We start from the raw sequence: 288,358 nt of genomic DNA, 5'->3' as shown, positions 1-288,358 counted from the left end.
TCTCTGTCACAGACAATGGCTGGACAGGCCTCTGTGCCAAAGAGTTTACAGTCTACATGGGCATCATGCAGACAAAGGATGTAAGCCAAATAAGCAAACCGAATAATGTCCCCTTCACTCTCTCTCAAATTCCTGTCCATCCTCAAGCTTCGCCTAGACCAATTTACACTTCCTACTCAAAGAACCCTCTGCCTTCATCCCCCTCTCAACACAAACACCCAGCATCTTCTCCACATGGTCCAGGCCTTCCTGTTAAAATCACTCACTCTGGATGTCTTTCAGTGGGAACTGGAGCAGGCAAGCGAGTTGACCATGATCACTGCTTTTTAAAATCTTTCCTATCTGTATCCTTTCCATGTGGACTTTCATCTTTGTCCTCTGGCAGCAGGGGGCTCAGTGCTGAAGAACTAAAATTAGCAGGGTGATCCTGGCAGCCATTGCTGGGTAGGCTGATCACCACATTGCTATATCTTGGGGAATCAAGTGGGAACTGGGAGCCACCTGACAATGCTCACATGGTTTTCAGGTGCTTGCTAGTTCTCTAGGGCTGGTGATTTCAAGGGCCTTTTCAGCATTGTATAGATAGAACTCCCTTCTCTCTTTCTATTGTCTCGAGCAGGCCTCCCAGGGAACCTGGTGTCTTGAACAAACCCAAGGAGAGACTGTTTTTTTTTTTTTTTCCTGATCACTACTGCTGGGGGTAATGGGCACTAATGAACAACTGGATCAAAAGGTGGAACACCACTCTTGAGAAAAATGCTGGGTTTTAAACTGTTGCCCTACGGGGCCAAGCAGGCTCCTGGCAGCAGCCCGTGTGTTGTGTTTTAAAGGCAGGCTAGTCTCGAGCATCCTGTCAATTAAGGGCAACAATTCAGTGATTCCCAGCAGATGATGCCAGCCTGTCTCTTGATGGAACACACTCTTGCCCTATGGCTGCAGGTGCCGCACAGACTGCCAAGCCTGGGGCTAGCTCACAGTTATGCTGTCAGCCTCGTTTAGATCTAATCCTTTGTGACAACTGTCTACCTGCCATGTGACGATGGGCTGAAAACCTCTGCAAAATTGATAGGGTCTTTTGCCCAGACGAAAACTTCTAATGCAGGGAGCTGGAACTCTGATCCTGATTTTTCCTGTCCCTTCGCACCCACACCTTTGAGGTTGGTAGGCCTGATTCTCCTCTCACGTGCCCAGACTCTTTCATCAGTGCAAGCAGAATCAAGCCTTGTGTGTTTAACCTTCTGGATCCACTTGGGGAAAATCTGATTGGCGAACCTTCACTCTCTGAAACTTAATACGCTGTTGCCTCTGTCTCCTTGCTGCTTCCAAGATTCACTAGGGCTCTCTGCCTTTCCTTGGCATACCCCTGACACAATTATTTTTCTCCAGAGAAGAGTTTTTGTGAAGAGTTTATCTTCTATCTTTCCAGTCTTTACAATGTTTTTAGCATAATCTACCTAACAGCTCTATCTGAATAGATATATTGTAGAATAGAATGTTGTTTTTTAAATATACCTTAACTCTTGTACTCAACGGTCCTGACTCTGATCAGCCCTATGCCAATATAAATCTGTAATAACACCATCCACTTGTGCTAGATCAGCTTAGGTGAGATCAGAGTTGGGCTTAAAGCATCCAAAAGTGCTTTTAAAACCAATGAGTTTGATACAAGCAAAAGCAGATTGGAATAGACTGTATTTGAACTAGACTGTCAGCTCCCTGGGGTGTAAGGACCCTCTCTCCTGTCTGGTCTTGGTGCTCAGTAAATAACCAAACTGTAAACCCCCAACCAGTTTTGCAGGCAGTGCAGATTCTGTCACTGTCTGAGTAAGGTCCCGTACCAGGACTTGACATCTCTTGGCTTAAAGGTGAGTGTTGCCAATTTAGCCATGCAGACTAGTGATAAGCACGTTTCCTCCCTCCCACCTCCATATCCATTTTCAAAACTACGGGGATATGAAGAGAGCAGATTTTTCAGGAATATTCACAAATTTGTCAGTTGGCTAAGTGGGGACATTTTGGTCAGTGTACTGAAATGAACTGGGCCGGACCCACAGATAGTGAAAATGAGCAGTATTCCATTCTCTTCAGTAGACACATCCCTTTACACCAGCTGAAGGGCTGGCCTGCTATGACCTCATAAGATGGAACATGCCACACACACGGTGAGCAGTATTCCACCAGAATGAACACACATCTTAGTTGCACTAAACAACACAGACTAATAGTGTCAGGACTGAAGTTGTGGCATAAACGACCTCAGTCCCCCAGAATTCAATCCCCTGCAGTAGCTCTGACCTACATGCTGTTCACTGTCACATCTGTGGCTTTATCGGGCTCCTTAAAGAGCCCATAAACCCATTAGCTCTGGGTAAATGATCCCTAGGCTGCCTTTATAATTAAAACCAAAAGGCATACAGTTATCCTGTGCTATCAGCAGCATATCAACCAAACTTGTCTCAAAATGTGTGTTCAATTTTTTTTATTAAAAAGCATAGGGCCGTATGTAAACCATTATCCCGCAGCTTTATGAAATTAGCAGAACCATTTGAACAACCATTTTGTCCCTATCAAAACAGGGCTTTATTTTTTTTTCATACCGTATTGGAGGTGAGAGAGCACAAGGAATGCTTGAGGGCTGAGATGGGGTGTTTGTCAGCCTGGGAGATAGCGTTCTGCCCCAAGACTATTGGTTGTTACTAGGAAGCAGATATCCTCTAAGCAGGCTAAGAAATGCTGGCAATTAATATGGCGAGGAATACTTCTGAGAGAGCGGTTTGCTTTTAGTTCTGAAACACGAGGCTTTTCTGTTTTGGTCTGATTACTTAACTATGCTCCTCTGATTGGGATTTTCAGAGGTGGTAAAACTTCCGTTGACTTTAGTGGGAACTGAATTTGATAAACGCTGAACTCTTGAAAATCCCAAATTCAGTTCCCACTAAAGTCAACGGAAGTTTTACCACTTCTGAAAATCCCACCACTTGGGCATAGGAACGTGTATGTGTGTGATTGTTTGCTTATAAACTTTGAAGCTAGCATTTTTCTGGTGGACCTCTTTAAAACCACACAAGTAACATTTAGCATGTGTGATTGCTTCCTTTGAGTAATGATTAAGGACCACAAAAAAGATGCATTCAAATAACAGCAAGGGTTGAGGGAAAACATCGTTTTAGATGTAAAGTGTTTTTTTGTTTTTGGTTTTGGTTTTTTGTCACTTAATGGGCAATTTTAAGAAGATTATCTGTTTAGCATTAATCAGAAGGATGCATTGCCAGAATTACAAACCCCTCAGATGGACGCCAATGCTGGCTTTTCATGATGTAGAGATTTTTGGGGGTGGGGGGGGGAAACAGAATAGGTTTTTGTTTGCTTGTTGCTATGCAAATGTCTGGCTTTGGGGCCGTTCAAGGGCAATGGGAACATCTTCAAAGAAGTTGGCATTTGCTTTAAATGCCAAGGTTTCTTACCAAGCCCAGTTACCAGCCAAAATTGAGCATTTAATGGAGTTGAGCTCCGATAAGGCAAACAAAACTGAGAATAAACATGAAATCATTTGATTTAGTCTGCTTAGTCAAGTTGAACAACAACAAAAATCCCTTGATTGTCAGAGCTGAATCAGCAAATATAAAAAACCAAAGACAGTCAACCCTGCACTTACAACCCACTTGAGGTTTTCACACTGACAAGCTAGTCACTAAGTATAAATGATCCTCCCACTGTTGGTTTGTACCACTTCATATTTGTCTGGGTCGTGGAATATATTCTGGGATATGGCTACATTGCTAGCCTTTCATGCTTAAATTGATGTTTCACTGAACAAAGAAACCAGTACGTCTATTGTGATAAATATTTATGCTAGAAAATATTCTGGGAGACTCATCTAATAGTAATATAGTCATGTGAAGAATTTCTCATGTAAACTTGGTCCCTTTCATGATCATTTTCTAGCACCAGAATCAGAATAACTCTATTGGTTGGATCCCAATATCACATACTTTGTTTACAAATGAATTCAGTGTCTTCACATACGTTTGTGCAGTTCCTAGTGCAATAGGATCCCACTTGGGCTTGCAGTGCTTCCATATATTATTAATAATAATTGAGTTTTTGGGGTGCATAAGGAACATAAGTCAGAGCTTTTGTTAGCAAAGCAGAGCTTCCTTCATTGTCAGTAGAGATGTGTTGGTTTCAGATACCCAGTCATGCACTTGTACTGATAGACAGGTATATGCAAGTTCCACTGTCAAAGTAATGTATAGTAGACATGTAACTTTCTCACATGGCTGGGATGATTTCGTCGGGGATCGGTCCTGCTCTGGCAGGGGGTTGGACTAGATGACCTCTTGAGGTCCCTTCCAACCCTGATATTCTATGTCAGGATGAAATCTGTTTCACAACCTGTAATGCCAAATCCGAAGAACTTTGGCTGAATAGAACTCCTGAAAAAAGACAATTTGTGAAATCCCAAATTCAAAACCTAGAGCTCCAAAGAATCAGGGTTCAAAATGGCACAGACCGATCCAGATAAGCTGGTAATTGATCAGCTGACACAAGTGGAGTGCACAGTGTGTTTGGGTGCAGAGCCGATGCACAACTTGTGAATTTATTCACTGCTCTGTTGCCTTGTTTCTGCTCTAGAGAATCAGCAGCTGCTAGAAACAACTTCATGCACCCTGGTTTAGGTGTTAAATCACAATAACATGGCAAAAGACTGCAAGAAGGACCAAGGCATTTCTCCTCCACAGTCCCATCAAAAATACCATTTGTACCTGTTTCTGGCCATTTTAACATATCCATGTTCATACCAAGAGAAAGTACTAAGGTGTAGGTGGGTGGGTTGGTTGGTTTAAAGATGGGGCTGCTGCCCACACACGCATGGCAGGGGGGGAAGTAGGAAAATGGTAACTGCTTCACATTGGGTGTCTGACTAATCCAAAGTCCAGGGAAAATAGTCTGAAGATATGTAAGAATGCTCATAAAATACAAAGCAAGTTTGTGCTTATAGAACATGGGACCTACCATATTGGATCAAAGCGGTGGCGCGGCTAGTCCAGTAGCCTGTCTCTAACAGATACCAATACTAGATGTTTCAGAAGGAGCCATAGTGGACAACTGCCACAAAATGGAGAACTATAGCCCCAGACAGCCCCTGGCTGTCCTTAAATAGCAGCTGTGCTGGTGGATGGGAAGCTTTAAGTGGCAGCTTTGATGATAAAGGTGGTTGAACATCAGCGATTTATGTAAAGGGACATAGCCCAACCAGAGGTTGATCTTTGGCATCCCAGAGAAATCAAGGGTAGGGGAGAAATGTAGCAAAACTGACAGCAAGTGCAGGGAAAATCTATGATTAAATCTAAGGAGTAAATCCAGACCGCCTCCCATCCTGTATGGACCCACAGGGTACCAAGGGAGTGGAAATGCTATGGGATGGGCAGTAGAGTTTTTGGGGGGTGCAGTGGATGTCCAGCCCATGCCCACTTTTGGAGCTATAGTTGTTCAGGGTCTTCCCCATGGCAGTGTGTGGGCCAGAAGAGGGGGTGGGTTGGGAGGAATCATTCATATCTGGATCTTTCCCTTACTCACCCCTACAGGGCTATGGATGGGATGTGGTGGCTGCTCCAACCACTGGGGTCTGCAGCCACTCCAGGATCCCGTTTCTTCTCCTTCTCCCCTGATGCATCTGCCATGCACGGGCAACCTCCAGCTGCACTAGCTTTTTAGTGCCTTTGTGGCTGAGAGGCAGAGGAAGCTGAAGTGCCTCCCTAAGGCTATGCCACCAAAGACGACCACTCCCAGTTGCAACCTTCCCATGTGATGACCTGTGTCTAGCTCTCCAGGGGTCTGAGAATGGGTGGGTTACACTCACTTTCTCTTGCATAGAAAGAACAAGATTTGTACACTTCCATCCAGGAGGAATGGATCACTTCATGGAGGCTTCTTAACTTTGGCTTATCAAGTAACTTATCGTTTAAAATATCATAGCCCCCAAACCCTAAACTTCTTGCTGTTTGGGTGTGGGTGGGCAAGGTGTGGAGGCAGTGAAGAGGGTAATAGACCGTATTCGGATATGATGTGTGTTGGCTCTGCTTGGGGTAGAGATAACAGTTTGGAAAAATGGCCACTGTGCTGTTGCATAAGACCTGCAATTAACATCTTACAGCCACTTGTCCGCATATCAGTGGGTAATAAGCTTACAGATGATGCAGGCCCTTTGTCCTTCCAGTTTTATGGCACTGTGGGTAGACTAAAGTTCTCAATTAGTCATTTGAGATTCATCTAAGATGGCTAGTATAATATGGAATACCAATGGATTATGAAATGGTTTTATGGTTTAACAGCCAGGTGATAGTGTCAAATATTAAGACAGACATTGTCAAATTATATACAATTAGTGCTCTTATTAAATATGAAGTGCTGTTATTTAAAATGTTACTGATGTGCATAATGGCTTTGTAAAGTCTAAGACTTGAGCCCCCCCAAAGCCCCATTCCTGGAGGGAGTGTGGGTGGCTTTGTACTGCCATCTTCTGAAAGAACAGAAGGGATCTTTAAACTCCAAATGGGGGACGTCAGAGCAGAGGATTCTTTTGATGTGCACTGAACTTGAAGAACTGAATGGCACTTGGCCCTTAGCCACTTCAGGAGGGATCACAGGCTGAGTCCGTCATAGGTAGCTTAAATGTGCTCTGGAAAACACTTGCCATACTAGAGAGAGAGCAATGTGCTCATGGAACCAGATTCTGCCTCTCACCTGTATGAATCACATGTCATTCCAGCTGAGTTGATGTAATGTAATTACTATCGCTGATTGACATTTTCCCCAACAAAATGTTTTTACTGAAAAATGGCATGTCAAAACTTTTTTTCACCAAACAATTTTTTTTTAAATTTTACGTTTCATAAAATTCTTAATATTCAATTCAAGATAGAGGGGAAATTCCCATTTTGCTTTATTATTATTATTTATTATTAAATTCCCTTCTCTACCAACTGCTGGAAAAACTTAGTGGGGTTTTTTTTGGGGGGGAGGGGGCGGGAATCCAAAAATGGGGTGGAGGGGAGGTTTTTCTTCTGAAAATTTTCCTGGTGGGGAAGGGAATCAAAACAACCAAATTTTGAGCAGCTCTAATTACAACTGTGCAAAACTAAGTGTGAGAGGGACCAACCGGCACAAGGTTCTAATCTACTCTTTTTTTAGGCCCAATTGTGCCTTGGTTTACACCAGTGTAAATTTAAATTACTCTGACTTCAAAATAAACCCACTGGTCTCGCTGAGAGAGCAGAAGTTGGCCCTGGGTGGAGGATAAGTCCATACACTTTCAGGGCATGTCTGTTCCTGCTCTAATAGCAGGACGTGATCACCACTACCAAAAAGATTATTGCTGCTCTTTTTCAATTCTCCAAGTGTTGACTCTGTTTCCTGGAAGGGTTTCTGAGGATGGCAGCTGCTGCACAAGCTGGCACGTAACCTTGTAACAGGGACTCCTAGGGCAAGGAGTCTACCCAGTGGTGACCAGCAGCAGCACAAGGTACTTGCGGCAGCATTGCCACCTGCCCTCCATAGGGGGCAGTTGGCCAGGCTGGCAGAAATATGCAATTTGTGCCCCCTTGCACCAGCAGGAGTGAATCTGGCTTATTGTTCTTTCACCCTGCCATGATCACATTTAGAAACACCAGAAGATCAGGCGTTTTGGCAAAGATTCAATGAGTCTTGAATTTCCTTTTTCTTCAGATCATTTAAATTGCTTGATCCAGCTCCCAGTGAAATTAAGGGGAGTCTTTCCCCCCCCCCCCCATTGACTTTGATGGCACGTGATTTGTTGTAAGAAAATTGAAGAAAATACACAAGTTGTGTCCTCTTCTTCCCTCCAAGAGAAAAGCATGATCCTTTAGGCATTTCTTTCAGTGATATTTAGTTGATCTACTTCTTTTAGGATTTCACCAAAGAGAACCAACACCGGGTACAACACATAATCACACAACAACATAAAAGCTTAGATGCAACTCAGAATCAGGCCCTTACGCAGACTGGGTTTACAGGTAATATCCTAACCATTTTACCATCACTTTGCATGGGTATAAATGAGTATACAAGGCAATGGAGAATCAGGCCTATTATGGCTCCATGTCTAGTTGGCAGCCGGTATCAAGTGGAGCATCCCAAGGGTTGGTTCTCAGGCCGGTTTTGTTCAATATCTTCATTAATGATCTGGAGGATGGTGTGGATTGCACCCTCAGCAAGTTTACAGATAACACTAAACTGGGAGCAGAGGTAGATACCCTGGAGAGTAGGGATAGGATACAGAGGGACCTAGACAAATTAGAGGATTGGGCCAAAAGAAATCTGAGGTTCAACAAGGACAAGTGCAGAGTCCTGCACTTAGGACGGAAGAATCCCATGCACGGCTACAGACTAGGGACCGAATGGCTCGGCAGGAGTTCTGCAGAAAAGGACCTAGCGGTTACAGTGGATGAGAAGCTGGATATGAGTCAACAGTGTGCCCTTGTTGCCAAGAAGGCCAATGGCATTTTAGGATGTATATGTAGGGGCATTGCCGGCAGATTGAGGGACATGATTGTTCCCTTCTATTCAACATTGGTGAGGCCTCATCTGGAGTACTGTGTCCAGTTTTGGGCCCCACACTACAAGAAGGATGTGGAAAAATTGGAAAGTGTCCAGCAGAGGGCCTCAAATTTTATGAGGGGACTGGAACACATGACTTATGAGGAGAGTCTGAGGGAGCTGGGATTGTTTAGTCTGCGGAAGAGAAGAATGAGGGGGGATTTGATAGCTGCTTTCAACTACATGAAAGAGGGTTCCAAAGAGGATGGATCTAGACTGTTCTCTGTGGTGGTAGATAACAGAACGAGGAGTAATGGTCTCAAGTTGCAGTGGGGGAGGTTTAGGTTGGATATTAGGAAAAACTTTTTCACTAGGAGGGTGGTGAAAACACTGGAATGCGTTACCTAGGGAGGTGGTAGAATCTCCTTCCTTAGAAGTTTTTAAGGTCAGGCTTGACAAAGCCCTGGCTAGGATGATTTAGGTGGGGATTGGTCCTGCTTTGAGCAGGGGGTTGGACTAGATGACCTCCTGAGGTCCCTTCCAACCCTGATATTCTATAATCTGCTCTGCTATTGTAATTTTGTAGCTTGTGTTGAAACACCTTTAAATGCGCTTGCTATTTTATAATAATTCTATAAACCTAGAAATAAAAAGCACAGTAGTCTTTAACATGCTGTTACAACTTAAGCAGGAGTTTGTCCAGCACTGTTGGACCTCATGAAGAGAAATCTCCTAGCAATATTTAAACTGCAATAATACATTTAATTTAAAATGTATTAAGAATATGCTACTGATCTAGAAAGAAAAAAGGCATCAGGAAATTATCTTTCATTTGAGTTTATTAGGAATTGTGTATAAATGCATGCTCAATTGCAGCTGAATTGCTGTAATTTGTTACATTCTACTTTGAACAACTGGTAAAATGTGCATATATTTTGAGACAAGCCTGAACTAAAATCCCTTGTTGAATACGCCTAAATATTGTGGAAATTTGGATCTGGACCTGAACTTTATTACAGAGAGAAGAGCTAAAGGTAATCACCACCCCCCAATCCTCCCTGTTCTGAACATCCCTAATCTTTGAAGGAGTTTGGATCCAAGCTATGTTGTGTGGGCCCAACTCTGTGACACTATGAAAGTGACTATAAGCTTTGAGGCTAGCACATCACTTGAAATTACTATGATGTCACCAGAATTCCTTGAAGTTCAAATAGTTTCTACTCTGATTGGAACCCGGACATATTTGTAATGTCTTAATTCTTCACAGTTCTCCTGTACTTTTATTCAGTGATAACACAAGCTATTACCAAGAAAAACCCATTTCACTAACCTCTTCCTATCTCTCTTGCTTGCTGTTTTTTGGCTACAATTATAATTGTTTGTGAAACCGATTTTTAAACCTATGATTAGGTTTGTTTCATGCTTTTAAAAAAAATAGCAATACTGTACACACTTTAGGATATTTTTACATCTGGACTGATAAGAAAAATAGTTGAATACAATTAATGCTCTCTAAGACATTTATATAATTTCCTCTGTAAAGATATGTGGCATGTATACAATTGTAATGGGGTATACAAATCTCTCACTGGGCTGGAAGGGACTAAAAGGCAATACTGGGACCAGGGATCCTTGCCCCTTCAGGCCCATTGAGCATGTTCCACCTGAAGGAGCAGGTTAAAAGGAGCTCAAATTCAGGCAAGGGGTAGTGGGCAGGCTGCAGTAGAGAAGACAGAAGGTGAAGCCTGAAAGGGGACCACATAGCAGGTAAGGCCCCCAGCACCACCTTCCCCAACCACCTGGCACTTCAAGAAGAAGCAGGTCTTGCAGGGCCCTGCCCATCTGAGACTTTATGAAGCTATTGACTATCTGGACTACAGGAACCATGCCCTAAACTGAAGGGGCACGTAGGTAGGAAGTAGCCCAGGGTGGCAGACTTAGGCTCTCTGGGGAGGAACCTGCCAGTGTTACTTTCCACAGGGCCCTGGGCTGCGACCCCACCCACCACCACACACCCCTTAAGGGCAAAGGCCCCAGACACAGTGGGGAGGAGGCCCAAACACTCCTGGCCTGGAGGCAGGGACATGATAGAGCTACCCCTTCCCTGACCAAGAGACACAGAGTTGGACATCTGGTGCGCTAACTACCAGGCCACCTGAGCCTCCTATCACAAAATATATGGGGATGTGATAAAGGTTTTGTGAGGGTTTTGTGCCTTTAAAAAAAAAAATCAAGCTTAAGTGTCTAAATCCCATTATTGTCACCTAATGGCCCTTTTTGCCTGTGCAAATCCCACCCATTGCATCCAAGGGAGTTATACAGGTTCCTAGATGAGGAAGAGTTTCAGAGGTGCTCGGTAATGACCTGACTCTGCTCCCCTTAAGGCCAAGGAGTATGGTCCCAGTTAAGTCAATGGTATAACAGTCTTTGACTTCAGTGGGAGCAGATACTGGTCAATGCTAAGCCACCTATTGTGGCTACATATTCCCGTTAAAAGCGATATGATCTGGGATCAATGCTACTATATAGTGTGTGTCGCTCACAATAACTATGTTCTTTGGAAGTGCAGATTTGAGAAACAAACTTATTTTGGGAACTTAACAAGCACTCCCAGCCTTTCACTGTATTGGAAACATTGTACTCTGTGCTGAATCTATTGGCATCCCTATAAAAAAGGGATAAAGCCTGAATGTAACATGGACCATGGTTTCTCCCAATGGTATATTAAAATAGTCCTATGAGGTGTAGGAATATGTCTTATGATTTCCTGCAGATTCACAACTCTGCATCGCAATAAAGGATGCGAAGGTACTTAGTGAAACTAGACAAGCTTTCAGTCCATTTATCAAAGTGCTGCCAGTTCCCATTTCAAGGCAGGCGAAACAATAATAAATATTGAGCACAAGAAAGTTGATCTATATCCAGGGCATTTTTAATTTTTAAAAAAACCCCACAACAACACACGTTCAAGTCCGTGTGAGACCCTTTGGCGCTTGCCAACTCTTGTTTTATACATGGGTAGAAGCACTTAGAGTCATAAAGTCATTTGCACATCTTGTAGAATTTTTTATACTTTATTCAAAATAGGACAAATATATTGCTGCTTTTTGTATCTAGATATTGGAGCATTTCACTGGATCCCTCTCCTTTGTGTTCATGGACTTGTCTTGCGTTATGGCTGATTGGTTTAAAAATACAAGTTTTCAATACAGTAAAGTGTGAATACAACTTATGAGCGTGTAACAAAAACAGCTAGGAAGTGACAAAGAAGCAAAATCAAAAGGCAGCATGGAGCCAGAAGACTCTCATATATTGAGAAGAGACACAATGGACTAAATTCAGATTTGGCATATGGGACACAACTCCCAAGTTCAGCTGTGATTAAATAATGGTTTAAATCACATACAGCGGGTTGGAAAATGTGTTTACCTGGTAAAATAGCGTAGCATGTAGCAATTTGACTGAAAAACAGCTCTCAGTGGACTTCCATTGTGGTTCCTGGGTTCTTAGCAGCTCTGAAAATCTGGCCCTAGGTGTATAAAGCTGGGTACCCAAAGTTAGAGGACTTAGAAATTTGGCCCAATATCTCTGCTGACCTATGGCAATAGCTCAACTCAAGTAGAACAAGGTTGTCATTCTACCTGGCTACAACATCCTTAAGGATAGGCAGGGTGGTCCAGTGGCTGCCTGGAACATGGCAGACCTTAGTGCTCTGATGCAGGTTTTCTATTCAACCTTAAACAAGTTGGCTGGTTTCCTTTGCCCTCAGTCCTCATTTGGAAAATGGTAATAACCAGGTACTCTCGCCTCATAGGTGGGTTGTGAGGATCAATATACTAGTGACTGTGAGGTGCTCAAATAGTCTGGTAATGGGGGTCATATAAGGAACTTAGATGGTTCAAAGGTGTAATGGAGAATATAACCTGATTACATGGAAGTGGTTAGGTTAAAACCATAGACAGCTGAAGCCTTTAGTCTGATTAGGTCCCATCTGTACCCCAGCTTCATCATTTTATAAGACTAGCCATGGGACCTGGTTATGGCTGTTGTATAACAATGCCTTATGTAAACGAGCTCATATATCCACATTCTTTAAACAATGAAGCTTTGAAAAAAGAAGCTCCTAAAATCAACTGTCCATCTTCAGTATGTATTAAACTCTTTCACCAGGGTGAAACCAACAACTTTCTAATGCCTTCCCTAGGCTAGTTCAGAAGTTTATTGACTGGGGGAGCATTATGGCCAGACTGTGTACCACTGGGCTTCCAACCCTGTTGGCCCCTTCGGCAAGGGAAAACTCTGATCTCCCATTTGGTAGAGGGGGTTGGCCCTACTGTGTGTAGTTTTAATTAAGTTCCAATAAACGAACAAAAGTATACACCAACGATGTGTTCCCATTAACTCACAATTAAGACGTTCATGTTTAAAACATGATTTTATTTATTTGGCCTTTTTAGAGCCTCTTAGGGAAGGGCAAAGTTAAAAACTTGCTCAAGAAAGCAAGAGTCTAATGCACCAACTCGTTCTATATTAATCTGCTCTTATTAAGTGTTAACTTGACCAATCATATAGCCCTCTAAAAGAGGCTGGAAAAATCTGAAAACAATCCCACTAGTTGTTTATATGTTTGATTGGAATCCTTAACTGGATTGCAGTTAAATTCTATGTTGTCTTAGCTGTCTTAAATTAAGCTAGGAAAGTTGTCATCTGTCTTTCTTTTGTTGCTCTTAGGACATAAATTAAAATAATTCTATTCAATTTTTCACTATGTCTATCTAAAAGAAGACACTGAAGGGTATAGAACACACTTTAGGTACTATCCTGCCAATGGGATGCTAGCTTTCCAGCTTCGACAAGTCCTGCTTGTCCTCCATGCAACTTCCACCTTGGCATCAAGGAGCGATTCCATGATGCCCCTTTGCAAGATTTACATGATCAACTTGTGCTTAAAGTTTCAGAAAAGTTTTTCTCCTCCCCACCCCCAAGCAAAAATGAAGCTGCTTACTTCAGCTTCTAAAGTCACTTCAGGGATTCTGTGGCCTGACTGGTGATTCTCAGATGAAGCATGTGTTTGGGTGGCTCCCAGAAAGGCTATAAATTCCTGTCCTTTTTCCATGCAGGCCCACTGTACTTCTCAGTGACAGCAATGAATGGGCTGAGGGAAAACACTTCCTCCTTTTGATACACTCAGTCCCCCATTCATTTCAAATGAAACTCTATAGAGCTTACTTATTGGGCTTGGGTACTGGACTGCAAACCACTGTCTACTTTCAGATTAAACATGTACGATTTGCTTCTCTTAAAAAGCTTGCAAGCATGTACTGAGAAGCAGTAGTGGGTGTGAGGGAACATTTCCCATTTCATAGGAAGAGAGAAGCCCAGCTGTCCCACAGACCCACAGTTTTAACAGAGCCTTTTGGTGCTTTTAAAAAAAAATCGGAGCTTTTTCCTTTAATGGTTCCAAACTATCATAAAACGAAATGAAAATTAAGCACTGTTAAAATGATACAAATTATTTGCACAAGGGTCCCAGCTGAGATCAGGCCTCATTGTACCAGGTGCTGTATAAATGCCTAGTAAGAGACTGTCCCTGACCCAAAGAGCTTACAAATGCTGTGGTAGTGGAGGGGAAATATAAACAACACCTCCATCCTTTAATCATTCTTAAGGGAATATCTGAAAAGAAACGAAATGGGTGATTAGTAAATGCTCCCCTGATTTAACCAGTGAAGTCAGATTAAATTAATAAATTGTATAATAGCTGGGGGAACTAGGAATATTGCAGCATTATCTAAAGAGTCTTAGAGGGAAACTTGGCAAAATCAATAACATAAATAAAGGGTGTGGTTTTATCAGAGCACTAAAATGGGACTTTTCCCAATAGAAACCAGTCTGTATGATATTTCAGCCAGGGAGGAGTTGATTTGAAATGGTTTCTACTTCTGAGACAGACACGCTCCTATGGAATTTACCTGATACTGATCCAGAGCAGTGTTTAAAAGTTTGTTCTAAAGAAAAATCTGAGGGGTCACTGAGCAGATGGGAACATCTGGCTTTCCAAATAAATTTTAATGACCTTGGTCCAGATCCTCAATGGTAGTTTTGTGCTTAACTCCTGTTGATTTCAATCTGTCTTGAAGGCTAAAAGGTCTCCTCTAAAACAAGGTGACTTCATTGGGAATAACTGTTCAGGTATTCAATACATTCTACATTATGCTGAAAATGACAGAGCATCTTATCTTCTGTATTCCTTGGGGCAAGAACTGTCTCACAGTGGTGGCCTGATCTTGACTGTGGCTTCTAAGTGCTCTTGTAATATAAATGTTAATAATAATGAATGCACTTAAACAAAAACCCACCTGTCTTTTCCATTGTAATCCATGGAAGTTGTGGGTGTCCAGCACATCTAAGGATCAGACCCAGAGGCCATTGTGGAGCATACACCGTCCATACGTGCTGTCAGAAAAGGGCTTTCCATTCAGCTCAGAATCTATTATTCACTTCAGAGTCTAGACCTTCCACAGAGGTTTGCTCACCTCAGCCAAAAACTGTGGTAAGCGGAAGGAAAGTGCTTAATGCTGCATGGGGACTCGCAAAAGCTGGATAAGTCAAAAGTTGAAATATTTGTGGTTGGGTTTTCTGTGCATTTGGGGAATATTTTGTTGCTTGATGCACCATTGCCCTCTTAATTCTCCTTTCAGTTCCTTCCTTTAGTGCTAGAATTGAGGGAAGGAAAAACCCTGAAGGTACCAGTGAGCCCCCAAAAACTGATCTGCCTTTCCCCCCTTTTATAAACAAGTTGTGGTGAGAAGCAGGGCTATAATCTAGCAATTCCTCTCCCTTCTTCCCCAGGTCAAGCACTGACATACTCTTCTAGGCAATAACTCAAACATTTATAAATGCTTCCTCCCTGATAGAGCTATGTGAAAACCTTTGCACTGAGGAAAAATTGGTTTTTTGCTTCTTATTTTTCACAAGTGGGGACAATTATTTTCCCTCGGGGGGATATAAATAGGAGCCTGAACCAAAACCTCTGATCTAAACAATCCCAAACATTGTGGATGTTCAGAATCAATGCAAATTTGGACACACGATGCTCTCTGGCTTGTTGTCATAGAGGTTGTCCTAGTTCTCTGACTCTTCATTTGGGGCAAATGTGTTCAGATCTAATTCCACCCAGGACAAAATACCATACTTTTTGCTTTGGTGTTGTGGGGGAAGGAATTCTTCTGTGGTCTAAACAATGAGATCCGAGTAAATACTTGAATTCTCCATAAAATCATCAGTCTCCATAGGGGAGAACTTAAAAAACAAAAATCAATGTGCCAAATATTCAGCTGATGTAAATCAACATAGCTGGATCTGGCCCAGTATGTTCACCATCACTGACCATGGGTCTCTCTAGTATCCCTGGTTGCTTCCTTAGTCCTTTTTGATGCTTGTCTGCAATCCCCAGGCATCAGGTTTAAAGTTACAGGCCTGATTCTCCTCTTGTCGTTGACTTCCATGGAATGAATCCTGATTTACAGTGATGGAAGAATCTGGTCTGTTCATATGCTTATGCTTTATTTACAATTGTGATCATGCAAAGAGATTTAATCAACACATTTGCCATCAGTGCTGGAGTTTATTTTACTCCTAATGAATGGTGTCAGATTTAATACTAATGGAGGATACATTAAAGCGTGGTTTGGCTCTGAAAAGGGACTCTGCAAAAATGGCATTGTGGGGTTTCATGTTTGTTTGTCTCTAAATAATAACTTCCAGATTAAATACAAGAAGTTTACAAGTTTTAAAATTTTTTTTCTTTCTAACGATCAGATTGGGGGTGTCATGTCAACCTGGTTCTTTTCTTGCGACATCACTGGTTCTGCTTACCGAACTCTGCTGTCAGTTACACCTGGGCAGCCACCCCATATTCAGATGAAGCTCTTATTGGCATCTGCTCAAACCCATTGCCTTGAATGGATTTGCCAATGGTAACAATTACCCCTGTAATTGGAGTTTTGTCAACAAACTAGCTGCTAATCTACAAGACAGAACTGAATCCAGCTCATGCTCTTAGCTGTGTTGCCTCCACAGGGCTAAAAGGAGTACAGAGACTTTTTTTTCTCTCTAAACTGGAAAGGGTAACATTCATCCCTGTCCAGAAAGCCGACCAAACTAAATCGGGCTCAAGAGGGATGTAAGTGTGGCCTATACCTTTTTGCTGCATCTCTGCAGTAGGGCGAATTTCATTATCGGGGAATGGGTCTGTTGAGTAAGATTCATAGATTCCCAGGCCAGAAGGGACCATTGTGCTCATGTAGTGTGACTGCCTGCCTAACACAGGCCATAGAACTTCCCCACAATAATTCTTAGAGTGGAGCTTTTAGGAAAACAGCCAATCTTGATTTGAAACATTGTCAGTGATGGAGAATCCACCATGACCCTTGGTAAATTGTTCTCCTCACTGGAAAAAATTTACACCTTTATTTCACTCTGAATTTGTCCACTTCAGCTTCCAGCCATTGGATTGAGTTATACCTTTTCTCTGCTTGATTGAAAAGTACATTATTAAACATTTGTTAAAATTAAATTGTTCCTCATGTAAATAGGTTCCGTAACCTTTTTTCCAAAGTGGACTGACACTTTGAATTCACCCCAATGCTAGTTCTAGTTTTAGTAGTAATATGGCATAAATTGAAAACAATTGCCCCACTATTGACTGCTCATTTTTTACTTCCTATGGCAGAATGTGATGTATGCAGATACAATGACATTCACCCAAGTCTGAGCCTCCACTCGTCCCAAATAGCTGAGTCAGCTGTAATAACTCTCCAGGTAGGATTTTATCTTGGGAACCATTCCAGCAGGCTTAGATAAAATGGTATAACCCTCACTAGGGGGGGATGCAGCTATATTGGCCTAAAGGTGCTTACTACTGTAGCTTATCCTCCTATGGAAAGGGGAACCAGCTCTGCCAGTAGAAGTCCCCTTTACACCAGTACAACTGCATCAATACTGGGGCTTGTACTGGTATAACTATTTTGGTTTAAAAGCCTTGCCAAACAACATAGTTGAAGCAGTACAAAAACGGGGTAGAACAAGCCATAGACACTTTTCATGAGGAGAAAGTTTTTACTATTGAACGAGCCAGTGAGTTTCCCATATTAAAACTCCCCGTATAGTCACCAAATAGTTTAACATTTTGTGTGTGTGCGCACAGACACACACCCACCCCCACCCCGTCTAAGAATATATACTATGTAATGCGCTTTGTACCCAGTACAGTACAAACAGGATAAAAATTCAATCATAGGGTGCAGTGTGATGAAATACTTTTAAAAGGACACTATTAGTCTTTTTCAGAGCAGTAGCCCAGTTAGTATCCGCAAAAAAACCGAGGAGTACTTGTGGCACCTTAGACTAACAAATTCATTTGGGCATAAGGTTTTAGCCCATGAAAGCTTATGCCCAAATGAATTTGTTAGTCTAAGGTGCCACAAGTACTCCTCGGTTTTTTTTCTTAGTCTTTTGTATGTCCATATGTATTTGTTTTAGTCACTATTGTCTGGGAAAACTTCTCCACAGCTACTGCGCTAAAACCTCTGCAGTACTTGGTTCGTTATTTGGCCAATTACTTGTATATCCTTGAGATACTTCATGTAAGATGCTTATTTAAGCCAATAGTGCCTTTTTAGATAAAATAATAAATGCATGGACAATATTCTCTCTATATATTGGCCAAATTTCTCATTCATTTTATTACTGGGCTATATGTGCAATTTAATATTCTGTGAGCTGAATTCCTAATGCAGAAGTGTTTACTTAAAAAAAATTGCAGAATATAACCAACATATAAAGGAAATCAGAACCTTCATGCTACAGCTGTGGGTTTGTCGGTCCCTTATACAGTAGTTATCTAACATTAAGATGCTAATGCTGTGTGCCATCCATAGAGAGCAATTTGATTTACTGCATACTACCATTTAATAGACTTAAGCAACCTGAAGGAAAATTAACATGAAAGTTAATTTTCAATCTTAGGAATACTCCAAAAATGTTAAAGTCCATCCAGACTCTTTGTGATGCCAACTAATTGCCCTTTGATCCAAAGGAATCCTGCATTACATTCTGGCTAACTCGCCTTCTATCTCATAATGTGATTCTATTTTCCCCCCCGCCCAAAAAAAAAGAGAAATTATCCATGGGTTCCAATCCTAATGTCTGTTGGCTTTCAAAAATCCATTCAGTGAATGTTGAAGTGTTTAGGGGGATGCCACTGAGTTTTATCAGAACAGTAGGTTGATATGAGTGGTATTAATTCCTGGATGCAGGGTCAGTTTGATGGAACTCTAAACATGGAGGGAAGATGCAAATGTATGTTGGGATAAAAATAGTGTCAAGAAACCATTCCAATGTAGCCCAGCATCTCTCGCTTTGTCTGCAACGCACATTTGATGTAGACACCACCCTTAACTACTCTTGACTCTCAGCTTGCTGTATGAAGGTAAATGGCTACAGTTCCAAGAAGCTTCGGTGATTCTTTTTGAGGTATTAAGTGACTGATTAACTAGAACGTTTTGTACTTGATGTGGAATAACCAAGCAGGTCAAGCTGCCTCTTAACACAGTGTCTTGGGTTAAAAATCTAACACATGAGTATTCACATAATTGTAAAATAATTCTGTCCTGTCCCCCCACTCCCTCCAACAGATAATTTAATGGCCCAAGACTCAATTTTACTTTGCTATAAAATCTGTCCGGACAAGAACTCCCATTTGGCATCGCCAGGGCAGCTAAATACAAGTTACAAAATGTGAGTGGTGTGCTACTATAAATAAGAATGGTGGCCTCAATGGTTAGCTTTCAACAAAAGTTAATTCTGGCTAGGGTACTTACATGACCCCCATGACCTCACAATCTTATCTTCAGCACCTCTTGAGATAGGGAAGATCCACAATCGTATGGGAATAATCTTTACCCCTGGGGAACTGATGCACAGATAGGTGAAGTGACTTACCAAAGGTCATACAGGAAGTCAGTGGAGGAGTAGGGAATGACACCCAGCTCTCCAGCTGGTATCTGAATTGCTGGTCCACCCAACCCAGATGAGAGAGCAGCCACAGAAATTTAGTGACATAAAGGTCGCATCTCAAAGAAGGAGCCAAGTTGCAAACTTCACAGGGGAACTGCATGTCTTCAGACTTTGGGTGATCTGGGGCTTTCACTCCTCCAACTTTCTCCCATTGCTGTTGATGGCAGCACTGGGGAAACTTTCCTTCACTGAACCTGAAATCCTTAAAGAAAAGGTTCTCCTTGACTGAATGGGAGTTGGAGTGAGCCCACTACTAGCACTAGATTTTTGGATCCAATGGGAGTTAGAAATATCAGGGAGCAGATGGACAATCCAACCACCTCAAGTGTGGGTGTGAAACTTCGCACATCAAGGGAAAGCAGCAAAATGTGACCGGACATGTTTCTGAAAGGGTGGGAAAAAATCAGTGACCGGAAACAAAAGTTGTGGGGGTGGCTGAAATTCACTAATGTGGTTTGAGGTCAATTACATGATGGCTAGATTCTCATTCCTTTACTCTACTGAATAGCACCTTACTCCACACATGATCCGATTGTTTTCATTCCAGGAGCAAGGCACTGTTCAGTGTGAGTAACAGGGTCAGAATCTGGCTGACAATTGGCATGATTCCTCTCCAAACAAGAGAACCATGTCAAAGGAGGGAAGTGATCTGATTCTCCATTTGCTTCCCTCTGCTCTCCTACACATGGGGGTTACTAGTTGTAACAACCCCCACCCTTAAAAATGTGGAAGTTCTAGCTTGTGGAGCGAGCAAGAGTGGGCAGGGAATGCTGAGGAAAGGAGGGAGCTGAGACCATGATCTTGCAAAATGAAAACTGGGAAAGGAGATTCATTGGGATCTGCTCTTTTCTCTACGCTCTCTAGGCTAGCCAATCCTAATGCCGCAGGAATAAAACCGTGGTCAAAACCAACCAAGGGAATCAAAGCGCAAGGTGCAAATGCGGGTCAGAGCTGCAGTGAGCTGCCGTAGCATGATGGAAAAGGCTTAACAGGTACAGGCTGACCCCAGAGAAGGGGCAAAGAGCAGTCACTTGCATGAAAGGCTTTTTGCATAGTGCCTCTGCCTACGCGAACGGCTGTCAGCAGTGGAGGAACTAGATGACTAAGCATCTTGTGTGGGCAATGGCTGCAGTCACAGCAGGCAGATGCTCCAGAGGCTCAACAAACTAAAGTTCAAAAGCACGTGCCAGGAATTAAATGGCAGAGGGAAGTGCAAGGGCCCAGAGGGAGCCTTGTATGCAGCAGTGTTTTTGAGGGGAGGAGGGACAATGGCAAAGGGGCCCTGGGCACTGTTGCCAAGAAAACCGAAAAGCAAAACCTCCATGGTGTGGGAATTATTTCCCTTTAGATCCAAAGGAGAGCCACAATGCAGCCTGACACTCATGTGGTAGGGGGAGGAGGATGCATGCAGGAACAGCTGCTTTAAGTCCCTTGAAAAGTAACCATGCAGTAGCGTGGGAGAAACATCTGTGCAGTGTGAAGTAGATGTCAGCTTTTGCAATTCAGGCAGGTTGAATGGAGGAACACACAGGACAGTGGAGAAACTAGGAGCAAGTCTGGAATGGGTGTCCCATTGATTGGCTGCAGGGACTGCCCAGGGGACAACAGTGTTCCAAGGAAGAAGAGTTATGTCTATGTACCCACCATACAGTGCAGTGACTTCTCTAAGCACTGTTTGAAAGGGGTGACATTTTCAATCAAAAACCACACCCCAGACAAAATTCTTGCAGTGCCCTTGTCTCTTGTAGAGGCAGCAGGCTTTTGGTAATCTGCAACTTCAGTGCATTACAGATCTAGTAGAATCTATTTTGCCATCTCTATGGAACTCTTAAAGCAGCAGCATCTCCGGCTTTGAGAATACTTTGAAATGAATATGAACTCTGGAATATGGACTGCTGATCAGTGTGTTCTCTTAAATCCATTTGGGCAAGAAGCAGAGATTTCCTGCCCCAGAAGTGAATCTCGGCAGACAACGCACTGCTTAAGCAATCAGAAACTCGATGTTGCAGTGAAAATGTTCAGATGAAGTCAGTCCTTGCAGCCTAACTCATTTGTTAATGGAGAGAATAGGACCTGCATATGCTCCATCAAGGACGGGGAGTTGATTCATGTGTACAGTTTTTGCACCCTGTCTTAATTTGATTACCCATAACTTTGTAAGCAAATAGAAAAATCAGGAAAACCATGCCATGATGTATTAAGCCAAAGTCTCCAGGCCTTTCAGACACCTCTTGATAGTTTGTCTCAATTTACAAGACTTGCAGTTGCAAAAGAACTGGCGGCTGTCATTTCAAGGCCAGCCTAGATCATCCTCAGACCGTCTCATGATATTACATTCTACCTACATAAATTCCCCTCCATTCTTACTGGACGTGATTGTCATCTTGTGTCTGTGCAGTGTTGCTGTGTATTTTTACTAGGAATGGGCGAACAGATAGAACAAGGATGTACACATCTCCTGAATAAGACACTTTTTAAAAAGAATTGAGACTTGGAAAAGCTTGGCTGCAGAATACCCTCTCCCCCCCCCCCCCCCCCAGGCTGAAATTAATGTGTCCAAGAGCAGAATTTTGTTGCTCAGAAAAGCCTTGTACATATTCAGTGAGGTCTGGAATCTTTTCATTGCGTGGTATTGACAGTAAGATGTCTGGGTAGTCTTTTTGAGAAGCCAGAGGAGAATTCAAGCTCCTTAAATTGCTTCCAAAATACCAGTTAATTAGTTGCTCTTTTCTCCACCGAGCTTGATTCCCAGTTTTCAGAGCCAGTTGTGAATCTTAGTTCATTTATATATAAAAGCCTATTGATCGGTGGTTTTACAGTTTATTTTACACAAATTGGTTAGTCTCTAAGGTGCCACAAGTACTCCTTTTCTTTTTGCAAATACAGACTAACACGGCTGCTACTCTGAAACCTGGTTTTACATTAAAACATTCTTAAGATAATACCACTAGTGACAATGTCAAGCATCCAAAAATAATGAATCTGGTCCTCCAAACTCCTGCGATTAGCTTAAACATCAGGAAAAACAATACAGGTTGGTTTCAGAGTAGCAGCCGTGTTAGTCTGTATTTGCAAAAAGAAAAGGAGTACTTGTGGCACCTTAGAGACTAACCAATTTATTTGAGCATGAGCTCAGGTGCCACAAGTACTCCTTTTCTTTTTGCGAATACAGGTTGGGTTACTTATTTTCCATCCTGATTTTTGAAGCTGTAGGGTGCACTCATCACACTTTCAGACTTTTTTTTTCTTTGCAATCAGGAAGGCTAGAAACTTCCCCTGGGGATCTCTGCTTTTATTTAAACACAAGTGTTTACAAGACTTCAGGAGCTGGGGGATTTAAGAAAGCCACCAAATATTGTAAGATTTGTGCTAAAATCTCAAGTGCTGGCAACAATGTAATATTCAATTAGGGTGCAGCTGACAACTAGGGACCAGATCCTGGTGGCATGTACTTCCACCAGCAGCCCCGCTGATTATTTGGGGAACTATTTGCATGGGTAGGCACTTAAATAGCAGAATAGTGGGAACAGTATTAGTACCTGAAAGAATAAGGGGAGCAGAGTTTAGCCTATAAGATGTATTGCTGTTCTTTATTTTTGATCTCTTAATCTTTTTCCTCATGGCTGTTTCTGTTCCAATTGGATGGGGGGGGGGGGTGGATATTAAGCTGTAAAATGACCTTAAATGCTATGTACAGAGAAGCTGATTGTCTCTCACTACCTGCTTCCTTCCCAAGTATCCCAATTCCTTTGCACCCTTGACACCGTTACTCTGGGACTGGCTCCCAGACTGTGGCCTGGTGGAAGGTATCGGGAGAGGATGCAGGGTCGAAAGACTTGTCTTCTCCTCTTGAACTGTGGATGTGCCCAACTGCAATGTGTAGCAGTGTGTGCCTTGGGTCTACTGGAAAATAAAGGGGAGGGAGGTGTGGCAGGCACTTAGGATAAATGTTATGGAATATCTCCTGCTGCCCACCTTTCACATGTTTCTTCTACAGGCTTTTAGTGCTTCTGAGCTATTGTCACTGATCAAAAGACCTTTGATGGTACATCTGCCATGAAGGCTGAAAAAAGATATAAAAAATGAATAAACATCATACCCTGAAGTGGTTCCCTGAGCTAAGTGAGGAAAGTGAAGAATATTTATATTTAAGTGAATGTAGTGCTCATGAAAGGTAGCAGACAGCAGTGGTGTCTGTCACCCTTTCTTTTTGGGCCAACTTCTGCTGCGACATGAGTGTAAATCTGGTACACAGAAGGAGTTTTCCCATCTCACTAGTGCGGGATTGGGCCCACTAGCTACAGAACAGGAGTAGCAATACAAGATTCCTGTGTCCTGTCCTATTCCTGACCTGCAAGATCTGCTGAGATGACAGTTTGTGATGGGGACACCTATTTACTAGGGTAAGGACAGGATATCCATACCACTAACTAGATGTTTTACAAATGCCTAGGACAGATTTTGGGAGACCACTGCCAACGTTCATGGAGGCCATTTATCAGTTAGATGGAAACCAATTTTAGTTGTAACTTACCTGGAGCAGATGTGAATCGATAGCCCAAAAAGGGAAAGCTTTTGCAGTCCAATATCAGTCCCTTCAGCCATCTGTAGTCCTGATGAGGTAATTCAGACTTCTTACTAATAAGACTCCAGTTTAGAAGAAAATCTGCAGGTATACAAGGCCTGAACTGTATTGGCAGCACAAGGAGGACCAGGTTTTGAGACTGGCAGTGGAACCTTGCAGCTTCTGTACGCTGTGGTGCACTGAGAGGGATTTGCAGGGAGGGACTAGCCAGCTGCAAGACTGGCCTGTGGAGGCAGTCCCCAACTACGCAGATCAGTTGGTCATTGCCCAACAGCCAGCATTACACTCCTTCTGGTGTAGTGGCAATTTCCTGGTTCTCTGTGGAGCAGTGAGAAAGGGTTTAATTCCTCAGGGACCCCATGCACAACTGGAAGTTTGCGGAGGACCAGGCTTTGGCCATTGTGTCTGCTTGCATTGTCTTTAGCTCATGACTTCACTTGCGATGCCCTAATCCCATTTGTATGCGACCAGTTATCGGATAATTTATCAACCAATTTTTTGCTTTGTGGGACTGCCTTTGATGGATTAGGTCACAATCAACTGCACCTGTACTCCCTCTCTGTGCTGCATCAAGGGCGCACCCACTTTTAGGGTTCTGACTCCCCAGCTGTCACCTTAGGGCGGAGAGGATAGCTCAGTGGTTTGAGCATTGGCCTGCTAAACCCAGGGTTGTGAGCTCAATCCTTGAGGGGGCCATTTAGGGATCTGGGGCTAAATTGGGGATTGGTCCTGCTTTGAGCAGGGAGTTGGACTAGATGACCTCCTGAGGTCCCATCCCACCCTGATATTCTATGATTCTCTCTTAGCTGGAGACCCACGTCTCTCCCTTTTCTGACTGCAGATTTCCCTGCCTACACTGATATCCCCAGCAAGCCAGACTGCCTGTTCAGGCAGATGTCTGCACTTCACTCTCTTTTTGAAGGCTGTGACCACACAGGTCTTTCGAAGCAAGCATGCTTATTCTTAAGGTGAAAGCATTACAGAGAACATGTGAAAAGAACCTACCCTCATGTTAACAGCTTACTAGAGGTCACCCATAGTCTTGTGGGGCCTCCGTAAGCCAAAGTTCTTCCAACCCTTTCCAGGAATGATTAGGGCTCCTCCTAGACAGACAGTCCATTGAGTCAGTTTAAACTCAGGCTATTTATCCAAGTTCTTTCTTTGTCTATGGATCTCCGGGGAATCCATTATGAACCAGTCTAGGCCAGCCTATCCAGATGGCAGTACCTCTCGGGAGGTGTTACAACCTGCGTGAATTTGCCTAATCAGCCTCGCTGTTCTTAATTCCTGGAGGGCTTACCCTTCCCCATGGAATGGCCTATAATCCCTGGCCCGCAATGATATGTAAACTTAATACAGTAAGATCTCTCAAAGATAATGCAGGAAATTGCCATATCTTTCACAGGTCACATTCTGATCATTCTTGCATCAGTATACAGCTGGAGTAACATCATTGATTCAGTGAGAACCTGTACCAGTGTATACCATAAAGCTGGTCAACAACCAGAACTTCTGGGGAGGGGAGAGGAAAGCTTATCCTTCTGAATAGGAACAAAAGCTTGAATTTTGAAATTTTCCTGCAAAATGAAAATTACAAAATGTTTTCATTTCATTTAGACTTGTATTACATTTTAATATGTATATTTTCTATTAGGCTATATGCATAATATAGAAATACTTTAATTTCATTTAAATATTGTAAAATATTTTCATACAAAAGTCTAAAAACACTTTTTCCTATCTACATTTAATCAAAACTGACATGTTCTCACAGAAAGTTTAGATTTCAAGGAAACTGCATTTTTTCAGTGGAAAACTGTTGCATCAAAAATATTTTGGCCCACTCCAGTGACAGCGATCTGAACCTGGCTCAGTACCTTCAACATCAGCTGTAGGAGTGTTCTGTTTGTTTGACTTACTCTTGGATGATATGAACGCACCATCTCCACTCCCCCCCTCCCCCCCGTATTGTATATTTTAGATCTTTGTTGTAGTTTCTGGAAGCTGCCAACAATGGGTCTACTGGGTTTTTCTGAGCCAGCCAGATTGTTTGGCTGCTCTCTCACAAGTGGTATCTTCAGGAGAAGCTCTTTGCCTCTGAGGGACGGAATTTCTGCCTTAGACCATTTGTGCGCTGCATGTATGTTTACGTATCACCCAGTTCTGTCCCTTCACAAAAATTGCTTCCTGTTTTTAGGTGCTGGTACCTGGCATTGAATCTGCTACTTGCAGTGATGTGGGGATACTCCATGTGCCTCCTCTAATCACAGTCTTTCCTTCAACCAGAAATGGCTAATGACTGTTGGCGCTCAAAACCAGATGCCCCTCAAAGCCAGAGACTACTTTTGGGCCTAGTAAAATATTTGCTGAGTTTTCTGACCCTGTGGGGAGTTCTTGCTTACAGGTGAATCTGTAAATTTCTTCCTCCCACCCCATTTTCCTCCCCCCACTTACTACTTTACAGCTAGAATCTGTCACACTCTGGATCACACTGAGAGCCTGACTTCTCAAGCAGTTCCACTGAAATCAATGAGGAGTAAGGAGTACTTGGCCCGAGAGAGGGTATTGGACTCTGGATGGTACGATAGCAGGAGGTGCAACTTCACCATATGTAGACGTACCCAAGCTAGCCGGATCAAAGCTAGCTCAAGTAACAATAGCCATGAACACAGGCAGGTGCATAGGCTGGCCCCACCTGCCTGGGACCCTGAATTGTATACTTATGTGAGCAGTCGCCACCTGTACTGCTGCCCATGCTGCTGTTGCTTCACTACTACTGTTAGTTGAGCTAGCTTTGATGTAGCCAACCCAGGTATGCGTCTATGTGCTGCAATCCCACCACACGAGTGCAGCGTAGATATGTCCCCATCTCTTTTCCAAGTTGGCTGCTCCTGGGCAATGTAACCACATGCTTCCCCTTGCAGACCCAGCCCTCTGTTCTGAAGCAGGCATGACTGCCTAGGAAGGAGTACTGTAGAGAGGGATCCGGGGGGTCATAGTGGACCACAAGCTAAATGAGTCAACAGTGTAACACTGTTACATCCCAGAATAATGTTTGCTTTTTTTGCATTAGCAGGAGTGTTGTGAGCAAGACATGAGAAGTAATTCTTCCGCTCTACTCCATGCTGATTAGACCTCAACTAGAGTATTGTATCCTATTCTGGGTGCCACATTTCAGGAAAGAAGTAGAGAAATTGGAGAGAGTCTGGAGAAGAGCAGCAAAAATGATTTAAAGGTCTAGAAAACATGACCTAGGTGGCTAAGCACGGGGACAAATTGCCTAGGGAAGTTGTGGAATCTCCATTTGGAGATTTTTAAGAGCAGGTTAGACAAACACGGTCAGGGATGGCCTAGATAATACTTAATCCTGCCACAAGTGCAGGGGACTGGACTAGATGACCTCTCAAGGTCCTTTCCAGTCCTATGATTGCTCGTTGGAGTAAAAGGTATGCGGTGACACCTACTTACACCAGCTGCAAGTCAGGCTTCTGGGCTGGAAAAATCCTTTCCTATTACTCTTGCTGTGTGAGGTGGAATAATCATGTGGTGGGCTGACTCTAGTCTGAGAGTGAGGGCAGTTATCCATGACACAGGTTCTCTGAAAGATTTTATTTTTCTAATATGGACATGTCTGCAAATAATTTTGAGGCACTCCTCTTCTAGACATAGACCCTATGGAGGTTAATTACTAAGCTTTGTTTCCCCCACTCCTTACTGTACCTTTTGTTTTATAGAGAGAAAAGCACCCTCTTCTCCTTCCCCTCCCCAAACAGAAACCTCTTTGTGGCAATACTAGTCACAATAAGATTTTTGTTAAAGTAAATGAGCACCAAATGAGAAAATAATGCATATCCATGAGCCAGAAAGCCAGCTATTAAATTCCAGTAGTTTGGCTCCCCTCTTTGTGGTATAGTATAATTAGGCAGGCCAAAAAAGAATTGGAAGAACTAGCAACAGACACACAAACTAACAGCAAAACCATTGTTAAGTACATGAGAAACAGGAAGCCTGCCAAACAACCAGTGGGTGGGGTCACTGGATGATTGAGGTGCTAAGGGAGCACTCAAGGAAGACAGTCTTTTGTGGAGAGGCTAAAACAGTGATTCTCAAACTTTTGTACTAGTGACCCCTTTCACATAACAAGCCTCTGAGTGCCCCCGCCCCTTTTTTGAATTAAAAACACTTTTCTTATATATTGAACACCATTATAAATGCTTGAGGCAAAGTGGAGTTTGGGGTGAAAGCTGATGGCTCATGACCCCCACATAATAACCTCTCAACCCCCAGTTTCAGAACCCATGGGCTAAATGAATGCATCTGACTTCACTTCAGAGGATGCGAGGGGGTGGTGGGGGCTCCCACACTCGAGCATGGTAGCTCAATCTGGGAGAATTCCTCAGATTTGTTGTCAATAGAGGAGGTTTTGGAACAAACTTGTAAAACTGAACAGTGATAAGTCACCAAGATCAGATGGTATTCACCCAAGAGTTCTGCAGGAACTCAGATATGAAATTGGAGAACTACTAACTGTGGTATGTAACCTATTGCTCAAATCAGCCCTTGTACCAGATGCATGGAGGGTAGCTAAGGTAATGTTGATTTAAAAAAAAAATCTCCAGAGGTGATCCTAGCAAGCTAAACTTCAGTACTGGGCAAATTGGTTGAAACTACAATAAAGAACAGAATTATCAGATAAATACATGTTGGCGTAAAGAAGCAACTTTTGTAAAGGGAAATCTGTCTCACCAATCTATTAGAATTCTTTGAGGGGGTCAACAAGAATGTAGACAAGGGTGATCCAGTGGTTAGTGTATTTGAACGTTCAGAAAACCATTGGCTAGGTCCCCCAACAAAGAATCTTAAGCGAAGTAGATAGTTGTGGGATAAGAAGGAATGTCCTCTCGTGGATCAGAACCTGATTCAAAGGTAGGAAACAAAGGGTAGGAATAAATGGTCAGTTTTCACAGTGGAGAGAGAGAAATAGCAGGGTCCCCAGTAATCTGTACTGGGACCAGTACTGATCAACATATTCATAAGTGATAGGGAAAAGGGGTAAACAGCGAGGTAGCAAAGTTGTCAGATGATATGGCTCTGGTTCAGGATTCTCCTGATGTAGAACCCTAAGATGTATTGTGTCCATACTGTACTTGGAAAGAAACCTAAATCCTGGCAAGTTGGGTCTCAAAGTATCATGAGGCAGGCCAGAAGAGAATTTTGAAGAACTGGCAGATCTCTCAGGGACCTGTTGTAGTAAAACATTGCTTGCTTTTTTTGTTGTTTTTGTTTACTGGCTTCTCAATAGTTTAGTTTGCCAAGGGAAGCTCCTAAATACCCAAGCTCTAAAAACCATCCACTTGTTGGCAAGAGTGTCTTTTCTCCTGCACATCAATGTTTGGGCCAGGTCTAAAATTTAGACCTACATTATTCCTGTGATATAGTAGTGCTAAGTCTGAGTAGGCATCTACAAAGGGATCTCACAAAACGGTGTGATTGGGCAAGAAAATGGCAGACGAAATTCATTGTTGATGAATGCAAAGTAATGCACATGGGAAAACATAATCCCAACTATACATACAAAATGACGGGGTCTAAATGAGCTGTTACCACTCAGGAAAGAGATCTTGGAATCATCATGCAGTCAAAAAAGCTAACGGAATATTAGGAAAGATAAGATAATAAATATCATAATGCCACTATATAAATCTATGGTACGCCTACACCTTGAATACTGCATGCAATTCTGGTCACCCCATCTCAAAAAAAATATTAGAATTGAGAAAAAGTACAGAGAAGGGCAACAAAAATGATTTGGGGTATGGACCAGCTTCTGTCTGAAGAGAGAGATTAAAAAGACTGGGACTGTTCATCTTAGAAAAGAGATGCATGAGGAGGGATATGACAGAGGTCTATCAGATCATGGATGGTGTGGAGAAAGTGAATAAGTAAGTATTGTTTACCACTTAACATAACCCAAGAAACATGCATCAGCCAATGAAATTAATAGACAGTAGGTTTAAAACGTAAGGAAGTACTTCTTCACACAACCCAGTCAACCTATGGAACTTTTTGCCAGAGGATGGTGTGAAGACCAAAAGTATAACTGGATTCACAAAAGAATTAGATATGCTCATGGAGGACAGGCCCATAAGTGGCTATTAGTGGGGGCCCTACCAAAGTCGTGGTCAATTTCAGTCATAGGATTTTAAAAATGGTCAATTTCACTTTTTCAGATATTTACATCTGAAAGGGTATGGGGAGGTAACCCTGAGGGTCCTGACCCAGGAGGGGAGGGGCGGGATTTACCCAGGTGTTGTAGGGGAGGGTCGTGTGATTGCCCCCCTCATTTCCGTGCTCCCTCAAGAGCGGGGCTCTGAAAGCAGCAGCTGTGGTGCTTCCGGCAGCCAGGGGGCGCTCCCAGAGGTGGTTCTGATCTCCCCCCCGCCCCAAGAGCGGCTGTGCAGGGGAAGAGGAAGTCCCCTGGACTAGCAGGGGACTAGCCCCACTGGGACTAGCAGCCAGACCCCAGTGAATGGTAGGATCCCCTGGCTGGGATGCCCCCAGCCCTGCCCCTCCCAGTCCCCTACAATGGCTAGATTTCACAGGAGAGATCTGATTTCATGGTCTGTGACACATGTTTCCTGGCCGTGAATTTGGTAGGGCCCTAGCTGTTGGCCAAGATGGTTGGGGGTGCAAACCTCATTCTCTGGGTGTCCTTAAACCTCTGACTGCCAGAAGCTGGGAATGGGCAACAGGGGATAGATCACTCAATAATTGCTCTGTTCTGTTCATTCCCTCTGGGGCACCTGGCACTGGCCACTGTTGGAAAACAGCGTACTAGACTAGATGGACCATTGGTCTGACCCAGTATGGCTGTTTTTATGTTCTTATATTCTGATGGATAGAGCGTGATAAAGTGGTATAGACCATATCTTGCAAACAAAACAATGGTGGGCTTTTGTTTTGCTTTTTTAAACCTTTTTTACTTGTGAAGTATAGCATGGAACCTCAGGAACCTACAGGTCACATCTTCACCTCCACTCACCTGCATTGTCCTGGAGTGTTCAGATCCAGGGCTGTGGAAGCGCAGATGCCCATCACACCCATTTCTACAGATGAAAATGACTAGGCATTTTGTCAGGCATTAATGACCTGATCCAAAGCCCACTGAGGGCTTCAGAGGGCTTTGTATCAGGCCCTAACAGACTGTGAATTCTATTAGAAATAGGGGGCATAGGTTTTAAAATCCATTTTGTGGCATTATTGGGACTTCTAAGAATCTAAAATGGTCAGGCAAAATCTGCTGGGGTTTTTCTTTCCCTCAATTTATGCCAGTAGTTCTTAATTACAGCCTTAAGTAGCTCCCACTTTTAAACAAGCGGAGACTAACAAAGACAGTCATGGACTCCAGAATTTGAAAGGGAATTGAGATCTTTGAGATTCAGGCCTGATGCTGATCTTCTGATCTGTGGTTTTCTGTGCCCTGAAGTACACCCCTCCCTATTCACCCCTGTTACATGGTCCAATGGCAGACTGTTCTAATGAACAGGACGTGGTGGAGAGTGGTCTGAGCCCTAGAGTTTGGCCCAGATTCTCCACTGTTTTGGGGTTGTTTTATAGCACATTGTGGGTAGGCAGCAGTCCTAAAACCTGAGTAGCTGGCTATGGGAAATTCACCCTAACACAGGGGATCTTTGGTAGGTGTAACGTGGCCTTGATGGTTCCTATACCACCCTCTTTCCCTGTGGCACAGGACATGGGTGGCTGGGGCGGGGGGACGGCACACCTTAGAGCAGCCTTTAGGCTTCAGTATCTTGTGCTAGGGTATTGGCATGGCACAGAGAAGCACCAGGATTTGCGGGAGGGGGGAGCACAAAGTATCTTTAAAGCCACTTTCATATACAGCCCTACCTGCTGAGACTCAAAACTCCAATGAATGGTGAATCGCAAATGAACCACGCATACTCATGGGGTAAATATTTGGGCAAAATAAACTTCATGCTAAAACGATTGCCCTAATCCTCCCTTGTCTGCTGCAACTAAATGGAAGACAGGAGGCAGCCTCATTCAGACAGCAGTAACAATACACAACGTGAGCCCCAAAGCAGAGGTGAAGCTGCAGTGAAACCCCAAAGCCCAAGGAGAACACCATGGCTTCTGGGGGCTGCGACAGAAATCCCTGGCAGAAAGTCAGTGTCCAGGCAGGGAGTCAGAGTTTAGACTACAGGGAAGTACAGCAGAAAAGAGGGGCTAGAACTACAGGCCCATCCTACGTACGGGGGATGCAAACCACCAGAAGAAGCACAGTGCTGATGAACAAGCCGGGAGCCAGGGAAAGATCGATACAGGGACAAAAACCCATTCTGGACCTTGTGAGGTCTGTTTATTGTCTCTCATCATATTTACAAGGACATTTTTTTTCTAATTGCCAACTTTGCAAACTGAGCCAATCCGTACTTCAGCTAGAACCGACACCCCCAGCAACGAAGGTTTTGGAATTGAAACTTAGCTACCGATTAAGCATCGAATCCAGTTCACTGTCCTAGAGCTGTATTGGCCAGCAGGATTAAAATGTAGCAGACGTTTTTCATTACTGAAGTCCAAGACACTGGGACCAGATCCCTAGGGTAGAACAGACCATAGGACACTTTTCCTGGCAAATTCAGGACATAGTTCAGCACCACACACCGAGAATAGTTTAGAATGAACTTCACTAGGGTTTGGATCAGGTTCTCAGTGCAGCTGAGCAGTGCTATAGACGTGCTGCACCATGAGCATTGGGACCAGTTTAAAACGGGGGTGGGGGGGGAAGGTTGAAGAGGGAGGAAAAAAGTCACTGGTGTGGCAAGAGGACCGAGTGTCCCGCATGTTCCCTGCACAGTGCAGCTGGGGAGTATTGCACAAATCAGCTCAAGGTAAAAGGAATGAGGAGGATAAGGAGCACAGAGAAAGCCCGGTCTGGTATTAATGGGAGCGTTGCTGAAAGGCTGCGGCATATCTTTGGCCTGATAGCAGATGTAAGCCCAAAGAGGGGAGTGCACAGATGTATGTTGAGAACCGCACTTGAGCCATGTCACCTCAGACACGTCCATTCCTCCACACAAACACACGTACCCCCCTCTCCTTCTTGGGAGCATGGGGGTCGGTGTGCAAAGAACTTGATGCTCTAGCCTGATCTACGCTTAAAAATTAGATTGACCTACCTGTGTGTCTCAGTGCTGTGAAAAGTTTTGCTCCCTGAGCGTCATAGTTAGGTCGACCTAACCTCCTCTGTAGATGTGGCTAGGCTGACCTTGCTGCCACCTCTCGGAGAGGTGGATTAACTCCATCAAATGGCCAAACCGCTTCTGTCAACATATCAAGCAGGGCTGGTGCCCGTGTGACTTACCCCGGTTTTGCTGCTGTGCAACTCAATCTGTTTAGCTAAACTGGTGCAACACCCCCACCCCCCACTCCGCCCCTGCTACAGCCATGCCTGTAGTCTATTTGGGCACATGATTGTACCTGGTGCTAGCCTGTGTGCTCATGTGAAAACTCCAGCCACCTTTGCATTGGGGTGCTTCCTGCTGTGTGCTGCATAAGGACTTGCAGGTTTGAGGTCCCTAAGAAGAATAGGCAGAAAGGCACCGATGTCCTTTAAACAGGTAGATGTCCTCATTGTATTAATTTTGTGTATCTTGACATAGGAGAGCTAGAAAGTCCATTAGAAAAATATCCTTGTTTCTTGAATTAGGTTTCCTAAATAAAATCTTTTCCAAAAGATATTTGTGCCCAGAGAGGTCTGTGAAAAAGCCCAGGTTTGGATATGAGTTTACAGATTGAATCTTTCCCTATAATAAGCAAAATATGAACACCGAAGTTCAGATGCCAATTGGGATTTGCCCCACATTTGAGTGTACTCTGATGCACTTGGCTACATAACTGTAAGGCTGTTTTCTGGGTACCCATCTAATCCTATGGGATTGCTCCTTAAAGGTTCAAGCAAACCTGTGTATGAGGCAGATAGCGCCTGTTACAGAATGAGAAAGTGCTTTCTCAGAGACCTTCTCTGTTGTCTGCTTTCCCCTTAAAGTGAAGCTCTACTCTGAAAAGAGAGGAAGGATTATCCAGTGGTTAGAGCTCTAGATCAGGATTTGGGAGACTAGAATTCAACTGCCTTCTCTGCATTAGACTTCCTGTGTGACCTTGGGCCAGTCGTTTTGTCTGTGCCTCAGGTCCTCATCTGGAAAATGTCAATGTCGGCTCTTCCCTACCTCCCTGAGGTGTTGTGAGGATAAATACATTAAAGCCTGTGAGGTGCTTGGACACTGTGGTAATGTGGTGCCATATAAATACCTAAAATAGAAAAATTACTATGTAGAAATGGCACCTTCTTGCCCAGCTGATCTATTCTTTGTGTCAGAGTAACAGCCGTGTTAGTCTGTATTCGCAAAAAGAAAAGGAGGACTTGTGGCACCTTAGAGACTAACCAATTTATTTGAGCATAAGCTTGCATCCGATGAAGTGAGCTGTAGCTCACGAAAGCTTATGGTCAAATAAATTGGTTAGTCTCTAAGGTGCCACAAGTCCTCCTTTTCTTTATTCTTTGTGTGTGTTTGCAGGGACAGCTGCTTGGTTTAGTGAAAACAATCAATTTTTACTTCTTTTTACTCCGAATAGCCTTGCAGAGCCAACACAGCTAACACTCGAGTGTGTGCTGGATTCTGTTCTTCTATATGCTTCAACAGAATTGTTTGCTCAGCCCCGATCTGTTAGTCTCATGCAAGCCCCTGGACAGTAGTGGACCATTGTTATGGCTGGTGATGCACAAGGTGGAAGGAACCCATATTCACCATCAGACTTGAGTTGCCTTGGCTGGACTGGCAGTGAGAAGCACATAGTTTTACTTTTAAACTGAGCATGTCTGAATCACAGAGACACGATGAACATGGAGCCCCATAAGGCCATTTTACAGATTCACAAGTTAAATCAGGGCTGAAAGAACCTTTTCACTTTTTCTGCATGGGGGGAAAAGCAAAACCTCTCTAGATCTGAGTTGAAATCCTGACCCATTTAAGTTTTACCATTGACTTCAACAGAGGCGGGATTTCACTCCCAGGGTTTTGGTTTACACATTCTAGAGCTAAAGGGCCAGCTTTTCCCTTATGTTAAGGGCCTTTGCACCTCTCTGCAGTGCTAAGCAGCCCTATAGCAGGAAGTACACCCTTGCTTGGAGAGGCAGCTGGCACAGAAGGTGTGATTTGGGAAAATGGTGTAAGGACAGGGCTTTCCTGTATTGTGGAAATTCCTGGTGGCCCTAATGACCATTGGCCGCTAGCATAAATTAGAGCAGCCACGAGGCTGCTCTAATTAGCTCCACAGGACCATGTCTGTGCAGTCATCCCATGATCTAGGAATTGTAGGAATAAATGTAATCCATTTGGGAGCACAAGGTCTGAGTAAAGCATTAACATCTGAGTTAACCCAAACAAATTCAAGAATACTAATGCTGTCGACTTTGCCACTTTCTTTGGATGTTTTTGTTTTTACATTATAGTTAGAGAGCAAACACAAATATTAGTTGTCTTTCTCCTATTAATTATTGTTAAAGATTTAAGGGATCAGAGACTTTGAAATTAATGCCCCACTTTATGTGGGAAAGGTAGGACTGTACACCTACACAATGTTGTTCGTTCTGGCTGGCTGGCTGATCCCAAACAGTCACTATCCTGTCACCTTGTACCAGCTCTCTACTGATTTACATAAGGAGAAGTTATCTTGGCCATAGGAAGATTTAGAATTAAGGGTGTGTATGTGAATGAAAGCAGTTGGAGATCTAACTAATCATTTGTGAGCCCTGCTGTTGCAGGCCTGTTCTTTGTCAATGCATAAGAACTATGTCTTCGCTTTTTCTTCACATTGTTCTCTTTTATGTCGTACATTTTAAAAAACCCAACCCTTTAAAAATCATAGATTAACCATCAAATAAAAGCTTTGATTCCTCCAAACACAGGCTTCTTTAAAGGGCTGCTCTGCTCTGCCAGTGACTCTGAAAATGGCATTGTGAGGTTCCAAGATTCAGTCTCTCCCATTCCATATTCGATTGGCTCATTTTACAAATTTTATGATGCACTTTCTGTCTGACAACCCTGCAAACTTACGCTGGGATCAAAAAGTCAAGATGAATGCTTCCCTTCTTGCACGTCATCACCTGCACTGAAGAGCAGAGAGGGCAAGTCTACCCTCATTTATACCATTGTCCAGGTGTACCGAAAACACAGTATAGCTGGACACCTCTCTATGATGGGTAACAATGCACAAGAACGAAAGAACCCAGCTTGAGCCTCACAGCCCAGGATGAGTTGGCTGGCCTTGCAGTTACAAGAAAAGAATTCTTTATACAATGAGCACCTTTGATGTGGAGCCACTGAGAGACATTAAACCTGAAACCCTGCAGTGCCATTTGTCCAGCATCACTTTTCAGAACAGAGCAGCGCTTTTAGCTCCTCGCTGAACTAATCTATTTCCTCTGTGACCCTAGCCGGTTTCAAATGACTGTTGATTAATACAGGCAAAACTCATGATTTCTGATGGACTGTAAGCAAACTCACATCCTAACCTGCTCTTCACCCTAGAAAGCAGGAGGGACATGGCATGTTGCCAACATGTCCTATAGGCAAGGGTGAAGAAGAAGCAGGACTTGCACTACATTTCAACATTGAATAGAGGGCATTTCCAGAATCTGCTCTTTGAACTAGTAGAGAACAGTCTGAAGGCAGCCCCAGCTACCCGGCAGGAGAGCATCACCTGGCAGTCAGCAGGTTGGCAGAGAGCTGGACAGCACCACTTGGCAATGAGCAGGTGGACAAAGCAGCAGGAAAGCATCACCATTTGCTCTGTGACTTGACATTAATTAGACAACTATTGGAATCCTGCATGCTCTTCAAAGGCCTTCTGTCCTGAAAAGTGTTACATTTACCGTCAGCCTGCAAACACCTTCGTAAATGACAAACCAAACCGGAGTTTTCCAAGCAGTGTTATTTTCATACTTACCAGGAGGATTTCCAAACCACAAGAGCTACAGTGCTTCTAGGGCGAAGTTGTCTATAGGCAGAAAAATATTGCAAAAGATACTGGGGAAAGTCCTGTTCACAGAGGGAGCGGTGTTCATTGTGCAGTGGTGTTCTGTGACTTTACAGTCAGGACCAGGTTTGCAAAGTGGCCTCTATTTGTCCATGAATGTGTTTTCAGGCACTGTGTGCACAAGTGACATATTGTGTCACGCACATGCAGGTATTAGTTCTGCACAGGCACATTTTGAAAATTTGGTGCACAATGGATCAAGGGCTAGATTTGCAGAAGAACTCGCTACTACAGCAGGGTGAAGAACTGAGTTTTCAGATCACTGGCAGTTCTAACGTGTTAAAAACAAAACAACAAAAAAAACCCAAACAAACCCTCGTTTTGAGTAAAACCAAATGTTTCATTTTGATTTTGAGCTTTGTACAACTTTTTTTTTTTTAAATTTTTAAAAATCAAAATATGGGAAATTTTGAAAGGAAAATTTGTTCCAAATTGAGAAATCAAAACCTTTTTTGGTTTTGAAAATGTCAAAATGAAAAGTTTCCTCTTCATAATTTTTTTTTCTTTCTTTTTTTTTACACAACCAATTTGGTGAAACCATCACAAATGGACACAACATTTTGGTATCCCCAAAACTTTTTTTTTTTTCCCAAAAAGGTTCATCTGTAAATTTTTGTGTAGCTGAGCTCAGAACCAAACATGATGAGCTCTGTTGCAAATCTAGCCCCAAAAGTAGTAGTAAAGAGAGACGACTGCAGCTGTCCAGACTGTATTTAAATGTGGGAGTAAAGAGAATATCGGAAATCTTCAAGCCTAGACCCAGGAGGTTAGGTTGCATCCTGCCCCTGCCTGGATGCCCAACATTGGGCAAATGTCAAGAGCAATCCTTGTGCTCACTGGAATGCTAGGTAAGCACCCCTAAGATATTACCTAGTGGGGAAAGAAGGGTGTGTTCATACAAAAGCCATCGCCTCTCACTTTCGTGGTGATGACGGTTGTTTCTGGGGCCTGATTCTCGATGGCACCTCAATTTAGCCTGCACTTGTGAGTGCATGTCTTTGCACCCCTCTGCATTCACTTTTTGTACAGGTTCACGTTCTCTACTTTTGAAAAATCTTGCCCATTCAGTACTGGCTGATGTTGAACCGGACATTCAGGCTGGAGAAATTCAACCTGAGCTACTGTAGAATCTCTTTGGAGACTCTCTGAAAAGGTAGGTCCAGTCCTTGGCTGGTTGGAATTGGAAGAGCTTTGCTCACTTCAGTGGAGCTCTGTCAATTGACATCTGGGGATCTGGCTCTACCGCTCGGTTCTCTCCGACTCTCTCTTTGACCTGTGTATAGAGAAGGGTGAGGAAAAAATTAGAGAGGAAATCAATAGAGAAGAATCCGTGTGATAGAGTGCAGTGCTTTGCTGTGGTGTTGGGGATGTCTTATCACCTTCCATTACTAGAAATAGTAGTGGTATTCTATGTTAGTACCAAATCAAAGAAACAGAAAAAGAAACGTCTGTCTTGTACATGGTGAGGAGATGAGGGGACAATTTCTTTTAAAGTGTAATAACACCTAGGTTTTATAATGCTCGCAACTCAGGCTTGACAATTCTTCTGATAGCCCAAATACTATAAATTTAGTTGAAGATAACAGAACAGATGGGAAAAACATATGGTTTGTAGGTAGTGTGTGGTGGTTGATATTTGTGGTACATTAGGGGAATTTATTTTATTTTCTCTGTTTCCTAGTATAACTTGAGATACTTTCTCAAGTGAATTCTCTGTGCCTTTAGGCAAGTTCAGGGTTTTGCAGAGTTCTGTATTTATTGTAGTGACAGCTTTGTTCAAACCGAATCAGCCATTGCTTTGCTGGTGTCCTCTACCCTTGCAGCCTTCAGTGCTTGTATACACTCTCATGCAGTTTCCACTGGGGTCAATGGAAGGCTTTCTATTGACTTTGGTGGGAGCTGGATCAGGCCCTTGAAAGGCCCAATCCCTTATTTCTTTGTGCACTTAAAATGCCCATGGATTAAAAGGGTCAGTGGGAGCTTGGACGCACAAGCAACAGGACTAAGTTCCCTCCAAAACTCTTCATGGGTGGGGCTGCATTACTTACAGCCATCATCCGCCTGTAATTTTAATTATGCAACAAGAGTTAGATACCAGGAGAGACCATTTAGAGAGGGACTACAGGTGCATTGTACAACCATATAGTGGTAATGAAGGGAACTTCAGGCAAGTGAAAATCTACAGGGCCAAATCTTGCTTTCAGATGCATGAGGGGGTCTCCCATTCCTTTCAACGAGAGTCTTGCACGTGCATTGAGGGTGGAATTTGGCCACTGGTTTGAGGCGTGGGTTATGCTTTAGCGCACGCACGGTATCAAGCCTCATTTCTTAGTGGTTGACAAATAAGAGGAGATTAAAACTCAAACCAAACTGAATTTAAACTTTCGGAATTTTCGTGCCTGCTTATGAATTTCCTCTCACAACATAGGCCAAGGTACTGAAAAGTAACATCCCCCACCCCCTCCATCTTCACTGACCTTGCTGGAGTCCTACCGCCTAAGCCTCTCATGCATTCTCATCTGTATCTCTGCAGTAACTGCCCCGTGCTCTCTATAGGTCAAAGACTGGAGCTCCTGAGTATGCATGAGGGTTTGCTTCATTGTTTGTTTATATCCATAAATTAAGTCCACTTCACCATTAAACTGGCATGTCTTCCTTTCTGCTCTGAAGCCACAATTGTGATCCTGGACTCCTTTACACTTTCAGTACCATGAGTTCACTGTTATAATCTTCTAAGGGTATTGTTCAGTTCTTGCTGTGAACCCTGCTTTGGTGAGTTTGTCTGACATTTGCTTGTAGACTCCCTGGTTTTAGACAATGCAATTAAACTGAGCCTGGATCAAAACTTTCCCTCATGTCAATATCAATGTCTTCACTTTGGCTTTGCGCTGAATAGAGGAGTGATCACTTACTGACATGGACAGCAAGCGAGTCATCACTCTCATACCTGCTCTGAAGTAAATGCTGTAGATCAATTACCCTGTGGAATATGTAGCGTACAGTATATGAGACACAACTTTGCCTGTAACAGGAAGTCCAGTGTTGTGTGGGATGGCCTGCTGCAGAGAGAAGTGGATGTTAGGATTGATTGAACTGATTCAGCTGAGACGGTTCAGGCTTTGCATCCATGCTGTCTGTGGGGGTGGGAGAGAGAGAGTATACTAGAGACACCTAAAAAGAAAAGGAGTACTTGTGGCACCTTAGAGACTAACAAATTGGTTAGTCTCTTTTTCTTTTTGCGAATACAGACTAACACGGCTGCTACTCTGAAACCTAGAGACACCTGTTATCACTCACAACTGATGCTGAGTTTAGCCACTGAGGAAGGGTGAAGATCTATGAAAAATTTACTTACAAAGCTGCGTGTGAAAATATGTAATGTGATGCAAAGCAAGGACTTGATCTTGCACACAATTACACATTTGATTAGCCTGGTTGGGGATGATCAAAAACCCATTCAGCTGAACCAAAAGACTCCCGTTGACTTGAATTAGTTTTGGATCAGACATGATGAGTTCAATGGGGCTACTCATGGTTATAAAGCTACTCGTGTGTCATGGTTTGCAGGATTGAAGATCAGATTTCAATTGGGCACGAGCTCACTATCAACTACCAGTGAGGATGGGCCTCAGGAAAAACCAGTATGTATAGACAGGGTTTTTTTAGTAATATAATCTGGGATTAGCAGAATTTTAAGACTATGAAAATGTGTACATGCTGATCAACGAATATCCTTAACACTGGCATCTCCCCCTTGAGGCCAGATGCGAAAATTACAAAATTGTGAGGACAGAGAGACTGATCAAAACAGTTTCACACACTGGGCTGGGGGTAGATCTCCCCGCTACCAGTTTTACACTGATCGGAGTTTTACAGTGGTATAAGGCAGTTGTTCTCAATCAGGGGTCTGGGGTCCACTGTGGGGGCTGCAAGCAGGTTTCAGGGGGTCTGCCAAAATAAACCAGAGAGCAGGGCTGGCATTAGACTTGCTGGGGCCCACGGCAAAAAGCTGAAGCTGAAAAGGGCTGAAAAGGGCTGAAAGTCAAATCCAGAGCAATTAAGCTTCATGGGGTCCCCTGTGGTGTGGGGTCCTGGGCAATTGCCCTGCTTCCTACCCCTTAAGGCTGGCCCTGATTTTTAATCTGGATATGCAGAAAAATATCCAGTTGTGGCACAGGGGGACCCTGGTATAAGGGAGCGCAGAATCTGAGCCACCGAGATCAAGAGGTTAGAGTGAAACAAAAAGAAATAAGGCTCTGAAATGCAGGAGCATATTTTGGTCTCCGAGGAACCAGCCCAATCTCTCGACACTGCGGTATATGTATGTACTGTATGGAGCGGCTGTTGTATGGTGCCCAGGTAGAATAATTGCTACAGTCCAAAATTAGGGCTCATAGTGAAGGGGCTAATGGAAGCCCTTTCATCTGATTGGAAGGAGCCGAGCATTGTGAATCTCTGCCTAGGGAACCCCAAGAGGTAATTGGTTCAGGTCATATGATGAAGGTGAGTCTTCACTAGCATACGTTGATACCAATGAAACCAAAGCAGTTCTGAAATGTCGGTGGCTAAATAGTTGTCTTGATTTTTTTTGGAGGTGTTTAGCCTGAAAATCAGACCAGTTATTTTTAGGTCCCTCAATGTGGATTTACGTGTTTTAATTTGAGGCACCAATTTCTCAAAAATTTGGCCCAAGTTCCCCCAAAACAAGTGGAAGAAAATAAGGACCGGATACAAAGCCCATTGAAATAAATGGAAAGCTTCTTACTGACTTCAGTGGGCTTTGGAGCAGGGCCTGAATGAACAGTGTGTGTAGAAATCGGCCAAGGTGAAAAGTCCAGATGTGGATTTCAACTGTCTCATAAGAACAAAGAATGGCCATACTGGATCAGACTAAAGGTCCATCTAGCCCAGTATCCTGTCTTCCGACAGTGGCCCATGCCAGGTGTCCCAGAGGGAATGAACAGAACTGGTATTCATCAAGTTATCCATCCCCTGTTGCCCATTCCCAGCTTCTGGCAAACAGGTTAGGGACACCATCCCTGCCCATCCTGGCTAATAGCCATTGATGGACCTATCCTCCCTGAATTTATCTAGTTCTTTTTTGAACGCTGTTATAGTCTTGACCTTCACAACATCATCTGGCAAGGAGTTCCACAGGTTGACACTGCATTGTCTCAAAGCTTGAAGTTGTGCAGATCTGAGGTTTTAGTTGGGTCCTTAATAGGACTTGGAAAGTTCTCCTCACTGAGGAGAGGTTCACTCCAAAGTCTTTGGCTGAGTGAAATCTGCAGGCATGGGGAGTCTTGCTGATTTTTGCTTGAATGGAGAGCCTTTCAACGGCAGCTTTTTGCGAGTGAATTGTGATTTTTATAAATGACATTTCACACCACACCTATGTTCACAGGAAGAGAGTACTCCACAGGTCAAAAATTTAAAAAATGATTATTGAGTTTAATAGTATGTCACAAAAACATTCCACTTTATAAATGTTTTTCTCAGAGAGAATGTGGAGATCAGGAAATATTCACTAACTAGTGATAGTCTTTAAGTGAGATGTTTTCACAGCTGCAAGCCTGACTTGTATTCCTAAACATAACCTTTATAATTAAAAGGATCTGACAAGCGTGTGCATTCCTAAACTCTGACCCCATTAACATGATTGGTTGTTCTTGACTCCTGGTCTCCATTTCCCTGAATCTTACCTGAGTAAGGTGGATCTACTTGTTTGTTTGCTCCTGACAACATTTCTACACACTTAGTTAGCAGTTCAGTGAAGAATTCAGACTCTGATTCTGCTCTCACTTATGCTGGTGTGTGTAACTCCAGGTGGAGGAGAATCAGTCTTATAATCCCTAAACCCCTCACTCCTCTAAAATAGTTGGCAAGGATGGGCTATATAACCTCATTACAGAAATTTAATTTGTGGGACTGTGTGCAGAATGCCTTACATCTCATGTAGCCCTTAATGGAGACTTGGTTCCCTCCAAATTTCAAGAACCACACCTTGCTAAGAATGTAATAGCCTCATGGGCAGGGGGAGAGCTGCAGACTTTAAAGAGATTAGCTTGAATTTCCATTGCCCTGCACCTTGTGTAATCACTGTACACTGGTGCCAAGTGGGGGCACTGAACTGTCTCTCTGATCTGGTAAAGTTTTTGATGCCCACTTGGCACTGGTGTAAATGACTGCACAAGGTACAGGGCGTGGAGAATCGGACTCATTAGGCTTGGATCTCCTCACCAGTATAAATCGGGAGCAAATGGAGTTATACTGGTGTAAAACCAGTGGAAGAGCGAGGAGAATCCAGCTCATTGGTTTTGTTTTAGACAAGTGGTAAAAACTGATCTCCGGCCATCTGAATGGGAAAATGGTGACAGACAGTGCAATAAATAGCTCTAAATATAATGGCTTGAAACTGAGCTGGCGCATTTTTGAAATATGAAATACATTAGGCCAAGGATTCTTCATTCTGCAGAGTGCTTCATAAAGGAGACATCAGGGACCCACATCCACTCCAACAACCCAATCCCTTAGATTGGTTCCCAAAACATTTCATTCTGCCAGCCACCTGGAGTGGCTCCATAGACTGCTGATGGTCTGTGGACCACAGTCTGAGAACTGTTGCCCCAACCTAGTCTGTAAGTACTGCCCATTGGATCTGACCGGTATTAAATAAGATCTACGAGGGGAATCCAATTATTCCTGAATTGCAACAGACACCCACTGAAAATTAAAAATAAACTATTGACCACAAGAGCAATGGAATTAAAGCCTGTCCATAACTGAAGTCCATCATTACTAAGGATTGGTCTTTTTGTAAATCATGCCGATTAATAAGTGTGTTTTTGTTTGGGTCTATTTATATTGATTGTGCGTGGGATATTCAGTAGGATACGCAGGTGTGCATACACCCATGGGGACAGAGAGAGAAAGAGTGCCTGATAGCAAGGGGGCAGGGCTTTCACCATTTCCCTTGGGAGATTGCTTCACAGCCAGTCAGACCTCTGGGACAGATTGTCCCTGTGAAAGTCTCCAAAATGAGCAGCACCTCGGCCTACAGCACTACCACTGCAGTGAATGGGACTACCTGTGCTACCCAAGGTGATGAAGGGTGTTACTCTGGCTCTTTATTAAGAAACTTGTCCTGATTTTTTGTTTTTCCAGTCCAAGTTTTTTCCCCTAACGTCTCACTATTCTTAACTGCATCTCATGGCTTAAAATGAGACGAGGTTAGTTGGAGTGGTCGCCCAATAAGGCGGAGGGGAAGAGGAGGAGCTCTCCAGGGGATGGAGCCTTCTGGAGAAAAGGGTGGTGGTGGAGTGGAAGTGGAATGCTTACTTCAGGCTTTCTTGCACCTTCCCCTGAAACAGCCCAGTATTCTGGGGGAGAGACAATACTGGATTAGATGGACCACTGGTCTGGCCCTGCTTTGGCAATTCCGGTGTCCCTGTGATTCCAAATACCTTCACTGTCGATGAATTTGTGTATAAAATGAATCTGACTAAAATGTTCATCCCACTCTAAGGTGAAAACAAGATAAATAAGAACATAACCACATAAGAATGGCCATACTGGGTCAGACCAAAGGTCCATCCAGCCCAGTACCCTGTCTACTGACAGTGGCCAGTGCCAGGTGCCCCAGAGGGAGTGAAACTAATGGGTAATGATAAAGTGATCTCTCTCCTGCCATCCATCTCCACCCTCTGACAAACGGAGGCTAGGGACACCATTCCTTACCCATCCTGGCTTTGAGCCATTAATGGACTTAAGCTTCATGAATTTATCTAGTTCTCTTTTAAACCCTGTTATAGTCCTAGCCTTCACAACCTCCTCAGCCACATGGGTAACTGAAATACATTTTAAGGATGAAATAAAAGGGCAGTTTCCCAGATGTATTTGTAGATGCCTAATCCCCTTCTATAAAATCAATAAAGCACTTCCCCAAATTCCTCGCAATGTAAAAATATCTATAAATTTCGGTGTGTTACAACCTTTAAAATCTGGGTTAGAAATTTTCCGGTGTTTAGTACATAAGAATAGATTCAAAATAAAATGAAAGGCAATGCAACAGAAGAAAGGGAAAGACAGCTATTACACTATGGGAACTTGGCATTAGATCTGAGAAAACAGGAAGATAATGAATAAATGCTGTAGGGGAACCTTTTCTATACTCTACTTTTAAAAGGCCCAATCCTGCGGTTCTTGCCCAGGTCTGCAGGAGAGGGCTCCATGTTTGTCATCAGAAGTGTGTACACAGGTTTAACCATGGATTTTGTACTTTTATGGCTGCTCTTTGATAACATAAGAGAAAAATTAATCCTTTATAGCCCACTATTATCTGCTTATAGCTTATTAAAGATATAAATGCCAGCAATTTAAATGACTCTGTATTAATTTGGCCTTGGAAAAAATATAATTTATAACTAAAAGGACAACACCAGGAACTCTTTATGAAACGCTAGTGCAACATTACCTGGGGAAAGTATTGCACAGTTAGAAACGTTCAGCTATATTTGGGCAAGGTTTACATGCAATGATTATCTTCTCTGTCTAGTAATGTGGATGAAAAATATTTTATTGCTAGCTATTATGAACTCTGCAATCTCTAGGTAGAGATTATAATAGACTCAATACTGTGCACTATCTATAATCTTAGTTAACATTTCAGCAGTATTAACTCAGTATGCTGATAGCATCTATTGCAGATTGAATGGCAATCAAAAGTATACCACAATTAATATTAGGAATAAATGGTCAGTTTTCACAATGGGGAGAGGTAGATAGCGGGGTCCCCCAGGGATCTGTACTGGGACTAGTGCTGTTCAGCATATTCATAAATGATCTGGAAAAAGGGGTAAACAGTGAGTTGGCAAAGTTTGCAGATGATACAAAACTACTCAAGATAGTTAAGTCCAAAGCAGACTGTGAAGGCTTACAAAGGGAATTCACAAAACTGGGTGATTGGGCAAGAAAATGATTAGGGTTATGGAGCAGCTGAGGAGAGATGAGTGAGGAGGGATATGACCGAGAACTATAAACTCATGAATGGTGTGGAGAAAGTGAATAAGGAAATGTTGTGTACCCCTTCATATAACAAACAAACCAGAGGGTAACCCAATGAAATTAAGAGGCCGCAGTTTCAAAACAAACACAACACACCGTCGACCTGTGGAACTTGTTGCCAGGGGATGTTGTGAAGGCTAAAATGTGTACTCCTGGATTTAAAAATAAGAATTAGATAAGTTTTTAGGGGGATAGAGTCATCAATGGCGATTAGCCAAGATGGTCAGGGATGCAACCCCATGCTCTGGGTGTCCCTAGCCTCTGATTGCCAGAAGCTAGGACTGTATGACGGGGTGGACCGCTTGATAATTGCCCTGTTCTGTTAATTCTCTCTGGGGCACCTGGCATTGGCCACAGTTGAAAGACAGGACACCGGGCTAGATGCACCATTGATCTTACCCCGTATGGCCATTCTTATATTCTTTTAATTGCATACAGTTTATATTTATGAAAAATAATTGTACAATCAGGTGCACTGAGTGGAGAGCTAATGCATCTGAGAATTTGTTTGGCTTCTTTCCCCTAGACAGCAGTTAGAGCAATCTTTCTTTATGGGGTTGACTGAAACTTCCATTTAATGCCCCTTCTTCAGTGGGACATAACCACATGCTTAATGCTCTCCTGAATAGGGATGGTGCCTGAACCAAGCCTAGGTTTCTCTGCACTAACATGGCTGACAAATTTTTCAATATTTGTCACTTGGGTTCCTTCAGTGTGCTTCCACTGCCCTCAAAGTATGTTGGTGTTGATCAGATTTGGTATGTAAGGATTCCAGAAAATCTCTGTGAGCTCTCATGACTAACGGTACAAGAAGCAGATGGGAGTAAGTGGGCTGACCTTTAATGTGGTCTCTGTCCCAACTTGGAAAATCAGTCACTTAATTTAAAATAGTCCTTGCTGAGCTTGCCTCTTTGGCTGTGTATAAAGCTGGTTGGGAATTTTCTGTTAACACGTTGTTTTTTCCCTCTGGAGAAAATGTGATTTCTATAAAATTTGAAAGTGTCCATGGCAAAATGTTAGTGTTTGCGAAAGGTTTTGAATTTTCCATTGTAAACATGTTTCCGGTAAGGCTGACCTGATTCAAAATGGTGGGTTTGTTAAACTGAACCGAGCTGCTGCAGTAGTTGTAGTTCAGGGCTTCGTGCCCGCAGTTTCATCAATGGGCTGGGCTTCTGGCCAACGTTCATCTCCCATCGAGCACGGCAGTCTTCCCTCTGGCTGTGCTGACCTTGTACCTCATGGAAGTTTCATGACCGCAATGCATCTTGGGATATACAGCCCAGATTTGGGCGAGGGGGAAGAATGGGGGCCTGAGGCCCCTGAGCTATAACTACTGCAGCAGCTCAGGCAGCCACAGATTTATGTCAAACAGATTTAAAACGAAACGTTTCTATTTGGGAATGTCGAAACACTGCATTGGAATTGGAAATGTTGAGTCAAAATGTTTTGACATTTCAGAATTGAAATTTTTCAGTACCGTTTGTTCTATGGAAAAAAATCTCGATATTTCATCTTTATGACCCAATTCAAGAGAGAGAGACATTTTGAGAGATGGGAATTTCCGTGTGTGTGTAAATTCCAAATTTCAATCCACTCTAGTTGTACATTTTTTGATGATATGTCAAGTTTACTTTCTTGAAGTTTAGCTGTGCTTACCCACCCAACTCAGATTCTCAGAATTAATGGGCAGGTTTCTTTTCTGGTGTGGAGAAGTTGAGAAATATTTGACCAAAAATATTTTTGAACTTGTCTGTTCTCTTTCCCTGTCCTCAATCAGCACTGGTTTTGAGGATTGCTTTTATATATTTTCCATTAAGAATTCCTTTACATTATTCTTAGTGTTCTTTTAACAGTCTATGGGCTGATTCTGCAATGGGAGTTTTGCAAGCATAAAAAAGCCCACCCCTACCTAGGCAACTTGGAAATATATATAGATTGACCCAAGCTGCAAAGTAAAGATCCAGATCTGAATTTTTCCAAGTTTGAGTTCATATTCAGGGGTTTCATTCAGGCCTATTTCTACTAAATAGCATAAAATACTACACACAATTTGTCAGCTGAGAGATCTCATTTGGGCGTGGAGGTCACAGTGAAAGTTTGTGTACCGTTAGGTCTCTTAGAACCTGACCTCCTCTGTGACCTTCCTGTGTGCTTTCCTCTGGCTCTGGGAGTACAGGCGGTTCTAGCTGGGCAGTTGTGAACTTGGCAGTGAGTTATTTACCTTAATAACCTTGTTCCTATTGTTACCTATGCCTGGGTGTCTGTTTCTCTAGTCAAAAAACTGAGTTCTTTCCAAAACCAGGTCCTCCGTAGGAGTAAATTGCCATAGCTCCAAAGATTTGCATCGGTTGGTTTAGCCCCTGAGCTGTGTCATGCTGTTCAGCATCCTGGGTCAACTTACTGTATTCGGTCTCTCTGTTCTGCAACAGCATTAATTTTGTTTTCATGGTTTCAAAGATTCCAAGGCCAGAAGGGCCCATTGCAATCATCTTGCCTGCCCTCCTGTACAGCACAGGCCCCAGAACTTCCCCACAGTAATTCCCAGAGTGTCTCTTTTAGAAAAACATCCAATCTTGATTTACAAATTGGCAGTGCTGGAGAATCCTTGGTAAATTTTTTTCAATGGTTAATTACTCTCACCATTACAAATTTGTGCCCTTATTTCCCATCTGAATTTGTCTAGCTCCCAGACATTGAATTGTGCTATACCTTTCTCTGCTAGACTGAAAAACCCATTATCAAACATTTGTTCGCCATGTAGGTAACTTATAGACTGTAAACAAGACACCCTGCAACCTTTGCTTTGTTAAGCTAAATAGATTGAGCTCCTTTTAAGGCATGTTTTCTAATCCTTTAATAATCAAGTGGAGTGCCCAAGGGTTGGTCCTCGGGCCGGTTTTGTTCAATATCTTCATAAATGATCTGGAGGATGGTGTGGATTGCACCCTCAGCAAGTTTGCAGATGACACTAAACTGGGAGGAGAGGTAGATACGCTGGAGGGTAGGGATAGGATACAGAAGGCCCTAGACAAATTAGAGGATTGGGCCAAAAAAATCTGATGAAGTTCAACAAGGACAAGTGCAGAGTCCTGCACTTAGGATGGAAGAATCCCATGCACCGCTACAGACTAGGGACCGAATGGCTTGGCAGCAGTTCTGCAGAAAAGGACCTAGGGGTTACAGTGGACGAGAAGCTGGATATGAGTCAACAGTGTGCCCTTGTTGCCAAGAAGGCCAATGACATTTTGGGATGTATAGGTAGGGGTATTGCCAGCAGATCGAGGGACGTGATTGTTCCCCTCTATTCGACATTGGTGAGGCCTCATCTGGAGTACCGTGTCCAGTTTTGGGCCCCACACTACAAGAAGGATGTGGAAAAATTGGAAGACGTCCAGCGGAGGGCAACAAAAATGATTAGAGGACTGGAACATATGACCTATGAGGAGAGGCTGAGGGAACTGGGATTGTTTAGTCTGCGGAAGAGAAGAATGAGGGGGGATTTGATAGCTGCTTTCAACTACCTGAAAGGGGGTTCCAAAGAGGATGGATCTAGACTGTTCTCAGTGGTAGCAGATGACAGAACAAGGAGTAATGGTCTCAAGTTGCAGTGGGGGAGGTTTAGGTTGGATATTAGGAAAAACTTTTTCACTAGGAGGGTGGTGAAACACTGGAATGCATTACCTAGGGAGGTGGTGGAATCTCCTTCCTTAGAAGTTTTTAAGGTCAGGCTTGACAAAGCCCTGGCTGGGATGATTTAGTTGGGGATTGGTCCTGTTTTGAGCAGGGGGTTGGACTAGATGACCTCCTGAGGTCCCTTCCAACCCTGATATTCTATGATTCTCATGGCTCTTCTCTGAACCCTCTCCTATTTGTCAACATCTCTCTTGAATTTGGGCACCAGAATTGGACACAGTATTCCAGAAGCAGTTGCACCAGAGCCAAATACAGAGATAAACTAACCTCTCTGCTCCTTCTTGAGATTCCTCTGTTTATACATCCAAAGATCACATTAGCCCTTTTGGCCACAGCATAAAATCATAGAAGATTAGGGTTGGAAGAGACCTCGGGTGGTCATCTAGTCCAACCCCCTACTCAAAGCAAGACCAACTCCAACTAAATCATCCCAGCCAAGGCTTTGTCATAAAATACTACACACAATTGTCAGCTGAGATATCTCATTTGGGCTTGAAGGTTACAGTGAAAGTCTGTTTGTATACCTTTTAGTTCTCTCTTTTTAGAACCTGACCTCCAAGAATGGAGATTCCACCACCTCCCTAGGTAACCCATTCCAGTGCTTCACTACCCTCCTAGTGAAATAGTGTTTCCTAATATCCAACCTAGACCTCCCCCACTGCAACTTGAGACCATTGCTCCTTGTTCTGTCATCTGCCACCACTGCGAACAGCCAAGCTCCATCCTCTTTGGCATGCCCCTTCAGGTAGTTGAAGGCTGCTATCAAATCCCCACTCTCTCTTCTGCAGACTAAATAAGCACAGTTCCCTCAGCCTCTCCTTGTAAGTCATGTGCCCCAGCCCCCTAATCATTTTCATCGCATCATACTGGGAGATCATGTTTAGCTGACTAACCATCATAACCCCCAAATCTTTTTCAGAGCCCTGTAAGTCCCCCATTCTGTAAGTATTGCCTGCATTCTTTGTTCCCAGAGCTATACTTTTACATTTAGCCATATTAAAATGTATATTGTTTGTTTACCCCCAGTTTACCAAATGGTTCAGATCGCTCTGTATCAGTGACCTGTCCTCTTCGCTATTTATCACTCCCCAAATTTTGTGTCATGTGTCAACTTTTTATCAGTGATGTGTTTTTGTTTTTTTGTTCCAAGTAATTGATAAAAATGTTAAATGGTATAGAATCAACCCCTGTTGGATCCCATTCAAACACACATGCTCAATGATGAATCTGTGTTTACAATTAAATTTTTGAAACTTATCAGCCAGCTTTTAATCCATTTAAAGTTTGCCATGTCAATTTGATATCCTTCTCATTTTGATTCAAAATGTCATGTGGTCCCACATCAAGCGCCATACAGAAGTCCAAGTGTATCACATCAACACCTTTACCTTTATCACCCACACTTGTCACCTCATCAAAAAAAGATACCAAGTTATTTTGAGAGGCTCTATTTTCTATAAACTCCCATTGATTGGTATTAATTATATGACTCTCCTTTGATTTTATTTATTTATTTTATTTTTAAAGTCCTGTAACCTACTCAGTTATGTTGCCTGGGATCAGTGTCAGATGAACAAGCCAATAATTACCTGGGTCATCCCATTTACCCTTTTAAAATATTCCTGCGTGTTAAGGAAATGGGTCCATGGGACAGTACTGGATGTGCCTTTTGCTTTACACACGAATATCTTTTGTAACCACAATGCATTGTACTGGACTGTTACCATTTCCTTTACACACGTTGTGATCAAAATCTCTCTTCCTAAAGATGTGAGGGGTGAATTTTCGAAGGAGCCCATAGGGGGAAGGACTGCTGCTTCTAGTGCATTAAATGTTTTTAACCCCATTTCCGGTTCATGCCGATGGATCAATATACCGTTACCTGCAATGGTGATCTCACTGTGATTGTGCAAGTGGAAGTTTAAGGTCCCAAGCCCCCTTCCCCCCTATTTTTTTATACTAATGGACAAGGCTGGGTGGTAGATATTACTGAGCAAATGATGGGTATTTTGATTGCCTGTGCAATCACTGTATCACAAGCCTGTAACGTGTTGCTTTGTAAAGCACTTTGAGTATCTTGCGTCTGATCAATACTGTCTAAAGCTGTATTGTGTTGTATCTGCTTTTGTCCAAAAGAGAACTAGCTTTTGACACAGACAGCACTGGAGCTGTCCAACCCCCTTCAAAGCTGAATGCACCCTGAATTGCTACAGAGATGACTGGCAGCAAGAACAGTCATTAACTGCTGCAGTGAAGGGGGGTACTTAACCTACCTACCAGCACATACAATTATTTCTGCCATGGCTACCTTGGAAAATGCACTTGTCAGTTAAATACATTCAAAAAGTCTTTGTAGACCAGGCAAAAGGCAGACCAAATCCAGGTACCAAACAGTCATAGCTAAGCTGCTCCACATAGAATTACACAGCAAGAGGAGCGAAGGGTGAAGATTTGAATGTTGTGAAACAGTTTATTTGGTGGCAGTACCTTAAATCCTGCAATAGAAGGGGATTCCCAGATGAAAGAACTGACGTGAAGAAAGCCAGTATCTGTTCTCATTTGCCAGTAGCTTTCTCCCAGGCAAAACAGGGAGGGGAAGTTGCTATGAAGAAAAAGGTACATGGGTGGAGGGAGGGTGAGAAATAGGTAACACCTTCTGCTCCATGGAGTAGGAATAAGCCCTAAGAGAACCTCAAAAAATAAAATGAGCTTGTTTTGTCTAGTATCCACCCATCTCAGTTCTTGATAGTTTGAGACTTGGATTTTATTCTGTTCATACAGATGGCCCCAGGCCTCTTGCCTCTTCATGGATCCCTGAGGATCCAAGTTTCAAATTGGGTTCCATGACCTATCCCATAGAGTGGCAAATCTGGCCTTTCTGACAAGGATCTCAGTGCAAATATTTATCCTTTCCTTTCCCCTTTCCCCTCCCTGGCTCCCAATATTAGGAATGATGATCTGGGCCCATAATAATACTTTAGCACTTTGTAGTCACAGATCTCAAGGTGCTTTACCAAGGTATGTATCATTACAAGGCACTATAAATGCCCTGGGACTGCCAGTTGAAATGAAACCCAATATTAAGAATATGGATTTTAATTTTAATTTTACAGATGTGTATTTTCTTTTTAGAATAAGAGCACCAGCTGGGGGACAGGCCACTTCCTGGAAGTCCATGACCAGCTGGAGTTAGAAGCTGTCAGCAGTACCTGAGGCCATCAACTCTCTTAGCAGGTATTAAGTTCCCAGGAAATTTCCTGGCTCCAAGTTTGTGTTGCTTAACTGATATTGCTGCCTTCAGTGTGAGTTGGTATTACTCAGGCATCCTCTTTTTGTATATTCAACTTCTACATAGAGCGGGTTGGAAATTTTCCATCAAAATTTATTTATTTTTTTTACACAAAATGCAGTTTCCACAAAATGTTTTTCTGTGAAGAAATGCAGATTTTTATTTTTATTTTTTTTTTGCCTACATTTTTCAATTTTACAGTGGGAAAATCAAAACAAGGTATTTTGTTTCAGGTGCAGTCAGTTCAAACAGGAATGTTTTGATCTGTCAAACTCCAGTTGAAACATTTTGTTTAACGTCCACCTAACCTGAATCTGTCTACCTGAGCTGTAGCAGAGCCTCATGAGAGTCAGAGTTCAGGTGCCTGATGCCTCTGTGAACTGGGCTCTTTACCTGGACTACATCTCCTGTTTTTCACCATGACTTCCCCCGTAGTGGAACCACCAGGGTGCATCATGGGAGTCCCATGACTGCTGTGCTATCATGAGGCACTACAGTGGCTGAGGCATTCTCCGCCCAGTATCAAATTGAGCCGAAATGGAATGTTCCGTGATAGCTGAATCAAAAATTGTCAGTACAATTTGTTCTGTAAACAGTCTTTTTCTATTTTTCAACTTTTCATCCCAAATTGGGACAAAAGTGTTGAAATATTGGAATTTTTTTCAAGAGACAGAAATTCTGATTATTTACACTATTAAATGAAGTATGCAAGTTCTGATCCATGGTTTGGATCATAGAACTGCTCCCTGTTACACTGCTATAAATCCAGTGTCTTGTAACTATATTAATTTACTCTAATGGAATTACTCCACTCTGAATGAGATCAGTATTTGGCCCTTATGTCTATATTTAGATAATAAAAGTCATATGAGGGTCTCACTAAATATTTGGCAAATCCAGCAAAACAAGCCCAATAAACTATGCAGGACATAGTTTAATTTCCTCCGCCAGCATCTGGGTTCAGCATTATAATTAGCAGCAGATTTCCTTGGGATATAGCAAACAACAATGTTTATGCTGAATAGCTGTTTGTTAGAGGAGAAAAAAGAGAGGGACTTATATTAATGGAATTAGTCCATATTTTTAGCTCAGGTCCTTAGCAGCTAGGGTCAGATTTTTAAAGGTATTAAGGCACCTAAAGTTGCAGATGGGCTCCTATTGGGATATTCAAAACCATCTAGGCACCTTTGAATATCCCACTCTGAGCCAATCTGCAACTTAAGATGTCTTTAAACATTTAAAAATCTGACCTTAAGCCTTCCTGCCCCTCCTATTTGTTGCTTTTCCTGCAAGAACCCTCCTCTTCCGATTCCGCAACATGTGGGTTAAACCAACTTGCTTAGATGTATCTCCTAATTTGGCCCTTAGACTTTACCTTTCTTTTTTCTGCATCTTGAATGCACCTCAGATTAGTAACTGGCAAGCCTTCAAAGAGTTTGGAATGTGGACTCCCTCAGACAATCATCAAAACATTTGGATACGTATCCAAAGCTGACCTGGCAAACTTGGGTAAGTTATATCATGAGAACTGGCTTCCTGGTATTTTGAGACCGGCATTTCCAATCATGGCTGGAAATGAGACTGGGAAAAATTATTCAGACATCTCAGAATCCAAGAGGGTTTAGTTTGATTTCTGCTGTAAAAATGGACAAAGGTCTGGGTGTGAGAATGACAGAGGAAGCTTGCATCTTTCTTGAATCCAGTTTGCTCACCCATGATCAAAATATAGCCCTATGTCCATGTGGAATGCACATTCCGTAGTTTGATCTTTTCTCAGAATATATTCAAGTCCTAGTGGATGCATCAGAGGGGTTAGATCTTGGCTAATGGCAAAGGAAGGTTTCCTTCACTTCTAATTTAGAGATTAGCAATATCAGCCAGGATAAAAGTTCAGTATACTAGTGTAGTGAAAATGTGCCTGCCCTCTGTACTGAAAACTTTCAAGCATGCTTTCCGGTGTCATTAGTTAAGCAGTAATTAGAATGATCGTTTAACATATTCTCAAAAGTGTGCCAGAAAGAGGATTGCTTTCCATTTTGCACAGCGTTAGTGGTGCTGCCTACTGAAAATAGTTTCCAGCATCTCTTGTTCTGAGTGTGCCCCCAACCTGCCCTAGTAACATAGACAATCTCTCATGTTTTCCTTGTTGAGGGTGTATAGAAGGTACTTAATGAGCTGTCAATTCTGATTACACATATGGAGAAGAGTACAGGTTACATGTAGTAGGACTTTATAATGGGGCCCCCAAACTGTATCCACTTCCTAGAAATTTGTAATTACTGCCTGATAAAACAAAATCTGCCCTTAACTACATTCTGCGTGACCCCCCCCCTGAAATTAGCAATGGAGTCAAGCTCCAACATTCAGATCCAAATCTGGATATTGGTCATCCCAAAGGTCAGGGTATTTGCTTCTAGGATTTTTGTTCACCCCATTATAAAAATAAGAACTTTCATTTTGTACCATGATAATTTTGGTCTGAGTTCTGAGTGCCACTCCTGGAGGGGGGGGTCCAAGTTTACCTTTAATTGAAATCAGTGGGCTTATATGGATGTAAATTGAGTCCGAATATAGCCAAATCTCTGCAGTTAAAGCCTGATTCAAAGCCCAAAGACAGCCTTTGCTTAAAACAAACTGCCATGGTCTTTTATTAAAAGGTATTAATATTTCATTCACTTATTTCTTAAATTTCCTGAAAGTCCATCACAGTGAAATTAGGAGAGCGTAGTGCCTGATCCCATCAATCAGTTTGTTATAGTATGTTATGATATAGTACAGCTCTGAACCAAGTTATAATAAAGTTCTACTCTATCTGAAATATCTCTAGCTCAGGCTTTTGAATGATATGTAGTTAATGCATGGATCTACAGAAAGTCCTCAGTAAACTCATGCAATATGAACAAGGATCTAACTGGTTTCTTTCCTATAGCGTATCTGTAAGAAAAGCTTGTGATAGAAGCAGAACAGTGTTGTTTTGTTAAAACATTTCAATTTAATCCCTGGATCACACTGGTATTTTCCAGAATACAAACCAACTAAAAGTTCAGGAAAACATGTCTCTCTCTGCGTATATAGCTGCAGTTTCCATAGGACGATTATTTAACAAATAATCCTTGAGACTTTCTTAGTGATTTATCACATGCTTTTCAGACCTTAAACCCAAGGGCCAGATCCTCAACTGGTGTAAATTGATGTAGCTCCAAAATAGAGTGGTGCTGATTTTCATGAGCTGAGGATCTGGCTGATGGTGTTAAAATGGCTGGCTAATCCAATAAAGTGTAATAGAAACAAATGTAGGTTGGGGATGTTTTCAATTCTTAGCCTGTTGTTGCGGTTCTATTTATAGATAGCTGTCTGTTTCTAATGGCTGTTTAAGAAGTTGAGTACCCTTTGATTATTTTCTAATTACTGAGTCACTGAGAAGTTTGGTGGCGCATTTCAGTTTGTGCAGCATCTGGAGTTCTGAGATTCCTTTGGTTCTTGCCAGTCTGTCTTGAACGTACAGTACAAATCAAAGGCTCTGCAAAAGGATTGGCATGTGGCCCACATCTTAACAGCGAGGTCATCTCATGGGGCCCTCTCCCCACCCATTCGCGGTGGTGTGATATCCCAGTGGCAATTACAATTGTTTGTACGTTGCTAGACTGGTTCCTCCAGGTTTTCAGTTGCTACCGCAGGTGTCTAAGCTGTGCATGGCAATGAAAAGCCTAAAGCTTGTAGAAACAACTGGCGACTGGGAAAAGGCATGCTTTGTGGACCGCCAGCAAGTGTTCTGTGTCCATAAACCACAGAATGAGAATTGCTGAGACTCATAATACACTTGCCTAGCTTGTTGATGAATGAAGGTCAGTTCTGCATGTGAGCTGCCCTACTGGGTATATGACAAAATTCATCTCTTTACTGGGGTGTTTCCTGAATGGAGTATATTTGTATCCTGGCTTTTAGGAAGGGAGTCTTTTGTTTAATACCTCCAGTATTAAATACTGCATGATCTGGAGTAGTACATGGGCCAGGGACACTGTCGGGGAGATATTTTTAAAACCTCAAAAATGAAACAAAACTTTCATTGTACAGCATTTTTGGAAGAAATAACATTGATTTAATTAACTACTCTTCCCGAGTTTTCTTTTTTTTTTTTTAATGTATGCTTCACCGTGCTGCACTCAAGCCTTTGCTAAGTAACTGTTTTATTGCTCCAGGTTATGCCTCTCCCTCCTGTTTTGTTACTCACCTCAGTGAATTATGTCTGAAATCGGATCAGAAGCTTTTACGTCAGGAACTTTGGGTGAAATCTTCGTCCCATTGAAGTTGATGGAAACTTTGCCATTGACTTCGGTGGACCCAGGATTTCCACTTTTATCTTCTCATAGTATTTGTACTGTGGCCTCTTGCACACTTAGGGGCACTGTAAAATAATATTAGAAGTCAACACTAACCTCTGTGGGTGAATGGGTTGGGCTGGAGATGTGAGGTCACACCCCAACCCACCAGTCATGTTCCTTTGGGGCCATAGCAGCACTAACAGCTGCTCTGGTCTTCCCCCTCCTTGTGCTCCTTCGGGCTGCCTGCTTTGGGTATGCCTACACTGCAGCTGGAAGCGTGCTTCCCATTGTGAGTAGACAGACGTGCTAGCTCTGCTTGAACTAATGACCTAAAAATAGTGGAGCAGCTGGGGTGGCACAGGCGGCAGCTTGTGCTAGCCACCCGAGTACAAACCCACCCAGACCCCCTGGGTACCTACTCTTGGGTACCAGGAAGGAGCCCCCTGTCTTCTCTTTCCCCATGGTGCAAGGTGAGCCACAATTTGGCCATTTGAATGTAACTTAATCTTTTCTGCATTCTCTTTCTCTCTATGGTGCAAAAATAGTCTCCACAACACATTTGTATCCTCCAGGAAAGATAACATGTGGACAATGTTGCAAAACTCCAGGTGGGAGTTGTGGCTGTCATACAGAAATGACATATGTAAAAGTTATCAAATATATACAGACGTGTTTGAAGAAGACCAGGGTGATTTCAGAGAAAATTATTCTGCATACCGTGAGACAAATAAGAAGCCAGCCTGCCTGTGCCTATCGGGGCCCACACAGCAGTGCGTTAGCTAGGGTCAATCCTGCAGGTCTTTGCACAGGGCAAAGGAGACCAAGTAAGGATATGGCTCTCCTGAACAGGTAGGAGTATCGCTATGTGCAAGCACAACTGAGGATAAATGCTAGCTGTAACCTGCTGCACATGGTGATAGTAACCTTCAAGCCTCTGTGAGCCTGCTCCCATAATACCCGGTCCACAGCATCCAAGTTGTAGTTCAGATGGTCCCATTCTCCTCCATGGACTAGGCTATCTGGCTGGACTACCTCTCCCATGGCACACCTGGGTAGGGATTCCTATGATGCACCCATTTACCTCCCGTGTGTGTGTGGGGGGGGGGGGGGGGGGATGGAGCATCATGGGAGATGAAGTTCAGATGTCTTATGCTCCCATTCTCCTTTATGAGCTGGACTTTTTTCCTGGACTACAGCTCCCATAAAGCTTTTTACAGCACTGGTTTGAATAAAACATGTTGGTGTTTGGGCCAATTTAAAAAAAAAAATTTTTTTTTGACCAAACTATTTAACTGAAAAGTCAAAATTTTCCATGGGGGAAAAATATCTATTTTATGACCAGCTGGGGGACTGATTTGTTGACTTGCTCTAATCCCCACTGTGTCAAGGATTGTCTGATTGCAGCATCCTTTGTCCGTCTTTGATATCAAAGTCCTCCACTTTCCCCTTCCTGTGGCCTATAATCCGATCCAGATCCAGTAATTGGCAAAACTTCCATTTACTTCAATGGGAACTAGATCAGGTCCTTAATTTGCCTTGTTCTGTCCTCAGTGAAGATTTCACTCTTTTCAGCACAAATTTTGGCTCCTTTCAGCTACTTACATGTCTGAACACTGGGGGAATGAGCTGGTCCCCTTAAATAAAAATCTGAGAGAAGGTGTCTGGAAAACAGGAGACCCATAAGGAAAAATATGACACACAGGTACTCGACTGAACAGATGAAGTGAGTTGTTATAGCAACTTGAGCTCTAAAAACAGTAGAGGATACCGACATGGTGCCACTCAAACTGAAGAATTCACATGAGTGCTCTCGAAATTCTAACACTGAGGAAATACCTTTCTCCTATTATTTTTAAATTCAGTGCACATAGGCTTCCTCAGCAAAATCTGTGTAAATCATCCTGTCTAGTAAAGAGACAAGCTCTTTCAAATATTTTGAAAGAGCTCATATTATGACTTGTCAAAAAAGAATTGTGGGGAAAAAAATATGGATTTCAATTCACATACAGTACTTGAAAGCCTTCCAGATTTCAAGTAAGTACTCTGACTCAGAGTATGTGTAGGGCATAACTAGCATGGAGAGACACCAAGGTGACAGCATGTAGTTGTAACATCAAACTGGTAACATTTATCAGCTTCATGTACTTATAATGGGAAATAATGACTCCCCAGATACTGGATCTGTGTATTGGTATCTGGAGAAGCGCTATTTATTATTAAACGTAGGAGTAGGTTTCACATACGTGTAGTTGAAATGTTTAATGGCAAAAAAGGCTGCTATATACTGAAATGCTTAGTAGACACTACCAGTCTGAAGAAGGCTTGCTTATTAGGTACCTGATCTAAAGCCTATTGATGCCCCTGGGCATTTTTCCATTGACCCTGATGGGCTTTGGCTCAGGCCCCAAAATACTTGTGCATGAAAAATTGTTTGAAGATCTTCATCTGTTCCCATTTTATTTAAATGATTGTGTGTTAGTACAGCATGGAGTATAATAAGGCCTGAGGTCCTCTCTCTGAAAAATGGGAATCTAAGCTCCAGACCGGGTTGTTGTTTTTTTTAAACAGTTTAATAGTATGGCTTTTCTTGCTGGGTTATTTGCATCAAAGATAATCTATCCAATGACATCCTCGATAAGCAACCCCTCAGGATGTTTCATGTGGTGAGATAGGAGTGAGTCACAAATATTTGCAAGATGAAGATCATTCATTAAAAGCGGCAACGAGTCCTGTGACACCTTATAGACTAACAGACGTATTGGAGCATAAGCTTTTGTGGGTGAAAACATCCGACGAAGTGGGTATTCACCCACGAAAGCTTATGCTCCAATATGTCTGCTAGTCTATAAGGTGCTACAGGACTCAGTCTGGATCTGTAAAAGCAGCAAACACAGCTACCCTTGTGATACTTGTCGTCATTCCTTAAGTAAGGGCCAATCCTGGGAATGGAGCAAGCCTGTGTACAAGGACTCCTGGCAAAAACCTCTATAGCAGTGTGAAGGAATCCTCAACTTTCCTCAGCCAGGCTGCTGGAGAAGCTAAGATGCAACCACTGCAAAAGGCCACTAATTAGTACTGCAAGCATTCCTAGAGGCACAAAAAAGTCACCAGCAGTCACTCAAAGTGAGAGCTTCACAATCCATAAAGAGGTTTGAAAATGCAACAGTTAAGGTTCTGAGAGCAGTATTATCTCAGTACCACATCCTGTGTGTCTACAGCCCACGTTTTCTAATGTACAGGATTCAGCTCCAAGGTTCAACAGGAATGGAAAGTCCCCCACACACAGCATGTTTCAAAGCCCCAAAGGTAGAATGCTGCTGTCTGAACAGTAACCAGACTTTTTGAGGTTTTGTCTACACTGTTTTTTATTGTCTTACTGTGGCACATTTTACCCTGTGTGTGGTTTTGTTTTTGTTTTTTTTTAAAAGAATGGATAAGGGGATGCATGAGCTTAATAACTGGTATTTAAGTGGTCCCGCTTAGCCTGTCGGGTGACCTCTTAGGCCCTGCTCCTGAACCTTCATGAAGGCACAGAAGGAAACGAGGTTCTAGGAGTCAGATAATAGCCTGGGATGAAGGAAACCCAGGTTCAAGTCTCTGCTTCACCAAAGACTTTCTGTGTGACCTTGGGCAAGTTACTGAGGCTACGTCCACATTATGAGCGAACGCTGTGATTCCCAGCTCATGTAGACATCTCTCCTCTGAGCTAGTGTGGTAAAATTTGTAGCGTAGCTGTGGTCGTATGCGGTCATAGCTGTGCCCTACCTCACCAGTGAGTTGTGAGGATTAAACACCTTCAGGATTGTGAGGTGCTCGGATACAGTGGTAATAGGGACTATTGAAGTACTTCGGATCAGAGTATTGGTGCCCTCAGTAGGGCTCTGTGTGGGCACAGAGATCACTCTCTATGTGACGCTCATTGCAGGCATGAGACCATATTGAGCAGAGCTGGTCAGGAATTTTTTGACAAAACCAATTTTTACATTGGAAAATGCTGATTCATCAAGCTAAACTTTTTGTGGGAAAGGGTCAGTTTAACTGAATTTTTCAACTTGAATTTTTTTTTTGACAGTTTCAGAATTCTCAATGTTTTGTTTCAGCATTTTCTGGAAGGGAAATCTAGATTTTCATTCAGATGTTTTGTATTGAAATTTAAGACCATTACAGTTTAAAAAAAAAAAGATGATCATATTTGAAAAGAAATGTTTCAAAATTATGGAAACAAACCATATCAATTGATCCTAACTGATTTTTTTCTTATTTTCAATTCACAAACATTTTCAAGATTGACTTCTCTCTTCCCTCCCCTCCCCCCACAATTTAAGACGGAATTTTTTTTGAAATCTCAATTTTTTGTGTGTGGGATAAGAATACTTTGCTCTTATACAGCACTTTTCATCAGTAGCTCTCAAAGGAAGGTCAGTGTCATTGTACAGATTGGGAAGTTTAAGCACAGAATTGCCTAAGTTTCCTAGCAGCCAATTAGCAGAGCCAGGAATAGAACCCATGTTTCCAGTCTAATGCTCTGTTGTCTAAGCCGGGCTGCTTCTCACCTAATACTGTACTAAGTTGAACAGGTTAAGAGATTCACAGGCTTGGAAGGGACCTCAAGAGATCATCTAGTCCAACCGGACCAATCCCCATTTTTTGCCCCAGATCAACTTAACAGCCCCCTGAAGGATTGAACTCACAACCCTGGGTTTAGCAGGCCAATGCTCAAACCACTGAGCTAGATGGTTGAGTTCCTTCTCTTGTGTGAGGTTGGGTCCATAAAGCAGCAGCACACCTGCTAACAGTGTGACAGCTGATTTTTGCAACTGAGAAACAGACATTTTTCTATAAAATGAAAAGCATAGCATTTGCGAAATGCAGCTGTAAGTGTGGAGAGAAAATCACAGGGCTCATGATTTTGTGTTTGCCTATGATTTTTCCTGTTCCAAATGTGAAGGAAAGATTGGTTTGTTTGTTTGGACGTTGGTACATGTAACAGTTACAATCCCCCTTTTGCACTCTGTCCAAGCAACTACCTGAGACCAGCAGACTTTGGCCTTATCAGGATGGGCAGAGAAAACTGGCAGAAATGTCTGAGGGGGTGTGAGATTAGTTAGGCTGCTAAAAGAGGTTAGCAGATGCCTACACAACATGCCCAGAAGTGTCTTTTCAGTGGCTTAGAACTCCCTCCCCACCACATTTCCCAGTCTCGCCCACGAAAGATTAGTTCTCTGCAAGGACTCAGTCTATGTCCGGTTTCAGCCATTTTTGCATAGTCTTGTTTTAAGAAAAAAAAAAAAGACATGGTTAGATTTTTCCCACCCTACTCTTCTGTAACCCAGACATGACTGAAGGGATTTTGCTCAAACATTCCCCAATAATAACAATGATTCTTCTTCAGACCGAAACTAACTATGGAAACCAGTAACCCCCAAAGGCAAATATTTCTGAAAGTTACGAGCAGGAGAAAAGTTATACTACAGGTATAGTGCAAATGGTTTTTGTAACCTTAATGGCAGATGTTACTAACAACCTGCTTAAACTATGTATTTATTTCTATTTAAAAAAAACAACTTAGAAATATATTCCTAGCTGTGAACAGGTTGAATAGGAACATTTGGGAGGTGAAGAGACTTGTCTCTTTGTTTTTTTTAAATCAATAGAAAAAGCAAACCACGTGCTGTAGGTTTAGATTTATTGGTGTAAGTCTAGCCCCTAGTGGACAGTAGTCCATGGTTCAAACCCAAACACCGGGCTAGCATAGGTACACCTTTGAACAGCTGTTAGGTTACATTTCAAGTGGCTGGAGACAAAACTGGTTTTAGGACAGATTCATCAGCAAATGGGACCACTGCAGTGTTAGAGTTGGTGCAGTTATGGTAAAAGTTAGCTAGCAGCTTCTGTAAAGTCTCTAAATGAAATTCTACCCCACAGCCTTTGCTCTTGTATTCCATCATGAATGTCAGAGAAGCTTTTCTTACTGGTCTTATCTATCACACAGAATGATATTTGTGTTGGGCTTGCCACTCCTCCCCCTAGAATCCTGTGTCAAGGATTCCAGGGGAAAGAAGAGAACCAAAGTTTCAGACTTATGCAAAAACAGCGATGGAGTCCTTTGTAATGAAACAAACGGGTGGACAAGGTTCAGCATCTAAAGACTTATCTAGAAAGTCAGATCAGATTGAGGGAGTTAGAGCTCTCCATTTAGTGGAGAATCCTGCCATTTCCTCCCAGGTCAGCCTGTCAAAGTTCAGCAGAACCCTTGTGTTTCTGCTATCTGGGGGATGTAGGATTTTTGGACTCCACATGGGGGGTCCCACACCAGGCAGCCGGACTCCATGGCAGCTCCTACTCCCACCGTGTTCAGTGATCAGGAAAGGTAGGCTGAGGGCCCTGCTGCTCTGCAGATCCACCGTCTCCAGCAACAGGGGAAGCGATTGCAGCCTCAGGCTTGATGGAGCAGCTGTGCTGCCTCAGGAGGAGCTGGCTTCCATCCGCATTCATGCAGGATCTGATAATCCCTGAAAGCCAAACCAGAGAGCTCTTGTGGCTGGAGTTCTCAGTCCATTCCCTAAGGAAGAGGAGTCATTTTTTTTTCTCATCCTTCTGTTAAGTAGGCAAGTGGGAACACCTAGTTGACCACATCACCTCCTAGTCGAAAGGACAGAACAGCATGTACAGATACAGATATGTTAAGACAACAGCAGTGGTTAAATTTTATTCATTGGTCCTACAAGGCTCTGAGCATTCCCAGCTCCCGTGGCTTTCAGTGGGAGTTAGGAGGGCTCAGCACCTTTCTAGATGATGAAGTCCAATATTTTTAGGCGGAAGCCCTTTTAGTTTCCTGCCAGAGGCTTCCTTTAAATGAAGCCCTTCCTTCAGCCAGCCATCAGTGTAGATGTAGAGAGCCCTGCCATCTCTTTTCCACTGTCCAGGAGGACAGCAGGCATTTCAGAGCCTGTGATCAGAGGACACTAGCTCTGCGGAGGCTTCCACAATGGCTGCATGAAACCGTGCATTCAGGGTAGGAGAGGAGCAAGGCTTGTGGAGTTGCCTCTCCGTTGATCCACCAGTAATTATCGCCAGCGTGGGTGGAGGAGTGGCACAAGGGCTGGGCAGGCTATAATTAAGCCAGGAGTAGCAATCAAGCAGCAGCCTGGAAAGAAGGAGTCCTCTCCCCTGCGCCTGCAGAGGTCTGTGTACCCAGCACACCATGTCACTGGAGATGATGACGAAATCTTCTAATCTCAATGATATGTGATTCTGATTAAAATGTTTGCAAAAAATAACATGCCCCATTGCTAAATCGCCCCCAGCTGGGACCAGGCTTTGTCCCTGTGCTCGCCGAAAACTCTTCTGAGCCTTCTTTGAAAATAATTAGTGGCACAGGCAGCTTTGAAAATCAAGTTTCACTTTTCTTTTTTTTAAAAACATTTCCCCCCAGTACCAAACGCGATTAGAACATAGCATGGATTAATTGCTCTGCCAAATGTCATTCCTAGAAATCAAATCTGTTTTGCGACATATGAGTGAGTGTCTGAATACTCCAAAGACATTAAAAATATCTGCATAATTTTAAAAGCTGCTAAATGTTGTTTTCTCTCTCTCTTTTTTGTGTGTGTGTACAGTATGGTATCTTACTCCTGTGATGAGAAGTTGAATGGCAAGTTTAAGCCAAATGCAATTTTTTTACACTGTAGTCATAAAATCTTGACAATGCAGTTCACAGTGGAAATGCCCCTAGGCTTTAAATTTGCAATTAGACATCCATGATCCATCTTTGCCAGGTGAAATTTCTGATTTTTTGGGGATTTTTGCCTGAGTAAAGCTGCAACATTTAGGCTGAAGTATTCATTTGTTCAGGTCTTTAGTAACCTAAACCAAAGTATAGAGTACAAAGAATAAAATCCACAAAATGTATACAGAATTGCCTACACAATATCTCAGTAGCACTTGCCCAGCGTCATAACCCCCTCCCAGTGACCTGTATCTCACAACTAGAGCATGTCCAAAATTGTCTGGTGGTGAGACACGCGTCTATCGGACAGTGCTGATTCAACTGAGCTGAAATGTTTCACAGCCACATGAACGTTTCAATGGAATCGACGACAGAAACCAGGCAGGCAGGCTTGACAGTTCCTGCCAGCTTGTCTGCCCCCCCCGACTCCTCGGCAGGCCACCTGGCTGAGACCACAGGAGCTGGCGCTCGGGGAGGTTGCTCCTCAGCCACGTGCACTTGTCTGCAGCTCCCTACTAGTCAGCCAGGGGGGCTGCTGTGAAGTCAGGGCTCCCCCACTCCGGAGGTAGCCAGCTCCCTGACTTCATGGGTAGCTGGCACCACTGCCCAACTCCACAGATAGCAGCCTCTCCAACACCTTGGGTTGCCTAGGGAGCCCACGGTCGGCTTATCCCCAATTGTATATGGGGAAACTGCAGCAGACTGCTTGGACTGTTCAGCCAGGGCCTGTAGTGCAGAGAGCGTGATGGGCTACACTGAAGCAGAAATACCCAGGAGGAATTCCGGGTATGGTAGGAGGCTCTGCTCTGCCTTCCATGACTGCACAGCTGCGAAGGGGTATTGACAGACCCACTGTTCTGCCCTTTAAGCAGCCAGCACAGATACGGGTGCTAGAGGAGACTTTGGGCTCTGTAATGTGGCAGACTTTGGGGGTTTGTTGGGTAAGTATTAAGTAGATTTGGGTAACTTACTTCGAAAGGACTCTGAGAAACTTACTTTCTAAAACAGAATTTGCTAAATGAATGCATCTCGCTGATCTGGAGAGTCATCGGCCACTAGTTAGCCAGCTGTCTTCAGTGCCTCTTCTGTGGGGGTTAAAGGCCCAAACCAGCCTTTTAATCACCTGTGTAACCCTAGCATTTGTAACCCAGCAGGGTATTGCACTCATTATCAGGGTCTGATAGTTTCTCTCCCTTTGTGCAAGACAGAGCATTTTCTTCCCCTTTTTCTGCTTAAATTCTGAGCGTTCCAGCCAGCAGCTTCAAAACCTACAGCTGGTGGAAATTTTTGGACCAAAGACGGGCTCTGTGTGTATACAAATATAGTTTGTCAAAAATTAATAAAATTTGGATTTTTTTAATGAAAAAAATCCACTTTTGTTGACAATTTTCATTTCACAAGTTTTAATTTACCTTTATTACAAATTGAATTTTTCATTTTGTTTTGGAAACGCCTTCTGGAGCCACAACAAAAGGTTGATTTCAATTTGAAACGAAATGAATGAAGCTTTTCATTTTGATATTTTTAATCAAAAACCAGATTTTTTTCATAGAACAAAAATTAAAAATTGTATTTCCATCAAAAGTGAACCTTATGCTGGGCCATGGTCAGAATGTAATTGTTACTAGCTGAGTCACTGGTGTAGTGTGGGCCTCAGGTGGTGTAGTATATGATTTAGCGCAATTGGAGGTCAAATACATAAATGATAAAACATATTAATCCGATAAATAGGGAATAACAACATATCCAACATGGTTTCAAGTTTCTAAAAGTTCACACACCTATGACATTAGCTCTTAAACTTGCACCTCTGTATGAGGGGGCTAGGAGGTGAAGTTTTTGTTAAGCCTTAGCTAGATCATTTCCCCTTCTGCAGCAGGATTTTCCTATAGCAGAATACTGCCTTCCTTTCTGCTGAGGGATTATTACTGCACCTGTGAATCTTTGAATTAGCCATAACTGGGGTGGTTGGGGCCTAACAGCAGGCAGCTACCAGGAAGAAGACTGCTGGAGAGAAGGAACACTTGTTACCTTCCCATCAGGTAAGAGCTTCTGCTTTCACTGGGAGGTGTTTTTTCTCCCCACCCAAGTTTAGATGAGTGGGAGTTGTGTTGCACAAACGAATCTTTCATTTAGAGAGAGGGGGGAAAAAACACAACACCTGCTTTCCTTCTGTTCTGGGAGAGACTTGAAAAGCAAGAAACTGATAATGAACCACCTTTCACATCCCATTTGTACTCTGTTCTCTCTCACACACCACATGTGCGAAGGAATCCTTGGTGCAGACAAGGAACGGCAATTAAAAGTGGAACATCTCCAGGGTTTTGGAGAGCAGAGGAATGAGCTCCTGTCTGCCCATACCAGAAGCTCTGCTTTCAGGGATCTCTAGTTTCCTCCCAACATGGTAGCTGCAGGCTGTCTTTCTTGCAGTCCTTGGGAATCTCTCTTCCCTCGACCCCCAGATGAGAAGAAACAGTTTCTCTAAATAGAGAAACCACCCTGATGCAGTAGCCTTATTCTCCTGATTTAGAGTGTCCCTTTTATATTAGGTGATCTGGCCACTGGAAATAGAATAATTACCTGTTAGCTCTGGTGTATCCAGGCAGTCCAGATTTAGGGTGTCCATTGTATGCCTTAATTTTTTTTCATGGTGCTTCCTCACTGGCTTACAGAAGACTGCAAGCAGATGCCTGAAGGCCTGCCTCACCTCTCCACCTTTCTTCTGGGAGGGTATCCTCTCAATTCCTGTTCACGGAGGCTCTCGGTAATAAGGAGATGGCATTGTCTGGGTTCTCCATGGAGAGTTTCTGTCTTGTAGACTGTAAGAAGTGGAACTCTCAAGGTTTATTGGTTTATACAGACTATAGTTACTCCTGTACCCAACCAAGGGTGAATGGGAGTGAGAGAGAGACAGACAAGGTAGGTGAGGTAATATCTTTTATTTAGACCAACTTCTGTGGAAGGCACAAGTTTTGACTTGATATAAATGGCATTGGCACCCTTGGTTTTAATACTCAGAATACTGGAATTATAGTTGCAGAATCTAGTGCAATGGTGCACTTTCTAGTGGAGGATGAGTCCCACATCATTCAAATTCTACCCTGCATGTCAGACGCTGAAATAAAAAACCTGTTGATGCATTTACTCTTTTCCTCCTCTCCAAACCACAAGCAAAAAAGCACTTAGTGATTTAGTCTTTTTAAGATTTCTTTATTCCTTGGGTTAGCCAGGACCTGGCTCCTGTTCTGTCTCCTCTGTGCTACTCAAAGCAGTGTAATCAGCTGGCCGAGGCTTTTCCCAGAGTTGGGGAATCCCCAGATGGCGTAAAGCTGGCACAGCAGACTCAGGGCTAGCCTTCTAGTTTCTGTGTAGGGAGTGTGATGCAAAACTCCTGTGCTCCAGCAGACTGTGGCTGGTGGTCCCTGAAGGATTGTTACACCCATGTGCAATCTAGAATCAGTTTGGAGGAATATAAAGGTGTTGTAAAGGCACTTTTGTTCATTCGCTCCCAGGTCTTGTGGCAAGCAAAGCTCAGTCAAACTGAAGGATTGAGTCCTTTTGTCTTAACTTGTCTTAGCACGCAGGTAGCATCCTTCCTGTCTTCTCCAAGCATAAGTGCTTCTGAACACTACGAAACAATTCAGGTCAAGCAAACTGGGGGCATCCAGCTGAATTCATTTAACATCTTGCTCCATGGGGTGGGAGGAGGGAATAAGCAACATGCTAGTGAAATCTTCATCCGATGCTACATTCATGTGTTGCAAATGGCAGTGCAGATAGAAAAATAATGCAAAGGGACCTAGTGAGAGTACCAGAAACATGGAAGGAAGATAATGAAGTGAGGGCTGTAAATCCAATTGAAGGAAGACACTGGGGCTATATTAATGCTGAAAGACATGAAAGAGAGCAAGTGAAAAGCAAATTACAGATGGGCTTGCAATGCAATATGGCATTAAAAATGGCCCAGTGCAGTTTTGGGTTCTAGAGGTGGTATATTACGGGGAAGATAATCCTACCTCTCTATCCACCTCTGGTGCAACTGCAGTGGCAGTGACCCTCACAAAAGCTTATGCTCAAATGAAGTGTTAGTCTCTAAGGTGCCACAAGTCCTCCTTTTCTTTTTACATTTAAATCTGGGGAGCTCTATCGGAAAGGTACTAATAAATCGGAAGGAGCTCAGAGAAGAGCACAAAGATGTTTGGAGGGTCTGGGGGGAGAGAACCTTCCCTGAAGAGTCGGAGGGCTAAGTAGGTGTAAGTTGGCTGAGCGAGGACGAAAGGAGAACACACAGCTGCATAGATATGAAGGGTGAGACGAGCAATTAGGGAAAGAAATAGTTTTGATAGGATCATGGGAAAAATTAGGTGCTTCCAAGTGTCCAAGAGTCTCCAGCGCCAAGGAGGTGACCAAAACAGGGACTTCAAGCTGCTGTGCACTAAAACCAGGAAACCCTGCAGCTCCGCATAGAAGACCTGAAAACTCTCTCAAATGAGTTTAAGGGCAATCAGCTCAATCTTTGAGAGAGGTCTCGCATAAAGACTCGGTGGCATAGCTTCAAAAATAGCACATGTTGGTAGTGTACAAATATAGGGGTGACGTGAACTCCAGTATAGTCCAGGGAGATTGGCTACGCTGCAGTAAAACACCTGTCGTTGGTCTGTGTCAGTGACTTGGGCTATTGGGGCTCAGCCTGCAGGGCTGTAAAATTTGAGCGTAGGCTTGGAGCCAAGGTCAGCTGGCACGGGCCTGCCCGTGGGTGTTTTATTGCCGTGTAGACATACCCTCGGTGTCTATAGACCCGCACTGGTTCTCAAGACCCCATCAGATTAGGAGTTAGTGCTCTCAGCAATAACAAAAGTTGTTGCATCACCTGGGGGAAGATGATGGGATTCTTTGCATGAGTTGGGGAGGTTGTGTGTGTGAAGTTAGCGCTCTGAATTTTCACAGTCTTTACAAGTTCGTACCTTGTACAGAATTCGCAGTGACTTAGAGAAGGGTGCTGCAATGTGGGAAGGATGCAAAGAAAACAACTAGAGATAGGCCTTTCCAAGCCTCTGGATCAAAGACTTTTCCCCCAAATTCAGGGGGGTGCTTGGATATGGAGCCAAACTTGGTGATTCAAGCCTCTCTCTTTTTTTAATATCTGGGGAATGGAGCTGAGTGGGTGTTGTTTTTTTTTGTTTTTTTTATTAAAACTGGTATTTCCCGGGAGGATGTTAAAAACATACTATACCTCTCAGTTACTCCTTGGAGTTAGTGGGAAAATTCATAGTATAGTGCCCCTTATATAGTGTAATGTTTGTTCTAGTGACTACACAGTGACAGTGTAATGCAAGAAGTGAGGTAAAAGCTAGTTACTATGAGCTTGTGAAGTGGTTGCAAATAGCATTTTTTCTTTAACTGCTTAGTCCGATTTATACCAGGGTTTTAAATTTGCTAGTGTTTACACTGGGATGGTGCCTGTTGTGCAGGTTGTGAGGTTAGCAGAGCTGGGCGCTTGGTAACTTTGCTGTGCTTTTTATTACGTTGCAGCAGAACATAGCTCAAGGATTATCGCTGGCAGTAAAGGACAGCCAACGCTGATGTGTATAAACATTCCCCTGAGTGCCTTGATACAAGGTTTGGAAGGGAAGTAATTGTGTTAGATTTCGGTTACAGTGGAGGCCTGATAAGATTACATTGGAGATATTTTACTTTGAAAAGTCTGATGTGATCCTTAAAAAGCAATAAATATAACACCTCTGCTATGAAGTGGGATTGTCATTTTAGAGGCACGCAGAATTCTATTTTCTTTCTTGGTTGCTCTGATGGTGGAATCTTATTACTCCCAAACAACACCAAGCGTCCTTTGATTTAATGGTGAAATGACTGGGGACGAACAAAAAACAAAAGGAAAATGCTGTTCTTTTTAGTCTTTGGCTATGCTTGCCTGATGCCTTTGCAACCAGCATTGACTTCAGTGCTTCCTTTGATGGGAGCAGAGAAGGAACCTATATTGAAGAGAACTACTGTTCTAGTGACTAACTGATACGCTTGTATTTACGTGCTCTGGACTGGTGCACTGTTCAAGCCTACAGAATGAAGAGAAGAACTCCTTTCTCCCCGAGGTCTGAAGGATGGAATGGCTTTCAGTACAGCAGTCCATACTGGTCTATTTTTTGATCTGACTGCAAATCCCCAATAGAGATGCATCTAGAAGTTTCTGGCTTTAATAAGTAAAATTATTACTTGGTCTGAATGGAACCTTACACAGTAATATAATGCATGACTGTTTATGGGATTGAAATGAGGTCCACGATGGCATGTGTAGCACAGAGGCAATGCTAATTTGTCGTCTTTTCCTTTCAGATCTTTTCTTTATGAATTTCTAGGTCAAGTTTGTTTGTTTGTTTGTTTTTTAAAAAAAGATCAGTGATTTTGGGTGCCTATATTTTTGGCTGCCCGATTTTGAGACCGCATAGAAAGGACTGATTTTCTGGAAATGTTAAGCCTCCATCCTCTGAAAATTGGGCTCCTTCACAGGATTTCATATTCCCTAGTCACTTTTGAAAATGTTGCCCTAATATCCTATTAAAAAAGAGATGTTCGATGAAATAGTGCAGTTCCTTAATTTAAAGATCAGCCCAAAGAGGATACTAATCACCACCAAAGGGTTAAAGTTGTACTAAATAGCCACCTGACCTACCTTTTATCATCCTACCTGTAGAGACAGATTACTGCCATTAAAGAAGATCATTTGTCTGTGTCCTGCAACAGGGTGTAGCCTTTGATAATAAAGATAAGATGATGCTGAGATAAGCAAAGAGCTCTCCTGGTTACTACTTATTCCTTGCCTTCTTTTATGGCCATCACGAAGGTAAGGTGCTGTTACAAAGCAGCTAATAATTAGTTAATTATGAACTTGGAAGAAGAGGCACAAGAAGCTTTGAAGTGTTAAATAATAAAAAAGAGAATGCAACTCATTTAGACTTTGGACAACATATGCTTGCTACTTCCAGAACTCTGTTGCAATAATTACTAATAAAATAAATAGATGGCTAACCAGCAAACTGATAATTAACTGATAGTTTCTGCTGAGCACTAGGCAATCGGTGAGCCTGTCTGAGGACTGGGTGTCCCTGAGCCAATCCACAGGACATGAAATGTTTATAGGAGACAATTGTGCCCTGAGGGCTCCATCTTCTGTGAGAGCTGCCAGAGATGTTATTCAGTGCTTATGTCTTCCAGTGAAATTCAAATCTATAATTTAAATAATCTGAATGTTTGAACCCTATCTGCTGAATAAACACACAAAGGAAGTCTTTAGACCTGTAATCACTGACTTCTTAACAGGGGCAGCCTTCTCCAAGCCAGACAACTGCAAACAATTAGGGAAATTAGTGGCTCCAGCCCCACCATCAGGCTTCATGCTTGTTTATAATTTAATCGAAGAAAATGTCAAAACAGTCAAGGGTTGAAAGAAACAAGATGCATTTTTCAGATGAAATTAAAACTGCCAGGCTGCAATATTGGGGATGTTTGTTTAATAGCGTGTGATCCAGAGCATGGATCTGATTTTCGGGAATTTATAATAATCTGTATTTTGTCGTGTGCAGAGAAACATAGGGTATCATGGTTTTTCTCAAAGGTAATGCAACAGCATCGCAATAACACTAATAAGAACTTGTCAAATTCTTGGGTAAAATCTCAGTGTGGAGGGGACTAGTCTTTGCACACTTAATAATTTACCAGGTAGGCCAACGCTATAGCCCCTAATCAGGCAGCTGCTGCTGCATCGAGCCAATCTGATTTTTGTCTGATTCCCCTCCCCCACACTTAATAAATATTTCTGGAATTATTTTCGAAAGACAATAATACTTCTTGGTTTGAATACACAGTTAGCTTTTTATCTGACTTTATAATTCATTATTTTAGAGGGGAACTAAAGGTTGAATGGCCACTGCATGGGGGCCAAAACAAAAAAATCGCTTGCTTCCTGGTCCGCCATGCAGAAAGCAGCCTGCCTCTTGCCACATTGGAGCAAGATGGATGTTTCCATCTTTCCCACTGCAAAAATACGGCCTTGTTGTTTTTGTGCTCTGGAACAAATAGGACATAAAGGACCTTTCTGAGCTATATCAGTTGTTCTGTACAGTCTGCGAAGTGAGACCCCAACTCTGCTGGAAAAGTCCAAAGGAGAACCCTGACTGAATCACTCCTGTCTGCCTCCAACAAAACTGGTTTCAGAGGAACAGCCGTGTTAGTCTGTATTCGCAAAAAGAAAAGGAGTACTTGTGGCACCTTAGAGACTAACCAACAAAACTGGGTATATCTTTTGTAAACCCCTATATACGTAATAACAGACAAGCAACCATGTAACACAAGGCTGTAATTCCATTGCAGGGCTCTGTTAGAGACATAAACCAGGAGGCCACTGCTCAAAAGTTTTGTCACTAGAACTCCCATGATGGAATTAATAGCCTCATTTGTTTATTTTCCCTGTAATATTTGGCTATCACTCGCTGTCCACCTCTTTCTCCATTACACTTATCCATCACCTCATTCATATATGCACTCCATATCTAGGTGCTCTGATCCCACTCCAGCCCCAGACCACCTCTTCTGCTTTCAGCCATACCCATCGCTTCCTCGGATGTACTCTCCTGCTGTTTTGGTCCATTCACTGGCCCATGCCACCTTTTCTACTGCTATGTTTTTGCTACTCCACACCGATCTTCCACACAGTTGTAAAGATAAAAGGAGAGAGGAGAGGCCAGAGGCCTTGTTACAACTTATATATACCTGCAGGCGCTTTTAATCACATATTTGGGTTGCTTATTGGTCCCAAAAAACCATGACCATACTTGTGCAATGGAAAAATCAGCCTTGTCATTATCATAAAGCAATAGTTGCTACAGTATAGCAATGATGATGCCCAGCTGTAGTCTGTCCAACTAGAAATGCAGTAAGTCTGCCATAAACATGGGGCTAAAGTACACTCTGTTACACCGATATAACTGAGAATAACTCCATTGTTTCACTATAGAGTAAATATGCATTTATGAAGAGTAACTGAAAGCAAACATTGGCCCAGTAATAGAAGTGTCAGACTTCATGAATTACAGGACTATTGTAGTAATAAGTATTAAACCACAGTTCTCTTTTCCTTAACAACTACCCAGTTAGTTACTATGGCATAGACGGCAAAGGTTCTGAGTAAAATGTCCTTTACAATTACACAGGACAGAAAAAAGGTGAATGGGTAATTCATCATTTTACTTGTTTCACTACCTCATTGTCCCTGTTACCTTTCCCCTTCAAAAGTCCAATAGGTAAAGACCAACCAACCTAATCACTTACCCCATTTGTAAAATAAAGAGACTTCCTGGATTCACTATTTTAGTTGTAAACTCTCTGGGGCAGGGACTTTCTTATTATGTGTATGTAAGGCACCTTGCACAATAGGGCCCTAATGTTGATTGGGATTTTTAGGTGCTCTTAGAGGAAAAATAATCTAGTTTAGTCTATAAAAGCTGGCAAGAATTTGACTTCCATTCCCGGCTTGGGAAAGCCACCACAGCCACATCCAACACACCAAATGTGAAAGCAATCATCAAAGCCATGCAGAATAGCTATGTATTTGAAAGCTTTATGAATTAAGTCTCTTTCCAAAGTCATGTACCGACCTCTGATAACTCCACTGGGGAGTGCGAAAGTATTCAGGAGGGGTAAGTAGACCTGGGCCGTTAAGAATGGGTACTCTAAGTAATCGGTGAAAATTACCCAATTTTTAGGTTCCTCCCCACCACTTACCTGATATCTTTAAAAAAAATATTGTCATGCTTGTGGAAGATGCTGACTCCGTGCTGTTAGTGACCAAAGTCTTCTCTTTGTCCACAGAAGAGGTTCAGGCCAGGCACGGTGCAAGCGTCCTAATCCTCTCACAGGCCTATTAATGTACCTCCTCTCTGGTCTGGAGGGACCACCTTGAGGGATGATAAGATGGTTCTGTTTTACCTTACCTGCGGAGGCCTTCTGCTGTGGGGAAAGCCCCTACAAAGGGTGCTTCTGGGAGCAGCCATGGCAAGTTGAAGCCCTGACAGAGTCGCTTCAACCGTGTCACAGAGTCCTGGGGAGCACCCAGTCCTGCAAGTCAGTGTGCTGACATAGTTCCCTTTGTCTGCCCACGGAGGTCAATGGGACTCTGTGCAGGGCAAGAGTCTAAACTTGGATTAGAAGCTTTATGTGGAGGCTTTGGACCTTTGCATGAATGGTCTTGTGCCCCAGGCAAATCTATTAAAATATGGTTTAGGGGGTGGGAGGAGGAACTAGAGCCCACTCTGTGATGCGACAAACCCCTCTCTTCAACATGAGGACATGTTCAAGGCTACAAGATTGGGGACCCCCGTTGCAAGTGGCTGAGGTTTCTCTGTCACCACTAGTTGGGAGCAGAGAAGATTTTGCTTTTGTTAATATTTCTCATTCCAATCTGAAAGAGAGTGAGTGCGGCCAGCAAAATCTTAGGATGTGACCTGTTTCAAGTATCTTGCAAATTATTTGCTTTCATGAAGACAGTGAGAATGGAAAGGCACCTTATCACACAGCATAAATATTGAGACACGCCAGTGATACTTCACAGTAATGGGCTAATTATTAATTGTTTTGGTACTTAATGTTGGATTCTGATCGAAATCATTTGATACCAAATTATATTAAAATCTGTACTGTAATTACTGCACTTGTAGAGGATTCACATTGTCAGGCAGCATTAATTTTAAAGACTTGCATGAATTTTTAATCTTAACAGATACAAACCTTTGAATAGCCAGTATTCCTAAATATACTATATGCTCTAGGAAGTCTTTAACTATATCTTTCGGATCTAAGGTTGGAAGTAATTACGGTTGAGAAGAAACTTTCAAGAATACTTACTTTGCTTGTTTACAGCTGCAATTTACTTGACGAACGTTCCTGAATATTCCTACGTGCACGTGGCGAGAGAGAACAGGTGAAAAAAATGTACAAACTCCTGGAAACTTGTGCCCTCTGATACTTGTTGTTAACCTATAATAATTACCAAACCTGGGAGGTGCAGCAGGTGGGATTTTGTAAAGCTCCGGAGTGACTTTGGGAGCACAAGTTCCCCATTGAAAGTCAGTAGGATCTGGGTTTTCCCCTCCATGGTATTGTGTGGATCTATTTCCCTCCTTCCCTCCCAAGTGGCCTGGTGTAACTGAGCTTTCTATAGCAACTTGGCGTGAGCTTGTGAAAGAATTTTTCTGGGGCCATCCAAAATGAACTGCCCCATTCAGCCCCATGCATAGTAGTCTGGCCTTATGATTTGGGGTTGATCAGTAATATGCCTCCATTTGGACTCCCTGAAAATAACTAATCTTGTCCCACTCGCTTGGAGTGTCTCGGCTGGCTGTCTCTGTTCCCATGGCTATAATGCAAAGCAAGGCCAAACTATTCAAACTTGGATACTTAGGTAACTAAATAAGTGCCCTGGTTTTCAGAGGTGCTGAGTAACCGTGGCTGCCCATCGAAGCCAGGGGTACCCTAGGTGCTCAGCAATTTGGAAAATCACTTTCAAAATCTTGGCCCCAAATACCCAGGTCTAAATATTTCCTTATGTTTGTTATTGCTATTATAGAATGGGAATTGAGACAGAGAGGTAGTGCTCTTAAGGGCAATTATTTACAGTTCTTCCAGGTCATGTAGCTGGACTTTGTCTTAAATAACAACTATGCATGTTTTTGTTATCACCCAGAATGTCTGGCTTGTCTTATTGATTAGGTTGTATCTGCCACTGGGTGACTGGTCCCTTTAAGTGGTAGACTTCCCCTGGGTCTACCTGTGACTAAGCTGCCTCCCAGCTCAGGCTGTGGTGCTGGGGATAGAGGCGTGGGTCTGAAGAGCAGCTGGTCCTTCAAAAGCCGGAAAGAGCTCTGCTGAGCTGGAGAACTTCTGGGAGTAGATAGCTTCCTGTAGGGAGCCCTGCAACAGGGAAAAGCACCCGGTTCTGAGGTGTCTCTCAGGCAGATGGCTGGGGGAGTGAACGCTGCAGAGAGCAGTAAAGCTGTTGCAGGAGTCCTGGATCAGGTACTCCTGGGGGAATTCTGCTCCCAAAAAATAAAAATTCGGCACCAAAAAATTAAAAATTCTGCTCACACTATTTTAAAATTCTGCATATTTTATTTGTCAAAATAACACAGTATAATCATGCTGGTTTCAATTATTTAGGTAATTTATTTAAACTACAATGGATGGAGAATGAGAGTGGGGAGCACTGGAGGAAATTCCTAACCCCTCTTGCCTAATAGTAATGTACCGAGGTTGACCCTTTATTTCTAGTTATTAGTTATTTCTAGTCAACAAATATATGCAACTATATGCTCGGTGTTACATTATAGGCAACTGAAGAGCAAATGTGGGCTGAGGATTCAAACTCACAATTTATATTGGCTACTGACCATCTCCAGAAAGATCAGTAACGAACAGTTCATGGAGCACATTTTGATTAAGAATTTTTTTCATTCCAGAAATATAAACCAATTTTAATCACTAAAGCACCATAAGCATTTATAAGACCATACTGTCCTTTACACCACTCTGCCCATGTAAAGGAGCCTTAAAACTATTACACCTGTTTTATACTCCTGGGGAATTCACAAAGCCAATGGGAACAATTCACTAAGCGGGCAGGCTGCTCCATTCTGCTCTGCCTGAGGGGACAGCCTACGCCACACCTACCTCCTTAGACACACCTTGCAGCCCTGCCCCTCCAGGCCAAGTGTGCCGCAATAGTGAGCGAGAGAGACAGAGTCTCTCTCTCTCTCTCTCTCTCACACGCAGGACTGCCCACCCCTTCACACACCCCTGGTAGTGATTTATGTCTCTATTGGCTGCTCTGGGTGCCTGAACTGACCTGCCTGTGCTGTCATGGAGGGGCACATGACTACTCTTGTGGCTTCCCTTTGCTCCCCCGTCACAAGTCATTTTTCTGCAGGGAAGCAAAAAAATCTGCAGGAGACCTGAATTCTGTGCACACTCAGTGACGCAGAATTTCCCCAGCAGTGGTCAGGGAACAGACCTTGAAGGTGGATGATAGAAAAGGGGGGAAAAGCCTTTAGGAACTGAAGCTCATGTTGGGCAGAGGAACCTTATTTTGGTATTTTGCCTTAGTTTTCTGTTTAGCTAATAAATTTTCCCCTGAGGCAAGGGACTGAAATAGACTTGGCTGCAGTATTGATCCTTCCTTAGGTACCGAGAGCCCACAAGATTGCACTGTTGATGACAACAAACAAACACCTACGATGAGAGAATGATACTTTTTCAGTGTGAAGCTCTCAAGTCAGAAAATGCTAAAGTGAAGTTTGCACGTGCATGCTTAACTTTGCCCCCCAGTATATGCTTTGGAATGATCTTCAATTATACTTCATAATGCCATTTTCTCCAAAATGCAATAGAATTCCTACATTAAAAAATTAAAGTTTCCAGACACTGGGGTGGTGAGTGTATATTTTCCTTCCAAAACATTAGCATTAAAAAAAGAAACCCTCTCTCAGACTTTCAGTGAATGCAAAGTTAAGTTTTGCATTTCCACAGCAAGCTTCAGAGTAGCATTCAAGTAACAGTGTTAGCTCCTACCCATCAGAGTTGAGTTGTGACTATAGCCGTCATCCACTGATTTTAAAAATATTGCAAAATATTATTTTGCTGTTCAGCTGAAGAAAATCTTTCAGCCACATCCTCAGCTGGTGGAGCTGCACCTAACTTACACCATCCGAGGAGCTCATATTTTGTGTCCAGTTGGTCATCTTTAAGCAAAAAACCAACAAAGTGATGGTGAAACTGTAGACTTTGTTTATGGGCTCCTTGTCCAAATCTTGATTATGAATCTTTGGCCTAGAAGTTTATTTGAAATGATCTGTTGGTAAATAACAGCATGGAAAAGTCCACAGAGTATAACTGTAGGCATCTGCATTTTTGCGAGTTGGTTGGAAAAGCTTAGCTGAAAGGCAGAAATGAAATGAAAATGTTTGTGAATTGTTTTCTGGCTACCTTCTAGTAACATTTCACACATAATGAGCAAAGGAATGGCACTGTGGGCTCTTTCTGTTTTGATGGATTACTTAGTCATGCACTTATGTTCGCAGGATGTCTTAAATAATGTAAGACACCTTAAGAAAATATATAATTGTATGTAATTTGTTGTTTAAGAATACACAGTGCTTTTTCCGTTTGAACTTCTAACTCCTGAAAAAGGGATCAGAGCTTGGGCTTGCTTTGAATTTGAAAGTGGTTTGCCCTGTGCGCACAGTGACAGAATGTGTAAAGCTAGTATTTTGGATGTGTGTATGGAAAGTGACCCTGTGATGGAGAGTGTTTTGAACTAAGCTTGTGACAGCTAATCTTCAGGGAGCCCAGTTTCTCCTGTAGAATTACAGTCACTTTACTTGACTTTCCTGGTGACCGTTCAGTGTAATGAGATGCTGGTTTTTGTTCTCATTTGGTTCCCTAAATCAGAGTTTTGGCTTTCGCTGTGACTTGGTTATTGGTTTGTCCAGGTTTAACTGTATTTCCTGGGTTTCTAACTTCTGTTGTTTTATCTTGTCCTTCCTGAAAGGTATATTGTTGCTCCTTTTCAACCCCCGAGAGGCTAGTCAAATTTCAATACCCTGGGAATATTCCAGCTGGAAGTAGAAATTGATGGAGTCTGGTATTTTCTTTGATGCAAACTGGTTTATTCACAAGGATTGCGCAAAGTCCTGTTCCTCTGAATGCTGGAGGAACCAAAACCGAAAAAGGACCAGTTGTACACTATAGTCCTATATCGATATAACTTTGTTGCTCAGGGGTGTGAAAAATCCATACCCCTGAGCCACAAAGTTATACTGACCTAACCACCCATGAAGACAGCACTATGTCAATGGGAGAGCTCCTCCCATCCACATAGCTACTGCTTCTTGGGGAGGTGGATTAACTATACCAAAGGGAGAAGCTCTTGCATCATAGTGTCTTCACTAGAGTGTGACAGCAGTGCAGCTATGCCGCTGTAGCACTGTACATGAAGACATGCCCTTAGCTTCCCAGCCCCGAAGCCTGTTTAGCCAACAGACCCAAAAGCGCTCTCTTGAGTTCTTCCCAGGTTCACACTGTGCTCACCTGCTTGGCTCCTGCTTGGCTTGCTTGCTTGTTGCCTCGGCCTCTCTTTCTGTTCTTGTCTGTTCCCAGTTTGTGAGTTCTCTCCCACACCCACACGCCTGGCGGAAGACCCAGTGGCACCCCCGTCCTGGTGTTTGTGGGAAGATTTGGTTAGGCCTTGTTTGGCCCCTTAAGTGTTCCTTACAACTATCTGAAGTGCAAGGCATATTCACACATTGGTTTGAATAGGGTTTTAACTAAACCCGTACCAAGGTTTCGCCTAGCTCATAACAATGTACTGAAAATACAGATACGTACGTTGGAGTGAAGCTCCTCTCATGTCAACTTCCTCATCTGGGAAGTATCAACATTTTTTCTTTTTTTTTTTTTGAGCAGGGAGTTTTTCTTTTAAGAGATCTCAAAGTCTGCAGAAAATGAGCAGTGTTCCTGCAGATTGTAGGAAGCTGCCTCAATCTAGTAGACCTTAGGGAGTGCTGGTGTGTCAGTGGGAAGGATATGCCCCCTTGGTCATCTGACTCTAAAGTCTTCTGTTAATTTCAGTCCCTGTCCACCTCCTAAGGTCACCTGGTTGAACTCTGTGGACCCTCAGGGTCAGAACTTCTCTCCTTCAGAATGCACCAGACATTTTGGAGTGTGGGTCCTCTCCTGTCAACTTCCTAATGATAGCAGGATTGGGCTATTTTCCAATGATCTGCGAGAGGAAAGGTTGTCAAAGGGGAGCAAAATACACCACTTTAACTACCAGATGCTGTTAGATGCTCATGTAGCTGCCATGACCCTCTGTATCTGGTTGGGAGATAATGACCCTTTCTCCTGGAATGGATTGCACATCTATCGTCAATACCTTTCTCGTTTCGTGGTTAGATGACTGCAATGTGTTCACCAGTGGCTACACCAATTCACCCAGGAACTGACTCTTGTGCAGCAAGAAGCCACAGTCTGTTTGTTAAGCAGCATACTTTACCATGAACATATAATAGCTGTACTCTTGATATGCACAGGCTGCCTGTGGGTTTCTGAGTAGATTTCAGTGCCTTAGTTTTGACCGATAAAACTTTAAATAGCATGGGTCATGCCTCCCTGCTGCACTGCCTCTCTTTTCCTCTGCCATACTATTGAGCTAGAGCATCCCTCATGCCATCCAAAAATGTTGTCCCATCATTAAAAAATTCAGAACATTCCTAGCCTGGGGTCTCCAAACTGAGGCTGCCCTTTTAGCTAGGGACAACTTTCAACCAACACTACCTGGAATCCAGGGCATCTCTAAGTTGCATTGTCAAACTTAGCTGAATTTAGCTAACAAGCTACCAAAATTACCCACTTGAGCGGAAACACAGGAGAGGAAATTTCATCCCAAAAGAAGTTTACGAGAGACTGAAAGAGGGGGTTGCACTTACTGCTTATCTGCCTCAGTTTCCCATTTGTATACTAAGGGCAGTACTATTTTCCTAATTGACAGGGGTATTGCAAGCTTACATCTGTGCATTCCTGGCAGGGACTCAGATGCTATGGTGTTGGGTTTTTTGAGTACCTAGATAAACAGTTTAGGAGACCACTGAGTTATAAACGGCTGGGTTCAGTGTAGTGTTTAAGGAGGACTGGCTTTGCTGGGCTTCAGTGTGAACAGCTCCAGATTAAAAAAGAATTACAATCTCCACAAATCAAATATCTTAGGTTCAAGGAAACTACAAGCTGAGTATCTGTTTTCTTTTCTTTTTTCCACCTCCCGCCCTCAAACTCTCCTCTAAATGTCGGCACTAGGCAGTATTGGGCACTCCGTCCCAGCTGGCTGCAGCTATTGTTTGACTTTGCAGTGATGGGAAAACCCATTGCTTTAGTCACTGTATTCATTTTGTTCACTATTTCCTTCTCTCCTCCCATAAAGCACTGGGGAGCCTGTCATTTTCTCAGGATTAACTTACCCAGTCAAGGTGCAAAACATCTGTTGCGCAATTCTTCAGTTTTTAAAGCCAGTAAAAACACATCAGTCAACAAATCTTAATTTTCCAGTAAAAACTCAAAAACCTCCTGAGGTGTTAACCCTTAGGGGTAAAAGCCACAAACCAGTTTGCCCTAGCTAATCACAGTCATCTCCTTAGCCAGTCTGGGGAAAGGATTCCTATGGTTAAAACCCCACACTGTTTTATTTACTAACACAATAAGGGAACAATCCAGAAAAATGCGTTCTGGGGTTTTTTTGAGCCTGATCTCTTGGGTTTTTGTGTTTTTTAGTTTTTCTTTTAAAGGACATGGCCCTTTCACATAAATCCTTTTCTTACTTTCCTATTTTTTCCCACTAAATAATAGTCCCACTGTGGATTGCATGAGACAGCAAACAAATAATACTTTTGAACCACCACCCACAATAATTGCCTTTTCAGTAAACATGTGATTCTCTTATTAGTGTTATAATGAAAGGACTATCCACCCACTCCCAGGAGAAAAGGCAAACCAGCATTGTATCAGATGCTTACAAGAGACAACAGTGAACAAATAGTCTGCAATTAATAAGCGTTCAGTTTCTGCTGAGCTAGTCAACCTTGTCCTGGATTGATACAGAGGGCCTGAACTGGAACTCCAGGCTGGTCTGCTTTTCACTAACAAGGGGTTGTAAATTCTTGCACAGGAGCAAATTCTCCACATCAAATGTGACTGTGCACACTAGCCCACAAAAACAGAATAGAAAGGCATTGTGAACTGGTTCCAGGGCTGTATAACTAACTGCTCTTAAGCAGGTTTCAGAGTAACAGCCGTGTTAGTCTGTATTCGCAAAAAGAAAAGGAGTACTTGTGGCACCTTAGAGACTAACCAATTTATTTGAGCATAGGCTTTCGTGAGCTCACGAAAGCCTATGCTCAAATAAATTGGTTAGTCTCTAAGGTGCCACAAGTACTCCTTTTCTTTTTGCTCTTAAGCAGTCGTGTAGTAGCTTTAAAAGACACTGAGGGAGGGGAGAAAAACTTCCTCCTGTTTCTTTGGGCAAACTATTTCACAGCCTAAAAGATCTCACTGACTGGAAGACCAGTAATTTGGGACATTTTAAAATTGGACTGGACAAAGTACTAGAATAGAGCCTAAATATAGAAACAGAATTATCCTAAATTAGCAGAAAGATGTCATGGATGACATAACTGGTCTTTTCCAACTCTATATCTATGATTCCCTGATGATCTCCGCCTAATGATGTGACAAGGCAAGGACAAAACTCTCTGGGGCTCCATGCTTTGGAGTGAAATCTTACAAACTTTTTGATAGTAAAATTCTCCACTCTCCTAGTAGTCTTTAGGACAGAGGTGGGCAAACTACAGCCCGCGGGCCACATCTGGCCCACAGGACAGTCCTGCCTGGCCCTTGAGCTCCCGGCCGGGGAGGCTAGCTCCCTGCCCCTCCCCCGCTGTCTCCCTTCCCCTGCAGCCTCAGCTCCCTGCACCACCGGCACTCTGGCCTGCCGCTCCTCGGGAGGCGGTCAGGGGACGGGGAGCAGGGGGGTTGGATAGGGAGTGGGGTCCCGGGAGGCCTGTCAGGGGGCAGGGGTGTGCATAGGGGTCAGGGCGGTCAGGGGACAGGGAGCAGGGGGTATTGGATAAGGGGTGGGGTCCCGGCGGTGGGTCAGGAGACAAGGAGAAGGGGGGCTTGGATGGGTCAGGAGTTCTGAGGGGGGCGGGGAAGTGGGAGGGGGTGGATAGGGAGTGGAGTCCAGGCTGTTTGGGGAGGCACAGCCTTCCCTACCCGGCCCTCCATACAGTTTTGCAACCCTGATGTGGTCCTCAGGCCAAAAAGTTTGCCCACCCCTGCTTTAGGACATGAAAGAACAGATTCTCCATGGAGTTCTGGCAGTATACAGCAGCTGAAGGACTCAGCCAAACTCTGTAAGGCTGGCGCTTCTGGGCAGGAGAATCCCAGTCCCATGAAATGGATCAGAGAGAGAGCCATTATACCTGGGGAGTCCCACAGTCTATTGCACTGCAATTGCTGTGCACATGTGCACTTCCCAATAATAAACCTGAAATTATAAACAAGACCAATTTTCATGAATAGATGAGCAAATGTGAAAATGCTTATTTCCTGTATCATCATTGAGATGACCTAGGAAATACTAGCTCATAAAAACAGTTAAGAGTATGTATACCTAACACAAAATGCATGTACAGTAACCTCAAAGCAGCAAGAATTCAATTCTAATAGAATCATTTACCAGTGTGAAGTGAAATTATTTTTTCTTGTTTTTATATTAGGTGCCAAGGAATCCAAGGTCTCAACCAGAGAACAGTTTGTTTAGTTTATATTTGTTCTCTTACAGACTTTGAAATGAAAACGTCTAGCTGCTGGAGTCAGAACAATCACAGGAAAAATAAAGAACAATAAGTGATTTAAGATGCTCTTGAGGCTGATTCTCAGTATTATTTCTTAGTTACATAGATAAGATTTTTTGTTGTTGCTCTTTTTATTTTTGGATAATTTCTTTTTTAAATCCTGTTGGAGTTTTACTTTTTGATAGCTTGCTATGGTTTGTAATAAGGGTAGAGTTTCTGTGTATGGACAGTTCTATGGTGCTTCTTGCATAGTATCTAAGCATCTTGTTCTCTGTCTGTGGATTTTATCCTCTTAACATTGCTGAGGGGCAGGGGAAAGTATATATTACCATTTTACATATGGAAAATCGAGGCACAGAGGCTGACTCTGGGATTTTCTAAGGGATTTAGGTGCCCAATCCCACGGAAAGTAGGCATCCAATTCCTACTTAACTCCCAGCCTAAGTGACACAAGAACCCCACAGCAAAGCCAGGAATGGAACATACATGTCCAGAGCTCTACTCAGAGATTTTAACCAGAAAGATGATCATGTAATAGAATATCATTTTTACCAGGACTTAGTTGATTTCTAGAGGAGCAGAAGTAGAGTGCACGAGAAGATCTGAACGAAAACTAAATCCATATTCTCAGAAATAAGCCATTCAAAAAAATTACACTGGACCAAAGGAAATAACACAGAAAGGCAAATGGGACTGGAAAAAAAGGAGTTCAAAATGATCAGATACCCGGCAAGCCATCCTGAACAGAAAAGTCTGGAAGTGAGAAACAGAAACTCTTAGGCAGCCATCACCGCGCAGGGTGGGGTTAATCTAGCATTTAACTTGTTTCCCCACTAGGTGGCCATATTGCTCATTACTCACTTTGATCCTATGTTTGTTTTGTTTGTCTTTAGGCATGAGCCCACTCACACTGAAGTCAATGGCAAGCCTCCATTTCAGTAGAGTTACCTGTGTAGCTAACCCATCATATTTGGTAAAATGATTTGCTTAAAACCCCAGCTCCTGGAATCCTGTGATTATCCAAGAATCTCATCATTTGTTTAAAAACAGTGTTTAGCCATCATAGTAGCGGAGAAAAGCAGGAAAATTGTATTATTTATTGTATTATTGTAGCACCTAGGAGTCCCAGTTGTAGACCAGGACCCCATTGTGCTAGGGGCTGTACAAAAATAGAACAAAGAAGACTGTCCCTGACCTGTGTGCACCCTGAAGGCTCAAAAAGCAAATAACTCCAATCTTTAATTTTTTTTAAAAAATTCATGATTTTTCAGGAACTGACTCATGATTTTTGAACACTTGTGGTTGGCAGCACTGAGTTATGCTGGTGTGAAACTGGAGTAAAGCAGTGAACTGGGCCCAGAGTTTACATGCACTCAGTGTGGCATTCTGTCCCCCAATGGTGCTTGGATCACATAGAGAAAGTGAGGAGGCTGCTCTAGCCTTGGGTAAAAAAAGCTGGATCTTTTAGCAGAGGCAGTAGAGGCTCATGCTTTAAGATTCAGAGGTCTAAGATTCGATCTCTGTGGCCATTGACCCACCATAAGGCACAATCTTACATTAAGAAATGCTTCAAAAGCTGAGTGCCTGAGGAAGGATTTGAGCTGTGATCACTCAGTAGAATGAATCTTCTCTATATGAAAAATGTAGAGTTTTTGTGAGCTTCTGGCTACACTTTTGCTAGAGCCAGCATCGTTACACACAGCTGAAAGTAAGCAATACTAATAAACAACCTCATGACTTTTTTCAAATGAAACTTGCTATGCTCTTCTTCTTTCTTGCCATTTCCCTATCCGGGGTTAACAAGTTGTATAGACTTCTTCCAAAACTCATGATCACCATGCCAGTCTATTGTGCAGACTGATCTTTCTGAGGTCCTTTCTTGTGGCTGGCTGAGTCTCTGTTCCATACAATAAGATGGTCGAATTGGAGTTTTTACTTTATTTGCATCTTTTTGTCACAGAGAACGGGGGTCAGCTCCTGCCATTTGCACCACACAACTATAGTACAAAGTCTGACGTCTCTCAGAAGGGCAGCTTCATCAAATCCCATGGATCCTAGGCAGTTAAATTCTTCTAAGCTTTCTGCCTGCGATGTCCTTTATGGTGAGTCCTCCTCCCTCCATTATCATAGCCTTAGTCTTACCAGTGTTCATTCTAAGCCCAGCCTGCTCAAAACTATGTTGTCACTGTTCAAAGTTGACTTGCAGGGTATTGCACACATCACTAAGTGGTCAGCAAACAGCATGTTCCAAGGCAGCTCCCTTCATACAGTCTCACATGTCACATCCATGACAACCACAAACAAATAGGGCCTCGATGCTGACTCCTGATATAGGCCAACATTTACTGGAAATTCTTTACTGTAGCCACATTTAGTTTTGCCTGCTGTAGTCATTCCATCATACCCAGTAATGAGCTGCCAAAATCTTAACAACCGGTTTCCTTCTCACCCCACGAGGGGGTCGTGGCCCTTTCCCCTCCCCTGTCCCCTGACTACCCCCAGAACTGGACAGGAGGGTCTTGTGGACCACCATAGTGGGTGCCCACCCTGCCCCTAAGAGCCAGAGGGACCTGCTGGGGGGCGAGGTGGGGAGTCCTGGCGTTGCTTACCTGGGTTGCTTACCTAGAGGCAGGGTAGCATAGCTGGGGGGGAGCAAGGGGAGCGGCCGGTCTCCCCACTGATCACATCAAAAGTGGCGCCTTAGGCACCGACTCTGTGGGTGCTCCGGGGCTGGAGCACCCATGGGGAAAATTTGGTGGGTGCAGACACCCGCCGGTACCTCCCCGCCCGGCCCCAGTTCACCTCCGCTGCACCTCTTCCCCTGAACATGCGACCCCGCTCTGCTTCTCCGCCCCCACCCCCCCGGCTTCCCGTGAATCAGCTGTTCACGTGGGAAGCCTGGGAGGGCTGAGAAGGAGGTGAGGTGGGGCCGCCAAATTTTCCCTGTAGGTGCTCCAGCCCCGGAGCACCCATGGAGTCGGTGCCCAAGGCGCCACTTTTGGCTGGTTGTTAAATTTAGAAGCCCTTTTAGAACCGGTTGGCCTTTGTGGGACAACCGGTTCTAAAAGGGCTTCTAAATTTAACAACTGGTTCTAGCAAACCGGTGCGAAGCGGCTCCAGCTCACCACTGATCATACCTATCTTGGATAAGACAGACACATCCTTCTGACACACCTCTCTGTTGCAAACTCCATCAAACTAGTTCTCTTGGTACATGATTGTACGCCTTCTCCAGGTCCACAAAAGTCATACTCCGTTGCTGTCTCTTTTCTCTGAACTTCTTCCTGAGGATTCGTTTGTGCTCCTTCCCAGCATGAATCCACATTGACCCTTCCAAATTTCAAACGTTCCACACAGATGCTTTTTAGTAATCTTCTGTGAAACTTGTCATACTGTTTGTGAAAATTCAAGATGGTTTCTCGGACCATTCCAACAAAATTTCAGTGATTTACCTCTTCTACTCTAGTTTGAAAGGACACCACTTCTGCTTCTTATCAAGGTTCTTCAAAGAAGATGGTGTGTATTAGCGAACCACAGATGCATGATGGTAGGTGTTTGAAATATTGTCAACATAACAAATGTGGACTCTTCTGTGCTAGCAAAACCAGATGACATACAAGATGAGTGATCTGTAGAGGAAAGTCCCGGCATACTCTCATGCAAAACACACACGCATTCACTAACATAGATACACATGATTTAAGATGTTAGAAAGGAGGTTTGAACATCTGGTCACTTCATTCTAGTATTTCTTAATTTATAAGGATATGAAAATTTGAACATGATATTTTAGAAAGTTACCAATCTGATAAGACTCTCATTCCTCTTGAGTGAACATTGTTCTTGTGAATATGGTATGAAACAATTATTGTATCAGCTGTGCCTGTGGCTCATTAGCAATGTACATTTCTAAGTTGAAAATCTAGTTCATTTATGACATCAGACTCAGTGCATGGGTCACAAACTCTTTGCTACTGCCTAATTCAGAAGGCTGCGTGAGATAAGTGCTGTATCTCCAGGAAAGAAACTTCTCCCAAATGTTATATACGTACATTTTGAAGAGAGGAAGTGACTTTATTTTAAAAGTTGAAACCTTTGAATATGTATAACCATTTTGCATACTATATATTGTCTAGTTTGAAGCTTACTTTCACTTCTGCCTTTTCTGTTTAAGACTAGGCTGACTAGAGGGGCAGCAATCTGTCTTCTGCCAGGAGCAGAGTTGACCATGTTTGTCTTCGCTAAAAACCAAGTGAGGCTTTGCTGTATAGGCTATTTGATTAGACAAGCAGGAGAGCTGGTTCTGGTCTGGATGAAATGAAGTGTCCAGAAAGTGTTAAAGTCTAGATGGGTCAGAGGGTCAGGATGACCTGATTAATGAGGGTGCGGAGCACTAACTTGTGTTGGTTATGACCGCAGTAAAGGATGTCCACAAATGAGTCTCTCTCGTCAGTGAAGCTGTGGGTTCTGGCTCCTTTGGCTAGTGGTACTCTGAGTGCACGCGCACGCATGCAACTGCAGTGCTAGTATCCTCATAACAGTGCACTGAGGAGTGTGGTGATGACAGGGCTGACGGAGGCAGAACGTATCAGCAGTAAGCAGTGTTTCCTTTATGGTCACTGCGAAAGGATACCATGCGTTCAAGTCCTAGAAGGTGCTCAGTGTGGGTGGGGCCATTGCCATGACCGTACTCTAGCTAGCCACGCTGGCTTGGGACCATGAAGCAGTGCTGAGCATGTTAGCAACCTCCCCCCACCCCGCCGTCTTTGCATTCAGGGAATGCTAGCAGCAGCATTCTCTCCAATTTCTGTGTGGGGATGCTGGAGCTGAGAAAGAGGCTCCCTATTCCCCTTCCCTTTCCTCCCCACCCACCCCCAGTTGGTACTTTTGCACGAGACAAAACCTTAAAGTAACTTGATAGCTGTGCAGCTTATGGAGTAAAGAGAACGATCATGTCCAATTTGAGACCTGTAAGCAGACATTAGTTCCAATCTTTGAAGGCAGAAGCCAAAGCCTTGGCTATGTAGCATGCAGGTTTAGAGCCAAGCGTGGCGTGATGATTCTGTGCAAATTTGTTGCCACAGCTCTGACAAGTGTCCTCGGAGCTGACCTGCAATTCCTCCCCTGTAGCAGTTCCTGAGCAGAGACTCACATTGTGCCATGGAGGTGGTAGTCTATAGACAACCTCTACGGGAGAGCAGGGTGAGACACTAAACTCTAACCCAGTTTTTGTGAGATGGATGGATAAAGAATTGACCCTGCCACCTCCACACTCAGAATACATGTAGTCATTAAATTTTAGATTAAAAGGTAAAATAAAAGTATTGCTACATGGAAGACTGAAAAGAGCAAGTCAAAACAGACAGAGGGTTTCCCTACCCCAGTGCCTGTGGATTTCTTCTTTATAAAATAAAGAGAAATAGAGCCAATGGTTACCCTGGAAGCCCAGATTTCTGGGTGTCCATTTCTGCTCTGTCACTGATCTGGGACAAGTAACTGAACCTTTGTGCCTCAGTTTCCCCATTCTGTAAAATGGGGATAATAAAAACAAGAATGTTTGTGTTTGGCTCCACATGGATGTTGTGACGCTTAATCCACTAATGGTCATTAAAGGCTTGGAGATCCTTGGACACAAGTGTCTATAAAAATGCTAGTCCATACATTTATGAAACAGAATTTTAAAAGCTGACATTTAATGCCATGATCACCTGTGTATCTTGTAGCTAAATAGGAATCTCAGACTTCTCAGGGCCAAACCTTCTGGATCCATACATCTTGTCTCAGCCAGAATTTTATGATTTCTATGGCAGGAATTTGTGCTGCTCCCCCATCCTTGCCCCATTGCAAAATTAAACCAAACTAGAAAAGAGAATTCTGTGACTCAGAGTAGTCAATTGGGGAATCATTAGCTCCAATTTAAGGTCTATCGCTTTAGGGTTGGTAGCCTAATTCTTTCCTTTGAGTTAATTAAAATATGTTTGAATGTGACAGACATTTCAAAATCTCCCTGATATCCAGCAGGAAGGATAATTTTTTTGTTTGTCATCCTCCATCAAGTACAGAGGCTCAGAGCTCTGAAGAATTTTACTACAATGCTGCAAGGTTGTTTACCTTAGCTCCTTCACAAAAGATAATCCAACAAATTACATTAATTATAAACCAATATGTTCTGTTCAATTCCCTCATGAGCCAAACCTGGGTATGAGCATCTGCTCTTATTTTCTGAGCTGGGTTTTGAGGACAAGATTCACAACAATGCTCAATCCATAATTAACAGAAAAATTAAAGATGCAACATCCCTTGCATCCTGCTTTTTGAAACAGAATGTTTAAAAAAGATACATGCACTGTCCTGGCAGTTTTTATTCAACATCAGAAAAATAGAATAATACTCTATTGTTACCCCTGGTGAGTTTTTGTTTGTTTAAAATATTTACATTTGTGTTAGGCATAAAATAAACATGAAAATATTTTCCATAAGAAAAAAAATCATAATTTCTCAGTGTGCTACATATTTTTTCTTTTCCATTGTGATTCCCTCCCCACCCTCCCTTCTGCAATGACCTCTTTTCATAAAATGTGGCTTATTCTGTATTAAGCATATTGTTCTCTTTATGGAAAAAAAAAAGGACTGTTTGAGATTCTTTATTTTTTTTAGAGGGGCATATTTTTCATTTTCATTTCATAACAGGAAACAAAAGAGAATGTGACGATTTGATCACAGTTACCGAAGAAATATTCATTAATAAAAATCCCATTAGTGTGATGCCAAGTTCTCTTAGCTGTTTTCCACAAACATATTTATACAATCATACTCCAGACCCATGTCTAAGAATGAAGGAATAGTGGCCGTGTGATTAAGGCACTTGAGATCTGAGTTCAATTTGCACCTGAGCTTTCAGACTTTGGACAAGTCATTTAATTTCCGTGGCTCATTTATTTCTCCCATCCTCTGTCTTGCTTATTAGAATGTAAAGTCTTCAGGGCAGGGGGCTATCTGTATGCACGCTCCCTAGCACAACGGGGCCCCAGTCTCTGCTGAGTTTCTAGATGCTACCATAATAAGAATAATACATGCGTGTATACACCACATTGTATCTAATCAACCTTGCAACTCTCCAGATACAGGACCAAATTCTGTGCTGATGTAAGAGGAATCACAGGGTGCGAATCAGTGCCAAATTAGACCCAGATAATATACTTGATGCAAGTTGCCATTGTTTGATGGGCTGCTATCAGGCTCTCTATCATGGAGGAACAGAACTTCCTGTTAAGTCCAGGTCTCTTCTGTGAGTCTCCACAGTTTCACTTAAGGTGATCAGACAGCAAGTGTGAAAAATCGGGACAGGTGGTAGGGGGTAATAGGAGCCTATATAAGAAATAGGCCCAAATATCGGGACTGGCCTATAAAATCAGGACATCTGGTCACCCTAGTTTCACTTGTAACGAAAAACAGTGTTAGCAGCGTATCACAGCAGTTGACTGTCTGAGAGATCACTGCAGAGTCTATTTGCATTAGTTACCTGAGATCTCAACCCTCCCCTTTGCCAAGCAGTCAAGTCTACTTTACGGCTAATAGATCTGACAATCCAGGCGCAGTCCTATTCCAGCCACATTACTTGTGCCACCAAATTATGTACCAGCCTCTGCGGGCTTGTTTGTTCTGCATTACACCCAAGCCTTGTTTTAATGAATAAATAATTGACAATGAAACAATAGGAATTCATTAACCAAAAATACCATGGAAAAACTTAATGTGTGAGGAAATGTTTCTTCAGGAGAAAAAGCTGCCATTTTTTGAAAGCAACATTATGAACTATTTAGCCTCTTGAAGTTAAAAGAGCTCCTGATTCTCACCTGTAGCAGTTGTCTCATTGGGGCTGCAGAGCTGATCAGGTTCTGCTGTGAAGGGTGTGTGGAGGGTATTCTCTTACATACCTTCCAACTTCTCCAACAAATGATGCAAAGATTCAGCCAACAGCTTCCTTCACTACACAGCCCTGATTCATTTCCTCTGCACTGAATGAGAGAGAGTCTCCTGGAAAAAAAATACTATATGATCATGTAACTACAGACTGTATCATGATGCATATGCACAGGGGGGGCTAAATGAAGGTTGCATGGGCAACCATAATTCTTGCATTTCGAGTACTTGATTTTGCAACCGTAACATTCTCTTAAAAATGTAATTTCCTAAGATTTTTTTTAACTGAACCCCCACACCCTCCAAAATTTCTATCATGTGGAACCATATTGACCCCCAACGTAAGCCATCAGCAGGATTTGGACCATTGCATCTATAGTAATCTTCTTCTACTTGAGCTAATTGAACAACTGGTAGCAGTAGTAGGCTATGATCCTCTCTGTGGACTACAAAGGAATGAGCCAAACATTTTGCTAGTGGATTTCATAGCTATTTGCTAGCAACAGATGATTGTAGAGACTCAGGATTTCTGGATTCAATTCCAGGTTCTGGATGGGAGTGTGGTCTAATTGTTATAGAACCTTCTGCACCCCTCCTTCTCCTCGTTTAGCTTGGTTCCTATCCTCCCTGCTCCTCCCTTCCTCCACCTCCTGTGCATATTGTGACAAAGTTACTCCTCTACCTTGGTGGCTCTTGTGTTTATTGGCGGATTTGCTCACCTTGGAGCTTCACAGTAGCCCTCAGTTTGGCCGTTTTCATGAACCCGCAGTCCAGGTCAAGTCCTCCTGTGTCTGACCAAGAGTTGGGAGGTTTCGGGGGAACCCGGGACCACCCTCTACTCCAGGTTCCAGCCCAGGGCCCTGTGGAATGCAGCTGTCTAGAGTGCCTCCTGGAACAGCAGTGCGACAGCTCCAGCTCCCTGGGCTACTTCCCCATGGCCTCCTCCCAACACCTTCTTTATCTTCACCATAGGACCTTCCTCCTGGTGTCTGATAATGCTTGTACTCCTCAGTCCTCCAACAATCCGCGTTCTCACTCTAAGCTCCTAGTGCCTCTTGCTCCCAGCTCCTCACATGCGCACCACAAGCTGAAGTGAGCTCCTTTTTAAACCCATGGGCCCTGATTAGCCTGCCTTAATTGATTCTAGCAGCTTCTTGATTGCCTGCAGATGTTCTAATCAGCCTGTCTGTCTTAATTGTCTCTAGAAGGTTTCTGATTGTTCTGGAATCTTCCCTGTTACCTTACCCAGGGAAAAGGGACCTATTTAACCTGGGGCTAATGTATCTGCCTTCTTTTACTCTCCTGTAGTCATTTGGCCCGACCCTGTCACAATATATATCCCCACACAGATCCCTGCATTTTCACCTCCCCCCTTACCAGCCTCTGATTCCCATGGACCTCTTTCCTCATACTCCTTTTCCCCCATTCCTCACTCCTCTGTGTTCCAGGCAGGCTGGTTCCGCCTTTTCCTCCTTGCTGACTGGGAGCCAGTAGAAGTGCGCATTGTGAGCACAGGTGACAGTATCCTGGATGGCAGTCACTGTGCCAGAGGCATGGAGCAATTCCAGGGAATGTCTTGTTTCAGCTCCTGTAACTCAGGGCTAGAGCATGCTCAGTGCAGATGGAATCTTCAGAAATTTTAGCTTCCCCAAAATCTGACAAGTCTCTGCTGAGCATGTGTGCACTGAGACTTTTCAGAAGGGTGTAACTTGGTCATGTTTTCATGGGGATGGCAAAAGTCCTTGCTCCAAAGGGTGGATGTGCTAGAGTGTCTCAGTGAAACGGTTGTAAGAATTTTTTTTATTATGAGCAAAATAATATGTTTTCTCCTAATCCTATGTTTCTAAACAAAACTTTCAAGTAAAAACAAAATTACATTATAGCATTTTGGAGTTATTTTCAATGATTGGGATATTGGGTTCTATGCCATACAGCTGGCTTTAAGAGTTCTTATTTGCTCAAGTTTTCTTTTTGTCTTAGGATAAAGTAGGAAATGGAATCCTGTTTTTTTTTTTTAAAATTCTTCATAGTGAAGGCAAAGTATTAACTACATATGGTGTCCTTGTTCTGGAGTTCCTTCACTTCCTGAAGAATTAAATGGCATATCTATACGCTAAAGAGTTTAATAAAACGGAGTGGCATTTATTGAATGATTTTTGTTTTTATTTATTTACAAAGTACACCAGGATATTACTCACTGAGGCTAAGTCTGACTTTTATCTGAGGTCCTGGCCCAGGAGGGTCCATGGAATATTGAACAGGAACAACCATTAGAACACCTTTAAAATAAATTTGTAAAGCAAATTACAAGTAAAAGTGGAAACAAAAAACAAAAATAAGCTGTGGTCATGTATTCGTACGAATGTAAGGCTGTGTCTGAGGGTAGAATTGGCCCTATATGATAGCGTAGACAAACAGTAGTGGTGTGCCACTTGTTATCCGGCCCCTGAGGAAGGCACTGGGTGAGACGCTGACCTGACTTTCACCCTATGCAGCACCATGATTTCAGTGGAGAGGGGTGCACTGGTATAAATTGGAGCAGAATTTGAACACTGTTAGTGTGGGTGGTGGTGAGGGGTGTTTGTATTTTTTTTTTGTGAAGTCCTGGTTTCAGTGCATATTCACTGTGGACCTTTTATTTTCCTCATGTGTGTCTGACCTTTCTAAAGTGCTTGTGAACAGTACCGGGTTGACAGCTCTAGGAAATAGGTTCCTCTCACCATAGAACAGATGCAGCCTAGTGTTATCAGCACTGCCAGGTCTCCACACTGCTCCACAGACGTACCCCATCCCTCACCTAGAGCCAGTTTAAATACACTTCCATGGACGAGAAAGTAGTTCACTCTCCAGCCCCATTGGTGTGTCTGCGGCTGCTATGAACTGAGACCACCCAATGTTTCATTTTGAATAATAATTAATAAGTTTTTAGCGATTATATTGCACCTTTCCCCTCTGGCAGCACAAAGGAGATGAAAAGTTGAATCCAAGCTAGCTATTGTAGACCCGTTTCATAGGGGAATTCCCAAAATGCAGATAGCCAGCTCTGTGTCCCCTGCCTCTGGCTCCCTTGGCAGATGGGTATGGCTGGAGTGCTCTGAAGGTCAGAGAAATCCTGCTGGGGCTTTACTTTCATGTAAGTTAGAGCAGCCCTGGGGCTGCTCTGGATTATGCCCTTGAGACCGGAAGCATTCAAAGATGATGTAAACCATCTTTCGTCATCTCCTCAGGTCCTGCACTGAGCACAGCCTAACCAGACCTAACTATCTGATTCCGTGTATCAAGCTGGGCACCCAAAAATGGAGGCCACTTCTGAAAATTGTTCTAGCTGTCCATTTCCCACAGAACTGTTTTGCTGCCATCCACAAATTATTTCTTGAAGTCGGGGCCTATGAAGTCAGATTTGAGTTTGTTGCTGTTAAATACACTGCAACCCTTTGATCATTGTTAGAAAAATCAGCATGTTATAAAACTTCACTGGCTGCTTTAATGAGTGGTTTTGTGCATACGCGTGTGCATGTGTGAGCTCTGCTTTTATTTTTTAATGAACTTCCCCCACCCCCGCCAGCTGAGTCTTCCTTCCACAGTCTATTTTTATTGTTATGACGACACTGGTCAGTGACAGCTCAGTGGAAATTAGTCATCAAGCTATGCAACATTGCAGCAGCATTTCTACTGTGATGGGAATTACATTAATACCACTGGGGGTTACTTACTGCTGTCATTTTTTCCCCCCTGGCAAGACAAAGATACACAAATTGAATTGAGAGACAAAGTTTAGAATCAAGCAAATGAGATTTCTTAAGAAAAGTTCTGTGGGACACTCATTTCCTTTTCTTTATTCCAGATCCTATCAAAATGGCTTCAAATATCCTTTGTAAATATTCCTAATTACATTTCTGCTAGACCTCCCTTTTACCAATTATTTATGCCTTTCTCATTTTTTTTGGTACTAAAGTTGGTCAAAAGTTCTCAAAATTTGCAATCTTGATTTAAAAAAAATTCATCAAAATTTTGAATGGCAAACAAAGTCAACATTTCAGTAAAAACTAACTCCTATTTTTGAACAGCCATGTCTGATACTGTGCAAGTTAGATCAAGGCTTCCTTCCACATTTTCTCTCTCCAGACCGCTTCCTAAGAAAGATATCTTGTCGGCCTATCCTTTCTTCTAGCAACTCAGTCCTGCGCTATTTTGTTCTCAGCGTATCACTGTGCTTCATGAACCACTGGTGGTCCCTGGACCATATTATGTGAACTACAGCTTTACATTCAATTTTCCGATGGTATCAACCAAACCAGCATTCTTAAACCCTATGGAAACACTCAGAGGCTTTGAGGCCAGAAGGGACCATCATGATCATCTAGTCTGACTTCCTGCACATCGCAGGCCATAGCACCTCAACCTCCCATGCTTCCTTCCCCTTTCTGAGGGTTTTGTGATATCCTTCTCTCTATAGCCACCTTCACCTGCTCACCTTCCTCTCTCACCTCTGTCCCTGTTCACACATCTGTTTGGTGTCTCCCTATCTTCTTGTTAGAAGAAAACTGATGTCATCATTTATAGCTAGGAAGGAAACTTAACACCTTGGGAGAAAAAGCTCCAGACTGTATAAAACACAGTAGCCTGGCTGCTCTGAAGCACAGTGAAAACCTCACAGTGGTCCTCCATTTGCTGGACCAGTACCTTTTTGATTAGAAAATCCCATTCAAGATCTCTGTCTTAGTACACTCAGCCATGGTGATTAGTCCTAATTACTGAAGAGAGTTCTTCATGACTTCCCTACAGTGCACTGGACCTGTGAAAATCTTGGGTGACATGGGAAGATTTGATTGTGGAAGACAGAACTTCCATGGGAATAGGACCTTGAGATCCTATGCTATAGACCTCATTCTTGCAAGAGACCAAACCAAAAATCTCAGTGTTCAGAACTAAATGCCAAATCATGTCTCTCACACTCTCGCTCTCCTCTACCTATTCATGTTTACTTCTACAGCTGAGGAAGGAAAGAGTTTGACTTGTTTTTAATTGTTTGGGAAGCACTCAGACGCTAGAGCGATGAAGGCTGTTATGTGTATCTAGGTAGATACCATAAACAATGGACATTAGGAAAGACATTGGTCCTTGATTACCTAATTACCCCCAGAAATACTTGCCTCAGAGAGTTGGCTCTTTCATTTCCTCCCTTTAAGAAACAGCGGAAAAGAAAATTGTAGTATTTGAGCCTATTGGTGTAAAGTTGCTTTGTTTTGAGAAAGCTGACCATAATTTATCTGAATCCAAACCTGACCGTTTTGGCTCTCCACTCCTTGTTAACATAAAGTGAAGACGACAACAACTTGTAAATTGTAAAATTTATGAAAATAAAAATGGATGAATATTTAATGAAGCCTCATGAAAAGTGACTTAATTGCTCATATATTATTTATAAATGTGGGAAGCAATTTATCATGTTTTCACCTTAAAAACAGTCCCCGTGAGCCACAGCAGCAGAGACCCTCTCATTGCATTGCTTCTGTGGAGATCCAAAGCTTGTCAGCAAGGAGGCAGGAAGACGACAAACTCTCTAAAACTGTTATTTCACCAATAATTAAGGGGTTGTTCTTGTGCTTATTGAAGCTAGTGACAAAACTGCCGTTGATGTCAGTGATGCAGGACTAGGGCTTTAAGGGTCAGGTTCTGAAAACAGCTGAGAACTTACTCAACTGAAATTGGAGTTTGGGGCTTTGAGCATCTCACAAGAGGTTTACAGGACCTTGTAGAACTGGTTCCTTAAAAAGACGTATGGACCTTTGTGTGTGCAAGTGCTGCTATATGGTACTTAACTAAAATTGCCCAGGGTCTTTTAGACCTCCATGAAACTTACTAGAAAGTTTGCTTTGTGTTCCAGATGTGAAATTCTAAGAAATTTAAGGCAACCTGTGAGATACCTCATTAACCACTGACTTAAAGTGAAATTGCACTTTGGATCAAGCACTGAAATCAAATTTATCCTCTCTTCTGGCTGTACCCAAAAATAATTATTTCTCCAGTCCCTGTCCCCTCCACAAAATTGTACACCTATCTTAAGACTTTGTGGATGTACATTATCATCCTGTTTGATATGGAAAGTCAAACAACAATCAGGAGACATACGATATAGTGATTTATGAATATGGACTGTTAATGAAACAAACTGCCCTTTTAGTTTCTACTGAGACATTTTACATATTGTGCTAAAAGTTCACTACAATTGTGGTGTATGAAATATTATTCAACCTGTTATGTATGTAACACAGAAAAGAGAACCGAACATTACAAAAAGCCTTTAATACATATAATTCTGTGTAAACTAAATCTCTTAATTGACCTTTATCATATATCACGCAGCGATGATACATGATTTATGCCTGCAAGACTGTGAGCTCTTCAGGGCGGGTACTGTAATTTTCAAACATAGCAGTGCCAAGCATTGTCAGTGCTAAACAAATAATAATCAGTTTGCTTATTACCCAGAACTGTATCAAGATGTGAATTATGTGGTTTAAAGTTCTCTACCAGCATAAGCAGAATTCACCATTGGTATCAGTAGGAATTACTTTGGCTTAGAGAGGGGGAAATAGCTAGCATTGTGCATGTCGCTGTGGGTGAATCCTCCAGAAGTGGATCACAATTTTATTTTTCAGTTTTAAAATGAAGGAACAACATAAGGACCTTATGTGACCTACTAGAAAGGGGAAAGTTAGGGATATAATGGGGCTTTTGAATTTACAGCCATGCTATGGTGAATGCACAAGGACAGAGGCCTATGAAGAGCACCGTCAGAATGCTTTTGGGGGCAATGTTGAGCAGTTCTTGCATTTTCCTTTTTGGAGGTGCAACATGTATTCTCGTCCATCTCAGACTCAGATTGCAGCCAGTAGAGGTGGGAGTAAACCAAGCATACGTGCCACCCTGCCCATCTCCACTGGATTTGGTAGCATTGCAGATGGCATAAAACTCCCCTACAACTTTTTCTCAGGCACTGGGATTTTGGCTGCCCCTGGCTACCATTAGGGGATAGGTCCTGGACTCCTCTGCCCCTCTTTATGCCCTCACCCAGGGCCAGCAGATGGAATCTGGTGTTAAAATTTTGACTTTCTCAGACAAAATAAGAGATGGCTCAAAAGTTGTCAGAAAACTTCCAAGTAAATTAACAGCTGGATAATTTTCAGTAGACAGATCACTCCGTGAATATGTTCTTTTCTCTAGTCTTTCACATAGATGAATGTAGCTTTATTTCTGGAACTGTCCTGGTCATCAGGAGAAGTAAATTCTTTTCCTATAATTTATTTGTGCAGACAGAGATTTGGGTGGAAGAAATAATGTATGATCCCTGCCGGAAAACAGAATTCAGTAATGATTGTCAGCATAATGTAAAATGCTTCCCCCTCTGCACTACTAGGTGAGCACTGGAGGAGTCATCTCAATAAGAAATGTAGTTCCGGGAAATAATGTAAGATTCAAAGGTCATCCTACCAAGGATTAACTTTTGATAATATATTAAAATGTCTTTATATACCTTTAAAATATAACAATCATCACTGAATAGGAGGAAATTGAAAACACATTAAGTAACCTTGAACTCTTTCACATTTGTATTGCACATCATCTCCAAGAGTGACATTTTACGTGACTACGGAAACAAATTTGAAATTAGAACAACACATTTATTGCTGGGTCACTGAGAAAAGGAATCTGAAATTAAAACAAAGATCAAAATATTTGACCCGCTCATTAATACTATACAAAACATCACGTTCCTTCAAAGATATGAAAAACAAAGTGTCATTGTTCAAAAGCAAGCTCTGGCTTGGTTTAGTTGTTGGAAATTATTTTTAACAGGTTGTGGCAATGGTGTATAGTTCATTGAAGCATGACTGAACATCTGTAGATTTTTTTAAAGTGGTCATAATTGTTTCTTGTCCAACTTTGCTTGATCAGGTCATGTTCCTAAGATTTTTTCAGTCACAGGGACTTCATAGCCATAATGACAATTCTGGGTACAATCTACTCATCTTTTTTCTGCAGAAGGTTTAAAGATAGAAGTCAAAATTTTACTTTACATTCAGGTAAAATTCCCATTGTTGTTAATTGGAATTTTGTCTAGGATTTGGCCCAGACTGTATATTTAGCGTAAAACATGAAGACAAAGAATCAGTTTTGAGGTTTAGTACCAGCATGTGAAAAATAAATAAATGACACCACACTGGCCCTCTAATTTTAATATATTGTTCTCAAGTCTGATCTCAGTCATTCTGGTGTAAATCTGTAGTAGTTTCACTGATGGAAAACTGATCATTTTGAAATCCATGGCGTTATTCTGGGTTTACACTGGCCAGAAGTTGGAATCTGGCCCTGAGGTGAGAACTTGTCTTCATGACTTAGAACAGGACTAAAAAAAAACATTTTGCATTCACTGGCTGTCCATAAAAACAGAAAAACACTAGTTTTACTTTTATCCTTTTTGAAATCTCCAGTCACTTTCCAAGTTGCATTGCGGGTGAGTATAAAGGAGCAGCGTAAATGTATTCCATTAGCCAATTACTGGGGAGAAGTTGCTGTGTTCTCTTTAAATAGGTACTATTGATACTCTGCCTTATTAGCATGTTGTTGTCCCAAGATCGTGAAAAGGAGAAGCTCTCAGCTTGTCCAATCTCCGGAGCATGTTTCATTACTGTACGGGGATGAACAGCCGTTGCCATGTGTGGGGACTGGGAGAAGTGCCTTCCATCATTATCGCTGGACTAGTCATAGAATCATAGAATATCAGGGTTGGAAGGGACCTCAGTAGGTCATCTAGTCCAACCCCCTGCTCAAAAGCAGAACCCATCCCCAATTAAATCATCCCAGCCTGGGCTTTGTCAAGCCTGACCTTAAAAACTTCTAAGAAAGGAGATTCCACCACCTCCCTAGGCAACGCATTCCAGTGTTTCACCACCCTCCTAGTGAAAAAGTTTTTCCTAATATCCAATCTAAACCTCCCCCACTGCAACTTGAGACCATTACTCCTTGTCCTGTCCTCTTCCACCACTGAGAATAGCCTAGAACCATCCTCTCTGGAACCACCTCTCAGGTAGTTGAAAGCAGCTATCAAATCCCCCCTCATTCTTCTCTTCCGCAGACTAAACAATCCCAGTTCCCTCAGCCTCTCCTCATAAGTCATGTGTTCCAGACCCCTAATCATTTTTGTTGCCCTTCGCTGGACTCTTTCCAATTTATCCACATCCTTCTTCTAGTGTGGGGCCCAAAACTGGACACAGTTCTCCAGATGAGGCCTCACCAATGTCGAATAGAGGGGGACGATCACGTCCCTCAATCTGCTCGCTATGCCCCTACTTATACATCCCAAAATGCCATTGGCCTTCTTGGCAACAAGGGCACACTGCTGACTCATATCCAGCTTCTCGTCCACTGTCACCCCTAGGTCCTTTTCCGCAGAAATGCTGCCTAGCCATTCGGTCCCTAGTCTGTAGCTGTGCATTGGGTTCTTCCGTCCTAAGTGCAGGACCCTGCACTTATCCTTATTGAACCTCATCAGATTTCTTTTGGCCCAATCCTCCAATTTGTCTAGGTCCCTCTGTATCCTATCCCTGCCCTCCAGCATATCTACCACTCCTCCCAGTTTAGTATCATCCGCAAATTTGCTGAGAGTGCAATCCACACCATCCTCCAGATCATTTAAGAAGATATTGAACAAAACCGGCCCCAGGACCGACCCCTGGGGCACTCCACTTGACACCGGCTGCCAACTAGACATGGAGCCATTGATCACTATCCGTTGAGCCCGACAATCTAGCCAACTTTCTACCCACCTTATAGTGCAATCATCCAGCCCATACTTCTTTAACTTGCTGCCAAGAATACTGTGGGAGACCGTGTCAAAAGCTTTGCTAAAGTCAAGAAACAATACATCCACTGCTTTCCCTTCATCCACAGAACCAGTAATCTCATCATAGAAGGCAATTAGATTAGTCAGGCATGACCTTCCCTTGGTGAATCCATGCTGACTGTTCCTGATCACTTTCCTCTCATGTAAGTGCTTCAGGATTGATGCTTTGAGGACCTGCTCCATGATTTTTCCGGGGACTGAAGTGAGGCTGACTGGCCTGTAGTTCCCAGGATCCTCCTTCTTCCCTTTTTTAAAGATTGGCACTACATTAGCCTTTTTCCAGTCATCCGGGACTTCCCCCGTTCGCCACGAGTTTTCAAAGATAATGGCCAATGGCTCTGCAATCACAGCCGCCAATTCCTTCAGCACTCTCGGATGCAGCTTGTCCGGCCCCATGGACTTGTGCACGTCCAGCTTTTCTAAATAGTCCCTAACCACCTCTTTCTCCACAGAGAGCTGGCCACCTATGCCCCATGTTGTGATGCCCAGCGCAGCAGTCTGGGAGCTGACCTTGTTCGTGAAGACAGAGGCAAAAAAAGCATTGAGTACATTAGCTTTTTCCACATCCTCTGTCACTAGGTTGCCTCCCTCATTCATTAAGGGGCCCACACTTTCCTTGGCTTTCTTCTTGTTGCCAACATACCTGAAGAAACCCTTCTTGTTACTCTTAACATCTCTCGCTAGTTGCAGCTCCAGGTGCGATTTGGCCCTCCTAATTTCATTCCTACATGCCCGAGCAATATTTTTATACTCATGTGATTGAATCCTCAAAGATCGCAATGAAAACTGACCTATTTCGATTAATGCTGCTGTTGCTAGTCTTATACCTGCCTTCAAACACTGAGCTACATTTTCCCTTGTTTTATAGTAAAATGAGATTTGTTTTTAGTGTTGAAATAAACCTTGAAAGCATGTTTAGGTGGGGTAAATATTGTGGATAATACTGTTTTCGAAGGCCTTCTCTCGCTCCCTGTTTTTTCTTAGTGAACTCAACTTAGGGCCAAATTCTGCTGTCTCTTCCATCTGTGCAATTCTCTTGACTTAGCTGGGATTTCAGAAGTATAGATGAGACTAGAAGTTAGCTCCAGGGGTGTCCAGCGCACCAGAAAAATATAAAGCACCATGAAATCTACAGCAAGGAAGGGAGGAAAATCACAGCCAATACATTCAGTTTAATAGACATAGTCAATGTGGAATAAATGTTGAGCCAAGCATCTTGGGTGGGATCCACAAAGGGTCTTAGGCATTGCAACACTAGTGTCACGGGAGTTATGAAATCCCGGCAACGCACAAAGCTGAGCTTTGTGTCTAGGTCACCTATGCAGTGAATGCAGAGATGGACACCTTCCAGTGTGATCCATAAAGGCAGCAAGCTAGGTGGGGAGTCACTTAAGATAGCCAATGAGAGATGCTGTTGAGAGGGGTGTGAACTAATCCCTGCTCCTCTCGGGGAGAGAAGTGCTTCTGTCGAGGCTGCAGTCAGGTGTCTATCTCTGCTTCGTGATTTATGAAAGGTAGCCCACCACCTGGAGTCAGATGGCTTAAGTGCCTAAGGCTTTTCTTGGGGGGAGTGAGTTAGGTGCCTGCCTTGGTCCACACAAAACAGCCAGAGGAAGAGGTGCTACCCACCTTATGATTTTTAGCCCATTGGTTGGAGCATTTACCTGGGGTGTGGGAGACCCAGGTTCAATCCCTACCTCAGTGGGAGAAAGGATTTGAACAGGGGTCTCCCACCTCCCTGGAGGGTGCTGGTACTACTGAGCTAGGCAATATTCTGATGTGGGGGCTCCCTCAGTCTCTCCTGTTGAAGCTGTTCCACTGTGGATAAATAATGAAAAAGTGATTGGGGCAGGAGGACTACAGTATGGGTCTCCTGCCTCTCACTGGACATTGGAGACATTCTCTCTCTCTCTCTATGGCCCAATGACTGTTCCACTGTGGATAGTCATGTGGCCTGACGGAGAGAAAATAACTTTGTAATCCAATGGTGAGAGCACCCACGCACGAGGTAGGTAGAGCCAGGGTCCACTCCCCTGCTCCAGTCGTGCTTTTGTTACAACAACTTCAACAGGAGAGACTGAGGGAAGTCCCCATCAGACTATCCCCTAGCTCAGTGGTTAGAGCACTCTCCTGAGAAGTGGGAGACCCCCATTCAACTCCTTTTTATTGTCTGGTGTGGGGAGGGGATTTGAACTTGAATCTTCTATGTTCCAGGTGAGTGCTCTAACCACTGGGCTAAAAGTTGTAAGGTAGATGGTGGCACCATCTCCTCCTCCACGGGGCAGATTCTGAGTGGGACCCAGTCCAGTATGTGGCCTCTCAGCACACCTACCAGCTCAATCCCTGCATTCAGCTTTGGTGGACACACACAGCTGTCTTCCTCTGGTTCGTGAATCACTCTGGGGCTCAGGCAGGAGATGGGCATCTAGAGTGCTGCAATAGCAGACGTGCCCCAAGGCAGAAACGTAAATGCTAAGTGCAGAAACCTGCAGGTTTCAGTCAGAGCTTTATGGATCTCAGTGGCACCTAAAATTGGGGCTTCAGGACCTAAATCTGGGGTTAAGGCACCCAAGTACCTACGTGGATCTCACCTCTTGCACGTAAATGTACAGTGCAACAGAATAGATCTGTGTGTTTGGATGTGTCTTCCATCTTTGTAGCACCTTCTATAAGTTTAGAAAGCAATGAGGTAAATGCTGCCAAAGCTGCAGCCGGGCAGCAACCATGGAGCTCACTATATATATTCAGCTGTATCTGGTACCTGAAACATTAGAGCCTGTTTTATGGAGATGGAATGTTGGCCAGGACACTAGGGTTATCTGCTACCATCTCTCAGTATTTTCCTTGGGATTGCTAACTTGCAATTTGGACAGACAGAAGGACTTTGTTGCAACATCTCCTCCAACCAGTGTGTATGGTAAGGAGGCAGAGAGACTCCTGAAATTGTGTCTGGCTTTATGAACTGAACAAAGCCAAACAAATCTTTGAATTTAAAGACACTAGTTAATATTTTAAATGAAGCACATGCTAATGTAAGCGGGGGAATAGTCCTGCTATCGTGGGGAACTTTCCTGGCTTCTGTACTGCCCCGGTGAAGTGGGCTAGCAAAAGGATCTCAGTCCTCGCTCCCACTTCCTTTACCCAGTGGCTTCCCTGCCCTTGAGGACTCCCCTTCCACTCTCCTGTCTGGCAGAGTCCTCGTAATCCCAACAAGGCTGGGCCCAGGATTCCTGGGGGGCTCGACCCCCAACCCTGCTGTGGTCACCTAGGACAGGGGCAAAGGTGTCCCCACTCCGGGGTACTCTCTCTGCACTGGGCACTTCTCTGACCCACTGACCATTACATACAATTTAAAGCAAATGCAAGTTATTTAATCAACAATTAGTTTTAAAAAGAATAAGGAAAAATGGGCAAGGTTAAAGGAAACACGTCACCCCGCTCTGTGGCAGGGAACATCACAAACAGTGTCTCTGGAATGTCAGGGCAGTTCACAGTCTGCTCCTTGTAAGTCCCAGGCCTTCTTCTCAGGCCCTGGCTGTGCTGTAGGGATGCTGTGGGTTGGACACTTGCTCTGGTTGTGGCCACACGCTCTCAGGCTGTAAGTGGTAGGACCCTTCTTCCCAGTGTCGCCCCCGCCCTGTCGGGGTTATGATCCAAGCCTGGCCTGCAGAGGCTCTTGGCTGAGGCATCTCCCCGTGCTGGGCCTGCTGCCCAGGGTCCCCCCTCGCTCTCCCCAGCTGCTCACCACACTCCGGACTGCTCCAGCCCAAGCTCCACCACTCTGTCTCTGCATGGCTGCTGCTGCTCTGCCTCCAGCTCCCTGGGCTGCTTCTCTGGCCCCTCTGGCTCTGGTTGCTGCAGCTCTGCTCCCAGGACAGGTCTGCTCTCTCTAGGCTGTGCCTCTGGCTTTGGGGCTGCAGCTCTGATCCCAGGACAGGGTCTGCTTTCTCTGGGCTGCTTTTCTGGTCCTTCTAGATCTGGCACAGCTCTGCTCCCCAGCTTAGCTTGGGCCCCTGCTTTCTCCTTAGCTCGGCCCCACTCTGTCTGACCCAGGCAAATCCAGCTCACACGGAGGACAGGACCTCCCTGGCCTCCTGACTCTCTGATTAGCCTGCCCACCCTGTCATTCAGGCTGACCTGGAGCATTGGCCACTCCCCATTGTTCCTGGGGACTATCAGTCTCAGGGTCCTGGTTTCCCATAGACCCTTCCCCTTTTAGTACTGGGAGCTAGCCAACCAAAACACCCCCTGTCAAGGTTCCTTCCCCACTCTGAACTCTAGGGTATGGATGTGGGGATCTGCATGAAAACCCCCTAAGCTTATTTTTACTAGCTTAGGTCCCCAAGGTACAAACTATTTTACCTTTTGTCCTTGGACTTTATTGCTGCCACCACCAAGCGTCTAACAAATATATAACTGGGAAAGAGCCTGCTTGGAAACATCTTTTCCCCCCAAAATCCTCCCAAACCCTACACCTCCTTTCCTGGGGAAGGCTTGATTAAAAATCCTCACCAATTTGCATAGGTGAACACAGACCCAAACCCTTGGATCTTAAGAACAATGAAAAAGCAATCAGGTTCTTAAAAGAAGAATTTTAATTGAAGAAAAAAAGTAAAAGAATCACCTCTGTAAAATCAGGATGGTAAATACCTTACAGGGCAATCAGATTCAAAACATAGAGAATCCCTCTAGGCAAAACCTTAAGTTACAAAAAGACACAAAAACAGGAATATACATTCCATTCAACACAGCTTATTTTATCAGCCATTTAAACAAAACAGAATCTAATGCCTATCTAGCTAGATTACTTACTAAGTTCTAAGACTCCATTCCTTTTCTGTTCCCGGCAAAAGCATCACCCAGACAGAGAGAACCTTTGTTTTCCCCTCCCTCCAGCTTTGAAAGTATCTTGTCTCCTCATTGGTCATTTTGGTCAGGTGCCAGCGAGATTATCCTAGCTTCTTAACCCTTTACAGGTGAAAGCGTTTTTCCTCTGGCCAGGAGGGATTTTAAAGGTGTTTACCCTTCCCTTTATATTTATGACACCCCCACTGAATGTTAGTAAGGGGACAACAGTCCCCTTACACTAAGTGTAAAGATAAAAGAAATGCCTTCCTTTTGGGTTTGCAGGGTTCCCCCCACCCCACCCACGCACCTTTACACTAAGCTGAGATACTCTCCCCACGTTGTCCTTGGTGTAACACCTTTGACTTCACTAGAGTTACATGGGGGATGAATTTGGGCCATTGTTCTTGTCTACACAGGGATAAAGACTAGAAATTATTAACATACTCATGGGCTAGTGTACAATAATATGATGATGCATATTATTTTAATTTTGATTTTAAAAGTATAATCCAAGTTGGAATCCCCAATTGTGTAGAATTCTTACTAATGAATACCAGTGTGGTGATTATTCATAATCCAGAAATTATTTGTTTGGCAGTAGCATTTAAAAACCTCAGTTAGGGATAGGGGTGCACTTGTGCAAGGTACTGAACATACAGATTGCTCCTCTCATGTTAATTTTGTTCAAAATATGTCTTAACACATTCTGGAATTCTTTCGCCCCAATCGTGCAAACATCTAATCACATGCATGATTTTAAACACATGAGTAGCTCCATTTTAGTCAATGGGATTACTTGAGTGTTTTAAAGTTATGCATAAATCTCTGCAGGATCATGAGCATTGTAATAGTTAGGAATTTTTAATACATACTGCATAGTCTGACCCCAAATTTTTCATTGCTCAGTCATCAACTCAAAACAAATAAGTCACATTCAGTTACTGTCTGATCTTTATTTTAAAAATGGATTTCTTACACATATTATTTTTATAATGGTTGGTTTCTTTTAGTCGACCAGATTGTTGCTTAATAATGTTAGGATGTGATACACAATGTTCCGTTAATCTTTCATAAAAGATTGTGGCATTTGGATTCTTCTGTACTGAGCTAAAAGCACAGCCAGCTTATTATGACAGATCAGAAATATTAAGTCCTAGTGGCCACTAATGGATCAGTTTTAATCTGTTGATTTACGATACTTTGTGTATAATTAGGGTAAGTGTACCTGGAACTATTTTATTGTGGGTTATAGGGGTTGGTAACATTCAGACTTGACTAACCAAAAGTATATTCAAAGGAGGTTCCAGATCATCAGAGAATTTTTTAATGCAGCTGAAAGGGTCTATTGAATAAAACAGCCCCAAAGTGAATTACTTGTGTTCATTGCAAAACCTTAAAAGAATCCACTGGCTGGTTAATCAGAACTTGTTCCATTTTTTGTTACACCTCTACACACCTCTACATTTCTTTTTAAAATAATGACTTAGAACAAACTTTAATAAAAAAAGTTTGAAGAGCTTGATCTTGTAGCTGAGTAAGGCGAGGTGTGTTGAGCCCTGAGTGAGCGAATTTATTTAGACATCAAAACACAGAAAATGTGTCTGCTGATACACACATATCTAGGGGCTAGATGATGGCTGGTTTGTACACAGCCATGCAGGAGTGGTGGGAAGCACCAGGGTTGCTGCCAAATTGCTCCACAGAAGTGAGTAGGTAGGGGCAGAGAGTAGGCAAAATGACTCCACTCTGTGATCTGGCCGGACGATCTCCCTGGGTGTGTAGGGGAAGGAATATGCTGCATCCTTTAAAGTCTGTTGCAAATTACGCACTCTCCTTGCCCCAACTCCAGAGCCAGTGAGGAGCTCTCAGTGCTCTTGTGGACCAGTTCCTTACAATGGGCTATGTCTACCAGGCAACAGGTAGCCCTGTTTAGGGGCAGATCCTCAGCTGGCACATTGAAGTTGCTTCACTGAATATCCATTTTTATTTGTGTATTTATTTGAACCCCAGAATGGGAGTCATGTTGAAGAAAGGAGGCAAAGTGTAATGTTTAGCAGTGCAGTTTCCCTCTTTTCTAACCCTAAACCTAAATGCTAAATAGTATATTAGAACCGAATAGAAGTAGGAGAGCATCTGGCATGAACTATAAAACAGAATCTGAATGACCTCCTTTTACAATGAACATATTTGATTGTTCGCATTAGCTATGGACCCACTATAGGAGTAAATTCTTGCCTGTGCAAAGCCTGACTACCTAGGCTTGCCACAGAATAGCTTAGCAGCTCAACAGCTATGCCCACAGTTATATTTCATGGCCTGTAGCAGCCTCTGTGGGTGCTGGCAACACACTGTATGGAGAATTGAGAGGGAAGTATATGCCAGTGAACCAGTCATGTCTCACTAACCCCTCTGTGGGCATGCTGCAAAGGTTGCCACAGAGCTGTGTTCTCCAGTCCACTAAGGATGGAAAGGGTTGGTTCTCTGCTCCTATGCATCAAAATCACACCAGTTCCACTGCATTTTGGGCCTTTGAGGCCTGTCTTGGGTCTGAGGATTTGGCTCATGGAGAGTATCAAAACCAGTCTAATAGCAAGGGGTAAAAACCTTGGTGTAATCTTTCTCCTGCCTCAGCAATGGCATACTGTATGCGATGGACACCGGCACCTGCTTTGTGGGTGGTTTCTTCTGGGGGAGTGATGGGAAAGCGAGAGAGGAGGGAGAAGGAAAGAAGTGGAAAAATTAGAAGGAAAAGGAAACTTGTGTGCCCATTTGGTGTTCTACAAATAGTGGCAATCTTCATACAGTTCTAGTCATCAAGAGGCTGCAGTTTCACTCTTCCAGGAAAATACCAGTCTGTTTCCATTTTCAGATGCATTAAGAGCAAAACTCATATATACAGTAACAAAGGGCCTGATCCATAGCTCAGGGGAGCTGAGGGAAAGACTCTCCTTTCACCCCCCCCCCCGCCCGAAAGGACTTTCAACCCAGTCCAAAAAGGCCCAATCAAAAGAATGTAGGCTGAAATGGTCCTTTTAAGTATCAAATTAAAGGAAGACAGACACTTCACAGGTAGGCCCTCCGTGGTTCTGACGAAAGTGTTTTCCATTGTGAGGAAGAAGTTTGAATCAGAAAGGTTGTTCACTGTTTTATTCTTATTTTATGGCTCTTACAAATATGCTAGGGGTTTCCAGAACACAAGCAGAAGATGGGTCCTAACCCCAAAGAGCTTAAAATGGAAGGCCCAGATCCTGCAGTTGCCTTTGCCCCGGAGGAACCCTGCACCGATGCAGAGCCTCATTGAAGTCAGTGGGGTTCCATGTGCATTTTCTGGGGGTTGATCAGGATGAGGCAGTTCTAGGATCATGGGTCTAAAAGGTGAGCTTGGGAGACATGTGAGCCTAGAACATCCCCAGAAAGGGGTGTGTGTGTGTGTGTGTGTGAGGAGTATCTGGTTACACAACCATGGTCATGTGGATGCTCACATAACATATGCCACAAGCACCCAAACTTTTTTATTTATTTATTTTTAACAAAAACCATAAAATATTCCATTTTTTTGCAGGCAATGCCACAGAAATAAGAAGTTTTTAGGAGGGATTTCATTATGGCAAGGGTAGATGATGTAAATTGCAGGTGACAGGCTCCCTCAAGTGTTTCCAAACACTGCCTGTGGCTGCAAGGAAATCAAATTGTTTTCAGGAGGGAGCTAGTTATAACTGGACCAGCCACAAAGTTTGGTCCAGTAATAAAATGTAACAGTCGTTGCTGTGCCCTTCTCAGAAGGCAGCATCTCTGATTGTCATGAAACATTCTCCCACATTCACAGAAAGGCACACTATTTGGAGGACAATGTATTTAATAAACCACATGGCACATTTAAATAAACATGGTTTTGATTTTTTGTTTAATTTGCAAAAACACATAAAAGCTGAAGTGTTGGAAGGGTTCTACAGACATCAGGAGTCCGTCTTTTTGATTTGAAAATGGCTTGTCACCCTGCGTTGGATCTAGAAGGTAAATAAACGCTGTGTGGGTACAGGCCTAATAAGAAATGGGTGTGCCTGCACGTACTCAGAGGCTTAGAATGTGGTGGCCATTTTGCACTCGTCCTAACCGGCTTTGGCACAAGTGCCGTGTATACGTGGCGTTCTGTGCTAAAGTTGTGCCTCATTGTTTGAAACAGGCCCAAATGTTCCCGACGTTATTACAAGAGAAACAGAAAACAGGAGATTGTTGGATGTTTTGTTGCTATTTTGCTGTGCGACAGGATGCTGGCACTGCCAGCAACGTCACTCAAATTCCTTTGTTAACAGTGGAAGCTGAGTCAGTCGTCTTAGTGACACAGGTCTCGCTGTTTTCTGATGACAGTATTTGCAGTTTAAAGCTACGCGGGGTCATATGGTATCACTTAACAATAACCCTGTCTGGTTTTCAAGAATATGTTCTTTCTTACTTTTAAAGATTTCGCAAGCCTAATTATCTCTCCGCACCCCTGAGCCTTTGAAAGTGCATTTGTTGAGTCATTTTTGTCCACATGGGAGCATGTGACTGTCTTGACCTTCTGTTTATCTATTTTTGATATTTTATGGACTCCACAGTGGCTTAACGTTCTAGTTCATAAACCCAGATTAAAAGTACAATATGGGCTTGGCAACTGAAATATGCTCTCTAGCTGGATTTTTGGAAATATTCTCGAAACCAGTTTTTTCACCTTTTCCTAATCCTCCCTGCTTCCCTCCCTAGAGATAACCAGAGTTCATGGTCTAGAGTTTGTTAATATTAATTTTCCAAGTACCTACACCTAAATGATGGTAAAAGGCAGCCATGTAGCAGAGGGAAATGTGTGCATAGGGGAGAAAAATGAGTCAAAATGCCCCCAAATCTGGGAAGGGAGGGATTGGGCTCTCTCTCTGCCTTCCCCACAGCCTCCTGGTATCATGAAAGTCGCTCTGCAAGAGATCCACAGGATTGGAGAGCAAATTCCAAGGGGCAAGGAAAAGGAGACGGGTGATTTGCTCAAAGGAAAGGGCATGGCTCATTAAAATTAGGAGAGCCCGAAGATTTGGTGGGAAATCTGCGCAGATCTTGGTCTATCTTTGTAGAAGGCCACAGCTTCCTCTGGTCTGCACTTAAAACACCATTTTTGAGAGGAGTTACAGCTATTTATGCTGGCCATGCTCCTTGTTCCCCAGCAATGTGACTGTCATTCAACTTGCTCTAACTCATGAAGTTCGGCTTGGATATCTTTTCAACAGCGGTGTAGCAAGATGGCTTAATCTCTTCTTTGCTCCAGAATCTCAGCTGGTATAAACTGGGGCAGCTCTTTCGGTCAATGGAGCTGCAGAGATTTGGCCCAGTGCCTTTTGTTAATTTTTGACTATAGAAATGACTGACTCCTTGTCTTTACTCCCCTCGGATTTTTTTTTCATGTACTGTTGGTTTCATGGTATTTAGTAACCTTGTTTTAAGAAACAGTGGACTCTATATCCTTTTCACTAGGACACTTATCAATTTTATCTTTGTTTCAATTTTTCCACCTCCCTTCTAAGAAAAAAATTAAAATAAAAGCCTTTTCATTCCACTAGTTCTTTATATCTAGTAAAACACACTGTAAACCGTAGTTCCTCCTGATCATTTCTGGAAAAACGTATGGTTATGTTGACTATTTCCTTTTTGAAAAAAAAAATTGGAAAATGTCCCCCTTTTATTTAAATCACCAATATTGGGCATAACTGGAAGCTGCATCTTATTTCCTTTGATGAAATGGTGAACTAGGATTGTAGCCAGCACCTATAACAGTGACATTAGTAGAGTTGTAAGAGTGTAATGGTTGGGAGTTTAAACTCCATGTGTAACATCGTAAATTTTACAATCCAGATTTTCAACGTAAAAATGGAAATGAGATACAATGAGCAGCTCCCGAAGGGTAGCATAACATCTACAGTAAATTCTTGCTACATAAAAAAAGACATAGCTAGTTACCAGCTACTGCAATAAGGAAGAGTTTCCTAGCTACCTTATTCTGGGTTGTTTGTATATATGAGACACAATAGTTTTGGCACCCAGGATTGGTAGTTAAATATTGCTTCACTGTTTCTCTGTACAAATGTAGAGTCCACATATTTTGCTGCTAAATAAGAGCCAGAGTCGCCTCTTCCACACCAAAAGGGGGGGGGGGGGGATGGTCCAATAATAGTACATTCCATATTGGACCCTATCTACCAATCAAAACCATGTGAATCTGCAATTTAAGCAGCAACAAATAGGCATGACTTCAGAGAACCAGGATGTCCCATATAAGGAAGAGACAGTGTTGACCCAAGTGCTGGTAAAGCTCCACCTTTTATGGCCCTAGGAGACTCCATAAACAGCAGATTGTCTCCCATTGGAGAGATCCATGTTGTGCCAAGCACATAAGTAAAGTGAGGCTCTACGATTTTATCAGATTATAATGGGAAACAGGCCTTGCTTGGAAACTGGTCCACTGGCTTTACTGCTTATACTGGCAAGCTGTATACTAGTTGCAACCTGGTTGTATTGGCTATACTTGGAATCTGCTATATTAGTTGTACTGAGGAAAATTGAGCGAAGCTGGTACATTGGGTTTACTGATTATATTAGAAAACTGGTTCTGCTTTGTTTCTCCTTCGATGAAAGAGCTGGTTCTGCCTAGTGTATCATTTTCCCCTTGGAACCAGTATGCCAGCAATGTAAGGCTATAGGGGAATTCTGTCTATCTAGGCACTTAGTTCAACCTCATGGCTGTAGTACATGAACAAATTTGTGTTAGAGTTGGTACAGAGACCGAGGAGGAACACTACTTAGACCTCTCCTGCTTTAGGACTGCCTTAACTTGTGGTGAGAGGCTGCCTTAACTTGCATCCCTGCTGCTATGACCCCAAATCATTGACCTTCCATGTAGCCTTGACATAATTCAGGGCCTGCGTGTGTGCTACATTAGCCTTGACAAGGTGCATGGCAAGTGCAGGAATGAGTTGTGTGCATGCACAAATTGGCACGTGCATACGGTTGACTAAGTAGAGCCAAATGTCTTTGATTTTTTCCCATTCCTACTTGAATGATTATAAAAAGTGCTATTTTTGAAGACTTAGCAGTCTATTATACATTAGACAGAAGGTTTTAGGAAATAGTCAATGTGGGATGTACTGGAAGGAAAAGAAATCAATCTGTGTATTTGCCTTTTAACTAGTTGGAGACAAATTGGCACACATTTTTGGCACATTAAGGAATTCTGCCTTTTTAATCTCTGCTATGCTCTTATAATATGAATTCATATCCTATTTGGGCACTAAAAATCAGTAAGTCACTGAGTTAAGTTTCTGGATTTAAGTTGTAATCACTTCGAGATCACAGTCAATAATTAGGAGGCTGGTTGCTTTGAAGGAGAGCAACAAAAGAACCCATGACGTGATTTGTAACACATAACTGTAACCACACATTTGTGAAGGGAACTCTCAATGTAATAGAATATCTATACTCAGCAGTCTCTAGAAACACATTTCTTCAGCCAGGAACTTCAGGATGATCTTGCAACTGTACTGAAACGCATGTACCATTTAGTACTGAAAAGACATCGCACGCTGACGTATGTGTTCTCAGCATATTCTTGGATGGAGCTTTTTATCCTCTCAGAATGAAGTTAACTCTTTTGTAGCCATTTCATTTCCATTCCTCTCCTCATACTTGATACCTTGTTTAAGCTACAAATTCACGATGATGGTTTTGTTTTATTATTGGCTTATTTTCAGATAACTAGGCTAAATCCGCCCCTTCTGCATATGTTTTCTTTCCAATAACCAGTGCCCTTCTTTCCCAGGCAGACATCAGGGACACTATTTTATATATGAGTACAGAAAATGTGTTCAGTACTGTGCAGAACATAAAATAAATACCACCCTTGCACCAAAGACCTTCCATTTAGGGTAATTCCTGGCTTAAATCACAAGGGACTTTTGTTCTATTGTAAAAGAAGTGGTTGAGTTTTGTCCTGGCCTGAACGTGTGGGCAGACGGAAAGGAAGAGTTACAGATAACCCCAATGCTGCGGGCATGGATAGCTGGGAAGATAGTGTTGGCATGAAGAACAATGAAGAAAAGTGGAAATGGAGAATTCAGACAAGGGGAAATTGAATAGCTTAGATTTGACTGTTAAACTTGATTTGTTGGCGTGCCACCTGGTCTGGTGGAGGACATAGTTTGACATGTAGGACTGGACAGTAGGAGACAAGTTAGTGGTTCATTTGCGAGTCACAGAGCTAGTCAAAATTTTTCAGCAGAAAATGCAATTTTGTTGAAATTGAAATGTTTCATGGGAATGTGTAGATTTTTCTTGGTTGGGAGGGTGAAGGCAGAAAAATAGTTTAAATTCTCATTTTCTTTTGATAATGTCAATGTTTAGTTCTTACCTTTATTTAAAACTAATTTAAATAATTAATTTTATTATATATATTACTGTTCTGCTATTATAGAAATGAAGCATTTTAACCTTATAAAATAATTAGACATTATAGAAATTGTTTCAATGATCCCAAATAAATTTTTTTTTGGAATTTTCGTTCCATGGGAATTGCTCAGAATTTCCTGTGGAATGAAAATCCCAGTTTCTTAACAACTCTAATCAGAAGTATAGAAATGATACCAGAACCTGGGGGAGTGGCTATAGTTATTCGTGGCTAAGCTGTACGTGAAAAGAGATGAGACCTAAAGATAGAGCCCCAGGGAGGAGAGAGAATTTACAACCCTCTAGGGCCAGATGGTTAAATGTACTTGCATGGGTAGCCCTATTGAAGTCAATGGAACTACTCCCATGGGTAAAGCTAAGCACATGCATGCTTGCAGGACTGGAGCCAAAATGACCTGATAGGTCTCATTCATCTCTAGTTGCTGTGAAATGACCTTGTCTGAAGCAGGGTGGATCAGTCTCTGGTCTTTTCTTCCTGCAGCATCGGTGCCCCACTTCAAGTCTCATGAATAAGCACTTAGTTTGCTTCATTTTATGTGAAGTCCAGCTGTCCCCATTCTTTGAAGTACCTTCTCTAGCATTAACAGATGTTCAGTATCACTTTGCCATTGTAATGAGGATGTCCTTGATCTTTACTATGACACACTGGGTGTGCTGGTTACATTACGCTCTCCATTGCTCTCTGGAAAATGCCAGGTATCGAAGGTGTTCCATAAGGTATTCTATTTTACAGGGAGAAATCCAAATGAATATTCATCATGGTTAACCACATATAGTCCTCCTCCTCCTCCAGTACAGAAGGAGTAGTGTTGGTCTCCCACCAAGCACTAACTAGTGTGCAGGGTGAGTGGAACCCAGGCCATGCCTTGGGACATGGCCGTTTGGGCCAGGGATGCCAATCTCATTCCACAGGGAGGGCAGAATTCCCCTTGTTCATGATGGTCCCTGTGCTGAGACTGAAATTCCGGAGTCCATTCTCACACTTGATCTACAGTGACACACTGCTGATATCAGTGAGAGGTTTACACAAAAATCAAAGGAAGAAAATTTGCGACTTTTATTTAGAACTTTGAGTTATTGTCATTATTTGCTGAGTCGCATTCAGAAAAATCTCCTTAACTCTAGGGCCACTGCTATTTCTTCTCTGAGTTCCTGTCCCCCTTCTCCTCTTTTCACAGTTTCTCTCCCTTTTCCTTGTTTTTGTGTGTGTCCTTTCTTTATGCTGTAGGTCCTTCCCTACAGCAACTTCCAATTTTCTCAGCCCCCCCCACGATTTCGCTCCTGCTCCTTCCCCAATTCTATTTAACAAAATGATCAACAGTGAAATAGTTAATACTGATATGTAAAGTGTCACCAACAGGCTTTGCAGTTGATAGGCCAATTAGGTCAAATCCAGAGTCATTGCTTCAAACTGCCTGCAGGCTCAGGAAAACTACAGGGCCTTGATTAAACTTACTTTGCATTTGGACGGTGAACATTCCATTCTTGAGGGCTAGAAACTATTTATATTTTACAGAACCTGAATATGCCATGCAGGCTACTTAAGTGCCAGCAGGCAGGCTTCATCTTGCTCCTAGGCAAAATTTTAACAGTTCCGCTCTGTATAGCACTATGATTAGGTTGCATATGAGCTGAAGCACTAATGCATCTTGGCTTTTATAATGTTCTGGAGATCACAGATGCACTTAAATGCAAACCTGAAGAACTGGGGCTAGAACATTGGTCCTTCTGCATTAAATCACATGCCTTTCCCACTTGAACTGAAGGGGAACTCCCACACCCAAGTCTAGCAGTAGGTTTCTTATTCTTTCCATAGGCCGGCCATTAGATGGCAACATACCTCACAGCAGACAAAGTCTATACATCATAGTGGCACCATTATGCAAATTATGACATAACTCTAGTTGCATAATTATTAGAGACAGTGAATTGCACCTTACGGAAAGTCTGGAGTTAAAGATCAGGAGGGGATTACACTGGCAGAGCTACCTGGAAAAGCCTGTGAAACTGTTCTCTGCATGATATCCAACTCACTCCTTTGCTTTAACTTCTTTGCTGTTCTAGTATTTAAACATTTTGGAGAGGATTGATAAGCTTCAGGATATTGATAAAGGTGAGAGAGCTTTTCCTCATTAGGACACCAGTTAGAATCCAGCTGAGGTCATGGGAGAAAAAATAGCACTATCTGGTTGAGCAATGTATCTAAAATGGGGTAATGTCCTCAGTCTTTTTTTCAGTGGACAAATATCCACATTGCAGAGCTCTCTTCAAAACTTCTTCCTAGAGCTCTTTGGGGGAAAAGTTAGTTGTACTAATCCAGAGCCATAAGACTAACATCTATTCAAGATAAAGAATACTCCCATAACATGCATCTTTTTGGCATGCTGAGCACAGGACCAAGGATTGGGTGGGCCTGGTAGCTTAAATGCTCTCATCTAACCCTGGAAGTGGTCCCATTGTTAGAGTTAGAGATGTGTGCATTCTACTAACCCTCAAGCTGTGGGTATGTTTTGTGGAGAGAAACTTCATATTCCAGCATTGTCAAGTCAGTATTTGTCAGAAGCACTGTATTCACTGAACTAGGAGGAACCACATACGGGGTTTTGTTTGGTTGTTTTACCCTTTCGCTGCTGTAGAAGGTGTTGAAACTGAAGCTGCAAGCAATGATATAACTCCAACCTTTGAAAATGACATGATATTGTTTTACTGTAAACCTGGTAATAAGAAAAAACGTGTTTGATTCACTGTAGATTCTTACATGTTAGATTAATGTCCCATGCCTGGGGAACACAGCAAGAGTTTGTCTGACTTGTTTGGCAGGCGGGTTTTCCTGAGTTCTCCTGTTATATTGCACTATTCTAATGACAAATGGCCGCTCAATTTTTAAAGCTAGCTGGGGCTGTGTTTAAATCCTTTCTGCATTCCCTCCTCCCACCTGCTCTATTCCTGCTCCCTTCCCACTGTCTATTCTGCATTTGGATTGTAAATTCTTCAAGGCAAGGTCCTGTCTTGTTCTGCGTTTTGCGTGCCATGAAGATTATGGAGACTCTGGTTGCATCTCCATACTTAAAGCTGAGCTCTGTTTTGCACTTAACACTGGGTTTCAACATGAGGGTGATGTAGGAAAGACAGAATATCGTCCCAAACTTGCAGCACTTACTCTTGGAGTACAGAATGAATTTTCTGAGATTTTACCAGTAAATGCTCTAATTGTTTTGTTAAAATTTATTAAAAACTGGGTTGTTTGGGGGGAAAAAAGCTAACATCTGTCAGTTCCTCTTTATGTCCCAAATGATCTTAATAATGGAATAGCAAACACTTCAAACTTTCTATCGAGTTAAAATCCCATGCATGGGCTGTATTTGAAAAAACTGGGTTGTAATTAAACTAAGGCATTAATGATTATAGTATATAATAGTTATGATGATGATGATATAGGCTACAATTGGGTCGGGTCACCAGTCCTGGTAGCTCTTAAATAGGGCGAGTGCAATATCTGAGAATTCAACCAATTACCACTTGTCTTCTACAGCTAATGTGCATGCAACAATTCTATTGGTTGTCATAGGTCTGGTATGAAGGAGACTGTATACATGTGTCGAGTTCACTGGTAGATTGCTTTAATGGAGAGAGACAGCTAGGCAATGGGATGCTACTTTGGACATCTGCACTTTAAAGGCTCCCCATCCCAAGGCTCTACCCCACACAGAGAGAGCACTGCCAGGGGAACTGAGGCAGGAGCATATGGGAAGCAGAGGACATTGGGACTCAAGGACCGAGCTCCCCTTATCCCTCCCCCTGCCCCCACACACTTTACATAGAACCAGTCTCACTAACACCACCCTGTAAACCAGTAAATCAACAACAGCAAATGAAGGGGCAGATTCACCAGTGCACTTCAACTGCTCTAGGAATGCAGAACGGCTGTGAACCCAGACAGACAGGCTAATACTCCATGACTGAAGTTTGTAGTGACACTGTGAATGTGGTTTCAGTTGTTTAAACCTTGGTTTCAATTGTCTAATTTTTTTAAAAACAAATAACAGCTGCTACCATTCCAAACACTCAGCATACAAAATGTTATGGATTATATAAAAGTTTGCATTTTTTTTTCTTCTAAAGTAGAGTAAAGGGTCAGATTGGGGAAAGTAGCCAAACTCTACCCACAATCCCAGATTAGATAGTTTTTATTGATGATATGGGCAACAGTGAAATGTTAACGCTGTTGCTATTTGGACAGTCATCTTTAGGCTGTAGTGTCAACCCCCCATTTTGATGAATGGGGGCAGCTCAGATATCTCTGAACTACTATTTCAGATTAAGGCAACAGTTTGGCATCACGTCCGCACTTGGAAGGTTTCCTTCATACCCAGAAACTTCACACCAGCTGAAAATAGTTGTTTGCCTTCCTTTTATTGGGACAACTTGCATCTATAAAATTTGTACTTGTAATTAGTTTCCTTCTCCTAAATGAACAGCCACCTGACTGTGTATTTTGCACTTCTAGCTACCTGATTTACTCCCACAATAAAGTAGCTAGAAGTGCCATTACTCGGCTTTATGCCTTCAATTCAACTGTGGGTGTAAAATTAAGGCAGAGATTTTATGGGTGGCAATTGCTCCTGCAAAAGGGGAGGAGGCCCTTTTATAAACTTTGCCATCAACATCTGAAATGGTGAGCTGAAAATCTACAGGGGGACTGCTGATGCCACCAAAGTATGGCTGGCATCTTCTACCAGACATTCCCACCTCACTGGGACCCCAAGTAGAATAACAAAAGAAAATGATTTAAAACCAAAAGATGACTATTTCCCAACTTCACCCCGTTCTCCTCATCTCATGAAAATAGGACAATGAATTTTCATAAAGTAATGGGAGAAAACACTTGTGACAGACTTCACTCCCCCACCCCCAAATAGATTCATAAACCTGCAGTGGAACACCCATCCAAATTGGGGTTATTAATGGAAACACTGACAGAACATACACTTTAGTGGTGCTACCATACATCATTATAATAATAGCAGAACACATGAAAAGTTGGAACAAAGCCATGGGTGGGGAGCAGTAGTGGTAGGTTTTATAGGATGCCAGATGCCACGTGTATTGGAAACTTGGTAATAAAAGTCCATAAAAATTATCATCTTCAATTTATTTGAAAAAAAAATGAGTCAGAGTAAACAGGGAAATGATGTGAAAATATGTTTCATGCTCATTTTATTGAATAGGGGCTCACATTTGGAGCTAGGGTCATTCTTTTAATGGGAGCTTTTTTTCAGGGGGAGAGAGGGAGAAGTTTAAAAACAAGAAAAAGGAAAAAAAGAGAACCCACAACCCACAATCCATTTATATACTTCCTACAATGCCTAGCGCTATGTCTGTGTTGGCAAATACTGTATCCTTTTTCATTCAGCAACATTTTGCAAAGTTTTCTTTCCAACCTTCAAAAGGTTCTAAGCCTTTATACTTCATATAAATAGCATTTAAAAACCACATTTCCATCTCTTTTAAAAAATGTGCTAAATGTGAATGCAGAAACAAAGGAAAAAGTAAATGTGCTTTGATAAACTAAAAACTCTTTATAACTCACTGCCACCGTTTGAACAGTCAGGGCCCTACAGCACCTTGCCTGTTCAGTGGGGAATGCTGCAGAAGTACTGTATGCAGATGTCTCTGAGTGGCTGGATACTGCTGTTCCCCAAACACAGTTGTTTAGGATAGGTAATTCCACAGGTTGAACTTTGGTATGCTGGGAAAACTCAAAAGGCCAAGCTCTGTGCTTAGTTATTTCCATGCACCCCACAATGGTCTGTGGGATTCTGGGCTGCTCTAACTTGTTCCATCTGGAATGGGCTCTTAAGGGGGCTAATCCACGAGCTCAAGAGGACCAGAACACAGCATGCTCTGACCATGCGTCCCTCCCATTCCTGGCATGCACCTGGAATACCCACTGTGTTACACTAGGGGCAGGAGCAGATGGGGTGGTACAGAACCATCCATTTTGCCTTATGTCTCCTGGTGATTCAGGTACTCGAGGGAAATCCCCAGCTGCCCTGTTGTGACAGATTCCATTCCTCTTGTGGAAGGGCTGAGGATCTGGCTCTCTGGCTTTATATTGTTCTTCTGTATTTTTCTTTTTTCATTTTAACTGGGTTCTTCCCCCTGCTTCCTTAGGGAAAAAAGGGTTACAACCTTGCTTAAAGGGAATACTTGGAAGACATTATTTTTTTTCTGTGGAGTAAAAGTAATTTGGTCCCCTGCAGGGCTTTATGGATGTCTGATGTTCCATATGCCATTCCTGGACTCTGTGGCACGACAGTTGTAAAAAGTCCATTCAGATTTACCACAACGGCATCATGATAACTTGCCCCTAATTACACACAGTATGCCATCCGTTAGGTTACAGTGTGCAGATGATTCTGTGCCCATACAACAATCATCTTAGTGTGTACTGGGTTGTCTGTTTTACATACAACGGGCCATATTCTGGTCTTAAGATAGTGCAAATCAAGAGTAACTCAGCTGACATACACACACCTATTAAGACCAGATTTTTGTCTCAATTATGCCTGTGTAAGTTGTGAACTGTGTGTGTGTACAAATGCACAGCTATATAAAATATGGCTTCTTTCCCTAGGATCTTTCAAGAAATGGGGAGGTACCAGGTGCATTGGACGGAAATGTTGAACAAAGGGCTAGGAGTGGCACACCAAGGATGGGGAAAGTATTTTGGAGTGCTTGTAGAGAGAGGGGAAAAAAAGAGAGGTTTCAATATTTGTGCATCCTTACTTCTTACATCTACAGTATTATGTCCTAAATACAATGCCATGGAAGAAATAAGAGCTGTGCTAAGTTATTTTTTTTAATAAAAGTGATGAAAACTTAAACCAATGAAGTGTAAAGCATGTTGGTGGCAATGACCGCAACCTACTTTACCTTGACCAAATGAAATATAACATTCCTTCAAGGCAATTAGCACTATGACCTCTGTTATTGAATCTGCAGATCCCTTCCTACCAAACACCTCCAACTCTGGCAAATTGCCAGTCTTCTGATGCATAAATATAAATAATATTCAGGTGGTACATACATACTGCTGTAGTTATGACTACCAGCAGCAATGAGTGCAGAGCACCAAAATACGGAAGCCTCTACAGTTTCTATAAATGCTGTCAACAAAGTTCCCTCGTATAAGATGAAATTCAGCAAAGCACTTAAGTACATGCACAAATTGCATTGACTTCAATAGAGTTTAAGCACATACTGAAGGATTTGAACTCCCACTCTGGAACAGACTTGGAATGGACTTTTTCAATTCACCAAACGGTCTGAAAAAATTCAGATTTGGTCCGACCTGAAGTTTTTTCCCTCCCTGAACTGCCACAGAAGAATCAGTTATTCACCCAGCTTAAGGATCCTATCAGAGTACTCTCTTTTGCAAACTACTTCTGTCATAGGGGAGGTTTGCAGAGTTTCATTCAAATGAATGAAATGTCTAGACCTGAGCTATTATCACGCCACATTAGGAATGAAGGTACTTCCCTGACCTGTTGGTGAGCTCTTTGTAGTCCAAAACCTTGTCTCTCTTTCCAACAGAAGTTGGTCCAATAAAATATATTACTTCACACACCTTTTGTCTCTACTATCCTGGGACCGACACAGCTACAACAACTCTGCATACCTTGGTGTCATTCAACATTTAAGAGTTAAATACATCTGTGGGAAAGGAATGAAGTAATTCTAGAACGCTATGTTTTCCAGTTGTCTGTTTGGGCTACACGGATAGTAGTTCTGTCCCCTGCTATGCTGGCCATCTAAATATAATAAAAACAAGCAAAACAAACAAACAAACAAAAAAACGTTAAAGTGGGGACTGGCAGTTACAGAACTCTTACTGTATCTATAAACTGACAAAGCACTAAAAAGGGATCTGAGATAAAGATTTGATATATTCTAGGCAGTTAATTGTAACAAAGGTCTTCAAAATGATATTTTTCAAAGTCTTTCACTTGTAAGTAAATAAGGTGATAAGTCAAATGCTCACTTTCCTAAATGTTCAAATTCACAACTTGTATTCAGCTCAAAATAATATTCCAAAGGCATAATGTACTATGTACAATGCACACAGCCTCTTAACCCTCCAAGCAGTGGTCTGATGGAATTTATATTTTCAAAAGTTTCTTTTGAAGCCTATCTGTATTTTTAAAAATATAAGCTGAAAGCATATAATGAAAGGTGTAGGTTGGCAGCCCTAGAGTGTAAGCCAAGGCTTTCAAAAATAGAGGTATTTAGGCCAATATTTTCTACAAATGACAGACAAAAGTCCTTATTTAGTGCCTAAGTGGCTTGAATTTTCAAAGGTGCTGAACTCCCACGGTTAGAGTTTGGGTCAATTGATTTGGGTTTGTTGGGCTTTGGCTGAAGGGCTAAAAATAGCGGTGTAGACATTCGGGCTCAGCCTGAAGCCTCGGTTCTGCGAACCAGCCCTCTCATGTGGTTTCAATGCCAGCCTGGGCTCCAGCCCAAGCCCAATGAACACACTGCAATTTTTAGTCCAGCAGCCTGAGCCCTGTGTCACATGACTTGGGCCAGGTCTTTTATTGCAGTGTAGATGTACCTTAAAGTGCTTTGAAGCCTTTTAGTGGAGGAGAAAAGGCTCTTTCTCTAAATGTGCCATTTAATAGCGCTGTCTTGTTAGATGGAGAAGAAAAGCTATTTGAAATTTTAAAACCATTTCACTTTTCCAGTGTGTGTTGTTAAATACCTCTTGTTCTCCCTCCTACTGCCTGGGTTTCCTTCTAGGGCCTCGCAGCACGGAATAGTCTGTAGCACTGGCGAGACGAACTGGCATCATTCATGTTATAAATGAGAATTATAGACAGAGAAGACCCATGGGTGGTGGGACAGAGTGAGGGCAGCGGGCTTCAGCAGTGTTACTGAGCATGCTCAGTACAAGCCAAACAGCAAATCTGAGGGGGCATGTCCATTCCCCTCCCCTCCTGCATCACCTCTGATTCATAGATCTTAATTCTATGCTCCTGGAAGAGAAACCGTAGTACTAATTAATAATAAGCATTTATAAGTAAACTATTAATTAAAAATAATCCACATTTATTAATAATGCTTTGCCAGCAGAGTTGACACATGCTTATTATCCAACAATATTATTTCACTATTTACCAAAAGGGCTGGCTGGCTGGAAATTTGAATGTGGAAAGTGGCTTCAGATCCCGTGCTTCAGCCTGAGCTGTAACTTCAAAGTGCTGTCTACACAGCTATTTTTAGAGCACTTATGTGAGTCTTTTGACCCAGACTAGGAGGCTTGCTTCCATGGGCTGCGGAGACATACTCACGATGGACCCAGTTCTACAAACGGTTTTGTGAAGTCAGTGGGGCCCTGACGGTATGAGGGTCTATGTGTGTGTGGAACAGCTTGCAAAATCAGGATCTGTGTGTTTCTATGAACAGTATCGCCCTAGCATTTTGTGTGTTCTCTCTGTTCTTGAATTTCATTTCTCTGTATAATCTAGCACTGCATTGTCTTCCTGGCAATCTATTGCCATTTGTTACTGTTGACTCAGAGTTCTCGCCTCCGTAGCCCCTGCCATGCGCTATTAAACTGTAACAAAGCTTCATTTCAGGTATAATGATGAAAAAGGAACAATCAGAAAAGACCAAAAAGTTGGACATGTGCAGCCCATTCTCACAGACTCAGGTGTGCATGCTCTGTCTATAGACTGCTGCCTGGGAGAATGATGCCTCCTGACAAATAGCGTGGAAAAACAGTTTTTGGAAATTAATGATTGTTGTATTGGATAACAGAGTTCCCACTGTCCATTGTACTTTCCATTTCTTCCTCCTTTTCATTCCCCAGGCAAACAGTTAAAAAGGACAAGACGCTGTCAAAATAAGACTAACTTGCAGCAAATGTAACTTAGTGACACATAGTCTTGCAATTTCTACGTCTAATTCTATGACAATCTCCTGCCTTTAAAGGAGTGTGTCAAGTCAAATAGAGCTGTGGAATTAGACTAAAGAGGGAGGTGAGGAGAAAACCCAGGCAGCACGCTTATAGGTAATGGTTAGGTGACCGTGCCTGCTCAAGAAACAAGAACCTAGTTCACCATTACTTTGGTGAAATATGCTAAAAACTTCTCCTCACATAGTCAACGATGGGCCAGATCCATCCCTGGTGCAACTGCCGACCAGAACAGGGCAAATGTGGCCCATTGTCTTGACCAATCACAGATCTACCATGTGCCAAACTGAAGTGAAAATCCATTTTTATTTTTTATTAAGAGCTGGCTAGAGAATTTCCTTCAAAATGGAATTTTGGTGAACAGTGGGAGCAGAGAGGTTAACCATTTTTTTTTCTCCTTTTGCCACCAGCTCTGTTTGTTAACCATTCCAGTGCTAACTTGAATCTTTATTCCTCACTTAGAGTAAAAGATTATAAAACAGTAAAGTTAGAGCTTGTAGATATTGGCAGGTTTAGAGCTGTAGACTCTGAAGCCCTTTATCAGCAGAACAGGTGAATAAAGGGAAGCAGCTATGCAAGCTTCTTCACACAGTTTCTCAAGCGTGCCACTACTGTCCTGGAAGGACTGTTCCTAGGGGCGATTGGGTAGTCAGGCATCACACCCATTCGGTCTTTGGTTCCTCTGAGACTGCCAACAAAGTTACAAATTAAGACCGCTTGTCTTGGTTGTTTTTGGTGATGTGGACCCTTATACCCTGGGTTGGAACTGCATTGAGACATCAAGTCATTTCACATAAGACACAAAATAGCCATCAGATATTTACCATTTGGGGGAATACACACCTCGACTGAATTTGATCCAGTGAGATTTTAAAAGGCCTTATATCCCAATACCCATCTTTTTGGACCATTCAGTCTTCAAAACAAAATCATGCTAATTATTGTATCTTGTTAGGTAATGACTTGAGCTACTTCATCAGTTTCAAACAAATTACCCGTCTGCAATCTGTTCATGCTATGGAGAATCTTTCTGCTGTATATTTTTCTGTAGACTAACAAAAGGATTAGTCAAATGCAGGAAAAACTCTAATCAAATCATAACTTCAGAGTACTATTGTCAATTAATCTTTCCTCAAACAATAGTATCCTACACAATGTGAAGCAGTCATTTGTTGCATCACAAAAATAGCAATATCTGAATATTCTGTGCATTACCATTCCATTATAAAATATGTGTTCTGGAATGCAGTCTGAGGCAATGTATATTCTGATCCATTAGCCTTGTAGGCATAATTAAAAAAATATATCAACACCAATCTTCTCAGCCTAACCACATGAAAGTGACATCTCACGTTTCACAACTGCATTAAATATAGTAAAGCAATTGTCCTTGACTGTAGGTACAGGTTCCTATGTGACAGTGCATTCTTCACAATTATTTCATCATAAAGGTGTTTACTAACTCTGTTTTGCTTGCATTGATTTTTAATAGCATTCTCTGGGGAGCAATTTCAAGTGAGAGTCTAAGAAATTTCTTTTCTTCTGGTGTGTATCTCGACACTTGTGTTTGTGAGCATTTTACTATGTCTTTGTATGTGATATTACTGTGGTCTAGTAGATTATAGGAAGATCAAGAGAATAAGTGCTTGTCTCTAACAGCTGATAGAAAACTGAAAATCTGTTTTCATGAAAAACTTCAAAAATATGAAGCTGTTTTGATTTCAAAATTTTAGAACTTAAACCATTTCCCCGTTTTCTGTGGTTTTTAAAATTATATATATTTTTCAAAACTATTGTAAAAATGGCCACCAGACTTTTTTGTTTGCTGAAAACATGTTTTGGGGTTTTTTTGGTAAACCAAAAATTGTAATTACCATTTCAATCACATTATCAATAAAATTTTGTTATTTTAACAAACGGAAAAGGAATGACATTTTTCACAAAAGGCAAAAAATGTGGACAACCTGGTCAATGTTTTGTGGGAGAACATTGCTTTTGAAAAAAGAACATTTTTCAATGAGAACTTTTCATTCAAAAAAATGTTAAGCATTTGTTGTCTCCTTGAGGACACTTACTAGAGTATCAGCTGCTTAGGCCTTTAAAAGCAAGCCTTTTGGTTTTTAATCTTGGAAGGGCAGCATGGTCAAGTGGGGGTAAGGCATTGACTTGGAAGTCAGGAGACATAGCTCTGTGATTAACTTGCTGTGTGAACTTAGGGAAGTCACTTAGCTTCTCTGTGCCTTAGTTTCCTTGTCTAAGGTTCATTTAAAATTAGAGATGTACTTGAGTTGCAAAGTTTGGCTACATATCCCCCAAATTCCTGGATATTCCCAAAGTTCAAACCTTGGGGGTTTATTCAGCACGTTCTAGACACAGAGACAAGATGCAAAACTGGGAACCTGATCCAAACTTTCCCAACATCAGAGAGGTGTTTGGATTCATCGCTAATTAAAATATTCACTGTTACTTAAGGAATACAACTTTCGCCATTTCCAGGGATGTGGAATATTTGGACTTCATAGAATCATAGAATATCAGGGTTGGAAGGGACCCCAGAAGGTCATCTAGTCCAACCCCCTGCTCGAAGCAGGACCAATTCCCAGTTAAATCATCCCAGCTAGGGCTTTGTCAAGCCTGACCTTAAAAACCTCTAAGGAAGGAGATTCTACCACCTCCCTAGGTAACGCATTCCAGTGTTTCACCACCCTCTTACTGAAAAAGTTTTTCCTAATATCCAATCTAAACCTCCCCCACTGCAACTTGAGACCATTACTCCTTGTTCTGTCGTCTGCTACCATTGAGAACAGTCTAGAGCCATCCTCTTTGGAACCCCCTTTCAGGTAGTTGAAAGCAGCTATCAAATCCCCCCTCATTCTTCTCTTCTGCAGGCTAAACAATCCCAGCTCCCTCAGCCTCTCCTCATAAGTCATGTGTTCTAGACCCCTAATCATTTTTGTTGCCCTTCGCTGGACTCTCTCCAATTTATCCACATCCTTCTTGTAGTGTGGGGCCCAAAACTGGACACAGTACTCCAGATGAGGCCTCACCAATGTCGAATAGAGGGGAACGATCACGTCCCTCGATCTGCTCGCTATGCCCCTACTTATACATCCCAAAATGCCATTGGCCTTCTTGGCAACAAGGGCACACTGCTGACTCATATCCAGCTTCTCGTCCACTGTCACCCCTAGGTCCTTTTCCGCAGAACTGCTGCCTAGCCATTCGGTCCCTAGTCTGTAGCGGTGCATTGGATTCTTCCATCCTAAGTGCAGGACCCTGCACTTATCCTTATTGAACCTTACATTGTTTTGATTCAAGGGATGCTGTCTGGCTCATAAATAAAAAACAAATTAACATAATTGCACAATTAAGAGATTGAAATGACCTATTAGATTATTTTTGCCGGGCTTTTCCCTACAGTACATTTTCTTGTATCGTTCCTTCTGTTGCTCAGATTAATAATTTAAGGCCTGAATCAGAAAAGTAAAACCATTTTATTTTTCTGTTTTAACATATATTGGTTACTTGTTGCTTTTGTTTTTAGGAGAAAAATGCAGGAATTTTCATAATTGTTTTTTGGGAAGAATTCCACATGGAAAATTCCACGGGTTTTGAAAAACAGTTAAAATATTTAATAGAAAAACAAATGTTTGCACTAAAGCCTTGTGTCCCTTTAAATACTGACTCCCAGCGGCTAAATCCATTGCAGCTGGGGCTGTACTAGAAACTTCAAAGCAACCCTGGTGCCATTCTGTAGCCTGCAGGGGGGGATTCCATAGCCAGCCTAGCTGAACTTCCCCCTGAAGCCCATTTTCTGAGGTTTGGCACAAAGACTAAGATTTGTCTTTGAGTCCATGACCTCCATAATTCACCCCACTCTGTGTGCAATTTAATTTTTTGCACTGACTAGGGTTGCCAACTCATGTCTGCACCCAGCTCTTCCAGGTGAAATATCGTCCAAGAGCTCTCAGTTTTTGGAGGACGAGCTAAAAGCTATCATTGGCGTTAGAAAAAGATGTTAGCTTCTCGAGGGGCTACGGAGAAATGTATCATGGGCCATTAGTGTTTACCAAAATCCTCTTTCACAAACTGCCACTTCCATGGTTCATATCTTCACCATACAAGAACTAATCATAAACTATCGCTTAATTATCAAGCAAAAGGACAAACACTAGAGCATTTGGGCACAATTTAGCTTGCTTGTAGCTGTCAATTACTATTAAAAATGGAAAGTTCATCTCCCCTCCCCCCTTTAAACCATCTTCCGAAATTCAGATTAAGTTAAATGTTATGGAAAAATTGTCACCAGAAAACAATTACTCCAGGCACAAAGCCAGTGGTCTCAAGGATAAAAAGGTATTTAAAAATACAACAAAAATACTGCAAGTGGGTACATATATTTTTGTAGTAAGGCACAAAAAGCCACACTAAAGATCAATTATTAATTACTAAAGTTTCAGCTTATTATTTTTTTAGTTGGTTTACATAAGGGTTGAAAAGAGAACAAAAATTAAAGATTTTTCTTTCTGATTCTCATTGCTTTCCTTGCTGTAAAACCAAGCCTTTTGGGCCGTTAACTCAGGAACCAGGGAGAGGGAACTAAATTCTGTCCTCGTTTACACTTGCCAAACCCCACTGAAGTTAATGGATTTGCACATGCATAACAAGGGCAGAATTTTGACTTTTTTTTTATTTATGTTGCTGAGAATATGTTTGAGAATAATACTGATGGAGATTGTTTCAAGTGATCATTGAGATCTGGATCCAGATTTAGGCCAAAATTCTCAGAAGTTGGAGACTATTGTTAGGCCTGTAAACCCATATGTAGCTGCCTAAATCAGTGGCCTGATTTTCAAAAGTCCTGAGCATATAGCAACTCCAAGTTCAGCAGAAGCTGCTGGGCACTCAGTGACTTGAATAATTAGGCCCTGGCTTAGGTGCTTGGCCATAAGTCTTCAAAGGCTGGGGACAGAATTTTGGTTTGGTCCATTATAAAAATGAGGACTGTTGCAAAATTTGGATCTGGATCCCAGGTCCGATTCCAAATGCCCTCCAAAATGTAGGTATGCTTTATATCAGGCTTATTGTTCTGAAGACAACTTTATTTATTGCTATAAAATTATTTAACTCTGAGATAAATCCTGCCTTGGGATGCACATTGACATTAATGGGAATAGTCTATGCACATCCAAAGACCGAATTTGGCCCTGCACTTGGAATTAAAGGTCCTTGATGGATCATCTCAATCATGGGAGTAGCGCCAGATGCTTCTGAGGCTGGAATTCAAAAAGCCTGAGCAGCACAGCAGCTATGAAGTTTAATGAAAAACATTTCTTCTCCCTTTCCAAAAACGTTAATTCCTTCTCTTGTAATGTACGAACTAACGTGATGGTTCAGTGCATCTGTGGACTAGTTAACAAAAGGATCCCACATTCCACCACTCATTTCTCTGTCTGGAGCTGTAATGCAGGCTGGGGAGCCAGAGAGAGGTGCAATCCCAATAGCTTTGCTAAATGTTCAATTACACTGTCCATTATATCAGATAATGGATGAAACCCTAGAATGCAGAAAAATTCCAGAGCTCTCCCACTCCCAGACTTTCCCCAGTATTACTTGTATTGGCATTAGGAAGGTTTCAGGATGGATCTTGGTAGTACAGCACATCCCATAAACTCAATACTTACCCCAGATACAAATCTCACTCGTAAATTGCTGCTGGCCTGACTCTTCCCCCAGTGAAGTCCATAGGGCCATTGACTTAGCAAAAGCAAAATTAAGACAACACTGAGCACTTTAGGTAATCCCACTTTACAAGATCAAAGGATGATACAAACATTCATCCTCTCAACACCGCTGCAAGTAACCAGGCATTTTTAACCCCAAGTGAGCAGACTGAGATGGGAAGTGAAGAGACTCACCCAAGGCCACACACTGAGTCTGTGGAGGAGCCAAATTAGAATTTGGGACTGTCTGACTCCCAGTCCCATGCTCAGACCTCCATACCATGCAGTCACTCAGGAAAAGAGATGTTTCCTCCTCGCGGAAAGAGGTCTGTAGGATAAGCAGCAACATGTGCTATGCTAGAAGGCATGACGGTAAAAGAGCTGTCTGACAGAGTTAATGGACTCAGTTGAACTGCCTGACATGTATTATTTACTGCATTCTGGCACCATAAAATGTCAGCAGCTTGCACACAATGAACAGGAAAAAAGGTTCTGTATCTGATTTATTCCATGAACACTAAGAAGGTTTTGTCTCTGATATATTAATGGAGAGTGAAATTAATTCTACTGAACTTTGATAGGCATTGGTTAAACAGGTCACATCTAGAGTACCCTGCCTATGCCTTTCTGAACATACTGTAGCATATACAATATACTATAGATTTTTCTATTAAAAACATTAGTCATTTGGAATCAACAAAAGTAATTAATAAAGTTTAAATGGCTACACATTATAATTCTATGAAGGCTCATGGCTAGGATGAAATAATACCCTATATTGGTCTTGAGCCACAATGAATAATACAATTATTTTTATTTTGCAAGAGGTCACAACAGAAATGTTTGAGATTTAAGCTGCCGTAACTATAAATGTAGCAGAAAGTAGGCATTTAATGATAGATTTCATTGCCGTGGTTTAGGTTTTATTTTGAATGTTTGTTTTGTCTTAAAAACACTAATGCTGAAATGTTGTCTCAAATCTTTATTTTCAAATTACTTATTATATTGCCATAAATTATAGGGTGCAGTAAAAGCCAGATTTAAAAGGAGGCATATTTTACTTTCTCATCTTTCTATAAATAGCGCAACACTTTTATGAAACAAGAATAATAAAAGAAAGTTCTTTATATATGACTAAAGTTGCAAGTGCAGAATTAATGGCTTTCCTCCAAGTCGCACAATGGACTGGTCCAAATTTAGGAGCATAATGGTAGAGGTTAACTTTAGGAAGTCCATGTAAAACTGTAATCTAAAATTCCACCACAATTACAATGTTTCTACTCAAATAATAGTTAAGTCCATGGGGCGAGTGCTAGCAAATACCTTGTAAAGATGTTCTTATGGCTTTCATTGTTTTGATGCTTTTGCATTTTCAGCATATGTTATTAGAAATGGCAAAAGACCTGAGCCGTGACCTATGACTGTGGGTTACAATCAAACATGAGCACTTGGACAAAAGTAAAGAGCTGAGCACTTTGTTGATAGTGGAGAATAAGATGTGCCACGTTTACAAGATGACAAGTAAACAAAGTTCATGGGCGACTTGTTGAGCATTAATGTAGCCAAAACTGAAGCTACCAGGGTATTTTTTTGCGGGCTGTGGCTGAGCATACTCACCTGGGTGACCTGAGAAGAAATCCAGGGCATTGGTAGGTGTTTTGTAATCATAAATATGCGTGCACATAGTCTTTTCTTTCTGATCCACTCATCCGTTCTTTTCTGATGATCAGGCAGGGTTTGGGAATATACAAGAGTGCTTTCCCCATGTGTAGGATTCCTGTAAGCTTCAATATCCTGCTAGCTCATCACAACAATAGAGCAGAAGGGAGTGAGGTAAGGTGGTGTGACCTACACACATCCACCCCTTAACCAACCCAAATCTGCATGAGTAGGTTTTTTAGGTTTACCAGCCTTGGCAATATTCCTGTGAATGGTCAGGAATGAGTGTACATATTATAGCCAAAAAGGCTGCTGAGTGTTTCTTTCCCTCATCTTCTAGAGGGACTGTTGGTGAGCCCCATTTTAGGATGTGTAACATTTTCTATTGTAAAAGACCTTGTCTGAGCAGCATCCCTAACCGCTGCATTGTAGAGCAAGCTGGAAATGTTGTCCCTGTGGAAAATTTTGACTTTTCATTGAAAAATTGAAAACTCTTAGAGTCAGCTTCAGAGCTTTTTCCCTATTTCCTATATAATGAAGGCCCAGTTAATGCTGCCAAGGTAACGCTCTTATGAGCCCATATGCCACTGTACACAACCATCCTACACATATCATTACTGGAGGGGCAGGAATAATCTGCTCTGATAAGATGTAGCTGGGTCCGGGAATATACACATCAGGCCCTGCCCTGGAGTGCCCATTCTGTGGCTCTAGCAACAGAGAATCTGCAGGGCGTTAACTGTATGAGTTCTGAGAGAGACAGAAGGGGGGACCACCCCACCTTTTCACTGTTGGTTGCTGCTTTTTTCCTCACTTATGCACATGAGGAAGAACTGGCCTGAATTTGAACCACAGACCATTTAGCTCCACAAGGACAAAGAGAGGCCGAGATGCCATCTTTCCCTTCATGACCTTTGCACTCTCATTTGAGATGAACCAGAGCTATGCTTTCCTCTGGTAACTACATTGTTGTGTGTTCATTTAGCTAGCACAGAGTTGATCTTCTCTTCAGACACAACGTCAGTCAGTGCTTTTCCACCACTCTCTGACTTCTCATGTTACAGGCCTGGGGTCCCAGGAGGACCATACCCTGTAATGTTAAGGAGTGTAACTTCTGTGGTTCCATGTACTGTGGCTCTGCCAGCCATGCCCCCCTCCCCTTCCTTGGTGTGCACAGTGCCCCCCAAATATTTGTCTGTGCTGCCGTAGTTGGAGTGCTGTGAATTACAGTTCCATAGCATACCGGGGCCACAGCTATCCCTGTAGCATCTCCCTCTACCCTGCATAGTAGAAACACAGCAGTTCTGCTGACTCAGTGGGGGTATATGGATGGGTTATGGCCTAAGGGGGGTGCAGGATTTGCCCATTGGTTTCAGATGAGAATTCACCCTCTCATTTCTGGCAAGGAAAATGTTTCTCTGCATCCTTCTTTTATCACCTCCTGCAGCCCGGTCAACAGAGCAGTATTTCTGTGTCCACAAGTGTGACCTACTTTGGGAGGATTGGGTGGGGGAGGGGAACCTGTTTAGATAAAAACTCTGATCGGAACCAAACGTTCTCAAAGTTCAAGTTAGTTTTTCACTCCCTCCCCCCTCTTTTTTTTGCACCTTATTCTTCAGTTTTACCCCCTCTGCCAATAAAGTACCGAGGTAGTGTGAGAGAAGCTGTATTGGTTGCACATCCATCTTGACCCTAAGTAGGAAGCACTGAAAATCATCTTTAAAAATCTGCTCTTGTGATCTTTCTGGCCCAGTGCAGCAGCCAAGAGGCTCAGCTCTTTCAGATAAGTGAGTGAATGCAGGATTCTTGAACCACTCAAAGTGATGCTGCAGACTTCTAGTTATGCCTTGGTGGCTAGCCCGTTAAGTGACTGGGATTCGAACGAGGTCATTCCCCAGCTATCTCTGCTAGAAGAGGTGAATGAGCTGCATGTGCACTCAATAAATAGGAATTAATGGAAGCAATTGTCACTGACTTCACTGATGTTTTTGGCCAAAAGCACTGTCGGCGTTTGCTCACGAAAGGAGGTGGCCTGTGCCTCAGCCCATATACTGTCACGAAGACAAAGAATCACTCAGCTCGGCATCAATCTGTTTCTCTTTGCAGGGCTGTCTCTTTCCCCGCCTTTGTCAGTCAAAGGTGCCAATGTCTCTTCCTCTCCCTCCCCCCTGGGAGATTGGTGTCAGTCATTCCTGTTTTCTCTTTTTATTAATGATTTTGCATAGAGATGTCATTACTGTTCTATACGTTTGTATGCAGATGGCACGACTGTGCATTTTAATGGCAAATCTGTTTCTCACATAACGACTGAACTGCAAAAAGACTTTGACAGACTGGTTCCAGGAAAACAAACTGGTTTTAAATGTAGCAAAAACTAAAACAATGCCTTTTGGCTCTCCTAATCATCTGAACTCAAATGATGATTTTCCTTTGAAGTCAGAAATCTTCAGGAGAACCGTGGACAAACTTTTACATCTTGGGAGAGGGCAAGACCCAAGTTTAAGATTCCAAAGATGCTGTCAAGCATGATGGGCCAAATTAATCCCTGGTCCTAACTCAATGGAGTTACACCACGTTTGAATGTGGCCTGTTAATCAGACACGGGGCCTAATAGGTGGATTGGGTGCGGCTGGGATGAAGCCAATGGTGTCCTAAAGTTGCCCAAGGTATCAGTTTCCTTATTCTCAATGTTCTGTATATATTAAACTCAAAGGACTTGATCCTCCATTCCCTAGGTACCAAAATCATACTAAATAAGGAGCAGGATTCATAGTTTTAAAAAAAAAATCTATCGGGGGAAAGAATTGCAGTGATGTAAAACATCGCAAAACTGAAATATTCCATGCAAGGTCTGAGAGTCACAACAAACAGTGTTTTCCTTGTTGTTGAACATGCCATTTTCTACGCTGGGTGCAAAAATGTGTAGGAATGGTGGTGATAGGAAATCCAACTGTAAATAATAAACACGAGGAAGGAAAATGTGTGTTACTTGAGAAGCTCAAAGTCAAGTCTGAGAACTGCCATATAATCCCAAACTCCTAAAATTAGCTCAGGTCCCTCTAGAGTTGAGGTGAAACTATTGCAATCACCAGACACTAAAGATGCGTTTAGACTCAGTTGCTGAAAGGGCCGCAGAATATAGGTTTTCCCATTGTTTTGAATTTCCAGTAGAAGGTAGCAGCTCTGTTACTGCTCCCAATCTAGTTAAGTCCAGTAGACTTCAGATTCCAATCATACATGGGGTTTTGTCCCAGCTGCAGCTATGCAGACTGTAAACCTCTATTTAGTAGGGCAGCACTTCAGTGAAATTACAAAAGATGGGGGTGGAGTGGAGGAAATAAACACTTGTTGAAAGCATCAGCTCCCACCCTGTCTTTCCAGTGTAACTATGAGCAAGCGCCAGACTTTAATCACGTGGTCATTGACCACAGCTGCGTTTTATATCAACCTCTGCAGACCGTGTGTAGGATGATAAACATAAATCAGTGAAGAGCTGTTTCAAGAACAACAGCGTATATCATTAAAAAAGTGTCATGAAAGAATGCTGTTAAATGATGAAGTGTTATGTCATTTTTGTTTCATCATAAATAAAGGGGACATTGGATAAATTCTTGGCACAATAGGGCAGCTGCCTAACGTGAATGTGGTTTGAATTTATTAGAAGTGATTGATTATTATTTTTATTCACCATGTTAAATGGAAAGCATCCTTTTGTGGGGTGACAGCAACCTCCCTTCTCCCTCTCTATCCAGTGTCCCTGTTCTAAATCAATGCACAGGTGAAAACCATTGTGCTAATATTTCACACTTCAATTTCTTTTACATTATTGTGGTTATATTTTTTCTGTAAGGAAAACTGCTCTTTATTTTTTATGCTGTATTTATTTTTTTAAAATTTGAAACACAAAAGTTTTAGCAAACCCACGAGGGCACAGATGGAACATAGATATTGAAAATATGTGAAATAAGGTCAAAATGGGTCAGAAAGAGCATATATAAATACCAAAGGAGGTGGTTATCTGTATATATTAAGAGCTGCACTAGTAATATGAGCTTAAATATTGCAGGAACCTCGGATGGGTTTACTCAGAGTGTAACTCAGAAAAACCCGACATAGAAAATTTTGTAAGTCTTATTGCATCCTGTAAGTAACAACAATAATGTTGTGTAGCTCTTGAGGAACTGTCTCAGATTGAGGTGTAAATAGAGGAGGTTTTGGACAAATAAATAAATTAAACAGTGATAAGTCACCAGGACCAGATGATATTCACCCGAGAATTCTGAAGGAATTAAAATATGAAATTGCAGAACTACTAACCGTGGTATGTAACCTATCACTTAAATCAGTCTCTGTATCAGATGATTGGAGGATAGCTAATGTTATGCCAATTTTTAAAACAGGTTCCAGAGGTTATGCTGGCAGTTGGAGGTTGGTAAGCCTAACTTCAATATGAGGCAAATTGTTGAAACTATAGTAAAGAACAGAATTATCAGACACATAGATGAACATTATTTGTTGGGAAAGAGTCAACGTGGTTTATGTAAAGGGAAATCATGCCTCACCAATCTATTAGAATTCTTTGAGGGGAGTCAATGAACATGTGGACAAGGGGGATCCAGTGGATGCAGTGTATTTGGACTTTCAGAAAGCCTTTAACAAGGTCCCTCAGCAAAGGCTCTCAAGCAAAGTAAGCTGTCATGGGATATGAGGGAAGGTCCTCTCCTGGGTCAGTAACTGGTTAAAAGATGGTAAACAAAGGGAAGGACTAAATGGTCAGTTTTCAGAGTGGAGAGAGGTAAATAGTAGGGTCTCCCTGGGATCCGTACTGGGACCACTGCTGTTCAGCATATTCATAAATGAGCAGGAAAAAGGGGTAAACAGATGGAAAAGTTTGCAGGTGATACAAAACTACTCAAGATAATTGAGTCCAAAGCAGACTGTGAAGAGTTACAAAGGAATCTCACAAAACTGGGTGACTGGGCAATAAATGGGCAGATGAAATTCAGTGTTGATAAATGCAAAGTAATGCACATTGGAAAACATAATCCCACTTATACATACAAGATGATGGGGATCTAAACTAGCTGTTACCATTCAAGAAAGGGATGTTAGAGTCATTGGGGATAATTCTCTGAAAACATCCACTCACTGTACAGCGGCAGTCAAAAAAAAAAAAAAAAGGCGAACCGAATGTTAGGAACCTTTAGGAAAGGGATCGATAATAAAACAGAAAATATAATATTGCCTCTCTATAAATCCATGGCATGCCCACACCTTGAATACTGCATGAATACTGCATTCAGTTCTGGTCACTCCATCTCAAAAACATATATTAGAAATGGAAAAGGTAAAGAGAAGGGCAACAAAAATGATTAGGAGTATTAAACAGCTTTCGTCTGAGGTGAGTTAAGAAGACGGGAACTACGCAGCTTGGAAAAGAGACAACTAAAAGGGGATATGATAGAGGCCCATAAACCATGAATGATGTGGAAAATGTGAGTAAGGAAGAGTTATTTACACCATCACTTAACAGACGTATCACACTGTCTGGGGTGGCTCATGAGCAAGAATACCAACCTCAGGGCAGATTGTTAAGAAAACGGCACAAATCCCAAATTAGTTGTGAGTGCTACAGTTGGCTTTTACCAACCTAGTAACAAGTGTAAACTCAGGCACTATACAGCCTTAACATGGGATACAGATGATATAAACAGGATTAATACATGCAGCGTTCTGCAAGCATTCCAGAAAGTTGAATAACACTAAAATCTATTTTAATTATACTAACCCACAGGTGAGTTAGACCGGTTTCTAGCTATGCATTTGTCAGTGTTCAGTGAGGCCCAGGGCCTTGGCATGAGCTGGCACCAGGTCTGCCAGCGTCACACCTCCAACACAAAACTGATGTAGGACGGGTTGTCACTGATGCTCCTGAATACACCTCAGAGACCCCCCCTCAGTTTTGCTAAGGTGTCTGGCACTACATTTTCTGTCCCCTTGAAATGGATTATGTCTTTCTCATGTTCCTGCAGTGCCAGACTCCAGCGTAGTAATCTAGAATTGGTCCCTTTAGCTTGGTGCAACCATATTAGAGGGGTTTGATCTGTTAAAACCTTACTTTTGTTATTACACGTATAAGGTTTAAGTTGCTTAACAGCCCAAATGAGGGCATAGCATTCCTGCTTGATGCCAGCATAGCTCTGTTCAGTGGTGGTGGTGGTGGGGTTTCAGGTGTTTACTCCAGAGGCAGCAGCATGCCTCTTGTCCTCGACCCCATCCTACGTTAGTACTGCACCTAACCCCGTGTTAGAAGCAGCAGTACACAGCACAGAGGGTTTGCTGAAGTCAGGACTTGCTAAAACTGGCTCTGTAGACAAAGCCTCTTTTATGTCCTTGAAGTCTTTCCCGCAGGCCTGCATCCATACCATCTTTTGTAACGTCTGTTATGTGGGCCACAATGTCATTAAATCCCTTTACAAACCTCCGGTAGGAGCTGGCCAGACCAATAAAGGATTGGAACTGATTCTTGGTTTGTGGGGCAACTCTGAATCGCTTCTACTTTTAAAGGGTCAGGTGAACAAATCCACTGCCCACACTCTGTCCTAAATAACACCTCTCTTCAGCCCCCCACACTTCCTTTGCACTTGGAGACCTTGACAGTGAGGTTGGCTTTCTTACACCTCTGTAATACAATTCCCACGTGGTTTCAGTGGTCTTGCAAGGAGTCATCTACACAGGCCTTGGCAAAGGTCTGCAATCCCTGCAACACTTCATTGACAAGCCTTTGGAAGGTGGTACCGGTATTAATTAGTCCAAAAGGCATCACTTTAAACTCATATAAGCCAGATTCTACTATAAAAGCTGATTTCGCCAGGGCACCAGCATTTAAGTGAATACCCTTAAGCCAAATCCAGTGTGCTTATGAATTTTGTACCCTCCAGTAGATCTAATATGCCTTCTATGTAGGGTGTAGGTGAGGTTGGGTGGTACCATTTAACCTCCTGAAGTCCACACAAGTTTTATCCCTTTTAGGGACCATCACAATAGGAGATGCCGAGCAGCTTTTTGATTTAGTAATCACCCCCTTATGCAGCATGCTTTCCACTCCCTCCTGACTTTGGTTCTGCATTTCTCCCTTAGCGCAATATGCTTTGCTAGGAGGAGGGGGGACCCTGTCATGCCAGTGGTATGTACAATCTTTTCTGTTAAACTTGGCCAGTTGGAAAATACCTGCTAAAATGTCTCACATCTCCTGCTTTTGGGTGGGGTTCAAGCCCTCCCACATCTCACTGCTCTCCAGAGGCATTTCTTCCTCAGACTCCCTGAATAAACCAAGTAAGGGGCCAGTAAAAGTTTCCTCATTAGCACAACAAATCATATTCACTGCCATTTCCCTTTCATGGCAAGCCTTCAATCTATCCCCTGCCTTATATCATAAGTGACCTCATTCACTCTTTCTATCACCTCAAAAGTACTTTCCCTTGCATTTTGTTCTTCCTCACTGGACTCAGTACTAACACCAAATCACCTATGTCAAAAGAGCTGTCTTTGGGATGTCTGTCATGCCAAGCCTTTTGAAGTACCCGACTCCTTTCAAGATTTTGCTGGACTAAATCCATCAAAGCCTTTATATTCTCTCTAAAATGAGTGACATATTCCCCTACAGGCTATTCTGTCTTCTCTGTACTACCTTCCCAAGAGCTTCAAACCAAATCTAGGGGTCCCCTCACATGTCTCCCAAAAAGTAGATCAAAGGGAGAAAAGCCAGTAGATTCTTGGGGAACACTTCTGTATGCAAATAAGAAATAAGGGCGTAACACATCTTAGGGCCGGTCTACACTAGAGGTGCTACAGATGCTCTATGTCGACAGGAGAGCGCTCTCCCATTGGCAAAATAACTCCCCCTCTGTGAGAGGCAGAAGTTGTAGTGGTGGGAGAGCGTCTCCCACTGACATAGCACCAGTGCAGACAGCACTTAGGTCGCTGTAGCTTGTTTCGCTCAGGGGAGTCTCTTTTTCACGCCCCTGAGCGATGCAAGTTGGATCGAGTTAAGCAGCAATGTAGACATGCCTCCCGTCATTCTCTTGCCTGGTAACATGTATCTTCAACATAGCTTTCACTGTCCCTTTAAATCTCCCTACCAGACCATTAGTTTCTGGGTGATAGGGAGAGATCTGTATGTGCGTCACTCCACATTATTCCCTCCCATAGCTTCTTGAAAACTACAGACATGAAATTTGCACCATGGTCTGACAAGATTTCCCTGGGAAAACCTACTCTGCTCAAAATGATGAATAGGGCTGTAGCCATAGTCTCAGCTTCTATATTAGATAGAGCTATGGCTTCAGGGTACCCTAGTGGCAGAGTTCACTCTTAGCAGGGAGTTTATCTTCTTCCCTTACCAAACTTTCATTGAGCAAAGTGACGTGGGATGCGGTGTCCCTTTAGGTCTTACAGTCAATGCCATTTACCTTAGCACCCTTAATAAATTCTTCACGTGCCTTCTCATGACTCAGACCTAACATAGCTCATGGGGTCTTGCACCTTCTGTACTGCTGCCTTTGGGACCATGATAGCAGCATGCAAATTGGAGGTTGTGAGTATGGATTGTGGGGTTATCTTAAGTTTGGGGCAATTTTATTTGATATGGCTGGGAACCCCATGGTGATGGCAGACTCTGCCTTCCCTTAGAATAGGGGTTTTGAAGCCTGAGATCCCTTGGTTTTTGTTTTTTTAAAATCAAAGTTGAGGTTAGGTTTATTTCCAGACCCCTCCTCCCTCTTACCTGAGGGGGGAGGGGAAAGGGGGATTTCCCTTCCCCTGTGATTTGTGCCCACCACGATCCCTTAATTCAACATATTCATCAGCAATTTCTGCAGCCTCCAAGCTGTGGAAAGCGGTTTTTCTCACAGATGGCTGCCTTTACCTCATCTGTAATTATCCATAATAATTGTTCCTGGGCTATCAAAGCAAATAGTTTTAAATAATCAGCTTCAGTCCCCGCCCCCATTATCCATTTTCTCATAACATTACACGTTATGCGCACATTCAACATAAGTGATATTGTCAAACATTTTAAGATTTCTGTACTTCAGTCAATAGGACTCAGTGGTAATCTTAAACAGTTTCAGTATGTTTTCTTTAAATTTCTTACACACCATAGCATCACCTTCCTCCATATCATTAGAAAACTTGTCTGGCTTTCCCAGTTAATCTGATTTGGAGCACTGGCATTCCCAGACTTCAGTTGTCCCACAAGCCCATAGGTAGCTAATTTTTATGTCAGGCTCCAGCCAGATGTAGCTTTGGGTAAAATTTTCAAAAGTACTTGAGTGACTTGGGAGCCTACATTCCATTTTCAAGAGCACCTACATTCCATAGAAGGCCAATATTCCTATTGAAAGTGAATGGGACTTAGGTTCCTAACTCACTTAATTTTGAAAATGTCCCCCTTAGCTACATCTTCTATCTGTCACTATTGTGTATGTATACACACACTCACTCACTCTTGAACCTCCCTTGTAAAGAGTTAAGTGGAAAACAGCCGTTTAAGTCAGTAAGACAGAGAGGGCCACAGAAAATGGTCAGTTGATTCATTACGGACACTTTTTAAACAGAAAACCCTGGTGCTAGAACAGCTCAACTTAGGAAACTGGAGGAATGTGTTGATTTCAAATAATATTTTTGGTTCTCCAGTCGCTACCAATGAGGATGCTTAGAAACATTATACCATCCACCAGACCTGCAAGCCAATGGCATGTCAAGTACTAGATCTGGGACAATAATTATTCATTGAATTCTCTTCTCTTCATGTTTGTGGAATATTTTTGAGCACATAATTATTTATCCACATTTAGTGTTTGATGAATTTTTCACACACTTTCTTTGCTCTGTGGCTTCATATTCAATTCTCAGTCAAAATCTGAGTTACCTTGCTTTGCTGTGATTGATCACAAATCACATGCTCTTATTTCTGTTCTCTAATTGATGCTGAACTTAGCTCTATTATAAGGTTTCTGGTGCAAATGGTCGTGGACAGTAAATCTTAAATTCATTTGCTGCAAGCCCTGTAGTATATAAGCTTAACCTTTGCTTTTGGTGCTTTCCTCCCTCTGCTCTGATAATGGGAAAAAGGCAACTCTGGGTGGCAGTTATCCATGCTAGTGGCTTCTTTTTCTCCCTTTCCTGTGTGTAGATGATCATGAAAGAGAGTTGGATATTTCTGCTCACATCCCTCTTGATCTAGCAAAGGGCCTCTATACCCTAGTCCAGGCAGTTTGTCATCAGGTATTGGCTACTGCTGGAGATAGGATAGCAAACTTGAATGACCAATGGTTTAGTTGATGTGGCAATTCCTATATTCTTATAGCTGAATGGCTTTCTTCTTGTTTATTGAACAAAGTCAGTCTGATCCTATCACAAAATGTCAGGAGAACAGGATTTAAACAGAATGCTACTACTGTTTGCAGTTTCATGTGCTGTATGTATGAATTGGGCTGAGATCATAGCTTGCAATGCAATGTATTTTCTTTGGAAGAACATCCATATTTATAAATTCTACAGTATAGTAAAATCCAGTCTTTATATATAGGTTCCTCCATATTTCTGCTTAGCTGAGCCATCTGATGGCTATCATCCAGGAGATTGTGACTCAACAGAATATTTTCCTGTCAGACAGTTTAATTAAACTGAGGTGCAAGTAGGTGGATGATGTGACGACGCTAAGTTCTGGGGAACAGTCATTCAAAGATCATGTTCTTTCCGAAAGGAGGGGCATCTGGATGTGTGGTAAGGAAAGACTGACAATCCTAGCGTAGGGGTGTGTGTGTGTGTGTGTTTGGGCGGAAAAGCCTAATGAATGCACAACACAGGACTGGAGCTTGTGATGAGTACTTGGATGACAGTGGGGTTACTGCAGAAAGAAGGCAAATTCAGGAATAAATATGGAGGTTCTGACTGTAGAAGCAGATGGGGAAGAAAGAGGCAAGGGTGGAAACTCTGGGCCCTTTGAAGTCAATGGCAAAATTCCCACTGAGTTCAGTGGGGCCAGGATTTCACCTGTGGATCCCAGGAAGCAAGGCGGTTGGGTGGGGGGTGAGGGTAGGAGGAGAAACACAGAAGGCAGAAACGACAGCCCTAGACCCCGCTATTTGGTGAGTGAGTGTTTGGGTGAGAGGCTTGCATGGCTAGTGTGGATTCTCTCTATCAGTAAAGGACTTCGGTTTCCTCACTCTCGCTTTGGCATCATTCACCAGAATTCACTTCTGCAAAAGGCCAAGAACGTCAAATAACTTCCGCCAAAAGCTTCTTCACACCCTTCCATTTCAGTTACAACAACAAGCAAAATGTTTTCCAAATTAACCCACAGGCTAAATGTGTCTCTACCTCAGTTAAATATTGGTAGTTTATGTGCTGTAGTAGGAGCATCCATACAATTCATCGGAAGGCTATGAACTCATTATTTCAAAATAATTGTTGGAGAGCTCAGGAAATCTTTCCACTTTGCTCCTCGCAGAAATACAAACATCTTGGGTTAGGAGAACTGTGGATCCCAGAGAGAATAAACTGCATTAAATTTTTAACAATTTTGCGACTCTAATGCATGCATGTTTGCTATTATTTACAGAAGCTCCCTAGGATGATAAACATGATATAAAAAATTTAACCACCACAAAAAAAAAAGTTAAAGAAACATGGCACTGACTAATCCCAGTGAAGCAAGGAAATTAGGTACTCAGCAAGCTCCATCTGTAGTGCTGCAGATGCTGTTCTTCATAAGGGGGATGCAGATTATCAGGTGATATAACATGCCATTAATTTTCTATTGCGCAGAAGCAGAACCTAATTCTTCTTTGTTCACATTAGTTTATTGAACCTTCAATATTTGTTCATGTTGTCTTTATATTGTAAATCCTGTAGTACTTGGGTAGGGGGAAGAGGGAGGAAAGAATCACACAAGCCCTTGGTCAGTGGCATCCCACAATCCAGTGGTGGCTCAGGCCTGCCAAGTGTTGCTCATGTGCTCCTGATGTCACTCTCTCACTCACAACAGTGAAATGTCATCCAGACGCCAGGCTACAGACAGGGAGCAAGGTTTCCCCTTCAGGTCCTTCTCTTGGACAGTAGAAGCTGCTTCAGGCATGCTGAGAATGCTGTCAAGACTTCCTTCTTCTCATTGCTCTCCTTGCTGGCCCTCTTACTTCCAACTGACACTCATTGTGGCCCAGTGGGATCAGGAAGTGGACAGGACCAGGTCTCCAGCTCTGTTGCCTCCTGGTCCTGAGCAGCAGCACGTCCAACCCACAGGGGTCAGCCATGATGTGAGGCAGATGGGGTTACAAAGAAATTCTGGGACAGGAAGGACTGAGAAAGAGGCTGGGCCACTGTTGGAAGAGGGCCACTGTAAAAGTAAAGGGGGAAGAATGGACAAGGGATAGGTAAAGAGAAGCAATGGTGAAGACAAGAATAAACAGGAGAAAGATTGTGACCAGAAGAAGGAAGAAAAGAAGTGCTGCAGGGCCAAATAGGGAAAAGATGGCATTGTAGCTAATGCACAGGACTGGGAGCCAGGACTCCTGGGTTCCCAGCTCTGCCAGTCACTCATCTTGGGAAGGGCACACCACCTTCTGTGCTTCTGTTAGCCTTCTTTAAAATGGGCAGAGTAATGGTGAAAGCACCTTAAGATCCCCAGATGGGAGCACTGATACACCATTATTAACTAGGGGGAGGCAGGCTGAATCAGAAAAAGCTGATCACTTCATGTGCTCACATCTGCAAACGTATTGCTCAAGGAACTACATAGGCCTTCTAGGGCCCTGTAATTCGCCTGCCTGTGTGCTCGTTAAGAGCACTTCTGAAATAGCCCCTTGGTGCCTCCCTGTGGCTGCCACGCTGGTCAGGACTGTTTGTATTCTCCCCCATTGGAATGTGCATTGTTTGGCATAGCAGGCCCTGCCCAGCTCCTCCACCTGGAAAAGCTATTCCATTACAGGTTTCAGAGTAGCACTAACAGCTGCGAAAGGCACATGGAACTGGGATGAGGATCCACTCACCTTACTCTAAAAACGGCAAAGAGTCCTGTGGCACCATATAGAATAACAGACGTATTGGAGCATAAGCTTTCGTGGGTGAATACCCACTTCACCTTACTCTGTGTCCCCCTCATCTTTCTGTGCAAGGCAATTCCCTAGCTGCCCAAAACACAGAACCTACACTGCATTGACACAATGCACTGTGCATTTCTGACCCTGCAGACGGCCCAGAGCATAAGAGATTTATATACAACAGTTGATCCAGCAGAAGCTGACAAAACCACACAGATCTTCACCATGGATTTCCTACACAGGGAATTTGGGCTGAGAAGACTTGGTGAGTGTGCGCAAAACAGGCCTTAGTCTGGGAACCAAGTAATCTATCTGCACTGATATGAACCTTAAAGGTTTTTGGTTCCATTCATTTCAATCTTAGGGCTGGTTTTCATGCTAGTTCTACTTCTAGCTGTAAGCCAGTTTTAACAAGGAAGTTGGCAGGAGGCTTTTTAGATGTTTGTTTAGGTGTCAAATGTGGTTCCCACAAAACACCCTGTTAGGATATAGATATTCAGGCCTGTCTGTAGAGGCCTATACTCCTAAGAATTTAGGTGTATTCTTCATGTCATCACAGAATATCAGGGTTGGAAGGGACCTCAAGAGATCATCTTGTCTAACCCCCTGCTCAAAGCAGGACCAATCCTCAATTTTTGTCCCAGATCCCTAAATGGCCCCTTTAAGGATTGAACTCACAACCGTGGGTTTAGCAGGCCAATGCTCAAACCACATTCTTATCACTTAGCTAGTTATAGAGGTATAAAAAAGAGAATCAAAATCACTGTCTGCCAGTGTAAGGTCCTTCTCTTAGTGTGACCGTCTGAGGCCCTGTGCTTAGGCTAAGATCTTTGGCTAAGCAGCAGAGGCAGCCATAAGCAAGGAAGCGACCGGTCACCTCCTCACATTCCAAACTAGTCACATTGAAATAAGGTGCTATTGGGCTGTTAGGAATACAATCCTGTCCTGATAATGCCTATCGCCTCCAGAGAAAGGGAAGTGCCCAGAAGATGTAAAAGGAAACTTAGTTTGATAGCATCCTGTCTGGCAAGAACTCACTTATCAATAGCTGGGATGTGAAATCCTCATTTCTTTGTTGTTCTATCACTGTAGTCCCCATTTCCCTATTGTTTGTCTGTATAATCTCTGTCTGGTTCTGTGATTGTTTCTGTCTGCTGTATAATTAATTTTGCTGGGTGTAAACTAATTAAGGTGGTGGGATATAAATGGTTAAATAATCATGTTACAATATATTAGGATTGGTTAGTTACATTTCAGTAAAATGATTGGTTAAGGTATAGCTAAGCAGAACTCAAGTTTTACTATATAGTCTGCAGTCAATCAGGAAGTGAGTGGGGGGGGGGAATTGGAATCATGTTTTGCTAAGGGCAGGAATGAGGACAGGGAGACAGGCAAGGCTCTGTGGTGTCAGAGCTGAGAAGGGGGACACTAAGGAAGGAAACTGGAATCATGCTTGCTGGAAGTTCACCCCAATAAACATTGAATTGTTTGCACCTTTGGACTTCGGGTATTGTTGCTCTCTGTTCATGCGAGAAGGACCAGGGCAGTAAGTGAGTGAAGGAATAAGCCCCTTAACACACCCCATTTTATTTTTATAATTATAACTGAATGCAGCTGAAATTACTGCAGAAAAAATTGTAAAATGTCATGCAATCTCTGGAGAAAATATTAAAGGAGACATGTTTGACCAGTTTTGTTGTGAACAGAAGTATGGAGGATGCTAACAAGAACAAATTTGGTCAATATTCATATAAATAAAAATAGAGTTGTCAAAGGCTTTCTGAAAGTCCAGGTGCACTGTATCCACTGGATCAGCCTTGTCCACATGTTTCTTGACCCCCTCAAAGAATTCTGATAGATTGGTGGTTTTCCTTTACAAAAGCCATGTTGACTCTTCTCCAACAAATCGTGTGCATCTATGTGTCTGATGATTCTGTTCTTTCCTATAGTTTCAATCAATTTGCCTGAAACTGAAGTTAGGTTTGCTAGCCTGCAGTTGCCAGAATCACCTCTGGAGCCTTTTAAAAAAATATTAGGACAAGTATCGTTCCTCAGATGAACAGTTCCCACTGAAGTCTAAACAAGTTGTATGCATGTCTACAAGGGAAGAATCTTGCTCTTAGTATGCAATAAAAACATAAACTATTCATTGACAGCAGACTAATAAACTGTATTATTCTTGATCACTGCATTTACCTGCTTAACCAATCTGCACAGTTCATATGGTCCATAGGCAGCTAGTGCAGCCTGAAGAGCCAAAAGGAAATCCAGGCTCACCTCAGCTGGAAATCATGTTGTGCATTACAGATATCAGGCCAAATTCTGGAGTTGATATAAATGTGGAGTAACTCCAATGACTTCAGTAGAGATAGTATGTATTTACACCAGTGTAAATGAGACCAGAATTAATCCAGTATATAAAAATAACATTAAAAAATTAGATTGTCTGTGTCAAAATTAGCCAAAGTTTAATTGTTTCTATCATTTAAAGAAAAGCATCCAAAAACAGTGGTGTAATGAACTAAAGAAGCTTTGCATTCGAAGGGGAATACTGGGAAATATTTGTAATCCAAAAAGAGAGAAGAACTGCAGAACATAACACATATCTTGGTTTGCTGCAATGTACAATGGTATTACAGGTTCATAAGAGTCAATGAATCTAAAATCTATTTAAAAGAAGGGTTAAAAAAGTCTGCTCTGTTTTCTTTTAAGAGGGAGGAAGCCAGCAAGACATGTTGGTGGTTTTTTGAATGTGTACCGTAAGAACACAACTAAGAGAATTCTCAATGAGCTGTAACTTCAGCGACAGAATTTGAGGAAGGCCTACTTGCCAGGTCTTTGGTAATTGAATACGGTAATCATTTTCACATCTACTGTAATCTTGTCAGTGGAAAAGATGAGAAATGCCACAAAAATGGAGATCTTAAAAATCAAACCTTCTATGTTATGCAGAAATGTTCTTTGCACAATACAGCTACGCTCTAGCCAAAAACACAGCCAATTTTTTTTATCCTATAGGGTAGTATTGTATTTTAGGCTGGACATTTACAGCTCATATAGATTTCTAATTAAAGTAATACCAGATGATACTTGATATAAAGGGCCAAATTCAGAGATGATATGCATGGTATTGTATGCTCCAATGGTAAGTGGTATAATAAGTGTGATTTAGTCTATGGTACTTTATGTTGGGGTGGGATACAGAGGAGCCAGAAGAACTTGTAAGATGATGCAAGACAAACTATATGGGAGGTCACTTTATCTTGTATGATCTTATTAATTGCTTTACTTGCTATCTCTTTTCTGGCTCCTTGATAGGCAAGTTACATGCAGTGTTGTTGGAACCAACATGGCTACAGGATATTAGAGAGACAAGGTGTGGGAGGGGATATCTTTTATTGGACCAACTTCTGTTGGTGAGAGAGACAAGCTTTTGAACTTACACAGAGCTCTTTTTCAGGTCCGGGCAAATAACTCAAAGTGTCATTGCTAAATACAAGATTTGAACAGATTGTTTTGCATATATAGTTAACCGTAGTTCAAGGGGCCCTTCAAGGTGAAGTAGCCCATTAACACCCCTTCAGCCATAGGGAGGAAAGGAAGGGGAGGGGAAGAAAAGCTGCTGGTGATGGTGGGGGGGAGGTGTTTGTTGTAATAAACCTTAAATCGGGTGTCTCTGTTCAGTCCATGATTTTTAGTGTCTAGCAAAGTTATGAATTTAAGCTCCCAGGCTCGTCTTTTGGAAGTTTTGTGCAGGTTTCCTTTCAGGATGAGCACTGATTGGTCTGATAGAGAGTGATGGCTTTGTGAAAAGTGTACACCCACAGGTGATAGGGTGCTTTTCGTCTTGTATCATTTTCCTGTGTGAGTTCATTCAAGAGCTCAGGGGTTGTCTGGTTTCACCCACACAGTAGCTATGGGGTACTTAGTGCACTGGATGAGGTATACCACATGTTGTGATAGACATGCGCAGGACCCATGGATCTTGAAAGATATGTTTGGGGTATTGATCATTGTGGAAATGGAGATATGTCTGCAGGTTTTGCATCTGTTGTTCTGGCAGGGTTTGGTGCTGCTTTGAGTTGGTGTGTCCTCCTGTGGGGAGCTTGCTTCTGATGATGAGCTTGGAGAAGTTGGAGGGTTGTTTGAAGGCCAGAAGAAGGGATTCAGGAGAGATTTCTTTCAGGATGGGATCTTCACCCAGTATGGGTTGTAGTTGTTTCTATGAGTTCTAGTGTGGGGTGATAGGTAAAAACTAGGAGTGTGTAGTCAGAGGGGGTTTTATTTCTGTAGTGAAGCAGGTTCTCTTGGGGTATTTGGGTGGCCTGTTCTATGATGTGATCTACTACTCTGGTGGAATGTCCTTCTTTGGTGAAGACATTTTTCAGTGTGTTAAGGTGTGTATCCCAGACTTTCTCCTTGGAGCATCTTCTGTAGTATCTGAGTGCCTGGCTATAGATAACAGATTTCTTTGTGTGTGGTTACTGGATCTATGGTGATCCATGGGTTTCTTGTATATAGTTGTGTGTAGGGTTCCATTATTGAAACTGATTGTGGTGTCTGGGAAGTTGATGCTGGTGTGGGAATTTTCCAGAAAGAGTTTAATAGACGGGTTGTGGTTATTGAAGTTGTTGTGGAAATCTATGAGGGAGTTTAAGCTGTCTATCCAAAGGAGGTAAGTTACAGAAATTTAGACTCCAATACACCCACTTATTAACATCCAACTCACATCTCCTAATTCATCATCTTGGAATTTGGTTCAATTTCTGTGGCTACGTACTTTGTAGGGCTGAAGTGAAACTTCTGGAAAGAACTAAATGCTATGTCTCTACAGAACCTTCTGCTGGTATTGTGTTTGGTCTGCTAGTCTTTTGGATGAGCTTCTTCAGTAGGACCATTACTGTCCTTCCACTGATGTAATTCAAAAGATGCGCCTCCCTCCCAGCATGCCAAAAACCTCAATTGCCTCCCGGATCCCCAAAAAGCTAAACCATACCTTCCCCAATAACAAAATGCCCCAGCTTTCCATTGTCTAGCTGTCAAAATATCCAGTTCCTCTCAGACATTTGCCTTGTCAATACAAAAATCTGTCGCTCTCTGAAAACTGAATATTTGGGAGCTGCATCGAATAATGCACCGACTGCATTGTTCATTTTCCTACCGAGTTGAATAAAATCCTCTCTTGTATTTAATCTCCCTGTGGCTGCTGCAGAATTTCTAATTCCCTAGGTATCTAAATCCCTAGGTATTGCTGTGGAATGTAGGCCCTATTTGCTGAGGCGTATGCGGAGCATTGCTCTAAGTAGATACAATTTGTATGTTGTTTTTTTTAAGTGCATCTGGCTACGAACTTTTCTGCCAAGCTGCATGTGAATTTAAGCATCAGTTTCCCTTCAAAAATGGGATTATAGTGGGAATGTTGGCAGGGCCTCGCGACAGAAGGACTGGTGGGTGCTGCTACTGTACATAGCTGTTGTTGACATATTGAATTCTGTGCAATAAAAATAAAACCCTTGGTCAGAAGTGTCACAAAAGTTTGACTCTGCTCTTTAATTGCTTATCATCCTTGAAGATGCTTCTTGGCATTCAGGAACCAGTGAATCTGTTTCCCATTTCTTTAGGCTTTCTAAATACACCCTGTTTATATTAAAATGATAGACAAATATACATAAAGCTGGAAAACATGACCACAAACTTTTTCCTTCTTGCAATGCACAAAAAACCCCCAAAGACACTTATTGTTGCTAAACTTTTGCCCTTGGCTGGTAGAGCCTTCTTTATGTTTTAACAGATCCAGACATCCTTTTCATGTGGTCTTTTGATGTTCTATATTTTAGATTGCTTGTGGCTTTTAAAAAATTAAAAATAAAAGGAAAGAGTAGGCCCACTGTATAAACCTATCTCAAGGCAACATTTTTTGAAAGTCAACAGTATCATGGTTTTACAGGTTTTTCATTCCTCCGCTGTCACAGCACACATTTTCCTATTAGCATATGATGGGCCAAATTCTTCCCTTGGATGTGTCAGAACATGTGGCAGACTTCATACATCAGTAGCAACTCTCATGACAGAATTTAAACCCTATGTTTCTGTAACCAGGTAGAGAGACAGAGCCGTGTCTTGTTGCTCATCCCCAAGAAAGGGATAATATATGATATTCCCTATAAATGAGATGCCACAGCTCCTCTCTTCTGCTCTTTATCTCATTCATTAAGGCCAATAGTTTGATTATTCCCCTTCAGTCATCTCTATAGTCTCTCCCTTCTGACTTCTTTTAATTAGTAATTGCCTGCTCCTGGTCATCCATGGTAGATCTGCCTAGAGAATTTACACAAGCTACCTCTCACTATTCCATGTCACATGATATATTTCCAAACCCACAGATATATCCAAGTGCCTTTAGTTTGTGCAGTAGAAGGCAGGACATCTATTAAAATAGGGGTTTTGTATGTGATGTTACAGTGCTTAGGTCTGTGACATACACAGAATCAAAGTTCAGTGCTTTTTATTGGGGTGATGCCCCCAAATGTGATCTTGGTCACCTAGTAATGGTGCTGTTCATTTATTAACTCAGCTCAGTTTACTACTGTGACTCTTATTTAAAAGTTAACTCCCCAAAATGACATCAGCTACCTCCTAATCTTGCAGTCCGGCTATTGGATTACAGGTTCGATCCTATATTGAAGGGACGTGCAGTCTTCCAGCACTTACGTTACTGTCATCATTCTTGTAATCAAAGTTGCAATAAGGTCTTGACTCCTGTCAAGGTTCCTTCCCCACTCTGAACTCTAGGGTACAGATGTGGGGACTTGCATGAAAGACCCCCTAAGCTTATTCTTACCAGCTTAGGTTAAAAACTTCCTCAAGGTACAAACTTTGCCTTGTCCTTGAACCCTATGCTGCCACCACCAAGCTTGTTAAACAAAGAACAGGGAAAGAGCCCACTTGGAGATGTCTTCCCCCAAAATATCCCCCCAAGCCCTACACCCCCTTTCCTGGGGAAGGCTTGATAAAAATCCTCATCAATTTGTACAGGTGAACACAGACCCAAACCCTTGGATCTTAAGAACAATGAAAAATCAATCAAATTCTTAAAAGAAGAATTTTAATTAAAGAAAAGGTAAAAGAATCACCTCTGTAAAATCAGGATGGTAAATACCTTACAGGGTAATCAGATTCAAAACATAGAGAATCCCTTTAGGCAAAACCTTAAGATACAAAAAGACACAAAAACAGGAATATACATTCCATTCAGCACAGCTATTTTACCAGCCATTAAACAAAAGAAATCTAACGCATTTCTAGCTAGATTACTTACTAACTTTTTACAGGAGTTCTGTGCTGCATTCCTGATCTGTTCCCGGCAAAACCATCAGACAGACAGACAGACGTTTTGCCCCCCCCCCCCCTTCCAGCTTTGAAAGTATCTTGTCTCCTCATTGGTCATTTTGGTCAGGTGCCAGCGAGGTTATCTTAGCTTCTTAACCCTTTACAGGTGAAAGGGTTTTGCCTCTGGCCAGGAGGGATTTTATAGCACTGGGGACAGAAAGGTGGTTACCCTTCCCTTTATATTTATGACAACTCCATTGACCGTGCTGGTATTTGTTGTTTGTTTTTAAAATCAGCAGGCACTTGGCACCAAGCTATTTTGGGCCTCACAAAACTTTCCATAGACATGAAGGCACATTTGTAAAATAGGAGATTTTCAAATCCAGAAATGAATGGCAAGGTGGTCAGGTTTTACTTGGTCCTTGCGTTTAATTAGCTATCTAAGAAAAAGTCACAGATCCTCAGCCAGACATAAAGGATGAACACACTCAAAAGGGCATAATGGGTGTAGCCAGATATGGGTCTGACCTGTAGAGTTCTGATTTGGATCCAAACTATCCCCAAGTCTTGAGTGTTTGATCTAGGGGGTTGCGTTGGGCACATCCCCTTTGAAACCTTTCATTTTCAGTGAAAGTAATTTGAGAATGTAGTGGCTATTCAGTTCCACTTGCATTCGGACACTGGCTAGGCAGGGACTAGCCTTCTGGAATTCAGACTGCGCTTGCCTCATGTCAGTAATGATCTCCTACTGATTTTAGACAGGGTTCATCAGTCACTTATGATGGACTGGTGATGATCAGTCACTTACGATGGACCCCTCCACAGCTTTTGGTATGACTGGCCATGGGTTATGTTGGTGCCTAAGGGATATGACTGGTGTGTCTGCCCTCCAGTAGCTCCAGTCATACTTAAGAGGCAGGCGTTAAGATGGCCAGTTGTGCTATGCTGTCCCCCAACGTTGTTCAACAGATACATGAAACCACTTGGCAAGGTCATCTGTAAGCAGAAGAAAGAGTATCAGTAGTGTGGCTGTTGGTAGACATTAATATACTGGCGTCTCCTCTTCAGTGGACCTTGTAAGTTCTTTGGTGTCTTTGGGTGATATTGCCAGATGGATGTGTCAGCACAAACTTCTCTTCAACCCTGTGAGTAAAGGAGTCTTGCTGCTAGACAGAGGTAATTATTTTACCAGGATGCTCTTCCTTTGTTTGTAGTGGGAAGGATTGTACAAAGAAAGAAGTAAGGCTGAGAGTCTTGTCAACACTCTTGAGCATGCCTTTTCCATGGAAAGTCATGTGTTAGATGTGGTACCAAAGGCTTTTTTGGTTGTGGAATTTGCGCAGGCTGTGGCTGTCCTTTATCATCCCATGGTGACCTCTCAACATCAGCTCATGCTTTTCTTACCGCAAGACTTGATTACTATAATTCCCTCAGAGCAGCACTTACAGAACTGTCTCTAGAGCTTGCAGCTTGTTCAGACTGTAGCAGCCTGTTAGCTCACTCATCAGGGTGGGAACAGCCATCATTATAAAATTATATTTTATGTTCCTGTCCTCCTTTGAAACAGCATCCTCATGTCCCTCCTTTCATTTTGTCTGTTTTGCTCTCTACACACTGCTTTCTCTGATCATTTGTCCTCTTGCTAACAAGGACACTGAGACTGATCATGAAAGATTCATAATAAATAACGGTTGAAAAGCAATACAAAAGAGCATGAAAAATAAATATTGATAATCTAGTGCTGGGATGGAAATATTTTAAGTAGACTCAGAGAGAATACAAAAGGTCTCTCTATAGCGTTATGAAAGGCTTTGGCCCTCTGAATTAACAACTATAAACAACGTGAGCCCCAGATAAGTACTGGAAAGACAACCAACCAAAGTGTTTGGATGTTATCAGCCAACCAGGCAGAGCTGTCCAGTCACCCAGTAAAACGCCAGTGCAAGTTGTCTTGGCCCATAAATATTCTGGGAGGAAATATCCTGTCAAATTAAAATCCTGGGGAAAGCGGTCATGTCAGAGGTGGGTCCTTAAAGCAATATTTTATTACTTTGTGCTACCTGGAGTTTCTTGAAATTTCGATGAAAATGTTTTCATTTTTTTGGGCAGCTGTATTATTTCATCCTTGTTGGCGCACTTCTGTCATTGCTTCCTTATAATGGGATAGTTAATAGGAGGACCACAGGCCAAATCCAGACCTCCAGATGCTTTTGAACAGACCCCAAAATCTTTTTATTTACTTGTTGTTATCATTATTGTTGTTGTTTTCTCTGGAGTCTGGACCTTGACTATACTTTGGCCAAGAAATTTGGACCTTGACAAATAATAATTGACTACCCCTGCCTTATAAGCTGGAGTCATGGTAGAGACTCCCTAGTTATGGCTGTAACTTGCTTTTCATTATATCCAATTTTGAACCTCCTAAAAATATCCCTCTTTTCCGCTTGACATATCTGTTTGTTGTTTGTGTCCAATGGAGACATTTTGGAGGAAAGGTTTAGGTCATTTGATGAGGCATTTTTGAGAAAAGCAATTTAGAATAATGAGATGTTTCAGCTTTTTTGAAAAGTCTCTTCAAGACAAGTTAGTCTAGAAACCTAGTTCATATTTGTTTTATTCTTTAAACCCTGGAGATTTCTAGGATGATATTTTCAAAAGCATCTGATGTTGGCCCAACTCTGCTCCCATTGACATCAGTGGGAGCAGAGTGAGGTTAGTGCTGAGTGCTTTTTGCAACAATCCCATCCTTAGTTCAGAGGAAATTTCAAGTTAAAGCTGGATGCAAAATGATGGCTTCCTTATGGGACTACAACCAAGCATTCTGGTCACAATGAGCCAGCATGCACTTTGGAGTCAGATGCCCACAAAGGGGATGGTGCAGAGCTGCCCCTCCCCGGGACCTCAGGAAGGGGTAATGTCTGAGGAGACAATCAGGCTTCAACCCCCTCAATGCACAAGCCTAGCTGGTGCAGGCTGCTCTCTGCAGTACACCTGCCACCTCCTGGGATCAGTGCAGAAGTGGACAAGGGCCAGGGCTCTGCTCCTCACCATCCCCTTTGGGACAGTTTACACCCCTGGGGGTGCAAGGTTGTAGTCGTCTCTGGGCTCCTCTGCCCTGTACATGGGGTGGAGGTGGGATGTGAAGGAAGGGAGGGTCCTTGAACCCTCCTATGCCCTGTACAACTAAACAAGTGGCAGGGAGAATGCACCTCTATGGGCTTTTGGCAGTTTGAGCCCACCAGGTCCCAAAAGACATTTTAAATATCACCAATTTCCATTCCTACCACCTTTCTCGATTATCTTCTCTCGCAGCCCCCTCTCCCAATTAAAGAGGCGCTCATCTCTTGCTAGTTTCCATTGCAGCCTTCAGTTCTCTGCTCCTTCCTGATTTACAGACATTCTGAGAGTTGGCCCCTTTGACAGCAAGAATATAGCTTTCAGACATACCCAACTAGTTTGTTAAAAGGCAATACAGGCTGCCCGAGGCAGGGCAGAAGTGCAGAAGGAGATGTAGGTGGGAGAGTAGCTACCTTCATTGCCAAAATGTTATTTAGTATAACGGATGCAAAGCAACAGCACGATCCGGCTAAGCAATAGGGGAGGAAGGATAGTCTAGTTCATAGGGTACTGGACTGGGACACAGGCTCTGCCATAGACTTCCTGTGTGACCTTGGGCAAGTCACTTAATCTACCCTGTGCTGCAATTCCCCATCTCTAAAATGGGAACAAAACTACTCTGTTGGCAATGCTATGGTCTGTGTTATGCAGTAGAGCAGACTAAATTATCATAGTGGCCCCTTCTGCAGTATTGCCAGCCCCAGTAATTAAAAAATCATGAGGCAGACCCTCCCAAATGATGAGATTGGCTTAAAACTCATGAGATTTAAAAAATAATATATTTGGGGCTCTTATCACTTGCTGTCTGGTTCTTGAGTGTTTGTATTTTCAAGATTTTGTCCCCAGTCAAGTGCTAAAACTTTTTGTTTTGTTTTATTCATTAAGTTTGAATTCTGGAGTGTGAGTTTTATTTACTCAGCTTTATTTTAATGCGAACTGGGGTTTTCAGATTATCACATGACTCCAGCAGCTGGGGCTTGAAGAAAAACACAAAATTTCACGAAACTTGTGATAAAATCACTAGGGCTTGCAACACTACTTCAGGCCTTAAAATGCACTTTAAAAATCTTCCACTGAGACCTCAATACTGGGATGTTATGAGGTTAAAATCCATTGCTGATTGTGATGTGTTGATATCCTGTAGTGCCATCTAGCTAACTTTCAAGTGGATTTGGTCCAAAACGGGATAATTTTTTTGTGAAAAAGGTGTCTTCTTCATTTGAAAATTTTGAAATTCAAATGATATGCAATTTTGTCTACCACAGATGTCTCCTCTTCTTCTGCTTTTCTCCCTCTCATCTTTCCTTCCTCCTCTTCACTCTCTTGCCAGAGATGAAATGCGTCTGTGTGGGGCCTGTGAGCTTCTAGCCTGCTAGCAAGTGTCCAACACAATTAATTTCAAACTCAGCTTGAAATATAATTTACCTCCCCATTTTCATGGTCGGTGGGTGTGTTTGTTATAATTATTTCACAAGCATTTTGCCATTTAAAAATGTAATATGAAAATAAAAAAACTGCAGTGGAGGAGACAAAGGTTCTTTATCATTTCAATGTTTTATTAACCGCGGTAGAGGTATTTTTAAAGTGTTTATTTAATCCAGCTATGCAGTAGTCTCAAGAGTCAAGGCTCCTGCGTTATGCTGCGTCGATGCTTGGTCGAGCGTTACACTTTATAGGTTTTGGCACAGCAGCAAAACAGAAGCCTTGATGTTTGAGACGAGCTGCCCACCCAGAGCAAATATAAATTTTGATCAGTACAATAAGCATTCGCCGTTTAGAATGTCAATGGCCAGCTTTTTAAAAATCCTGTTACCTTTCTGAGTGCTGTGGGGAGGGATGGCATAGGGGATGTTAATGGGCTACAGTGGATCCCTCACCATTAGATCGCTGGTTCAAACCTAATAGAGATGATTAATGTGAAAATGTGAGTGCTGTCTGATGACAATTCAGAAGTCTGTATGAAACGGGTTGTTGGTCTCAGTCCACTTCCTAGTAGATAGGCGTCCTTATGCCAGTTGGCCGGGTTGCTGTTAGTCTCAGCACGGATCTGGGGCTGAACGGGCCCAGAGGGAAGAGTGAACCACACCTTCACCTCCAACGTTGTCATTCGAGGTTAGGTCTGAGGATCACTGGGAAAGTTTGTATTGTGACCAGTAAACAGACACTTCAGTTCTAACGCTGACATTCCGGCCTATTTCAACAGCCAATGGAGTAAAATGAATCCTTCCTCTCTCACTGCTGTGTTTCGTCTAGCTTTATCCTTTAACGTGTGACAAGGTCTCCTTTTGAATCATTTTTCTGCTTCCTCTGGTGCAAAGGAAAGCTGCTGTTTTAACCCCGTCAGAGCTCTGTGCATATGTGGGGCAAATTTTGCAGTTCGTAACTCCTGTGCAACCCCGTTGGTGTCGGTTAGTTTGCATAAGTAGTGCATTGTGGCCAAATCCAGAGTAAAAAAAAAAAAAAAAAGCAAATTCCAGCAGCTTGCAACTGTGTGGCATGGTTTGGAAGAGTGATGGATAAGGTCTAGTGTCCTATCCTCCTCTAATGGAGGAGCTTCTACTGCTCTGGTGGGTGGGAAAGCTGCCATGGGCAGCTCCTCTAGGGTGTGGAATCCTTGGTAAGAGCTCTGCTCTCTCTAACTCATTTATGAAGTGCAAGCACAATGTTTCCGCTGGGCAGGTGCATGTGCACCTTCTGGATTTGACCCATATCTCCATGTATCTCAATGAGCTGTCACTTGCAATGCCATGGTAAACCTCATGGCAGCAGTGTGTGTGGATGGAGCGTGGCACACAAGGATTAAACTGTTTTTTTCCCCTCCATTTACCTGGAACTCATGCAAATGCTAATAAAGCTTAAATATTGGCTTTGTTTTGAGAGATCCAGGTATAGTATACAAAGTAAAACATGTGATTTGGTAATTTACGCTAAAGGTTTTATTGACATAAGGCTGCAGTTTATCACACCAATATCACCTCACTGTGTGTGGACTTACGTATATATGATATCTTCTGTGTTTGTATAGTGCCTACTTACTACAATGGGGTCCTGATTCCTGACTGAGGCCCCTAAGCACTACTGCAACACAGATAAATTGTGTATGTGTGTGTGTTTTCATATATTTTATGGGCTTTGACCCAGATCTCATTTGAGTCCATGGAAAAATTCCCACTGATATCTATAGAAGCAGGCCCATAATGTATAAACCCTGTTCTAAATAGAGGGCCAGAATCTGAGCTTCATCCATGTTGCACTCAGCGCAGTTCTGGAGGTGAAGGCACAGAAATGGCTTTAAGTTACCTATTCAGCTCGCTGATCATCTGCCTCTTCTGTAGCAGAGCTATTCCCTAGTATAAAATAGAACAGCCTCAGGGATGCTCTGACTTACACCCAACTGCCCCCAGTCTCTGAGGATCACTGTGGCATAGGAATTCCTATTTCCCCAGTTAGCCCGGTAAGGCTGGGGCTGGGAGAGGAGTGACAGAGGAGCTACTATGCTGGCCTTGAACCAGGTGAGGATTTAACAAATTAGGGGGAAGTTGAATTCACTGGGTCTGGCTTCTTTGCATTGCCAGCACAGCACAAATCAGCCAGCCCAGCCCTTGTTTGTTTTTCATTGTTCATATCCTATTTGCTCAGTTTACAAGTTAAAAATTGTTCTTAATTTTTCCCTAACTGCCAGACCTGCAAACTCAACATGGGATCTGAGTGCCAAGCTGGGCTCATGCATCATCCCTGCTCATGCATCATCACCAGATTTCACTTGCACTTGTTGCTCTAAATTATACTTGGGTGAAATCTTGGATCAGCTGAAGCCCATGGGAGTTTTGCCATCAACTTCAGTATAGTTAGGATGCTGTCCATTTTTCTTTAATGGGTTGCACTAGGCAGAAACTGGTCCTACATTTAGGGCCAGATTTTTAAAAGTATGTAGGTGTCTAACTCCTGATTTCAGTGGGAATTAGGTGCCTAAATACCTTTAAAAACCTAGCTCTAAGTTAACATTTCTGTTGATGTTGCATGAGAAGGCGAGAGCCAATCACCAGCTGTGTAGGTTTAGGGAGAAACATCATGTATGGGCAGATTATTCTGTAATTGCCCTCTGTAGGGCTTTGCCTCATTTTCTAAAGCATCTGTTCCTAGTTGAGTTTGTCCGAGAAACTTAGACAATATTCTGTCGGAATATGCAGTTCCATTGAAATCAAAATGCTTCACAAAATCAGAGACACAAGGTGGGTGAGGTAATATCTTTTAATGGACCGACATCTGTTGGTGAGAGAGACAAGCTTTCTAGCTTATACAGAGCTCTTCTTCAGGCCATAGAATGAGGTTGATTTCACTGGAATTTTGTTTCAGAAAACGTCCTGTTTTGACATTTTCAGAATGAAACTTTTTGATTTTTCCTTTTGAAATGTCTTTTCATTAAGTATTTTTATATTATAATATATTTTATAATGCATAATAAAAAACGTCAAAAATGAAATGTTTTGACTGATTCCAAACAATTTTTTTTCAGAATTTTTCTGTGTGGAGAATTTTGGAGTTTTTTTGTTTTTCACTCTGGTTTGGAATGGAGCCAAATTTCTAAACCTCAAAATTTTTTGCAAAACAGAATTTCTGGTGTCAGCACAGCTCACAGGCAGGGACAGGATACTGGGCTAGCTTTCTCCCTGTGCAATTATTTCCTACTGGGCTGCAGGTGCTGTTACGCTTTCTTGTATTGCGGGAATGCCGTCAACGTCGTTACGTTTTCATCCTGGTATTACTGAATTAAAGGAGCAGCTTCTGGGTCACCTTTCCCAAGTTTCATTTTCTGAATGGATTTCAAATTTAATCTGCCCTTTCACAGAGTTGAAATGGAGTTACTTTTATTAAAGACAAACAAAATTGCGGCCAGTACCCATAGTGACTTTTGTTTACAGAAGCATTTTTTAAAAAAAGAAGAGGGTGACAAATAACAAAGATAACTTTTCAGGCGAGTTTATGTGCACCTATTAGAGCCAGATTGTGAAAGGAGCTTTCATGATGGAGGAAGAGAGGATGTACGAGGAGTTCCACCTTCCCTCCCCCTGCCCTTCTTGTGTGCATTGTGCAAAGGCCTCCCGCGATTGTAGAGCCTGTGCTCAGGGACATAAAAGATTTCTTTCTTCATTGCACCAAAATGGGGAGGAGTCATACCAGTTCAAGCTAATAGCACAGTACAAGGCCAGATGATTATTGTGGGTCCGATTTTGTGCTGTCTTGTACCTTGAGCGGCCATTTACGCCTGTGCAAAGGGGGTATAAAAGGCTGCCAGATCAGAATGCTCACCCTTCGCGCACAGGTATGACTACACCTGGCAGTGCAGGGCAGTGAAGAGTCAGGCCCTTTGTGTTTATATGCAATTCAATAAAAGATCACAAACCTATCTCCTGAGAACTTTATTAGTGTACTTGGCAGATGCTGTGAAATTTCCAAATTGACCAACATAGCAAGACCTCATGCAATTTCTCTGAGGTGGAAGGCTGATTTCCTTGGCAATTCCACAGAACAAATTAGACTGTGGAAGTTAAAATTCAGCCAGGATGCAGAATTGCTACAGCGACTGTCTGTGAGCCTGTCCTAATGCTGAAAATTCAGCCATGATCTTCTCTTGATAAATTAAAAAAAACATTAACATGAGTTTGGGGGCTTAGGTTTGTATCTATATTTATGTGAAAGGAACACTGAGAAGTTTTCTCTCTTTAATGTATCACGAGCTTTAATGACGGTCTTGTTCTTAAAGCTCTGGAATGGGATTCCAATCAACTGGGTTATGTTCTTCATTATGCCATGAACTATGTGACCCTAGGACATCATTTATTCTCTCTGTGTCGCAGTTCCCTGCCCGTACAAAGGAGATAATATTTAGTTTCTCCCAGCAGACATCTGTCTTGTTTATTGAGGTTTTCAGTTATTCAGGGCAGGGACTGTCTCTTAACTAAATGTTTGTACAGTACCTTGCACAATGCAGCCTCAAACTCAGTTGAGGCCTCCTGGGACTACAGTGATGGGAATAAATTGTAATAATTTGGAATGCATCTTTTTCTCTTGTTTTGTTTTGAAGTCAAGAATTATGACGCTATTCTCTGCTCTTCTTCAAATGGAAACAGGAAAATGCCAAGAAAGCTGGTAAATTTTTATGTTTGGATTTAAATGAACTGTCCAGAATACCTCATAAATCATTCCTATGCCAGCATTAATTTAAATAATAGTCCCAAAGTCTGGGTGCTTTCTGCCTCATGTGAGGTATTACAGGTTGCAAAAGAAATTCCATTGAAGTTTCTGTAGAGGCAAATGGAGGTGATGAACATGGTTTATATAGAAATGATTCAAGTGCACTGGAAACTTCACAGATGTTGATGAGTTAGTCCTGTGGTCAATTAATCTGTAAGGTTTAGTAGGGTCGTATATATGGAGTGTGTGTGTGTAATATATATATAATCCACACTCACACTTTCAGTTTAAACTCAGGTCTCAGTCCTGGAGCTGCCTATCTGACTTTCCACTGCAGAAGCAGGCTGCAAATCTCAAATAGTCACAAGATATTCAAAACTTAAAATTAGAGATTCTTTACATATTAATTATCTGAATGACAACTTGATTCTGAGCCACCTTTGGTATAGATAACCTTTCATTTATAGCATGGATTATCTTGCCTAAATTAGGAACCTTTAATAACATTTATAATTTATCATAAGGTTTATGTGATAATGATGGAAACTGATATAAAATGGGGAATTTATAATGCTGGATTAGTCTTATGAAACAGTACCGTACCTTCATAAAGAGTCCAAAGAGCAATTATTATGTGTGTTTGACTGGCACTGTAAAGTTGTTAGTTCAATCATCATTGACCAATTACTGCTTTATTATATTTTCTTTTTATTTTTATGGTCCGAGAATGGCATTTTTCCCACAACCAGTCCTTGAGCACAAAGACAATAACAATTAAAAGAAATATTTAAAACCTGGCTTTTATCTGCACAAAGGGACCCATCCGTCACTATAAAGATCAGTTTTGCGTACATTTGTATTTCAATAAGAGCACCTCAAAACTGTTTTTTTTCCCCCATAGTAAAAAAGTTTTGATTTGGTTTTTTTTTTAAACTCTCTCAAGGAAAACTGGTGTTTTACTTATGTGTTTGAAAATCCTGTAGTTCATAGTGACCTTATGTTTGTTTAAACAGTATGTGTTTACAGAGATGTGTGCGTGATAAGGTTGCATATGACACTGCTTACAATCCAGATAAGAATGATTATTGTGGTCATTAGGGACGCACTTGGGTGATATTCAATATTAGCAGCCAAAAGAAATAGAAACGTTTAATACTGTGTGAAATGCTTATTTAACCCGGCGAAAGGCTGCCCCACAAATATGGTCTCTTGGTGGATTTAAGCCTCACGTCCTACTTTCAGTAGCTTGGCAGTTATATGTGCTGTGAGTCGAAGACCTGATCCAAAGCCACGGAATTAACTGAGTGTTTACAGCCAAGTGACAGAATTAGGGCTCAGCTCCTCAGCTGCATGAATAAGACTGACTTCAGTGGGGCTCTGGGCAAGTCTACGCTCCAGGGCTATCTCGACGCAGCTGAAGTGTGTCTGGTGAATGTGCACAATGCGGACGGGAGAGCGCTCTCCAGTAGGCACAATTACTCCACCTCTGTGAAGGGCAGAAGCTACGTTGGTTGGAGAGCAGCTCCTGCCAACATAGCGCTGGTGTGGACAGCACGAAACTGACCTCGCTCGGGGGCTTTTTCACACCCCTGAGCGACACAAGTGATATCGATTTAGACTGTAGTGTAGATCTGCCCTGTGTTGATTTTCCCCAGCTAAGGAGCTGGCCCTGGGTATTTTTTTTAAAGACCTGCTCATGCTGCTTGAAAATACATTTCTAAAATACAGCCCTTACTGCGTGGGTCGCTTTAAATGGGAAAGTTCCTTGAGTTACCGCCTGCTTATCTACCTCAGGCATGTGGCTCAGTATGTCTTTGCGGAGCCGGGGTGTGTGTGTGTTGGAGTGGGGGAGGAGCAGCACAAGCTACACCCTGCCTTTGGGCGGCAGAATGGCTCCAGAGGCCCCGGAGCAGTGGGAGCGGGCTCCCCCGGCTGCTCTGCTGTTGGCACGCCATAGGGCAGTTCTCCATTGGTCGACGTTTCCTTTGTCCGTCTTGTCCGTGTAGATTGGAAGCCCTTTGGGGGCAGGGACCATCTGTCGCTATGCGTGTACAGTGCTTACAGACTGCAGCCCTGGTCGTGGGTGGAACCTCTAAGCCTTCCTGGGATACCCGTTAAAACAGCCTCACCCTTGCCCAGCTTACACGCGTCCTCTCTGCAGCTACTGGCAATGAACCCAGTGCTAGCGAGGACTCTCCCCTCCCACACTCCCGAAGGCAGCCTGCCAAATGTTGCCTGCCACTCTTCCCTCTCTCCCCTTCCACACCTGTGCAAGGAGGGGTCTGAGTGTGTGTGTGTGTGTACGCAGGGGGAGGAATGGGCTCATTAACCTGGTCTTTAAGGATCCAGTCTGCGCTGGGCAGTTTCTGTGATATCTCAAACAGGCATTACAGTAATCCTGTAGGTTTTTGGAAAGTGTTAAGGCTTTTTCCTGCATGAGAGTAAGGCCTGGAGAAAAATCCTTTTGCTGTTGTGTGCTGGGAGAATCTCGGTTTGCAGTGGTAATCAGGCTGCAGGTACGGGAGAAGGTACACGCAGCTTGGTATATTCTATCGCTTCCTTTCGGAGCCTTGTCGGAAGTGAACCGGGTAGGGAGTGAAGTAACTTTGTACATACACCATGGCTCACAGCTGTCCTGTCTTTCTAGCATGTGGAGTTATTGAGGCTTAGCCTTGACATACCCCATCCCCACCCCCAATACACTGGATGGGCAGTAGAAGATAGGGGTTTGCAAGGAGTGAGCTGCCCCAGTATATCAAGTTCTGGAGCCGCTGTCACACGTGGTAGCCTGCTGAGCTGGAAGTGACGCAGATGTGGCTTGTGACAGGGGATTGGCAATAGTCATGTGGGGTTGTAGCCAGAGACCTGATTTGGCTGCTCAGATAAACAGACCACAATTAAACAAGTGCAAGTAGGGACAGTTGAACTCATTTTGAACATTCTGTTTGGCATTATTGGGGTTTCTTCTTTGGAGAGCCTGTGAAAAGAGGAGCAGAGGAGGAGGTTGGAGGGAAAGAAAAAAGTGCCAAATGGAGCAGAGTGGACCAAGCGAAGAAACAAATGGAAAGGCACTGGAGAGTTGGAGTGGGGGAGGGATGGTGGGAAAAGGAGCAGCGAATGGAGCAGTTAACATTGCTAAGGAAGAGTAATACGTGACATAGAGGGAGCTGCTTGTTCCAGCCTAGCTTTGGGAGGAGTCCCTTTGCCCCTAATGGTGTACTTACATGGCATGAGCTTCCCTTTTGCAAGAAAAATCTGTTGGTAAAGGAATTACCTTTGGGGAGAAGAATATTTTAAATTACAGTGGATGCGGGAAGAAGATGAAATGAACTGAAGACGCCTGCAAATCCCACAGCTCCAGGAAAATTTTCCTTCCCTTATTTTGAGAGCTGTAACAACAAGCTGGGATATCCGACAAAATCTATGTATAAGCTGCCTCCGTAAAAACCAGGCTGTAGGCCTGATTCTCCATTCCCATGCACTAGTTCTGAGGCCACTCGAGTCGTGTGGATGCACAGCTGGGGTTGCAGAGCAGAGAACCAGGCCCTGTAAGTCTAAAGAACTCCCAACAGGTGGCATCATTTGTGCCCATCTAATTTTGGCCAAAACAAGTTCCCTCCCCAGAATTTCATGTTGTAGAGAGGGTTGAGGAATGCAGTGGTGATAAACTGTGTCCGGTGCACCCAGCTCACGGATCATGGAAGAAAGTAAAGAAGAGGCGTGCGAGATGCTAGTGCCAGTGGGCACAGAACATGCTCCCGCTATCGATATACCTCTCCTTCCCTGTCCATGCTCAGCTTGGTGCTTTAATGGTGTGGAGCATGACCTTGTTGTGGTTAAGACATTGGCCTGGGACTCGGGCAACATAGGTTCAATTCCCAGCTCTGCTACAGAAGTCCTGTGTGCCCCTGAAGAAGTCATGTTGTCTCTCAGTGCCTCAGTTTCCCTCTGTAAAATTGGGATGATCCAACTTCTCTACCCCCCAGGGTATTGTAGTTGAACATGTTAAAACTGTGGGGCACACTCAGATGCAAGGTCACAAGGGCCATGAGAGTATCTAGGTAGTTAGACATTAATACTAAAAGCTTGTGTGCCCAATCTGTAGAGAAGGCTATGTGTGTTCTGCCATTGTTCCACTGCAGAACACACCATATCCTAGATTACAGGGTTGCTTAGTGGAGGAGAGAGATCAGTATATTTCCATTTGATTTTAATTTTTTCTGTGACTTTAATTCTGCTTCTCCTAAATTTCAGAGTCTGACAAACTAAAATAATCCCCTTCACCCCTTCCTAGTGATTTTATTCACCAGGGTGGTTTTACTAAGCCCTCCCCTGGCTTTATTTTTTAAGTGACTTAATCAAAGGTAATTTGAGTACTCATTTCTCTATCAATGGTTGTATTTAAAGAGGGCTTATCTGATTTCCATCATCAATTATAGGCTCCCATTTCTTGTTTCTGTCCATCTTGAATCTGACAAGGTCCTTGTTTGATTTGGATAGGAAGCCAGGTCTTCTTATAACACTAAGGAGACTGTGACGCACATTTCTGGTGTAAAATTATATCCCAGAAATGCCTTTTTCTGGTATGAAATGAGGAGGAAGCAGAATAGGGTGGTCGCTGCCACTTCTCTTGGAAAATAAATCTTCTAACGCTGAGATAGCAAATATTTCCCTGAGTCAACATGGTGGGAGGGAAATTATACTATCCAGGAATATTGCCATTAAGGGGGATTGAAGTCAGAGGTTAATGTAATAGGAGTTGGTCTAGCCAGAAAGGTCACGGAAGGTTGGCCTCATAAGTACAGAGCTATTCGGTGACTTTTAACTATTTTTGGTAAGAAAAACATCTGTGCCTCTGTCTTTGGGAGACAAGGGACAAAGGTGGAGACTCGTGGGGGACTGGCTGCTAGAGCTGATGGCCACATTAATGAAGTAAGGAAAGAACTTGGCCCAATGTCATTAAAAGTCTGTCCTATTTCACTCAGCTGCTTTTAAACCTGGTTGGGTATTTGACTAGGCTTGGTTATTTGGTCAGGATAGGTGTGGGCAGAATGTAAATCCATATTAAAGAATTAATTTACCTAAATCAAAGTCTCCGTTGCTTGCACTAAAGCATTGAATTAATGTTGGAACAAGGTACAATCTTCAGTGCACCCTTGAAAACACTGGAGAGAGGAAATAAATAGTGTCAGAGAGGTTAGAAGAAGAATCTGCACATCACATTTCCAATGTCACTAAGATGTTGATTTCCTCTTTCGCTGCCCCAGCCGCTGTTCATAATAATCTGGTCCTAGGCTGCCTTTCTTTGTACAGTGTGGAGAGTTGAAATATGAGCAGAGTGCAAGCCTCACTCAGAGCAAGGTGGGGGGGTAAAACCTATCTGCCATGTTCCCTTTGCTCTCCCCAGGAAACCACCAAAGCTCCTTGTGAATAAACTGGGCAGTTGAGGCTTTGCTGGTTTGGGGGTCATGTGCGGCTCTGGGAGCAGCTACTGTATTCTGTATTCCATGTAAAAATGCTTGTTAATGTTTGCACTGCTCCTTGCAGCATTAAGTGTCTCTGTGTGACTTCTCCTGCAGAGAGAGGCATGATGAGTGGCCATGACACGGGAGCTAACAGCAGCATTGTTTTCAGGTTGCATTTACTGTAGGGGTAGCATGGAGGGGAGCACTCTCTGGGCAGATGCCCCAAGATACAAGATGAAACCAGATCTCCCTAAAGATCTTGAGGCATCTGCAGGATTACAGGCCGTGTTCCCTGTCACTTCCAGGGAGGCCCTCATCTCTGCAAGACAATCAATTGTACTCTGTGCACAAGCAACCCATTGCACAGACCAGAGCTTCTCAGACTTTTTCATAGTGTGGACTCATCTAATCAGAGGGAATGTCTTCTGAACCACTTCCCTCTTGTTCATAAGCACACCACATCACTAGGGTAATTATACAGAAAAGGTTCTACCTCTGAGACAACAAAGAGCTGAAAAGTCTCTTTGTTTAGACAGATACGTTATCTATTGTTCCTTACATTTGTCCGGTGAAATCTGTATTAAAGTACACTGAGACAAATTTTCAAATATCTGCACAACTGAGCTGGGCCAAAGCAAGTGAGGGTGAAGGAGAATGACCTCCTACCTAATGTCACATGTTAATGATGATGTGTTTCAGAGGCAAATACCTCTGAAAATTGATTACATAGAGGTTATGATGCTCCTGTTAATTCTCCTCTGGGGTAATGTCATGCTTGTTTCTAAGAGGGCATCAACCCAGATGTACTTCCAATTGTTCTGATTGTTGTAAAATGTGGAAGAGCGGCCACGGTAGATGCACCTTTATCTTGATGTAAATGGTTCACAGACCTCACACAAGCTCTATATTAATCACCATAACAGATGGCAAACTTTTCATTCAGATTAATGCCTGTACCTCGTTCTAAAAGAAGAACCACAACGGAACTCTTCAGTTCTTCATTGTGTTATTGATTGCTTTTACATAGTGATACATGGTTTCCCAATGCACAGACCACTTCACACATAACATGGGGTTATGTTTCATGTTTTTCTTACACTTTCCTTGTTTAGTTTCTCACTTCCTGTGTGCTGCACATTCTACTTGCTATATTGCCCATACTATAGGAAATTCAACATATATTTTAATTAGGGTGTGTGAACGGTTTATTAAGTGGTTGTTGATGGCATCTTTCTTTTCCCATGATAGGATCTATATCTAGACCTAGACTTTATGATTTAGGGTCTGCACACCCCACAGCAGGACCGTAGGACAGATATTGGAGGGGTGCCTTGTTATAACAAGACATTAAACTTGGTACAGTGAGCTTGATTAAGTTTTGCCATGTGGGGTCCCCATAAAACAAACTACTGGCAGAAGGGAGCCCTACAGAAATAGCTTAGGAAGCTTTAACTTCCATGCTCTGAGTAATTACACTGGTCTGGACTTAATGCAGAAAAGCTCTTTAGTGCAAACATTAGAAAACAAGTGAAATTCTTTATGATATGAGATGAAATTATTTCATCCAGGATAAAATTTAAAACGAGCAAAATCCTAATGCTTGATTGCTCTGGGGGTAATATTTCAAGACTCGAATCATTCTGTTTTAAAATACCTCAAGTTTACAATGACAAATCTATGAAGCACTAAAAATCCTACTCAATCAACTCTGGTTCTTGAAATGGCATCTGCCTTTGAGCTATAAAAATAACAGATGATTTTTTGATAGCTTATCAGTTAACAGACTGCTTAGTTAGGAGAGCACATTTTTATGCTAATCTTAGGGCTGGGAGGAGAGAGAGAGAGAGAAAACACAAAGTATTATGTTGTATCTACTTTAAGTTCAACCTAGCTTTTGGAAAAGATCTGTCCTCTTCTAGGAATTGCAGGACACACAAGCTTTTTAACACTTAACTGAACGTAGACTGAATTAGTTTAATGTGTAAAGTAGTAAAATATTAAGTTTTAACCATATCTCTTCTGAATAACGTAGCAGATGCTGTCTGTTATGGCTGGTATGTCTCCTCTGAAAGGCCAGTGCAATCAATGCAGGCAGATAGCACTGTTGTCCCATGAATGTTGCAGTAGCTGTTTGCCATCATGATTGCAGGTAAACGGGTACTGGACAAGAACGCAGGATTGAATTAAACCTATTGGCATTGTTTTGCTATAATTGTCTGCTATACTAAGACAAATGTTCAAATTTCTGCACAACTGAGCTGGGCCAAAGCAAGTGAGGGTGAAGGAGAATGACCTCCTTGGATTGTAATTTAGTAGCACTAGAAATATACAAGAAGTCGACTTTGGGAAGAGCCTGGGGAGCAAGCTGGAAGAGTAGAGAAGATGCCCAGTGGAAAAGCACTAACATATGTCACACAGAAGTGGTCAGAATTGATAGCTGGGTGGCCCTGGAAAAAAGGCTGGAATTTGTCAGCGTAGTAGCTTTTATTCTGGCAAACTGGCTTTCTCCAAGATCAGAAGGTAGTTTTGAAAATGGGATTGTAACTGATCTGGGGCTAGCTGAGCTCTTTTGAGGTTGTCACTATGCTGCGCATGATGGCCTCTTGGAATTTCACAGCCACAGTCGGGACAGAATGTAAATCCTTCTCCCACTCGATGTACAGGAGAATCCTCACATTTCACATGTAGCTAAGCACCTGTGATCCCCTCCAGTGGTAGGCACCAGTACACGTTCACCAGGCCAGCTGAAGTCTAGGCATGTATGGTGCGGTATATAAACCCCACACCAGTGATGAACGAGTAAAAAAGCCGCTGTGGGCAAGTCTCGCCCCGCAAGGCTCGGCCCGATCAATCACATCAAGGGCTTTAATAACAGGAAGTTCCTGAAAGCTGCTGGGCAGCTCTGGGAGAGATCAGATGGCAGCTTCATAGCTCCCAAAGGAGACCCCTGAAAGCTTTCAGGGGACCTGTCCTCAGGAAGGCGATCTACCAGCCTTCCCTGTGCTTACAAGGCGACTGCGACTCTGGTGTACTGGCTGTGTAAGAGAAGTTCAGCAAGCCCCACGGCAAGCTGATTTAGGCAGTTGGTGCTGCTACGTCTGCCCCTCTCAGGGTTAGAGAATCTAAGGACTTTTCAGGGCCCATCCAGTAGGAGGTGCCCGTCAGCAGCTTGAGAACGGTGACAAATGGAGAAAAGTGGGCATTAGGTTGCCTCTGACCTCAGGGGAGCTGGGAGAAAAAGAAAAGACAGTTACTGATACCCACCGACCGTCTGAGAAAGAGGGACTCGGACAGGCCTCTGGAATGGTGGACAGAAAGCCAACCGCTATGAGCCCTCAGCAGCGGCAATGGCAGCTGCTGCAACAATTAGCTACATAGCAGCAGCAACATCTGCTAAAGGAAATAATAGCAACAGTTGGTCCAGCCAATATCTGTCTTCAAATTGACCCAGGATGGCTGGGGGCCCCCAGCAAATCTGATCACCCCAGCCCCACCCATAATGATAAAGTTAGCAAAAATGGGCCCAGATCATGACACCAAGTCCTTGCTCATAGCACTGGAAAGGGAGGCTTGGGCAACCAAGTGGCTGCAGGAACACTGGGCCGCTCTGCTTGGTCCCTTTCCTCCCCAGACCCGCCGAGGCAGCGTACTCAGAAATGGGCTCGATAGATGTGCAGGACTGCCCAGAAGTCAAAACAGCTATTCTCAACTAGTTAGCTATTATGGAAGAGACCCACCTCTGGCACTTCTAAGAAGAGATGTGCCCCCCAGGAGCATGATCCTGAGTGGTGGCCCAGGGCTTGAGGGAACATTGCCAGTGCTGGTCAAAGCCAGGATCCCAGACAGACGTACAAGTAGCTGAACTTGGGTTGGTGGAACAGTTCACACACACGCTACCTGTTGGGGGAAGGGCCTGGTTGTTAAAACATTGCCCAGAGATGTTGGCAGAGGTAGTCCATCTTGTTGAAAATTACGTTGCTTCAGATAGCACTGGAACCATGTACAGAGAACAAGAGGACTTGACCAAACAGAGCCCAGGACCAGTTGAGGGGAAGGACCACCTTGGAGTGGGCCCCTAGAAACGGACTTGGGGCAGCAGGGAATGCCAGGGAGTGGGGACATGAACAGGGTCCCTGGAACACTACGGTCATCCAGAAAGGGATTTCCTTGTATGAAACCAGAGACTGTTAAATGCATTGGGAACACCAAATAGGTGCTCCCAAATGGCTCCTCCAGTGAGAACTACAAACCCCTAAAACAGAGCCCAGTGCTCTTGCAGCCCTACAGGTATGCTGCTCGTTCTGGGAATGCCCCATATGGAATGTAATTATGGGTAAGTATGGTCAGCCGAGACTTGATCTTGGAAAAATGGACCAGCCAAACTAGTGGTGTCTGTCACTAGTTCAAATCAATGGGAAAAGGGTCGACTGACTAGTAGACTACGGCTTTGAACAGACCTTGGTATGGGCACAATTAGTCAGACAAGAAGGCTCTAGTGTATACGTGATGATGTGAAGCCCTACCCACCATGAAACATACAACTGACACTGGGGAGCTATACAGCCAACCTTGTCAGGTTGTCCCCTATTTAGCATACCTGGTTATACTAGGCAGAGACTGACAGAAGCTCTAGCATTCTGTGGGAGACAGTCCCACAAAAGACCATCCCCTTTTGGCAATCAGAGACAAGGGGTAGGTGAACAGCCCGACCCTAAGAAAGGGCCCTTAGGGTGTGGGAACCCACGGCCTCGGGTCTTGATGATGATAGCAACTGATGACCTTAGCACCAACAGTCTTGCCTGGAACACTGACATTGTACGAGAATAGTGAGCTTAGCTGAGACTTTGATCAGATCACTGTGACAAATGGCGAACCACTGAAACCCCAATGACTGAGTCAGGGCCTCATTTTGGACTCTGGGGTGAGTGGATATACCATGTTGAGTGAGATAAGCAGATGAACGAGGTCAGACCCCAATTTCTGGTCCCCTACCATTTATAAGAACGAGGTGATGAGGCCAATCCATGAGATACCATGTGCAGAGCACCTGGGGAAGGAAAAAACGCTCAACCAAATTGACACCTGTTTTTATTGGCGGGGTATTCATAAAGATGTGAGCGGCTGTTGTAGTTCCTGACAAGGGCATCAGTTCACAGCCCTCAGGGCATCCCCATAGCACCTTTCATTCCACTTCCCCTCACGGATATACCTTTTGAAAGGATAGGAGTAGACTTGGAGGGACCCTGGATCCAGCACATTTTAGTCATCTCAGATTATGCCACACAGTACTTCCAGGTCATTCTACTATGATCAACTAACACAGTCACCATAGCAAGTGAACTGCTGAAACTGTTTTCTCAGTTGGGAATCCCTAAAGAAATCCTGACAGATCAAGGCTCTAATTTCATGTGCCAGGTGATGAAGGAACTATACAACCTATTGGAAGCTAAAACACTGTGAACATTAGTTTACCATCCACAAATTAATGGCCTGGTAAAACTTTTTAATCAAACATTAAGAGAAATGTTGAGATAGTTTGTGGATGTGGACTCCCAACATTGGGAACAACTACTCACACCTTTGCTATTCACCGACAGGAAAGACCCTCGATCCTCTGTGGACTTTCACCTTTCAAGCTCTGGTATGGAAGACAACCCAATGGCACTGTAGACCTATTGTGAGAATCCTGGGAAATAGAGGAGCCTCAGTGGTCATTCATGATCTCGTACATTCTCCAGTTATGGAGACAACTTAAGGAACTGGGAGCGTTTGCCAGAGAAAACCTTTTGCAGGCTTAACACAAACATAAGAGTACAAGAATGGCCATACTAGGACATACAGACCAGTGGTCGATCTAGCCCAGTATCCTTTTTTTTTCTGACAGTAGCCCATGCCAGATGCTTCAGAGAGGATGAACAAAACAGGGCAAATTACTGAGTGATTCATCCCCTGTTGTCCAGTCCCAGCTTCTAGCACTCGGAGGTTTAGGGGCATCCAGAAAAAAGGAGTTGTGTCCCTAATAGCCTTTGATGGACCTATCCTCCATGAACGTACCTAATTCTTTTTTTAATACAATTATATTTTTTGGTGTTCACAATATCCTCTGGCAATGAGTTCCACAGGTTGACTGTGTGTTCTGTGAAGAAGTACTTCCTTACATTTGTTTTAAAATTGCTGCCTATTAATTTCATTGGATGACCTCCGGTTTATGTGTTATGTGAAGGAGTAAATAACACTTCCTTATTAACTTTCTCCACACCATTCATAATTTTATAGACCTTTATCCCACCTTAGTCATCTCTTTTTAAGATGAACAGTCCCAGTCTTTTCAATCTCTCATATGGAAGCTATTCCATATCCCTAATCATTTCTGCGTTTGGGCTGAATCATGGCTGCAGCTGAGATCCGGACTGGACAGTGCCAAAATTTGATCTTGGCCAGGTTTTGATCAGAAATGACTGTGTTCAATGGTGAGTTTCAGCCAGATCTGAACCAGAAGATAGACCCCTTTCAGTTTCAGATCTGAGCCAGAAGCTAAATCATAGAGGCAATGTGGGATGCGTGGACACATGGGGACAGGATATAAAATGCAAAGCTCGGTGCATGGCTCTTTGGACAGTGATTATTTATTACATGTAACTAACAAAACTAGAATCAGTGCCTTGGCTCTTTAAAGGCAAAACCAAAGAAACAAACAAAGGTCTTGAAACCTGAGTACATACAAGATGGGAAAAGGGACTAGATTTATTTCAGCTTGCCCAACATAGTTAGGACTTTCTCAGTATCAGGGTTTTCCAGCCCACGGGCAACCCTCACTTTCTCCTGGAGCCAATCACTCTGGTTCCTTTTGAAGGGGACTGAGCAAAGTCACTGATCTCCCACAGCTGACCCTGCCCTAGGAGATTGCAGATCCCTGCAACAAGGGCAAGGAGCTGATGTCCTCTTGTAGAGAATGGTTAACCCTTTTCTCATTTCCACATCATAGGTAGGTTTGGATTTGGAGTCCAATGTAAATGGGCTGAAATTCTAAGAGTTCAGATCTGGAGTTCTAGGTTGTTTACTATGTCTCCAGTGAACTTAGCACAAGACTCATACTGTTAAGAATGTCACTTTTAGGGATGGGAAGACCATTAAAAAGGTTCATTTCAGCTGGGTTAAGCATTTTGTGTTGGGATATTTATCTGAAGCTTTCCTGAACTGTCCAAATGTCATGGGTCTTCAAAACTTGAGAGACCAGATTCCCCTCCCACGAGACTTCGGGTAGTTTCTGCTTCCAGTTAGACCAGAAATACCCCAAGAGAGTCCTTTTCCGTACAGCACACTGGCCCTTCCCTTACAGCACACTGGCCTTTCCAGGCCTGGCTGGGACCTAGAGATATATATGATTGCGGGGGAGGGAGGAAGCCATGGGAGAAAAAGTTAACTGAACTATTTTCAAACATAACCAAAGTTTGGCCAATGCTGGGGTCAGATTGGGATGGGACAAGGCAGAGGGTTTATTACACTATCCAAGCCAGCTGATTAGTTACTTTACAAAGGGGTTTCCATTCAGAGTGATGGTAACTCCCCCGATGTTCTGCACATCAGTCTAGTTACTCACAGTCACACTGCAATGTTAGATTGATTCCTGTTCATAATTTTAGATCCTCTTTATCTCCAAAACAAGGACTCTCTGTCTTCCTTCACACAAACTGAAGTTTACTTCACCAACCAGAGGACCTTCTTAGAGGTAAGATTATAAAGGCCTGCAGCTCCTATGTTGAATGGAATATGAAAGAGATTAACATAAAGTCATTGTTTAGACATAGTAAAGTCTGAAAGGTTTAAGTGGATTGAAACTGAAGACAGAGAGGGGTTTCCTGAGCCTTTGTAGCTAGAAAGAAGGAAGTCACTCAGATGAAAAACAGCAATAATACAATGTGCCTGTCTGATAGAAGCAAGTGCTCCTGCAGAAATGAATTCAGTCCAAGAGGAAGCGGAACAGTGTTGTAATGCACGTTTTATAAAATCCATTGCAATATGCACATGTGATGGCAGACAGTAGGAATGACAATAGGTATCCACTGAGAGATTATATTAGGATTGGATTGATAGTACCTGACCGTACGTGGCTGAGAGAAATATTATTATTAAGCATTTGTGATCTCTGCATTTCTCACATGTGACTTGATCCTGTGTCAGTTACATATGACAGGTCAAACTCAATGTGTGCCAAAAACCTTTACACCTCTGGTAACAACCATATGTTTTGTTTATGCCATGTGGTGGTGTGAAAGTTATTTTGGAAAGTATTTTGCAGAATGTATTGGTTTAAAATATTTGTTTCTTTAATAGTTAAGGGACTGGATTCACCCCTGTGTTGAAAACTGCTTGTCAAAGGAGGCAGCTGGGGGCGGAGAAAGGAAAATTTCAGTGAGCTAGTAATGACTGACTGATTCTCAAACAGCCTTGATTCCAGATCTGGCATAATTTAGGCCTGGTCTACAAAGTTTCATCAATAATTTACTGGTGCAATCTAAACCGATATGACGCCCCTCCCTTTCCCATCCTTGCTGGCAGAGTGGTCAACGAGGCAGTTTGGACAGATTCTGGCTTAGGAGCTGCTGCAATGAAGGCAGAAGACTCTCTCTCCCTATATATATATTTGCATGTATATGCATAGATTCACATATCCCTTGGTCTAGCTGGACATTAGTATTTTCTATGAAAAAACAGAGGGCAAATATTTTTTTCAAAAACTGTATGTGGAAATTTTCTGTTTTTTGACCAAGAAAAAAACCAAAACAAACAAACAAACAAAAAAACCCCAAAAACCCCTACTAACATTTTTTAGGTTTCAATTATGTTCACTTTTTGAAAAGGAAAAAACTTGAAGTAATTTTTGGTTTTCTATTGAAACAGAAAATTTTCTGTGAAATTTCCCTTTCCTAAATTTTGAGTGTTTTAGTTTGCAACTTAAATAACATTATTTTGATGTAGTTTTGTGTGTGTGTGTGTGTGTATCAGTATCATCACAGTGACAATAGGATGGAAAGTTTCTGTTTTAAGGGAAAATGTGGGATGGAGGGAGGATGAGAAGGAAAATGTAGTCAGTTTTATTATATTTCTATATATAAGGTTGTTACAAGGAGGAGGGCAAAAATTGTTCTCATTAACCTCTAAGGATAGGACAAGAAGCAATGGGCTTAAGTTGCAGCAAGGGAGGTTTAGGTTGGATGTTAGGAAAAACTTCCTATCAGGGTAGTTAAGCACTGGAACAAATTGCCTAGGGAAGTTGCAGAATCTCTGTCATTGGAGGTTTTTAAGAGCAGGTTAGACAAACACCTGTCAGGAATGTTCTAGTTTTTTACTTAGTCCTGCTTTGAATGCAGGGGACTGAACTAGATGATCTCTCAAGGTCCCTTCCAGTCCTGTGATTCTATGATTCTATCTATAATCTAAAGCAATGAAGGATGGGTAAAGGCTGGATAGGAACATTATAGGATGTAAGTGGATTGAGAGAATAATTCTGTCAGTATCTCTCTCTTAGATACTATCTGATGGATGTCATAATGAGAGGGAGCGGGAGCAAGGACTTACACAGTGGAGCATCAGGCATACATATAACATATCTGAGTAACTGTGTGACCTTACTAGGCCGCCACCTTAATTTTTCCCAACTTCTCTGTCTTACACTCAGACCTGTTGTTTCTTATAAACCCTTGTTGCTCTTTTGGGTAGGGACCATACCCGTAAAGTGCCTACCTGACTGTGGGCACTGAATAAATATGATAATGATAATACTTATATGTATAGTTAAGCACATGGAGTAGGTCTTTATCCACAGTACTATGTACAGTAAGTATACAGTGGGTATAAGAGCATTCAAGGAGGAATAAAGCTGAATTATCTCATGTTCCACAAATGAATATTTCGCTCTTACTGGACTGAATATGTTGTCCTCAAACACAGGAAGGTGTTGTTAGCCACTGCTGTTGTCAGCAACTATCCTCATCGAAGAATGAACCGAACCAAAGAGATAACTGAAAATTGTCTCTCTTGTTCCCCATCCCTCCTCTCCTGAATGAGCTGTTAAAAGACCAAGGCAAGCTGTTGCAGACCTACCACAAAAAACAAAGAGCTCTCAGCTCGGGGTGTGTCCAATGGGTTGGCATGGAGCGACAGCCCCCACATGGAAAAGTTCTGTCGCCCCATCTGAGATATCACTTAACCGTGGCAGCTCTCCAGAGGCAGAATGGGTCCCACCTGTTTGCAATGTGTTTAGCTATTAATATTTATATAGTAGTTCAGGGGAGTAAAAAAAAAAAAAGGATAAAATCCATCAAATTGTATGTCATCTTTGGTGCTTTAAAATAAAATAATAATAAAAAAAATCCCTGCAGTAGGGGGAGGAAGGAGTGATCCAGTTTCTTGCCTGCGTAGGAAGAAATTCTGCTACCCTCCAATGTTCAGTCCTAGAAATAGCTCTCCACAAAGCATGTGGTTTCTGTGTACTGAGCCCCAGCGACCTACCAATATTCCATCCAGGCCCAATCCTGAAAGGCACGGTGTGCTAACGAGAGGGGAGCACTGTCAGGACCTCAAAGGATTGGGTCTGCAGTGACTACGTGATATGACCAGTGAAGCTAGAAGAGAATTCTGCAACACACAGCCCAGGAAGGGGGGAGTAATGTGAAATGGTAACAGAAGAAAATACTGAAAGAGAGGAAGGATGGTTATGCTCTGTCTGAATCACCAAGTATGTTCAGTAAAAGGCCCTTTTTATTCTGCAGCAAGGTCCACCAAACTGCACAAGGCGTTCAAGTTCCAGTGGCTGACTGAAAATTCAGCAGCAGCCTTAGGTAAATTAAAAAGGAGAGGTATATAATGAATTAAATATTCAGCATGGGAGATCAAGGTTCAGTTCCCAGCTCTGACATTGACTTCCTGTGGAACCTTGGGTAAGTCATGCAATCTGTGTTTCAGTCCCCCATCTGCATAATGGGGATAATAATAACCCTTTGTCTTTTCTATTTGGATTACAGGTTCTTTGGGGTAGGGACTGTCTCTTTATGTGTGTACATATAGTGTCCACCCCAGCGGGGCCCCAGTCTCACCCCTGTAATACAAATAATTAATATTAATAACATATTGACTTCCATACTCCATTGACTTTGTTTGTATAATGCCTAACGAAATAGGGTTTCGATCTAGGTTGGTTCCTCTAGATAGTTAAGCAAAACAAATAGTAATAATGTAAGTTGTTTGGTGGCACCATGACAGATATGTGAACCAATCAGGTACTTCTGTCTGAGTCTATTTCAGATGCATAGAAACAAGAATGCAGAGCTCATGCTACATCTGAGATCTGAAGATAGATAATATACCATGCTGGCATAAGACCATTAATACTTTAGTGACCCATCAAAACTATACATTATACAAATGCCTTGATTCTTTTGTATTAATACAATTTTATTGGATTTTATTTTTTTCTAGCTGAGGAGACTCTAACATTCCAATTTAATGTTCTGATTAATGAGCATAAACAGTGCTTTTAAGATACCTTTTACCTGTGTATAATCAAGCTATCTAGCCACCAGTAACTGCAAATGTCACAGATTTCAATGGTCTCTTTGGGACTTTTAATCTGTTTGCTTTTTTAAAGGAGGTGATTTTATTTTTACATTAAGGAAGCATTAGCATCATTAAATGGGCTCCCACTTTATGATAACTGCAAATGTCACATTGATCCAGAAAGATAAGAAAATGTGCTCATCTTTGGAACAATATCCAAAGCAAGAGCAGGCAACCCACACTATTTGCATTAAAAAACAAATTGTATAAATGCAGAAGATTGATGTGCCATCTGTTCATGTCCTTCACTTTTCTGGCTCTGCTATGTTGAGATATTTTTATGGAATAGTTACGTTTATTATTTTGAAAATGAGCCACAGGTTAAAAAAGTTTATGATGGGTAATATAAGTTGAAGATACTGGTTTACTGTATTTCAGGTATAAAAGCTGATATAAAAATTAAACTCTCTGCTATCAAATGAACTACTGTGTTCTGATTTAAATGCTAGGATCCTGGTAAAGTGCTTACCTGCAATACGAAGAGTTTCAGAAATGGATCAAAACTATCTAACAAATCTGTTGTACTTCTCAGTAACCAGAGGGGAATCCAGGAAAGCATAGTGTTTAAGAAAGTTATTGGCTAGCTTTTCCACACACAGGTAAATTATCTGGGTGGAATTCATGTAAATAAAAGGATACACATTACATTTTAAAACAAAACATGTTCTCGCGCTTGAGTTACGGTGGTGAATTGAGTTGCAAAAATTAATTGTTAGAATGTTAGTATTTAAAAAATTGAAACTGAGATTGAAAATAAAACTGAAACAGTAACTGAAAAAGTATAACTGCAGAAAGTTTAGCAATATGTTGTTAAGAGAATATACCAACATTCTTAAACTCCTTGCTTATTCTCTACTTAATAGTATTTGATCACCAATCGCTGCCACATTAAATGTCTTCTCTTTTGTCTGTATTAATTATAGCAGTATGTTTTTTTGTTGTGCGATTGTATTTATTTATTTGCATTACACGAGTATCTAGAAGGCCCGACTGAGGTTCTGGCTGCACTGAACTAGACAATGTATCCATACATAATAAGAGACAGATGCTGCCTCAGAAAATTTACAGTTTAAATAGACAAGATGGCCAAAAGGTGGGGAAAGAGGAAGTAGTATTGTCCTCATTTTATAGATGGGGAACTGAACCACAGGGCCCAAAGTCACACAAGAAGTCTATGGCCGGGCTGGGCACTGCTTCAGAGGAGTAAGAGATTTAGAACCAGGAAGAAGAAGAAGAAAAAGTCAGAGAGGCACTAAAAAGGAGGGAGAGACTGAAAGACTCTAATACAAAGGGATTGCGTGGCGCTCAGATGCTATGGTACTGGGGGGGAGAGGGGAACACATGAATCCCCAGATAGAGAGGGTGCAATGGATCTGAAAATGGTTAGAAGTAATAATTATGTGTGTGTATCTGAGAGATACTCAAGTCCATTGGGACACTCTGCTCGTGGAACAGTGTTTTTTGGTAAATGTCACGATTTCCTGTGGACAAGTTATTCTGGTCAAGAAGTCAAGTTAAAAACACATCACACTATGCTCCTTTTTAAATGCTTTAAAATCTTTCTAAATGCAGGACATTGAACCTGGTGTTTCAAATTTTTCTGGAGAGGATATCTGCATTCCCTGATTCTTTTTTGCTACTACCCCACAGTTTCGTAAAGTTGCCCCTTTTACTCTTTGTCCTAGCCATAGGCCTGAGTTAATTTGATTAGCTTCTGGCCTGAGTTCATCATAACACACAAATGACTCACATCGGTATGCACACAAATAAAATTGCAATATATGATACAATTACATTTGTAAATGTCATGGGAAATTCTCCTTAATCTGCATTAACTCATTTACTTCTATTGAAAGAATAAGGAGTATACACCTAAACGCAGAAAGGCAAACAATGATTTAGCAAATCCTGTAGCAGAATTTTCCAATGCACTTTTATTACAGGAGTGTTTTCTAAGAGAGTCTTTCTTAAATCCTATGAATGGCTTTGTGGAACAGGATGGAAATGACTATTTTGGACACAGTAATTCTTTCTTATCGGCTTGCAAATCACCAAGAGGCAAAAATTATTTTGTTCTCTGATGTTGTACGCTTGAAACCTTGAGTCTAATTCTCTGCTTCTTTGCATCTCACATAGGCAAAATTCAGTAGCACCATACACCTGGTTTGCATTCACTTTGCTCTGGTGCAAATGGCTACACAGGATCAGGGAAGTGGGGAACGCCCTGACTGTAATCTAATTCTGAACATACTCAATGCTGGGGATCATTGGTCTTCATGGAATCAGATACCATATCTGAGGAACTGATAAAATATATTGCGACTTAACCGAACATTTTTAAAACCTAATTTGGAATAGTTTGTTGTTGGTTGTTGTAGCACCTCAGGGCCGCAATTGAGACCAAGACCTCCTTGTGCTTGGTATTGTACAAACACACAGTAAGACATAGTCTCTGCCCCAAAGTGCTTACAGTCAAAACAGACAAGGCAAACAAAGAGCAGGAGGGGAACTGGGACAGAGAGGTGAAGTGACTTGCCCAGGGTGAAAAATCAGGTCAGTGGCTGAGCTCGAAATAGAAGCCCCAATCCACAGGCCAGTCCCCAATCCACTGCCTCTCTAAGCATAGGCAGGGAGAGATTTTATGATAAAGGCTCCGTGAGCTGCAGAAGTGTTCCCAGTCCTTTCTTTATGGTTGGAGAATTCAGTTAGCAAGTGCCAACCAAGCTGCCCGTCCCATCCCTGCGCCAGCAATTTCCTCAGAACAATGCAGATTTGTATCTAGCATTAAGAAACATGTAATTTACATCAGTTGTAAAGCAATGACCATTCAGAGAGCGCTTTTATTTTCTAATGACAATTATTTGAGGTTTCGTCTTTGTATGGTGATTAGCATCATTACTATAATGCAGATGTATATAGTGTCACAACACTATATTTTACAAAATCCACTTATGACTTTGCTTCTCTGTCTACCTCTTGAGAGTAATAGTTCCAGAGTATCCATAATTTGTGCAAATATGGCACTCCTTACAATCTCTATAATTATGGATCATTTACATAATACATAATTTTTAAAACCCCACTGCCAGCTAGAAGGGAAAACCCATCGGAAGCTGCAATGTCATTGGAAAGATATATCTGAAGGCTGTGGGAAAGTACCATTTTTGTTTATCAGATTGTACATTCACTTAGAACAGTGGTTCCCCAAGTGGGGCCCTATGGGAGTTATGTAGGGGTTCACCTCTTTAACCAGGTCCGGAACGCTCTGGAAAACATTCTGGCACTTTTGTCCCATGGAGGACGCCATTTTGTGATTTGATCCTAGTTGCTACCACAATAAAATAATAAATACTAATGCCACATGTTTCCAAATAGGATTGTCCCATTAAACCAGGATTTATGGTTTACCCATAACATGATTTATCTATTGTTTGGATTACTTATAATCCAAATTGCCTTTGTGGTCCTTCTATTGAAAAGTACTTGAATTTTACATGAATTTTTCTAATATTATAAACTCCTGATTTTGTACCAGTTTTGGGTTTCCCACGGGCCTTTTGTAGAGTCAATGTTTACCTGCGCTAGGAAAATGAGATATATTTGCCTAAAATCCAAAGCCTACTCTTAAAGGGTATGTCTACGCTACACAATGAGGTCGAATTTATAGAAGTCGGTTTTTTAGAAATCGGTTTTATATATTTGCGTGTGTGTCCCCCCACAGAAAATGCTCTAAGTGCATTAAGTTCATTAACTCGGCGGAGTGCTTCCACAGTACCGAGGCTAGAGTCGACTTCCGGAGTGTTGCACTGTGGGTAGCTATCCCACAGGTCCCGCAGTCTCCGCTGCCCATTGGAATTCTGGGTTGAGATCCCAACCTGATGCGGCTAAAACATTGTCGAAGGGGTTCTGGGTACATATCGTCAGGCCCCTATTCCCTCCCTCCCTCCGTGAAAGCAAGGGCAGACAATCATTTCGCGCCTTTTTTCCTGAGTTACCTGTGCAGACTCCATACCACAGCAAGCATGGAGCCCGCTCAGCTCACTGTCACCATATGACTCCTGGGTGCTGGCAGACACGGTACTGCATAGCTACACAGCAGCAGTAATCCATTGCCTTGTGGCAGCAGACGGTGCAATAGGACTGGTAGCCGTCATCGTCATGTCCGAGGTGCTTCTGGTCGCCTGTGTGAGGTTGATCAGGAGTGCCTGGGCAGACATGGGCGCAGGGACTAAATTTGGAGTGACTTGATCAGGTCATTCTCTTTAGTCCTGCAGTCAGTCCTATTGAACCGTCTTATGGTGAGCGGGCAGGCGATACGGACTGCTAGCAGTCGTACTGTACTTCTGCCGAGCAGCCATGAGATGTGGATGGCATGCAGTCCTTCTGCACCGTCTGCTGCCAGCCAAAGATGTAAAAGATAGATGGAGTGGATCAAAACAAGAAATAGACCAGATTTGTTTTGTACTCATTTGCAAACTCCCTGCCCCCCATCTAGGGGACTCATTCCTCTAGGTCACATTGCAGTCACTCACAGAGAAGGTGCAGCGAGGTAAATCTACCCATGTATCAATCAGAGGCCAGACTAACCTCCTTGTTCCAATAAGAACAATAACTTAGGTGCACCATTTCTTATTGGAACCCTCCGTGAAGTCCTGTCTGAAATACTCCTTGATGTAAAGCCACCCCCTTTGTTGATTTTAACTCCCTGTAAGCCAATCCTGTAAGCCGTGTCGTCAGTCGCTCCTCCCTGCATCAGAGCAACGGCAAACAATCATGCATCTGAGTTGAGAGTGCTGTCCAGAGAAGTCACAATGGAGCACTCTGGGATAGCTCCCGGAGGCCAATACCATCGAATTGAGTCCACAGTACCCCAAATTCGACCCAGCAAGGCTGATTTAAGTGCTAATCCACTTGTCAAGGGTGGAGTAAGGAAATCGATTTTAAAAGCCCTTTAAGTCGAAATAAAGGGCTTCATCGTGTGGACGGGTGCAGGTTTACATTGATTTAACGCTGCTAAATTCGACCTAAAGTCCTAGTGTAGACCAGGGCTTAGTTATTTTAATTTCAGTGAAACTTCATTTGTATAAAGGAGCAGAATTCCCCCAATAAATGTTGTTTAAAATGTCTGCAAGCAGTAGGACTTGGATCTTCAAAACAGCTCGGGGGAATTAGGTACCCAACTCATATCCGATTTCAATGGGATAGGAGCACTTGGCTCTTGTATTCTTTTACAAATCCCAGCCTATATATATAGTATCCTTACAAAAAAGCAAACAAAGAAAGACAGTGGACATGTTCTAGAAGTGCTTTCCTTGTAGGATATTATGCAATTAACTATAATGCATCAAATACAAAATATGAAGATTACGAAAAGGCTGTGCACATGTGGGGGTTCTAATGACACCCAAACGCTGTCATTGTTATTATCTTCATTTCCTCAGAACTTCTTGGGAAGGGATGTCTACCTTGATAACACACAGCTAGGCTGTATATTTTCTTTTCACTGTCTCTGAACATTATCTTCCATGGCATTAGCAAGAGCAGACCCTGGATCAAAGATAATACCATCTGCAGAAGTAATGGTGACTCTAGGCATGACCCCCACAGGTGGGATATAAGCAATACTAAAATACGTGCTTAAGAGCTGTGCAGGATCGGAGCCAGAGCGCTCAGTAGGTTCAAGCCTCAAAAGGCTCATCACAGATAAGAAAAAGGGGAGATTTATGCCACTGCAAAAACATTTTATTTGAATGCCCTCAATCACATTGGTGGATGACCTCAAGGGCAGGGAAAGGCTGCTCTGCATAGGGTGTGTTTTATGTCTGATCCCAGAAAAACCACATAATAATTTTACTGGACTTTGTCACCGGAAATAGGTTCCAAAGAGAGCAAGACAAAACTAAGTCTTGGAACAAAAAACATCTAGCATTGGTTTATGTATTCTTCTGTGGGAAACCTCTTGGGCTTTGCTTTTAGTCAGTGCCAGGGTATGGAAATCTAGCTTTTGGTAATGAAAACCATTATTTATGCAACACTTAGACCGCAACACTCATTAACTCAACAAGATGAAGACTGTTCCCCAGACGATGGAAGTAAGATTTCCAGCGTATTGTTGTGCCATTCCTTTGCTGTTTATGCAATGGAAGATGTTTGCATATTACATTTATCACAGACAAATATGGGATATCAGATGTAGTGGCATTACTTTAAAATAGAATTGGAAAATTTAACTAAATATGCTCAGCTCCAGAATACTTTTGACTTTCCAAGTTAAAATTCCTGTAACTTTACAAGAATGTGGTGTGATGTGAAAGTAGGTGACTCAGGATTGGTAAAGGAATACAACATTTCTTAATCCTAGATAACTAATGCAAATCAAAGCTAGCTTGATAGTATCTGAAAATCATGATCACGTAAAGTTATTTTGCTGGACTGTGTGAAAAGAGTTGCTGGTCTAGTTCCTCATGAAAAGGTGAATATTTCTGGGTTTTTTTTTAAATCACAACTGAAACTAAGGAACACACCTTTTAAAAAGCCTAGCATGCAAAATTTGCGCATGCAAATGCAGCCAAACATGTGTTACATAGAAGATAACTTCATGGACCAGGAATCTAACTGGAGGAGAAGCCATTAATCATCAACTGGTTAGATCTGTTTGTAAATGACCTAGCATACTTTTGGCAGAATGAAAGAAAAAATAGTTATCAATAGGAAAATAACCAAATGAGAACCTGCAAATAATAAGGAAGCTTGGTATGAATCATCATGAGGTACTCAAAGTCACCATACTAAAGACCAGGCTAATTGAATTTAGTAGTAGAGTGGTATTAGATTTTAGGAAGGCAAATTCTGAGGAATTTATTTTGTTTTATTTAAATAAGAATCTAATAGATAATGAATTAAGAAATCTAGTGAGTAAAGTTCAATAGAAGGAAGGATTAAAATCCATTAATGTGGAAGAAGACTAGGTAATCCTAAAAGACACCACAATTTAGGTAAAGCAGACTGTAATTCTGGTCTTATATGTAAAGTAAGATTTTGATATATGGAGTGACAAAAATGTAAATTTCTAAGCCTTCCAAGATGATTTTTTTGCCAATTTTTTGGATGAAAAGGATGAGAAACAAAGTTCAGAATGTAATTATGGATCTCCTAAAGAGTTGAGGGCTTTTGAACAAAGTGTTCTGCCTTCAGTACTGTCGGAATGCCAGCGAACACTACGGCTTGGACTCAACAGCTCCATAGACCCCGCTCTGCACCCCTTCTCAAAGTAGCAAAGGCACGGTTTAGCCCATTGTTTGTTAAAATTGAAACAGCTCCACTGCCAATTATGTCCAGTGTACTCTGGAACTGAGACCTTTAGTAGGGGACTGGTGAACCAGGGAATAAAATAAGCTTTTTGGAGCAGGGACTGTCTTTTTGCTTTGTGTTTGTATAGGACCTTGATTAGGGGACTGGAACACATGAGTTATAAGGAGAGGCTGAGGGAGCTGGGATTGTTTAGCCTGCAGAAGAGAAGAATGAGGGGGGATTTGATAGCTGCTTTCAACTACCTGAAAGGGGGTTCCAAAGAGGATGGCTCTAGACTGTTCTCAATGGTAGCAGATGACAGAACGAGGAGTAATGGTCTCAAGTTGCAGTGGGGGAGGTTTAGATTGGATATTAGGAAAAACTTTTTCACTAAGAGGGTGGTGAAACACTGGAATGCATTACCTAGGGAGGTGGTAGAATCTCCTTCCTTAGAGGTTTTTAAGGTCAGGCTTGACAAAGCCCTGGCTGGGATGATTTAACTGGGAATTGGTCCTGCTTTGAGCAGGGGGTTGGACTAGATGACCTTCTGGGGTCCCTTCCAACCCTGATATTCTATGATTCTATGATTCTATGACCTAGCACAATGGGACCCTGGTCACTGCTTTGGGTTTGTAGGCACTGCTACAATAGAAATAATAGTAAATAGCAAACCCTACACAAATCTTTGCCCATTTTAAGGACTGAAATGCTGCTGAAAGAATGTTAATGTTCTGAACTATTTGGATGCATGTCTTTTCATTTCTTGTGTCTAGAGCCAGAGGTGGCCAATCACAAGAAGAAAGCTTGTTCTTGAGAAATGTCCAGCCTAACTCAAGCAATTTGACAAGTAAGAATGAGCAGTGAGACTTTTGGATGCTTATGTGAACCTGAACACTGAATCATGTGATGTCCTCCCATTTCCAACACTGAGCATGCCCGAGTACTTAATATTGTGGACTCCACCTCAGGCCTCATAATTGCTTTCTTTTCCTGTTGCTCTCGACGAGACAAATCCTTGGCGGGGGGGGGGGGGGGGAAATGTCACTCCCCTAACTCCAATGGTGCTATCCCACTTTCCACCAGTGGAGGATCTGGCGCAAAGTGTACAGCTCTGAGAGAAAGATGGTGCGCCGAGGTGTAGTGTGGGAACCTGCCAAGTTGAGTTTGGATTATTGTTTTTGTCTGAAATACGCTATAGTGGTAATTTATTTTTTTTAAAAAATAACTTAAATTAAAATAACAGTAACCTCTCAGAGAGACAAGATGGGTGAGGTAATATCTTTTATTGGACCAGCTGACACAGAACTCTTCTCCTTCTCTCTCTCACCAACAGCAGTTGATCCAATAAAAGATATTATCCCAGCCACCTTGTCTCTCTAATATCCTGGGACCAACATGGCTACAACCACACTGCGTAGTAACTTCTCAATCCTCTGAAATAACTTAGTCTGGGTTTTCACAGGGCCTTATGATGTTAGGCAGCCAAATGTCACTGAAAGTCACCTGACTATTGTGACTGGCTCCCTTGACAATCTCACCCTAAGTAACAATGCCTCTGCAAAGCATGGTGAAGTTAGGCTAATAGCCATTGTCATGCTATCCAATTGCAGAGTCAACGTTGGAAAGTTTTTAAAAGCTGACACCATACAGAATAATTTAAAAACTCATCCGCTCTCGAACTAGCTAGGGTTTTTACCTGCTTGTAGAACAGATTAACGCAAGAGTACTACTACACCACCCACTACACAGGGGCTGCATAATCGGCCAGATGCTGCCCACACTGCAGAGACACACTAGTGCAAGGACATTCCTAGGCTGCTTAGCTGAAGCGCACCTGTGCTTCATTACTTCTCAACCAATACTTTGGTTTGTTTGTTTACTTTCTGCATTTGTAGGACATTTTAAAGATAGGGGTCAGATCCCCAGCTGCAGTAAATCCACATAGCCCCGTTGGCTTCAGTGGACCCAGGCTCCTTTATACTAAGTGAGCTACTAGCCTTACACTCACAGTACACTCTCTGATATCAAAGCATTAATTATTTAAAATATGTACTTTCTCCCTGCCATCAGTGATACTGTAATCAAGCTTCTGTTGGTTATTTAACCTTCATGATCATGCCCTGCCTGCTCTTTTAGGGTTTTACATGTTTTGGGGGAAGGTCCTGCTAGCAAAACAGTTTACTTAGAAGCTACTGATATTACAACATCATCAAGTTATTGATGCAATAGTGTTTACTCAGCCCTTCTTTATCCTCCACTGTGTTCCACAGAACTATTCACATGTTTAAAGCTATGCAGATGGGCAAGAGTTTGCAGGATCGGGGCCTTAGTATGCAATGTTACTGGGCAATAATGTTATGGTGTAACCACAAACCTTGATTGTCTGTTTAATATCTCAGATGTTTCAATTTGCATTTCATTAAAACTTGGCAAAAGGTTATCAACTCAGATCCAAAATTCTCACAAAAATTGTTCTAATATGTAAAGTAAGTTTTGATTTATGGAGTGACAAAAATGTAAATTTCCAAGCATTTTAGATAATTTTTATTGCCAAACTTTAGACTAAACTGACATTTAAAAAAATGCAATGTTCTGTTCTTTATTGTGGAGTAAAGACTTTGGAAATTGAAATTTTTTACTCACATTTACAAATAATTCTTCCTAGGAAATATATAATGTGTCTCTACTGATGGTATCAAGAGGAATTTCTGTAGTAAGTAAGAATAATTTTAATATGAAGGATGCAAAGGCGGTGGTATTTTGACTGTGGCAGAGCTGTCTGTGAAAAGCTCTGGAACAATATTTAATATCCCCACAGAAATTGCCCTTGAAATTATCACCGAATACACAGTATTCATTTCAAAGGGCTTATTGTATTATAACATTTGACAAAGCATTATTATGTAATATATACATAATATTTCAAAAAAGGTGATTGATTCCACAGTAAATATACCTTTCCATCCATTGGAGTCAGAGGATTTACTTTGACTAATAAGGAACATAGATTTACTACATATTATGTTTACTGTTGAATATCGAAATTAATGGGATGCATATACAGCATATACATAATTAAAATTTTAAAGGAATTACAACAGGGAATTTTTTTTTAAAGGAATTACAACAAGGACTATACAACAGCATCCTATTGTGTGCACATCATATTGAGTAGAATATACAGCACAGTAAGATTAAGGTTGCTACATCATCCTAGGTGTTAACATTGTACTGGGCTCAACCTAAATATTAATTTCACTAAACATTATTTTCTACCTCTATTTATAGATTTATCTCTTTATATGGGGAATGGGGGGAAACAATTTGGCATCTCTTAAGAGAAGCAACAGATGATTCCTGAAGGAGGCCTGGACAGATTAAAACAGCCCTTTCAAAGGATATTTCACAAAGGATGCACCTCAGACAGATCCTTTAGCCAAGTCACTAAATACTCTAGAATTTAATGTAATAAATGTACGTGACATCCACAACTGGACGTCAGGAGTGCAATTAGCCAGAATGAAGTCTGCATAAAGAGACGAAAAGCCTGGCTGGACAGTAGCTGTCTACCTGTGAAAATGCAGGTGTGATGATTCTTGGGGTATGGAGGAACTGAGTGTCATCTCGTTACCTCCCACCTCTAGCCAGAGGCAATCTGGCCTGTGGTGACTGAGTACTAACTCCTCAACGCCACCAGCCTTTCAGCCACTTAAGCTGGGCTACGTCAGCCCTGTCTTCACAGGTTGCAGGTTAACAATAGGTGCACCCCAGTCCCTGAATCCTTTTGAAGTATTTCCCTTTGATATTCAGCCCCTAACAACAGTTACTCACAGAAATCCCAGATTCTCTGCCCCTAAAGGACCAGTGTACCACAGTTTTATCTTATACAGGAGCAGTGGCTGAACACACAGCAGTTCTGAGCACTTATAATAACACAAAAATAGGTTTATTTAAGAAAGCATGGAGAGGTAACTAGAAACAAGAGAGTGTGATGGAAAAAATGGTTACGATATACAGCAAAATCATAAAATGAGAAAGAGGGCCTACCCTTATTAATGGTTACTTTTCATGGCTAATGAAGTAGGTTTCTCCCCCGGCAAAGTTCTGTTGCAGAGCTGGTGGCTTCACAGGAACTAGGATACAACTTTTTACAAAACACCCTTGCTCAACAAGATGTCTCCTCAGTGAATGGATCCAGAGTGAATTCAAACTGGAACAGGTTCAGAGAAGGGCTACTGGGATGATCTGAGAAATGGAAAACCTACCTTATGAGAGGAGACTCAAAGAGCCTGGCTTGTTTTACCTAACCAAAGAAGACTGAGAGGAGATATGATTGCTCTCAATAAATACAGCAGAGGGATAAATATCTGGGAGGCAGAGGAGTAATTTAAGTGGATACAAGAACAAATGGATATAAACTGGCCATCATTAAGTTTAGGTTTGAAATTAGACGAAGGTTTCTAACCATCAGAGGAGTAAAGTTCTGGAACAGCCTTCCAAAGGGAGCAGTGTGAGCAAAAAACCTCATGGGCTTCAAGACTGAGCTTGATAAGCTCATGGAGGGGATGGTATGATGAGATAGTCTACTATGGCATGTTGCTGATCTGTGACTGCTAGCAGCAAATATCTCCAATGGCTGGTGATGGGACACTAGATGAGCAGGGCTGAGTTACTGTAGATAATTCTTTCCAAGGTGTCTGGCTGGTGGGTCTTGCTCACATACTCAGGCTCTAACTGATTGCCATATTTGGGGTCAGGAAATAATTTCCCCCCCGGTCACATTGGCAGAGACTCTGGAGGGTTTTCTCCTTTCCCTGCAGAATATGGGACATGGGTCACTTGCAGGTTTAAACTAGTGTAAATGGTGGATTTTCTGTAACTTAAAGTCTATAAATCATGATTTGAGGACTTCAGTAACTCAGGAGCAGGTGGGTGAGGTTCTGTGGCCTGCGATGTGCAGGAGGTCACACGAGATGATCATGATGGTCCCTTCTGGCCTTAAAGTCTCTGAGTCTATGAGAGTGCCTTTCCGCCCTCTGTGTTATACTGACCCAGTCTTTTGTCTTTATTTATAGGTGGGATGATTGTCTGTTGTAATGTTCCTTTTTTACTTCCAAGTGGCCGCAATTATTTGCAGTTGTCTCTGGTGGTTTTCCACTGAAAGTCTTGGGATGGAGCAAGGCTAGACAATTGAGCCTTGCATTGTATCACTGGCTAACCAGGGTCTGGTGATAAATCCCTCCTGCTTGAATGGGCCATCACCAAGTCATATTATCCCTTGGTAACTAGTCCAAGTCCAGAAAGCAGACTTTCAGCGTAGATACATTATTCCTTAATTATTACCTGTACATACATGATTATGAATCTTGAGAAGTTACAAAGTTTCTCTAGATACCTTGAATGTTACTCTTTATGGCTAAATATACCACAAGACCTGTGTTTGGTATAGGGAGTTTGTCAGGTCTGAGATGAGAGTTGCTTGCAAAGAACAGCGGGACCTTTGTCACTCCCTGTCACTGCAGGCCACCTTGACAAATGAATAGATATACTGTGTGTCCAGTAAGTGGCAGTGTATGTAGACAATGAAGAAAAAAAGACCTGAAAGAAATTCCCTTGACAAACAATAGCACCAACTATGTGGGCTTGGGGGGAAATCCTAGCCCATTTGAATTCAATGGCAAAATTCCCATTGAGTTCAATGGGCCCAGGATTTCCCTCCTGAATGATCTTTTCCTCAAAAACCAAGAATAAACGTGACTCTCATTTGAGGCATACATTCCATTGTGCTTATTTTATTTAAGTTTTTAAAAATTAAACTGACTTAAGCACCCATCCTGCAAATAATTATGCCTGTGTTTAACTTCATGCATCGTGAATAGTCCCATTGAACACAACAGTGCATATAGTTAAGAATGTGCCATAAGTTTTTGCAAGATCAGGGCTTAATGTTATGCAATAAAGCCCCTGTTTACATGGAAAGAAGACTATGAAAGAATCATTGGGATCACTCAGCTGACATTTGCCTCATCGCTATTATTATTAATAGTAATATTACATTTCGTAAAACGCATAAAAGCACCCCCAGCATGACCAGTGTGTTCAGAAGAAAAGAGTCCTTTGTCAGCTCAGTTTCCATTAGGGCCAGCAGCTTGTTCTTCTGTACTGTTGTGTGTTACTTATTATTTAACATGTATATTGGGATAGTGCCAAAACAGCACAATGGAGCCCCAGCGGGCTAGGCGCTGTATAACACATAATAGTATCCGTAACTATAGTTAATTTAGATCTCAAGAAATCTTTCACATCGAAATTAGAAAATTGATACCTCTTTCCAGCTAACATTATTTGTAGTTTTGCCTATGAAAAAAAAAGTAAATACCGAATTTACAAAACAAAAACCCTGAAATTTAAATTTAATTTTCAGAATTTCATTTCAAAGATCCAAAGCATTAAGATAAGTTTTCCATACAGTTCTGCTTTGTTGATGTTTATATACATAAAACAGGCAGCAGGGGGAGTGATGGGAGGGAGGTGTCTCTTGGCTATAATCACGTTAATTAAAAGTCTGAATTTTGCCAGTTGCATCATCTTGAGTATCTTTTTCTACCAAAAGATTTTCTGTTGTGATGTTAATTTTAAATCTTGTTAAATTTTGACATTTCATGCAATTTAGCCAGCTATAAGCCATCCCATTAAGTACATTGTTCTGGAGGGAAAATTTAATGTAATGTGGATTTGTTCCTTTTTATTGTAATATGGGGAAAAATTCATAAATGGGACACTGCAAAAATTCCTTTAATTAGATCAGCTCATAGTGTAAGTCCCAAGGGGCCCAACCTTGCTGACTTTACCCATTGGCACTGTTCACCTGCATAAGGCCTGAAGAATTTGATTGAGAGATGCCCCAAATTTGTTAATTAAATAGCCGTCCATTTGTATTTGGTACTTAATACTGACTAGAGCTGTTTACCTGCAGCAGGAAATTTTGACTTTTCAAAATTTCTCTCCATTCCCAGCTGGAACAAAAAACGTTGAAATGCTATTTCAAAAACCGAAAACATCTGAAGTTTTCAAATCTGAAGGGATGAAACAGAAAAACTGACATTTTCAATTGAAGACAAAATTTCATTTTTAATTGGTATCATTTTGATTTGAAATGGGATTTTTTCCTTTTGAGTCTCCCAATTGGATAATCAAAATTTTTTGTTATAATTGACACTTGTTTATGGAAAATATCAAGTGTGAAAAAAGAGGCTTTCCAATGCAAAAACTGATCAATCAAAAAATGCTGATCAGCTCTAATGCAGACACTCTGAAGCACAAGGAGCCCAGACACCAATAGAGATGGGTGCTGTTCTAAGGATCTAGGAACACAGAGACAGAATACTCTCCATGGGGGAGTTGTTATGGTTTCTAGTTCTGTTGCTGTTAATCTGGGTGCAGCATCCCTGGAGAGGTTTATTTGAGTCCAGTGGTTAACATACATCAGAACAGGAGGGGAAGCCTCCCATTTTTATAGTTGTCATCACAGATTTCAATGTGATGTGGCACAGCATCAGTTTGGGGTGACAGAATGCAGCAAGAGGAGGGGAATGGGGACAAGAGGAGAAATGTATCCAAAAGCAGTTCATGTACCCAACTAGATCTATGGTGCTGATATTCCCCACCCCCATTTCTATGAATCCCATCATTTGGACTTCTCCAGAATGAAGAATGTTTAAGGCTATATATATATATATATATATATATATATATATATATATATATATATATATATATATATATATTCTAATCTGTGAGAGTGTGTGTGTGTGTATATATATATATATATATATATATATATATATATATATATATATATATATATATAAAGAAGGAAAGAAAGAAAGCTAGGGATTTCTCCTCTAGAAATGTCTGAAATACCAGATGCTTTTTCCTGCATTTTAAAAGATTTCAGACATTAGAAAATTTAGACTGAAAGCAAAGTTTGTGTGTTTTGTGGCATTCACCTGCCTTTCCCTTCAGAAGGGAGAGGAAAACAGCAGGAACTGGGGGTCATCTCCTTACTCACCGTACCAAGGAAGGAAGAGGACCAAATGAATCTCTGGAACAGAACAGACGGATAGGTCTCATCCAAGCTTCTCCTGTCTCCTTCCCCCGGCAGGTGCTGCTGCTCCACCTACTGGTGCGAAAGGTTGGGATCTCTGGATGGTTCTTAATCAGGCTGCTCCTACGTCACAGTCTCCTACATGGTGGGTGCTCACTTCATCACCAGAGAGCTGGGGAGCAGAACTTTCTCAAGTGAAGGAGAGGAGTGGAAGTTATGCTGATCTCCCTCTGGACTTTGAAGACATGCTGAGTTTTGAAGAGCAGCTGTTCTAGTTAGTACAAGTAAAGAGAATCCATTTCAAAATTTGTGTGTATATACTGTGTGTATGTAAAAAGAAAAGGAGTACTTGTGGCACCTTAGAAACTAACCAATTTATCTGAGCATAAGCTTTCGTGAGCTACAACTCAGGTGCCACAAGTACTCCTTTTCTTTTTGCAAATATAGACTAACACGGCTGCTACTCTGAAACCTGTGTGTATGTACTATCCTCTGTGTGTGTGTGTGTGTGTGTGTGTGTGTGTGTGTGTGTGTGTGTGAGAGAGAGAGAGAGAGAGAGAGAGAGAGAGAAAGAATTAGGAAGGGAATCATTTTTATTTTATCAGCAAAAAGATAAAGAATGTTCAAACCCTCACACATACACACACACAAATTGCTGCAATACATTATTGCATGGACCCCAATACTGCAAACACTTATTCACTTGCTTAATTTCAAGCAGATGAATACTCTCACTGACTTCAGCAGGGTCCTCTGATGCTTAAATACACGAATAAGTGTTTGCTGGATTGGGGCTGTGATCTGTAAAAGTAAAGTTTGACTTTCACTGACATACAAATCACAACTGGAATATCTTATGTGCAACTGAGCAAAAACAATCTTGAACCCTAGTCTGTCCAACTTTTTTCCATATCAATGGGCTTTATTGCTAAACCTCCTTTATTACTTTTTTGAGCCTGTGAACAAGGCTATTACATTAGATAACCTTCTTACATGTGATCTGCTTAAAGTAAAAGGTATTTTCAAAAACTTAAAAATCTTGCATCTTAGTTACTAATCGGTGAAAACTAGAACCTCAGATAAAATTTCAGGGACTTCAGCTTTTAAATCTGGGTATATAAACCCATGACTTCTGGTTCCAGGCCCGATCCAAAACCAGAAGAGGCCTATTTTTCCATTTGGGTTTAGGCATGGCAGAAATCACATGATATCAACTGATCTGATGAGATTTTGCCCTGGGTGAGCTTAAAATCTCATAAATAAGGGTTGTGAGATTTCAGCTGCATTGAATCTGAACCTGAACCAAAACTGTAGCTACAATTTGAACTCAAACCCCAAACCTTTGCCTAAATCTAATCCAAATCTACATACTACTTCCTTGGTTCACCTTTAAACCATTGGTAACATGAGTGTGAGGTTTAGATACAAGCTAATTTAATAAATCGATTGCATGTGATAATGCACCCAGTTACAGCCGTCCAAACTGATAATCTATCAGTATGGACATTTTGCTATGATTTGGTGATGTCTTTGTCAGCATATGGTGAGTACTGCATGCTGAATTATTGTTTGCATTATTTCATAAACAAAAGAATTACAGTTTTAAGAAAGATTAGTGTGCTTTCCCCTATATTTGCGTTAATTATAAGTACACTGTATCCAAGTACTGATATAACTTTATTGTGTAGAAGTCTTCAAGGAAAACAGTATTTTTGTGAAAGATGATTGCAGTTTCAATAGCAACTCCCTCTTATTACTTAAAAAACATATATTTAGCCAGATACCATGAACACTAAGTTTAGTTTGCTTGGCAGCACTTCAACCAGCTCTTTTATAATCTTTGTATTTAACAACCCAAATAAGCCGTAATTCGCTGGACATGCTGAGCAGTGACTATACATATCCTATGTTTTAACATAAAAGTATAAAATTACAGAGATTTCATCAATTATTTTCAAAAATGTAAATCCATTGAAATGGTGTAGAAGAGAACCACATTGGCCTTCATTACATCTGAAATCAAAAATTGCTGGGAACCAGGAAAAAAAAATCTGAAAAGAACTTGTTCTTGGTGGGGGGGAGGAAATAGCTTTCCTCCTTGCTGCACTGAATGAATTCAAAAGAAAATGGCTAACGCAGCATTTCTTAATAACAAACCTATGGTGCTTCATACCCTTTCATCTTTAAAATTACAAATGTAAAATCAATGTACTCTGGTTTATCACAGGATTGCTTGAACCCATGTGTCTCTTTATCTCGGACAGCGTACGTAGTCCCAAAGCCCCCACTACTGAAATTGTGTGGCCACCTATTTCCAGGGTCATCCAAATCGAAGAGTGTGGCAAACTTCATCTTACCTTCCGTTAAGATCTTCTCATCCATTCAGGCAGAGCTGGGAGGAGTTATGGGAAAATGTGGGGCATTGATCTTGATCAAATGTGTTTATTATTTTCCCTCCTGTCTCCTTCACAAAGGAGCATGTTTTGAAGACAGCATCTTCAAGTGGCCCATCAACGAGGACAATAGACTGTGGAAAGGCTTGGCGTTCCTGGGGATGCTCCATACTGCCACTGAGTCATGGGTGCTGTGATACTACTGAGTCAGGTGGTCTTGTCACCTGATACTAAACATTACCTAGAACTTCTTGTAACTTTCCACTGGAAGGGAAGGGGGGGGGGTCAAGTTTGGGAAACAAAGGATTCCCACCTTATGTAAATCCTATTCAAGGGTGAGGAGGAAGGCACATGGGATTCCTCCTCTCCATAGCCTGTCTGCCCGAGAAGAAAGACTGCTAAAGCCACCTGAAGGGAACGAGAGAGTTGAAGAAGGCTCAGTTCCACCTAGGAAGAGCTGGGATTGGCAGCTTGGTGAATCATAGAAGATTAGGATTGGAAGAGACCTCAGGAGGTCATCTAGTCCAACCCCCTGCTCAAAGCAGGACCAACACCAATTAAATCATCCCAGCCAGGGCTTTGTCAAGCCAGGCCTTAAAAACCTCTAAGGATGGAGATTCCACCACTTCCTAGATAACCATTCCAGTGCTTCACCACCCTCCTAGTGAAATAGTTTTTCCTAATATCCAACCTAGACCTCCCCCACTGCTACTTGAGCCCATTGCTCCTTGTTCTGTCATCTGCCACCACTGAAAACAGCTGAGCTCCATCCTCTTTGGAACCCCACTTCAGATAGTTGAAGGCTGCTATCAAATCCCCCCTCACTCTTCTCTTCTGCAGACTAAATAAACCCAGTTCTCTCAGCCTCTCCTCATAAATCACGTGCCCCAGTCCCCTGATAATTTTTGTTGCCCTCCTCTGAACTCTCTCCAATTTGTCCACATCCTTTCTGTAGTGGGGAGCAGAACAGACTGGAACAGAAGAAGAGCTCCAGGAGTGGCTAGAGATGCCAGACCTGAGTATGAGCTTTTATGCTGTGGTGATGGACTTTATTTTGGGACTTTGAAGATTGTTTTTAACTGTTGGTTGTTTAACTAGACCCAAGCCAGGATGATGATAGCCACAGGAAAGCATTTGTGAACTTCATTAAGAAGCCGAGATAGCTCAGTGGTTTGAGCATTGGCCTGTTAAACCCAGGGTTGTGAGTTTAATCCTTGAGGGGGTCATTTAGGGATCTGGGGCAAAAATTGGGGATTGGTCCTGCTTTGAGCAGGGGGTTGGACTAGATGATCTCCTGAGGTCCTTTCCAACCCTGATATTCTATGATGAAGCCCTGAGAGACAGGAAAACTGAAACAGGCCTCTGCAGAATCACTTGAAACCAGCAGGGAATGCTACAGGGCATGCACATCCTTTTACATCAGTGTAACTTGACAGCGTGGACTCTCTTATATTGGTTTAACATTGGTTATCAAATTTAGCTTGTTCTCATAAATCTACCAATGCAAGTTCAGTAGGTATAATCCAAGTTTAAACTGAGATGGGTTTTTTTCTGAGAATTTATTTTCTGAACGGTGAATTCACAGACAAATGCAGTTTTTAATTTGATTTTTTTGTGTGGCATTGAAACTATTTGTGAATTTGGATTGAATTTGGCAAATACTTCTGGCAGAAAGAATCACTTTTTCTACAAAAATAAAAATCAAAATGGTTTGTTTCAGGGATTTTGAAATGAAACATTTTGACTTTGTTTCAAAACATTTCATTTTGACCATTTTGAAACAAAATGTTTAAACATCATTGGGAAATGGTATTTTATTTTGAACACTTCCTTTTGAAAAAAGAGAACCCCCCAAAAAGGCTGAAGAACACCCAAAGCAAGAACAAAACAAAAAATTTGTTTTGGGAAGAACAAATTTTGGTCATCTTTTTGTTTTGGTGAGTAAAAAACAAAAAAAATTCAATTTCAGTTCCAAGCTGATTTTTTTTCTTCCCTTTTCTTTTTGGTTTGGGGGGAGGCCTGAATCAAAATCAATTATTTGCTCAGCTCTTCTCCAGATGCTGTTCATCACACTGAATGCTCATTTCACTGAATTGTTTGTTCTTTATAAACACAGAGCAACTCCTGCTTTTTATAGCGATATGTCGTGAAGCAACGTTTTGTAGAAATAAAAAAAGCCCACACAGTTGGACGGATGAAATGAAAAACTGGGACATTTCTCCTGAAAGAAATTCCTGGGACACTGAGCTATCATAGGAACTAGGTCTGTCCCAGTATAAGTGGGACATATGGCCACTTTAAGGATGATAGGCCAAAGCCATGCTGTCTCTCCCATAAATGCCACTGGTGAAAGTACTTTTGTGTCTGGCATGAAAATAAGTGAGAGCCATGAGGTTCTGTGAGGAAAGAAAGTATTTGGGGTGAATGCCAGAGGGCAGTTGTGCAGGTCAAGCTCTGTTAATAACAATCACTCTGATATAGCATCTCCTCCCGAAAGATACAAAGGTGCCCTTTATTAATAGGAATGATTGAGCCTCACAACATCCCTTTGAAGTGGGTAGTAGTATCTTCATTTGACAGATGGAGAATCTGATGCAAAGACCTGGCGTGAATTGCCCAAGGTCACATAGCAAGTATGATGGAGACAGAGCAATGGAACCCTCCTATCGAATCCCAGTGCCATGCCTCAGCCAGGGGCACATGCTTTCTCTCGAGCACTAGAAAGGAGAAGGTCCCTTAAGGAGGAACTGTTGCAGCATTGACAGCGTGTGCTGCAATACCATTCTGTGGTGAACATTATGGGTATGTAGAGTATGAGGGGACAGCAGGCTGTTGGTGGGGAGCCCTCCCTGCTCCTCTTTGATAATATGATGAGGGCTCTGGAATGAGGACAGGGTCAGCTGCAACTGATTGAACATTGACTGCCAGTGTGTCTTGACACTTTAGTTTAAGGACAACTGCCTAGAGCACCTTACAATGTTCAGTATACAGAGCAAAAGGTGACAGGTACACAGAAGCAAAATGTATGCACCTTAAATGTATGGGCTATGTCTCTCATTACAAAATGACTTTTCTGCTGATGGATATTTCCTACAGTGTTTGTCAAACAGTAGGTTCATGGCTTAGTCAGGGACAAAGTTATTAAGGACATAAAACACCATCTGGATGATGCTAATAAACATAAAACCTAACCTTCAGATACACTGTTGCAGTGACCAGACCGTGCCAGACCAGATTACCCTCTGTTTGTGTTAAAATCTGAGCCCTGGTCTAACCCTTTTGGCTGCCCAAGCCTCATATATCTTACTCTGAAAACCTAAAATGCAGTTATTCCAATAAGACAAATTAGTGCTCCCTCCCTGTCATCTTTCTGTCTTAAAAGGATTGGTTTCCCAATTAAGTTTCTTTTTCTGTTTCTAAACAGTTGGCTTGTTTTAAAACATTGATTTAGGATTTCTGCTTGGTAGTATAGTTGGCAATTTGTGTGGTGAGGGGGAAAAAAAAGAAAACCTCATGCCCACTGAAATGTAAAAAATGTATGGGGACGTTTCTGAACTTGTTTTTACAAGAAAATGATGGGCTTTTCCACAAAAAAAGAAAAAAACCCTCTGTGTGCTATATGAATAATGTACTAAGCCGTTCAAGACTAGATTCCGATCCCCTGATTTCTGTTGAATAGTCCTTTACTACCTGAGTGCTCCCTCTGAAATCAATGGGACCTCTTGTGGAGTAAGTTGCTACTCAGAATGAGTAAAGGATCAAGATTTAATGGCCCTAAGCCATTAAATATTAGAGCTGGTCAAAAAATTTCCAGTGGAACATGTTTCCACCAGTAAATGCAGTTTTGTTGAAACTGAAATGTTTTGTGGGAACGTGTCAATTTTGACAGATTCTTTGATGGAAAATTATTGAAATGAATCATTTTAACTTTCTTGTTTCATGTTGGTGCGGTAAAATATTATTTACATTTTGCTCAGTCTTGTGTTATTCTCAAATATGAATTTTAATATTTTATATGATTATGTTTTGACTTAATTGCAGTGAAGCATTTTGATATTATTGAAACCAAACTTTGGAATCTCTGTTCCTCAGCAAATGTCAAAATTTGGACTTGTTAGTCTGACTTGGGACTTAAATTTCAAAATGTTGAAATTTCCCACAGAACAGATAATTCCGTTTTCTGACTAGCTCTATCAACCACGTAAATTAAAGCTGGGATGACCTAGAACTCAGCCCAGTTCCACTCTGCTAGTAAGGTTTGGGGGAGGTGGGGTTGTGCAGCAGGGGAGCCTGGAGAGAGAGACTGTCCATGCAGCTGCCTAAGGATTGCAGAGTTGGGACAAGGATCTCCTCAGATTCCCATCTTGTGTTACCTTACTGGGCCATGCTGTCTGCACACTCTGCATGTCTACTGGTCCTGTTGTAGGGAGCACATGTAGACTCCTCAACATCAGTGAAGCTATGGAGTTAGGATTTTAATTCATTTTTGCACCAGGTAGCAGCATAGGGAGCAAAGTGAACTCTGAAAAAGTCTCCCCTTACTTCAAGGTCTCAATCCTCCAAACCGTACATACATAACTTTATGCATCAGTCCCATAGTTCAATAAGCATTCCTCATGTGAATAACTATGGATGCGTGAAACTGCTTGCAGGATTGGGCCCGTCTCTGGGAAAATGACAGCAAGTTAGAACACTATTGGTGACTTTGGGGAGGTTATTTGTATAATAAACCCTTCCCAACTCTGCACTGTAGAAGGTCATATGCTTTATCTGTCCTAAGTGCTAACTGAATGATTGTGAGGTTTCCTCTGTCCCAAAAAGCTATAGTATTATTTAGGATCTGATTTCTGAAGTCTTTTTCCTCTTGAAATATTGTGGTACTACACAAGCTAATGTATCTCTTTTCTTCTTTATGACCATGATAATCTGTTGTGTGTGTCTGTGTCTATATATATATATATATATATATATCATAATTTATTTTAAGGTTTATTCAAGTTTTAAAAATGTGCTTATTTTCGTCTATTTACGCTAACTTGGTTAGAATAAATAAAATTTTATATTTGGCGTAGTTTTTTAATATAAAAAAACAAAAAAGAGGACTGATTACTTAAGTAAATTAATGACTGGCAGTGGTGGTTGTCATTAAAAGGCCAACATCTGCTCACAAATAGCATGCCGTTATTATGGTTATTTCTTTTGCTAAATATGGGGGAAATTGTTGTATCTCAGATACTGATGATATGTGATAAATGCTGGCTAATGTTGATATTTTTACAGTGATGACTGCATCTCCCTCCTCAATGTAAAACTATGCAATGAACAAAGCTATGGGCCAGATTCTAATACCTTTACACACACTGAATAGTACCTAATTCTGCAAGGTTTCTCACTGGAACCAATGGTACATTTAACAAGAGCATCAGAATCTGTCCCATTGTTAACAACTGCATCTTCACTGTCCTAGGCTTGACCGCACCAGCCTGTTGACAAATGCAGATTCTGAAACCATTCAGCAGGATTTACTTTTATTCATGTAGCTCTGAATCTATTGGAATCTGACCCAATGGTAGCCAGTCATGCCCTCTAAATATGTGCACACAGAAGTGATTCCAAAGGAAGAACGAAGTGTTGTTTTTAAAGCAAAAATGAAAATTACTAGTGTTAATACTATGCAAAATGGTGCTTAAATTAATTTTTCTTATGCACTTCTAAGTGTGTTCATTGTATGCATAATTTTGATATTTGCCCATAGATCATGCTTTTGTTACAGAATTTTAAAAGTTGTCCCCCCCCCCCAGAATTAAATAGCAAAGGTCTCTATTTTCTGTCTAATCATCTTGATTTACTAATTTAATGACTCTGGTGATTTGACACATGCACACAATATCTGCACAGAAGAAAGAATTACAAAAACACAAATGTGTGTTGATAGAGGCCCCAACCATTTTGTTCGACTCCATGCAAACACATAGGGTGTGTCTACACTGCAGTGGCAGGTGGGATCTGCCACTTGGCTTGGGATATTCATGTTAGCTTTAATCTGGCTAGCTTGCTATAAGAGAGGTGAAGACATGATGGCACAGGCTTCAGCATGGACTGTGCAAGACCTTCTGGTCTCCTGGGATACATACGTGTAGCACTAGCCCAAACTACTGTGTCTTCACTGCTATTTTAGTGAGCTGGCCGAATTAAAGCTAGCACAGGTATACTACTGAACCCAAACATTTTTGGTTTTCTATTTTTCACGAAAAAGTCTAAGTTTTCCATGGAAAATTTTTATTTTATTTTGGTAGAAATTTTCCATGAGGAGCAGGCCCATTTTTCTGACCAGCTCTATTGTCTGACTCTGAGACCCACTCTTTCCCTGATCCATCAGAACTTAGACTCGTTGACCTTCAGGGTATTCCGGAGAATTTTCCCCGAGAATGGTGGAGGAGTGGAAAGCAGCCAGCTGGGTGAATGGAAGGTGTTACGACGAGGACGGAGGTAATTTACTGCATGTGGCAATTTTCTTTAGCGCTTTTCAGTTGTTTGGCTATTGATCCGGTAGTCTATTTGAATTTTTGTAATGATTCTAGTGATGCTTAGGGTTTTTATGTTTTACTAAAATTATAAACGTTTGGCCACATCCTAGGATCTTTGCTATGGTTTTACTCAGTCCTCGCTGAGTCAAACTCCTGTTAAAATAACTTTATCTCTTACTAGCCCAGTAGGACATAAATGGTGAAGAGACACAGAACCCTGAAGAGCTAATGACATCTCAAACATTTAAAGCTGAAACACCTACTTTGTTTTAGGTATTTGTGATGCTATCCACCCTTGAAAAACCCAGTATTGGAGAATAAACAAACTAACAACCAGACAAACCTTCATTTTCTTTTCAATGGAATGTATTAGATATTAGAGTATTTTGTATTCAGTTGTTTCTAAAAGAAGTCCTTTCAGTTCAACTTTAATTGCATTTTATGGTGTGTGACTTAACCCATATCTGGCATTTTAGTGTGTCTAAAAAAAGGAAAGAAATTGTTGCGTCAGATAACTTTTTTAGCACCAAAATTCTTTTTTTCCAGTCTTTTATTTCTGCATTAACCTAGCACACGCATTATACTGTGATCCAACGAAAAGAGCATGGGGCCAGGCATCCGGAAACCTGGAAACTCCTGTTGACTACAGTGAAACCAGGGTTTCACCCATGAACTCTATTCCCAGCTCGGCTATTGATTCAGTATGTGACCATGGACAAGTCACTTGACCACCTATCTTTGTTTCACCATCTGTAAAATAAGGATAATGATTTTTTGAAAGTCCTTGGAGATTTACACATCAAGGGTTGTATTACTGACAGGTAATAACTGTAATAATAGCTTGGCAAGAGCTTAGTAAGGTTTATTCATTGTGAACTAGTGGTTATTAAAAACATTTGAGGGTAACAAACAGAAGCAAGTCATTTGAAGCAAAATGAACTTCTTGTTGAGTTTGGTTTGGACCTGATCCCAAGGGGATATTTATAATTACCAAATTCCTTCCTCAAGTACAGATTTCACAATCAGTGGATTTTATACTTTATGTAAGAGAAACAACCTGCATTTGGATCTGTCCAGTTCTAATGAATCAGTTTTGTGAGACGACACCCTACGCTAATGGAGACGACACCCTACCTTTGATTTACCAGGATTTTGAATGTGACATCTTAGTAAGTGCACACTTAACCATGCACAGAAGTTGCATCAGTTAATCTACAATAAGTTTAAAACTGATTTAGTTGAACCTCTGCAAACTCCTATGTTGGACCACTTATATGAGACAGAGTTGGGAATAGAGTTTGCATCCCCTGACGCCCAGTCCAGTTCCCTATCTTCTAGATGCTGCTCCCGCCCCAGTATTTCAGTGTCCAGTATAGACTCTGAAACACACGAGAGTCATTCACCAGGCCATTCACAGAATCAGATAATTGTTAGAGCTGGAAGTGAATGATAGTAGTTTTTACAGTTTAACCCCTTCCTTTTCTGACTGTGCTCTAATATCTCTAATGCATCTCCAATAGCTGCTTATGAAGCCATAATGTGAAGATTGCTACTGTTTTTTAATTCCACCCCCACTTTTGAGGATTTGATTCCTCCCTATCTGGAGAAGTTGTTTTCTGTGTTGAATGCAGCTTATTTCAATTTAAATTAATTAGCTTGTAGCTTCAGTAACAAGTATCCACCCCCTTGTCTGTGTAGCATCCCTTCATGCCTTTATACCAAAATTACATCCCCTTAGTTTTAAAATTTTCCATGTGTGGCACAGCTATCCAGTCTATCTGCCACAGCTTTCCAAGGCTGTAAAAAAGGAAAATAGCATCAGCCCTGATGAGTGAGACTACAGACTATATAGCATCGGCCCTGATGAGTGAGACTAAGGATGATTTTCAAGGTCAAAGTCTGCAGCATACTGCTGTCTTTTGTAAGACATAGGAGACTATTAAGGACCTCAGTCATTTGATAAATATTTAAGACTCAAGAAGTGGGAACTGTAGAGTGAACAGAGCCTTATGACACTGATTACCATGGGAATTTGGGGAAAAAACCCAAAACAACCCTCAAGTAATTTTAATTATTTCAGTTGCGTGTTCTCAGCAATTTACTTTTCACTTGGGGAAAATCCTTCTTCATTGGAAGTAGTGAACAGGACGTGGAGTTTTCCTTTCCCCAGCCCAATCTTCCTCTATTAAGCCTTTAAATCCAGGAGTGGGACTCTCTTGGTGCAAAATGCATTTGTAGTAATGGATTTGTTGGCATCTTGCAGAGCTGAGGGACTGCATGGAATTGCCAATGTGTAGATAGATCTGTTTTCCTTTATTTCTAGTTTCTTAGCTGACCCTTAATCATGTAACATGGAAGGCAGATATCTTTTTGGGGTAGAACTAGATTTTTGCAAACTATCATTCTTTTCTTCTTTCTAGAAGAACTTGAAGGACATTTTAGGCCACACAATTTAAACTTCTCTTTGGAAGTTTGATTTTTTGATGAAAGCATTTTCCTTTTTTTTAAGTGCATGGGAACTCCTTGTTAGCATTCTACCATTACACTGAAGGGCAAGTCGGGATGATTTCCCTGCCCCTTAATTATCTCTAAGCCTCCTTATAGGATGGGTGGAAAATGTTCTGCCATCTTTTTCAACAGAAAATTGAGCTTTCAACTATATTATGTTTTCACTGATGTCTGATTGCCATGGAAAAAATTGATTTTTTTATAAAAAAACTGAACATCTGAATACCAAAAACTTTCAACTGAGAATTTTTGCCCCAAAACAAACTTTAAATGAGGAAAAGTTGAAACACTTTGTTTAGCTATCTCTGATCAAAACGTTCTGACGTTCCCAAATTGAAATATTTAACTCAGTTTGACATTAAGTTCTACCCACCTGAGTTGCTGTGGCCCTCATGGGGGTTGCATTTCAAATGCTTCATTCTCTTGTACAGGTTGAGCTCCCCAGCCAGAATACATCTTCTATGATTCAACCACCTGACTCCATGCTGCATCTAGACCAGTCAGCAATTGTGATCTGTCTTAAAGTTTGTTTGCCCCCTGGTGTTTCCTCATGACTCAGTGATGGCTATGAGGAATTGTATGTGGGGAAATGCATGAATATAACTCCCCAGTCCCTCACTACTTCCCTCTGCAGCACCCAGATCCCTAGAACATGGGGCTTATCCCAAAAATGTAGTGGGAGTTCCCTTGTTCAGATACGGGCAGCACACAACTGGCATGATTTTGCAAAGGTTCCCATGGTGACTAATATTTGATAGTGAATGACAGCACTTCTGTCTCATATCCCAGATAAAATGTTCCTAAAAATGGTGTTAAGGAACAACGAGTAAAAAAAAACCCCTCTCACAACACTGTTCTAGCTATCAAAAAACTAAGCCCTGAAAACCCAGGAAATTCAACGTCAGCACTAAACGTAAAAGAAACCTAAACGCTTGAAAGTATGGCCATAGAGAGTGTGGCCATTGTCTACACTGCAGTCTGAGGTACGATTGCAGGATATGTAAACGCACCTGAGCTGACTCTAATCTAGCTCGCTTGGGTACCAATAGCAGTGAAGCCACTGGATCACGGTCCTTAGCCTGGGCGAGCTAGCTGAGTACATTCATGCCTTGCACATACTCGGGTGGCGAGCCTGTGCTGCAGTCCATGATACTCTGGCTTCACGACTGTTGGCATCTGAGCTAGCTAGATTGGAGCATAGACATACCTGAGCTAGCAAGTGGCTAGCACACCTCTGATTGCAGTGTAGACATACCCACAGTTAGAGCACCCCACCAGGCATAACTATCATTATTATGTGGTATCTGAGCATCATGCAGGGGTTGGAGGCAGGGGCAGGAGTTTTCCAGGATCCCATGCATGGGGCCAGGTAGCATCAGGACGCAGCACATGGAGGGAGCAAAGAGTTCTTCGCTCCCTGGGATTACCATCTCTTCCCGCAACCACAATCAGCCAAATCTCTCTAACTCCCCCTCCCCCAGGGTTCCCCTCTCAAGTTCTTACCTTCTCTCCCATCTCACCTTCCAAAGTTCCATTCTTCATTTCCCATCTTGTTCCCCCAGGTTCCCCTCTCACGTCCACACCTTCTCCTTCAGCTCTGGGAGTTCCTTCTCATTCTCTCATCCTGGAGGACTTCTACATTTTTCCAAAATCCCAGAGAATAGTAAACAAATAGGCAAGACGCTTCCCATGTTAAAGGAGCTGGCTTGTCTAGCCTGATCTCTTCCTCCTCTCTATGATTCTAGTCCATGAAGCCAAAGATTTCACAATAGGCCTCTCAAGTATGGAAAATGTCCTATGCTGAGCATGCAAAGGGCCATCTATTTGTGTGAAATATGGAGTTCTACAACATCATTGCTGAGAATGTGTGGGTTGGGGAAAAAGCAGAAGACACTAGGGGAATTTTAAAATATATGTAACTTTTGATTAAGTAGCAAATAAACATCTTTAATTCAGTAGTTATCAAATTCTGAGGGGGAGAGAAAAACAAACAAACAAAACCCTCTTCTACTGCCCTGTTTTAAGCATAGTAATTTGTAAGCAGATCAGCAACCCAGAGACAAGGTCAGTGTTGTGATTTTATACTAATGTCTACCTGGAGCAACTATTTTCTTGTTTCGTGCTTGTTACATGTTAGTCTGTTCTCAGCGGTAGCAGCTGACAGAACGAGGAGTAACGGTCTCAAGTTGCAGTGGGGGAGGTTTAGGTTGGATATTAGGAAAAACTTTTTCACTAGGAGGGTGGTGAAAACACTGGAATGCGTTACCTAGGGAGGTGGTGGAATCTCCTTCCTTAGAAGTTTTTAAGGTCAGGCTTGACAAAGCCCTAGCTGGGATGATTCAGTTGGGGACTGGTCCTGCTTTGAGCAGGGGGTTGGACTAGATGACCTCCTGAGGTCACTTCCAACCCTGATATTCTATGATTCTATGATAATGTGTGTAATAAATACCCCAGTTACCTTGCAATAAAAGGTAAATGTTACATGAGACAGAGCGGGGAGAGAGGGAGTGGTGTCATGCCGGTATTAATCTACTATCCTGGAATGATAGTTCCTCTTGTTGAGAGAAATTGACTTCATATTAGTCACCAAGTTCATGCCTTCTTCAGCATGTTTAATGTGCAATAGAATCGTACATTGGGACACATTTTCCTATTAGTGTCATTTCTGTAGAATGCAAGAAAAGCAGTGTTAGGGGAAATGATTTGCGAATCAGATACATGTTTTTGGTTCACACACATTAATTATTTATTGGAAGCATAAATTTTACATATTTCCCCTTTTTTTGGCTTGAGGAAAAAAGCTTGTAGGATGCAAAGATTTCATAATGCTTCCCATTTTCAAACAATTTAGTATGACTGGGAGAAATCTCAGAGATAAAACCAACACACCGCAATTGTTCTCCCTCTCCCTCTTATGCTTATATGATCTCCTCCTCAGAAAGATATGGCTGAAGTTGGATAAATTAATAGAATAATGATGTTAGCCTAGGCGCCGACCCCATGGGTGCTCTGGGGCTGGAGCACCCATGGAAAAAAAAATACCTGCAGGCTCTGCTGATCATCTCCTCCCCTGCCCTCCCACTATCTCCCGCCCACTGAGGATCAGCTGTTCAGCGGCAGGCAGGAGGCACTGAGGGGTGAGGGGGAGGAGCGGGGGCAGGAAGAGACGGAGCGAGGGGGAGGGGAAGGTGGAGGGGCCGGAACGAGGCAGGAAAAAGCGGGGTGGGGTGGGGCCTGGGGGAAAGGGTGGAGTGCGGGTGGGAGTGGGGGCTGGGGTGGAGCATGGGGTCGAGCACCCCCCCAGAAGTCAGAAAGTCAGTGCCTCTGGATGTTAGCTTTTATTATGAATGAAATCAGGATCAATCTCCAGCATAGACATTTTCTCAGACATGTTATCTTGATTGTCAGGACTTGGGTGAAATTCACCACCTGTACAAAGCCAGAGTAAATGGGCACTATGCAGGAGTGGGGCAAGGGGGGTTGAAGAAAATCTCCCCCCCCCCAGCATATAGGCAGGGGGCAGGGCTCCTTTTTAGCTTCTTCACAGTCACTATTCCAGTTCCTGGGCTGAAATTGGGGCTCTGACCCCCATATGCCTCTTGTGCTGGGCTTTTTTGGCCCCTAGGTTCACCTATTTGTGAACTCAGCGAGCCTGATTTTCCCAGCACCCTACACCTTGCGTATTCATTCACAGCACAGCAAAGTTGCAGAAAGGTCCTCGTGTCTACCTTAACCCCACCCCAATGTCCTCCCACACACTGGGCTAGCAAAGGGCCCAATTTTGCCATGTGCATGAGGTGGAATCCCCTCCAACTGTCCCCCACCTTCAGAGAACTGCTCCAGTACCCCTGAGTGAATGTCATCTATTATGAGTCATGGCATATGAGGTTACAATCTGGCAGCTGCTTACCAGTTAAGGCTCTGATCCTGTCAATACTTACGTATCACATACCTAGCTTTACACACATGTATAGCTCCATTGAAGTTGATGGGACTGTTCATGTTCTTTAAGTTAAACACATATGTAAGTGTTCATAAGCTTGGAGCCTAGTTTAACAAGTGCCATTTGCAAATACGAAGAGAAACCAAATCATCCCATCATAGTGAAATATAACATACACAATAGTTGTATACAAATATATGTTTGGACATTGACTGCTGTTTGTAGAATAGGAGAGAATAGCTTGGAAGTAAATGATGTAGGTCTTCCAATATTTGAATATTCTTCCTGGCCCATGTTTGCCAAAATGTGGCTATCATGTCTCTCTTGAACAAGATGCAAGGGATAATTAATGTTTAGCATAAATGAAATTTTTCATTTGATGTAAATATAATCAATTGTTTAAAAAAGTTTTCCCCAAATATTTTCTTATACAGATATATGTTATTAGTACACAAATCTTCATTGTGAAATGGTTAAGGTTGCCACACACAGACTATTCCTGACACACAACTGCAAAAGCAAGGAAATGAAAAGTTGTCAGCTGAAAGCCCTCACCTTGTACGCCATCCACAATCTCGGATGTTACCACTGTAATTGCTACCCACCAGAAACTTAATCCTGCCCCCTCAATTCTCCCCTTTGCTCACATCCCTTTTACAAAAATGCCCACTACTGATCTTGTTATTTGTAGCTGTGTCAGGTTGGTGTATTAAAAACAATCATGGCATTAAAACCACAGAAGACCATAAGCTGAATTTTGATTTCCCCTCCCACCCCCCAGTTTAAAAGAACCCTACAGTACTGACCAGCCAGTTTATCATCAGCTACTGTTTAACACATCCAGTTTGGTTGGTTGACTTAAATATTGCTGTTGTAACACTATGCCACTATGCCCTGATATGCTTGGTAAAAGTCTCAGAGAGGAAATATGAATTTTTGGAATGATCTCCACTCTATGTGTCAGCAACACAATGCGATGAAATATAATTGAGCCACGGTTTAATAATTCTAATCTCAGCTAAATTCAAACTCATCAGATTAAGCAAGTGTGTCAGTCTCATTTGCCGTGTGTCCTTCAACATTTGCTTTATCGGGGTAATTATTTGTATGTAAGATGATTAACCTGACAATAATGTAGATTGTCTGACATCAAGCAGAACAAACACACTGGGGTTTTATGATGTTCAAGATGCCAAAAGCAAGGTTCATAAAGTTTTTTAAGTTAAAAATTCTTAACATGCAAATCGTTTTAAAAATTATTTTAATAAATTGGCTTCCATATTACAGTGAAAAAACCTATCATTTCCACTTTTCTTTCCATCACAGTAATAACAAAATTGCATGGCAAAACCTTTAAGGAAGGGCACATATTAGGCTAAATTCTGAACACAGATCTATAAGAGAGGGCAGAATTTGATCTACAGGAGGTAATATATTTGATCTTTAAAAATATTAATAGATCATGAAAGAAAAGGGTTTGCTGTCTCACTTTCTCAAATACTGGACCAGATACTGCTCCAGCACCCATGTATCCTCACTGAAATCCATGGCATTAAATGACTGCAAGTGAGACTAGAATTTGAACACAAGACGATTTTCTGCACTGGACCCACTATATGCTGAAAATTGTTGCTGTTGTACTTAGCCATTATCCGTCTGCAGCATGGACAGTTGCACTGCTGATCTGGATAACATATTCTATGGGTACCTGATATGTATAAATCACAAAATATATTACTGTAGAGGTGCAGCAGGAGATTTCAGAAGCTTACAAACACTATTGCTTTTATCCCTCTGAAATTCCCTGAGTTCCTAATGTCCTGTTTACCTTCAGAGACAATATTGAGGGCCACATCCTCAACTGTTACAATTTGGCCTGGATCCTTTAGCTCATATTAGAACTATGCCAGTTTACATCAGCTGATGAGATCTGGCCCTTTATGCTTAGGCCTCATCCTGCAAACTGCTCAAAGGGGGAGGCAGCTGTCTGAACTGTCCCACAGAAATCACTGATGTCTCTGTTGAACACCTTGAAGCAACAGGACCTTAGTGTTTAGAGCGATTTCTGTGGGACAGTTCAGACAGCTGCCTCCCCCTTTGAGCAGTTTGCAGGATGAGGCCTAAGCATAAAGGGCCAGACAGCTTTTACACATTTAGTACAATGACAGAATTTTTCACAGAATTTTTACTTCACCATTTTTTCCAACTTTATGATGTTCAAGTGATTTGGTTTAGTAGCAGATTCTAATTTCGGCAGGGTATGAAGGACATGAGTTTTGTAGTGAAAGGTTTGTAAGCCAGGGCAGGTCTAAATGCAAAACTGCATCTCTAGAGGACATGTGCAGAGTTGGTCTGAGTGAAGTTCACACCTTAAAGTCATTGGAAGAACAGTTCAGAAAAGGAAAGGACACAGTGGAAGTTGTAAAGCATGGACACATAGTTGCTGGGAATGCTAGTAACAGCAATGTAGTCCTGTATTGGGCCGCAGAACTGAAAATTTTCCCTTGGCTCAAAATCCTCCCCAGATGCATTTAGGGCATGTCTGCATGGCTCTGCCATGCGGACTATGGGATGTGAGATGCAAGGCGGGCGAAAGTGTGGCACTGTAACTGCCCTGTGTATATCCCGATAGTACAAACAAAAAGGTACATTGTTCACCTTAATGTTGCAGGACTACAATAACGTGAGCTAGGTACCTCTCGGATCATGCTAGCAGGGTCTACCCAGGGCAGTTATAGTGCAACATTTTAGCCAGCCCTGCAGCTCACATCCCATAGTTCGCACTGCGGGGCCATCTAGACAAGCCCTTAATCTTCAGAAAAATTGGCATAACAATGGCTACCAAGGGGGTTTTTGGAGATGTTCGGCCAGGTCTTCAGCTGGTGTAAATCGTCAAAGCGCCATTAAATCCCAGGCCACTATGCCGATTCCAACTGGCTTTGGATTCTGCCCTGGTTTGGTTTTGGTTGTGGGGTTGTTTCGGGTTTTTGTTTGTTTGGTTGGTTTTGATTAAGCAGTGCTAGTTTTGCATCTTTCTACCTGACACTGAAGATATTTAATTAGCTGGCTGTTAAGGAGGGGCCTAAATACGACAACCTTATTTATGAGCACTGCTGTCACTCTGTGTGTATGTGTGTGTGTGTGTGAGAGAGAGAGGGGGAGGAAAGAGAAATGAATATCAGGCAACAGCTGGAATTTAATTTAATAAATGAACCTAGCGGATGGAGAGCTGACTAGTGAAGTGAATTACTGGCTTTTCATCATTGAGATCATGATTCACATTCAGTCCTGATCAGGGAAAGAGAAAATCCTTCTGACTAAATAAATGTAAGGAAATTTATTTGGGGGTAGGTCAGTTCTATTTCTGGATCGCCGCGTGAAGATTATGCCTTCCAGCCCCATTGTCTGTTCAAAAAGAGGTATTACTGGTGAAACAATGTAGAACTGCAGTATTATGATAGCACAGTATTGACTGTGTGGTTAAGCATGCAATTTCAGTTCTATTATAAACCAGAATTTGGCAAAATCCTATCAAACAGTTCTTCTCCCTCCAACATAGACCACTACCAGCACCTCCATTAAACTGACCAAAAAAATCCTTTCTACACAACATTTCAGATGAGTAGTTATCTACCCCATGACAATTAATTCTGGGAAGTTTGAGTTTAAACAGAAAAGGCAGTTTGGACATATGTGTTTACAAATATGGTTCTTTTCATTGTTTGATACCTTGGGTTTTCTGTAGAGGTGACAGTGCTATCAACTATGAAAATGTCTTGGTCTAGAAAGCTCACATCTGTTTTATTCACTTGCCTCCCTGGGAACTTGTGCATTTGATTAGGTTTTGTCAGGCACAGGGCTTACTTCTGGCACTGTTTCCACTGAAATTTTGAGAGTCTGAAAGCTCCATCAGTTGCAATAAGTCTTACGAGATTAAAGCCGATTGATGAAGCTATCATTATTTGCTATTTTTCAGGCACTTGGTGATGTGTAAGATGCAAACATCAAGGCAATCCCTGACTCAGAGAATTTAGAATGTAGACGATGGATGCAGAAAATAAGGGTGAAATTATGATCCCATTGAAGTCAAAGTGGCCAGAGTTTCACCCAAGAGGTACTAAGATGTTTTGAGGGACCCAGCTGAAGGCATCACTTTAGTTAGTTTTTTCTCTCTTTAATCGGGTACAATTTCATGTATTACATGTATGGCCTCTGGAAAGAAGTGTTCCTAAGAGGACAGAGGCTTGGGAATTGGAAGGATGTTCTGTGCAAGGAAGAGTGCAGAAAGAGGGTGTAGGAGAAGGCAATGAAGGGGAGTTGATGCTGGCATCATTAACCGTGATGGGGTCAGAGATGTGAACCAAATCAGAGTTGTGCAGGGCCTTGAAGGCAAGTGTGTGAAGTCTAATCTTGATACAATTGGAAGCAAGGGGAGTGATCTGAAAAGGGCAAATACATGTTTCAATTGATGGGTGAGAGATGATTTTGGCCACTTTATTTTACATGAATGAGAGGGGAAAGGTACAGTCTGCCAGCTACCTGTATATTCAGTAGTCCTGATTCTCAATGGCCCTGCCTCTTGTGTAGCCATTTATACCCATGTAAAGTGGGTGCAAAATGCTACCATTTTCATTTGATAGCATTTTACATTCACTTTGCACTACTGTAAAAGACAACACAAGCGCCAGCTCACTGGATCAGCTCTGATTCGAGCTCCAACACCAACATAAGGGAACATGTCATGTCTCTAAACCTAACAGAAACACTGCACATTCCTACGTGCAGCAAAACACATTGAAAGCAGTTAAGGAAATGTCCAGTTCAGGGTATTTTCCTTTGTCATATTTTAACTCACGCACATCACGCTTACCACTTTCACTGTCAGACTCTGTAAATAAGCCCCCACACCTCCAACCTGTACAAGAACACAATACACCAGAGGTGCCAACATAAGGCCCGTAGGCCAGATCCAGCCCACATGATGTATTCAGAATCTAAACTTTAATCTTTTTTTTTAAAGTAAATTTCTAGAACTCGTAATTTTAAAGAAAACCTTCCCAAATGATCAGAATGGAACCAATGCAGTGTAACGCAGACAGCCTGAAACAGAGAATGAGGGAGAGTGAATTTCCTGGTTTACCATTAATCCCATTGGGATGTTAACACTAAAGCGTAACAACATCTTAATGTAGGTTCTAACCGCATCATTGCTTATTTTAGGGGTGGAATGGGGAAGGAGTTGCTCTGTGTGCAAGCCAGGAACATATCAATCTGTTAGTCCATGCACTGGTGAGGCATATGATGGGTAGAGAAACCCCACCCCTCCACAAGAGGTGCCAGTGACGGACATGTGAAGTGGGGTGAAGGGAATAGGAGGGAGGGAAGATGGCACTGGGAGCTGGAAGGGGGAGACACAGAAGACAGCTAAAGGAAAGGAATAATAAAGGCATGACCCAGAGAAGAATCAGTACAATAGTACTAATTCAAATCTTTCTGATTATCCTATTTCCTTAATTAGTACTGCATTCTGACTGGGCAGTCCACCTTCATTCATCCTTCCACACTCTCCTACTCTGATGCCCGAGTCATTAACAGAAAAGAAAAGAAAAAAGAGGGCTTTCCAATACAGGTTATGTGTTCATTTATTTATTTATTTTGCCAGAAATTTCCAAAAAGAAGTTGTTTATTAAGGTCTTGCCATTTTTTTTATATTTTTGAAATAAAATAAAAACTGAAAACCATTTAAAAAATTGGAAAATATCTTTAGGGGGGAAGCCAGTCTCCAGTCTCTCCCCCTGCCTTGTCTCCCTAGTACTGCCACATCTATTTCTTTTATTTAGTGTGAGATAAGTGATTGGTCACCCTAAGAAGGACAGTGCCCCCAAGAACATACAAGGCATTAGCTTGAAATCAAGGTAGTGCAAGAAAGTCAAAATACCAATTCCTGCCTGAATTCCAGATCTGTGTATGCCTCGTCCATGGCTTGAGGTGAGGTACTGCTTCCCCTGCCTCAGTTCCGGAAAATTAGGTCAGGTGGGAACTAGACATTCCTCCGTAAAGGAACAGTATTATGAACAAATAGTAAAGTGTGAGTTGAGTTACTACACAAAGGCCATGCTCTACAGGTGATCACTGTGCAAACTTCCCATTGACATCAGTTGGAAATCCGCTGTAGATTGAGAGGATTATGGAGCTGCTGGCCAAGATCCTTAACGATCATACTACATATACGCTGGGATGCACGTGGAATTTCGCCTAGAAAGATACTTGTAAAACTCTGAAGGTCTGTTTTTTTTCTGGTCCAGTCTTAAAGCTGGCTAAAAGGCCCATTTCCACCAGCTTTCTTTTATGTGCAAAATTGTGCTTGCTGCGCTATGTGCTCTGAATTTGTTACTCAGTAGCAAGGGAGTTGGACTGTGTTCCATCAACTATCTTGAGGGGCTTTTATGACATTTACATGTTTGCTTCTTTTTATGTAAGCTACACATTCCCATGCCTGCCCATTTAGGGCACATGTAGCCCTCTCAGCGGTAAACCAAGAGAAACCTACTGGGGGAAACCTGGAGTTTATTACATCAGTGTGAGAACACAACCGCGATGCATCCACTTCACTTACTGCTGGTTTTCATTTAGAAGACAGGAGCACTTAGCATTCTCATGCTCAGGACTTTCCTAGGAGAAAATCTCACTGGGATGCATCTGTTTTCAACCATGATGCTTAACCTGCTTCCCATTTTAAAATTCAGGTTATTTCTGCAGTGAGACTTTTGTATGAGTGTATAACAGAGGCCATTATGCCATATTCACCAGAGTTGTGAAAATTTAAATGACTTTATTTTTGACCCTTGAAAATATCTGAGATTCCCATTTGGCTTGGATTTTCCCCAATCTATAGTGGCTGAGTGTACGGTCCTAATAGATATGCAGTCCAGATGTTAGTTGTCTAATATGTATCCTGGGCTGCTGTGCTTAGCAGCGTATAGAAAAGCGGGTGACGCAGTTAAATAAGGAACAGACACATTCCAGTATTCTCACTAGTTTACTAAAGTTAAGAGTTCCAGATTGCAATACCTCCGGTTCTGTCACTTTGAATTTCTGGGAAACGTTAAGAGCATGAAACTTGCTGTACATGTGACCCAAAGTAGGGAAGCAGGGCCACCCCAGATCTGATCACAAAAGTGTGCCTGGATGGTCTAATGCGCTGGCTTGTGTATCTACATAGCACAGCCGCCGGCTAAACGCTGCACGCGAGAAGTGCTCAGGTGATTATAGCTGGCTGATGTCACATAAGTGGCTGCTCCTGCAACTCACTAGACAAAAGGCACTAGAGCTTGGGAGAGGGAGTTCTTAATGCCTGACGCTCCCTAGATGCAGACAGTGGGCCCCATTCTCAGCGCCCTTACTGTACTCTTTGGTACTGAACGGGCTTCAGTGGAGCTATTCTCTGACATGTACTGGTGTGAGTGAGGGGAGAATTATGATGTCTGCGCGCTAGATGAATGTAGCCATGTACCATCAGAATCAGCACTGAGTCATTCTGATTTAGACCCAACACTTTCCCTGCCTTTCCTCCTATCTCCCTGGTCTAGAGTTAGGTAGTGCAAAAGGGTGCTTATCAGTACTGGATCAATGCTAACTAATTTAGGTTTTAAAGTCAAGATACAATTTGGGCTGAGTCCACTGAAGTTCTTGGAAGACACAAATAGGAATCTTTACTTAACTGGTATTTGTCTCACTGAGATTCACTCAGTGCAACAAGTGGTAGAAAATCATCCACTATAAAACTGTAAACAAATCAATTGCTTGACCGTGATCCCATTGAAGGCTCTGGCAAAGCCCCACTGATTTCAGTGGGCACAGAAGCAGGCCTTAAGAGGAAAGAATATAAATAGAGTCACTGTTTCTAGTTCTGAAGTGCAAATGAAACTTAGTTCAGCAGGGAAGAGAGCAGCTTCTAACACATGTACAGGTAGTATACCCCTCTGTTTCTCAAATAAATCTGAAGGGAATTTTTTGACAGTTCAGAGCTGAGTTTATTGGCTGGGAAGTCAATAAAAAGGATTAATGTTTAAGATGAGCAGTAAATTTTGATTGCTGTGTTCCGCAATTAGATTCATATTTTAAGGAACAGAGACATCAGAAGCTGTGGATCTCACAAAAATATTGGTGTAGGTCTGTGAAAAGGATTTTTTTTTTAACACATGGATGGAAATAATTTAATTCACATGAAGAAAGCAAGGCTGTGGCTTTTTTCCCCATTGTCATGTAGAGAAAAGAAGACTTTGACCTTTTCAGGAACAAAAAGGAAAAGTTTTCTTTATTAGAAGTTCTCTTCAGTGATTAAGTACAAGTGTGTTGCTTGTGATACAGCATGGATAGAAGGCAGCAGGAGAGTGATTTTTTTTTGAAGCAGAAAGAATTTTATTTGTGTAACACTTACAAAGAATCACCAAAAAGGATAAAGCAAAACTATGCAACAAACCAAAGCAAACACAAAGTATAACACAGCAGTCTTCAGGAGGGAGAAGTGTTCAGGCTAGCCTGGGCCCAGAGCAGGGGGGCTTCCTCGACACTCGTGGTCTTCCACCCTCTTGAGTTACCTGGTGGCCTAGAGCGGGGGGGGGGGGGGGCTTCCTCGACAGCAGGAGAGTGATTTTTTTTGAAGCAGAAAATAATTTTATTTGTGTAACACTTACAAAGAATCACCAAAGAGGATAAAGCAAAACTATGCAACAAAACAAAAGCAAACAGAAGGTATGACACAGCAGCCTTCAGGAGGGAGAAGTGTTCAGGGTAGCCTGGGCCCAGAGCGGGGGGGCTTCCTTGACACTCGTGGTCTTCCACCCTCCTGAGTTACCTGGTGGCCCAGAGTGGGGGGGCGGGGGGGGCTTCCTTGACAGCAGGAGAGTGATAGAGGAGAGATATGTAACTCCCAGGATGAGGAGAAGCCTTATTCCCTGTAAAGGGAAGAAAGGTTTCTATAGATTAATTAAAAGCACCTGAAGCCAATTAGAGCACCTGAAGCTAGTCACCTGATAAAAAAACCCCTGCTTCAATGAGCTAGGGGAAGGAGTTGGAGCAGAGAGCAGTTTGGAGAAGTGCTGTGGATGGCTAGAAGACCAAGACCCAAGGTAAAGAGACACCTGGCTTGTGCAGAGAGAGAGAGAGAGAGAGAGAGAGAGAGAGAGAGAGAGAGAGAGAGAGAGAGAGAGAGAGAGCAGGAAGCCCCACAAGCTGAAGAGCAGGACAGGGAAGTAGCCCAGGAGAAGGAATCACTAGTTCAAGTGCTGGGACCTGGAGTAGAGGGGGGCCTGGGTCCCTCCCTCTCCACTACCCTTCTCTGGGTTACTAGTGGGACAGTAAATACCCTAGTTTAGGGGCAGGAAACTGTGCCCTGAACCCTCCCCCTGCCCCAAGAAGAGGAAGTGTGGGACTTGTCATAATTGTACTGGCAATTTGCCACATGCTGCATTAATCCTCAAGGTCTATTTTTATTAATGTTCAGTTGTTGATATGCCAGTAATGTATACACATGATGATATTTGCTCTTCATCAGGGATGGTAATCTTGTTAAAAATTGTGGTCTTGAGAAGTAAACTGGGGTTAAGGGCCATCAATCTCTGTGTACATGCTGTTGGACACTGTTTAAAGAGGATGCTTGAAAATCCTAGCTCCACTTCACTAAAATTGTGTCTTCCACTGCACAGTTACTCCTTTCAAGTTAGCCTAGATCAAGTGGGAGCAGCCATACTGCAAAATAACACTTGAGTTCTGCATCCAAACTGGTCCTCCACTCCTCATGTGTGTCACTAGGACTCAAACATATGCCATGGTTCTTTGTGTCTCAGTAAGCTAAGGCACTGTGAATTCTTTCTCATTGAATTGTGGGCCTTTTTGGCCATGCGGGGGAATTGTGGGAAGGCATTGGAGGACTAGCGGCACTTGGCTAGAGCTAACGTGCATTCCCAGGTTTTAACCACTGTGTCATCCTACCCTGCCCAGAGCAGATCTAGAAAACATGGGTTAAAATGCCAGCCCCTGATGGTTTCTTCTCAATGTGAACACTCCTGCCATTGGAGTTGCAACAGTGTGACATTTTGTGAAAAAATGCTAATGTAGACAGGTTGCTGGTCAGCTCCATGTGTGAGGAGAGCGACTCATTGCCCCTCCTCCTTCTCAATTCTGGGTGCGTATGAAGGGAGCAGTCCCCGCACGGCCTCACTGTAGATACTTTCATTGTTCCTGGCCCTAACATGAATGGAGGAAACTATTTGTACCCAACATCACCTCCCCCAAGTAGATGTTAGAGAGAAACCTGGCCCTATACCTGGAAGTCTTTTGTGATAACTCACTTAGACCAAGCAGCCTTAAGGGGTGTATGTTGGGGGGGGGGTGTGGTAAAGATATGTTAACCAAGCTTTTACACCACTCAGCTAAGCTTTAGGTTTGGTTTATGTTTTGGGTGAAGTTCTTATTTTACCTAAACTAACTCACTCCTTTCAAAGGGTAAACATAAACCAAGCTACATTCCCTGGACAAATAGAAAGTGTTTGTAAAAATATGAAAGCTTGGCGTGAGAGGCAGGACAGATACCCTGAGCAGTGCTTCACAGTAATCTCACTGATCTTGCGTCAGGAGCAATATCCTGGCATAAACCAACTTTTGAAGTAAGTGAGTGATCTTGATAGCAATAGGAATTGTGCTTGAGGATTGTGGGTGCCAGAATTAAACACTGGGTACGGACTCTGTGGGACCTCCTTTTTCAAACTTGATTCTGTTTATAGGTTGTAAGGCCAAAAGGGAGCACTCTAATAATCTAGTCTGATTTCCTGCATACCCCACACCATAGAAATTTGTCCCCATTATTCTTGAAGGGGAGACCATTATTTTTCTTACAATGTAAGTGAACACTATCAAACCCCAGTACATACTGTTAATAAAGAGGGTGAGTGAACCCCTTCAGATTAAATCAAAACGCAACTGAATCTTCCCCCCCTAAACCAAGCACGATATATCTCTGAGGATCCAAAATGTTCAGCTTACAGCCATTATGCCTCAGACCTCCAGAGAAAGGAGGAAAGTAGCAGCATCTGGGTGTATTTGTGCACCCATGGGCCTGCCATAGAAGTGTCATAATTGGCGTCTCTTATCTTCATTGTGGAAGAAGCTTGAGTTTTGGAAGAATAAGAAGTATTTAGACCTCCAAATGCTGTTATAGGACAAAGAAAGAGTTGGGTATGAAATGGTACAAATCCTGGGAAAAGAAGGCAGGATTAGTCATCCAGAAAAAGGAGCAATGGAGGAGATAAAGAGGTTCCAAGTAAGACTCTTGACAGAAGCAGAATGCATAGAAAAGTTTACATTCTATCAGAGGAAAGCAAGCTTCTTCAACCCTCTTACAGAACTGGACAGATTTAATCCAGTGTTGACACTATATACAAGAAACACAAAATCCAAAACAAATGAGCTTGTTTTCAGTTGAATTGAAATATCAACTTGTTCCTTCTCCTGGCTATTAATGAACATCTGCATCCGGAAACACTCAGAAGATATAGAGCTTTTATTTTAAAACAACTTTGTATTTTCCTGTTGTGAAGACACAATGTAAACTGTGATAGAAAATTATCCATAGCGGTAAAGGTGAGAACATCCCCCATCACAGCCTATTCACTGGAATGAAGTGGCTCCCCCTTCGCCACGGCAGCAAACACAAACGTCTCATCTTTCCTCTCCAGGCCCTTCACGGCCCATCCTCGCCCCACCTTTCATCTCTGATCTGCTACCCAGGTGTCGACCCCTGCATCCACTGCGCCAGTGGCGCCAGGCTCCAGAGTCTGCTTGTTAAATGTTCAAACAAGCACTTTCGTGCATTCTCCCAGGTTGTCCCTCAAATGTGGAAGCAGTCCCTGGTAACAACCACAAAGCCACCACATTGTCCTTCACATCCCTCCTTAAAACTCTCTCCCCTCTGCTGTCATGCTCACCAAAAACAAATAAACAGAAAACAACAAGAACCCGTCAACAATGGCTGAACAGGTGGTGAGCTCTGAACATTGCTTTTCATGCTGACCAGTGTTGTCTCATTGTTTCTCTGTGATCCCTCCCATCTGTCTGTTCCATTCTGTTGTCTTGTGTCATATTCTTAAATTGTAAGCTCCTTGGGGCAGGGACTGTCTTTGTTATGGGTTTGTACAGCACCTAGCAAAATGGGGCTCTGGTCTATGATTGGGCCTGCTAGATACTACCTCAATACAAATCATAAATAACTTTGTAGCCTAATTCCTGCCATCTTCATGCTAACATTATTAAACACAGGACATTTTTTCCTTGTTTTCTCAAACCAGGAAATTAAGTGCATTGAGGCAACACTAGGTCTACACAGTTGAAACCACAGGAAGTCAGAAAATGCACCAGTGAAGGTTTGCAAGAGCAACATTAATGTCATGACATTGCACATATGCAGCATATTCTATTCCTGTTTCAGACTCCAACAAGAGACTGCTGACTTCAAATTAATTTGCAAACTGGATACAATTAACTTAGGCTTGTTTATTGTTAACTTGTTAACTTGTTTACTCTCTCCTCTCCCTCTCCCCCTCCCCCCCCCCAAACTGTTCCTCACACGGTCTTGTCAACTGCTGGAACTGGCCCACCTTGATTATCACTACAAAAGGTCCTCCTCCTGCTGGTAATAGCTCAGCTCACCTGATCACTTTTGTTACAGTGTGTATGGTAACACCCATTGTTTCATGTTCTTTGTGTATATATATCTCCCCACTGTATTTTCCACTGCATGCATCCGATGAAGTGAGCTGTACCTCACAAAAGCTTATACTCAAATTTGTTAGTCTCTAAGGTGCCACAAGTACTCCTTTAGTTCTGATGTAATAAGTCACTTCAGTCTTTTTTTTTCTTCTTTTTTTTTTTAAATTTGTTTAAAAGCTCAGCTCAGAACTTGACAATTGTCATAATGATGAACACCTTGGCCACTTACCAATTAATGCTCACAGCTAAGCTAGAACTCAGATAAAGCCCAAGCCCCCACTAGCTCACTTAAAAGAAAGCCTTAGGGGCTTTGGTACACAGTGAAGTTGTTCTGAGTCCATCCAGTGAGGACAGTGTTGCAGACACACAAGCCATTTCAATTCTTTGAGATTTTATTGCCTTGACAAGCTGTAGCAGTGATGCCAATGTGCAAGAAAAAGACAGACCCCTCTGGTATTGGTCAGAGGCAGGAACAACCTGCCTGTGGTAGGATTACATACGGTGCTTGGGGTCTCATCCCTTGTGTCCATTTGTCAGCACTGTCCATTCCTCATTCGGTGGCAGATTGTCATGTAGGGTGATGCCATCTCTCCTTTTTTGCTGGATTTAGGCAGTTTTTTTCTCATCACATTTGGATGAGAAGCCATTTATAATTCCTGAGCCTCTGAGGAAATGTCTTTCTCAGACAGTCTTGTATTTTACACAGCAGTGTATTATTATTATTTCTTTGCATTGCAGTTGTGCTCAGGAGCCCTAGACATGAATCAGGGCCCCATTGTGCCAGCTACTGTACAGACAGAGCGGAAATCTTTTAGCCTCTGTATTAAATTACAGTTTACAAGGTGGAACTGATGTGCTTTGAAGGAAGTGCCTTGTAGTCCCCATTAGCGGGGTGTTGGCTGTGACACTCCATATCTAGGGTGAAAGGGTATAAAGTGTTGGGAAATGAGGATCCCTGAATTCTGAAGGAAATTTGCACTTCCCAGCTCTCTCAAGCTAAAAATGAAACTCTATGATTCAAGTGAACCATTTCAGTGAACTGTACTGAATACGTTGCAAGGAGGTTGTAATATTACTTTTCCCAAGCCTCTGGCTCTCAAAGTGTGAGGTGGGATGAAAAAAGAGATTTTTACTTCATCAACTGTCAAGCTAGTTACAGTCAAAAGCATAGAGCAGGTATTCAGTAAAATACCGTTATACTGAACATCTTCCAAAGAGTTTGCTCTGGTAGACTCGCCGAGACTTTCTTTGGTTTTGTTTATAACCGAATAACAACAAGAAAAAGGAACTAGAATTAGTCCTTGCTACTTCCAGCCTTAAAATTGCATTGACAATTTGAAAGCTCTTCGTTTTCACAGATCTTAAAATGGGTTGTAAATTAATAAAACCTCACTTTTTTCAAATGAATCCAAACACGTTTTTTTTTCTTGTCCCGCACAGCATATCAACCATGTTCCACATCAGTTCAGCTGCACCCCACTGCTAACACCCGTTGTTAGTAACAGATCATTTTCCCAGTCTAGGCAAGTCCCTAGAGTGTTAGGACTGTTTAATCTGCTCTGTCCATGCAAACAGCTTCCATGACCCCCATTGAACGCTTGGATTGTCTTTTTGTGTATCCACCTACTACATCACTGCAGTTGAAACTCAGCTTGTTGTTCTGGCTCATCAGAGGGTGGTCAGGTGTCTGGTTTTTGATTGGAAAGTCTGATTGAAAAGGGGACCTGGCAGTGTCCAGTCAGATCTACTGACTGGACACCCAAAGTCCGATTTACTGCAGACGGGGGAGGCAGGAGGCACTGGGTCATCCCCTGCGCCAACCCCTGCTCCGCTGGGTCCACCTCCTACCCACGTTAGCTGCAGCTCCCAGCCCTGGCTCCACAGCAGAGTCCCTCCCGACCCAGCCTGGATCGGGGGTGGGGAGAAGGGAAGAGCAGAGAGCAACGAGGGGAGGAGGGAAGAGAAGCAAATGGGGGCAGGGCCTTGGGGAAGAGATGAGATGGGGCATCGGGGGAAGAGGCGGGGCAAGGGAGGTTCCAGCACTTTGCTGGAGTGTCCAGTTTTTAAACATTACAAAGCTGGCAACCCTAGGCTCATGTCAAGCCTGTAGCATATCACAGTAGGAAGTTGGGCCTAGATCCTCAAAGGTATTTAGCCATCGAAGGTGCCTAAATCCCTTTGAGGATCTGGGCCTTACTGTTTGAAGGCCTGATCCTCAGTGCAGGGCGATAGACTAAATGAGCCCTTGAGGTCCCTATTAGCCCTATCTTTCTATGAAAGACTCTCATTGACTCCCATAGGCTTGAACCAGACCCTGAATGTCTTTTACTCCCTGGACTTAGGTGTCTACTGTGTGTGCAAATGTTCCAAGACTTCCGACTTTGCCCAGCACATGCATTCCAGATAACTGAGGTGCTTGATGCTTTTATTTAAAAAGTATGGCTCCTTGTGACTCGTCCCAGAAGTGTACATTACATCAAAGTTCAGAAGATTTCATAACCAATTAATTCAGCTTCAATCTTTTGTGTACGTTTCTAGGTTATCTTCTTTATTTTAGGAACTCCTTTACGCATTCCGTGGAAAGATGTAAAACAACGTCCGTGACAATGAGATGAAGATACTGTGCCCTTTCAGAAAAATCCTCCTCGTGTCTGTTTAAAAATTAGGCTACAGGTTTTCAGAGGAAAAAAAATGTGATGGGCGCAGCATATTTGGTGTCGGGGAAAATACAGTCCAGATTTTGACGTTTAACAAAAAGTCTGGCAAATTATAAATTAGGATAATTCATTGAAGTAATAAAATATCCAGCTTTTATTGCACCATTGAGAAGGGTATTAAAAAGCATCTGGGAACTTGAGGTTTGGAAAGATGGGCCTTGAAAGGCTTGGTGGATTCAATATTAATGTAGAAAATATGGCATCTGAAAATGATGGAAATCAGCAAATAGGGCTCGATGTGGTAAAGTACCAAGCCCTGCTGTGGGGTGCTGAGTGCCTTCCCCACCACTGATTCCCAGGGAACCTGAGGGTGCTCAGCAAAACTGGGGAGTAATTTGTGTCAGGCAGGATCGAGCCATAAAGAATGTCCTGTGAACACTCCAAATGTCTGCTGAGCAAACTGGCAGGAACCAAAGTTATTCCAATCACACACTGGGTGAAACTCACCCCTAGTGCAGAGGGCCTCACCTTGGCCCTCCGCCCCTGCCCAGGGGTCCAGTGAGGTGAGCGGGCAGGCAAGAGTGCCTCCTCAAACGGAACTCATTTCCACGCCAACCTCTGTGGGCACTATGTGGAAGGTTACTATGGGAGCCAGGCCTGAAGTGGGGGCGGGGCAAGGATTTACATTTACGTAGAGCAGTTGCCCAAGCACCCTGCAACGGTTGTATTTTTCAGTCTGGTATTTGTTTAGATTTGAGTAACTGAGGTCTTGTGGGAGCTAGTGTCCTCCTTTGTCATCGTAGTCTTGTGTGTGCTGGGGAAACAAACTCTTATTAGTGATCAGAACCGCTGGGGCCGCATGCCTTGTGTGCTGCTGTTTGCCACAGCAATCACAGACCCACTGCTTGTGGGTTGGCTTTGAAATCTCTGTGAATTCAGAGTCAGGTTAGCAAATTGCTTTATCTCCAAAAGTCATGTTAAGTCCCCTCCTCACTTTTGCTGTGGCCTCTCTGGCGTGTTAAGATCTTGCATTTGGAATTAGGGTGACCAGATGTCCCAATATTTGGGGCTTTTTTTTATATGGGCTCCTATTACCCCCACCCACTGTCCTGATTTTTCACACTTGCTGTCTGATCACCCTATTTGGAGTAGATCATGTTGGCTTCCATCATTGTCACTGAATGACTGGATCACTGAAGCTATGGTGCGTACCAAGCAAGGTATTAGGGAGCCTCCATTTGTTCTTACAGCAGTGATTTGGGGTTAATTTACACAATTATTTTCAAATACATTTTCCTTCCCAAAAGATTGCTTATCACAAAAAGTCTTCTGTTGATGTTTGCTCCCTAAGACCTCTAGTTACAGTGGCAATAAACCTCAAAAGGTGCACAGGGGTGGTGGATATCCAGGATTTACCATCAGCCAGATCATCACTGGATAGCAAAGCACATGTCAAAGGTCAGCACCATAAAGGGGGTGGCAATATGGGCACAAGGCACAGGAAAAGCATTTTAGGAAGTCTAGACCTAGTGGGTTTTATGGCTTTTGTTCATTCCTGTCACCTAATGTGGTTGGAAGGGATTCACTTATTGCATTTCCTAAAACAGAATAAATACTCCTTGGCTTTCTGGCAGTCATTTTTGACAAAGGATTCAAGAAGCTGCAGCTGTGTATGCGTCTGTCTCCCCTCCCCCGCTTTATTACAATGCGTGTTGTTCTGAAATACTCAGTTCAGCTATAAACAATCTACTCGATCAACAACATGCTTTTGCACTTTTTGAAATGGTGCTTTGAGGCAGATAAATGAAAATAAGTATGGCAGCCTGCCCGTAAAAATTCTGCAAACTGTATCATCACAGGGGCACTGACTAAGACAGCACATTATTTTATTTACTGCAGAATTTTGAAAATCCATTTCTGCCCATACAATAGCTGTTTGTTGTGTCTTTGTTTGATGTTTGTGCTAATCGTAGCTGACACTTTTAGCTAGAAATGGTTCACAAGCTGTTCAGCTCAGTGTTAAAAGAGCCACATCATCTAGCACTTCTTTCTGGTTTTAGAAGTCTAGTGTCCCCTTCAATGCCATGTGCTATATAGACAATAGGAAGCTAATTTGCTGATGTCTCTGACACAGGGAAAGTGCTATTGTGTCCTAAAAGTAACATGCTGGTGCTATAGATTAAAGGTAAAGTGAACATGTCAGTCACAATATGTGAGGAAGTACATGACCTGAATGTTTTGTATCCTGGGAGAAATTGATTTACCTTGTTTCTAATAGAGTTATTCTTTCTAGGCACTGACATCAAGGCCTTTCACGTATTTAAGTTAGTTGTCTGAATTGCATTATGCCACTCATGCTAACTAGAAAACCCAAAGTAAACAATTGAGAAGTCATTTCTGCTATGGCACGTTGAACTCAACTTGGTCCTGCTGGTTTCTAAAAACCTCAGAGTCTGCTCTGATTATGCTCAAATCCACCTCCCCAAATCCTCAATCCTCGCAGGAATCGGTGCTCTGACATCACTCACCAGAGCTGGCTGAAAAATGTATTTTATGAAAATTGTCTCAATACTTTTTGGGGCTGTCGAGATTAAAAAAATTAATCGTGCTGTTAAACAATAATAGAATAGCATTTATTTAAATAATTTTGGATGTTTTCTACATTTTCAAATATTGATTTCAATTACAACACAGAATATGTGTGCAGTGCTCACTTTATATTGTTTATTACAAATATTTGCACCATAAAAAACAAAAGAAATAGTATTTTTCCATTCACCTAATACAAGTACTGTAGTGAAATCTCTTTATCATGAAAGTTGAACTTACAAATGTAGAATTATGTACAAAAAAAACCTGCATTCAAAAATAAAACAGAGTGAAACTTTAGAGCCTACAAGTCCACTCAGTCCTACTTCAGCCAATTGCTCAGACAAACAAGTTTGGTTGCAGTTTGCAGGAGAATGCTTCCCGCTTTTTTTTTCCATTGTCACCTGAAAGTGAGGCCATGCAAACGCCTGTTACGGTTGTAGCTGGCATCGCAAGATATTTAGGTGCCAGATGCGCTAAAGATTCATATGTCCTTGCATGCTTCAACCACCCTGATGATGGATTCTGCTTGATAACTATCCAAAGCAGAGCAGACCGATGTGTGTTCATTTTCATCATCAGAGTCAGATGCCACCAGCAGAAGATTGATTTTCTTTATTGATGGTTCGGGTTCTGTAGTTTCCACATCTGAGTGTTGCTCTTTTAAGACTTCTGAAAGCATGCTCCACACCTCGTCACGCTCAGATTTTGGACGGAACTTCAGATTCTTAAACCTTGGGTCGAGTGCTGTAGCTATTTTTAGAAATCTCACATTGGTGCCGCCTTTGCATTTTGTCAAATCTGCTGTGAAAGTGTTTTTAAAATGAACTTGTGCTGGGTCATCGTCCAAGACTGCTATAACATGAAATATATGCAGAATGCAGGTAAACAGAACAGGAGACATACAATTCCCTCCCCCCCCAGGAGTTCAGTCACAAATTTAATTAATGAATTATTTTTTTAACAAGCATCATCAGCATGGAAGCATGTCCTCTGGAATGGCAGCCGCAGCATGAAGGGGTATATGAATGTTTCGCATATCTGGCATGTAAATACCTTGCAACGGCAGCTACAAAAGTGCCATGCAAATGCCTGTTCTCACTTTCAGGTGACGTTGTAATTAAGAAGCAGGCAGCAGTATCTCCCATAAATGTAAACAAACTTGCTTGTCTTAGTGATTGGCTGAACAAAAAGTAGGACTGAGTGGACTTGTAGGCTCTAAAGTTTTACTTTGTTTTTGAGTGCAGTTATGTAACAAAAAAGTCTACGTTACACTTTCACGATAAAGAGATTGCATTTCAGTATGAGGTAAATTGAAAAACACCATTTCTTTTGTTTTTCATTTTTACATTGCAAATATTTGTAGTCAAAAATAATATAAAGTGAGCACCATACATTTTGTATTCTGTGCTGTAATAGAAATCAATATTTGAAAATGTAGAAAAAATCCAAAATATTTAATACATTTCAATTGGTATGGTTTAACAGTGCGATTAATTGTGATAAATGTTTTTAATCGTGATTAATTTTTTTGAGTTAATCGCGTGAGTTAACTGCAATTAATCGACAGCCCTAATACTTTTCATTCCAGTGATTTTCAAATGAATATTTTGTTCACAAATGTTCTGTTTGGAAAGTTTTTTCTTTTTATTGTTCACTTTTTTTAAAACTCTTTTTCTCTTTTAACCCACTTCCTACTTCTCTAGTCCTTTTTTCTTTTTCCATTTTGCCACCAGAAAAAGGCAAATAGGAGAGGGAAGAAGGAAACCCCAAAACAACAAAAATCAAACTGTTTTCATTTTCCAGTTTTATTATAAAACAATTTTTGATAAAAATTTCTGATGTTAAAAAATATCATTTTTCAACAATATAAATTCATTTTCAAATTTCCGACTCGCTCTATTTACCGATCTACCTATCTACATTTTAAGAATTCCCCATTCTCCTTTAAGTAGGAGGCATCTCTCCCATAGCGGGGCTGAGTGTGCAGAATTTCCTTCTAAGTGCACATCTGTCTCAGCCTATCCCTTCCCACAGTCCAGGAACTTGTTCGTGCCGGTGGCATGGCTGTTACTTTTTGCTCCCTGCCCCCTTTGCAGAACTTTTCCCCATTTTCCTATTTGCAAATAGTACCCCTTCTATTTATTTATCTGGTTTTTAATTTAAAGGGTGGCGGTGTGTGTTTTTTTTTTTAAGCACAACATTATTGTAATGGTGTATATATTTATTATGAATCACAGCAAAATACCCCATTTGCTGAAGGGTTTGCACTTCGTTAATAAAATAAGTCTTACTGTTGTTCTCACACGCAGAGAGCAAGACTAATTCATTTTATACTAATGTATTTTTATTTGCTATAATTCTCCCTACAAAAATTAATAGCTTTGCATATTGCACTGGGCTGGGGATACAGTTAGTGTAGAGTGTTAACCCTCAGATGTTTGTAAATTAGAAAGTTTTAGGCAACTGTGTCTTTCAGATCTCTTTTGACTGAGTTTTCATTCAGACAATGCACTTGCATATAGCAGCATCCACTATAAAATCATCAGGAGGCGGGCTAATGAAATAAAGCTATGATTTTACATCAAGATTTATTTCACAATTATTTTACCTATGTGGTTAAAAAAGAGAGAACAACACATCGAATCAGAGAGAACAGAGGTTAAATAGCAGCCGACTATTCAGAAATACAGAAAATTGTAGACGTCACCTTCTGAAAACTGCTACATGTACAAAACATCTTTGAAAGACATGATCCATAGCCCACAGAGAACATCTGTTTGACCCTTTCTGCTCAGGGAGTGAGCCCACAGGAGAGATTCTCCAAAGGAGAATCAGAAAGGGAATATGCCTGGAAAAAATTCTGGTGTGGAAAGTGAACATCTCTAGGGAAGCATCAGTGTGCAATTGGCACTTACCAGGCAGAAAAGCAATGCATAGCCTCACCTTGGCAGCAGGATAGGTGGAGGGGGCAGTTATTAGCAGAGAAAGGTCTGGTTAAGGTTCATTATTGTCATCATTATATTTGTATTTAGTGTTTGAGGGGTTTTTTAATTAGTTGGTTCAGTTGATTTAATTGTATGCTTCTAAGATCTGCCTGCAAATGGATAATGTAGATTTCCATCTGAAAAATGTCCATAAATTAGAACATATGGAACAGCTAAGAGCTTTTAAAGTATATATCCCACCAATCCTGCTGCCAAAATCAGTGTATATAGGGCTTTTTATGCATTTATTTGCTTTAACTTATCTTGATAGCCATTCAGAATAAGGTAAAGCTGGCAATTGCATACAAACGTACATGCATCAGAGACAAATATGCTGAGATTCTCAAAGCAGTCTACAGGATTGAGACACACATCTTTCTTTAATTTTAGTGGAAAAGATGTCTAAATCCCCTAGACTGCTCTGTAAATCACCCAGGACTCTTACTAAAGATGGACACTTCCTATTTTTGCAAAACATTTATCCATTTCCACTCTCAGTCAAATGTATGTCAGAAGAGTTAAAAGGTGGGTTCTTGTCGTCTTTAACATATGTTCCTTTTTATAGTTACCGTATGAGAACAGGCACAAATGAAGTTTTGAGCATTCTGATTTGTATAATATTATTAAACACTGAAAAAGATCCCAAAGCAAACTCCAGTCACACAAAGCAAAACCCATTACTACTTTAACTATTCCAGGCTAGTTACAACAGTACAACCTTTGTGTGTAGACAAGACCTTCAACTGAGATGATTACAGGATGCTTACAGTTATAGGATGGTTAGAGTGGTCTGTTGCAGAAATGATTTGAGTCAAATCCTGTTTCTCATATTCCCTCCCCCCTCCCCAAATATGGATGGATTCAGATCTGGAAAAAAGTGTAAGAACAATATAAAGACAATTCCATAAACTACGATAACATAATCCCCAATGCATGCACATGTTTACAGAATAATACTGTCCTCCAGAGTGTCCAGGTAGTGGACTAAATTGTCAAAAAATCAGCAGCCACCTTTCCAAGGCCTGATATGGGTCCAAGGAGGCAAAGTCATCCCTTGGCAGTGCCAGAATTCTCCTTCCTTCCAGAATTCTTCCTTTGTACTTAGCACGTACAAAGGAAGAATGTTTCAAATGGAGTCAAAAATTACATGAAAACAGTGTGTTCATGGACATTTGGTATTTCTGCTTCCATTCCCAGTCAAACCTATAGATGCAGGAAGATGAGAAATAATGGGGAACTGAGTTTTCTAAACTTTCTGAACCACAAGGAAGCTTTGACCAAGCTTTGGTTCAGTTATTGGACAATGGATGGGTTTGTTCTGTTTGTTTTTCTCAGTTGAGGGTGGGGTGGGTTATTTTATACAAAATGGTTGGCTCATCCATTGTATGAAGGCTATATCAGAATGTAATAGACAAGAAAGCAAAATGATTATATATATATAATAGTATGTTTGACACTTTATGCAGCATAATAACAGTCTGAAGCAAGCGTGGGGGGTATGTCTGGGTGAGCTGAGGGAAGGGTGGGAAAGTTAGGGGTGTCGTTGGAGTCCATAGCATGGGACTTTTTACCTTTTCTATGAAACAGCCCCTCAGACCGGGGGTAGCCATGGATTGGAGGCATTCTTAGTAGCACAACTCCAGCATAGCCATGCTGCCAGAAACTGGATACTGGGGGACAAGAGGTAGTGAAGAGCCATGTGGCCTTCCACAGATCCAAGCTGTCCTTGAGAATCCATTAAGTTTGGGGTGAACCCCACCCCTTCCCTATGCCTCCCAAGATGAAATGTAGGGAAGGGAATCGCCCATCATCTTTGGGGAGATGTCCTCTCCTATCGCCCCCTCCCATGGGTGAAGCATATGGTCCACCATCCTTGTGTGGGCAAAACTGCCACTGAAGTCAGCTGGAGTTAGGATGGGATGGGCCCAGAGTTTGGAAATCTCCATGCAGTGAGAGAAGAAAATAGCCCTACATTTTCACTTGAGTACTGCAGAAGTTCCATGCAGGCTTCATTCTCTTAACAAGCCTTATGCTAGCAACTGCTTCCCGAAAAGAGAAAGTACCGTGTGGCTTTGATGAGTTACTCATTAATGCTGTTAACATGTAAAAATGTTAAACATTAAATAAGGGAAAATAAAGTTATGAAACCATAAGGATGTTTATGCAGAATACAAATGAAGAATAGTATCTGAGGACTCTACTGGCTTTTCTAATCCATGCAGGTTCCCTTTGTTGTTCCTTTCACCTTTCTATGCATCAGGATGGAGTCAGTGGCCCCAGCATACAAAGTTCTGCCCTAAAAGCATGGGAGTACAGTGCACTGATTTCTGGGTAGAATCTCTGTGGAGGAATGAGGTTCAGATCTGGGGCTGGGGGAACTATATATTTTAGTTGTGAAAGGCAGCAGCAAGTTCACTTTATGCATCCCCATGCTACAGCAGAAGCTTCTCCCATTTAGCTTCTGGGAAAGTGATCCCATTTAACTCAGCAGTAGTTGTGTGCGCATATCCAAGGGCACTATTGGGCCCAGTATTTACAATTAATAGTGGTGAATGTCCTATCATTGACTAAATCCTACTTGCCTTACTCAGCTGAGTAATCCTGCTGCTTTGAATGGCTCTCCTCGCTCGTGGACAAGTAGCATTTGGCCATACATGTTTATCGAACAGTGCAGCTGCTGGTCCCTCCATAGCCATGCTGCTGCAAGGGCTAATGCTCGCCAAGGGGCACGTATTGGATCCTCACATGCCCAGATAAGAATAAGCTGCTGTAGCATTGGGGGGAGGGATAGCTCAGTGGTTTGAGCATTGGCCTGCTAAACCCAGGGTTGTGAGTTCAATCCTTGAGGGGGCCATTTGGGATCTGGGGCAAAAATTGGGGGTTGGTCCTGCTTTGAGCAGGGGGTTGGACTAGATGACCTTCTGAGGTCCCTTCCAACCCTGGTATTCTATGATTCTCTTTCCTTAAAAAAATGTTAGGGAAGGACAGTGAATGGTACTAGTGACTTCAAGGAAGTGGCACTTGAAGTAGACCTCTTCAAGAAAGCAAAATTAAGAAACCATAAGATCAGCACTCCTTTAGGCTCCAAAGGGAACTGACAGAAACAAACATAAATGGAGAGTGGGATTTGCCATGCACATTAAATCTGATTGCTTGAAATAAAAAACAGGTGGAGAGATAAGACATGCATGCCTGATGTTGATGGAAAGCATGTTTGTGCCTAATACATTGGAGAAATTGTTCCAGAACAGTTCATCCATGTGAAAATATGACCCCTGTAATATTAGGTCAAAAAGACCTAAAAAGATGTGCTGAGTAAGTGCTAGTTGTACAAGAAATAGCTGCCTGGGGGTGATGTCAAGTCACAAGAGACAGTTTTCCCAAGATTTCAACAACTGTTAGCACTCGGGTAGGGTAGAGGGAAGTTCCTTCCAATTTTCTATATTCTCTCCATGTTCTCTGGCCGGCCCACCAATGCTATGCAAAATTCCACAGTTTCTTCACCAATCCTAAACTCACTCTAAGGGTTCACTCCATTTCCCAGAGATTTACAAAGTTCTGGATGGACTGTGGGTCCTATTTTGGGCCACCTTCTCATATGGTCGGTCTCTTCACAACAGGCCCCTTGTCTTTTGCTATAGGCTGAAAGCAGAAAGGGGAGACCTTTTGGACTGCAACCCTTTCTTCAGGGAATAATCTCTTTGCAGGAAGGAGGGGAAGGACCAGACCTCCCCATCATCAGTCTTGTGGCAAAAAAAAGTCCATTCCAAGGAAAGTATCTCCTGGGGAGTGAACAGCATGGAGCTTTCTGGGGTATATCAGGCTCCAAAAGAAGGCAAGTAGCTATAGCAACAGCAGTTGTTCTCCATACAGCCTTTTGAAGGGGGGGAGAGAGGACATGTGGGCAGGCAGGCAGCCCACCCCCAAATCTTTTCCAGTGGGCTTATCTTACTGGGCCTCCTCAAAGATTTAAAGTAAAAGGAGCAAGCAAGCCAGGTAATCCCATGGCCATCCAAAGAGCTGGATGTAGGGAAAGCAATAGCCACCTGCTCCCCCAAATAAATTAAAAATGAGGCAGGAGTTAGACCACTGCCATCTCCCCAGCAAGCAAACAGGACATAAGAGGAGAGGGCCCTAACCTGTAGGGAGGAAGGAAGTGCTGAGGGATTGGCAGGTGAATTTCAGGTTTTGAGCCTGTCTAGGAGCTCCATGGATACCCATATCTAGCTTCCCCTGATGCCAGTGGGAACTGCAAGCAATTACAATGGACAATATCCCCAGAGTGTGCCACAAACCTGTAGAGCAGCTCAGGAAAATGACTGGGGGGCGGGGGGCGGGGGACAATTAACTGGCAAAAAGTTAATTAAAACTCTTCTGATTATGAAGTGGAATTAAATACTTTAAAAAATGCAGTGTGACACCATGCTGCACTGCAGCTGAATTAATCATGAATGAGGATAGTAATTTTTAATTTTTGTGCGCATGAGAAAAACAACTCGACAGATTTGACAATTAGAGCAGGGTAACAGCATTGCATGGCACAATGAGAAGTAGTTTTTCCCAGTGGCTTTTGTGAGGGAGCTAAACAGATGTGCTCAAATATTTACAAGTGCACAATATTCACATGCTCTTCCAATGCTGACCCTGCTGATTCGCAAAAGTCTGCTTCAATCTGGAGACCAGCTACTGTGGTGACACAGGATATTTATCACAAGGTAACACAGCAACATTACCACAAGTTTCCATTGTTCCCAGTGAATTGTGCTGCATATTTACCACTGAGCATATTGAAAATGTTGTGGCAAATTAACAAATTGCCCTGCAAATCCCCAGACGAACCCCGACATATTTTGAACTAAATTATACCTTATATGGAAATTAGCGATGAACCTCAGAGGCAAACCTTGGATATGGATTTCAAGCTCCCATTTCCTGTGGTGGTTTCTGGATCTAGGGTTTTGGTTCAGGCCTATCTGTAATAGAAACATTTGAACATGGCACTCATTGAGACTCAATTTAGTACATGCCTTCTGACAGGATTCACATTGCATCTGACCTCAGCTGACTTGGCTCCAGGTGGGAGTCATCATTAATACTAACAACTGCACAGAGTGGGGGGAGGTGGCATGAGAGAATGAAGAGAATGGAGGGGGGGGGAAGGGGAAAGTGATCTGATGGGTAACAATAAAAGGGGAAGAGAAAAGAGGAGAGGGAACCTGCTTTTTTGTGCTCCTCTTTCCTCCCTTCACTTTTCTTATCTTTCACCTTCCCAATTTCTTTCTTCCCTCCCTTTTCTCTTGTCCTTCTATCCTTTCTCTTCAGAAGCTGTGGACTCTCTCCTTTCCAAAAGACTCAGCACCCTTCTTCCAGTAGTATGTATATAGCCCCATAGGAGTGCCCATAATTTTATAAGCTATTTTATAGGTTAAAAAAAAAACAAAAAACCCCACCTTCCTACCTTGAGGAGCTCATAATCTAAAGTTGGCCCAATGACTAACCCAGTTGTCATGGTTACTGGGGGTGCTGTGCCTGAAACCCCTTGTTGTCCGTCTCAGGTGTACCCCTTTGGGGACAGGTTTCACTATCTTCCCCCTCTCTGTGTGGAATGCACAGGCCTAGCACGCTTACGCTGGATCTCTTGGCTGCAGCTCCCCTATTTACCAAGCATGTTAACCCAACAGGCTCAACTGGGTTCAGCATCTCTAAGCACTTTACCTCTAAGCCTGTGCCAGCATCTGATTAAAGTGACAAAAATCCAAATCAAACCAAAAACCCCACACGCTACACTGTTAAAACAACAGTGTCTCTTATACGTACATTTCCTTACCTGAGCTTAACCTCTTCATCCATAGCTCAGGTGGGGCCGTCTTATTCCCATATCTGGATTGGGAGAGCCAGCCTGCTTCCTGTAGTACTTATCTCTCTCTCCAGGTCTCCTTTCATCCCTGACAGTGCTCACTGATGCTTCCTGGGCAGCCCTCAGCCACTCACCCTCCACCCCCTTTTAGGCCAGCAAAGTATTCTTTTTGATTATAGTCATAGCATTGGGAAGAATAAACGATTCTAGCCTGGGTGGAGGGTATTCCCAAGTCAGTACCTTCCTCATCGTTTCCTCAAGGATCTGTGGCATTCTTTATGGTAGCACATTATCTTTGCCATTGTTCAATTTCCTGTTGCTTGCTCTCTCACAGCCTCCTTTAATTTAACTCTGTGCCTTCAGGCATGATAATATCACACAGGTAAACTGAGGTGCATATGATATATAGATATATAACTCCATCATTCTCCACACCACCTGACAGCAGACAAGGATGGAAATGGGTAAACAGAAGGAGGGGAACGCAGCTGTTCTGTGGGAAGCAAAGGAGACCTAGAAGCTGGCTACAACTTGGATTTCATGGAAATTACATATAACATTCACGAAGGAATGAGTCCTGTTACAATGGAGGTTTATCTTTAAACCTTTCCTCTTACCTATTTTACCGTGTGAAACACCAGCAGGTGTATCCACTCCAGCTATTCAATTGAAAGAGGGCCAGATCCTCAGCTGGTAGAAATCTGCATTGCTCCATTGACGTCAGTGGAACTATGCCAATTCACAGCCCCTGAAGATCTGGCCCATGGATTCTGATTCTGATTTCACTCACAGCAGTGTAAATCAGGAATAGCTTGGCTGGAGTTACCACAGTGCAAAGCCAGGGTGACAGCAGAGTTAGCCTGTAAGTTTATATGTCTTACCCCCACACTACGGTATAGCACTACAGTTTGAGTGGCAAATAGATATTGTTCTTTATCTGTACAGAACTGACCATGTGTAATTGATATAGTTAAGACACAAGTGTGCTGGCTAGTGATGCAAGTAACCGGTTGTTTATTGCCTTGCTTTCCTCAAAATGAGCCTGAAGAAAAATCAGTGCAAGTTGTAGTTGGGGAGGATTCAGGTAAGCCAGCTGGCAACATCAGTTATGCATGGTGTGGATACCTTAGGGCAATGCCTGGATAGCCGGACTGGTAAAGCTGAAATGCTCTATATTTCGTTGAAATATTGACAGTTGCAGCAGTTGCTTTACACTGTTCATCTGACTGCATAATTGCTTCCACAAATTAAACAAGAACAATGGTGAAAATATGTAAAACGTCACATGGGCTGAAATCCGGTTCAGGCCTGGAGTGAAGAACAGTTTGGCGTTCTGTTCCAACTCCCCGTTGATTTCAGCACGAACGTGACTTTCTGCTCACAGGCCAGGGATGGTTTTGCAGGCCAGGACTGAGATGCATTATCAGTCTTGCTGTGGAAGGATCCCTGGCTTAAACCTGTCTGATTAGTCCTTCGATTTCAAAACCACTCCATTCACTCGCTCATAGTACAGAAGATGGTTTGTTTCGGGTACCCTCCTTTCTCCCCCATTTTCACACTTTGAAGCTTGGAATGACTTGCCTGGCACTTGAGCTCATGGGTCGGTCTTTCTTTCTTTTCTTTCAGAATTTGTCAAATTTACTAGGCTAATCAGCAATTAGGGCTGCTTAACGAAGTCAGCTGAGGAAATGCCAAAGAGACAGATCATACTCCTGGAGAACAGTGTGTGGTGGACCTTTCCACATGCAGATTTTTCCTCCTTCGCTCACAAGGGTTCTGTGCCTGGTGTGGGGCACACACAAGGAGATGCAGAGGAGACAGAGATCAGCAACCAGTGGTGCCATGGCCATGTCCCCTTTCCCCAAGCCAGGGGCCTGTGACAGTAGCCAGGAGTGGGTGTCATAGGAGCCATTACATCAGCTGTATATGCCCTGGTATTTTCCTCATACCAGGGAACCTCAGGCAGCTGGATTCACCAGCTTTACAGCTTCTTTGTACTAGACTGTGGTGGGGCCTAGGATTTGGGCTGTGGGTATTTGTAATTCTCTCATGTTCTCTCTCTCTGGGACAGATTCTGTTAAAGACACAATAGCCTGATCTTAAGCTTAGCCTTGGGAAGACTAAATAGTCATTTGTCAGTGGAGCTAGACAGAGCATACTCCCAAATCAGCAGTATCCTCAGTGTTTCCTCAGGGATCCTTGTGATAGCACCTGATCTTTGCCATTGCTTCATTTCTGGTTGGTTTTTCCTTTTACAGCCTCCTTTGATTTAACTCTCTGCATTCAGGTAGGAAAATACCACAGAGGCGTATATCCTTTTTATAAAAAATACACATAACTTGGTGAATGGTTCCACCAAGCTAGATTAAATACAGGTCCAGATCCTCAGCTGCTGTAAATTGACCTTGCTCTGTTGAAGTCCATGGAGTTATGCTGATTTACACCAACTGGCCCCACCTGTAGAGATGGATTTTGTTCTCAGTCAAGGTAGAGGAGTTTGTTTTTCATCCAATAGATGTTGTGTGTTTTTAAAATAGTTTATAAAATTATAAGATAAGTTAGTCCATTTAAAATGGATAATCTTAAAGTGATATTAAGGATGGAAATGGGCCTATCTTGTATGCTTTAATGGCTCCCTCACAGGCTGTTCAATGTTATCAAAAGGTGATTTTAGAAGTTTGTAATAAACATGCTCCTTTGGGGAAGATTAGGATACTTGGTGGGAGTCACCATCCTTCTGCTACTTCCAATTTACTGTGCTCTAAGAGAACTAATTACCTTGGATGTATTATAACTCTAGAACATCAACTTTACTTTCTGATCTCTTGGTCAATGAAGAGATTTGCTATGTTTGTTCAAATGTCAAAGGCTGTTTATTTTATTCAAATATTAGCCTACAAGAAATTAGTCAAATAAGACCTGAATCCTACAGACACTTAAGCACATGCTTAACCTTGCCTTCCTGAGTAGTTCAATTAACTTCAAAGTAAGGTAACACATGTATATGAGTCTTTACAGATTCAAGGCCTAAAATTTCTATATATTATCTTTTATGTATAAATTAAAAATTCTTCTTCTACCAAGCTGTGCATTGGCCTTTTCTGAGGAACTCCGTAACTTCATTGTCAATCCCAGCCTCGTCCCCAGCTCCTCCCCTAGTGTCCCTTCCTGCCTATTGTTGCATCATCTCTGAGGTTTGTTGATGAGCTCTGTCGGGTGTGTAAATAATAATTCAAGCCTTTGGGCAGTGATCATTTTTCTTTTGCTAAACATTGGGAAGATGATATTTTTTTCAATTCTGTGCTCAATTCTAGAATACTATCATGAGATTTGCACAACGATCGGATTGCAATAGATATGGCACAACTGGTGGAATCATTTATTTTGGTGTGTTGCACCTATTCAGGGTTCTCGCCAACCGATGATAAAATTTATCGTTGTAATAATTATTATTATTATTAAATAATTTCTTTTTAAGGTCTACACCAGTAATTTCTTGGCTGAGTGGGCTTGATCTCATAGTTGATGGGAATTTCAGGCACACACTGCACAAGGAGTGCAGAATGGAAATACTGAACCACAATAGGAGTTAGGCACCTAAATGCTTTGGAGGATCTGGGTCTAGGGGTCCAACTAGTGATATTCTGTACAAACCCAGAAACTTCCATGGTGTAATTTGCTGCCCCCGCATAACATTCTTCATAATGCTAATGGTTCACAGTTAGTACTTAGGATATTGGATGTTTATTTTACTTCTCGGTTTGTTTTACTGCATGATGATAGAACTAATAATATCATGGCTACTTTCAGTTAGAAATCTAACTCCCGTTGACTTTAAATTGAAACACTAGTGTTGATTCCACAGTTTGGATTATTACTGAAATGTTATTGTTAAAAACCTAGTTCACTGGAAGGGTGGGAGTTAGCTGAATGTTCCTCCTGTTTTCTGTTTTCTTATTTACTAAGCTTGAAGATCTGAACTTTCCAATTTTCAGAGAATTCAGATCCTGGGTTTTGTTTGAGTCCATGTCTGTCAGCAAAATTCATAAACACATGCAGAACTGCAACTGTGTGAATACTCCTCTTGACTTCAATGGGGCTATTCACATACTTAAAGTTACATGCATTCTTATATAATCTCTGGATAAGGGCCCCAATACTGCAAATGTTTAAATAGGTGCTTAACTTGGAGCACATAAACAGCCCCATTGACTTCAATGGGATTATCTGTGTTATTAACTTGGAGCATGTGCACAAGTGTTTGCAGGATCAGGACCTTATAGCATAGTAGTATAAGAATCCACTGGAAAATTCCCCTTACCATAGACCACCTTTACATTGGAATCTTGCTTATCTGCTGCATTACCCTGTTTTACTGCAAGTAGACTTTGTTTGGCTACAAAAAACATGTGTGGAATTAGAATATTTTTATTGATTATTGATTTTATTTTTATTGATAACATCATTTGAGCACTCTCCTAAACAGGGACAATAAAATTTCCTCATAAGAGTGCATAAATAAACAGATATAATGCATCTAATAACCAAAGTGATGAGTGAATGCTGTATGCTGAAGTTACAAATAATGACCTCCATCCATGTGAGTGGGCCCTTATATAATTATCTAGTCCTATTGAGATCAAATAAAACTCATTGCAAGTATTAGGGCCTACAATAAGAAATGTGGTCTCTAAATCTGGTAAACACATGCCAAGCAAAAACAAAAGTCTGAATCCATCACCCTTAATCAGGTGACACTCCCATTGAAGTCAATGAAACCCGTCATCTTCACTAAGCTCCTAGATGCCTCATATTTAATTCAACATATTTTGTTTGCATCACAACAGTCTGCCTCTCTTGACAGTTTTGCAGAATACCTGTCACATTCTGTGTTTCGTCACCTCTTACATACCAGTGAATTCACACCTCTAGGAATTGTCTGGTTATCATTTAAACAAAGAGATTCTTTCTACAAAATGAGGCAAAAGAATTGATTTTTTTTTTAAAAATAGCTATATAAAGTAATCATGATCCACAAATTGTAAAGGCCACTCCTGTTCTTATTAAGCTTTCATTGAAACCTTGAAACCGAACTTCTGCTGAATGGTACTGACTGTACTAATTAATTTATACTTTGTTCTGGAAGCATATTAGCAAACGGGCATCGACTATAATAGCCATTTATTGCTCTGACAATGAGGTTAAACAGCTGGGGCTTTTAACTGCATGGTACAAAACATATAAAACTATTTGGTTGTGATATTAATCCAACAAGACCTGATACAATGTGACAGTAAGAGCTCTTCCCAAAGAGGGGAAATACTTGCCCTTGACAGTGCCTTCTGCTGACTTTCTTCTATAACTGAATTAACTGTAGAGCTGAATTCTCTTACCCAGAGTTCTCTTATCTGTCACCCACCTGGCATCTGCATTCTTGCACCTGCTGAGGTGAATTCTTGTTCACAAACGCAGTCTACCACAAACCAGCAGGTAAAGGTAATGTTTTCCCAGTTTTCAGTGAGTACCAGTTGACTTTCAGGGATCTGAATGAAAAAGGGGAGTGCAATCAAATCAACTACTCACCAAACTCGACTGTCTCAGTACATATAGAAAAAAGGCACATAGATCTCATTGGTTTTCAAGGAAATATACATATAAAAGACCATTTCAAGACTTAATTTTCATAGTGGAAATATGCCCTTCATGAAGATGGGCAATTAAATATTATAATGATATTTTTAAATTGATATAACAACCTTGGCAAAGATTTTCAAAAGCCATATGGGGAGCCCAACTTAAGTGGGCCTGACTTTCAGACGGTGCTGAGCATCTGAACATCCCACTTTATGGCATCTCAAATTGGGCGCTCAAAAATCACAAGTTACTTTTGAAAATCTTGGCCTTCAAAGGGCTGTTTTGACAAACAGCGTGCAGCCTGCTGGAGCGTAAATCTGCACCACACTAGTCAGCCACACGCTGACTATCCACCCTGCTTTCTTGTGTGCTTTGACCTTCTCCCGTTTTAAAGCAGGGTGCTTTTAGTGCGTGGAAGCAAGGCCCACACAGATGGTTAGTGAGCAGCAGCAGGCTAGTGTGCTGCAGAATTGCACCTCAGCTGACTATACAGTAACTAGTCATCTAGACAAGCCCTCACTTTATCGAAACGCAGTTGGGCGAGGGGGGGGGTAGCTACAAGAAACATGTAGCAAATTTAAAATCAGAGACAGGTGCATGTAGCCCACATGAAATACTGTACAACTTCTTGTTAATGATTAACCATAAAATACATGCCTGGAGCCAGACCAGTCAAACCCATATTAGCATTATTATCAGGAAAAAAGGGTTTATGTGAGAAATGGAGAAGGAAATAGGGGCTTATACAATAGAAGGTAAGAAAGACAGCATGACAGGCACCTACAACAAAGCAAAGTCTGTTTAGTATAGATCCAACTCTCAAAGGATAGGACATAAATCAGGCGGCACCATGGTTAATTATTATCGTGGGCTCTGAGTACTACCAGTTGGTTGAGTCTTGATTCACACAGTCATACATTTCTGAAACATTCACCATTTGGGATGAAATGTACATGCTAGGTCAAAGCCAATATGGGCTTTGGTAAGTGTGTGGACCCCCTCCCTCCCAACACACACACTTTCTAATATATCAGAGGGATAAATACTGGAGAGGGAGAGGAATTATTTAAGCTTAGTACCAGTGTGGACACAAGAACAAATTAATATAAACTGGTCATCGGGAAGTTTAGACTTGAAATTAGACAAAGGTTTCTAACAGTCAGAGGAGTGAAGTTTTGGAATAGCCTGCCCACGGAAGCAGTGGGGGCAAATGACGTATCTGGCTTTAAGAGTAAACTTGATAAGTTTATGGAGGAGATGGTATGATGGGATAACATGCTTTTGGGAATTAATTGATCTTTAAATATTCATGGTAAATAAGCCCAATGGCCTGTGATGGGAGGTTGGATGGGGTGGGATCTGAGTTACTACAGAGAATTCTTTCCTCGGTATCCGGCTGGTGAATCTTGCCCCCCATATGCTCAGGGTTTAGCTGATCGCCATATTTGGGGTTGGGAAGGAATTTTCCTCCAGGGCAGATTGGAAGAGGCCCTGGGGGTTCATCGTCTTCCTCTGTAGCATGGGGCACAGATCACTTGCTGGAGCATTCTCTGCTCCTTGAAGTCTTTAAACCATGATTTGAGGACTTCAATAAGCTCAGACATAGGTGAGAGGTTTATCGCAGGAGTGGGTGGGTGAGATTCTGTGGCCTGCGTTGTGCAGGAGGTCAGACTAGATGATCATAATGGTCCCTTCTGACCTTAATATCTATGAGTCCATGTAAGCAACTCTAAACACACTTCTTTAGCTAATTGCTGACAGGACAAATTATTTTATTGCAAAAGCATTAAAAGAGAAGGTGGCAAATATAATTGTGATAATCACACTACTACAGGAGCAATATGGTCATAGACATTTAAACAGGGATACTGCAAAAATGGCTGAAGATAGAAACTTTGAAATTTGTTGTCCACAAAGCCTAACATATGCTTGCTTTGAAGAAAATTTGTTTTTTTTTCCACCAAATTCATGACCATTTGGAACTGTCTACTGAGTATATATATAAAGAATATTTCTTTGTCAAATGCAGTGGTTCTTAACCTGGGGTGCACGCACCCCCTGGGGTGCGAGATGTCCTTTCTGGAGGTGCGAGACATACCAGATTTTTTGAGAAGGTAAATCGTCAAAAACACAAATTAAGCACAGGCATGTAAGTACAACTACTTTGTTTCATGAAACCTATGTATTTATTAACATTATACATTTTTAACGATTAATATACAAACAAAAATATATCTAGGTTTAAAGAACTGACCTAGTTCAACTATTTTTGATCAGGGGTGTGAGAACATATTTTGAGAACCAAAGGGGTGCAGGCTGCAGTAAAGGTTAAGAACCACTGGTCCACAGGTATGCAATTAGAGAGGTGCATAGAGCATGTATGTGATTTTGGCTATACAGCACTGCAGTCCGGACTATGGAGTGTGAATTGTAGAGTGCTGTAAAGCATTGCACTCTGCCTGCCCCTTGTAGAGCCTACTGGCAAAAACCGTAAGATACCTCATTCCTGTCAATGGAGTCCCATTTTAGACAAGCTCTAGCTGGGACAGGTAGTTTGCAACATTTTAGAGCACTCTGCAGTTCACAACCCTATAATCCAGACTGCAACGCCATGTAGACCCAGCTTGTGTGTGTATGTGCACTGCAGACAGTTAAGGATGCACATGCTAGAATTTGCAGACTTTCAGGGTGAAATACTGGCCCTTTGAAGTCAATGGTAAATCTCCCATTGACTCAAAATTATTAAACTTCCAATATGGAAAATGGGACAAGCTGGGATCCCTTCCCAGCCCTGAAGAAAGGGAGGGAGGAGAATAATCAGTGTTGAAAAGAGAGACAAATTAGGAGTAAGTTGGCTTAATATCTAGGGGCACTCGACCAGGACTTCTGTTCTAGTTCTGTCAGTATCCTGGGCAATTCATTTAACTTCCGTCATTCCTCCATCCTTTGTCTATCTTGTATATCTAGATTGTAAGCTCTTCAGGTCAGAGACTCTCTTATTATGTGTATGTGCAGTGCTTAGGACAGGGGTGGGCAAACTTTTTGGCCTGAGGGCCGCATCGGGTTTCAGAAATTGTATGGAGGGCTGGTTAGGGGAGGCTGTGCCTCCCCAAACAGCCCGGCGTGGCCCAGCCCCCGACCCATATCCAACCCCCCTGCTTCTTGCCCCCTGACGGCCCCCTGGGGCCCCTGCCACATCCACCCACCCTGCTCCCTGACTGCCCCCCAGCACCCAATCCAACCCTTCCTTTCCTTCCTCACTGCCCCCCCTGGAACCCCTGCCCCATCCAACCACCCCTTCTCCCGAATGCCCCCAGAATCCTTGCCCCCATTCAACAGGGGGGTTCCCTGCCCTCTGACTGCCCCGACCCCTATCCACAGCCCCGACCCCTGACCACCACCCCGAACTCCCCCGCTCCCTGTCCCCTTACCGCGCTGCCTGGAGCACTGGTGGCTGGGGGCGCGGCTGCACCAGGACAGGCAGCCGCGCCGCCCAGCTGGAGCCACCTATGCACCGGGTCAGGCCGGGCTCTGCAGCTGCGCTGTGCCAGGAGCTCGCAGCCCCGCTGCCCAGAGCCTTCTGCAGGTGGCGCAGTGAGCTGAGGCTGCAGGGGAGGGAGAACAGCTGGGGAGGGGACGGGGCCTAGCCTCCCGGGCCAGGAGCTCAGGGGCTGGGCAGAATAGTCCCGTGGGCCAGATGTGACCCATGGGCCATAGTTTGCCCACCTCTGGCTTAGGACAATGGGACCATGATCTCCATTGGGTCCTTTAGACTCAAATGTAATATAAACAATAATAAAATAACAAGACCATTAGGATCACAGTAGCTAAAGATGGAAAAGAATTATTAGATCATTGAATCCTCTAATGGTATCTTGATGCTGAGTTGTGCCGTTTATGTAGTAGGATTGAGTTAGGGTTGATGTGTGATGATGATGAGCTGTGATCAAATGATGCAACTTTCTGACTGGAGCTAGGCTTCAGTGAGAACACTGGATCTGAATCCTCCTCCGCTTTGACGCATCCAACCTGGGAGCCAAAACTTCGCAATTTGAACATATTTCTGTAATGGGCCTAGAACACCAGATCTAAACTTATCCAAACTTTGGACATTTATCCAAATCAAATGTATCTGAATCCTTTGCTAGTCATGATAGACCCACTAACATGCAGTGTATTCTTGTTGCATCACCAGGTTAGACAAAACTAAGAACTACTGGAAAGCTACCCAGAAAACCCTCTGATCTTCCAAGGTTTCCAGTCTGAATTCCAAATCCCAGAGGTCTAGAACTGAATAAGATTTGGATAAAGAGCTGAAGTTTTGGATCCAAATCTGAACAGATCTTTCATCACCAAGTTCAGTTTCAGCAAGTAGAGAGCTTGGAGTCTTTCTTATTATTCCTCGGTTAAGGTCTGCTGTTCTAGTAGCCTGCGACCATGCTAGTAAGATACCTTTCCTGTGTATGCAAGAACTATTCTAGCATCTGCATCAAAGGCATTCACTTGGTAAAATAAGCCTGTTTTCATCTCATGGTCTTTGCCTTATTCTGGCTCTTATAGCATCGCTCACAGCTGGATCCTCTGAAGGTATTTATAATTTTTATTTAAATTATATTACTTGTTTAAAACTGAAATCAGATTAAGATTGGCCATGTGAATTGGCAGGTTATTCAAAACTGAAAATAGTACATAGATGCATGGATTCCAAGGCCAGAAGGCACCACTGTGATCATCTAGTCTGGCCTCCTATATAATACAGGTCATTGGACCTTTAACAAATTCCTAGAGCATAACTTTTAGAAAATATCCAGTCTTGATTTAAAAATTGCCAGTGATGGAGAATCCATCATGACCCTTGGTAAACTGTTCCAAAGGTTAATTACCCTCAGTGTTAAAAAAATTATGCCTGATTTCTAGTCTGAATTTGTCCAGCTTCAAATTCTAGTCATTGTTCTACCTTTCTCTGCTAGACTGAAGAGCCCATTATCAAATATTTGTTCCACCTCTAGGTACTTATAGCCTGTAATCAAGTCACCTCTTAGCCTGTGCTTTGTTAAGTTAAATAGATTGAGCTCCTTGAGTCTATCACTGTAAGGCTTGTTTTCTAATCCTTTAATCATTTTTGGCTTTTCTCTGAACTCTCTCCAATTTTTCAGCCTCCTTCTTGAATTGTGGACAGTGGAACTGAACACTGTATTCTAGCCAAGAATTCACGTGTATCATACAAGTCAGCATAAATAAACTCCTTAATTTTGCAGTAAAGAGGTTTATGAAGAGCACTTACTTGTTATACAACAGTTGTTAACACATTATTGCAAAGTCCTTTCCAAACAGCATATGAAAACAGCTGTTTGGATTACAGAAGATTACAAATGATTCCTTGTCTCTTCAAAGGCTGTTGGTTTTTAGGCAGTGTAAAGGTGGCTGTTTGAAAAATATCTAATGTCTACAGCATGTACACGGGTTACCTTTGGAAGCTGGAGCACAGAGAAATTGTTAATTTGGTCAATATAATAATTTTCTTCCTGATGTTTTGGATGTGAGTTTGAGAACTCAGAAGAAAGAAAAACAGATATTCACCCATCTAGCTTTAATCTTCTAGTATTTGGCAAATCTGCACCTAAAGTTGCCCAGTAACTTAAAAGGTCATTTGATTACAGTTTATTTAACTTTTCTTTTTGTGTATGTACTCAGTGAAATGAGACGAACAGTACAATGTACGTTTACTTGAGTTATACATACATATTGGCAAATAGAAGCAAATGCTGAATTGTTGAAAAGAGCACTGAAAAACCCTTACACTGGAAGGCTGAGGGATCTCCAGGAAATCATAAGAGCGGCCATACTGAGTCAGACCAAAGGTCCATCTAGCCCAGTATCCTGTCTTTCAACAGTGGCCAATGCCAGCTACCCCAGAGGGAATGAACAGAACAGGTAATCATCAAGTGATCCATCCCATCATCCCTTCCCAGCTTCTGGCAAATAACCAAGTATTCATTCTCTCATAGTTGCTTATTTCATTTCTCAAAAAATTTCCACCTTAAGTTTAAAAAAATATTTTATAAACAGTGAAAACTTTAAATGCAGATCTGTAAGGCCTGATTCTCTTCTCATACTGTTGGAATCACAGTGACTAAAATGGAGTTAGGGATGAATCCTGCACGGTGATAAGCACTGTGGCTCTGATAGAATAGTAAATATGGCAGGCGACCAACTTGGCTTAATGGTGAAATCCTAGCGGATCTTAAACATAAAAAAGAAGCTTACAAGAAGTGGAAGGTTGGACATATGACCAGGGAAGAGTATAAAAATATTGCTCGGGCATGTAGGAATGTTATCAGGAGGGCCAAATCGCACCTGGAGCTGCAGCTAGCCAGAGATGTCAGGAGTAACAAGAAGGGTTTCTTCAGGTATGTTGGCAACAAGAAGAAAGCCAAGGAATGTGTGGGCCCCTTACTGAATGAGGGAGGCAACCTAGTGACAGAGGATGTGGAAAAAGCTAATGTACTCAATGCTTTTTTTGCCACTGTTTTCACTAACAAGGTCAGCTCCCAGACTGCTGCGCTGGGCATCACAAAATGCGGAAGAGATGGCCAGCCCTCTGTGGAGATAGAGGCGGTTAGGGACTATTTAGAAAAGCTGGACGTGCACAAGTCCCTGGGGCCGGACGAGTTGCATCCGAGAGTGCTGAAGGAATTGGCGGCTGTGATTGCAGAGCCACTGGCCATTATCTTTGAAAACTCGTGGCGAACCGGGGAAGTCCCGGATGACTGGAAAAAGGCTAATGTAGTGCCAATCTTTAAAAAAGGGAAGAAGGAAGATCCTGGGAACTACAGGCCAGTCAGCCTCACCTCAGTCCCTGGAAAAATCATGGAGCAGGTCCTCAAAGAATCAATCCTGAAGCACTTGCATGAGAGGAAAGTGATCAGGAACAGCCAGCATGGATTCACCAAGGGAAGGTCATGCCTGACTAATCTAATCGCCTTTTATGATGAGATTACTGGTTCTGTGGATGAAGGGAAAGCAGTGGATGTATTGTTTCTTGACTTTAGCAAAGCTTTTGACACGGTCTCCCATAGTATTCTTGTCAGCAAGTTAAGGAAGTATGGGCTGGATGAATGCACTATAAGGTGGGTAGAAAGCTGGCTAAATTGTCGGGCTCAACGGGTAGTGATCAATGGCTCCATGTCTAGTTGGCAGCCGGTATCAAGTGGAGTGCCCCAAGGGTCGGTCCTGGGGCCGGTTTTATTCAATATCTTCATAAATGATCTGGAAGATGGTGTGGATTGCACTCTCAGCAAATTTGCGGATGATACTAAACTGGGAGGAGTGGTAGATACGCTGGAGGGGAGGGATAGGATACAGAAGGACCTAGACCAATTGGAAGATTGGGCCAAAAGGAATCTGATGAGGTTCAATAAGGATAAGTGCAGGGTCCTGCACTTAGGACGGAAGAACCCAATGCACAGCTACAGACTAGGGACCGAATGGCTAGGCAGCAGTTCTGCAGAAAAGGACCTAGGGGTGACAGTGGACGAGAAGCTGGATATGAGTCAGCAGTGTGCCCTTGTTGCCAAGAAGGCCAATGGCATTTTGGGATGTATAAGTAGGGGCATAGCGAGCAGATCGAGGGACGTGATCGTTCCCCTCTATTCGACATTGGTGAGGCCTCATCTGGAGTACTGTGTCCAGTTTTGGGCCCCACACTTCAAGAAGGATGTGGATAAATTGGAGAGAGTCCAGCGAAGGGCAACAAAAATGATTAGGGGACTGGAACACATGAGTTATGAGGAGAGGCTGAGGGAGCTGGGATTGTTTAGCCTGCAGAAGAGAAGAATGAGGGGGAATTTGATAGCTGCTTTCAACTACCTGAAAGGGGGTTCCAAAGAGGATGGCTCTAGACTGTTCTCAATGGTAGCAGATGACAGAACGAGGAGTAATGGTCTCAAGTTGCAGTGGGGGAGGTTTAGATTGGATATTAGGAAAAACTTTTTCACTAAGAGGGTGGTGAAACGCTGGAATGCGTTACCTAGGGAGGTGGTAGAATCTCCTTCCTTAGAGGTTTTTAAGGTCAGGCTTGACAAAGCCCTGGCTGGGATGATTTAACTGGGAATTGGTCCTGCTTTGAGCAGGGGGTTGGACTAGATGACCTTCTGGGGTCCCTTCCAACCCTGATATTCTATGATTCTATGATTCTATGATCCACAAAGCACTTACGTGCTTACTGTTAAGCACAATAATAGTCCCATTGGCTTCAAAGAGACTCTTCCCATGCTAGATGGGGACCAGAGCACTCAGTGACTTGCAGAATCAAACCCTTATTCCTGATTTACACAAGAGTATTTGAGAAGAGAGTCAAGCCCATGACAATTAAATGTCTCTATAGATTAAATACTGCTCGCCTTACTCACACAAATCTCCTAGAGCATTAAGTGGGCAGCATTTGGCCCTGCTCCTGTACTTCAATTTAAAACAGTAATAGCTAGACAAGTCAAGCCAGCTTAATTGCTAGCCTTCACTGTTCCATTGAAATTGATACTATCATTGCCTAATAGTTCCATACCCGAATGCACTGTGCATGTGTATTACTCAGCAGTATGTACAATAATTTCTTATATTCCCCTAGCCATGTCCATTGGCCTGATCCAAAGGCCACTGAAGATGATGGTTAGCTGAGCCACATTGAGTTACGCCAGCTGAGCATCTGGCCCATGTATTCCACTAGAATCATGCACTGGCATTGTTAGAGAAAGAAATGGCTTTAACTCCTATCATGTAATTTCTTTATTTTCAAAGCTGTTCAGCAATAAAATGTTTGTTTATTGTTCTAGGAGCCCTGTTTATGAGTAGAGTGGTGCTTTTAGGGTTTATTTGTACAAATTAAAGCCATTGGTTTATTGCATAATCGGTTGAGATGGCTGACAACGGAAGAAAATGTTCTTAACAAAACCAGGACTCTCAGAAAGAAATAATTTTAATTTTCACCCCAAATTGTATGCCACTCTCCATCCCACTAACTCCACTGTTTTTATAAAGATACTGTTTACACAGATTTAATCAGTGGTGTCACTGGGGCACAGCAAAACCAGCAATGTGACCTACTGAGATTCAGCACCAGATTGCGATTTACAATCAAGGCAGCAAGAGTCACTGAAGTGCATAGCTCCCGCCCCAATTACTAATTAATCAGACCCAGAGAGGTCTCCATAAAAGGCACAGTGCTCAGCTGTGAGTCTATAAATTCAAAAGGCACCTCTCTTTTTAAGTAGGAAAGGTGACCTATGAAGAGATATACATACTGCAGTTAAGAGCCAGTCCCAAAAGAAAACATTCCTGCCAATGCCAAAGTCCCCCCCTTTTATTCTTTTTTAAAATATGATTACAATAAGTCAGACTGCAGTAAATCCCAGCATTGCTATAAAATCAGATGTTGTTTGGTTGAAATCAACTGGCTAATTTGTTTTCCTGAGTTTGGGAATACACACTTCCCCCCCCTCCATTTGCTTGTTTCTGTAGAAAACAAAGTGACAGTGGATTCTCTGTTGCATTTTGTTTTGGCTAGCTGAACGTCTTAGGTCAGGCAGGTTTTTAAGAAGGTTATGATTATTTATGAGTTTATCCTAAATTCTCTATTTTTATAATTAATTCACCTGTAGTGAATGACTTTGCTATAAGCTCAAGAGGAGACCCTACACATTGATTTGAAGGGCGCATTACAATAAACTAAGCTGACCACCTATCTTGCAATCAGATTAGCTAACATGGACCTGTACAGAGCCCATCATCTACAATTAGGCTCTGCACAAGGGAAAGGGTCTGTGTTATAGGATTCAATTACAGGCTCAGGGCCTAAATAAGTAAATTCCTCTTAATTTTTTTATCAGTTCATGCAATGCAGCCCTGTGTGCTGCAGAATGCCAGGATTAACCAAATACTGTTTGCCTTGCATATTTAGTTTCAGTGTTTCCATTGGGATCCTTTGGTGTTACTCAGAATTTGACCCCATGTGCAAAAGAACATTAGAACATAAAACAATTTGGAACACATGTAACAGAAGCTCAACTTTCCATCTGGCAAACAGCCACACCATGTTGGCACAGATGAGAGGGGTCTTAGATGCCAAAATCAGGGATGGGCATTTATTGTAAAGGTCTTGAAAGCTAAAAGCTAGCTTTTCTTCGATTTTCAACCTGTTCCAAAAATATATATAGACAGCCAAATTCAGCATGGGCGTGAGCAGATGCAGCATGACTGGTTTCAGTGGAGCTGCATCCACATATGCCAGAAGTTAACTTAGCCCTGGCTCTCAACATGCCAGAAATGTGACATGTTGCATCCCAGCCTCCCTCCCACACAGACTGCCAAAAAATGTGATGATGTGAAATGGACAAATCAAGCTCTAATCAAGAAACACGGATGAGATTTACTGCAGAATTTTCTCTAGTTGTCCCATATGGTAAGTTCAAATTTAAATGTTCAGAAAATTCCGATTGGTTTTCATTTGGAACAGGATCAAGTCCTTAATTTTTCCTGGCTGCAATAGAGAAGTAGCAAAATAAAATCTGATCCTGCAGCCCTCACTCAAGTAATTGCTTATGTGACCAGCCCCACTGAAATCAGTAGAGCATGTCACATGAGGAAGGGTTGCATAATGTGGCTCTTATTCTTTAACCAGAAGGGAGGTTTGTTTATGGATGGCCCAACAATAAATACACTCTGGGTCAAGTGTGGTTTCTCTGACTCACACAAATGGTGCCAGTTCCTTTAGGGGCCAGCCTGCCATTTCACAGTATCCACAGGAGTGAATGCGGCCTTAACCATAGAAAAATTCTCTGAGAGTAAACTGTGGTCTTGTGACTTTTCTTTATTTCTTTAAAGATCCCAGTGAATGCAACCTTGCTCCTAACTGTCTGCTCCATCCAGAAGAGTCTGTCCACAATCTCCAACTTCCATTCCATGTACTTAGGGCCTGATCCAAGGCCTATTGAACTAATTACAGAGATTTCCATTAGTTCAACAGGCTTTGAATCAAGAGCTTAAAGAAGCCACATACTACAGCATTTTAAAAAAACCAAAATGGTGACAAACCGATAGCCTTACTCATAGATGATGTATTTTTATCCTCATCTTTCTTTATCATCTTAGCTGGATCTTTACTGTATTTTGAAAGATTTATTTTAAAAAGTTCAAATCAAAGGGAATAATTGTATGGTTAATATATATATATTCTTAAAAAGAAAAGGAGTACTTGTGGCACCTTAGAGACTAATTTGAGCATAAGCTTTCGTGATGCATCCGATGAAGTGAGCTGTAGCTCACGAAAGCTTATGCTCAAATAAATTGGTTAGTCTCTAAGGTGCCACAAGTACTCCTTTTCTTTTTGCGAATACAGACTAACACGGCTGGTACTCTGAAACCTGTCATATATTCTTAAGGAAACATCAAAATATGAATTAGATCATTCAGAGTTCTACTTCTTTGGTTGGTCTGTTTGTGTTAAATTCATTATCTTGTTATTTTTATGGTCAGACTGATCCTGTTTTGTGCATATCTTTAAAAGTAGAATCCCATAATTTGTTAATATAAATATAATATATGCCCTGAGAGGAAATCACAATATATCATTGGAAGAGGAAACCACACTGTATCATTAAACGAGGTTATTTTAATATAAACAGCGTATTTCTATTTTGGAACCATTACATATGTATTTTAGGAGGCGATTTATATAGATTTCATTTTTGAGTGCTATAAATAATAGGGTAAGATCAAATTGGTGGTATTTTTCTAGTTACTTTGTCAAATGCATGACTGTTCACATTAAATGGAAGGGTGGGGGGGAGTAAAAACCCTTGCACTCTTCTCATCCCTCAGTAATATCACAGGGAGCAAAGCAGCACATCTGTAAATAAATGCATCATTAGACTCTCGTCAATTTGCAAGCTTCACTTGATGTATGGCTAAAATAATCCCACAAGGATAGCTAAGGAAACATTTTGTTTCCAAGCACACACATCACAGACTAGAGGAAATACTGTTTCAGTGAAGATTTTTGCAGATGTCGGGTATATCTTTTTACAACAGTCCACAATGAAGAACTATTTTAAGTACATTGCTAGGAATATATTCATTAGCTGAGGAGCTCTGGACATATTAAAAGAACATAGTAAAGCAACTAATGATGCACTTGAGCGGTAACAGGTTGTCATTAGAGTAGCATCTGCTCTCATCAGAGTTAATTATTCAGTTGCTTTGTTTTCCAGGTAGGTGTCTGGTAGAATTTAGTAGAATCTTAATTAAAACACATTTTCAAACACCTTGGATGCTCATCTCATCTAAAGAAATCACGACAATTTCCACCATAAACATCAAGCTTCAGTTGAGCCATCAAATGGAAGAAGGAACTCAGGCAATGCAAGTTTAGACATTAACCATTAGAATGCTAATGGAATGCAAATAACTGTAAAATTCTGCTGTGATAAACTAACCTGTGACCTGTTCATATCCCAGTAACCAGTTATGGTACATAGTCAAGTAACAAGAGTGCTAATAATGCATAATTACTTTCACTGTATAGTACTATAGTATTTAAAATCTGAACTGTAAAGGTACAGCATGTGTGTTTGTGCTTAGGAGAACTCATATGTACATGGCTCCACACTAGCGTAAAGACATACTTCTTTGATGAATCCTGCTATCTTATTGGTGTCCTAGAAAATTGTCATGGCAGTTGGTCTGAACTGATTTTGTGTTGTGTTGTTTCACAACTTTTTTCATTCACCACACTCTCTCACGGTCAGCATTGAAGAACTTAGTGTTTTCCTTCAATGCACTTTCTCCTGGAAATTAAAGGAAAAGGGAAGTACGAGACCTTTGGATACAAAAAGAGTAAATTGTTGCGATATTGATGTAGTTATGGGTGATGTGCTGCCAGTATAGTAACAATGGACACCCCATAGACACTTTCTCCCATAGGATGTGGTAAACTCAGTGTGCAAGGGGTGCCTGTGTTTTCTGAGAGGTAGGGAGGGCCTGGGGGGAATCTATTGATAGGTCTTCACTCTTAATTAAAAACTCTCTCATAATTATAACCAATTAGGGAAGCAACCCTCCATCCTAAACAATTTTTGATGAAAATGCTGCTGCACTCTGAAAAGTGACGCTGTAAAGATGGCATCCCAAGATCCCATGTCTGTTGTGTTTCAGTGATTCCATATCAAACAAGCTCAGGTTAACAGTAAAACAATATTTTTTTTTTCTAGTTGCCAGCCTTGCAAACTCATGCTTGGATCTTAAAACTCAGACTGTTTCTGTGGTGTAATTAATGTTATCTTTATCTTTGTGGGGGATTAGGTACTGCATCTTTAAATCTCTAAAGACTCTGCTGCCGGCAGGCAGGCAGGCTTGTTTTATGAACATCAGTGCAGAAAATCATAGGAGAAACACACACACTGTTTTTTCATGGAAAGTTTACTTTTGTTCTGCTGGTCTCTCAATCTAAAATAAGTCATTCTAATAGAAAGTATCTCTTTGCTCTTTTGTGAATGGAAAAATATAACTAACAGAGGACTATTTTTAATGGTTAGGATGATTTTCACAGGATTTCCGAATGGGTCAGGGCAGCAAACCATTTGTGAGGCAGAAATAACAGTTTGGTATTGTCAAGGTATGTCAACACTTGGAACTGGGGGAGCTGATTCCTAGCTGGAGGAGACAAAGCCGCACTAGCTCTCATCAAGCTCATGTGCTAAAAATGCAGGCAGCAGCAAGCGGGGCGAGCTAGCCACCATGAGTTAGGGTGACTAGGTAGCAAGTCTGAAAAATCAGAATGGGAGTGGAGGATGATAGGTGCCTATATAAGACAAAGCCTTGAATATTGGGACTATCCCTATAAAGTCAAGACATCTGATCACGCTTGGCTGAGTACAAACCTGTTCTGACCCCTCAGGGGCCTGCCACATCTGTCCTAGGAAAAGAGCAGTATAAAGGTCCTCCAAGCAAGCTAGCGTGGCTGTAGGGGAAACAGCCAGTGAGGGAGGCAACAGAGAGCAGCCAATCAGGGCCCAGCAGGCCCATCTAAAAGGAGCTGCCGGACCAACATGAGTTCAGTCTGCTAGCAGGCTCAGGGGAGTAAGAGGTGCTTGTGGTTGGCTGTAGGCGCAAAAGGGCTAGGTCAGGTAGTTACTGGCAGGACCTGGGGCAGTGAGAGAATAGTTTCTGGCTGGCTGCTGGGACTCAATTAAGAAAGGGTATGGGGAAGTGGTCCAGAGTAGCAATTACTAAAGGGATGCAGCATGAGGCTGCTATACTTAAAGGGTCCCTGGGCTGGGGCCTGGAGCAGTAGGTGGGTCTGTGTCCCCCCACCAGCCACAGGGGGAAAGTGGCTATGCCCTAAGGAAGGGAATTAGAACTATAACACCTGCATGGGGACTGATTCAGCTGGGAGTTGTGGTCAGAAAACTGAGCCCAAGAGGGGTGTCTCAGCAGAAAAGGTAGGGTCACTCAGGACTCTAGTAGAGGCAAGGAGTCCCCAGCCAAGAAGCTCTTGGGGCGCTGCTCAATACCAGAGTAGGAGACTTGCAACCTAGCTAGACCAAGTGAGGGTACTGCGATGGGCCCTGCAGGACTGGTTAAAGACTGAGCCCAGGGAGGGCTGCAGAGAAGGACACACCAACCGAAGGTACCCAATGGCCCTGTTGGACTGTTTTAGAAGACTGGGCCCAGGGAAAGGGGCTGAAATATGTTGGGGATATTTTGGATTCTGTACCCTGGAAAGAATTGGTTTATTTCATACGTGGGCGGAGTGTTACTTGAATGGAGGGCTGAGTCACTGAAGACCCGCCTGACAAGTACAGCAGCTGACATGGTGAGCTAGGAGTGAAGAAAATTGAGAAGAAACTACAGGGGCACACATGCTTGACCAGGAGGTGCTCACAGGTGGTGAGTGCACCCCATTACATTTTGCCATGGTTACTTACAAAGATAGTAGGATAGTTGCAGGAGATCAGGCTAGCTGTTATTTAGCATGATCGCTCTCCTAGGGCTAGCATGAGTATGTTACCTCCAGCTCCAACTGTGAACATCCCCTCAGAGTGTTTCAGTGAAGGAAATACCCATTCCCATTTCATTTTGGCTCCCACACTGGGGAAAAGCCTGTACATTTTCCTGTACTGTGGAAAATGTACAAATACAGAGAGATTTGCTTTCATTTGTGTTCTGCTGAACTTGAATTCTGCTGTGTGTGTATTCAATGCTATTTATTAGCGTAGATCGTTTCAGTGCATACAATATGATGTGTATACTGTGTTTTGGGGAGGGTGTATGTACACACCCAAGCAAACACCCATGTATACACAGATTGAGGTTATATCCATGTGATAAATTAGTCATAAGTGGCATATTTCATGCATCTTTGACAACCTCACCCACCCTCTACCTGACAATCCAGCTCCTTCCAACTAATATTCCATAATTCAGAGTAGCTTCAAACAAAGGAAATTTAGACTAGAAATTAGACAAAGGTTTCTAACCATCAGAGGAGTGAAGTTTTGGAATAGCCTTCCAAGGGAAGTAGTGGGGGCAAAAGATCTGGCTTTAAGATTAAACTTGATAAGTTTATGGAGGAGATGGTATGATGGGATAAAATGGTTTTGGTAATTAAATATTCATGGTAAATGGGCCCAATGGCCTGTGATGGGATACTAGATTGGGTGGGATCTGAGTTACCCAGGAAAGAATTTTCTGTAGTATCTGGTTGATGAATCTTGCCCATATGCTCAGGGTTTAGCTGATCGCCATATTTGGGGTCGGGAAGGAATTTTCCTCCAGGGCAGATTGGAAGAGGCCCTGGAGGTTTTTCGCCTTCCTCTGTAGCATGGGGCACGGGTCACTTGCTGGAGGATTCTCTGCTCCTTGAAGTCTTTAAACTATGATTTGAGGACTTCAATAGCAGATATAGGTGTGAGGTTTTTTGCAGGAGTGGTGGGTGAAATTCTGTGGCCTGTGTTGTGCAGGAGGTCAGACTAGATGATCATAATGGTCCCTTCTGACCTAAATATCTATGAAATGTTGTCCAGTTCCCTGAACTATGGAATTGTCTCCAAATCACCAGACTCTTTCCCCACCCCAGAAACTGCATTGCTTTAAGCTGCTGGTTTTTAGCCCTTATCCCTGGTAGCCTACAAGATATTGGAATTTACATCCACAACATTCTGATGGATAGAAAAACTATTGCAGGTAATTTTTAGACATTATAAAAATTAATACATTTTCTTCCAAGGCCTGACCAGCTGGACTCATTGTTTTAAGGTAACCTGGGTTTTACAGTTGAAAAATAGATTAAATATACCACTAAAAAATAAACTGCTTTAAAACATAACTAAACATTCTTTAGAAATGTTCTGAAAATGTTGTTGAGGCACAATACGTCATGGCACAGAGTGGTGTAAGTCTTTCTTAGCACATATTTGGAATGACCTGCATAACTCACATGTGGTTTCATCATTCATGAGGTAACGCAGTCATCCCAAACTCACACCATTAGAACCTTTAAACAACACCGTCACGTATTCTTTCTTTCTCTCTTGCTGACTAACATATGATAGATGGATAAAGTTGGGGGATGATGATTATATCAGCTGAGGATCTTGCTCACCGTGTTTGATATAAGGAAAATATGTATATTTCCAGTTTGCTATGTGATACAGATAGAAAAATAAAACATTGTATGCTGCAAGGAGATCAGACATGGTCAAATAGTCATTGAACAGTCTACAATATATGCGTATATACTCATATATAGTGGATTTTGTGTGCATGTATGTACAGTTAAGTGCAAAACTCTGTTCAGCTGTAACTATGGAGTCACAACCAATGACTTGAGAATAAGATGATAGCTGCCAATGCCATCCTGGCTGATACACTGGGAATTGAGTCAAGGACCTGCTGATCCAAAAGAATGAGTTGCTGTAGCTTGAGCTAAATAGCCAATCTCTGTATTTAGGAGCTGTAATACCCCTTTGTGGGTCCAGCAAAGAGGTGAGCCTGTAATATATGCAATGACCAATGGATTACATGCTACCATATATGTAAAACCCACAGCCATTTGAATACTGGATGAGCCCTCACTTAGCTGATGTCGATACACCAGGGAATAAAATGGGTACCTCCAGATCCAAAAGCACAACTCTCTATGGCTTCAGCTAAAGAGCCTGTCTCTTTAGCTAGAAGCTATAATAAAGTCACATCCTCTGTGAATCAGGCCAAGGTAGTTAAGTCCAGAGCTGATTGTGAAGAGTTATAGATGGATCTCTCAAAACTGGGTGACTGGGCAAGAAAATGGCAGATGAAATTCAATGTTGATAAATGCAAAGTAATAATACACATTGGGAAAACCTAATCTCAACTATACATACAAAATGATGGGGTCTAAATTAGCCATTATTACTCAAGAAAGAGATCTTGAAGTCACTGTGGATAGCTGAGCAGATGTTTTCTTAGAATGTGCAGCAGCAGTCAAAAAAGCTAACCATATTAAGAACCATTAGAAAGGGACCGATAATAAGACAGAAAATATCATAATGCTACTATATAAATCCATGGTTTACCCACACATTGAATACTATGTGCAGTTCTAGTTACCCCATCTCAATATTAGAATAGAGAAGGGCAACAAAAACTATTAGGGATATGGAACAGCTTCCATATGAGGAAAGTTTAAAGAAGACTGTGGCTGTTCAGCTTGGAAAAGAGATGACAAAGAGGGGATATGATAGGTGTATCATGAATGGCGTGGAGTAAATAAATAAGGAAGTCTTTTATGTATGCCTTCACATAGCACATGAATCAGGATCACCCAATGAAATTAATAGACAGAAGATTGAAAACAAACAAGGAAATACTACTTCACACAATGCACAGGCAACCTGTGGAACTTGTTGCCAGGGGATGTTGTGAGGCCAAAAGCATAACTGGATTCAGAGTAAATTTAGATAAGTTCATGGAGGATATATATCAATGGTTATTAGCCAAGAGGGTCAAGGACACAACCTCTACTACTAGAACCTGGGACTGGATGACAGAGGATGAATCACTTGATTGTCTTGTTGTGTTCACTCCCTCTGAAGCATCTAGCACCGTTACATGTCAGAAGACAAGATACTGGACTAGATGGACCATTGGTCTGACCCAGTATGGCCATTCCTTCTTTCTTTAAGAAGGAATGCATAACACACATTAACCAGTGGGTTACAATATCATACTCTGCTCCTATGACATGAACTGTTCAATATAGGACATAATCCGGTATAAGCAGCATCACCAGTATAAAAGGTGCCACGAGCTGAAGTTTTCACATGTTGTATATATGAATACAAACATGTACAGTATGGGCCTGAACTATTCCCACCACAGTCCATGGCAAAACTCATTGTGTCAAATTCTCTGCTGCCATGATTTCAATGGCAATATGCTAGCAGAGAATTTGGCTCACGGACCTTACTGGGAGCAGGCCCAGGCCCATAGCGTATATGCTTACGTCATAGAGTTTGAAATGTACCTTAACATTCTTCTGTGGCTGTTTGAAGTGGCATGTGTAGTCCTAGAGAAAGCTGCATTTCCTCTAAGCACAAGGTGGGTCAGAAGGTACAGCCTAAGAGAAGGAATGGAACTAGAGGGATGGAACATGATGACCAACAAAGGTGTGTGTGAAAGCTTCTGAATACCAACTTGGGTGGGTTTTATTCCTCAAGTCACTGAATGCAATGATCTTCCCTTTTGTCGCTCACTCTGGTCGAGGTCACTACAGCAAAAGAAAACAATGGATCCTTTGTCCAGAGATGTATGACTCCTCCACCCGAAACAATAAGTACAACATAATCGTATTAATTCTGCTCTGAAAAGTGACGCCATAAAATGGCACAGTGGGGCTCCATGTTTATTTGGTCTCAGTGGCTCTAGATCAGATGCATGAGTTTACAAGTAAAAAGATGTTTCCCTCTAACTATTAATTCTGCAAACTCAGCCTTAGTTCAGTCAAGTTAGGTTCTTTCTGTCCTACCCGTTTTCTCCAGTAATCCAAATTCTGGAGGCCCAATTAGTCTTTTGGTACATTTGTGTAATACCATAGTACATTTGTGTAATACCATTGTCTTCCAGTTATGCCCTTGCTAACACCCTACACAACCCTATTGCCTCTGGTGTAGTTGCCCAGGTGTAGCTGACTGGAACTTAGTAAATCTTTCTGTTGCAGGTGCACATGGAGGAATAGAACTCTGCTCACTCCCCACAGCTCTGCTGCTCATACAGTGCTAACATGAGGAACATGTAGCAAAATCTGATTTTTTTTTTTTGTCAAAAAGGGAGCAGATAAGATTCTGAAACAGACAAGTTATAGAGTCCTCACTCCACATGCACATAGCATTAATGTGGAAGAGCCAGCCCTACCACACTATGGACCTTATAAAATAGGAGGTGGGCAGAGAGGGAATCTGCCCAAGACCTCTGGTTGGCTAGAAGATTGGGAGAAAATTCCCCCATAGACTACCTACTACATCCCTGCCTCTCACTGGAGGAGAGGAACACCACTCCAGAGCAGAACTCAGCCATGCCTAAGTGATTGGTTGCCAGTCCCCTGGTTACCTCAGAGCCAGTTGGCTGCCACAGGGACAATACTGAGAGACAGCTGAGGGTTTAGGCAGTGAGCAAGTGTTACTGCTGGTGGGGAGGGAAGCAGGCCCAAATATAGCTTGACCTTGTGGCTTGGGGATTGATCCAGGGGGCAGGCCTGGATACAGCTGCAGTTGAGCTGGAAGAGCAGCCCACCCCACAGTGGGGAAGCCCAGACCTGTGCACGGTAGATGCCTTGTGATACAGCAGACTAGGATTCACTACTTCAGGTTTGCACCACACCCGAATACTAGTGACCATCACAAGGAGAAGGAAGTACCCTAGACTCTGTCAGGTAAGACAGCATTACTCTGCATTTTTAAGCATTGGGGACTTGGTCTGTTTGTAGTATTGTAAGATTCCCCACAGGGCCCCCCCGAACGGTCCCTGCCCAAATAAAATCATTGGTGCTATGTCTGAGTAGGGTATCTACTTCTGCGGTTAAGTCTTGCTTCCCCAAAGGATGTGGAAAGGAGCAAGTGGGACTTTCCACCTTTATGCATGGGATTTGGGGACCACATAGTGAACTGGGATACCCCGACACAGTTAAGAAGGTGCCATTTTTGCATTGTTACATTGACTCTAACTCCCCACTCTTCTGTGTGAGTTGTATGTCAATGTAACTCCAATTTCATTGGCTTAACATCAGTGTAAACATGGTGTGACGGGTTGGAGAACCGGGCCATTAAAGACAAGACAAGTTCAAGCCAAAGATGCTGCTGTAAACTGTCTGTGTTCATCTTGCAAAAATAATCTGGTCTGAAAGACAGACGTACGCAGGATCAAGTAAGCAGCTCTGCCAGTGAAAGTTTTTGCTTGCCTGATCCCAAACTGTACTTTGTCAGTGATAGCTTCCACTGCCAACAGTGCAGTAACTCCAGTTGTAGCTGCAGCCTGCGATATAGAGGCTGGAGTAAAACCACCTTGGTGACATTTTGTTGTGTGGGAAAGCTTTTGGAAGATGCTCTGATAATACAATATGGAAAGCAGGCTATCTTAGCCATGTGCTATGCTGACTTGGAACACCTCCTGCTTGGAGAAGATCCACTGGCAAGTGCTGCAAGGCTTGAACTGTCAACTGAGTGTTTTATTTTAAATGTGTTCTCTACGCATATACCAGAGTTATTTTGAGACTTTGCCTTCTGGGTTGATACTAGATAGAAAAGCCATCGTGTATCAGCATAGGTGTACAAAGAGTTCAAGCGCTTAGGGGAGTTGTATATGGAGCCAATTAAAAAGTAAAGGCCGTATTTATTTGGAGGTGTGGAATAGCCATTACAAGCTCCATTCTGGAGGCAAATAAAAGGTATAAATATCAGTCGCATCCACTTTTTGAACAAGATTTTTTTTTAGTAAAATACCAAGAACCAGAAAAACCCAAACCAGTATTTTGGGGTGGGTTGTTTTTTATGGCAGAGCTTACATACGCACGCGGGCGCTAAGGGGCACCATGTAGCTGTGCTGCCCCAGGAAGACCCAGCTATAACTCGGTCACAATTTGGTCTTGGTTCTCCTCTTGCTTCAGGTGGGGAATTAATCTGTATCATCCCTTTCCCTAGTGCAGATTATTTGGCTTTGTGCACCAGCTCAACGGGGTTAGCCAGTGTGTAGGGAGGTGGAGTCAAAGCTCCAAGCACTGACCTCCAGAGAAGCGGGCATTGCGGCTGCAGTCCCCCTGGCACTGTCACCCCCAAAGGTGGGTAGTCCACATAGTGACCTAAGCCAGCAACTGGCACCCTCTGCATGTGTGTGTAGGGCGAATCCTGCTGTTACCTTAGGAGGTGGTATTATTTCTACTGCAGTGGTGCCCAAAGACCCTAGTTGTGCTAGGTACTGTCTGAATATTGGAGTGAGGCGGTGTGGCTCCCCGCCACCCCAGAAAGGGACGAGCCCTTCCGGATGCCAGAGTGGGTGGAGCTAGGGAAGTCTGAGCCCACCCCTCAGAGGGTCAGGCGGCGCCCCAGAAGTACAAAGGCTCAACCTCTGAACTCACTGGGGAGACAGCTGCTGGGGAGGCCAGATGCCTCCAGCCTAGCCCGAGACTGGGAAGGCCCTGCGGCCCTAGGTGCACACGAGGACTGGCTGGGCCTGCCCCAGGCCCGCTAGCCGGAGGAGTTGCCGGGCCTGCCCCACGCCTGCTACCCCGAGGAACCCATCATGCTGGACCCCCCCAGAGGATGCCACTGTGACCCAGGTATTACCTGAGGGGGAGTTGGGAAGTAGCCCGGGGGCAGCTGACCCTAGTCTGGCCGCAGCACTGCCAGTGTCTATGTCAGCGTGTTGCGGCCAGGATCCCCACTGGCACAGCAGCGGGTCTTCTGCTGCTGCTAGGGCCCCGGGCTGGGACGCAGTGGAGTGGGAGGGCCCGCGTCCCCCCTGCCACCCACCTCATGGGTGGCCATCTTCCCCCTCTCCCAGGTCCTTGGGGGACTGGGCTTAGGGCTACATTCGCACTGCTGCTGCTCACCCCTGCCTGGGGGCCTGAGCACCTGACTCATTGTTGCCCCACCCTGACCTAGGGACTGGGCTTTCTGCTATTATTGCGCTACTGCTCCGCCCCTGCCTGAGGGCCTGACTCACTGTTGCCCTGCCCTGCCCTGGGGCCCGGGCTTACGGTGCTTATTTCAGTTACCGCAAGGGCTACTGAGGGAGACTCCCACAGCCGAACTAATTCCCCAAACCTCAACTGTGTGTAGTGAGTTGGTGTGGCTCCCCACCGCCCCAGAGAGGGTCGAGCCCCAGCTAGCCCCTTTACAACACGTAAGACCACAGTCCCTATTCCATGCAGTTTACAATCTAAGACAACAATCAGCACTTGGAAGATAAGAGTGAGAGGGATGCAATCAATAAACATATTATGTACATTATATAATTTATACCCATTGATTTTTTTTTTAAACCATGTGAATAGATAGACATGGCAGTCAGCTACATCCCAGTCTATCCTTGATTAGTTGGCTACTGATTTGTAAGGCCCCGGTGCGGAAGAGGGTCCTGAGGAAGTATCTGGAAGGGGACAGGGTAGCAGTCTTGCGGTTGAGATTAAGGAGGGCATTATGTACACAGGACAGTATGGAAGAAGGCACAGAAATGGTTGCAGGGGAAGTGAACAAGTGGTTGGGCAAGCTAGTGGCATAGCCAGAGAGGAAGGAGCAGGGTGTGATGCACGTAAGAGACAAGCCGATAAGAGAATAACATTTCCACAAGTCAAGTTAAGCCTTTGGCCAGCTTATGCCCTTCAGCACGTCCAGAGCTAATGTCACCCCCTTGTCTGAACAAGGGCAAGGTGCAGGATTTTGGCTGCTTCCTGAACAGGAAGGCAGAAGGAAGGTCTTCTACCACCCTTCCCCACCCCTGCCATTTTGCCCTAACAAAAGTGGGGTCAGAATACAGCCCTTAATTTCCAGGGACAGTTGTTTTCTTATCAAAAGGCCATTTATCAAGGTGCTGCTTGATACCTGCCTCTCCTTGCAACTGGTGCATCAGTGATGCTGGTGAGTAGTCTGCAGCCGTTACGCAAGGAAAATGTTCATTATTTTCATGGGAGCATGACAGAACCCAATTGTGGCTTAATGTACGGTAGTTTTAGACTATACTAATCCTAAAAAGAATAGAATGATACAGACTGGCCTCTACACTGGTTTTCTCCCTGCTCTACAGTGCCATTCATGATTGTAATCAAAAGACTTGGTACCTCATGAAGGACTTATATACAATCCTTAGCACCCATGCTACTTCCACAGCTTTAAAGGTACTTAGCATCCCTGTGCTTGTCTGTTTGTTTTAGCTTCTGTTCATTAATACTGTATTTATTAGCCAGAGGTCCAAGCTTGTAACTTTTCCATTGTGCAATTGTGACTCTGCTGCCTGTAGGCTAAATAAAAGCTTGAACCCAGGGGGGAAAACACCACTTGCTTATGTGACAGAAAAATAAAAGCATTAACTATGCAGGCCAGTGTCTGCCTGCCTCCCGTGTGCCAGATTTCAGCTGCTTGTATTTTGTTCATGTATTTCCTAACACAAATCCGTTCTTCTGCTGGGACACACTAAGTGTTTGTAAGATCAGAACCTGAGTATCAAGGGGAGACTGCCTCTGTCTTAGGCGTAGAATCACTTTGTTCGGCATGTGACCATCCCACGTTGTGTAATAGCTGAGCATGCTGAGGGGCTTGATATGTCTGTCACACAGGGCTAGATTGTAAATTTGGGCGTAGCTCCAAGCAAAGGCTGCTCCATCCCACGACTAGCCCCATAAGGCACTGGCTCACCTCTGAGTTACTGTTCCGTGTTACCGCTCTTCTCCTGTTTGCTCTATTGGGAGCAAGCAGCAACTTGCAGCACCTTCAGTGCTGGCTCAGCATTGCTGACCTGAGTGTGATGGCAATGCTCCCCCCCCATTCCTTGCCCCCGCTTTCCTGCTAAAGGGAATGAGTAGTGTGGCACACTGCAACCACTTACCCCTGAGTGCCTGGACCAATGCGTAAGAGAGACTGGCATGACCAATATCCTCAGTTCCTTCCAAGTCGCAGACTAGGCACTGATCAACTCCCTACTAGCTTCGGTTATCTGTTGCTTTCCTTTGGTCTTATTACATTTGTATTACCTGAGTAAATAGAACTAATAAAAATGATGGCCTTTGGCACAGAGCGTCCTTAGAAAGGAAACATAAAGTTGGGCCTGGAAGACACCTAATACCAGACATGCTTTGTGGGGAAGAAATCAAACTTCAGCAAAACATTCCTGATCTCAGAAGCTGCTTTCCTTGGCAATACTTCTCCAAGCAGGATCGAGGCTATTTAATGGGCTGGGGGAAAGGATGGAAGGGGAGGGTTGGTTGGTTTGTTTGTTTGGTGTTTGATTTGACAAACTTGAATGATATTTCTTAAGCCTATTCCTCACCTGATCATTTCATGCTATCGTCATTCGCTTGAAGAAGGCTTTTTTCTGGCAGTCCCTCAGCCTACGAGATGCTAAGATACTGCAGGCAGCCAGAAATTAATAGGCTAACTGCCATACAGAAAACAGGCAACATCTTACTCCTTATTTAATCAATGTCAACAGACATATTATCAATTACATATCAACATGCACAATTATTTGTAACCCATTAGTAAATAATCCCATTAGGCCAAGTCCTGTGGCCCCTTGCACACCGAAGAAGTCGAAAAATACAGTAGGAACGTGACGTTTCTATAGTATTTGTCAGGGAAAATAGAAAATGAGCCAGGAGGGGGAGCTCCTAGATTTGGGGCAGCTTCCCCCCCACACAGGAGCATGGGGGGAACAGGGATTCCTGCAGGAATGGCCAGTAGATTTGTGATCTGCGTAGATTCACTGTACCATAGCTCGGTGTAGGCAGTAGGTGCTGTGACCACAGCTAGGCTATACAAGTGATCTGTGTCCTGTCTCTATCTCTACAATATTGTACAGTTTTCCCCATGCCTATTCTTGGGCTTTGCCTGACAGCTTAAAATGTCATACTTAGTGATAAGAGGACATAAACTGCCAATACACAAGTATTGAGTTAGTCAGTACTGTGTACCACCTCCAATAATCCTCAAGGAATTGAAATGCATCTCAGAGCTTATTACTATAATCTTTAGGCTGAAAAATCAAGGACTTGTCTTCTATGAGGCAGTGCAAGAGCCTACCATTGTAGACTGTGGTGCAGGACCAGGGCCTAAGATCCAACTGCAGGACCAAATCATACCTTCAGCTCCACCTGTACCATTGGCTTGTAGACACTGGGATCACACAGATATAAGTGAGAGGGGAGTGTGTTGACTGTGGGGCTGCACAGGTGTCACTGAGTATCCTGAACAGGTACTAACATGCTGCAGGACCCAGAACACAGCTTGATTTTTTTTCAGTCTCTAGGCAGTGTTTTTTTTTTTGTTATAGCTGTGAGTTTACACCCCAACAAAAAAAAACCCAAGCATCCTTTTTAATTGTAAACTGAGCAAACCTGATATGGAGTCAGTGCATAGAATAATCCCTTATGCTAGTTTTGCAAAGCCATTTCCAGAGTAGAACTCCACTGTTGCAGTCTCTGATGACAACCACTATAAGAAGAATGAGGAGCCATTTAATATTAAGTACACAAGTTCTTCAGTATTAACAGCCTAAGGACACCTGTTTTATTTTTGCTGCATCTTTTCAAGGCTCTAGTACTTCATGAACCCTTGATAAATGTTAATGGCTGTTGGTATCGCCATAGAACTGACTGACCCCACCCAAGATGAGGGCCCTACTGTAATAGTCATTCTACAAGTACGTAGAGACAATCTAAGGATCCCATCCTACATTGCCATCTGTGTAAGTGGACAGCTGCACCCGCACCGAGCCCCACTAAAGTCAATGCATTCTGTCTGCACAGATCACAGTGCAAAACCAGGCCATTCTGACAAGACAGACAAAAGATCTGGCGAGAGAGAGTATTATCCCCATTTCACAGATGGGGAAGCAAGGCCCAGAGAGATTAAGTGACCTGTCCAAGCATGTGGCAAAACCAAGAACTGAACATAGATCTCCTGAGTCCCTGAACAGTGCCTTAACCCCAAGGCCATCCCTCCTCTAACTGACGTCTAAATACCTTTATTTGAAATCTTAATCCATTTGCAGCACAGATTATCAATGAAAATAAGATGATATGTTATTTTATTCACATGTTTATGTATAGGGTGGCCAGACAGCAAGTATGAAAAATTGGGACACTTTTTTTCAGGGGGGCATAGCTGTGTATATAAGACAAAGCCCCTAATATCGGGACGGTCCTGATAATATTGGGACATCTGGTCACCTGAGTTATATACTCCAGTGACAAAATTTCCTTCCTTCAATATGCTCTAGATTTAGTACATTCCCCGCATATGATAATCATAAGCATGCATAAAAACAAAGGAAAGGTTAGCAAAGTCAAAACAAATGCAAAATTGCTGAGAGAGAATTCTGAGACCTGAGGTTTTTTTGCACTTGAAGATGTGTGCCCTTAGAGGGGAAGTTAGTGTCATCACTTACTGACTGAAAAGAAATATCTCTTGGCTGTGTAGGTAGCCAGCCGCCAGTTACATTTCCTCCTTTCCAGACAAAAGACAGTGGCTGGCAAAGGCAAAAAGGAAACGAAGAATAAAACATAATGGGAGACAGAAATAATATAACACAGATTGAAAATCTCTTCTCTATTTATTTACTGAACCACAAAGAAGAAAAACCTGCAGCATGTTCAGATAGAGAGCTGGATGACAAGCTCACAAAGGCAAAGGAATTCCAAGTTAGGGCTGAAATTCTGTCCTTTTTACATCCCTTTGTACCACGGCATTGCAGCACATTCGGGAAGTGCTGCTCATAATGCCATAGTGAAAACCTGCACTGACTAGCACTTAAAGCAGGAATTTAACCACTTTGTTATGTATGAAGACTCCAGTGAATCCTCTACAAACGTGCTGCTCTTCCTCTTTGGGCACAGAATAAATTTTCTGAGAATTTTCAAACAAATTCACTCATTAGTTTGAGTTAAGTGTCTGCTACAAGTTACTAAATTTCTTAAAGGACCCATTTAAAAATTAATCTTAACTCCCAAATTATCTTCTTAATGGGACAATAGAGACCCTTCAAAATAACCATAGCACCAGCAGGAGAGTGAATTTGTGTGGGGGGGTGGAGGGTGAGAAAACCTGGATTTGTGCTGGAAATGGCCCACCTGTTGATCACTTTAGATAAGCTATTACCAGCAGGACAGTGGGGTGGGAGGAGGTATTGTTTCATGATTTCTGTGTGTATATAAAGTCTGCTGCAGTTTCCACGGTAAACATCTGATGAAGTGAGCTGTAGCTCACGAAAGCTCATGCTCAAATAAATTGGTTAGTCTCTAAGGTGCCACAAGTACTCCTTTTCTTTTTGCGAATACAGACTAACACGGCTGTTCCTCTGAAACCTGCCATAGATACAAAACTCACTGAACTCTCAATTCAAGATATATAAATATTTAGGGTTAATGGTCATTCTTAATTGTCATTCCTGTTCACAACAGAAAGTGTCTTTTTCACCAGGACCTGACACAAAAAAGTCTCTGTTCCAAATTTGCTACCATCTCCTATTCCTGAGTGAAGCTGGAGAGCTGCCATTAACAAAAAATCTCTTTCAAAATGGTTACCACTTCTCATTGTTCACAATAGAAGTGAAGCCAAATTGACTCAGCTGGCCCCTGACCAGCATTTAAATAAAATCCAAAGGAAGGATACTTCAGTCGTGCCCCTAGCAAGGTCTCTATTGCCACCTCCTTCAACTCACACTACTTTACGCTGTGCTCCAGAACCCCTAGCATGTTTACCGCTGTGGCACCTGTCTCCAGGGGAGGGTGGAAAGGACCTGCACTCAGACTAGGGGGCAATAGCATGGGAATGGCCAGTAGACCAGAACTCTGTGATGGCCAGAAGGAGGCAGTGTGGGCCATGAACACTACTGTGCCTCAAGGTTGGCTGCAGTGTGTACTTTTCAGGAAACAAGTCTGCCATTTTCCAGTGAGGTGCTGTTAATCTAAGGTTTTTGGCAAAGGATTCTGTGGGAGCCACTTGTTAAAATATTCATACTTCTCTGGGAGGAAAAGGAGGATGGGGAACCAGGGCTGGCATGTAACCGTCACTCCCATGGAGAAGAGATAGACAAACTGAATTCCAAATGAGACAATGTGGGTGTGGGGAGACGAGGTTTCCTTCACTGATCTCTCAGCCTTCAGATCAGAGGGAATGAGAGAAGACTATACCAAGGAGCATAACAGAAGCCTTATCTCTTCAGGTGGTAGCCCGAAGAGCACATGAAGGAAGGGAGTAGGATGAAAGAGGCTGTGTATCAAGCAGGACTTGTAGAATTGGGAGGAGCAGAGCCTGAGGAGCAGGGCTGAAGGAATGTGTGTGTGAGAGAGGAGGAGAGTAAGGATACTAGTTTGGGCCAGACTGAGAGAGAGGTCACCAGAGGTAAAAAGGAAGACAGACAGTATGAGGTAGAGAATAGAAGGGGAATTGTAAGGAGGACAGGAGTAGAGGAGACAGGAAAAGGAAGGGTGGAGATGTTGATGTGATGTGGGTAGGACTGAGCGATGAGAGTGGGGGTCAGGAACCAGAAGACAATGATGGGAGGGCTTGCAGTGAGCAAGTGACAGAGGAAGAAAGACTGAACAAAAGGCCATTTCTTCTGGAGGCCTGTGGTATGAGCCAGGGAAAAGAAGACCATACCAAGGACTGCTTCAAACCTGCTGTAGGTGGCGCCAATGGGCTTGTTATAGGCAGAAGAATTGGTGATGGCTGCAGTCACAGACCATGGTAACCAGTGAGCTCTGGTGCCAGAGCACCATTGGTTCCGCTTCGTTCTCAGATGGAAACAAGGAGAGAGCTAGCACCATGTGACCAGAAAGTCATCTGCAGATCATCAGCAAATGCTGGGAAACTTATTAATAAATTAAGTCCTATGACACCACTGTTAATTGCTTGCTGGGTAAATTGAATTGCACATTAGGGGACTTGTTCAAGGGCACACTAGGTCAGTTTACACGTTGTAGGTCAGAAGGAATGGATCACTCAAGGGATTGGTCATGTGACTTAGAACCTTTCATTTTTAGGTCACTAGTTTAAATCGAACCCAGAATCCAACTGAGGTTCCCAGTATATTCTGAGCTGTTCATTTACTTTCCATTTGAAAACTGTACAGACCCCCACCATAAACAGTCTGAAACTTATTGTGAACCTGAGTGCACCTTGCTTGCTCTCCATCTGGAACTGTAGCTAGGCATTAGTGGAATGGTAAAATGCTGTTCCTCTATACTCCAGTCTCTTGTTTCACTGGAAAAGTGGTTAGAGTCTCTGGGGAAACAGATGCTCAAGCACCCCATTCACAGCATGCACCCTTAGGCCTAAATATGTTATCGATTTGCTAGTAAGCAGAAGAAGCATTAAATATTACTGGCAGTGATGAAGTATGGCAGGGATCACTTTTACCACAAAGCGTTGTGTTTTTCATACTTATTTCGCTGATTGGTTGGAAGGGTAAATTAAGAGGAGATTATTAGATGAGACCTTTATGTAGTTTGCTGCTGCGGGATGGTCACTCTTCTAGCTGGCTAGCCACTATGGCAAACTTCTTAACCTTGACAATGGAGATATCTAGAGTGGTAGCTAATGGAGAGAGAATACTAACTAGAGCTGGATTTTCAGAGATTCTGAGCACCTGTAATACAACAGCCAGGCCTTTCCGTCCACATGCTGTTGTTTAGCAAACACCTCTGACTGTTGCAGCTAACCTCAGTGCTTTCAGTCTCAGGTCCTGCTGGTGCTTCTGTACTGCATCTCTCAGCTTTTTAGTTATAGGTATAGGAAACTGGTTCCCAAGTCCTAGTGGTTTTCTCTTCCATCTGCAGTCCCACCTGAATAGGATAATGTTGATCGCTTCCTCCCTTGCCTCCCACCACAGTGGACAGGGTGAATGAACAGGAGTATACAGACTAACATGGCTGCTACTCTGAAACCTGTCATTATGCGAGGTTAGATAAAATAACCTATTAGGTGATACACCTATACAGCAATAGAGATGGCAGCCCTGCACCTCAGGGTCGGTCTTGCACCTCTCATCTTGGCATAATTTGGAGAAGCAGTAATATGAAATGCTCATGAATACTGGATATGTTTTAATAAGTGACATTTATTTGCTAGTGAGCAGAAGAAGCAGTAAATATGATTGTACATCAAGGATAACTTTTACCACAATGTTTTGCTTTTTTGAAAAAAAAAATATCTAGCAATGATGCTCATGTGGTCAGCACGTGAGCGATCAGTCCTGTGGGACTGTGTCTGTGACCTGGCCAGAAAGAGCAGAGAAACTGTAATTGGCTCAGCTATAGCAGTAGACGCGGCCTTCCATCTGGTTGACCTCTCCAGGTCAATCTTTGGTGTCTAGTAAAACAAATCTAAGAATTTTCTGAGGAGCTGTAGGAACCAGGTTTTTTGTTTTGTTTTGTTTTTTAAATGTGTAAACTGCAAATACTTGGCTAGAGCACACAGCAGTGTACTGCTAGGTTTTCCTCTCTCTGACTGCGTCTCTCCTTGAGGCAACAAGAAGCAGCACTTTAGTCACCATGTGCGAATATATATTTACTAGAGTAGGCCCAGAAGCGTTTTTCAACCACTTTCTCTGCCTGTGTTGCTAACACAACATTGTACATGTTTACCAAGTGACCAGCTTGAGCAGAGTCACAAATGTTTCTCTTTACAGTGCAAAGTAAGCAGAGAAGGTCTAACTAGAAGTTAATAGCAAGCATGACTCCAATGTATACATTTGTCACAGATCTAATGTCAAGTCAGCAGAGGCTCTTTGATGTCACATAAACATGTCATTTTGAACTGACTCAGTTTTGCTGGCATTTCATCAATGAATGCACAACAAACAGCTCCAATTATGCTTCATCACAGTTTAACATTTACCTCTTTAAAATGCCCATCCATTACCAGCAGGGTGGCTTGCAATGTTTAGTCTCTGGTAAAGATGGTATTCAAGGACCCTAAGCCCTGAGGCAAGTTCTCTCTCTTTCTCTGTTTAACCCACTAGTTCAATTACTGTGTGGTTACAATGAATTCCTTTTGAATTTTGTATTCAAACATAGATAATATTTAGACAGTCTCAAAAAGATACGTTGGAAGTCTCAATTAGAAAGAGACACATTGGAAACATGGCAATTTCCTGTTTAAGGAAGCTGGGGAAGGAACTAGTTTAATCAAGTATTTTATTTGCCCAGTTTTTACTTATATCTAGAGCCCCTTACAAAATCTTACTCACCTGAGTGAACTTGACTCACATAAGCACTCCAGTGAAAGTCAAGGACTTGCAAAAGTAAGGGGGCTGGACTTTTAGGGGGAGATTTCCAACAGCACAGAAAGCAGTTATGTGCCCCACTCCCACGCAAAGTCAATAGGCTTCGGATACCTAACTCTCCTTTATGCCCCTGAAAACCTCCCTTCAGGATTAAGGTGTCAGTTCAGCAAAGCACAGTAAGCCTACGCCTAAATCCACCCATCTTCATCCAAGCACTTAAGCAGATGCTTACTTTTAAAGTCAATGAGAGTTAAGCACATGCAGAAGTGCTTTGCTGAACTGAGGCCCAGATACAAACCAGACATTTGGTTTACAATAATATATTGAAAAGAATTTTAAAAAATTATTTGAATCTTCACTTCCATGCTATAAAAATACAGCTCTTTAGCTAACTGGGTGGAGACATTAGATAAATTATATTACATATAGGTTGTTTCATGTAGCTCTGGATACTAATAATGCATAGTTTGAAATAGTAGTGTTACCAAGTGCTGTGCTTATGGAAAATAATACATACATTCTGTTCCCTTCTCTGCTAGTAGTTAAAAAGTAATGAGTCCTTTTATGCTTTCTTTACATAATAAGCTCCAGCCAGAAAAAATGGATGTTTCCAGGTCAATAAAATAAAAAGAAAATCCCAATATTAAATGAACAAAGATGAAATGGAGTAAGTCTTAGGTTGTTGTGGTTAACAGTCAATAAGGAAACCCAGAGTTTATTTGTTCTGCTAACTTAAAGAACATTAAGCTGTAAATTTCTAACTCCATTTTATTTCAGTCTTTGAACTCAGTTCATGAAAATTTGCCTTCCATTGTTTGGTGTCTTGTTCCGTTGTTTTAAAGCACTAGTCAGGTTAAGGATTCCAGGCGTGCTCTTGCTAAAAATCCCACTGATTTTAATGGGAGCACTACTGGGTCTTTCATGGACTGCACAATATAAGTGGTATTGCAATGCTCAGGAACGTTTTTTTTTTTTTTAAAGAACTGAGGGCCCAGTGCTGCAGTCCTCATATAGGCAAAATGAGTGGGGCTTTGGTTGGAATAAGGACTGCATGACTGGGCCCAGGAGGTAGGTATAAGGAGAGAAATAATCCAAAGGGGAAAACAGGCATTGAGTGCCTGAGGGTAGAGGTGGATAAAACTATTCACGAACACACTTCTGAAAGCCGAACTGCAATAAGGATTTGACCACTTTCTGTTTACCTGTCAGAAAGCATTGTAAGACCATGTTTTGTCTATATGAATGTTTAGGCAAGTACTGAAGTAGGGCATTCATCAGCAAATGAACCTATTCCCACTAAAAGTGATCACTTTAGGTCATCTGAACAAAAACTACGCCATATGACTTGGTTGACAAAACACAGTTTGAATAGTGAATTCTGAACATTAGATGCAATGGTGATGGGCATGGTATGTAATGTTGCAATATTCATAGGCAGATGAAGATTTCATGATTCTAAGGAAATGAAGGAGTTAGAGTAGCAGAATAAGGACAATGAACCCCCCAAAAGCAGACTTTAACAAACTTAGAGAACTGGTAGGTAAAATCTTGAAAGAAAATCTAAGAGAAAAAGGACTATGGGAGAGCTGACAATTTCTCAGAGACAGTATTAATTGCACAACAGCAAACTATCCCGATGTGAAGGAAAGATTGGAAGACTAGTGAGAGGCCCATGTGACTCCATCAGATGCTCTTTAATTACCTGGAAATTAAAAAGCAATCCTACAAAAAGTCTAAACATGGACTAATTGCTAAGGATCAGTACAAAAGAATAGCACAAGCCTGGAGGAACAAAATCCGAAAGATTAGACATAAAATGAGTTACTCCTCTCAGGGGACATAAAAGGCAGTAAGTAGAGATTCTATAAATACGTTAAAGGCAAAACAAAGACAAAGGAAAGTATAGGTCCTCTGCTTAGCAGGGAAGAAGGGCCAATGACAAATGACTGCAAGAAGACTGGGGTGTTTAATGTCAAATTTGTTTCAGTCTTCATTAAAAAGGTTAATAGTGATCAGATACTTAATATCATTAATATAAACAACATGGGGAAAGGACTGCAAGCCAAAATAGGGAAAGAACAAGTTAAAGACTATATGGATATGTTAGATGTATTCAAGTCAAAGGGATCTGATGAAGTTCATTCTATGAGCTAACTGAAGCAATCTTGAACCATTAGTAATTATCTTAGAGAACTCATGGGGGGAAGGTGAGATCCCAGAGGACCAGAAAAGGGCAAACACTGTACCTTTTTTTTAAAAGGGGGACAAAGAGGACCAGGGAAACTATAGACCAACCAGCCTAATTTTGATACCTGGAAAGATACTGGAACAAATTATTGCACAATTCAATTTGTAAGCGTGTAGACAATAATAGGATTATAAAGAATAGCCAGCATGGCTTTTTCAAGAACAAATTATGGCTAAACCTACCTAATTTCCTTCTTGCACATGATTACTGGCCTAGTGGATGTGGGAAGCTATAGACGTGACATATCTTGATTATAATAAAGCTCCTAGCATAGTCCTACATGATATTCTCATAAGCTAACTAGGGAGATGTGGTCTAGGTGAAATTACTCTAAGGTGGTTGCGGAACTGGTTGAAAGACCATACTAAGAACAGTTATTAATGGGTCACTGTCAGATTGTGGGAACAGATCTAGGGGGGGTCCTGTGGAGGTTTGTTCTGGGTCTAGAACTAGTCAATATTTTCATTAATGACTAGAGTAATGGAGTGGAGAATGTGCTTACAAAATTTGCGGCTGACACCAAGTTGGGGGGCATTGCAAGAACTTTGTTAATTTGGAGAATTGGTCTAAAATCAACAAGATGAAATTCAATAAAGCCAAGTGCAAAGTACTACTCTTAGAAAGGAAAAATCAAATGCACAGCTACAAAATGGGGAATGACTAGCTGGGCTGAAAAGGATCTGGGGGTTATAGTGGATCATAAATTGCAAGAGTCAACAATGTGATGCACTTGCAAAAAAGGCTAATATCAGTCTATCATTCTAGGTTGTATTGACAGGTGTGTCATATGCAAGACACAAGAGGCAATTGTCCCGCTCTACTTGGTACTAGTGAGGCCTCAGCTGGAGTACTATGTCTGGTTCTAGGTGTCACACTTTAGGAAAGATGTGGACAAACTGGAGAGAGTCCAGAGGAGAGCAACAAAAATGAAAACCTAAATTGTGAGAAAAGGTTAGAAAAACTGGGCATGTATAGTCATGAGAAAAGAAGACAGAGGGGGCCCATAACCTAAAAGTTGTCATTTCTGTTAAGGGCTGTTATAAAGAGGACAATGATCAATTATTCTCCAAGTTCACTGAAGGTGGGACAAGAAGTAATGGGATTAATCTGCAGCAAGGGAGATTTAGGTTAAATATCAGGAAAATCTTTCTAACGATAATGATAGCTAAGTTCTGAAATAGGCTTCCAAGAGAGATTGTGGAATCACCGTCATTGGAGGTTTTTAAGAACAGGTTAGACAAACCTGTCAGCAATTCTCTAAGTTTACCTGGTCCTGCCTCAGTACAGGGGGGTACATTAGGTTACATCTTGAGGACCCTTCCAGCCCTAACTTTCTATTATATGAACGTGAATAAAAAAAGAATAGAATACTGATTATTCACTACAAGCAGTCAGTGAACAAGCCCAAATGTTAACAATCATTTGACCAGTAGTATTTAACACAAACAAGGTCTGAATAACTTTGATCAATTTGCAAAGAGAAGAGGCAAATTTGACAAATAAAGTTCATTGATTAGCTAACCAGAATTTATTGATTGTGCTGATCATTAACTGTATGCACATGCCAAACTCTATATAAAACATTTCTATTTATTTATGTATTTGTTGATTGATAAAAAGCCCCTTAAATCTATACCTGTGAAACTTTTTAAGAACGCCCTCCCCATAGCTGTTTTTGGGCCCAGCTGGGCACCCAGTTAGGTGAATAACTTGTCCAGCTCTAATGTATGGTGAACAGCTGGAGGCAGAGACTGCTGTCACATATACACATTAATTAAAAGTTATTGTGGGTTGGTATCCCTAATTTATCAACTTTATTGAGGACTTCGTAACCCTCCTAAATTTGTTTGCATTTAAAAATTCCTCTAATATGCAAGCCAGGAACAGTAATCCCCGAGAGAAATAAGGATAGTGACCTGATCTAAAGCTCACTGAAGTTAATGGAAGGACTGCTAATGATTTCAGTCTGGTTTGGATCTGGCCCTGGGTGACTAAAACTCTATTTTCATTTTTAGTTTGGGGGGGATAATTTATTTTAACCTCTGCAGTGCCTCTGGTTACCCCAAGCCTGTTCTATAGGCCACTGAAGCCAATGGGAAGTGCACTGAGCCCTTGGTCCTGTTTCTTATACCCCACAGTACCTAAAACATGTGGGATTCCATTCAGTACAAACCCTCTACCTGACAAATGATTGCTCATAGAGGGCCAGAACCTTATACCCTTATTCAGTCTTCAGCAGTTGCATCAATTTCAGCTGGGCTACTTGAGGAGTTAGGCGCTACTCAAATTGCGTTAGCCAATCTGAATCCTGACTATAATTCTTATTCTGTGACTAATTCTGATTCCATAACAATAATAGCTCATCATTATTATTTGTTTGTATTAAGGTAGCCCCAAGAGGCCTCAACTGAGTGCTAGGCATTGCATATACACCTAGTAGTAGTCTCAGCCCTAGAAAGCTTGCAATCTAGACAAAGGGTTGGAGAGGCAGCAAATGGACCACCATGTAAAATGGGGGATCCGAGCATTTAAAGCTTTATATCCTAAAAGATTTCACAGCACTTTACAAAAAATGTGATGCAATTTTTAGGGTCCATTTCTCCTTAAGCCACTGACTAGCAGCCAACACATTGAGACCCTCCACATTTTCACATTATTATGCAATAGTCAAAGATGACAACTTGCTCTATAAATCAAAAAAAAATGAGATAAGCATATAGTAAAGGATCTCAGTGCTGTTTGACTTCTTTGGCATCCACTGATAACATATTGCAGTACCTGCCTCAATCAGACACACAATTTAATCTTTCTTAACTATGGCAGGAGCAATTTGGATATCTGCAGTGAAATAGCATACACTGTACATGACAACAATTTAATAATAAAAATAGAGGTTTTAGTAACTTAACAAATACAGAGCTGGTCCTTTGTTACTAGAAAGAAAATGGTTTAAATCCATCTTATTTAAATACGTCTGGTTAATTTCAGTTGCTCAAACTGAGGTCTGTGCATAGGCAGTCAGATAGTTTATCATGAGCAGTCATGCTCAAGTAGCCCCGGAGTCCTATGAGTGAGCTGTTACTGAAAACTAAGTTGGCTCTTACCACTTAGAAGGTGGTCTTAGCAGAGCTCAAATAAGCTGATGTTCAGCTCTTGGAAATACTGTGTAAATAGCCAGTGGAAAAAAATCATAACATCCATAACCAAGAATGGATTACTCCCTTAAAAACATCCATGTTTTAATAAAACGATGTGCAGTCAGTGTAAATGACCAGCACTAAACCCCAGCAATGCAAGCTGAATGTACACGAGTGGCATGACTATCACACACAGGCATATAGTGCCTGAACTGAAAATAAGCCATCTAAAAATCCCAAGACTTGTAAGGCATCTGAAGGAATCCCTTGTCTCCACGTCGAAAAGGTTGCATAGTTTAGTGAATTTCTCTTAGTTTAACTAATAGTGTTTCCCTTCATTTCAATGAATTTTGGTGCAGGTTTTAAAATTGAAAGTGTCCTCTGGAGATTCTTTTTTTTTTCTTTCCTCAATCATTATCTTTAACAAAGCATATAGCAACATTGTCAATCAGTCACACAAGAACCTGAGTTTTTTAAAATACACTTTCTGCTAGTGTTGTCAATGAGTAGGAGAGCACATGCCGCAAAAGCCTCCGATTTCATCAAAGCAGAGCAGCAGTGAGATGTACAATACCATTGACACAAAACCAATCTTGTGATAAACACCAGCTTTCCTGGTTATGAAGGCGCATACAGCCCTTAAACCAGAGGGGATATTGTGGGACCTTAGGTACGTCATAGCCTAGTCCCACACTCAGTTTGGTCGTCAGTATGGCAGTGGAAAATTTGGCCCAACATGCATTGCTATGTGAAATAGCATTAGATGTGTGCTGCTGTAGCTTACAGTCATTGTTTAGTACTATCCCATGAGCCTCTCATGCAACAGTGTAAATGATTCACCTTCTAATTCCACCCACTTCTACCCAAGCCACATGTCCATATTATTTTTATATAACCAAACTGGGGGTGTCCTGTGTACTGCCAGATCTATTGTTTTCCACCTAAAGGCATCATACTGACATTGGCTGTGTGGGGGCAGGTCTCTATTATGTTGGACTGGCTCTTTGCTGTGCGACATGCAGCACATGGGAGCATATGGCTCTCTGATTTATTTGTTTGTTTGTTGTTTCTTTGGTTTACTGTCACAAATGTTTTAATTATCCCATGACTTGCCATTTCAGTTGTGCATTGTCTCTGTTTCTTTTTGACTCGGGGCAGCTGGTGAGTTCTCCGGATTTAGGGCTCAAATCTGCTCATCGTTATGTGAGAGCACACTGCTGTCTTCTAACATCAGCCACTGTGCCTGGGTGGGTATGTCCTAGGGCGGGTGGTCTAAAATCAGTGTGCATTCTCACTTTGCAAAGCAGGATTGAGCCTTAACACTCATTTATGGCTTCTGAGCCTTTAAAGAATCTTGGGAATGCACTGAATAGAGTTGTCTCACCGAGGGAAACAATCTTGTGAAAACCAAGCATTCAGACACTGAGCAGACCCCAAAGTCATACGGTTGACTTTAAAAAAAAAAGCATGAGACATTTTTAGGTCAAATAAAAGTTGGGAATCTCTATTTGCTTTCTTGTTTCTGAGCCTTTAGATTATGCTCACTTCACTCTTTTGAAGCTTTTTCCCCAACCATGAGGACTAGAAACCTACCAACCCCTTTTAAAGAAGCTGAGACTCTCAAGTAATAACTTGACTTCAGCAGCTGGGGCATAAAGAAAAAAAACCAATACAAATATTGTGATGCTTGGAATAAAAGCATAGGAGTTGGCAACAGTTGGATAATTTTTTGTTGCTGCTGTTAAATGTATTAGAAATGATGGCCCCAGTTCACCAAAACATTTAAACGTGCTTAAATCCAAGGATGTACTTGAAGATACGCACAGGTATAAGTGCTTTGCTGAATAAGGACGGATTCTGAATCAGGGCCTGAAGGCGTGCACTGAGAGGAAACCCTGTATATTTTGGCTTTCATCTATGTTTTTCCTTCATGATAAAAACTACAAAATTCAGGGAGAGGGAGAGAAGCAAAGATTCCAGCAATATCTAGCCTAAGTGCTATAGACATCTGTAAAACATACAGCTGTTTCTCTTTTTAATTTGGAGTAATACAGCCCTCACACACAGGGTGGTTGGTTGTTCCTACAAATAAAAGCCCATGGCTCAAAGGCAAAATATTTTGAAGACAATGTACAATAAGAGCTTTTTATAAATCCATGTAAAAAGCTGTTTTATTAAATTAAGCTGGAAATATTGTAAGTGGGAAATGACCACAAAATAAATAGGAACCTTTTAGAAAGACAGTAAACATGTGTTATTTATTTTCCTGGCAAATAGAAGTGGCAGATTCAATCAGCAAGAAACATCAGATAGTTATGACCATGTTAATCACATTAAAAAGTTCATGCATTTTGTTAATGGCGCATTTAACAGCATTTGCAGTTTAATATTAAGGAAAGTGACTAACTTGTATTTATCAGTAAACTAGAAATAAGATGGAGGCATTTCTTTTAATATGGGATGTAGCACAATGAGCGAGAACATGTGGTTACCTTTTGCACTCTTTGTAACTGGATGAAAAGAAATCCAACCAATTGCGTCAGAAATATTTCAAAACTACCAAATGGTTCGCAAGCATGTATTGTACCACTGTGTACAGAGAGAGCCATTTGCATGCTTGCCATTTCCAAAGGCTTGTCGACATGCGAAGCAAACCTGTTTTCTAAAGCTGTCTCTGCCTCCATGCTCTTTAACCTTTAAAATCATGTTTAAAACCATTAGTGTTAGATGTGAATTGTGACAATGCGATGGTTTTATAATGGCCAGCTGAGGTTATCCCTACATAATGCTCAGTGCTTCGGGTTTTGTTATCTAACGGCTAGAGGAATACAGGGGGAAATGACATGGATGGCATATCTCTGAGCATGGGCTTTGTCTGAATGATGATACCGACCAAAGAAAAGCAGATGAAATGTTTGTTCATCTTCCTCTATATTCTGGATGCTATATAGTTCAACTTAAAACCTGCTATAGGGTCACTTCACGAGTTACACCACAAAAAAGGCAAGCTCCTATTAAGCAGATGTATAGATTTGTATACTGTGAGCTAGTGAAATATATACATTCTCATAGCTAAATCACCTACCTCCTCACCCTCCCAGACTCCTCGACACATCACCCTTTCTTTGCTTAGTGTGTGGTCTGGGAGTTGGGCAATTCTAATTGCTTGGCAAGAAGGTTAATTTGCCCTGAGCGGAACACCTAGTTGTAGCAAGGAGGGGAGAGGGTTCTGTTTGAGGGAGATCGGGGAGTAAGTGTGGGAAGGGGTATACAAGCAAAAATAAATACAGGGAATACTAACTGTAACAAGAAGTTAGACTGATTTATGGTAAGAGGAGGCTGCATGTTGTGACGGGTATCGCATGTGGTATTATAGTGTAATCCAGGGCACATGTATTGTAATAACACAGACATAAGTTTTGGGGGGGAAATCTGGGAGTGGGGGTGTGTTGGGGTCACCCTGCAGTATAACCCAGGCTGGTAAGAGCCACGGTATGGCCGGCTGGCTGCAGCACACATGCAAACACAGCTGGGAGTGACTTACATGTTGGAGGCTGTTTGTGAGCAGTTCAAGCCAGAGGCTGCAGCAGCGAGGTGTTGTAAAGGGTACCCCAGGTTAGAGGGCAGGGGTGACACAACTACTCATTAGTCTGGATTGTACCCTGGAATGTCACAGGAGGACAATGACTCTTCTGGGGAGCCTTAAATTATGGTGTGTCTAGGCCTCAGTTACCCTTATTCCTCTCTGGGAGTGGAGCATGCACTAATTTCAGTTGCCTTGAACCAAAGGACTGAAAACCTGGTAGGGCCAGGCCAGGATTCCAGTGTTGAGCTGCTGACTCACTGTGTGACATGGAGCAGTTATTAGCCCTCCATGTTCCTCAGTCAGCCCAGGTGCAACATTAGGTAGACTATTACATGCAAAGTATCTGGTACTCCCTGTGTTCCTGTTTGTTTGTTTGTTTGTGTGTGTGTGTGTGTGTGTGTGTGCATGCATGCATGTGTATGTATTTTCAAGGAAACTGCATGAGGACACACAAATGTAGAAATGTGGAGAGAGACTGGATGAGTCAGGAAGCTGGTAATTGGTTACAGTACAAAGCCTTTCAGCTCTGTCACTTGTTTGACGCCAGCCACACCCTGGAGTGGCTGAAGGAAATTATCGTCTGATGGCAGTTCAGTAATATGTATGAAAATAAATTTGTTGTTTCTAGTGAGTAAGTATCCACATCATAAAACCCATCCTAATAATTAACCACCATAAGTGTGTTGACAGTCTTAGCAGAGAGGTCAAGGACAAAATGCACAGACTGAACTGGAGATAACAGAACTTACCCTCTTATTTACACAGGTGGTCTCTGCAGCATGGACAGCCATGTGAGGGGAAAGTCACGCCATTACCTCTAGAGAGCACTTTGGCTGTGGTGCTGTCAGTCAGCCACATTCCAGAGCTACTAAATTCACTCATGGAATTCTTACAGGGCTAAAATGCATCATGTGAATGGGGAATATATATCCTTTTAATATCTAATCAGACCATCGTCCTTCAATCAGGCATATGAAACCTAGCAAAATATCTTCTGACAAGAATAAAAAAACTTTCTGTAATTAGAACTTAATAAACTCCAGAGTAATGGCAAAGATTTTACCAATGTGGATAAAGAATAAAACGTTAACAGTGTGCAACCATACCAGTATCCTTATGGTATGAAACTTTGTTATCCAAGAGTGAGGGGGAAAAAATTCCAGAAGAAATCAGAGAACAGTGAGGGATAGGGGTGCCAAGTAAAACTTTGTTCTTGGTTTGGTTCTAAACCGATGGCAAGATAGCATCTTCAAGGAATGAGTGAAAGAATCTATTTTTATTATCCCTCCTGGAAAGAATAACGTTTCCATAGCCAGAGTAAATGCAATTTCTTATGTCCATTTGCTCATTGGGCAAAGGAGCTGGGTGTATAGAATCCTTCTAGTATTCAGACCCTGAAAACAGAATAGAAGGAATCTTAGTGTAGTAAATCGCTAGTTGCATGGTGTCTTGCATTGCATAGGTAGGGAAAAATAGAGCCCTAAATCTTTAAGATAAGTATATGAAGCACATATTATTGATGTTATAAATCAGCACAGTTCAGTGCTATTCTTTTTGCTTACACACTTTGAAATACCATTTCCAAATAACAGAGACATAATTACGGAAAGTGTTATTTATTGAGATTGACAGAATCATGAAATGTTTTTTCTGTCATGTGCTGCTAAATATATAATTACAGTAGAGAAAGGGCTACTGTTAAAAAGTATTATGCAGCATTGTTGTAGCCATATTGGTCCCAGGAAATGAGAGACAAGGTAGGGGAGGAAATGTCTTTCATTGGACCTCACCTACCTATTCTCTCAAAAAAAAGTATGATAGCAGCTTCTCAACTAAGTCACGTGAAGTATTTGCTCTTAAGTTCTGAACATCATTTTATGATCTTGTTTACCCTGATTATCACATACTGTGGGCTAGGTCTTCAAATGGTGTAGATTATGCTAGCTTCATTGACTGGGATGGATTATTATTTTCATATATTATTTTATTACATAAAGGTGCTAGCCCCCTTTTGCTCGGTGCTCTATTGATATACAGAGAGACAGTCTCTGTCCCGAAGAGCTTACAGTCTTAAGTATTAAATGGGAGACAGCAACTGGATACACAAAACCAATGAGAGGAACAGAAGGTAAGAATGAGATGATTATGATCAGCAAGATCAGCAGTGGTTATACCTCACCAGCTGCCTAACCATTGAGGTTTTTGGCATGAGTGTGTTAAGGAAGGATTTGAAGGAAGACAATGTGGTAGCTTTGCGGGTTTTTATCAGGAGCTTCTTCCATGCATGCCAATTTAGGCCAGCTGAAAATCTGGCCCTGTGTGCTAGTGATTAGCCTCTGATTTAAATCCTGAAATCAGTTTGTGGCCAAATACAGAATGTAACTATGTTCGATGTGGGAGAGATGACCAAAAAAGGACCAAGGGATGAATGTCCGTAGGTGTCGACCCAACCCTGCCTTATTCCCTAACCAACCTGTGCACTGAATTGGGCAGAGGTCCTGTATTAAAAATAGCATGTGGTCATGTGAACTCCGCAAATCTACATACGTGAACGTTCTTTAGGCGTTATGGTAGGAGGTGGAGAAGGAGCAGGAGGGGGGGTTGTAGATGTCTTTGGTGGAGCCATGAGCCTGGGACACACATAGGGACTGCTGCATTAGAGTCACACCTCAAGTGTGTCCACAACAAGGTGTTTACCCCTCACCTGTAAATTCCTGCCCATGTTCTGAGGAACATCAGAACCTACAGCACGTGGACAGCTGCTGAGCCTCTTAGTAGAACAGGACCATATCTTATTCAACATAAGAGCACTAGCTGGCTGCAGTTAGGGCCAGCAGAGGTAGGCCCAATTTGGGGCATTTCACAGGATCCACTCACCGGACCTCAACAAAAAGTGCTTCCAGAAAGAGGTGCAGGAATATTTATCCTACATTTTTGCTAAAAGAAACAACATGCTGGAGCAGATGATGCTTGTGTATGGAAGTGGAGCAGATTGTTCTGCTCCCATTGCAAAGCAATAATGCCACCTGGTCCTCAAGATAGTGGAAGTTCCTCCACTTCTACAATAACCAGGATTGCTCTTGAATTCGTGGAATTGGGTATGGCCCCTGATACTCATCAGTGCTGAATTGCCCAGGAATGTTTGGGCTCCACTGCACCTGCAAAGCAATTCCAGGGCATGAGCTGATGCAGCATAATATCATATTCATGTGAGACGGTCACAGATCTCCTCAAAAGATATTATTTGTGCTGCACAAATAAGTACAGCTGGCAACTGAGCGCCAGGATTTTTGACAGTTTAGCATTTAATTGGTGTGTGTGTGTGTGCAGGTAAAATGGAATTTAGACCAGGAAACAATTGGTAGAGTTCAACTTCACTGTGGATTTTGAAAGTAAGTGTAAGCCTTTATTTCTCTAGTCATTTCCTTGAGCGCCCTTTAAAATGGACTGTCCAATGAGATGAAGAGGAGAAAGTTCCTCTTTTCTGTAGATTGTTTTTTCAATCAGCCATCTCATTTAATTTGTCCCATTTTATTGCAGATGACTTAAATCAGTCCATCACAAAAATGGTGATAAACAGAGCCAATCACAGAAGAAAGTGAGGGGGGAAGGGAAGGGAATTAATTAAATTCTAGCCATTCCTCCCCACCCCCAACATTTCAACTAGAAAGTTGACCAGCTCCATAAGGAAACAGCAGCAAATCGGACGCTGACACTTAACACTATGCTGCTGACACTGCTAGTTATATTAAAATAAGCTTAGCTGCAGAGTCGGTGCCCTGGTCTTGTCCCAGTCAGGATTCTCACGTTAAAGTTACCTAAACTGTTCAGGGCAGGGATTCTGTCTCCCTCTGTGTTTGTACAGCGCCCCGAACCGGACTGGGCCTCCAAGTGCTCTAGTAGTATAAATATCTAATAATAAAAGATGACTGAATCTGGCCGATACCCGATTCAGTCATAGGGCAGCAGATGAGCAAATCAAAGCATAGTCGGGGTGATTTAAAAAATATTAGTCCACGGCAGTATTTTCACTTTCCCACACAATTAAGTTCCTATACATAAAATGTATACATGAGCATGGTACTCTGTTATACTTTGCTGCGGTTAAAATGTTGTTCCTTTAAGTGCAACAACCATATAATAATAAAATAATCTCATGCAGCAGACGATGAGATGGCCTCTTCCACAGACCTCAGATGTTTTATAGAAAAGGGAGTTTCCATGAGAGAATGTACAGTGTTAATTTAACATGAAAACTGAAATTATGATGTCCCAGGTTCCTAGAGAACTCCTTAAATCCAGGTATGCTAGTCAGTTTTGTAAACTACCTGGTCTTTTGGTCAGGTCTGTCCTGTGTAAAAATTCA

General features: G+C 42.3%; 1 long non-coding RNA gene across 1 annotated transcript; it reads left to right on the top strand.

Annotated features, from left to right (window-relative positions):
- The first annotated feature begins 53,236 nt into the window (after positions 1-53,236).
- Positions 53,237-195,739, top strand: LOC140895318 (uncharacterized). Its single transcript, XR_012154168.1, has 3 exons — positions 53,237-53,332; positions 54,796-54,896; positions 195,698-195,739. It is a non-coding gene; the product is annotated as an uncharacterized lncRNA (long non-coding RNA).
- Positions 195,740-288,358: the final 92,619 nt, after the last annotated feature.

Source organism: Lepidochelys kempii, chromosome 11 (assembly GCF_965140265.1).
Source record: "Lepidochelys kempii isolate rLepKem1 chromosome 11, rLepKem1.hap2, whole genome shotgun sequence".
Taxonomy (NCBI): Eukaryota; Metazoa; Chordata; order Testudines; family Cheloniidae; genus Lepidochelys; species Lepidochelys kempii.
This window is presented reverse-complemented; position numbering and strand designations above follow the sequence as displayed.